This window comes from Anabas testudineus, chromosome 21 (assembly GCF_900324465.2).
Source record: "Anabas testudineus chromosome 21, fAnaTes1.2, whole genome shotgun sequence".
Taxonomy (NCBI): domain Eukaryota; kingdom Metazoa; phylum Chordata; class Actinopteri; order Anabantiformes; family Anabantidae; genus Anabas; species Anabas testudineus.
Window position 1 is genome coordinate 16,976,364 of NC_046629.1, and position 244,474 is coordinate 17,220,837.

The window sequence follows — 244,474 nt, forward strand, 5'->3', positions numbered from 1 at the left end:
CTGTATGTTAAAATGATCATAATAGATTATGATATATTTTGCTGTCTGACATGTATCGTACAACAGTGTAAAAGAAAATACACAACTGCATGTCTAAAAATATCATGAAAATTTGTAGTGTGTGATCTATAGCTTTTAGTTTTCAAGGTCTTATGTTCAAAATATTTAACATGTGCTTACGGGACAACATTTCTAAATTAATATAAGATAAAGAAAAAGTGTATGCTTGAACTATCTAAATGAACAATGAATCACACGTGAACTTCTGCTATTAACAAGTGACCACCATATGGGGCTTTTTTATAAATCCACAAGAGCACTAAAAATGACACTCTCCATGAAATTACTTTCACACCTTTGGTCAAGTGCACTGAGTGCATCCAGGTATGAAGTGACCTTTGCAGGAATGGCCACAAACAGCCAGTGATGGTGGTTTGACTACAATGGGGGTGTCATCAAAGCTTTTCTCAGGCTGTTGACCACAGGAGCTCTTGCTGCAGGAAATGGCCTTCCTGCTGCTCACTTTCCAACCAAAACAATGTAACCATTAGTGGTACGGGCCACTGCCCAAAAACAAACCTGTGTTATTTGTGTTTCTTTCATCTTCAGCATGCAAAAGAAGTTTACATAACCTCTGTACGTATTGGTGTTTATACTGTCATCATTTTCAAAAAGCTAATCAGCTAAACTTAAGTGAGATTCTGTTCAACTTGATCACTGTTTTCAAGCTGCAGAAACTACTGCCATCGAATTATCAGCAGAAACAATTTCCTGTCCATTTCAACAACTTTGGCCTTTGACCAGTAAGAAATGATTCACAACTGCAACATGTTCTTAGAAACTCATATATTATATGGAAGACATTTTGGATTGTTTCAAAGTTGCACAGGAAGGTGACTCTGGTGTTGTGAAACAGAATTTCATTAGATTATTATCATGTTACTGCTGAAAGGTTTAGTTTATCTATAGCAAACAATTCTGCAAGGCAATATCTTTACTTATTACAAAAGCTTTATTATGAAAGAGTAGTGCGTAATGCATAATTGGCAGTGGACAATTAGAGAATATTATCATCTATACAGTCTTTCTTGTTTATGATAATAACGATGGTTAGTAAGGCCTTAAGTACACATTCAGAATTTTGGACTGTTGCATTCACCTGTGTCCTTCCTGAGATCTTGACCATCTCAGAGCAGAGCTTTAAACGCAACTTCATTTAGGTCTACTGCATTCTTATTCACCAGTTTACTATGTATCCCTACACTGACCGCATCAAATAGCAGTCTTTCTATATGGTGGTTTAGTCAACTCAACAACAAGATGTCTTCATAATAAGTGAAAAACTATATGAAGAGGAATCCTCTGAGCCCAGTGGAGTGTTAATCACAGATATCTCCCTGCTCAGGCAGAAGCAGCACAGCTCATATGCTAATTATGAATCATTTGGGCCATTTCCAAATGAAAAAGCACCTCTTGTTTTATTCTGTTTCACTGTGAGAGACCAGAGCCCCCCTGAACACCCATTAACCTTGTGGCTTGATGAGGGCCCTTCACACCTTTTTTACATGTAAAGGAATGGAAATGCAACTCCATTGGAGCCTTGAATGGAAGCCAGCACTGCATTGCACAGCGGCCATTTGACAACTTCATTCTCCTCGACATCTATTGTTGTCAGCTTCTTTTCACCCCCAACTTGAACTTAAATCTCTAGTGTGTAAAGCAGATAAAGAGGTTCACGCACAAACTGATGCATGCAAGTATGCTTAAAAAAATGTATGTCTTAGCAGGTTTATTACGAATAATTTACTGCATTAATTAGAAACAAAGACTTTCTCTATTTGCATATTCATAATTTATTACCTGTGTTCTGCTTGCTATTAATTTTATTTTGTAAATCAAGGAATGGTTAAGTTGACCTACTGACCTGCTCTATGATGGGAATAAGGATCAAACTTGTTTACAAGCCAAGCATAATGGAGGCAAAACCAAAAAGAAAAGCAAAGAGGTCAGGGGAGAACTTAACATGCTATTTTCTTTGTTGAGCAGCCATATGGTCGCTAATTATAACAGAAGATTTTAGCTTTTGTGTCACGGCTGCTTAAGATGTAAAAGTGCACAGATGTTCTTGCAATTACAGGGCCTGTCTGCTCAGTCCTCCTTCTGCTTTTTAGCCAGATCAGGTGGAAACATTTGTGTTTGGAGAGCCCTCCTCCCCCCACCCCATGCCCCATCCCTTCCACACACATACACACACCTCATCCCCACCCCGAACCCCTGAGGGGAAGAAGAGCTGGCTTTAGGTGAAAATGCACACCACACAGTAATTATGAGAAGCACTCAATTTTTTATTTTTCATTACAAAAACACACAAATTAAAAGAAAAAAACAGCATGCACCTTATTTTACAAAACTTCCAGTGTGAGCGACAGCAATAAATAACAGCTTTCAGGAAATCACACAACCTAAGTGCAAACACACAAATGCTACAAACTATTTACAGATTTCTGAAAGCAGCTTACATCCATGCAAACAGAAAGGGCATCGTATGCCTCTTCTGTGATAACAGCAACATGGCTCATAAAGAGGAAACCTGGGAAACTGACCTTGATTGTAAAGCTGAATAAATGGAAATGAGGCACTGCCTGGGGATGGAATATAAAACTTTTACAAATGTGAATAAAGGCCCCGTCACAACACACAGTTGCAGTAAACAAGGCAAACAACACAAAATGTATAAAAAAAAAATTCTCCTTTTTTTTACATCTGTACAAAATGTAGTAAGTTCTTTGATATTAAAGCTTAGTTTTTCCTCTCCTGAAAGGATCAAGTCGCAGGCTCTGAGGCTGTTAACTCGACAAAACGCTTGAAGACTCAGACTCAGTTGACACAGATGAAATTTGCCCTCGCTTTCTCGTCATTAGAGTCACTTTCTGACTTGATCTGCTGTTCTGTGTCAATGCACTCTTTGCTGTTTTCTTAAACTTAACTCCCAGGAAAGCATAGAGGATGGGGTTGAGGCAGCAGTGGAAATAGGCCAGAGCCTCAGTGACAGAAATCCACTTGTCCACCACTTGTTGCAGTTCACAAGAATGGGGCAACACATTCAGCATAATGAGATTGTCCAAAAAGATGCCCACACAGTAAGGCAGCCAGCAACAGAAAAAACACAGGATGAGGATGATCGTGGTCTTCAGCGCTTTCTTCTTCAGCACTTGGCCCTTGGCGCCCTTCGACAGCTTGGCGATAATGATGCAGTAGCAGATGAGGATGACCAGGCCGGGCAATATGAAGCCCACCAGGATGTGCTGGAAGCGGAAAATGACTGTCCATATGATGCTGTATTGTTGTGGGTAGATGCGCTGGCAGATTGTCCTGGAGTCTGCAGCCTCTATGCTTTCATCTTTGAAGTAAAAATGTGAAGACCCAGTGTTTTCCACCCTGGCAAACACCATGTCAGGTACAGTCAGCACGGCCGCAGGCAGCCACACACCAACATAGATCACTCTGCTCGCAAGCAGCTTCCTCGTGGTTTGACTGTTAGTGGCACGCACAACTGCCAAGTACCTGTCCAGACTGATGAAGGCCAGAATCAACACGCTGCTGTACAGGTTGACTGTGTAGATCATGTGCACGGACACGCAGAGGAAACTTCCAAAATACCAGGTTTTGGCTGCGTCCACGGCCCAGAAGGGAAGCGTGATGACAAACAGGAGGTCTGCCACAGAGAGATGGAGCCGGTACTTGTCCGTCATGTTTTTGACCTTCTTTTGGTAGCCCATGACGACGACAACTAATCCATTGCCAATGATGCCCAGAATAAATATTATTCCATAAACTGTAGGTAAGAAGATCTTGTTGAAATCACTGCTCTGTGCACTACAAGGCTCATCATCTAAGCCGTCAAGCATATCAAACTCTCCAGAGCCATCAGAGATGTTGTCAGTACTGTTGTCCAGTAGTTCAAATGTAACAAACTGAAAGAAGGGGGAAAGACAAAGTCAGAAAACATTAGATAACATTACTTAACACAAACTTTTTTGCTCAACCTGCTAATTTTATCATTATCACTATTAGTTTTAGAGGCAGCCAAAATAAGTTGGAATACGTTGAATTAATTAAAGAACAAACAAACAACCAGAAGAGATCAACTCACCTCCATGTTTGCCTGGCGGTTGGGACCAATGTGCGTTGTTTGGTGGAGTAAAGCGATCAGTTTGGTGTCTGTCACAACCCCACAGCAATAAATATCGCCGGTGGTGCGCAGCCCTGCCCCTCGGAGGGAGGAGCCGTGATGCGTCCGGGCTTCCAAAAACGGTTTAGCTATAAAATCAACGTGTGTGCCTGTGGTGAGGGCGTCACTTTGTGAAACTTTTACCCTCTCCAAAAAAAAAAAAAAAAAAAAAAACCGTCTGATACCTGATGAACTTAAAACAAACGTGCGCCGTTGACCTTTACGCGTCTGGAGCGCATAGGTGGAGACTGTCTGTTGGTCTGAGCGCATGCGACGAGGTGTCTGCTCTGTTATTTAACGACACGAGTCTTTGATCATTCTTAAGACACTTATTTTAAGTTAACCTCAGTGTGAAATCTAACACGATTATTTTCATGCTTTACAAGCAGTAAGCAGGAATATAAGTGTCACAGAAGCCTGACACTGAGGACCACAGGACCCCCCCCCCCCCAAATTTACTTCAAACAACAAATCAAATGAAGTTCAGATATTAAAAGTGGAAGTCTGATGAAATCTAAATATAGTTAAACAATATCATTACTCAGTCATTATTACGCACACTGACCCCTCCTGACATACAAAGACGCTGTGAAGGTTTGAAATATATAAAGTAGCAGACTACACTACGCCCCACGTGTGGAAATTTAGAGCAATTGTAGGATTTATGGATCAGCTGACATATCATCAGCTCAGCAGGTTCCCTTCTTGCACTTCCCTTCTTACTTTGACACGGAGCGCAGACCAACACTTAGGTTCAAGTTTCTCTCCACGCCTCATATTCCTCTCTCCAATTCACTTTATAAATGTGTCTGATGACAGTTTTCATTAAGCGAGGTCGGAATCTGTCCTCACCTTTATACACAACTTGTCACATCTCAAGTGCTCTTAGGTCTGCACTCCCAAGTGCTAAATGACCCCCAGTGGATTTGAAAAGAACCACACGTCTTGTAATGTGGGATTTCTATCACGCGGCTCTCGAGCCTTGCCGTGTTGAACATTCATTCCCTCACGGCTTTGCAAACCCTCTCTCATTTCAGTTGAGCTAGTGATGACAGTGCCAGCCCACAAGAAACTCCCTGCCCTCCTTTCGAGACAGGTTTATGAAACCGAATATCCTCCATGTGCCATGCAAATACTACTTCATGTCTTTGATGCTTGAGAACAGTGATAGATGCAGTGAGCTGATCTGCATCATTGATTTTATTGACGTCATCTTGTCCCAAAGAGAGACACCTACAGCTCCATGACAACGTAACATCCTCCTTGTTATAGAACATTATAGAACAAAAGTTCTGTTTACATGTACCTGTTATTATAATTTGAGAACGAGCACAGTTCACTGCTCCATTTCAAAATATCAGCAGATGTTGTAAGAATATTTTGCCTTTTAAAATGAGGAAGTCTAGAAGATTACTGTAGTCATAACTGAATCATAAAAAACTCCTGTTATTATCTAAAGATGGGATGGAAACCGCTATTATTTGTACTACGGGACTTGCTGAGTACAGAAACATTTGCAAACAATATCAACTCCACTAGCGCCTGCTTCACTGGAAAAGCTCCTCGTCATCATACTGAAAAAAGTGAACCACATCATAAATATTTGTACTTTTTCCCAAACACCTGGCGTGCGGTGTGACTAAAATCCCCCGATGTGAGGGGAAACTATGCATTTTTTATTTCCCTTGTCTGCAGAATGAGAAGACTATCTGTGAGAAACAAAGCCAACAGCACTGACTAAAACAAATTAGAAGCTTGGTGATCATTGCTTTCAAACCACACACAGCATTAATGAATTAATAATTTAATAATCGACCTTCACAGACATATTAATTACATGGCACTGTATTTAAATGCATGTAAAAAAAACCCTGTGCTTGGGCTTATCAAAGTAGTTGTGGGTTAATCCTGCACTTTTGGTGTCCTCGGATCTGCCAGCATTTGGACTCCTGAGGAGAGAAACAGGGGAAATATGCAGCTCAGAGGAAGGCCACTGTATTGGTGTGATGCTCTTATCAATGCCATTCAGGCACAGACAGTTGCTCTGTAATCTGTCTGCAAGCAGAATGCCTGTATTTCATCTGCGTGCTGAATTTCTCACAATATTTCATTTCTCACATTCCCCAAATCACTTTGACTACAGAAGGGGAATTCCAGTGAGTCACTTTTTGAAGTTGCTCATTGGACATTTTCAGTTTGTTTGTTTTGTTTTTTTTTTTCCCCCAAGACATTTTTCAAGTTGTTTCTTCTCTTTTATTTGTGAAACCTTCATGTGTTGTGTAAACACTACAATGCTTGCTGTATTCTTCCCGACAAAGGTTTTTTAAAAACTCAGTTATGCCTCTATGTATCATGTAAATCCCACTTACAGCGTATTACATGGTCATTGTTTTACTGTGCTTGCAGGATAATGCATTCTCAGTTCACCACCTACTTTAATCAAATTAGTTAAAATACTGTATTTGACATCTTGATTTATGTTTTTTCATGCTTATGCTGTTTAAAATATGGTGTGTACAAAATCCAAGACTCAAGTTACACACCAGGTTAGTACAACACTAGTGACCCCTCTTGTACCACTGAGAAGTCAATTAGATATAATGAGTGCAATACAATCAAGCCACTCTTGCAATTTATCTTTCATCTTCCGCATGCGGACTCACTGTGTACAGAGACTATATCATTTTGTGCAACTTCAACAAAAGAGATTTCAATCCTCATAATAAATAAAACCTTTGTTTTTGCTGTAGCAGGATATCTGCGGTCTCCACTGTCAGCGTGAGGATTCAGATTGTTATCGGCCCGGAATACAAAAGACCTGTGAGCTGCTTAGAATACAAATCACAAGTGTGAACAACAGTGAAGGGGGGCTCTTCGGTGAAGAATGGCTATTGAAATGAGGCAGAAGAATGCTAGCGAGATAAAGGGAAGAATGAGCAGCGCTGCTCAGTCAACAGCAGCTCTCCAGTTGCAACTCATCCCAGCCCCCTTCAGCAAGTTGGCACGGGATAATTTTTCATAATGATACATCTGCTCAAATATCATCTTCACCTTTTCCTTTTCTTTTTTTTTTTAAATCATCACATGGAAAATAACATCCAGACTTTGTTGTTGAAGCTGACTTTGGGTGTCGCCCAATAGTACACAAAAGGTTTTGAGTAACTCAAATACCTTTAATCTTTTGTCTGAGCATTGAAAAGTGGTTTGCGTGAATTTCAACTCAGCGCACGCACAAAAGGACTGTGTGTGCTCGTCAATGCCTTGTAGAGCCACATATATTTGCGTGAGTTTAGCAGTGAGGTCGTGTGTTGCTATATTTGTAGTGCTCCCTTTCACTGGCGCTTTGATGTAGTGCACCGAAAGCATCCTCTGCTTTTTATAGTACTGTTTGTCCCATCATGTATTCTACTCTCACGCGATTATTCACACTCTCAGTGAGGTAATATAAAGAATCTTCAGTGATATTACTGCTTTGTGCCATACATCTTGCCCTTTAATGAAACTTACAGTATCCGACCCCTGTATACCTCCTGGTGGGTGAAGTGTGACTTCTGCTGTTTTTAAATGACTCAGGATGATCTGAATGCCCCTGCATGTCTTGTGCATAGTTATTCCTGGAATGCATAACTTCTTTATCTATCCATCTATCACTCACAGCTCTATCAGGGTGTTTTAGTTTTCCGTCACTCCACAGTGTTAAGTTCTGCTGAGAGGAGAAGGTTGTGGGGGGTGGGGTGGTCGGTGGGCCTTGTTTGGGTTTTGTTTTGTGTCAAGACAAGGCGGCTCCAGCCTCGCTGACTAAAACATGATGCTTTAAAAGTGTTACTCTAATACATAATTTGTCACGGTTTAATCGTGAACTGGGATGTTGTACAGAAACGACAACAGTAGCTCTCGGGCCTCTGTGCAATTTGAGTGACACGTACAAGCAGTCGGTACCAGTGGAATTTTTTTTTAAACAATGCTGGCACAAATAAATATTAATGATTACATTTCCACGTAAGAAATATTTGTAAATGCATCCGGTTTGCATGCTTACTTAAATGTTTGTGTTTGAAAAGAAAAGCCAGCATATGAACAATGGGCTCACTTTCAAGACAAAGGTTGCTCCATATCTTTGGACAGCACCCTCTTAAACTTCCTACTTTGCTGCAGGGCTGCATGTGTTCCTGGCCCTTATGAAAATGATTTCTTTGACCTCAGTCAAGGTCACAATAGCCCGGTGATTTCAGTATGAAATGCAACTGGTGTGCAGAAATTAGATGAGTTAATAACCCACTTTTTAGTTGCCTGAGAGTAGTCTATCTAGATTTTTAATGACTTTTTGCATGATACCTTGGTGTCTTCATTTAGAATAATGTTAGGTGGATGGATCCATTAGTTTACTCCCCTGGAGGGAATTTAGTTTTAACTTCTAGAAAGACAAAGAGTGACAACCAAACTCCAGTTTGAAACTTAACAGCCAATTATAAAGGGGTGTTAGGGGAGTATTCCCCATAGTGGATATTAGTCGAGGTATGAAAGTTTCTGAGGATCCGTGTCAGCTTGAAATATACCCATCATTCCGAGTTACTGTAGGGCTGAAGTTATTTCGGGGTAACAGCAGTTTCTTTCTGGAATACTAACAACAATCAGCCTGACAACGTTGGTGGGCAAGAACTGGAAGCAGGAGATTTTTTTTTTTTTTTTTTTGACTCAAGAACATTTTTACGCTGATTACCCTGCATCCTGCAGCTGCCTGTTCTGACAAGGAGTCCCTGCAGAATTAGACAACAGGGCATGAACCAATAAAAACTGAAACGGGTGACACTGCCCTCCAGCACTTAGGGGAGAAATATATATCTGCATGTGGCGCTGATCCAAGGCAAGTCACAAGGCTGCTTGAGAAATGGAGCTAGTTGTTGCATAGGAAGGGTGTTTTCTATGAGTCCATGATAAATGCAACCTGGTTTCCCTTTCCTTTTTCACCAACGTCTCCACTGTGGTTTTAGCCTTGCAACAATATGAAAACAGTCTCCAGTAGCTAATGAAAGTTTGTTCAGCTGAATGCATTATAAAAACAAACTCATCAGCTTGGATGACTTAAAAGTATTAATTTCCACAACAATGTGAATGTTCAGTTAACAGCCTGTCCCTTTCGGCTTTCCTCACAGAAACAAAGCAATGTAGCTGTCACTGCTTCAGCGCATCAGAGAGCTGCTATTGTAGAAATTTCAATCACGCTCTGAATGAGTTCCCCCTGATACTATTTTCCCCCAGACACCGGGAGACCCCTCTGCCGCGTTTGTATACGACAGGAGATCACAGCGAGTGTCCTTTCAGGCTCTCTGCAGGTGGAGGCCCCTCCATCTGGCCTGTGTGGATGGCGGAGGAGACTGAAATGCGAACAGAAGCCCGGCTCAGACCTGATCACCTCAGATAACGGGGACAATAGTCCAGATGACAGCAGATTAGCTTTCCAGAGTCGAGTGACCAGAGGAGGGAAAGAGGAAATAAATCAAGAGTCATGGAGGAGAATGCTATTAAGTTACATGTCAGCAGAGGTTTTTTTTTCAATCCACAATCACTACCCAGCACTAAAACTTTGCTATAGGTTGTACTATTGTTGATCGTGACTGGCTGCGTTATAATCTGCAAATGATCCATTTAGTCATGAAACTCGTTTCAGTATATTCAGAACGAATGATCATATTAGAAATCTCATAATATTCTGTTACTCAACCTAATTTTCCGAAGACCACCAGACTAAACACAGCAACTCTTTATTACCTCTCATTGTCAGAGGTTGTTGAAGTAAACCTAACATTTTGACCTTTCCAGAAAAGCTGTGCGCGTAAAACCCCATCGCCTTTGGCACTCTGCTTTTAGTGCTGATTTATAACACCACTCAGCACAAGAAGACAGGCTTCATTTATTATTTAAAAACCGTGATGGAAACCTGACGAGCTGGATTTGTGTATTTGAGCATCCATGTTGACAGGCTGGAGCTTCCTGTGATGAGTGACGTCGGGCTCCGGCCTGGACTGAAGGGGACAAGTGTCCAGCACCAGGCCAGAACAAAGCGCGGACGGAGGAACATCTATCAGCTGTGGCCAGAGGGAGACTTTACCGCCCCTGTGGTGCCTCCCTGTCTGAAAGATGACACTGTCTGCAGTGGCTGCCTGAAGCCAGGAGAAAACAAATAGTTGTTTTATTTTCTTCCTCCTACAGTCTACATGAAAGGGCAGCAGGTAGTAAAAACCATCACTGTCTTTTAACACACACACGCAATAAAAAAAAAAAAAAATGTTTTCAGCACTGACTTTCAGGTGATGAGTCACAAGTATGAATAATAGTCTACTCATCAAGCTGGAGCCTATTGTGAAGCAATAGAAATAATGTGCCAACTTGGTATTTTACCTGGAGTAAAGGCAGGTACACGCATTGTTTTTGACTTTTCTTTCTCTGGTGGTGTCAAAGCCTTTCAGGTAATGGAGAGAGTGTGAAAACAAACCAGAAAAAAAAAAAAAAAAGCTCTCAGTCTGAAATGTGTATCATTTCAAACACAAGAGCATCAATATGCCACTGAAAGGAGTCTTGCATTGTTTCTCTTCATGTTAGTATGAAGGCAGACAGGGAGCATCTCTTGTGAATAGAAAGAAAATACCGGGAATTAAAGCTAAACTCACCAACCCTCTGTGCCTCCTCAGCCCAGTGATAGCGTTTCCTCTTGGAACCAACTCTTTGGATGAATCCTGAAGGCGCTCGCTTGGGACCCGCAGCCCTTTGTACTTGGCTGCCTTTGGGTTTATTTTCTCACAACACAATTGAATTCTTTTCTTTTCTAAAGACCGCAAGGACTGTAGATCCCTCCACTGATACAGAGTGTTGCCTTTCCTACCCCCCCCCGCCGCTTCCCCAAATCTGTGAGGATTATTGTGTTTTTGTGTAAACAATGATGTGGAGTAAATAATACATCTGGATTTGCTGTGCCACGAACAGCATCCGGTCTTCTGCCTTTTTGATTATTTATCAGGCCCGAGCTGGAGAGTTGTTTATGACAGGAAATAAGAAGGGTGCTGGTCGCTCAGCTTCAGCTTCCCTCTGCCACTGTATTCCCAAAGCAATGATATTGATCAAGATGTGACAAGTGCTGTGTCGGTTTTTGTTTTTAGTCTTACTCTTTATAAATGTAGCGCGATCTCCCTTCATTTGATCACTCCGAACAACAATGCACCAGGAAATATCCATTAAAGAATTATTAGCACCACTTATCAACTCTGGGAGCTCCACAATGTGATAAAGTGTTACCGGAGTGGGAACAGACAAAAGGTTTTTCAGGCCTTAGGTGGGAACAAGCTCCTATGAACTCATAGTGTTTAGACTGATTATTATCTGTCAAGCAGCGAGACACTTGGATATTTGCTTTGATGGCCGGAGAGGACAGCCATGAGGCAGCTGGAAGAATGTGTTATTATCAGCCGTGTCAACAAAGCTTCTAGGTTATCATCAATAACATCTGTACGGCAGTGAGAGCTCTGTGTGCATTTCTCTTTCACTGTTTACTTTTGTCTTGTACATAGATAAACCTTGTGTGTAATTTGAAGTGCTTATTACACCCACTGGTAACCTCCACTCCACAGTTCCCCCCCCCCACGCTTTCCCGTGAAGCCTTTACTTCTGTTTTTTTTTTTATCATTACTAAAGGCTTATTTCCTGGGTGTTTTTTTCATCTGCTCTGGCCCCAGACGTCGCCTATCAATCAAACAGTTTGGATAGTACCTAGATGTTTCTAGTGCACCATCGAAGAAGTTTTCGTTTTTGTTTCTGTTCTTTGCTGTTTATTTCATACACATTGCAGGTGCTAAGCATCACTTCCTGTGCACAACAGTACAGGGGGGTTTCCTGAGGTATTTCAAAAATTAAATGTACGTGTTGTAGGATGAGTCACTGTTGTGGTGATGCACAACAACAACAAACAGATTAATTTATAGAAAAACGTAGTAGTAATCGTATTAATTAAGATAATTAAAAACTATCTGCAAACATCTATAAAACATCATTTAGTTGTATTATATCTACAAACTACATAAAGGCAGTGAAATGGAACAAAGTGCATTTACTGTTAATTTCTGTTAAATGAGTGATGTTTTGCTTTTTCATATGTATAGGTGTAGCATCACCGCTGTAATGGTCAGTGTCCATATTATACAACAAAATAGTTCTGAAGCGTTAACTGAACATCTGTAGACATCAAATGTTGCCAACCCAGTCTCCTAAATTACATTTCTATACAATGAAACTGCAATCACAACAATTTGTGGGGAATGTGGTTATGTTCCAATTATGTTCTCTGTGAACACAGTAATCATATGTTCACAGCTGATGTAAATAACTGGTTGCAAATACTTTGATACATACCAGTGAAATGTAGACAGGGAAGATAGTGATGTCAGCCAAAATATTTGATCTACAACATAGCCTTTCCTAAACCCAACCTCATGTGGGTCTGCAGTTTGTCAGCCCTGCACAGTGTCCACCTGCCATTTGCCTGGACCACCTCCTTACAACTCAGTTTCTATTAATATATGTGATGTTTAATTCATTCAATAAAGATGTTTCGCCACAACATGATCATTATATTTGCTACAAAAACATAATCATGATTGCAGTTTAGTTGCAAGGCAACATCATTTTCAGTGTTGCTGCCTTTCTGGGGGCTTTCCATAGACCTTCTATAGACCCTCTCTAAATGCTCCCAACAGTCCTACACATAGAAACACCATTAGTCCATAAAAATACCTCATAGTCCCGCCTACCCTACTCAGGTTAGCTGGAAAGTTTTTCCACCTCTCCACCGAGCCCACGTGAAGGTTTCCGTGAGGCTGGCCAGGTGGCCTCAAAGAGCTCAAACAAACTGTATCAAATAAAGAGTGAAAAGACCATAAAGGCCAGATATAAGAGGTTTAAGGTACTGGAGTTTGTCTATTTAACTGTATCCTTCTATTTCATGATTAAATAAAATGTAGTTCATACAATTTCTATGGCACCTTTACCCATTTAACAGCTTTAGTTAGCATTTACTTTTCAGATTAAGAGTCCTCCTTGGCTCATCCTGAGAATACACGGTCTCTTCAATATCAACAGCCATTTTTAATATAATATTGTTGCTATGTGTTTTTCTGGCGTAATTGGTGTCTTTCACTATTCTGACTTCTCCACTATGTTTACATGGACTACAGAGTTAAGTTTCACTCTTTCAATACGGTATTCACTTATCAATTTGATGTCTGATGTTCTGAAAATGATGTATTTTATTAAAAATCTCATAAATACAGTATACAAAGCCGGCTGATAAGCTGTTAAATAACTTGGGCTATTGTGCTTGTTGTTTACCTTCACACATTTGGCCATTTTCTGTTCTTGCCAGCCAATTTGTCTGTGATGCTTTTAAGTGAAAGGACAACAAAGCAGAAAGAGAGGCAACAGTTCTAACTGTGGAGGGTGTTGTGTTTTTTTTTTTTAACCTGCTCACTGCTGTTTGGGAGACAGATTTGGATTTTACTCTGAAGTTTGTGATTCATCACTTTGTGTAGGTGGAGATGATTTCTGACAAATAACCCAGGCGGCAACCGAATTTTATTATGGGTAAACAGGAGAATCGCAGGTAGGGGCACAGGCACTTTCCTCCTCATCTCTCACGTGAGTCACCTCTGAAAAGATGCTATATTTGATGACTGCCAAGGAAAACTGTTTTTTTATTGATATGTATTGCGTGTGTCTATTTGTGTGCCCAAGAAGCAGCAACTCAGAGATAGTGTGGTGAAATAGTTGGCAGCGGGGGCTCTCTTTGTGTTCCTACTCTCTGAATCAACAATTCATTTCCAGCCGATTGGTACAAAAGGTGATTGTTAGCAGCAGGTCCAGCCTGTCCACTTACAGTTTCCTGAGTGAACCCTCCAGACAGTCATTGGTCAATCATGGTTCACCTCTCTGGCAGAGGGCACGAGCGGCAGCTTTCACAGTCCCTTCAAATCAAATCAATGTCTGATCCATCATGCGCCTCTTGCCTTCGGGGCGGCTTTGAATCGGTAAGAACAACCCTCTGTGGTATCCGCTAACTGCTTATGTCTTGGAGTGATGTGTGTGTGTGTGTTTGTGTGAGAGTGTGTGTGTGCAGAGAGTAATAGAATTAAAGAGGGCCCCTGTCCCCCACGGGAGCTTTCCATCTGGTTTTATATGTTATCTGACAAAATTAGGACACTTTGATATATATATATACATATAATACCAGATGTTAGGTTTTTAAATATCCTGAGCACCTCAGGTCTACAGAGAAATAAATGCCCAGAGTTTTGTTGGCTGCGGTACTTTACAGCTGAACATTAGAAATGATGATGTAGTTTATTCAGGACGTCATGGGACTGAAGCTCTTTGCACTTCAGTCCCACATGTTAGTTCCTCTTCTATGGTCAGAAGAGAAAGTCATAAGATGACATGTGACATGAGTCACATCTTTTCTTTATTATTTCACTTTTCAATGAAATACCACTATCCAGGTTTAACAGATGATCATTAAGACACTGTCTTAATATTTCATAGCTAATTCATAATAGAACTATGATAATTCAACCATTATGAATGTAATAAACCTTGAACAGAGTTATGTCATAAGAAATATAAATAAAGTTAACTCATAAAACAACATAAAATTCCAAAGCCTAATGTGTATAAGTGAGTTGTTTTAATACATTAAGACATGCACATGCAAACTGTGGTCAAAGAACTAGAGGTGAAGGAGGCCGACTGTTGTCTGGACTAGAAAGTGGCACTTGAACAGGCAGCAATGGTCGGCTAGCACGTAGGTTCTGTGTCTGCGTGAGAGGAAATGAATCCCCATACCGGCAGGTGGTGGTTGTCTGTATTCATGATTCAGAAAGGGAAAAAGGAAGACCTTGGACTGGGGGATATACATACAGTAAACAAAGCAGCACTTGGCAGCTTTTGCTTATCATTTTTACACCACTCTCATTCGCCACGGACGGTTCGCAGCGCCCTCTGACGAAGAACATTTCTGATGAGAAGTTGCGACTGGCACCGGCGATTGGTGCGCCTCGTTGTTTCCCTGCTTTTTGTCACTTCCGTCTCTTTTCTCGTGATTCTCCAAGCTGAACAGCTCTCCCTGGTGAGTGGTTGGAGTGGTCTCTCTTACTGAGTTTAAATAAGAAAGTGCAGCTGGTCAACTGGAATATAGACATCAAACAAGCCTGATGTATGGTAATCAGCCAGCAACCTGATTCCCTGACTTCAGCAAGTGTGTCAGCTGATTAGCTTGGCTTGTCACAAAAACTGGAAACATGGAGAGATGGCTCAGCAAAAGCTCACCAAACCCACTTTTTATTCAGAACTTTAGTCGTTTTATTTGTATTTTTATTATTGGATTAATTCATGTTAACATGGAAACCTAATCGCACTCCATGTAAGCAGTTCAGCTTAAACAGGATCTTACATGCATGTAATTGCAGGCACTGATGGCATAATTGCCAAGGTAAACATGGAGCAGACTTTCTCCTGCACCTGTAACCTGATCTCACTTGCCTTGCTGTTGTTCAGACTTATTATTAGTCTTACTCACCCAACATTGTCTGGAACCTTTGAGGCTCCTGCAATAGTGACTCATGCAGTACTCACTGCGTTTTACCCTTTTGCCTTCCTGGCATCATGGACAGCACTTTTTATTTTGGTTGTTTCACTCTTGTTTTCTGACCACCCATGATGGATTGGACTCACTGTGTTTGAATACCCTCATAACAGGGTTAGAAAGATTCTTTCATCGTCAAGTTTCTAAATCATCTGCAGGGCTTTTGACATGTCTCCGACATGGATAATGATAGCACACCAGGTTTGTAGCGGGGTGTCATAAAATCTAATTTTTAAAAATAATCCATGGTGCGTTTAGTTGTGCGTATGTCAGGCGAGCGCTTCAATCCACCTCCACCTGTCTCTATTGTGTTTTTACAATAATGTGATGCGTTATTGTGTGAGCCGGTTTCACAGGGCTCAAAAACATTCTTTTTAACTAACCCAAACTTGTGCACAGCAAATAGGAGAATTACTGAGTCAATATTTTGGGAGCTATTGCTGTTTTACGATGTTAAAACGTATTCTTTTCAGATAATCTCTTTCGCTTCAGGCACTACAACGTCTGGACAAAATCTTTTACAAATATCCACATAGTGCACGCCGCCAGCGGCTGGATCACATTTTGTTGATACCAATGCGTGATTTGTGGTATGAGTAAACGATGGCGGCAGATGTACTGCTTATCTCCTTTTTCTGTCTTTATATAAACTCAGTGAATCCTGTCAACTCCTCAAATGAAAGTGAACACTTTACCTCTCTCGCACATTCAGTGTTCATCTCATAGAGGCTGGGTGGTAAAAAGAAAGGGCTGCGGGGAGAGACAACAAAAAAAAATAAAACAGAATTAGGACAGAGAGATCCAAAAACAAGTTTGCTTACGTAGGACGGGTAAAGTAACAGGGTGAACTCTTAGTGAACCTGTTTCTCTTGCTGTCGTCGTCTGCCTGCTTTATCACATGTATGCACCAAAGAAACCACTCTGCCCTCACTTCCCCTCTCTCATGATTGACAGTGCTCCTAATAGATACCACAGATGTCCACAGTGAGATCAATAACCTTCCACACCTACAGCCCCCCCTCCACTCCAACACCGACCACGAGACACTAGCGAAGCCATCGTCTAGCAAAGTCGCACTTCCCTCATCTCAGGTTGCGTGAGAGGTTTGGAAAGATGAACTATTGACTGCTGCAGAGTGGCTTGTTTGTGTCTGCTCATGCTGCCAGGCAGGCGGCAGACTGTGTCAAAACAGCCAGCGCTTTCTTGTTGACGGGGCCTGCAAAGTGTTTTGTCACAAATCCTTATGCAATAAATGGTTGCATGTCATGACAGCAGATTGTTGACCTTTGAGATATGTTGCTTAAAAAAAAAAAAAAAGAAGAAGAAGGAGAAAAAAACAAAAAAAGCAAAGCCACAGGTGATTAAGTCATCAGCTCTTAAGCATTTGAGTCGGTGGTTTGGAAACAAACAGAGCAGCATGCACAAGCTGAACCCTGGTTTGCCGTCACAGCTGTGATGTGGCTATATAGAGGCTGCACGTCGGTTCAAAACAAAAGACATGGAATGAAATCTGAACAGCAGAAGACTCCTGCTCATTAGTCGACTCCTCTGATCTGGTCATTGTGTTGCTGCTACCGAGGGCAGATGGCCGACCCTCCCTGCTAATCGGGGGAGGGGGTGTGTCAGCGGGGGAGTTAGTGGACCACACCACTATCAGTCAGCATTTATGTTTCTTTTATTTGTGGCTGTGGCTGTTTGTGTATGTCCTTGGGTGTGTCGAGTCGGGATGGATTTGTGTTCACTGTGCTCTTTGTGTATGTCTGTATGTATGTCTCAATACCTTCTCACCACGTGTGTGTGTGTGTGTGTGTGTAGGTGTGGTCTGCGCAGCTGATCGTCAAAATAAAAGTCCTCCTTAACAAGTCATTTAATCCTGAAGTCTGATTTTCGTGTTAAAACAGGTGAAAGACAAATGGTTTCATCTGTTTTCACTACAAATCAACTCAGTTGGATATGTGCCAAATCTTTCTTATTCTGTCAAGACTCAATGTAAACTTCTCAAATGAGGAAAACTGCACTAAGAAAGTGTGGAATGATGTCGCTCCACCTACAGAGTCTCTCTTGTTTTGAGAAAAATAAGTCTTAAATGCTGGATGTGAAAATAAATTACAGTTTTATGGCGCTCAGTGTAGGCGGAAGGCACAAGCAGCGGAGACATTAACAGCAGTGTTGCTCATCCTGAATGTGAATACCCTACGAGCGCCGAGCCTACTGTGCTTTGTTGCTGCTGACAATACAGTTGACAGCACATCTGGCATCATGGTGGGGCCACAGTGTTTGTCTCCCCCGCTGGGATATGCTCTCTGCACCATTAGCTGCTCACTAGGCAGGAAAACACCAGCTACAGCGCTGTCCCACTGCCAGTCATTCACGATGCATCACTTAACACACTCTGCCCACGTCCGCACCGGCGTGGATGAAAGAGCTACATTCACGTCCGCGTGTCCGCAGTTAGCATTTTGTTCTCTGAAAGTTGGCCACCATCATTAAAACCACAAAACTGCCACCTGAAGCAGCAGCCCTCTACGACACGGCGTCCCCTCCTCTCCATGTGTAATTCTTGTTCAGTTGGGTTTTATCAGAACAAACAACACAGTCAGAACAGATCGCATCAAACACACAGACACAGTAATTAACAAGATCTAGCAAACAGTCTAAACTGTTTTTTTTTTTATTTTTATTCAGCCGTAACAGAGAGATTTTCTAAAAAGAGTTGCTTTTGGATGTTGAGTCTTGCACTCTCTGTCACCCACTGTGAGAAACCTGCGACAGAAAGAAAACTAAAAAGTGCACATCACATATGGCACGTTTTCTTTGTTTTTTGTTTTTTTAAGGGAGCATTTCCACCTTGTTTAGTGTGCTCGTTTTTGTGTTGCACAAAGAACACGCAGCACACTTAGTGATGCTACTTTCAAAAAAGACATTCTCTTGAACGAAATGGCTCAGCGACCCCTTTGTGGGTCTTAAAACAAAGGTTAGGGGTCACAAACTAAGGAATTCAAGGTAAATCATCATCTGGGTAGCAGTATAGTTTATCATAATGACCAAATACACTGATATAAATCAAATAATTTGCTGCCTCCTATTCACTTTACATATAAAAATATCCTTCAGAGCCAAATACCTTTCCACATTGTGGGGCCGTTTAGGGACCTTTGAGGTGACTGAGGCCTCTAATCCAGCATTAGGCTCATTTGTTTCTTTGTCAATTTGGTAAGAACCCTCCAAACAAACAAACAAAACCAACTCCGCAGTGAAAGAGTGAAAGCAGAGCTAGGGTGACCTCTTCCTTGACACTGTGTTTGTTCAGGGGAATTTCAGGTCATTAAAGCCAAGAGCTATGTAAGTCCTGCTAGTGAGTAGCTAAAGTGGCCCGGCAAGTAGCGGCTAAAAGGAAGAGACATTTGTACAATGACTTTGTTTTTTGGTGGCTGAGTCTTTTCCACAATCAGCGGCAACAAAGAACATCCAAATCGTTATAGCTGGTTTAGAGTCTATTGGATGATTAGGATTAAGCACACAGGTCTACTGAGTGCTGTTATTTCTCTGTTTTTCTGAAGCGATGCGTCACACGTCATGGCAGTCACACTGAGCGCAAAGCAATTTGGAAAGGTGAAATGAACAACACTCAGTAGCTGCGACACTATTTAGATTTCTAAGGCGTTATCCCACGTTTTTACTCATATAGTTGGCAAAGGGCAATCGTATCAGCGTGAAACACCATGAAATATGTCTGAATGATAGCGACTGCCGGGCCTTTTTTCTGCTGTTTCACTCCCCTGGCGCACCAATGTAAGGGCATAAAACCCAACATTGTTCTGTCACTATACCCGCTAAAGCAGCTGAATTTACTGCCTAGTAAAATCTGTTATGTGCCCTCTCTCTCAGCTTCCAGGCTTCAACATGTGACATTAGCGACATGAAGAAGTGCTGCTGTGACCCCTGTCACACCATTACATCTCTTATTGGTTAACTAAGACAGATCAGGGTCAGAAATGCTTGCTTGGGTTGCTGCTGATAAAATTATAGCGCTTTAAAGATTGCTCTTTCTCTCTCTCGCTTCGCAAGATCACGGGAACATACACACACACATCAAACAAACAAATGTCTTTGCCAGCTGGAGAAAACTGTAATAGGTCAAGTGTTTTTGTTTGCTTATCCATCCATGTATTTCTCTGGTTCTATAAATAGAGCACCAACAGCCCTGAAGACGTAGCGCTGGCAGACTGCTTTGGGTGGTATTTTATTGCTAAACGCCGTGTTGTAAAAGGGAATCCTGGCTGAGCAGTTAGTGACCTCGTCACGCTGGCTTTTCACTGTTGCAGTTGCAGTGGAGCCTGATTGCAAACAGAAAAGCCCTTGGAGCTTGTATCTATTTTCCTCATCGCACATCAGTAAATATATAATAAAAAATTTGTTATGACCATAAAATCCAAATCCAGCAGATGGTGCTCATCACTTCCTGATCTCGCTCGTGCTCGATTTTCATATAATCTTTTATTAATTTCAGGGCAAACATCAATCTCACCTTGCAATTTGACTCCATGCTTCAATGTGAGCTCACACTTCGGAGCAGAGCGACCGTGATTGTCAGCATTCGCGTTTCTGGGTCTACATGTCTGCTTTAATGACTTATTGATGGACGACTGCCTTTCATCTGAGTGGGGCTTTCTTGCCCACTGGAGTGTCCAGCCGTTCCCATGTCTAAGGTTTCACTCTGGACTTTCTCCTTTTTGATCATCCCTCAGCCTTTTTCAATCTATTTCAAGTTGAGTAGGCCCACATACCACCTCCCTGCCGCAGCACCTCTTTGAATTCTCCGCCAGGATAAATGTGTTGAAAAGAAAGGGGCTAGAGGAGGGCTAGCTTGTGTTACCAGAGAGAGATTTACATGAGGCCATAAAAGCCTGAGTGAAAGGAGAGGAGGTATAGCCCATATTAAAAGGTCAGTGTGTGGGGACAGAGAGGTAAACTGACCCAGCCAGGATGAAGGCCGGACAACCACCTGCACACACTCCCATTCACACCCTGCCCTGCGGTTGAGGACTTTTTGGCTTTGGGCGAAACACCCCCACCCAACTATCTCCCTTCTCTCACTCTGAGCTGAGCACTGAGCTGTCTACTGTTTCTTTTAGGAGAATATCCGGGCCTCCATGTTATTTTATCATCCTCCCCAGCACATAAATCACTAAGAGCAATGGTACCAGCTCCACCAGTACAGCTCAGCTTGTGCCTTGAAGCCACGTCAAGGCTGAGCAGTCCACTGACACCAGTATCCCCATGTGGGGCAGTGTAGATGGATCCCAAGGTGCCATGCTGCCAGAAGAAACAAAAGAAACCTTGTAATATTGTGAGTGAGAGGCCACAGGCTGAAAAAAAAAAAGTCGTTCAACTCTGAGATGTTTATGAGCGGCCTTGGGAGGGAAATCCATCATTGCAGAGAGAGCAATTTATGTCCAACATGAGATAGTGACTGACATCTCCCATCCTACAAAGAGACTTTCTTGGCTTTACTTCACTGAATTTGTCAGCCACAGCTCAGGCGATTGTTTACGCGGGCAGAAAACTGCAGATGCTTGTTTTGGTCATGAGCGTATCATTTCAAGTTGTTCAGCGAAATGATCTAAATATCTGGCTGTTAAATAAGATGCGTGTGTGACATAGTCTGGTGAGCAAGCCACTTCCTCAAAATGGCTAGAACATACTGTACCCGACACAACACTGTTTTTGTTTTTCATTCAAGTGTACTATTTCTGTGTTGTTACATAATCTGAGATGTTTCCACGTATGAAAAATATTTAGACACATCTTTACATCCTACACTTTACACGCTATTATAGTAAAACAAAATAAATGACAACTTTTAAGGCCATTTTAAAAGTGAATAGGGAATTTTAAAGAGTGGCTCCACCACAAAAAAAAAAAAAAGAATATGAACAATTTGCAACCCATTACAGTCCCAAAGTTTAAAGAAATAACACCACAGAACAAATATCTCTGAATATTTAATTACACCAGACTGAGATCAAGTGCTAATCTAACATGACTCCTCATGAGGCAACACAGCTGGGTGCAAGGGCCATCTAGTGGAAACATTTGCGTCATTACAGATGGATTCTCACTTGCTTCCAGGCTCACAGTTACTTAGGTTCACTTTCTAAGCAGCTTCACACGCCGTATCACATTACCTTCTCTGTGAATCACTCATCACTAAAATGCAATAGAGGGAATATTCCACAGTGAGAATAAAGCCCATAGTTTATGTTGTCCACTGAGTCCAATCATTTCCACTCACAGTTAAACAGCATAGTGTTGTTTTTTTAATGTGTTTGTTGGGAATAATTTAGGGTTTAGGATGAATGCGAAGTGATTGGTTTGGATGACTGCCACTGATTGTCTAATTACCACCCTCTTCTCAGCACTAATCAAATTGAGACAACACAAAAGAAAATAAAGGTGTGTGAGTCAAGTTGCTGTCTGTCGCATATTATTCAAAGCTGTCATTGGCACAGAGGAGTAAGTAAGACAGACGAAGGACCGATAGGTTGATTGTATTTACATTTAGATTTCCATCTGTCCTTTTTTGTGTCTGACCCGGATACCTGACACGCTAACATGTCTTGAGCTAAAGAAAGAAAGCGTTAAACTCATTGGTGTACACTGTGCAGTCCACTGCGTCCAGTGCATCGGGCTAGGTGGAGGACCTGCCTCTGAATAATGCAAAGGTGTTCATTGTTTGAAATACATTGCCCGTGGATACACGAATTTTAAAATGAAATGAATTCACTATAAATGATGCAGTCAAGTGTATTTCGGGAACTATTGTAGCAGATGAGCCATTCATCACAGCACAATGATTTTGGCTGTAGCTTCCTGCCCCACCATTTTCACTTGACATGTTTTGAGAACGGGAAAATTGCTCTTCGGTAGCAGACACCACCATTTCAAGTTCAGAAAGTTTATTTATCTTTCCATTGTGATGATTTGATGATGTAGTATTTCAGTATTTCATTTTGATGATGTTCTGAACTCACTGATTTCAATTTATTTACCTCTGTAGCTTTGGGGGTTTGCTTTTACAGTCACATTTTGGACAGATTGAAATCTAGAAAAAGTTTTGTATGGCTAGATAAAGTAAAAGACAAAAATAAAGACATTTTTAACTTCATAGTAAAAACATATTGCATGCGGTGCGTGAAACATGTCATGCCCCTCTTCACTGGTGAGAGTAATTAAATTAAATAAATCTATTTGTAGCTGGAAAATAAATATAAAATGTGTAGCTGTGCATTCTCTTTGTAGCCTATCTGCAGATTTTAGATTGTTCTGCTCTCATCAACAGAATTCTTCACGTTAGTAAGTAGATTTAGGCAGTATAGTATACTAACTATAAATATATCGATAGCTGATCTAACTAAATTAAAATGACAATGAGTGGACGACTATGACCACTGATTTTGTTTTCCAGCTTATTCATGTTGTGGCAAAAGCCTAAACCCAAACTGAATCCAAAAAAGGGGTTGTCAAAAATGAATAGTGCTCACTGCTTTCTGTCATTATCTCCCCGGCGTTCTCTTCTCTCTCTCTCTGATCTTTCTGCTTGTTTGGCTCTTTGCATCAGTACATTTGGAGCTTCCCAGGCTTAGTTAACTAGGATAAACAAGGACTGAACAGTGTTTTCTTCCCAATCCCACCTACACAGCTTGAAAGCCTGTTTGAAAATGAAAATGCAAAGGAAGAATTTCATTTGTGATTGAATTCTGGCAAACACCGCTAACAGCCATGCGAAGGTAATCATGTAAATGGTGCTGAATTAAATTAGTGATGCTCATTTTTAAAAATAAAAACGTGAAAATTAGGTGTCAATTGTCTATTTGAATCCTTATTTCCTCTTCATAATGGGAGATTATAAAAATAAACATTTTGTCGAGAGGGTTGGGAAAGAAAATTAACTATGAAGCTGAAATGAAAACTATTATTCATAGAGTTTGCATTATATTATATCTTGATACATCACTTTGTTCACACAGGAGAAGAAGATACTATATAATAACAATTCAGTTTGTTATGTCATTATAATTAATTTATTTGAGGTCCATGTGAACGTCTGCTTCACTCTCCACACTCTGGAAAAAAAAAACTGGAAATACCACTTGGACAAATATTTTACAGCGCATCATGAGGAGGCACCCAGCTCCATCTGAAACACTGACAAAGCCTAAGTGGTTACTATAATGTGGGCCGCAGATACTCTGTAATTCTAACATCCTCTCATTCCTGATTCACCGAGGCATTTTTCCTTCTGTGTTTATCAGCTACAATTGAGATAAATTCCTCTCATTTAACTTTGCATCCAGGAGAACTACAGGCCGTAAGTACATAATGACACCCACATGCACGATTATTTACTTCCTTTATTCACTGAGAGGACAAGAGAACGGTTTGGATTAACTCATTAATCTCTCGGTACAGGCGCTTTGTCCATGAAAATAGGTTTACACAAATCAAGGTTAATGCAGATTGTTTTTCCTAATGTCAGCAAAGCTATTTGGAGACCAGTTGTCTTACCCAACTGTTTTGTCAAAGGTTACACAAGCCTTTAAATTACATTGTGGGCATTTATATCAGTTGCTGTTGGTGAATTGGCAGTCATTTCTCCTGCTCTAAACCCTGTCTGGGTACTGCATCCATTTGCTAAACTACCATAAAGTCTCCAAAAGGAGAGCAAAGTGACGAAGACAGGGTGTTGCAGGAACCGCAGGAACATTTATCTGAATGAAATGGCAAGGTGACAGGTATATACCAAAGGGCTTGTGTAGTAAACCACGCATTAGAGTTCCCTGCATAATAAAGTCGGCCCCTTGCATCTGATAAGTGACTCTTGCCTGACATTACTGGTACAGGATATTGGAGTTTTAATTTTTATAAGCTAATAATTAAAGCTGAACATCTTGACACGGCTTTGCTGTAATAGCTCCACTCCTTTCTGCATGGATTGAGATGCTCTTAATAGTGTGGAGGATTGAAGTGGGCAGGTCGGGGAGCACTGTGAGCCAGGATATTGGAAACAAATTGACAAGGCCGTCTATTCTGTCTCACTCTTCATTTAGGCTAGAATGATCCAGACCAGCTGGCTGGCAGCCAATTAATCTTGGAGAAGATGAGAATGTGAGGGAAGTTCCTGTTGAAACGATTCCAGAGGACATCCTGAAATGTGATAAGGCCCACTGGGAAACCTTTTTTTTTTTTAAAGCTACCTTTCAAAGTGAGCCTGTCTCTGTGTGAATAAGCAACGCTGTATCCAAAAATTACATTTTAATTCACCTAATATGCACGGGCTAAGATTTTTTGTCGTAAATGTGATGCTGGTTAGGATAAATGCTGCTGTATCTCGTTTGTTTTTAATTACAATATCTGCTTCTGGCAACTGCAGTCCTATTAAGACTTTTATGGTTTTGTGTTTAAGCAACACTAAGCACTTTGTGATGGTTAGGGAAACGCACCAGAAATCAGCCAAACAGCTTACGTAACCCACCAAACCCAAATGAACAAGCATGATGCGTCTCTGGCACTGAGCACTGTGACTGTATGTCGAGTCAATTAATGAATGACAAGCACCGAAGGGAGACGGCACAGCTTAAAAGTATGCTGCCTAATGTCGAAAAACTTTTCCACACTAACGCTATTGCTCAGATTGATTTAACTTCCAGTGAATCATTCTCGCTGTGCTTACCGTGCCATTATTGGTGGTGTGTGTTTAGGTAATTTACAGGAGCCATTTGTCTCTGCACTAAGGGTGCAAAGAGAGAGCTAAGCTTGCCTGTGTGAGTAGGAGGAAGGTAACTAGCTGGAAAGAGCTGCTGCTGGACTCGGAGTGGGAGGTTCTCATTGGAGGCAGAATGTAGCATTGCAGACTCTCTGATGAATTTTTACAATGATTCTATCGTTTGTTTGCTTTTTTTTTTTATCCAGCATCAACAGTAATCCTCATACACTAATAGCAAAAAGGCATCTGGGGACTCCGTGTGGCTGAATAGCGCCCCCTAAACAGTTGCCAGTTCATTAATGAAGCTTAATAAATTCAACAACAACAGTCTGCTACACAAATGGCACTACATGCACACCTCCTCACTAAGTGAAACAAATGCAGCATGTTTAAGTACTTCCCCAAGCAGGTCAACAAAATGCAGAGAGGCTGCTCCATCTCTCCAGCTTTCTGTTTATTTGCATACGAAATGGCTACCATATTTTAGACACAAATATCTTCTGGAGAGGTCAGCGCAACTAGGCGTCTGCTTAACTGGGACACCTAGTAACACACACTGGCAGCAAAAGTTCGGCAAATTTCATTTAATGCCCATTAGATTTGGAGACAAATGGAACGTTTAGCCTCAGGGCGGAGGTAGGAAAAAAAGGCAGTATGTCATCAGAATCATTAGAAAACCTCCCATGTGGATTGTAGAGAGAGCCCATAATACTCAAACTGGCACTTAAACCATCTTCCTCTAAAGCAGAAGGCTGCATGAACGGACAAATGGACAACGTGACAAATGGAAATGACCTGTTCCAATTGGCAACATTTTCTTCAAACACACTGGTTCGATTTTTTTGAACATTACTGTTCTGTGAAGCTCAAAAAAGTGAAGCCAACTTGCCAGACATATGTCGTTTTTTTAATTTCCAACATTTCTGTTCACTCTTCCCAATTTTCTTTGTTTACCTAACAAATGGGGGAACTGATAAATTCATTATTTTGTATTGTCTTCAACCTACTTTCACAATAAACCTCTACTTAAATCTTACATTGCATTAAACCAGGAACACACAGCCATTATATTTCTGTGATCATCTGCACTAAGTGAAATTTAATATCATCATTTTCCGTTTCTAATTACGAGCCCAAAGCATTTCCATTAAAGAAATCTTAAATCCATTGCTTAGGTACCCCTACATGGTTACATCATTGGTCCCTGGTGACTTCCAGCTCATTGTTTGTTGGCCCTGTTGAGCAGCGACGAGTTGTTTGTTTTCTGAATGTTAACAATGACCTGCCAGTCATCACTGCTGATCAGTGTATTGAATGAGCTTTTCCTTCCTGTCTGTACCCTCGAGTCTGATTTCCAGCTCCTCAGGCAATTACAGTTCATTTGGCTGCGTGCAAGGGAAACCGCACTGCCCTACTTCTCAGGCTCTTCAGCTGTGTTAAAGGTTGAAGACGGCACTTAAAAGGTCTATTCTACTTTATTCTAATTCTATTCTTCTCCCTACAGTACGCCCGCAGTCATGCCTGGCCATAGTTTTAGTGGCGTGCTGCAGTCATCCCACATTTGTCTCTATGCTTGGACATTTTTTTATTTTACTTTTATTTTTACATTTTTACAGGTGGACGGTCTCTAGAATTTCTATGCTGTGTCAATAACAAAATGTATTTCTTCAACAGTGATCTCTCTCAAGCAGAAAAAAGAGACTCCCGAATTATCAGCCTTTGTATCTTCGCAGATGGTGTTATGAGTTTGCACTTCAACACCACGCAATATTAAAATGCCACGTTCAAAGATTAAGGAGTTGATATGCAGAGAGGAGAATTCGGCAGAATGGCTCGTCATGGAGCCGCTGCTGAAACACAAAGAGTGAAGCACTTTCTGTTTAATCACACAACCTTTCTGTGTTGTCGCTGTCCCGGTGGCTGTGGTTGCTTCCAGTAGGACCACGTCTTTCTCCACACTATATTTTATTTTCAGCCTCACTCAGTCGTAAGGCTTTGTGTGTTTATCTCAACGCTGTTGGTCCTCTTGATGCAAGGGAAATCAATGATGCTGTTTAGAATCTCAGTTTATCTCCAGGCCATGATCCATATTAGCAATCCTCCTGCCCCTACACCTTTATTGTAATGATCTGTCATTTTTAGCAACCGCGGCCATTTGTAAAAGCCGCACCCGATTTATCAACGTTGTTTACAAATTCTGCAGGTAAGCTACAAAATTATTCCTGATAAATCATGCAGATGTCCTGCTCCCCCCATCCCCCACCCCCCTGCTCCAAAATCCCCAGATAATATCCACTCATGATGGCTTCCCTGTCAAAACCTGGAGGAAAGAGAAGCCGGCTGCTGGAGTCAGCTCTCTGTGTTCTCAGATGTCTTCTAATTAATCTGGACAGCTTCCAACAATGTAAGAGGCCCACTCGTGTTCATCTTTCACCTCATGAGAGGGAGAGTGCGTCCTGGCCAAACTGTCACTTTTCAAAAGACTTCTGGGTGAAGATGGTCACACTCTTTAACCTCGCCCATGTCAGCGTGGCGTACCGCCAAATTCTCTAAGCTTGTATTTAACAGCAACCCTCATGTCAAGGAAAAGTGATAGGATTTCTTTTTTTTTTGTGTCTTTCTACTGGCAGAAAGTGACGGAGACAATTTAAACATAACATCCTACTCGGGCCATTTCAACATGAATTTATTGACTCGTACTTTTATGTTGTACATGATTTTATAACCTATTTCCTTTGTCCTATACATATCCAATTATACGGCAAAAGGAAATACCTACCATATGAAAATCACAGGAAATCCTTCTCAGTCATGCACCACTGATATCAGCAGCACATCTCGTAGCAGGATTCTAATTTTGAAGATTGACTTTGTTGAGGTCAAAAGACAGGAATGTCAGTGTATATCTCAGATGTGAATTGTCAAAGCCCGAAGGGAAAAACTCTATAACTAGAATACCATAAAGTACTTCATGTTCATGTTGCTTGGCAACAAAGAGTCTCTGAGAAGATTTGAATGCAGCTCAGACATGGCTAAATGAAAAGCTGCTTGAGGTAAATATCTGCCTTAGCTGCGTCTTCTCTGTGATGTTCTCTAATTATCAGGCAGCCGTGCTGCTGAGTTTGGAATATTCATGCTGCATCAAACCAGAAAAATTGGCTAATCTTTCCAGCTCACCTCAGCCGCTCATGATTAAGCAACTTTGCTTTATCTCACAGAAGCTGGAGTTAAGGTAATTAGCCGTTTGTTTAGGAAGCTTAATTAGTATTGTTTAATTACCTTCATTAGATGTAGCAGATTTGGCACACTTACTTTGGAGTTAATCTCCATCAAATGAAACAAAAAAGTTTCTAATTTTGTAGTTAAACACAATGTACAGGGATTTCTCAGCTTGCTCGAGGTTACAGTACCAACATCTTGATCATTTACCGAACTAACGTATTTAGATCACTCACAGATTGGAGAACCGGCTAGGAGAGGTGATTCTTTTTTGTTGTGACCGAATCAATACTTAAAGGACACCTTACTCTTCTGCAAACTAACACAACAGAAATCTTCATCAACCTACAATAAAAAGGGAAATCAATTGCTCGCTTACAAGCATCAACAACAACAACAACAAAAAAGAGAGAATAAATGCAAAGGGTAATTCGAGGTGATGAAATACAGAGAAAACTATCTTCACGCACGCACACACACACACACACACACACACAGACAGACCGATCCGCCCCCACACTTACATTCTCAACCGTCCTGACAAATCACCTACGGCTGCATGCAGATTGAAACCACCTCCTACCCCTGCTCAGCCTCTCAGAGCTTTATTACACTCAGGGACTCTGTCTCAGCGATCTACTCTGCTGAGCAGGACGCCGTGTGTTTTAACTAAGTCCCGCGCTGCCGTCGCACCAGCCACTACAAGCCACTTGCAATTCACCAATCACTGATCACTGATGCAATTAGAAAGGAATTAACATAAAGAATACCTGGTGTGCCGAGACACAACGCACAAGGTAGAAAGTTTGGTTTCTAACTGAACGCCAAAGTGGTTTGAATTCAGAAACTATAATGGAAAAGAGTTGGCACTCAGAGACTGGACGATCTCTGATTGTTCCTCATTCTTTCACAAACTTAAAAAGGAGATCACGCTGAATAGATTCCCCACTGCCAGGGTTTTATTTGACTCGACCAAATTGGACGACATACAAAGAAAGTGGTGTGCTGCAATCTGCAGTTCTCTGAACCCGTGCCAGTGTAATTCATTATTACATGACATAATTATCAATCTTTCTTCTTGCTCTTTGGGGTAAGGCTGCTGTTAATGCTGGATCAGCAGAAGCAAAGCCAGGCAGAGTGTGTCAGATAGCATCTTTAAGCTCCTGGTCTCCGTCTGCCAGTCTCTTCTTGTTTCCAACCTCCAATTTGTCCATATAGAATCTTATCTACATTTCCATTAGCCCCGGCCTGAGGCTTTGCCATGATTGCTAATTGGATGCACCGACCAGGCGAGCTCTGTTGTCTATTTCTGTGGCAAACGTCTGTCTGCTGTTTCTCATTAGTGCCTCGCGGGATGAAATCAGGGAAAAGGTGTGCACTAAGTCTCTTACCAGTCTGCTGTATAGCTCCTGGTTATTTACCAGAGGGTCTCATCTTACTGCACTCCTGCAACTCAGCAAACAGTAATAATTACGTAATAGAAAATATCTACCACCATCTACCATGTCATTTTACTCTCTGAAGCTTGGTATGGAACGAAAGCGTTTGCCTCTACAACCCTTGAGTTTAGGGGTTTTGTCAGTGCCCTGCTGTACACCTCTGTGAAAAATATAACATGTTTTGTTCCATTTAAAGAAATAAGTGCGCAGTTAATGCTTTTACACAGTCCTGTAAACTCAATCAACCTGTACGAGCTCTGTGGTGAAGAAAGCAGCAAACCCGGAGGTCGGCTGCCGGTGTCAGATCAAGGTAATGCTCTGTTGGTAACCAATATGTATTTCTCTGTAATGAATGAAGCCATTCTTTGGAAGCCTATTCATCTGCTTCTCTTTTAGTCAGGTGCTAAAAAGTTCCAAAATATATTCAGACTATTTCCAATTTTCAAAATCTGATGAGTAGACGGGGGCGATAACACGCTCTGATTAAGCTCTGTGCTCCTGTCCTCTGTTCCTGCCTCATTACACCAGTCAGCTGTATCATTTAGTCTTGTTTGGAGAGACAGATTTGTTTTATAGAAGTGCTGGGTAAATAAATGTGAAGCTCGGATGCACACAGCTACTTGTTTACCCCATTATTGGAGTTTAGGTGTGATAATGGTGCTGTTACCCAGCTGACCACGAGATGGCACAGTATCTTCTCATTATGCAGCAGCAGGGGAGGAGGGGCTGCTCTCAATTCAGTGACAGGATCCTATATCCACGTGAGACACTGCAATCCAATTTTAAACCTTTTGTGTACAGCTAACTTACTTCCTCCAATCTGACTTGTGAATGAAGAATGATTCTGTCATGCCTTGTGTACTCCGTGAGATCTCACTTTTAAAAAAGACCAATCTTAGTGACCTTTCCTGCAATGGACACCTGGTGAGTTGTTATTTTCGACCCAGATGCTTTGAGATTGAGATGCTTTGGGCTTCTTTTGTTGAAGATTTAGCTGTGTGTAGCAGGGAGGGGAAGTGTCTGTCACAGCTGTTGCTTAGTGAGGCCGGAGAGCGCAGTGCAGGAATAATGCATGGTAAAGCTGGCCATTACACATAAAGCACAAAGCTCTTTCTCGCTCTCTCTCTCTCTCTCTCTGTAGGCGACTGGTTGCATTTCCACAAACAACATCTGGAACAGGCTGCCGCTGCCTTTTTTCCACACACATCCAGCTCCAACAAGAAATACAGTAATATCTTTGTCACATTGTCAGACACAAAATCTGCTGTATGATTTTACAAGAGGAAGAAGTAAAGTTACTTATGTCACCTTAGCATAACTTGCCTGAAAACAATTCCCACTTGTTAACAATGAAACACTGGAAGCCTGTGTTTAGCGCTTTCTTAAAGAACATGACCATAGAGCAGATGCTTCTCCGGTCACTGCAGTGGTAAAAATCCACTTGGTGGGCAATTAGGTTTTAACTCAGGGGAACAAAATACAAAAGAACCAGCACATGATTGTTCACTTAGTGACTCTACTGGCTGAATGCACTTCCCCAGCTCCAACTGATGTCATCCATCACCGCATTTCCATGTCTCTCCTGGTTTTAGCTTCTCCTTTGCCTGTGTCCAAAGCTGCCTGGCACTATCGTATGCTGTAATCCTTTGGTTAGTATGCAGCATTTTTACTGGCTTGCTGCTGGAATCTGGGGAGACGCACTCGAGTCTGCAGGTGTTTTCTTGCTCCAGCCCAGTAAGCCTCAGCTCTATCTTGTGTAATTAGGAGATAATGAACCCCCGCCCCCCGCCCCACTCAACTCTACCAAATAATCTGCCACTGTTGAACTGTCAAATCTGCATGGGTGGTTCCGTTAGATCTTTCACAAGGCTCCTCTCAACTTGTCAGTGTGTCCACTTCTCCACGTTTGCTTAAAGGAAAAATGTTGCATTTTATTTGCTCTAATCATGTAATACAGATATACAATGACAAAAGAAGGTAATTTCATGCTATTACTTTAAAATATGATTAGAATACATATTTGTCACTGTGAATTTTCATGATTTTAGCAAAGCTAGTGATGCTTGTGGTATGTCTTATCAGCTTGGCCTTTTTTCTAACTTCTCTTTGCTTCCAGGACATCAGAGCAGTGAAGTCAAAGCTATGGGTTTATGTCAGTGATTCAGAAAAGAGCTTGATACCTTGAGGACATACTGAGTCCTGCAACTAGCTCAACAGCTGTCACAGTATCTGCCTGGTAAAAACAACGTTGAACCAATTGGACACAGTTTGTGCTCTGGTTACCAAGTCTCAACTTCCGAAACAGCCATCAGCAAATCTTGAGTTAATGACAGGCAATATGAGGACATATGAGCAATGGGAAAATGCACAAGGCAAAACGTGGGATATGGAATTCTTTCTAACAGAGCTCCAATAAACAGAGCCTCAGCCTTCTGAAGGAAAACAAACATGCACCTGTCAGGGAAAGTAAAGGGACCATGCTTAAAGGCATTCTTTTTTGTTCTGACTCTGCTTGAAATTCCCCTGTTACATTGTTCAGCCTGGGGATGATTTAAACATACTGCAAAGATTTGATTTTTAACACAAGAATACTCTGAACTTTCTCTGTTTGTCTCTCCAGGACACTCACTCTAGAAAGGAGATGTTTTCATTGTGCTGCGGATGTGGATACAGATAGAATCCATAATACAGATTGTTTAAATTGTGCTTTTAAACAATCTCTTATGCCTGGATTTCAGATACTGTTGGGAAAATGGTGATTGTCATGTGAAAAAAGGACAGGTTTGACCCTGGTTGATGCAGTCAAGTGGCATTCACTGATCCTCAAAGACGTCTTTAAGAGGTTTATTATGTAATGCTAATGAAAAGAGACCAGCAATTCATATCCATCAGTGAATTAAAGAGCAACTCTTCTCTAATGTGGCTCAGATTCAGAATTATAATTATTAACATGTTATCAAACTTGCAGACTGTACCAGAATAGAAGCTGTTATGATTACCTAACGCATAAACGTCTGATCAGTAACTGGCAAAAATCTGCTAAAGTGGGACAGATTGGGAGCTGAGTATGTGCACAAGTGCATCTTGATGTTTGAAATACAGCTTAATAAGACACTAGCTTTTTCAGGCTCATCGAAAAGTGTAAGAGTATAGCTACCACCACAGAGACCAGAGTGCATGGTGGGCTTTTTGATAGACCTGGAGCAGACTAAGGTTTTCGTCAGTCTCTCACACAGTGACAGAAACGCTGACTTTTAAAGGGGGGCTGTGAATGTTGACCTTCCTTTCATGTAATAGTTTGCCTAACCGCTGCAGGTAAAGCTGCACATTGATTTCACTGCCCGCTAATGTCATTTACTGTATTTGCAGAGCCAAGAGATGCCACAGCTTTGCTTTGAATGCAAAGCCCTAGGAGGACCTGTCCCTGCACAGTGTAAGGTGAAATTCAGATCTCACTAGAGCTTTTTTGTATCTCTGTTCTGGCCACAGTCCAAAGTGCAGCTGAGTCTACTATTCTCCATAATATATCAAGGCTTGTCTTTACAATTATCTCTATAGTACTGTAAGATACAGAGTATAAACAGCCACAATATTCCATTGCTGCTGCTACATACAGTCTCCTAGCATAGTAGAAGTATATATAGCATGCATAATCTATGCAACAAGAAAATGAATCACAAATCATTCAACTATCATTATCTATCAATAAAATGACCAGTCTGCAGTTATAACTAGGAAGACGTATGATTGAATTTTACACAGTGGTCAGAGCTGCAGAATCTCCATCTTTTATCTCTCTTAAAATTCAAACTTTGAGTTGCCTTGACTTTGAGTCAGAGCTCAAAGTACGGTTATTACCACACACATTACAAATAATAGATTTAATTCAATGGTTTATTCTTAAAAGGAAGCGAGATACTGATTTAGAGATAATGCATGAGGCTGGCTCGGCTACTAAGTCAATCAATGAGGAATCCCAGTGATTCCTTTGTTTTAGGGCATGGCCCTGTGGCACCCTTTGACCCTCAATTCATTTTAGTGTGACTTCTCTTGACTTTCTCTTCTTTGTGTGCTTCGAATGTTCAGTGGAACTGAACTGCAAAATCATGAAGTTCTCCAATGCATACTGTGTGCCTCCTAGTGTGTGTATGGGGAGATCTTTGTGAACAATAATTTGTCTCATATCTGGTGTGGGGCTGGGAAGGTGAGTGGTTCAAGACCTTTAACATGCCCCATTATCTTCCAGGAACATCTTGGTCGTGCTCTTTTTGTACAGTTTTCCTCGTTTGTTTATATTTTAATGGGTAGAACAAATTGTCTGAAGAAACAAAAAACAGAGTGCATGCACTTCAGCATTTGCAAATGCTGCCAGTGCAGCTGCTTTATAGCTGCCTAGACCATCAGCGCTTTGAAGGAAAAAAGGAGTTATCACCTTTCCCTTTGCACTTCCCACCATTTTGCCACTGTCACCTCCCACCACGTTAGAGGTATGAACCAGAAAAGAGGATCATTCAAAATGCAATTCCTTTGACTTTATTTCTAACTAAACACACAGCACACATCTGTTTCACTTAATATTCTCCTGTGTGCAGGTGTAAAATTAATACAAAGGAATGAAGATTAGTTTGAAGTATAATAGAGCTCATTTCGATGCTTAACCTCCATCTGTCCGTTTATTTCCTATATCTGCTTGTACTTATGGTGTCCTGAGCGCCAGGGCGGATAGAGCTGATCCCAACTAACACTGACGCAAGGGTTAAGGGTTAGTAGACACGCTGAACAGGTTGTCAGAGGGCTGACTCATACAGCCCAACAACCATCATCTATAAGGAATTAAGAGTCACCAGTTAATCTTGGGCACTTGGGGGAAAACTGGAGCAAGAAATACATACAAACTACACAACGAATATTTAGTAGTCTTTAGCACTCTTTAATCTTCAACACTTGACATAAATGATGGTTTATTGCATAGAATATCAAATACTGCTTCATTCCTACATGTTATTAGCCATGGTATAAAGTGTAGGCTATATTCGACAGTTAATAGTTATAATCTAATGTCCAATTTCTATTAAGTCTAAGACGCATACTTTATTTTCTATTTAATATCTCAAGCTCTCGTAATGTGTGAAAGAGAAAATTAAGTGTTGCAATTAGATACACATTTTAGCACGCTGCTGAGAAACGGCTGCCAGAAGCAGATCAACCACATCTTCACTTGAGATATTCTTTTTTTTCCTAACAACCTGTGATAGTGTAAAGTTTAAAGGAGGTGGGGGGGGGGGGGGGGGGGGGGGGATTTACAGCAGTGAAAAGGTTTGTTCACAGCGTGGCAGTACAAATGCCATTTCATTAGGAAGAGAAGGTCAATTGTATCCATCACCCTTGTTGAGATAAATGAACGATTGTGTGGCGACTAAAAGATCATCAGTTGCTGAAAAAATAACATTGATCTAAAAGAAAAAGGTTGAATCACCTAAGTGCCTAAAAATAGCTAGGATGTTTCTTTGACAAAATCAGCCTCGGCTGCAAAGCCATAAATGCTGAGCCTTTAATTAGCATGTTAAATGAATGTGATTCTGAACAATTATACATAATTACCAGGTGTCTGAGATAAGGGCAGATTATTCATTTGTTTATCTATATTAATTAGCACAAGGGTGACCTATGAAGAGTTGTATTTATAATGGTAATACAACTGTGGACTACTGAGAGGAATCCAAAACTGTTGGTCAATACTTTATGACAGTTTACTTTAATACCAGGCTTTGTTTTTTTTTTTTGTTTTTTTTTACTGATTATACCGTTTTGTTCCCAAGACCAGAGAAAAAGCGCCTTCCTTATTCAGAATGCTAACTTCCAATAAATATGTAAAAGATAAATATAGTGTATTTTCCCTCCAGGTATGCACTTTAGCCTAAACAAAGCTGACACAGACACAAGCCGGTGTGAAATCTCTGAGGGAAGTCTAGTTGGGGAGAGTCGCCCCCCTCCCAGTCGATGCTTGAATAATGTATGAAGGATCTGGAGACATCACTTAGAGATGCTGCCAATATCAGCTGGGGCCCTGCCCAGTCCTGTGGCTGCTGCCCTTTACCACAACCTTTAAGAGGTGGATTCCCTTAATACGGATGCACTTGTTTTCTAAAATACCCAAATGAAAGCATTCAAATAAGCCATTCACTTGCAACAATAGGTAACTTTTATTGCCTGAATTGGTTCTTCAGCTGTTTCTGCCACAGCTGTGTTTCTTGTATGATATATATCTTTTATTCACTAACATGCCTGCATACCTGGATCCAGTCTTTTGTTCAGCTGGTCAACAGGGCTACTTGCTCTTCACTTCCCCTCCACTTTATTCAAGTTTTAGTGCAGTCCGATCAGAATCCACAAGGTAAAATTTACTGGGATGTGCCTGAAAGCAGGATGGGACAGGAAATAGCCTGTTGCAGCTAGCATTGTTTTCAGACTATTAAAATAATAATATAATAATAATATAAAATAATAAAAAAAAAAAAATAATAAAAAACACCATTTAATCCCATCTTGCATGGCAAGATACAGTCATGCAGGTGCTTGTACTGTATCTTGCCATGCACCTCTGAAATAGGAAGTTCAAAGACCACCATACAATCTAACAAGCGTCTGTTTAGAAGGCTGAAGGCAATGTAGGGTTTTAAACTGTAGAGGCCCATGGGCTTCATTTTCCTACAGGCGCAATGACGGTGCTAGGCCAAGCACAGTTTGCATGCAGTTTCCCTCTGGCGCAAATCAGTTCGGCAATTTTCCTGGCACCAACCATGTTTGTATCTGTTTGGGAGAAGAGGAGTGACTATGTTTATGCTGATTAGGCAGGGCAGTGCAATTTAGCTGCTCATTTTGGCATGAAATTGCGTTTGCGTTAAAAGCTACTCGAACCTCTCACATGCAGCCGCACAGCAATTTGCGTGCCTTTACTTGGCAGAGGCGTGGGCACACACAGACCTCTCCAAAATCACAACCTCTCAGTTATGTCAAGTGAAGCCTCTCTGTGTTTGCTGCGCTTTTTTAATATACTGCAGATTGCACCTTGGGATCCACAAAGATTACCAACATCACGACTCACATGACTGTAAACCTGTGATGTGGAGTACTGCACAAACATCACTGGTGTGACTAAACCAATTCTGAACCTGATTTGACCTTTTAATACAAGACCTGCAAGACAAAACCTAATTGATTGCATATTATGTGTTGCTGCTGGATAGTCAAGGCAAAAGCTTGACTTGAGGTGTGTGATACTGTCACAATGCACTATGACGCAAGGTAGTAATAGTAATGAAAAAAAATAACTGCATACATAATTTCATTTCATTTCAGCTTGTAAGTCCAGGCGTTTATGTCTGGATGTGATACACCATTTAGAAGATAGCACCTTTGCTTTTTAACCCACCCATTTTATTCTGATGCTTTTCCAGGCTTTCGCTGCAGCCTCTTTCAGTTGTTGTTTTCTTTTGGTGGTTACTCCCTTCAGTCTCCTCTTTAGAAGGTAAAATCCTGCTCTATAGGCTTTAAGTCTGGAAATTGACTTGGCCAGTCTAAAACTTTCCACCTCTTGCCCCTGATGAGCTCTTTTATTGTTTGTGCTATGTGTTTTGGGTCATTATCTTGATAAAGAATCTCCCATCATTTTGGTTGCATCTTGAATTCTCAGTCTTGAATGTTTCTGTAGACTTCTGAGTTCATTTTGCTGCTGCAATCATGCGTTAGTACATCAGTGAAGACTATTGAGCCTGTCCCAGAATAAGCTATGCAGCCCAAGCTAAGTTCTCCATCACTTTGGCAAATGTTCACCTTTGTCTTATTAGTGTATAAAAGCTGAGGGTATTTCTTTACGTTTCTGTCACCAACTGCTGTTGTTTTCCTTAGTCTACCCGTCCAATGGGATAAATGCAGTCTGAACAGGCAAAACCCAAATCTGAAACTGAGCGTGGTCAGTGGGCTTAATAGCCCTGTTCACTCTCTCTCCAGCTGGTATATGGTCTCTGGGTGTTGGAGTTGGTGTGGAAGCCTCCTGTGAATTGTAAGGAGTTTCTGGGTCTCGGCATCCTTCATGTCCTTCCGTGGCCAGCTCACTATGCTGGCAGGGTATCTGAGGAATGTGCCATAGCTGCGCTTATGTTCAGCAAAGCACAGTTTTTACAATATATAAATGAGTGTTTTCAAACACATGGAGATGAGAGGAACTGACTTCACTGATCATTAATGTCTGCGCTTCTTCAGCTGCTCATAATACATCCCTCCCACCAGCCTGGCAAAATTGCCAAAATAATGGACATAGCCACTCATGTATCTTTACCCAGAGTTTTGTTTGCTGATAGTTGGTAAGTTGGAGGTCTAACTTCAAATGAACATTGGCTATTTCAAAAAAGGTTACTTATTAACTGGAAACATTATTAGATTTTATACAGGCGTAATAACTTTTACATTTACAATTAGTTATTTGGCAGGCACTTTTATCCAAGTACCTCACTTTGTAAGGCATGCAAAATATCTACGCCAAGGAGAAGAACTTAAAAGTAAAGTGCTCTAGGAAGAGCTGTTTCTGTTTTTTTAATGGGGTGTAATTGCAAGTTTTGTTTTTTTTTAAGTGCAGAAGTGGGCAGGTCATTCCACCGTTGGCCTTTTGAGGTGAGGTGAGGGAACCATAAGACGTCAGTTGCAGTGGGCGGTAGGGATTGTAGACTTAGATGAGGGAGTTCAGCTAGGCAGGTGCAGTTTAGTTGTGAGTTGTGTTTTAGGGTCTTATGCTGAAAAGGGCAAATCTGCATGCCCTTGAGACAGAGGAGATGTGGAGGAGATCGAGAACTTCTGTCTTGGAGAGGTTAAGTTAAAGATGCTTCTCTCTCATCCACGCAGTGATGTCAGCAAGGCATGCAGAGCTGCATAGTGAGACAGTGGAGTCATCCGGTGGTAAGGATGGGAAGCGCTGTGTGTTGTTAGCATAGCAATGATAGGAAAAAACATGTGACTGCCTGACTGTACCTCAAAGGTACATCCAGACAAGTAGGACTTAAGCCAGGCAAGAGCTGTACAAGTAATGCCTAAATCAGAAGGTGTAAAAAGGAGGATCTGGTGGTTAACTGTGTCAAAGGCTGCAGATAAATTAAGTAGGATTAGGACTAATAACACTCTTATCATAAGAATCTATAGTGAGGATTGTCCAGGGTAGGATTTCTTGGTAAAGAAAGAAACTGAAGTAAATTAGACCTGATTGGTCAGTAATGATAAAATTGTAAAACTAAAATGATTGCGCTTACCTCTATGTTGACAATACCAATATAGAGGTCTGTAAAAGTTGAATTATGTTGTGAGGGTGGGAAAATATAGTTCTGATCTAAAAGAGAAAAGGAGACTTTGCTACAGCTCCAATTTTTTTTCTTGAATTGTTAGCAATTTTTTTAAGAATGAAAAATACCAATGGCATTTTCCATTGGTAAGACAAATCCAGCAGTGAGGAAAGAGGAGACAGTAAGGAATTTTTACTGAATGAACAATCAATATTGACCTACGGCTCAGATATTGATTTTTTTGTATACATTTTAAGACAGTTTGATGTTATAATTGTAGTTTTGTTGAACTGTGTCACAGAAAAGAATTTTAAATTTCCATGGTGGCAGTGGCAAGCCTGCAGCTCAGTTTCTAAGTTACAGAGCTGTTTCTTTGTACCCTGTGGTGACAAATGATAATGTTAGAGTGGTAACTTTCTCATAATGATAATACTGGCATGTTTACCAAGAATGATGTTTGGCATCTCGGAAAACATTTGTTTTCATTTTTCTTGTGGAGCCAGATATCATTGTAGTCCATCCAGCAGGAGTGTATCATGATGCCGCTCAATGAAAAGTTAGGAGACTGAAAGTCATCAGAAACAATTTGGTCCAAAGCAGTAGGCTGCCATGTCTAAGATAAGTCTTAATTTTAATAAAAGTATAAGAAGCAGCATTAATATACAAAAAGACATTAACCGGATGAAAAATATGAGTCATTTTGAAGATTGTATCTAATAATTTTTAGAAATAATGTTTTAAATGTAATAAGGGTTAATTATTGCTCTGCTTTCTTCTAGAAAAACATGGCTAGACTCCAGCTGAGTCTAGTCAGCTGTCAGGAGTACAGAGGTTCTGCCAGGCCTTAAACCAGAGGTGACCGCCTGATAAATGGGAGACGTCCTGGCTGTAAAATTTTATGTGCCATTCTAGGTAATGTGTTAATGGACTGTCTGCCACCTGTGAGGGTGGTGACATTCGTTCCTGCTCAGGCCTTAACTGGCAGAGATGGAGGGCTGACACTTCATTCAGGGAGATTTTCTACCCTTAAGAGCCCTTGCTCAAATGCCTCACCTTGTATGCTCTCATAAAGATATTATTATTCATCATGAGACCTAAAGGCTTAACGACAGACATCACGCCCAGATTATACTTGCAGCATATGTGCATGAGGATCATACCATTTAGAATGGTTTATTTGGTCATATTAAAGCTGGTGATGAGTTCTCATCACTTTTTTTCCATCGATTGTTTTATGTTTGTTTCTTTGAAGGTATGAGCTTTTCAGTGATTAAACACGTACAGCCCAACTCTTGCGTTTCAGTGGGACTTCTATTTCTGCTTGGCTGAGTGTTCAGGGTTGACATTAAACTAGTCTTTCTCTGTCCTAGGAGAATCGCTGGTGTTTCTGTACATCAGATTTTCTCTTTAATCTGTTTCATCCTTTATCTCTCTGTGGGACCTGCACTTATCTGTGCTGTTGATGGAGCTAAAGGGCCTCAGACAGAGAGAATGGAGCCCTCACTGCATTGAAGGTTGGGAACAAAAGACCTGCCAGCGTCACAGTCCCCTTGTATCTCGCCGCAACTTTTAAATAGCTCTTCTGGTGGCTATAGGCTGTAATCTCCCATTCACACATTTACCCCCTTTAGCAGCTGTACAGGCCATTATCAGATCCAGATTCAGCTGTTTTCATTCCCCTTTATTGTAAAAACACGAGCAAAGTTAGTGCTGAAATGCTTACGATGCACAAACACAAACGACTGCTAATGCTGTGAGTTGCCATAAGGCTGATGTGCATTTGAGAAAAAGGCTTATTGTTTATACAACAGTTACAAAAAAAGTTATAGTGGTTTTAAAGTTTAATTGAATGTGGGTCTCTTTCTTCAGTGAGATGCTGGTCAGCTATCAATTTAACCCACTCATTCACTCAGCAAAGAAACAACACTAAAACACATATTAGACATAACAATAGCAAAATACATAAATAAAAATAAACATATGAACAACAACATATGAAATAATTCTGTACATGATTTCTTTCTACACATTTAAACAGAAATACAACTTTAAACATCAACCCCTTTTCAATCCGCGGCTGATGCATGCAGTATCATTGAAACTGAGAGATGCTAAAAAAATATTCTGCACAAAGTTCTACATATTCCCACACTGTAATGAATTGAAGGTGAAATGCCCGGTTTCACTTATGTCACTGCATGTCGTTCAACAGGTTGCACAGTCCTGTCACCAAAACACTTAAAATCGCACTGACTTTCTCCTATTAGGGAGCAACGGTTGCAAACCTGAACGGCGCCTTCCATGATGAAATGGAGTGAAATGACAATATTTTAATGGCCTCTCTGAATCTACATTACCCGTGTGCCAGCTTGCACTTCCTTGGTTTGATGAGTCATTAATGCAGTGTCTAAAAACTCAAATTGCATCTTGCATCTTTAACATTCAGTAGGCTGTAATTTGAATTGCAAATAATGAATACGTAGACAAGTTGATAACTGCCACAGGTGGAGAATACTCATGATTGTGCAGCATGGGTAACCTATGTCAAACACCATCTGTCTCCTGTCACAGTGATACCTGGTACCTAACTCCTTTGACCAGATGCTGAGAAAAGAGATGGTTGTGTTTCACTATCTTTAGCTTAGCCTTTGCCCCGTACGGTCTTCTTACATGTCATTATTCAAGCTCCAAGACTGATGACAAAGAACTTGTGAAATTGCCAGAAGAGAAAAACATTAACTGTACCATTATGTTAAGCTCTAATCAGTAATATTTTGCCAGCCCTTAGCACAAAATAACCTCCGTAACCTCAAAAAGGATTTCTAGTTTTGCTCAACTCTACTCATTCTTCTGCTCTTTCCCTAGGCTGCTAAAATTTTTACTTTTCCAAATATGCTCTTACGTCCCAAGCCCCCAGAACTACCTAGTGTGCATAATTTTTTGGAAATTAGTTTTTCTTATTCAGGTACAATAAAAAAATCGTCTTTGCTTTAGGCAGGAGCATATGTCAGAGCAAGTGATCTGGGTGAATGGTGGCAGTGGATGGGAGGGCCAAAGATTCACTTCGGCTTTTCCCAGTTAGTATTTGTCTCCACTCCAGACACATTAACAGGATGAATCAAGCAGCGCTGGGTAGCACCATGAGACGGCTGGAAAGATTTAATCCCCAGAGTGAAACAGCTCAGAATGCTCGATTCTTCTGCTTTTTGATCACCACCATCAGCCACATAGATTAAAGCTTGTGAGTCAAGATGAGGAGGAATCCCACAGAATCAGGTCTGAGATATTGCTAGACAGAGATAGTGAAGTTCATGGCTGGGACTTTTGTCGTCCGTGCAAATGAAAGTAGACATTATTGTCTTTATTTGATAGTTTTTTTGTATGTTCTCTGCAAGGTTTGTGCCGTTTCTGTTTGCTTCATCGTATGATGTTTGGGACTATAATCCAAATAATTACAGCAGATTACCGCCATTAGTGGCAGTGCAACAAAGGCTAGTCTACAGGCTAATTCAAATCAAACTAACGGTGCTAGTGTGGTGGGAAAGGAAATTATCAGCAGTAAGTAGAAGGCAAGACAGAATTAGGACACGTTTGCAAATGAGTGCAAAGTTAAATGCTACATAAAATTAAAGAGTCAAAACGCTGAGGCACTGCGAAATGCAAGGAATAAACTGTATGTGACATTAGTTAATGAGACACAATAGACAGGACATGTTCACTCTGTTCATTTTATGAGACAGACAAAACGCTGAAGGCATAAATTTGAACTCTTAGCGGCATCATTTTGATTAGTGTGGTTGTACAGAGCTGGGCGAGCTCTCTGTTACACTTGTGTGATTCAACTTGTGCTACAAATCATAGCCGATGGGGAAAACAGGTGCATTCGTGAATCTGGTTTCTCATGCGCGCACAGCTACCACGAAGCTGTGACTGAGGCTACTTTCATTAACAAGGTCTTTGCCACAGCCGTCTCTGGTGAAATGTCTACCAGTTTCTATGGTTACATTTGTGCTACAGCATGTGAATGCCCATTGTTATTATTTCTATAATAATAATGTTGCCTAGGTCATGTAAAAACTTAAGCTATTAATGTAAAGACCTTTGTGTTGAACTAAAACCATGATTCCAGATGTCTTTGACTTCTGGGTGCAATTACTGCAGAACACGTTTTTTTTTTTTTTAAATACATATGTTGATAAAAAATTCAAACTCTATAATGACTGTTGAATGATTTATGTCTTGTATCACTGAAAATAGAGTCTCGGCCCTTTCATGATTAACAGGTGGGAATTACAATGTTTGATGATCATTGTACACTACCTCTCTTATTTAACGGCATGTTACAACTGTACTAAGCAAGATTTTGAAAAACTCTCTTAGTTTGGTTTTGCCTGACAGGCGAGCAGCTCTACATCGGCCGACAGCAGAACCTGTTTCTGATTTCTGGTTTTCACTGAGTGTCACAGACCAGCGGAGTCGGTCAGGATTGGCATGCGGTCTGGAGTGTGACTGACAGTGCACAACAGTACACAATCAGCTTAGGCTGGATCTGAAATCTAAATGTAATCAACCAATAATGGATGACGAAACAATGCTGTATAAGAATAGTTAAATTGTTAAAATGAGCATCAGATCCACTGGCTGAGCTCATTTTGTCGGTAGACAAAATGATAAATGACTCAAAAAACTCTATTGTCATGTTTTTCACCTTTGTAAGTTTGTGTGGCCTTTACAGAACAAATGTCAAATTACATTCCCCTTTTAAAATGCTGTGTTTCACAGCTGTGTAACACCAAACACCGTGAAGCAAATTAAGTTCTCAGAACTAAGGTTTTTGAACTACGTCTCGCCCTGAATCTGTTGAACATTATTTAGAGAAAGATTTTTATAGAACTATATTTAGTGTTGAAAGTCTTTACTCGACTTGCACTGTCAACGGCTTCAAGTTGAACAGTGTTGTAAAATATTAATAAAAATATATTTTATTAGTATTTAGGCATCAGTTAGATTGATGCCCAAAAAACTTCTAGTTCCTCACAGCTTTAGTGTTTGCGCGCTTTGAACTTGTCAAAAGAATATTTAATATTTTTACAGGGAGAATTGAAGCTTACGCTCATGGTGGTCCTTTTGTGCTCAATCCTACCCAAGTCTAGTTTATGGTTCGGGATTTCACATCGCAATCGTGGAAAGAATCCCTCCCATATTTCATGTTTCGTTTTTACAGCGTGTTTGTGTGACATTGCTGCCTCAGTGTATTAACTATATTTACTACCAGCCTTTTCCACAGGAAATTGCCTTGGCAGGATGAAGAAGCACTAGGAGGGCATTTCCTAAATTCCCCCCACAATTTATAAATGGGCAGTTCCAGAATTGCATGTCTCATTTGTAATTCCAACAGTGTGTCACCTTGCTTTAGCCGTAGACTGAAGCTGCGGGACTCTTTTTTTTTTTGTGATCTGTAAATGCTAATAGTGAATTATGTCAGGGGTGAAATTGGAGGTGTCACACGCAGTCTGTAATACAGCATCTGTTGAAGGTGGGGGATGGGGGGGGTGGACAGCTTACATCATAGGAAGCTGTATGGAAAGGGGTTTGCATGGGAGTGAGAATGAAGTGTACAGTACGGGTGACAGGCTGGTCGTGTGATGGACTGTGGAAATGAAGAGGCCATAGCAATATCCATATGCGGTATTTCCTACATCCTTCACAGAGTAATTGAGCAGGGAGATGTCATATCAAACTCCATCAGCTTCATTTTTATTTCTCCTTCTCCTGCTTCTGTGTGATAGGATACAGTAGTAGTAGCTATAATAGATTTGCTGTTACTCCCCACAGTGTATTTACAGACTTGCTTGGTGCACACTCCCTGTCACGTTATCTCACCTTGGGACCTCGCATTATTTCTCCTTCACCTATCTTGCTCTCTGCTCACATGCGTTCACAGCATGCTCGGTGCCGCATTCGCGACAAAGGCGACATGCACTGCGCTTGACGTAGGAGGAAGTATCGCAGATGAAATAATGGAACAAAGAATGTGGAAACAGTCTGGGGAGTGGCGGCTGGACCTGCGGATAGGACCAAAGTTTGATGCTGATTAAACCATATTCTCACAGCACACAGGACGGAGAGTCTTTGTGTGTGTGTGGAGACTTTGGAAGTGGAAAACTGATATTTTGATTTTCTCACCTCTTTTTATCCTCAAACATTCTCACAAGGGAAATCTCTAAATTAGCCTTGACTTTCAAGTAGACTGTACAGTGTGTGTTTTCTTCCCCTATTCTTTTTGTGGTTTAACCGTTGATGCGCGCTTGACATTACGCATACTGCAGGCAGCCACCCACACCGAGCGAAAATTAGACTAGCTGAATAATTTCAATCAAATTTCATCCCTCTGTGTGATGTTCTGTTCTCACTGATCATTCCAACCTCATAAGAGGAAAGAGAGCTCTGTGCTCCTGCTGTGGGAGCTATCTGATGACCCTCTTCTTCATTCTGCCGTTAGGAGTAGCACACAGGAGACATCACCTTGAATCTGCAGGCAGTTTTCACTCAAAGTACGAATGATACAGCGGTATAGAATTTTCTTGCAGGGCTGAATAATTGCAGCTATTCATCCATTGTAAGGCTTTTTTCTCTTCATTCAGTTTTTTTCTTCATTTTAAAATACACACTTTGATTGTGCTATGTAATTTCTCTCCCAGCATTAACAGAGCATTCTACTGTGTGACACCATGCGCCTCTTTGACAACTACTATGAAACCGGCTATGCTTTTAGTAGCACAAAAAACACTTTTCAGCCATACAGCACAGTCATAAAATGGATCCAGCTGCAAAATGAATGTTAGTTTTTGTTTTTACACTTTGTTTTACACTGTCGGCAGTACGTTGGGTATTTTAGTGTACAGCTGAAATTTAAAATGGGTCTATACTTTTTTTTCCCCCCAAAGCACTAATCATCCTGCTAAATACATTTGCATAAATACTAAACTGACCCACTTAAAATAAAAAAGGACCATGAATAACACACAAACATGTGTATAAAGTACTGAAATGTGTAAAATATACAAAGCTTGTAATTTCTTATTTTGTTGTAATTATTCTTTTTAATAATCTATTTATCTGTTTCCTACCCCTTCTCTACATTGTTCTATGTTACATGTTTTTTTGTACTTATATGTAAGTATAATAGATCCTAATGAAATATTCAGTGATGCTCCACAGATATTAAAACTAAGAGTCAGCATCATGTTTTTGTTTTTCAACACATGATTCCTGGAGATGGACCCCTTTAATCATCTCACTCATGCCTCTGAGGGACTCATAGCTCCTCATACTACCGTGTCGCCTATGTTTCCCTGAGGAATACCAATCCCCAACAGAACAAAAGGGATGAATTTCTGATTCGGAGGCACCCATGCAAGTAAGACAGACTAGTAATTTAATACAAGTTATTTTCTGGTACATTGGATTAATTGGAATGGCTACAGTACTTTCCCTGTAAACACATTTGTAATTGTGCTCACTCAGGAAATGGATGTCTGTGATTTACAAATTACAGCTCACTGACTCTGAGCTTGAATACAGCACCCAGCTGCTCTCCAGTGTCAACTGCGGTGGTACGGTGCCGCAAGGATGCTGTGCAGTATGATCTCATTCTAGATCTGGATCTTAAAACCAGGTGTACTGCTCAGAGGCAACATTTGCATCACCAAGAATTCCTTCAAAGGGTGCGTAAAAGTCTATACAATCTCATTTGTACAATTTTGGACGGGTGAAACTTAAAAGTATCCATTAGAGCTCCTCTCACATCTTTCTCCCACTGGACTTAAGCTTTGTGTATATAAGAGAACAGACTAATAGGTTTTTTAAAAAAATAGGTTGAAATTATAAGAGCCAGAGCCAATAATTAACTTACTTACTTTGAAATGAAAGCTGGGGAACATATGTGTGTAAATGTCACCCAAATCATTGAGAGGAATCGAATTTCCACTGCTCACTTAGAGCTGTTTTTTGTTGTTCACTGTAGTGCAGTCTGGGGATATGAATGTGAGACAGCAATTGAATTATGCTTTTAAATTTTGGATAAACATGGAAGTAGGCCAACATGGTCCTAAGTAATCAGAGCACAAAAATCATGCAATGACACAGGATTTGCATTAGTAGCTAGTTAGCGGGGTTACAAAGGACATTATGGGAGGTGATAATAAACAGATTTGGGAGATTGTCGGTGAGAGATCAGGACTGTGGAGCAGTTTTGTTCCGAGTTCTCTAAGAGATTTCTCATTGAGAAATGATGCAGAAGGTCAAGATTTCTGCTGAACATGCTTACTACAGAGCACACGGATGATTGAGGAAAAGCCCTCCACATATTTATTCAATGGGATACAGGAGACCATGGATCAAGTCAAGAGTTATAAAACATGCATACAAAGAAGGTTTTCACACCTTAGTGACAGAAAGAATCATTTGAGAGACATAAAATCCTTTTTTTAGTTTCCAAGAGATGTATTCCTTAAAGATTTATCCAGCTGGTAAAGATCTGGGAGGGTGTTAGTGAAGTGTTTTCTTGTCATCTGTTCCCCTCATCAAGACAAACCAGTGACTTGATTGTGATTTTAGTAAAAAATGCCCCCTGATTCTGTTTTTTTAAAGATTATTATTATTTAGGCGTCCCTGTTATCAGTCAGTTTAAAATAAATGTCAAGATTTGACTCTGTATATTTGAGAATATTTATAGTTCACTTAAGGTCAAGTTTAATTGCACAGCAGTAGTGGAGGCATTTTGAGATTGGTTTGTTGACTCAGCCTGCGTTTTGTGTATGCACTCGCAAAATGGCTCCAGATGGAGAATGACAGGTACTATTACCATTTACTTTGTTCTTTGTTGTAAATATGCGCTGTAAAAATACGAGCACATAACTCATTCGAACCAAATGTTCTTATTTTGGTCTAATTGTTGCTTTTCTTTGTTATGAAACAAAAACAAATAAAACTAACTGAAACTTATTATGTACCCACATTTAGTCATGCATTAAATGCTAAGGCACTGTGCAATTACCAGCCATCAATTAGCATAATTGTTTTTATTTTTGAAAACATGTCCAAAATCTGTATGAAGAGGTTTTCATCCAGCATGTTTGATTCTAGTTTTATTCCAAGGAAGGTTAATTTATCTCAAATTTACTGATACCTCAGAGATGAAACACTTGATGATAAACATCAGCTAGCAGTGAAGAGTTATAACAAAATTCAATGCACAATGGAAGAAAAGAAGATAGTGACACAATACAATGATTTAGATTGCTATCATTCCCAAACACTGATGTTTTGTCAAAGCTGCTGGTTTCACATAGATATGCAAAATGTACCCTTTGGTGTCTGCATCTAATGTGCAAGACTTCCAGTTGACTCCATTGTTAACCTGCAGCAATATTAAATGTCCAGAGCAATGGTCCTGGCCGTCTATTGACTCCACATTTACCTGCAGCAATATTGGATGCTTGGAGATTTGACATTCCCACTGCAGAGTCGAGGCATGACACAGAATTTCCTTCTCAGTGGGTGGAACCACAAACCAGATGTGCTTTTCCTCCGTAATAATTTATTTTTAAGTCTTTTTCTGTTGGGGACAATTGGTTTATATGGCGACTATCAGTTTTAATAATTTCAGTTTTCCTTCTGTGAAACGGCATCACTTTTACACACAGTGGCACATGTGTAACCATGGAAACAAATGCCTGGACTGTATTTAGATAGAGTTAAAGTTAATATCCCCCCCCCCGTGCCTATCAATATTTGATGAGCAATTAGTGCATTTATATTTAATTAACACTGACAAATCAGAAACTTGACAAAAGTGATCGCAGTTTTATGTGTGCATACTACATTTGCCATCTACATGTCTCCACCATAGATCAGATAATCCTGTGGGATTTTCAAGTAAATCAAAAGTGAATGTCTGTTTTGCTCCAGAGGCGCTGCCTCCAGTCTGCCTGGATACACTTTTTAAGTTAAAATAAATATGCTAGGTACATATGAAAGAACACTAAGTACTAAATATTAAACTAAATCTAAAATCAATTTGATCTATTAGGGTTAGGGTTAGAACAACAGTGCATGTTTAGTAGCCGGCATACGTCTTATTTCATAGGAAAATTATAAAGAAATCTCTTTAATGATGACGCTTATTATATAAATTCTTATAGTCTTATCTAAATGTTTTCCTACCATCTCTGCCCTTCTTCCTCATCTTCCATTGTTGATTATCTGTGTGTCCAACCATTCAGAAAGTGCAAGTGCGGGAATACTTGGAAAACAAGCTAAAGGGCTTTAAATGCATTTTGAGAAAATAATTTCCTAATTATTTCCTATGGACAAAATTGCTCATATGAAATCAACTCAAAAAAACAGTTTGATCAGACATCAGTAAGACACCCTTAATAACATTCAATATATGCACTAATGACTCACAAACTTACAAGGTTGCAGCTCAGACTCCATGGACTTAAAGACAACAGATTAAAAAACACCTGAATGAAATAATGTGAGCTAATTTACTGCTTTGTTTTTCATACATCGACGGCATCATGGCATCACGTTTACTCAGACATAGGGAAATATGAGAGGGCGATCGAATTGCAGCGTCAAATTAAAACCCTGAGCATCAGATGCAGATGCCAAAGGGTACCTGGTGCTTCGACAACATGTCAGTAAACCCCTATTTGTCACCTTGGGAATAAGAACGGCTTGGATGATCTGTTCATTGTCGCAGGTGGCAGAATGGATTTCATATTGATGTGACTTAAGCTGCGATGATTATGGATGACCTCATAAATCCAGCCTGGAAAAATATAATGATGGATTGCATTCATCAGCGTTACATTATACAGGTGTTATATCCTTTATTACATTCACCAATACCACTGCCACCATGTAGATTAAAATATTGTTAACCTTGTCATGAGGCAGTGGGTGTTTAGCATGACAAAGAGGCTTGTCTAAAACTATAGGAATAGCATTTCTGGTCACCCAGAAGGGTCAGAAAAATAAATTAAATTAAGTCTTGTTTGATGATGAAAGGTCAAGCTGCTTCATTCATACCTGTTGCTTCACGTTTTCCTTAAGGCAACTGCCACAATTGGAGTTATTAAAGTAATTGTTACCCCGACGTAACACCTTAAGGCAATTTTAAATTTGCATTTAAAAAAATAACACTTCCTCAGTGAAATATTATGTCAAAAAATCACATAAAACACTAGTCCAACTAGAAAGTAATTTATTGTCTTTTACGATTAAATGTTTTCAGTTGTCGTTCTTACTGGCAACCTTATTAATACTTTACTGAATGATGGCTTCATTTTATTTAGCTCCTTCAGGGTCTTTTTACAGGCACATCAGGCATTTTGACCTTTCATAATAGATGAACTGGGGGTGTAGAGTAACATTAACGTCAGCTCTGCTCTATTCAAGTGTCCCAGTTAATCAGTAAGAACAATTGGGTCCACACTTTTTTCACAACAAAAATAAAACAATTCTTTTTTGTAACAGTAGAAAAAACGAACAACAACAAAAACAATCCAAATGATTATATTAAAATAGCATTTAATTGTTGAAGTTCCAAGGTTCTTGTATAGTGTATGTGCTCCCTGGTATGGTTTACTGCAAGACTTGATGACACTGACCCATTATTTTCAGTATCATTATTAGAAATAGAATCGTCCTGTATGTGTAACTTAGCAGTGAGCTCGTCCCTATAACCTGCAGAAGCATCTTGTCTGGAAATTATTTATTTTACGAATAACTTCATACAGTATGTGCTCAAGCATTTAATTTTCACCCAATCTTCTTTTTCTACATAATTTTCCACTGTATATGTGTTTACACATTTATCATGCTCTGACAGTCTTTTGCAAGCTCACCTTCAGTAATATAGCAGGAATTATTTTCATGACAAAATGCTAAGTATTTCATAATGATTATCTAAGCTGCTCTAAGGTAAAAAAAAAAAGCTGATGATGCCATTAAAATAATAAAAACCTTGCTCAATTTGGTTTTGCTTCATTGCAAATCCCCAAAATTAAAAATTCAAGTGCAGATAGAATTCAGGTAACAAATGTAATAAGGAAACTATCCACTGTTACATTGATGACAGTTCATTAAATAATATATTTGTGTTTTTTTTTCTTTTGCTGAACCACGTTTTACCTACTCTTAATCTGACCATTGAAAACGTTCTATTTTTTACCTACTCTTAATCTGACCATTGAAAACAGAACATGAAAACATTGAATCAGTATTTGGTGATGTTGTTATTGTCTTTAACACTTCAGTTTGTGGCATCTTTTCTTCTACAATGATTCACATTTTTCTATCTATGATCATTTCTATGACTCTACAACCCATGATATTACCTGAAATCTGGCTGCCACTGCCAAGAGTTTGATAAAGTAGTTGTACACTCCAGCTTTTACTCCATTTGAAAACCTTTTGACTGACTGACACCAGCACGCTGCAATTACATGCTATGCTTTTAAGTAGACTGGATTTGTGCAAATGTTGAAATAAAAACAGCACCAAATGTTTGCTCTTATGCATTTTTTCTGTAGTACGTTCAATGCAAATATTGTTTGTTTAATGCTGTGTTGTTTAATTACCCGAGTAAATGTCAGGGGGTAGGCGTCACGTTCTATTTTAAGGAGACGATAAGCTATTGCCTTTACCATAGCTGGGATGTAATTAAGGAGATATTCCATTGCATGAAGAGGCTGATAGCACTGAGTTCCAGTAGTATCTCACAGGATAAGTGAATTTAACCATGACATTATAGAAGATGGCTCCAGGAGCTTGCATCTGGCTGACAATGACATGTGATGGTAAATGCTTCAAAGGCAAATAGACAGCCAAACTGATGGAAGGCCTGATTGGTACTCGGAAAGAGCAGCTTTAAATGAAACACATAATCAGATAGCAAACTGCAGGCAGACGGCCATACTACTCTGCGTGTTTCCATAGAGGGAACAGAGCATCCAGAGGCTAAGATACACAGAGTCAAGCTATCAGCCCCAGCAGCGGTGGGTGATTTGAATTTACTATCAGGATTAATACCATTCCCAGATTTCAATTTGGTTTGTGGCTTTTCACTTTGTGACTTGTTATAGAGTGTTTTTTTTTATACCTATAAGGACAATACTGTGGGAGTTCTCACATTCTTTTGTGAGGGGAAAACGTCAAGAAAGTGATGCTTTGCACTTATGAGGTATAGCCTTTTTTTGTGTGGATCTCAAAATGAAATTCTTTGTGATAACAAATGATAAGAAAGGACAACACTGGAAGTCAGCTCTGATTTTTTTTTTATTCACACTGTGCGGAGAAAAGCTTTGCCTGAATGTTCTTTCCACTTCATAAATTAGCAAACTTCCTCCTTCAAGAAATGATCAAATAAATCTTTTGGCTCTCTACACCTGAGGAAATGAAAGGCCCATTTACTGTCAGATTAATTAGCATTGTTCTGTTTTTAATCATTGTGATAAACCATGCAGCACACACATCACTGTGGTATTGGTGTATGGTGTTTGCTGAGGCTTTTGTTAGAGGAACTTTCTTTTTTTGAACAGTAAGTAAGTCAAATTGGTAGATGCTGAAGATAGAAAAAAGTTCCAATTATCCTACTTTATATTTCTCTTTGGATAAAAGTGTGGGCTGGTGGAGGAATGTCAGGACAGAATGACAGGAACTCAAGGGGGTTATCAGTAACACAGCCAATTACCCCACAGTGGGTCAGAAAGAAAGGTATGGGTCAAACAAAAAGAGTCCATAAAAAATGCAATTATGGCAGACATAGAACTGCCAACAGATAAGCTTGTGTCCCACCAGTGAGATATCCATACCCAGCGGTACAGTTGATACAGGAAGAAGATAGTGGTGCTGCTTCAACATATGTGGTTATAAGCTAATTTCAAAATATGTAATAGAGACAGAATGGAGAAGGAAACTGAAAAACCACGCTAACAAACAGAATAACCCTTTGCAACAAACAGAATAGGCATTGGCCAGTATGAGATTCTAACAGTATGATAACCTTAAGCAATACTATAACAGTTTTAAGGTATTACGGTATCTACAACAGTAGGTAACTATGCTGTGAAGGCTTTGATGTTATGATTATATGACTATGTTATCGGCCTCAGTAGCATAGTCTGTAGTATTTATTTCACCCGTCACGAACAACTTAACTCTTGCAGTTTGTTGCAAACCTTTATTTCAAGACAGCGTTACTTTAAATTTGCTAAATGGTGATGAGAGTAATGCTTCCGTAAATGTGAAGCAATATTTTAAGGATTGCCATGGCATGAAAGATCAACATTTTTTGTGATATTATTTAAAAGCACGTTATATTTGTTAAAACACTTGACTCATGATTGAAGATCAGATCACATTTTATGACAAATTCTTTGCAGAAAACCATGAAATTTGAAGAAGGTTCAGATACTTTTCTTGCTACTGTCGGCTGTCTTTCTCGCCATACTCACATATGTTGAACCACTCGCTGCCTTGTGTGGTGCATTTGGGTCCAGCTCTCAGAACAGTTCATAAAGGGTGTTTTAGTCAAAGAGAATTCTACTTATTTTATACATCCAGCTCAGTCTGGTCAGAACTACAAAGCTTTTGCAAAAAATTTGTGTAATGTGATAAGATAACACTTGATAATGTCACAGTAATGTCAAGTGGCTGGGTCTGGACACACATAAAAAATCGTTTGGTTTTAATATAGAGGCTGCTAGACAATTTGATGGATGACATACATAAGCCACTTTCCAGGATGTGTTCATTCTTCATTTACTTGCCATATTGGGTATCAAGAGGGGTAATATGATACAGTGCTAGAAAAGGCCACTCTAATCTCTTATTCCATTTGTATAAGAAGCAGCATGTCCTTAAGCCAATGTGTGAAGCAGGGGAGAGCGGTGGAATACTTTAAGCTATTTAGCTACCACTCTTCCTTGGTATAGATACATCTACTGGGTTCAAAAGCCTCTGCAGAGCACTCAGAGATGGCAAGGTTGTGACTGGGCTGAATGTCTGTGGAACAGGCTTTTAAAAGCTGACCAGAAATCTTAGAAAAAGAAGGCAAATCAAGTGTTTAAATGTACCTTTAGCAGAGCTACGTTTAGGACATATAGTGGTGATAATGATGGGAAAAGTGGTTAGTTAGTCTATGCAACACCTTCAACTAGATGAATCTTGCATCACAAAGATGTGGAACAACAATGAACACGAGGCATTGCCTCAACCCTGAGCTCTACTGATGCATCTACATTCACGTCAATGGCCCCAGCTTTGATTGTAGAATACTTTTATATGTGCATTAAAAACAGTACAAATACCATTACTGAGAACTACTCTGCATCAGCAGACAATTCACTAGTAGCAAATAATTCACTGTACTCATGTGTGACTCCATTCGCATTCATATGAGTGATAAGTTCCTTTACAGCTGATTTTACAAACCCTTCAGACATTCATAGTGATGTTGCTGTTGATCCCTCTATGTCGGCTCTTCCTATCATTGTGAAGCAGAATTGACCAAGCGCTGGATTGTTCACCCAGTAATAGAGAACGTGAGCTGGGCTTAGACAGGTTAGTTTTACACTACTGATGATGTGTTGTTGCAGTAGTAATCCTGCGTCGGTGCAGTGGCTAGCAATATTGCCTCACAACAAGAAGTCCGCCCTAAGAGGCAAGTGGATTTATCCCAGTGTCTGTATAAAAGACCCAAGGCGGTGGTACCTGGGTGTGAAATTTCGATGACATTACACTATGCTGACGAAAGGGGGGACTTGCACAGGACCACTACGATGAGCAATTGGTTGGAGGACACCAGTCATACTCTAACTCTAACTTGGTAACTTCTTCCTACTCCAGAGCTGCATGTTGGAGCTCTCGGAGAGTCTCTGTTTGTCCTCCAGCTTCTCACCACCCACATGTTGCTGCAGGAAATTAAATTTGTTGCCATAATACTTAATAATACTGCTGATGTTGTATTCAACACACGTTAACTGTGGTGTTTTATCATGTCTTAAATGTGCAAAACTAGCAAAAGCACCGCACAGTTCAGTAATGGTTTGTATATCCAACGTGCATTTTACTGTAAGTGTCATGTCAGATGTCACATTAATCGTCACTCTGCCAATTCTAGGATACCAGTGTACTTTACCTGTGTAAAATGGAGTAGAGAATCATTTTTTAAGGTCGGCGTTAATAAGCAAAGGTGTCTTAAAGAAGGAGCACCTTCTTATTATAATATAATGTCTCTACCGTGTGCACCCTTCCTTTCACATAGAAATTGCTTCAACCCGTCTCACAATTCTTTAGCTAATGATGTAAAATCTAAAATCATTTAAGACATATTTGTCTTAAGGTGATTTCTTATTTTGCTCTGCTTCTGCTTCACTGTTCATTTTCCAAGTCTGTTACTAATTCTACTGATCAAACAGCATTTCAGCCATTTCACTCCAACATCATCACAAAATATGTTAATACCTTGAGGGACTAGTGTTTGTGCCATATGTTAGGGTTTGTGTTGCTTAGCTGTTATAAAACAGAACAGATTAAGTAATTGCTGTGACTATGTAGTAATGACTGCCCCAACATTACAGATCCCCCACCATGTTTAACATTTGGCAAAGGACATTGTGGTTTGCAGTCATCTCTCATGTCTGCGTGCACTTTTTGCACTGTTTTGGTCTCCACCAACTCCCATTTACCTCCTCCTATTCACCAGCTTGTTGCTTTTTTCGTCCGTCTGTGGTTTGGTGCAGGGCAAGTAGTTTACAGTGCCTTCACTCAACACAGCTGCCTGTCATAGCTGATGACATTTGCTGAGAGTTAATCAAAACATTAATGTTGCAATCTGAGCGAACTCTGGCTATGCGTCAAACTCAATCAGCTGACTGAGGGCTTTCACTCTTTTTGTTAAACCAATCAAATGCCATGGTCTTTGTGAGCCAATCATCTTATAGCTGTCAAACTTTAAATCTGTTCCTCTCTCTGCTGCAGCCAGCTGTCATTTCGGTGTCAGATCGATTCAACCCTCATACGCTGTTCCTCTACTGCTTCATCCTCATCTTCAGTCAACTCCTCTTCAACACCACCACCAGTTTCTAGACTTCACTGTGGATATTCCCCTTATAAAAAAAGATGACATCACAGTAGTGTCTTATTGTCTTATATTATGTATATATATCACATACACTAATATATGTGCAAATAATTTATATGATATTTTGACATCTTCAAGAAATATTTTCCTTCAGTTTACTCAGGTAAAATCCAAAAGATCACACAGCTGAAATGTACCATATTTTTATGAAAGGATATATTTTCGCCAGATCTTCCTAGTAATTGCTTTGTGAGTAGGCGATAACACTTTCTGTATAATTACCCATTATTATAGTAAATGACACCACTCGAATACTGTAATTGATTTGTAAATTCATAGCTAGAATTTTATAAAAAAAAATATTTTTACCTCCCACACATACACACACACAAAAAACAGTGTTAAAACAGGTCTAAACATGTATGGTAAGTGCTTAGATTGATCCAATTAACCTTAGTACTTACATGGTTTGTTGACAGATTTTGAACCCGTTTTTTGTGTGTGTGAGGATGTTCAGTCTGGTCCGCATGTAACTAAAAGATCTCAATAGTGGAAACACTAACACACCCCTGCCACTTAAACATCTGGTGGAGGGATTTGAAAGCCATAAGTGCCTTCTGCACAAAACCAAGAGTGGTTCTGTTCAAAATAGCTGAAAAACGAGACACTTCATAAGATAGGCCTATACAATATGTAGAACACAAAAAGCTAACCATTGTTTTGGTTTTTGCTATTGGAAATGACTGGAAAAATCTTTTAAATGAAAAAAAAAAAAAACTAAGGCAATTTCATATTGCAAGATAAAAACGTTTCCTCCAACAATAGTGAAAAACGACAATGCACATATAGGAGAGGACCTGAGAGAATAAAGAGATGTGAAAGTGTTGGGGGAGAGAAGAGGAATAGGAAGAGGCAAGTGTAGACAAAAGAGGTGGCAAAGACAACCTCTAAAGGCTGCACAGAAAAAGAAGATCGGTGCATGTGTGTGTGAGTGTGTGTGCGTGCATGTATGGAAACGAAGGAGGGGGTGTGTTCACTTGGAGACAGCAGGGATGGCTTATTAGGGAATCATCTCTCTTAGCCAATGGTTTTTAAGAGAGAGGCAGATGTCATTTGACTGAGAAGTACCACCTCCCGGAGCCAGCACATCCCCTTCAGTGTAAGGCAGCGCTGTGTGAGAACACCACTCTCACTGCTCTCTCCTCTCTCCTGTCTGTCTGTGTTTCTCCCTCGTTGTGCACGGACACTTTCTCACCTTCTCTCTGGTTTCTCTCGCTCCCTCTCTCTTCCTCTGCGCTCGTGGTCCCTCTCTTCGCCCCTCCTCTCTCTCTTTGATTTTTTTTTTTTCCTCCTCCTCTTTCTTTTTTCTGTCTGACTGTGTCCCATGAGCAGAGATAGGATCTGTTACAATCAGCAGCAGCTTCACCAAGAGCCCAGGTAAGACCTGTTTTTGATTTATTCACTTTGTACTAAGGGGCTGTGACACTGGAAGCAGAAAATCTCTTTGCTTTCTCCAATGTGCAGTTCAATTTCTCTATATTTGTAGTTTCTCCTTGCTCTGTTTCGCCGTAATCAATTTGAAGTGGTGATCTGATTGTCTTGGGGCTAACTGGGTTCCTGCATTTGTCAGGCACTCAGAGATGGTTCTGAATGCACTTTTGTTGCTAGTATGCTGTGACAGTGACAACTTTAGAAATTTGGCTTTAATAAGAAGAGTGTACCTGAAGGGGGCATGCAAGATGGTTTATATCTCAAAGAACATCATGCAGAAGCAAAGATAGAGACAGAAAGTAGCTGAGGGAATGAGAAAGACACAGTGGCAGAACAAGACAGATAAGGAAATTGACTTTGCTTGATCAAAGCTTGTGGTAGGAAGTTTGAGGAGCATGAGCTCAGGTGTTCGTTCACAGATCAGTAGGTGATGAGTGGACTCCCTATTGATCTAGAGCTGGCGTGCTACCAGAACTAAGCTGAGGCTAAATCCAGAGAAGCCGATGTGAAAGATTGTCTCGCTGGTATATTTATGAAGCGTTCAGATGGGACTTCATACACAGTAAAGAAAACCCACAAGAATAAAGGATGCTGGAGAGTTGTTCTCATCCCCACACCATCCGTGTGTCTGAACTCACATGGTTGTATTTTTAAATAGATGTTTTTTTTTTTTTTTGCTACTGACTAATTGACACAAATTCTAAATCTGTTTGTGTGGACCATTAACTCTGGATGTTAGAAGATAATTAGATTCACTCCACTGCTGTGTGATACGGCAAAAGGTTAGGTCATTTTGAAGGTTATATAGTAATTGTTATTCATTGATATTTATAGCATTTGTTAAAATAGTTTCCTTTCAAACTCCAAGCTTTGGAATTAATGTGTTCATTTGCATAAATGACAGATGTAGCCCTTTCTACTTGGCTCACTCATTAAGTAGATGTATACATGAGTTTAAGATCGCCCATGAGCAATGTTCACCCTTTGAAGTTTAAATAAACAATAGGAGAATGCAGTGTTACATCTGAAATTCAGCAGCGAAGAACATTAGTGTCACTTGAATCATGTCTCACTGTGGGCTTGGCTGCTGTTTGCTCTTCCTTAGAATTACTTGGAGGAGCCTTGCAAGAAGGCTTTTTCTGGTAATGATTGATGTGGACATTATTGGTTAGTTGAAAGGTGGCCTTTGCTGATAAGTAATCTCTGAAGTTCATCTTCAGCTAATATTTTCTTGCGGATTGACGCCCCATCATCTGTGTCTGTGGTATAAGAATATTCATCACACTGATGAATTTCAATGTAATCTGAAAATAGCTCAGAGCAAAGTTGCGTTGGGTCTCATAAGTTATACAGCGGTGTGCTTATATTTCATTCATGACATAGTTTGCAGTGGTCTCTTGGACTGTGGAGAGAAATGAGAGAAATAGCATTGTGATGTGAAAAGACATGAGTTGTTCAGGTGAGAGAACATCCAGACTTCCTGTTGTGGAAACATTAAGCTGCTCATTTTAAGCACACTGGCTACAGTCTACAGCCCCACTGTTGCAGCTTTGCAGTGCTGATACCATTTGGTGCCACACAATATGCCACATAGTACTGAGAAAGGATCCACAGTACGGGCTTTCTCACGACTATTAATGACACATTCTTCACCTTCAGTTACTCAGCCACCAGCCTAGACATGTAATACTGGAGTGATGCGCAGTAAATATGCAGTATATTGGCCATCAGGTTTACCTTGCCTTAATATATAACAATGTGTTAATATTATCTGGGGCAAAAAGAAGCTGCCTCAGCTACTTGCCTGACACAGCGTCTGTCATTAAACCGGCACTCAGCGAGAGACCCAGAAAAATATCCATGTTTTGAGGAAATTAGAGTCAGAGAAATGGGGGAAGCTGGTGTCTTTTCAGTCCAGTGAGGGTTCTCTGCTGACAGCTACACTTCATCTTTTTTTTTTCTGCTTGGTTGTGAGCTGCCCCAGGTGTGACAGTCAGCCGGAGTAATGGGGGACGTTTGACAGATGCATATTTCCAGCCTTGAATGCTTCATATAAAGAAGATAGACGGCATGGATTCAGGCTGAGCAGGGGACAAACTGTTGGGCTGTGAATCACCCCAATGAGTGTGCCGCCTCTCTGCCCAATTGATCTGTCACGTGACTCCCACAGCCCTTCCAAGTTACTAATTGCATCCCACCCTGATTATTGATTGAAATATGAGTGTGGTATATTGGTATTCTGGAGGCAGGCAGTATGTTGTACCCACTGAGACTATTGGTCAAGTTACAGTCAGCAGGACCCTACAAATATGAGCAATAGCAGATTTCATAACAGAAACATTGTGAATGAACAGCAAGACCATGTGATTTCATTCCTATAGCATCAGGGGGAATTCATACTAATATTACAGACTTTATGTGATAATTAATCTTTTATAAGCCTATCAGGGCACATAACCAGAAGTCAAGGCCAAGAGATTACATTACAGTTTGTACAGTAGAGCACAGTGTTTCTTGGCAAACAGACTTCATCTGGCAGCCAGTCTGTTCAGAGAAGAGCCAACGTAGGGGTGAAATCTTCCAGTTACTGTCTATTTGTCACTCGTAGGCCCTGTGTGATTTGAAATCCTTGTACAATGTGTATTTTACTTTACAGATCCATCTGCTGCTAATTATGAAGCATCCACATCCACTGGCTTAGTCAATTAAATGAGCATTTCAGTGATTTAATTTTGTGATTGCTCTAAATGCACTTTTCAATGCTGATTGATAATTACATTGACACCACATAATTATATTTTTCAGCCAGATTATTGGTAATGTAAATGAATTTACCAGTCAATTAATCAATCAATATACAAATATGATGCGTAGGCTACAGCCATACAAGCAGCTCTCAGTACTTTGAGCTATTATCAGCAGGCTAATATTTTCTTCCGGTACTTGGTCCTAAGTCTATTGGACATATTGGAAAATTACAATTTTGACCTGTAGGTGATAAGGTACATAATCTGAGAAGCATGAATGAATGCCTACAAATGGATTAACACAAAACAATAGTTGAGTTATTTTACTTGCTAAATGAATAATTTGACCTGTGCTGATAGAAAGTCAGACGACCACGAAAGTTAATGGAATTCATCTTCTGGAGACCATGAATGTTTGTACAAACATTTACAGTACAACATCCTTTAACAGGCCGAAATGCTGAGTTCAGATTAAATCTTTTCATGTTGATGGCTCACATTAACATTTTAAGTGGCATTTCTCTAACTGTGTTGCATCCACATTTATCTGAAATGGGAGCTATGTGCTAACATCATTTGTGTGACAGTCAAATTGCTCAGATTCCTCAAGAACCGTTTATGTTGTGTTCATCCCAGTTTGCCTTGAACAGCAGTTTATCCATAAATGTCCAACAAATTGGAAACGTCCTCATATCCCCACTCACCCTTGTGTCTGACTTGAGAGAAACAAGTTAGAAGTCTTGTCTCATTCTGTTCAACGTACAGTATTATTACGTCAATCAAAAGCACTTTAAGTGATTTCCACTTACCTTAGTGCAATTCCTGCATTGTGTAGGTGTATCTAATCTTTGAATGCCCTAATGGTATTTAAAACAAACAGGGCTAATGAAAGTTACTTTTGTGCTGTAAATCTATAGCACATAAGAATAGTTTTTCAAACTTTCATCATCAGTGACACAGTTTCTTGCCTTAAAAGCAACAGCAATTAGAGGCCACTTCAAAAGGGGAAAAAGATTCCAGCTGCATCACGTTATGAGCAACAAGTTGTATAAGACTGTATACAGTCCAGTGAGTCATAGACCATAAGCAGGTGTTCTGTGTTGCAAATGAAATATCGCACAACTGTTTTATCATGCAGGAGCTTTGCTTATTACAAAACGATGAACAGGGGACAGATGGTTCAATGCACCAATATTTAGCAATAACTGCTCTCCGAATAAGAATCTTCTAGTCTGATATCATGCAATAAAAGGGCAGAGCTGGTATGTGGCTATTTGTCAGTGACATCCTTCACCTAACTGAATCAGGTACTCTGCGTCTGAATGCACATATGACTGCAGCGATACTGAATAAGAGGCACAGAGCTCACACGCAGTCCTTGGACAAATAATGAGTGAATAGGAAAATGCTTTATTGGTCATATTGTTTAACAGACTTAACACAGCAGCCTGGCTGCAGAGTAAAGATATTCCCTTTTAAAGTCACTGAATGAGCATCACCCTCCTAACCGATCAGAGAAGGCCAAAGTCAAGGACGGGAGATCACAGCTATCAGTCAGTAGTTTAACATGCTTCTGGTCTACTCCTCTCCCACCGAGGCTTCAAGCTGGTATCAGCTGATAGTAGATTTTGCTATGGCTGAATCATGATATCAAGATCCCGATTCCAGCATTAGCAGAGACAGAAAGCATGTAGGTGCAGAGTTGGGTGGGTAACAGAGCGGGGTCAAGAAGGAGGTGAATGGAGCAAATTGATTTGCTTTAACTCTCATTGGTTTGTGTACTGTAGCTTTAGGGAAATGAGCAGCTGTAGATCAGATGCTTAAGCAGTAAACTATAGTGGTTTGAGCCCTGATTCTTACTGTCCACACGTTACATTGGAACTTCAGTGATTTATTGTATCACCTTTCTAATAAAATACAAGATTAGTTTTCCAGTATTAGGTCGAATACCAAAAAACATACATGCAAAATCACACAAATCAGTCAAACGTATCATTAAGGCAAAGCACTGTGTCCGTGGGTTTTGGATAACACTGTTGACTGTTGTTCCAGGCAACTTGTCACACTGGCTCTCTGACCTATGAGCGACAGAGAAACAAAGGAAGACTGAAAAACAAAAAACACACCTGAGAGAACCACAATGTGAACAGTGGTGGTTTTATGGACTTTTCTTGAGGACACATCTGACAGGAGTAAAGGTTTGGGTGTGTTTTTTTTTTTCTTTAGAACCTGTGGAGATTAATCAAGCCTGTGTTTCCACAGAGGTCAGAAAATGGCAGGAGATGATAAAAAAAAAAACACACCTTTGTGTTGTAGTTATTTCTCGTCACTTTACTTATAGTAGAACAAATTTGTGCAAAGGTCAGTATGCATCATTCCCCTTTAAATTCAATATAACATTGCTCACTGTTAAATCATCTTTGGATCAGTCTAAGCTCAGTTCACTGATTCACTCTTATCTTATCTTTAATTATTAAACTAGTCATTGGAGATTGTATAGTCTATCCAAGTATAATGTGTATAGTTGCTTTCTGACAACAGAAAGGTGTCACTCATGGCTTTTGTCACACATCTATATGCAAATTCAAACCTCTAAAAAACAGACAACATGTAAACGATGTCTTTCTCTTCCCTGGATAATAAAACTGCAAAGTGATCCCAAAGTAAGTCAGCATAAGCTTCAAGGTTTTAAAAACTATTATTTGACAGATCTGTATTTAGAAAATATAACCTGCATCACAGTTTCCCTTTGAAGGCTTTCTTTAATACTTTGTGGAGAGGAGTGTCTGCGGGGATCTGCTGTGACAACCTCTTCTCATCTCCAGAAAGAACAAATTACTGAAGTTCAAATGCAGTTTCCAACCAACAGGAACACTTTAGACATGTGGAGCCGAGATGTTGTTTAGCTGTGATTTTTTTTACCTTTTAACTCAACACGGCTTTACTTGCGAGACTTATCTGGCAGCCACTTATTTATTTCGTGTCTGTTCGCTACACCTGTGGTCATCCAGAATACATTTCAGTTTTTATTCTTAAGAGTTCAGTTAACCCTTGTTTGTTTGTGGAGAACCGCGGCTGTGCCGAGCTTGAATTGTTGCTGATTCAAATGGATTGCTCGTGAATACTCCAGCAAACTGCACTGCTTTCATTTCAGCCCCTTTGAGCATGTGTTCCCGTCTCCTCTCTCACTAATACAGGTCGCTGTCATTAGCTTGTGATTTCAGTTTAAAGCTTAAAACGAAAAATTTCTAAAATGCCCGTGAAGAAGCCGACATGTATTTTGCTGGTGAGAAACGGAGAGAAAATCCTCACGCCACCTGGGAATCTGTTGTGTAAACATGTGATATGCATGGGGTATGAATAATTATCACAGATTTTAATACACATAACATTCATCCAGCATGCACTGAGTCAGCTGAAAGCTCAAAAACAGAAATGGTGAATTCAGAATGTTCTTTTATGAGTGACGGCTCCTTTATTTGTCACATCCATTTGACCTTGAGGTATTGAAATTCCAGGTAGCATGAAGTTATGCTGTTTCAGGTCACCAAAGCATCAGATTGATGTTAGATGATGATGATATAACTTAAGGTGATTGACCATTAGCAATGCTTTCTTTTTCAATTTATTCTTTGTGTCTCATTAACTCATTTGAATTCAAATTGCTTCTAAAACCTAAATGATGTGTTGATGTGTCGCCCTCATAAAAAAACCATCTAAATCCACTTAAGTAAAGAAATCCTCCTTATGGAAACCTCTTCCAACAAGTTCTACCCATGACATAGTTAGTGACGAAGATTTTATGCTCCCACAACTCTTCACATCAATCTGATAGAGGGCACAATGGGAGAATCATTATGGCCAGCTGGGCTATTCCTACTTCACATTGCTACTCAGAACACAAACACTTTATTTTTTTTTTCTCGAGTCTATTGAATTCACTGACCCCCAACACCACAACAGTTTTCAATTACATTAGCCCCCGCCTCCTCCCCACTTGAAATACTAATGCAGGAGTTTGAACAAGCCTTATGTCGAGGGCCTTTGTCAAGTAGCCGGCTTATTTATCTATAGCTCTTTCCATCTGGCCACACGGGTTATTCTCCGAGTGTTATGCAGTCATCAGGCAGCTTAGGGAAGCTGTCACAAAAACCCAGTCTGCCTCCATGAGGCCCATTGGCCTTTAGCTCGCAACTTCTGCTTCCATCACCCCTATTAAACGTGGATCACTGGCTATATTCACTAAATCCTCCTTGCACGTAATAGAATTAGTGCAGCGATATGCTTCCGTCGTAATGGTCAGATGTTTTTCTCCTGTACAGACCATCTTAATTGACATGGTGGTTTTTGTTATTCTCCAGCTGTCTTGGAGGTGTCAGCCATAATTACATCTAATGATAAGAGAAAGGGTTTGTTCACCTGAAAAGAACACTTGACCTTTGGTTGAAAAACATGCTGTTCCTGCTGTCGCGCTAATGGAAATGTGCATCTGCAGTCAGTCAGATTTGATATGATGCCATTCAGGGGTTAGAAGCGGTTTCGAATGCGCTCGCCAGTTTGCGTCTTATGAATGTTATTTTACATGAGCGGATGTCACAAGTAATGACTGTCAAGTGGAAGATACCTCGCCACTTAGCGATGCAGAATTAGATTGAAGAGGTGGCAGAGCAGGGTGATCCCATTGGGGCTGCTTAAGAGGAAAGTTTGATTCTCTGATTCTCTTTTTAATGTCACTGTCATCCTACTTATCTCCAAGCAGATATTACAGCAACACGGAACACGAATATGTACATTTTGAAGGCTCTGTCACGCCAGCCTGGTGATATCAGGGCCAAAGATGATTCCCTTTGGGAGACACTTCACTGCTTATCTCATCCAATGTCTTGACATTTACAAACATCCCTTCTAGCAGTGTTTGAAAGCAGCATATACAGTAACATGAAAAATGTGTGTATTGCACAGCCCTAGATTTGAAGTAACTGCCAATTGCAGTTGTCCCCGGCTGATATGATAATTTCACTGTGGAGCATTAACTCTTCAAGTTATCTCAGTATTTTGTTGCAACAAGGTAAAGGCGTTATTGCAGGAAATTCAATGTTAGCGACAACAAACAGCGTGTCTCACTGGGATTGGACGACAGTTGCTTCGGCTACACAAGCACTGCCTGTTGGTTTTAATCTTCTCAGTGCCGTGAAAGGTGCAAATGAAGAGTGCTTGAAAAGTTCCTTACTGCCCTGCTTTATATAATCCTAACCATGAATCAAAATTACATTGATTACATGTTACATCAATAGTGCTTCACTCAGGTCTGCTGCAGTGCATCAGTGCTACAGCATGGCTTTGGATGCAGACATTTCAATAGGCTTCATGCGTGAATGCGTGACTGACAATGTGATGTTAAGGATCCTTTTCCTTTGCTCTTCTTCAACATTGAGATCGTTTATATTTTTCCGTGGTTAATACTGTGGCTGTATGCCAATGCTTCATGCAAAACAGGAAGGAGAATGACTTTGCTTCACTTTCCTTCGTACACATTATTCTATTCATTCATTTACACTTCATTGTCATCCACATTTCTGGCACTTCGTTATCTGTAAACAGACCGCCCACACTCAGATGTACATTTAATCTCTTTTCAACAATATTCACATTTTCTGACTTAGGAAAGGATGTATGTTATATGAGGAGCGTGAGTGGAGACCATTGTAACAGTTTTAATCCTCTATCTATTAGTGCATTTAAAAGGTGCTGGTGTGTGTGTGTCTTTAGAAGCTAATATTCTACTGATGTGTAGTGTTCCCTCTTTCTTTCTCTCTCTCCATCCCTGAGGATTCTCCTGCAGTCTCTCTATCTGCAGCCTGACTTTGTCTCTCGTCCTGCATGTGATGAGCAGCAGACGAGCACTAACCTCACATTCATAACAGTACACTGCAGGAGAGAGATTTGTGGAGCACTCTCTCGCATTTTCTACCATCTATCAAATCTTGTCCCATCCTCACACTTTCTGACTTGTACACTCACAAACGTTTGCAGCTCTTTAAAGATGTAAATATAAGTTGGTTTTTCCAGACTGAAAAATGCTTTAAATAGCCATCCACAGCTACAAGTGGTCCAGAATTATAAAACAACACAGATGTGATTAAACAGTCCGTTTATTCAAGTTTTGATGTTCGAAAAAGTCTTGGCTACCTGTGTAAATGTTAAGTGGAACTGACAGACTCAACCTAGTTACAATTTCAAGCTGTGCTTCTGTTGTCTGAATGTTTTTGTATGCCATGAAACACTCTGGCACTGTTAGAAATGGATGCTATCAGTGATAATTTTGTCCACAACGATATGTATTCAGCGGGCAAGAGGCATATGACATTGAAATTATATCTCTTGTGAAGTCTTGTGAGGAATCCTGCCAGCGTCGCGTAAGCATCTTTGTTTATGTGTTTGAACAGCCCGGCGGTTTTATTCCCTGCTGGTTTCGTTTATTGTTGCGGGGGTGACGTGCGGGTGAGCTGTGAGGATCAGCTGTTATCGATCGCATTCCACCCTCACTCGCTGACACCTAGGGTGCAAAGATCAGTGCTGCTTTTTTTTTTTTTTTTTTTTTTTAATGGCCCTTTGCTCTCTACAGCAGGTGTCTGTTTCAAAAGGCCACTTGTTGATGTGCTTTGCTTTTCACAGGAGAAGATCCCTTGGTAGTTCATTATTTCATTACACTCCAACCTGCAGCAGCAAGCTCTGTGACGTGTTCCTCTATCCCCAATTGCAGTGCCACTAGATACAGTTTCTCTGCTCTTTTGCATCTAATTAGGACAAGCTGTGGGCCTCCAAACAATGGGATAATGACTGGCACTGGCTGGTGTCTTGTACTAGTGCTGAGTGCCTCCTGGCCAAGCGCCAGAGCCTTGCAATGGGAATCACTGCTTATATAAATGTGGCACAGTGATGAGTGCCAAGGCATGATGGGACTTATCGGACATGCACTGGAAAGCCAGTGGATTTATTGGTGCTTTAACTGTTTAATGTTTTACTTTTTTTCTTTCATTAAGATTTTAGAGGATACTCAGATTTGGGATGTAACAGCAGTAGAACTGGTTTTGCAGATGCTGTGTGTTGGTGTGATGCAGGCTGGATAAGGTTGTCTTGTTTTTTTTATTGTGGCCTGTTTAGTCCCTAAGCAGACATGAGACACTAGCAGCTAGACGGCATAAAATTCATAGCAATTAGATTCTCGTTGCATGTTGTTTTTGCAAAAATGATTGGCAGTTATAAATTAGTATCACACAGTGAAAATGCGTCTTCAATTGATCTCATGCCACATAATTAGCTACTGTAATTTTGGCTAATCAAAGGTAATTTTGATATTTAGGAGCTACAGTTAATCGACTTTCCGCATATGTAGGTTTGTATTATGAATGACATTGGTTTAGTGGTTTTACGGGCCGCCCTTATGAAAAGATTCACTAAATTTCCATATGAAAACAAACCATAAGTTATTGTGTCAGCACTCCACATGATGCCTTGGCCAGCCTCCTTAAATGATATGGAGATGGGAGGATTAGACCTGGTCTTTCATGGAAATTGTGGATCCCTGTGGGTTCTCTTTAAAATAGCTTTTTGCCTCCTTGAGCAAATCTTTTCCCAGGCTCATAAGTGCTTTATTTGTAATCAAATACAAAGATTACTCTGAAACTCTTGGTTTTCTTGTGAATACCGACTGCATGCCAACCATTTGTGACCAATTAAAACAAGAACACTCTGCTTTGTTGAAGGTTTGACAGTCACAGTTCTTATATTAAGCACGAAGGCGTTTTGATTCTGCAATAGCAGCTCTGTGTACAAGTTAGAGGCACCGAGTCAACACATCAGAAAACTGCTAACGCTGTTAATGCTTTGCTGTGAATACAGACCCCTGTTAGAGGCAAAAGTGCTATTTATTGGCAACTGGACTTGCTTGGGGCTTTTTGGAGATGTTTCACCTCTCATCCGAAAAGCTTCTCCAGTCAGAAGTGAAAGGCTTCTTCAGTTGTTCGGTCAGAACTGAAGAAGCCTTTCAGATGAGAGGCGAGACGTCTGCGAGAAGTCCATTTGCCATCAAATAGCACTTAATGACTGAGAATCTCCACAGACTGTAGCTGTTAGGGGACTATGTCACATGGTTTCACCTTTTGACTGTGTATTTCTATATTCATTTATGGTCATCATGAGTTATATTCCTATCATACAAGTCCTAGACACTTTTTTGAAGAGACATTTACACATTTAAAAATAGCATTGAAAATATTGGAAGTATTGTCTTTTAAAAATGAACATTGTGATGGATGGAGTCACATAAATCCACACATGAAAGCTATATGACTAGGTGTCAGATTAATCAGACCCATATTGAGTTTTCATGTTGTTTTGCTCCAATAGTTATAATGTATTACCCCAGGTTTTATCCTTTCATCAAAGGAATTTTTCCAATAAGCTGTAGGTTATTTTATTAAAATATGAATCCATCAGCTCTATTTCATTCTCTTACAGTCCCACAAGTTCAGCTGCAGTATGCAGTTACAAAATCATTTTCCATTCTATAGACCATGTATTTGAATTTATTAATCAGGCGTGCATAATCTGTAAGTGTTTCTCGTTTTTGCATTCTGCAGCAGCGCTCGGTGCCTGTGCAGCAGGTGGCCAATTCACTTGGGAAAAGCGACATATTTACCTCTCCTGACGGAAAAGTCTTTTACTTTGCCAACTACTTTTCACAAAGGCAGAGTTAAACCAAGTGGACATTTTTGAATATCTGTGGCGAAGCCTTACAAGCCTAGTTAAATAATTACCAGTTAATCTTGTTAGGCAACACTGTTGCACGGCCTATTCCTTACACTGCAAATATTTGAACATTTCACATTAATTACTTAGGTTGACTCTTTAAACAGATGGTGGTGGACCAAATTACTGACGACTGCAGGGAGTATTGTGTACCAAAACATGTGCAAACTTTACTCAATCATGAGGTTGGCACACCATATGATCCTGATATGATTTCTTTTTTTTTCAAAGTACTTTAATGATTTTAAGCCTTGGTATATTTCATATTATCACAGTTGTTATCTGAAGTAAAATGCTCACAAGTAGAGTCAGTCATTTGGACGTTAATGAGGTGTTGAGGCCTGTGCCTAAAAATGTACTGGTTAATTTCTCAAAAACGGTACACATCTTCATTTGCCTGAACAAAAAAAAAAAAATCTTTGGAATATCTTGTTCATAGGATCTAAATAGAGATCTAAACTTAGATTACACAGTTGTAACCTTGTCCTCTACATTTTTCCAGATGAGTCTGAAAGACTGGCTCTTTAAAAAAAAAGACACTGAGCTGAGTAATTCAAAGTCAGGGTGCTGTCTGTCATTTTTTGTTGTTAATGTGTAAATGCCTGGCAGTCATGAGTGAATACGTTACCTTAGAAGACTGGAAGACAGGCGGTGCTCGTGAAGGAGAAAAGAAAAGACAGAGACCAGGTGAGGAGGGCACCACGTCTATTACTGCAGCTATCTGAGCCTCCCGAGGTCTTTAAGTGTCAAGAACTCCCAGTAAATTAACACACACTTGACAAGGTGAACAGGGGGTAACACCATCTAGAACAATTCTGAGGCCATTTTCTGTGTTTCTTTAGAACATGTAAACACAAGTCTGAGACTGTTACAGCACAACTGCTATAAAAAGATCCTAGGAGAAACACTGACTGTATTTAAATGACAGATTTGGGTCCCAACATCACATTCACATTAGCAGATACAATACCATCAACTTATGGTCTATACTATTAAAGCTTGGGGACATCTTAAAAAACAAAGCCTATTTAAGAGCACAATGCAGGAATATTTATCCACCATCTAAAATGAAGGTGATATGACATCATCTTGTTGATTAGAAAATTAGCAATGCTGTCATGTCTTGCTACATGATGGCACATTGATTTGTGCATTGAGAATACAGTGCGTGAATCAGAATCTATCGCACAAGTTGACGTGGAACCAAAGCCTTGCTCAAACTTTTTCCCACCTTAGCTTGTGTCGTTGTTACTGTACAGTTTCTCATTAGAGAAAAAGAATGTAAAAACAATACACTTGTTACTTGGTGATCAAAAGGAACTGCTGAAATCTATATAACGGATATCATAGGTGATAATAAAAGCTGCCTAGACAGATGTTGTCATGTTGGGGTGTTGCTAGGTTACAAGTTCAGTTGTGGTAAAACAGCAATTTTAATGAAATGCCTTTCAGACGATTTGTTAGATGTTATTCAGTTGGACCTCATTGTCTCACAGTTTTACATTACGTGTTGTCTATTTCCTGCACATCACTAAAGTCTGGCTCGCCACTGATCAAACAAGTTACATACGGTGCCTGTTTGGAAGTCCTCACATTTTATCACACACACACACACACTGAATAATTTTGTTACAGCTCTTTCAGGCTCTTGTCTTAAAATTGCAGTCAGAGGTGGATGAGGGAGAGCAGAAAATCATTAGAGTTCTTTGTGCCACTGTCTCTGAGGATAGGCTGATTTTATCACTGTCCTAGGCGAGCTGGGGAAAATTCGGGCGGTCATGTTGAAGCCACAGATGGTATGTGAATCTAGATTAGCGTGTCCATTGATTGTAGTTCAAGTTTACTCTAAACGGCAGATGGAGCATCAGCACTTAAACTGATGAACAAACCGGGGCATCACTATTGCTTTTTATTATTTACAATAACTGATATTGTGCTTTTCTTCTGCTGTGCTTTATGCCGTGTTCATATTGCACAAACACTAGGTTTGTTATCATTGCTCACTATGAATATCAATCAGTATTAACATATTGACAGCGAACAAGCCTGGTGTGATAAAGTGATTAAAGATTGGGATTAGGTTGTTATAATTGCACATTAACTTCCATGTTAAGAAAACTATTGGTGTTACTTGTCATTAAGTGATTATCTTGATTGCACACCGATCAAAATAACTCACACAGACTGCCACTTTTTCACTTTCGCCTCCTACTGTATTAGAAAATGTGAACAGGGCTTCACACAATGTGGTGTACTGTTGGACCTTTTATTATGGTGTTTAATGGGGTGTGATCGTACCCACACAATTAAATTTTCTCCATCAAAATCATTTGTTCTAGGTTTATTTTTAGCTTGAGTAGGATGACATTGCTAAACTGTAGTCAACTTTTTGCAACAAATTCCTTTTGCAAGTAAACTATGGGACTGTAAAAGCCAAAGAACTTTTGACAAAACATTGAAAGTATTAGAACCAATGCAAGTTGGTTATCAATAAATATTAAGATGTGGCTCTAGTAGACAGTATTGTTGAACTACATTTTCCATTGCTATGACCTATATTACGCTTCTTTTGGAAAACAGAAAATATGCATATTTTGCCTTCAAAGTGCACATATTTACTGGTATTTGCAAAAGAAAGTCACCTAAAAGCTGAGGATAACTGAAAAGGAAAGGATTTTGAATTACTTGAAGCTCCTGACCTCAAATTGCAGGAATTGTAGCTTTGCTGCTGATATGTACTGATGAAATGGATTTCAAAGACACTGTACACTCTATAGATGAAATCTCATTCTTCGTCACGGGAATTGCTAGAAGGGAATATTTCACTGTATAAATCTTCAGTAAAATTCACAACATGCTAAACAATAAATAAGAAATTTGTGCTGTTAACTATTACGGTGGTTAATACTTCCTGAATACTATGTCTGGAATGATGGACCGGTGCAATTTTTACGATGGAATACAAAAGGATTCCATAACGATAGCAGGAGCGTAAGAGAAATGTTGTCTTATCAATTTCAACCTGTAATTTTTCACCAGCAATGTTTCACTTCTGCGTCTGTGAAAGTCTTAAACTTGAAGCTTACCTCCTAAACTGATTCCGAGAGGTGAGAAACAACCAGCCACTGACTGATTGGACCTGTCAGCCCTCAAAACGTTTGATTGGATTTGGCTACGTTGAAGTCTCTGCTTTCACAAAGTGAGCCAGCCCAGGGTTCTCCGCCGAGACAGAATGCTCAATAAAGTCCCACTTCCAACCTTCCTTTTCTCCTTCCCATCTTATCTGGGGAGCAAAATCAGATAAGTGCCTCACCCAGCAAAAGAGATAGAGCACTCGCACTGCGAGTCCATATGTCATGCAACATCTTCCCACCTAGGAGTTGATAGAGCAACAATTAAACCTCTAGTGTGGGAGGTTAAATATTCTTTAAATTATTATCAATGCATAATAAAGTCCTGAGGGCTTTCTATCAAAGTGCCATATTTAATTATGACGCAGTATGGAAGACCACTTGTGGCTATTTCATGCTGCTGGCTAATACTTTATTAGTGTGCATTTATTCAATGGGACTGTATCTGTATCATCAGCAGATTTCTGAATATAACCTACTTTGGGGCTGAGAGAAGTACTTAATATTTTATAAATCTTAACTAAAATATTAAAACTGCACATCACAGGTTATATTTCTTGACTGTGCGACTGGGTCCTGAGGATAGAGAGACAATATACTGCCTGATGAGATGCATAGATCATGAGGGTTGGTTAGTGGTGAGTAGGGCAGCAAACATTTATACGATTTAAGTGGTATTATCAGAGTTTTGTTGATTAAAACAAACAAAAAAAGGTAACAGGTGGTAGGCTACACAAGGCCAAACACATCCTAAGGGCTTGGATAGTCAATTCCTGTATTGCAACTGCAGAATTATTTAACATGTCACGGGGAAGAGTTCCAGCAAGAGGACAGCATAATGGCAAACACTGACAACTGTGTCAGCAAAGAGAAACAAAGGGTCACAAGCTGAGCAGCAGGGACAAATGGATACACTTGACAGGATAGTTGAGAGCGCCGGATCAATACCACACTCAAGTCACCGGTCAAGAGACTTAATGCTTACACTGTACATAAGATCCATGCTGTACGATTTTGTTTGAAATGTATGGACTTGAATTATGCTGCTTGTTCTTCAGGATCTTCATTTTCTGTTCAAAAAGCTGCTCAAGGACATCATTCATAAAAACCCAAACTGCTAATCCAGGCTTTATGAGCCATACAGCACAGAGTAATTCTCATAGAAATTCATGTTTAATGAATGTCAGTTGTTCTCGGTTTAATTGCATGTTTATACAGCACTGTCATTTCCATAACATCACACCCAGATTGTTTGCTGACTACAGCAAGTTGATCTGTGTTTATTTATTGGAGAGAGCACACTTGCTTTGCCTTTTGGTACCAGCGGGAGCTTTGTTCCTCTCAAACGCTCGTGATTCATTCCAGTGTGCTGCGGTTTACGCTAACTAATCACGTCAAATAGAATTCTCTCATTTTTCTTGTAAAAATGATTGATTGAACCAAAATGTTATATGTGGTGCCAGAATAGAGACAATGAGTTTAAACAATGAGGCTATGCATTGATTCAGGCGGGACTGAGGGAAGACAGGATTGAGTCCTTACATAGATAATTGAATTTGATGGACCAGTTGGAAAGTTGAAACATCTAAATTAACAATTTTGACAACTATGACAAATCTTTATTGTTGTCATGGAAAAAAACAAGGTGAACTGTGAGTAAAAATACGTCTTTTATACAATGTATGTTATCCTTTCAACGTATTGGAATGGTAAAGGCAATTCATTGGTTTGTGCTTTACAATGAAGGCATTTGGGGTTAGGACTAAATGATAGAAACAGTTCAGATTTTCTTTTTTTGTGTGATCCTATTTACCCCTAGATGCATTAAACAACAGAGAACATCACTCCCTTTGTATCAGATGATCCAATTGATAAGTGAGCAAAAGTACTGGAACACGTGATTGACAGAGGTTTCTTGTTACCTAGGTGTATCCTGCGAGGTTGGTTGTTCAACTTGTAAATGAGTGCCCTTGGTTTAAGCCTTGGGTTTTACCCATGAAGCAGTGTTTGTTGTTAAAAAGGATAAATCAACACAAAGACCAGAGATCTGTCTGCAGTCAGGTAAGACAAGCCATGCTGAATGTAAGGAAAGAGGGAAAACAGGGAATGTTCTGATAGAGTATTGTGAGAAGAACAAAGGGGAAAACCACTTTTGAATGTATGTGACCTTCAAGCCCTCAGCAGTCACTGAATGAGAAACCATCATGCTACCATGATGAATAAAGCCACAGGGGCTTGGAGTACTTTGAAAAGTTGGAAAGTAAAAATGAGAGTACTTGGATAGAAAAGGTTTTAAATATCAAGTAAAGTACAGATGTAAATGTACTTAGTACACTAAGAAACAGTGCATCAGAGTACACTGTGCTGTAAATATTTGGTGCTAGCGACAACATAAATGTCCAGATTTGTTTGACAAAGTCTCAAAGGTAAAAATTATGACTAAAATGGGTTGTTACCTAGAGACTGTGGAACAAATACAGCAGTGTACACAGCATGAGAAACTTCCATATGTGTGACACAGTACCATCGATCGGCATGTAGTGGGTTTTTAGAGAGACATGCTTTCATCAAGGCGTCTTTTCCAGGCAAATCAATATAATACCTGGCTTTATTTTGCAAATGCTGGAGCAGCGCAGCTACTTAACTGGCCTTTCTGCAGTCCAGATCAGTCCTCTACTCAAAATGTGTGTGAACATACCTTTTGTTTTTTTACAAACTACAATTACGTTTATCATTGACCGGCTTTAATTTGGATTTTTGTCAGATTCAAATGGTTCAAACTAATTAATAAATCGCATTTTACATAGGGGTTTATCTGGCTTTGTACAACTATGTCTTACCAATCTAAACACAAATTAATTGTCCTTGTCATTTGCACATATGGAGGGGACTGTTTGTAGTATACAACTGCCTTTTGGTCAGATTTTGAATGGCACATTTACCGTATCTGATTTTCATTTATTGGCTTTTACTTGTTCAATCAATGGGTCTGCCTGCACCTTCTCTGAATTCTGTCTGCAGCCTGAGTTCTGCTGAGCTCTTGTTGTTTGCTGCCACCAGGGCCAAGTTAAAGGCAGGGGGCATGAGGGCGTTTTGCAATCTAAGAGCTAAATGTTATTCAGTAATATTTTGTAGTAAATCAGGAGAGCAACTCTCTTAAAATATCACCAAATACTACGGTTGTGTATCTTTGTAGTTTGTTTCATCCTTCTGTTCTATGTCTTCTTTGTGGACACTTTAATCTGTTCTTCCATCTCTAAAAAAAAGGGGTGACAGTCAAAAATAAGGTATTATTAGTCACATTAAAATACATGAGACAATTCTCTGAATGCCGACATTACTTATTTTTCTATTGTCTGTTGGTAACCTACATTATCTATATTTCAGAAGAGTTTCTGGGAGAATGAAAACAGTCTTTCTTGTCAACCTTTCATTTACCATCTCTTCCACAGCAGGAGTCCACTCCCCTACTCCGTCTCACCTGTCTTTGTGGCACATTGTTATGAGGAATGCATTATTCAGTACAGTAGTTTTTGGTTAGCGAGTCTTGATACAAGACTTTATTCCCTCTTTCAGATTCGTTTATTCAAATGTGACAGTTGTGAAGGAGCTGTCTTAACGCTCTGCTACCGAAGGTCTGAGTAGATTATAAGATTCAAAGAGACAAAGACGGTCCCATCCCTGTAATGTAGACTGTTGTCAGACAGATGAATCACATGCTACTAAAGTTCCCCAGAGCACATTCACCTGTATCTGCCTAACAAGGCCTCATCCATTAATAATGACAGGATGATGTTGTTTTCCTCAAATTAATTGTTTATTTCTTCTTCTCACTCATCACAGACAGTTGATTATAGAAATAGTCACTACAGTAATGTGATTTAGTTCCTCTCACTGTCTCAACATATACTCCGAGCCATTATCTTCATACAATTATACATTTAATACCATATCTCCATAAAGAAAAATGATTTCCTTTGCCTTCGTTTTCAAAAACCTATGACTTTAATGGCATAAGGTAAGTTGCTCAGAGGTTTGCTAAATTCTCGCAAAGCAGTTTTTATTCACATGATGTAATTAAACCTCAACAATTAAACTTCAGCGAACTGCAGTCACACAGTTTATTACACAGGTTTTCATCAAACAGCAGCTCTGATGAGTCTTCGGGTGTTTGCGAGGGAGTTAACTGTTTTTGCAAACAGCACTTTTTTGTCTTATGGTAGTGCGCAATACTCAAAAATACAAAAAATGTAAATGTAGGAACAAAGAAGTGCAAAAGCAGCAACGACCAACAACAAGTACAAGGAGGTTAGTGCAGAAGAATCCACATTGTACATCTACAAAGTAATAGTCTCTCCGCTTTATCTAAATGGATGCATTCACACAATTATATTTTTTCAGGTGACCTAGCTCAGTGACAACACTGAAAGGATTAACAAAGTTTCATTCCTGCATCTGTCTGCCCTCTGAGCAAGTTCTGCTGATTCAAAAATGTTGCTCATTAAGTGCCCAGCCCTTTGTGAAGAACACTGGCTCTGTAGCACGCCGCACTACATCCTTAGCAACAGTAAAACTGCCAGCAGAAAGTGGAGAGTTATTTCCAGCTCTAATGGGATCAGGACGTTTTTATCTGGAGTTTTTATCAGATGAGTAACTAATGCATTGTACTTCATTGAGGCATAGAGAGTTGTTTCAGTCACCCCAAGTTGAAGAGGTCAAGTCAAGGTGAGATCCAATCAGGGCAACAGCACTGTCCCAGGCTGGTGGGTCCAAATGTAATCACACTCTCCAAGACTCCTGGTGAACTTACAGATAAGGTGTGAGCATTGTTAGGGGACTTGGGGAAACCTTGTCTACACAAACATATTGTTTCACATTTTTCATGTTAATTGCATTGTCAGGAATTGGTGTTGCTTTGCATCGCAAGCACAAAGTTTCAAGGTGACTTTTCACACAACAAGTTGACGGTGGAATAGTCCTCATGTGATAGATGCACGGCTTTTATTTGATTATTTACAATAAATGATTGTTTTAAAATTATGTTTCTTAGCTGTTATTTCACATGTAGCAGGGTTTTTTAGGGAGCTTAGACGTTGCTGGGCTGGGGGTGTGGGGGATGGGGAGTGACCCCAAACACAGATGACCTACACTCTGGGCTGTACTTGAGTGAGGTCCCATTTGAAAAACTCGAATGACCTAATGTGATCATTTCTATACAGCTGCCAAAAATGTGTTGAAGTGAAATTTGATGTCTTGAGATGGTTTATAAAAAAAAACAAGAAATTAAATCAGAATGCTTAGACATGTTTTCATTGCACACTCTTCTGCGCAATACCAGTCTAGTCCATTGTCTTGTCGCATCTTGTGTGAATCAGTGAAGTTATTCATTCTGTGTGTCATTCCACACAGCACATTCTTCAAAATGGAAACTTTACATCAACCTGTTTTGAATCATAATAAGTGGATGGACTTTAAGAATCATCCATTAACTGTGCGCAGACTGTACCTTAATTGCTTTTAGGTCATCTTCTGTTCATGTAAAGCCTCATTTTTTTAACAGTTAGAACATTTTTGACACAGACAAGCGTTATTAAATTATAAGGTTCAACGTAAACACTCAACAGCCTACTCCAATGATTAAAGAAGCAAAACTGAAAAGAATCTACACCATGCTTTATCATGAATTTTGAGTATCCATTAGCTGAGATCATAGCCACTAATCAGATTTTTTCGTTGCACATGAAATCAAATTACCCATATGGTGAAGCTCAGCAGTATTTCTGACAATCTCCTGCGTACTGTGAGAGCCTCATGGCATCCACGTCACAGTTCTACTGTAGCTCCACCTTCCGAGGCCCAAATACAGCAGAGTAAATTTGTATCCCCGTGTGCATAGGTGTGTCTGATTGGTGGATCAAGTTTTGTGTCCCCCTGTCTGGAAGTCTCATTGAATTACCGCCATGTGGGCCCAGCAGCTGTTCGTTCTAGTCGCAGCAGGCTGCTGTCGTTAATTGAAGCGTAATGGGCTCAACAGCAGGGAAGGTCAGACAGAGCACTCCGCTGATGCAGAGCCCTTGTCAGAATCTATACACGACACACCCTGAAACTTCTCAACTACTTTTCGGAGCGATATCAGACTGACAGAGGAAGAGATAAATAATTGTCGGCTTTGGTTGCCCTTTTTGTAAATGAGCTTAATTTAAAGGCTACTATACAGTAAATGTATTAGGTACCTATGCAAACTTGCCTGTATGTGTCAACACACTTAACTTTCAATCAGACTGTGGTTCTTCCAGCTAGTGCAGCCCAATCGCTTTCAAATTCTCTTCTCCTAATTTGCATGGTCAACATCAGCTACTTCACCGAGTAGTTGTTTTAGTCCCAGTACGTTTATCAAATTAGCATTAAATAAAGTATATTGTATATTGGATGTTCATATGACGCCGGTGTAATATGAAATTGAAAGTCATAATGAAATCGCCACGGTATGCTGGTTTTCAGTGCTAAACAACTTCCAACAGAACTAAATGAAGCAGCGTGAGAAGTATGACAAGCTACAATCTAATAGTCCAATGTAGAGCATGTGTTCTGATTCTGCCACTTCCAGTCAACCAGGTGACTGTAAATTTGCATCTGTATTCTTGGCTATCCCTAACGAGCGTTAGCACTTCCGTCTCTCACACTGGGGCCTGTGTTAATCATGAACAAAATGTTATGTGATCATTTCATGTACAGTATCTCAGGCAAACATTGTGCTGAACTGACATGGTGCAGCGTGTGCTCCATGCAACATACTCTATAAGGACGTATTTTTACACATTTCTGCAGTCAACAGATTTACACCAGCCTGTGCTTATCATCTGTGTTTGTTTGCTCTTTACGCTGGCTATTTTAGCTCTGCAGGCAGTCAGCTCAGGCACACATAGCCATTCATCTTTGTACTCACACCTCAAAGCGGCATGAATTATCCTCCGAGCTCCACTTATGTTTGAGGATTCAAAAAGATTTCATGGATCATTGGCATGAGATCAGAGAGTCATTTTTGTGAATCAGAGAATCACAATGATATTGAACATGGTGCAGATATTGCAGGCATTGTTTGGCTAGCGGTAACTGATTCTGTCTTGTCTCCCTGGTATTAGGAGTCTCTCTGCTGCCAAGAAAGAGCCTTTGAATTCGGGGTTGTACTGTAAAGCAGGGGCTGTGTAAGATTTGTCCTGTGGTCGGGTGCCCTGGTAAGAGGGAAAGTGGAGATGTAGATTTTGTGTGTGTGTATAGATTCAGTTATAGCTGTGATGCAGCTTCAGCTTGTTGTTTCAGTGTCTTACAGCACTTTAACCTAAGACCTAAGACATGCAGCATTCTTTAGGCTTTGTACTACAGGGGTTTGTCCATTTACATTTACATTTAGTCATTTGTCAGACTTAAAAGTGAAGTAGTCTCCTGCATGGAGGGCAGCGATCTTACCTCTACACTATCCAGCCACTTTTCATAAACGCTGACATTACAGGCAGATGGTTCACTGCCCCTACTTTGTTTCCTTTCTCTCATTTAAAGTAATGTTGAATCAAATATGTGGTATAGCTCTGCTGAAAGCAGTCATGTGGTAACACCCTCTATTGACCCTCCCCCCCCTATTTCTGTTCCAAACCTGGCATCAAATTACGCAGGATCACTTTGATAATTACAGACTTTACATTTCAATTTTACGTTTTGTCAAAAATGTCCATCCTTCTTATCTTTTGGTTATAATAGAAAAATATTCACAGCGGCGTCTAATGTACAGGACAAATCTGGGAGAAATGAGACACAAATCCTCTGGCTGCTTTAAAGATGTGATGTGATCACACAACGACGTGGCACGCGCTGTCCTTTGTAGAATAATATGCAGATTGTTATTCTTTGACAAGGAGTGGAGCTAATTTATACATTATTTAGCCTAATGATTAAGAATCTTTTTTTAAAATGAGCTTTTATTAATACACGACTGTTTGTAACATAGATGCTGTAGGTTTCTCACAATAAATGAATACTGACAGAGTGGCATTTAAAGTTACACTGTCAATAAAAGTCCACTTGGTGATATATAAACAGCTGTTGACATTTTTGGGGCATTCTTCCAGTATAGTTTTCAAATATGGTTGTTTTAAGTTGTTTCAAGGGCCACTTTTGTTTCCTCACTCCAAATGCTTCATTTACTGTGGTATTCTGTATTTCTGTTTTTTATGCCCTGAATTGGCAGTGTGGTGGATTAACTGGTTAACAGAGAAAACCTTTCTTTGTGCATCTTATTTGCTTCGTACAAGTCTCTACTGCGAATACCACATGTGCTATTTTTGTAACATGAAGTACAGAGTCAGGAAAAAAAAAAGGCTAGCCCCAGAATTGGCATACAGGAACCTATTCCCTAGACTCATGGCCACTAAAGACCATGAAAGAAACTACTCCAAACTCAAAATGATACAAATATGAATACATTAGGGACACTTTTGTTTTTTAAGGGACATATTGTTTTGAGTGAAAGCAGTTAATAAGCCATATTTTTCTTATACTCTGTACTCGTACCATAACAACTCTGACAGCTTCCCTATGTGGAACTACAGCAGGCAGACCACTGCAGTGGTTCTGAAAGTAAGACACACATAACCTTTTTACAGTCAAATATTGTTCATCTTCATCACATGATGTGTTTCATGTATTTCCATAAAAACATCAGGTGTGATGAGAAATGAATCAGCATCAGGCACTAATTTTGATGTTATTACAAGAAAACAAGTTTTGTTTTCTCAAGATCACCACATAATTAACTTGAGATTTCAACATAACAGAAAACACACACACACAAAAAGTCACATCCATGGCTGTGGGAGGAGATTCACATTGAAAGGAATGTTTGTCATTTCTTTTTACAAAATGAGAAGCGTATTAACAAAAAAAAAAAAAAAAAATGTAAAAGCTCCATTTGCCCATTAGCATTCATATGAGAATGTCCCTAACTTCAGCTCCTCAGTTCCCTGTCTTCTGACAGGTTGAACACAGTGTAGGCTTCAAAATCATGAGCTAGACATACCATGTGGAATATAAATCAGATTTTATATTACTCTCAACTACTAAGCCGGTAAAAAAAAGGGATGAGACGTTATTGAAAACAAGTGCCTCTGAATATTAAACGTAAGTACACCTCCATGTTTTTAGTTTATGGTAGCGTATAACAATAGTGCCCGTTTTTGCACAGCTGCATTGTGACAAATTCCTGCTGCTCTGGCTTCGCTGTTTGCAGTCCACAAACAGCACTGCTTAGATTACTCTGACACAGAAAAAAAAATCTGAAAGTGTGCCTCTATTATTACGAAAAAATGGATGAATGGCACCAAACAGCACCAAGTGTAAGACAAGTGCTCCACCAATAGCCAACAAACTCACAACTGTTTAGCTTTTTTTTTAGATCCTATAGCATATAAGACACTCTAAAGTGCAGTAAAACAAACATTTAAATAAATAGTACGGTTTGCCCTTCAACTGAATGACACCAAATTGGAAGTTATTTCATTTGTCCCTCCTGATTGCACATTGAAAAGGAATCTTAGAGACCTAAAGAACAACATTAGGCATTGAACTCGAATTGTTGGCAAATAAAAAGACAGGTCACTTCTTTTTTTTTCTTTACATCTCAGAAATATACACACAGTTAAAGCTTTCCTCACCCACTCAGACCTTGAGGAAACTATTCATGCCCTTATTTTCTCTCATTTAGACAGCCGTAATTCCATTTACTCAGGGCTTACTACAAAGTCTAATACACATCTCCAACTAGTTCAAAATGCAGCTGCAAGATTACTGATTAATTGAAATTAAAGAGACCACATAACCCTCCATTGTTGTGCGCCAAATTATAATAGAGCCTTGCTGCTGATATATGAGTCAAGCACTCGATTTGAGCTCGCTGTATTCCCAGGTCACATCGTGCCACAAAAGGAGATTGCGCGTTTTGCTGTTAGAGACGCACAGCACTGCAACATCTCAGTTAGTTACTACAGTTGAGTATAAATACATGGGTACAACTGTATATGTATTAGCATGTGTGGGCATAGACACAGTACTATGGTTGTGGAATTATAACTTTGCATGTTTCTGAACTACTTTTTAGTTGCCATTAGAGGAAATGCTGTCTAAACAACAAAAGATAGCGGAGAACAGACGGATAAGCCCACATGCAAAATCAAGCAAGCAAACTCACACACAAGGCTTTGAGATCATGAAAAAAAAAAAAAAAGCTTTTTAGGAGGCTAGTCTCAAGTCACTAAGCAACACCAGTTAAGCCATGATAACAATCACAGTTCCCTTTTGTGTTTTTTGTTAAATGACATTTAGCCTTTGTGCATGTTAAAGTGTGCACATTGGAGCCAACTGTACAGCTGAGACACACGGTTTATTTAATGTATACATTGCTATCATTAGACAGTGGCACCCTCCCCTGTCATCATTATAACGCCATCATTCACAAACTAATTTTCGCAAATTATGTGTATTTTTTTTAGAGCCTGCAAGCAGTGAAGAAAAATTCTTTCAAACGTGTGCAGCCTCAGCAAAGAGCTTAATTGCAGCTGCCAAAACATTGTCTGTGTACTCGATACCAGAGTGGGTACTTATTCCCTTTCATGCTACACCTTACATAAACACCCATGGAGTGAGTGACAAATTGCATCCTATCATCTCCATTTCCTGCTCATGAGCCTTGCATAGCGCCAACGCTTGTGAGTGACATCAGTTATCTCACTGATGAGCTAATAGCGCTGCCTTATTTGCAAAGCACACTGGTGCGTGTCAGATCTGGGTCAGACATTGTGTGTAATGTTTTTTTTTTTTTGATGAAGCATTTGACAGGTAGAGCTAACAATGCATTCATCTAGGCTAGCCCATGATTATTTTGAAACATCTGTCTATTGGAACCTGCATATAAACAAGACAAACAGACCCTTAACAGTTATTCATGCAACATTTAAAATGAAGAAACCCGCTGCGGGGATGTGTAATGGCTGTCTGGAGACCGGTGCATTTCCGCCGTATCCACACTCACAAAGAGACCTGGATCAATATAAGGTTAAGGTTTAATCCCTGGAACACCCATCAATCAATACAGAAAGTCACCCATTTCGGTGCCTTTCCTCTACATGGAACCATAATTCCCAGTAACAGACGCTGGGCCAGCCTCCCCTCCTCTCCTTTCTATCCACGGCTGCACTCTGATAATCCAGATGGCTACAGACTCAGCATCCGGTCTCTCAGGCAGCCTGTTTCTATTGTCCTGAGTCCTTATCTCGCAGCACAATACTGGTGCCTCCTTAAAGCACAAAGCTCCAACTTGTTTCCCCTCACCCCTCAATGTGAACTTTGAGCTCTGATGCAGTGGTATTAAACTTCAGAAGTCAAAGTGTGTGTGTGTGTGTGTGTGTGTGTGTGTGTGTGTGTGTGTGCTTGCTTGAGCCTGCCCGTGCCTTTTTCTTTTTCAATAAATAATTGTGTGGTTATAGTAAGCCTCTGATAAAGTATCTTTTCAATTAGGTGAAAAACCACTGTGCATTCGACCTGTGTGTGGTACCATCTCTCTCATCCCACAGCTTTGGATTGATGATGTTACTCACACGCACGTTGACTTTTAGCACGTTAATAAACACACTAGTTCATCACATAGCAGTTGGTTCATTGTTTCAAATATGTAGATAGCTCAGTGTGAGGTAGAGACATAGCTGTGCGTGTCAGGGTTATTAGTGCTACTGGCTGTGTTGATGGGTTTGGAAAGGTCAGTGAACAAAGTGAACATAGCGTTCTGACATTTAGAACAGAGAACGAGGGAAAGATGATAATGATAATGTTTTCAATGACGCAAAATAAAAAAATTACTGCCTTTAAGTATGCTCTAAAGCAAAGTAGTATTTGAGTATTAAATCTGAACTTGTTTTGACATTGTTCGACTGTCTTGGCTGGTGCCGGTTGTGGCTGTTACGGCCCTGGCGGCTCCTTTCGGTTCCACCTTGCTCTAAAAATCTGCAATTCTGCTTTAAAGACTATAAATCAAATCTTTGTTATGCAAAGGCTGCTTAAAAATTTGGATTAAGTCGCAATGTAGCTTTGCTTTACATCAGTTATTGTCAGGCTGCAGTGAATAGGTCAGTGTGTTGTAGTGTAATTCTGTAGGTAAATAAAATCATTGACACTGGTAAATTGTTAACAGGAGCTAGTATACAGCATGTCCAGCTTTGTTTATCACACATCATTCTGGAACATCCTTTACACAACTGTAGATTGCTACTTAAAAAACAACAACAACAAAAAAAATATATCACTTATCTCAAGAACCAGATTTTTAATTTCACCCATGGTTCCCCTCTCGTCCACATTTTTCCCTGTGTATAATTGACTTTTTACAGGTTACAGTCATCTCTGGTCAGCTCCTGAAAGCTATGCAGGTGTCTACCCCTCCCAACGAACACATACACACACACACACGTGTGTTCCCACACACAGATAAACACACGCAGCTCTCAGTACATTAACAGTTATTCTCCAGAGGGACACTTGTGACCACAGGGTCCAGCTGTCTCTGCAACTGCTGACCCATGTTATCAGCCTGCCTCAGCAACCAGGCCTCCTCAAAATTAATCCTGACGCTGCCAAACCGACCCCCCCCCCTCGCTCACACTGATGGCTCCCTCACTGGGCGACAATCCCCTCTGGGTCCTCAGCAGTCGGGACTCAGACACGCTCACCTGCATGCCCTGTTCCCGTGGGACATTCCTATCAATCGAAAAGGGGAGATTGTAGCCAGTGTTGTGTTAATTATAAGCTTTTTTAATGAAGGGGAGGTGAAGGCTGCAAGGCCAGGTGGAACAGCCACACAAAACAAATCCGATTATCCAGGAGCGGATTGTTCCTCTTTCAAGCTCTCCATCCCTCGCATCCCTCTGTCTTTTGTGGAATAATTTCCCCGGTTCTGTTGAGAAATCAGAGACATTTGTTTTTTGGAGTCCGTTTCTGCTCCAAATCCTCTCTTGCAGATGTTCCAGCTTCTCATGGGAGTCCACTGCCTTTAGATTGACAATGAGCCATGTATCTGAAACATAACAAGTTATTGTTCTGCAAGAAGCGGATCAGAGATGCCTTCTCACCTAAGGCAACTTTAGCCATTTCCTCTTTTTTTTTCATCACTGGGGACTTGTGTTAGTTTTATTGAACATTAACTCTAATAGATAGAAAAACGGCCCAACATTTTGCCGCTTTTGTTCTGTGCTAATTTGATATTCTGTGAGATCCTTTTCATGTCTTTGATGAAGTATTTATGTTGTGAAAAAAACTGGGTGAGAATTATGTGTCTAACAGCACAGTGCTCTGTAGCCTTTTCTAAGGTACCACATCAATTAGCACTATTGTCTCTAAAGGCTAATGAATTACTTTGAACAGGAAACGTGTGCATTAGTATGCATAGTATGCATATGTCTATAATTAAATACCTTTATATGCCTAAAGCAGCTTTGATTAATGGAGGTATTCTCAGTTAAACATTGGAGTTTGTTAACATTAAAGTACATCAATTCATCTCTTTCAAAGCGTGCCTGTCTTCTGACTGAGTCTGGATTGTTTTGATAAACATACAGTATGAGACAGAGCTGCGATCGATCACGCCGAGCTGAGATTATTATTCTGGATCAGAGCTTCGAGTCAACACAGTCAACATAGTGGGAGAGCTTGTACATTAACACAGCTGCCGGCTTCAGCTTTCCCTGGTTTGATATTTCCTTTTAGATGTTAATCACACATCAAGAAATACTACAATTTCCATTACTTGGGACTTTGCAGCTTGTGAGTTAAACTGCACTTACGGGTAACGAAGGAAAGATTCCCTTCCTGCAATAGTATTTGATGGAAGTAATTTGATTAAGACATTCTCTGCAGCTCGTCCATATTTAAACATCCTGATGCCATATTTTTTTAAATTTACCCCGTCTGATCACATTTGCCTTGTAATTAATCACAGTAATTCAGCAATTTCCTAAAGAAGCATGTGCTTCCAGGCTGGCTAATTCAATGATTCAATTTCTAATCCAACCTAAAGTTATTTTTCATAAGCATTCAGACACTAGAAAAAAAAAAAAAAAGGAAATGTCACAATGTAGAGATTAAAAAAGATTTAAAGCCAATTCCCCAATTTTGCGAGGAAAAAGATACTCGGGAGTAGATGGATGGTATCATTTAACTGATCTCTGTGCGGCGAGGCTGGGTGGGCACGGCTTACTTAAAATTCTCCCCTGCCGTTATCGCTGCTGCGACCCTGTCAGCTTGCTTAACTAGCCATACCACTGCACCTACAGCACATGGAGGACGGCAGAAAGAGCCATGGTATGTTCGGTGCCACAACGATAAACATGAAGCTGATTGAGTTCACAACCCTGGCTTCAGGAGCAGCTGCTTTGGCTGCCAGACTGTTTGAGGTGCTGGCAGAGTAGAGATACCTCTCTCTTTCAGCTACAGCCTCATAGAACATCTTAATAGTCAGGGAAAACAGATTTTTAGTTTCTGGAAGTATTTTAAAATGTATGACCTGTTTAAGCAATGGGATTATTGACAAAGCTTCATAGTTGAGTTTGACATTTGTCTTCAGAGGTACTGGGGTGCAAAGTGATTTATCATGCAGAGAGGTTTTCAGGATGCTGCCAAGCCTATTCATGAAGTTTATTTCCATTTCTTATTTAGGGTTTTATTAGTAAACAATGATTTCTGAGTGAAGGAAACAAGGAGTCATCTGACAGATGGTAATTCGGAGGAGACGGTTAAGTTCCTCATCCACCCACACAAGCAGAAGGTTACCACAATATCATGTTACAATATGACTGTCCTTCAGCGATTTCAGCAAACATTTTTAGGTCTTAATCTTGCCAGAAAGATGCAGGTGTTGCTTTCAGTTTTTTGTGGTTGTTGAATTAGCATCCAATGTATTCAACATACAAACTCATGCTGGGCAATGTTACAGTTTTGTCAGATTGAAACAAATGAACCGGTCTTGTCATTCTAATGCATTTGGAGGGGACTGTATGTTGTGAAATGTTGATACACACCTGATACACATGTTGGATATGTGTCTAAATAAATCATCTGCATGCCATGTAGGTTAAGAGTTCTAGACATGCCAGGATGGGTTCAGGCCTTCAGTTTATTAATTAGCCAATTAGTTTCTAAATTTGCCACATTGATGTCGGGCTTTTAAGATACCTTTGATGCAGAAATCCACAAGAGGTCAGAAAATAGTAAGAAGTGTCACACACGCCTTGGCTGCACCTAAAGGTCTAAACTAGAAATTGAATAAAGATTAAATTGTTTGTCCCTACCTTTAACAGCATGTTTGCAATTGATTTTGTTTCATTCAGCGAGAGCACCTTCCATTCTGTTTGTAGGCTTTTATTTAGTTAGTTGCCAGCTAGAGGTGGAGGAGAAGTGCAGTTACAGAGACAAGCTCATTTGAGCCACAATGGAACGGCAAAGCAAAGCACTTAAAGGCCTTGGGAAAAAAGGTCTGGGTCACTGGGATCAGGGTTTCTCAGGAGCGCGGTCAGGGAGGGCAAGAAGGGAGAGGAGCTTACAGCTGTGGCAATTGAGTAGGGGGAATGGGCAGGGTGTGTTAATAGAATCTGAATTTCCTCTGGATGATCTCTCAGAACAGGGTTGGATGTAGGGTTGACGGGTTTTATGTAAAATTCACACACAGCAACCAGCTCTCCTCTAATATGATACGCAAGTGACATTCCCCTTTTCTCCTATGACTGACGCAAGTCTAAACTTGAGAAACTTGCTGATCCTATTTTCTTTCTGCTAAGACAAATAGTAGAGTAAACTGAAGACAGAACAGATGAATGGATTCTAAATCACAGCAAAGTCATACCTCTGGACCACTGTGTGCAGATATGTAGAAGATAAAAGGATGCTGCCTTCAGGTCGTGCATCTTTATGAAGCCACCCCGCATCTCCTCGCTGTATTCGTTCATTTTTGCTGTCTGTAGCTTTTGCACAACTCTGTGGTGCAAAATATCTATCAACAGTGCATCATATGGAAGGAATTTAATCTTGAAGTGTCACTGTGTGAAGTGTCAGGATTTACACTGCTGCAGTATCAGATGTTTATGTCAGTGTCTCTTTTTTACCCTTCTCCTTTTTTGTCTTCTTCTACCTTAGGCGTTGTAGCTCAGGCTGACTCCTGTGCCAGCCCCAGTAGGAACATCAGTAGGTGGGTACTTGACAAAGCCAGCACCAGGGAGTTAACACCAGTCAGTGCTGCTGGAGGTGTGACACATTCCCGGCCCTCTACACATTGATTCATACGGGATTAAGTCAGTGCATGATGCTTCAGGCGGAAGGCCTGGCGCAGCTGATTTACCATCCCTGTCAGGCTTAACATCTTTGGAGGCCTCCTCTGCCCTGCTCCTGTCTTCTGTGGAAGGACTAGTAAAAAGCATCTGCCACTGCACCCACCACATCGCCCAAAGGGATGACTGCACAGGTAGAGTGTGTATTTTAATAAGATTGCAGTTGTTTATAAGGATAGCCAACCATTTCTGGGTTTTCATTCTGTGAGTTTGTTTAGCTTTATTATATCCTATCACCAGAAAAGAACATGCATAAATGTATTAAATGGAATAAGTTTTTCACATCCAGTGCCAAACTTTATGAAAATTATTGCAATTAACAGATTATTTGGTTTGGTTAAGGTTAAGATTATTATCATGACAAACATACTACAGCATAGGAAAGGTAAGGCTAAGGTTAAGGAACTAAACACTTTATTTGATTGATAATAGGCATAGTGTTTATGTATGAAAAAAAAAAGTACACTGCACAGTATAAGGTTACACTATTTTACACAGTGGAATTGCATATTGGCATTGCACATAAAAGAACTGATGCAAAATGAGCAACACATGGATCAGCCACTGTATGTTCTAGTGTTGTCACCATCTGTTTAGCTAACCAAACTCTAATCTTGCTATTGTTTGAATTAATAAATAAAGGAACGAAGCAAAAAATGCACAGTAATACTTTTAGATCTGAGTTTGTAAAGTGACAAATTTATGCAGCTGCTAGCACAAGCCTGTAATCAAAGGAATACAACCAAAGTGTTGTGTGTTGCATTTTGGATACTTTCAGTGCTGTTACACAATTGTCATTCCTGCCAATGAAAACATCTGCACAAATCAGCTTGTTTGAGCAAGAATGGGTTTCTGCATTTATTTTGCCAAACCCAATCAAAAACAATTACATGCACTGCAATATGGAGAAAATACTTGCAGCTGCGTTGACATGAATCTACTGGATGCGGTACACAAAGAAGAGCACAGGGATACGGGCAGGAATTTAAGCTGCAAATGTGAAGAGAGGGGGAGCTGGATGGCTCCGTAATTGTGTGGAAATCCGCAGAAGAGGGTTGCTTCTCTTGTAAATGGTCTGGGATCAAATGCCTTTGTTTCCACTCCAGACAGAACAGGGTGTTTGGCTTATTTAAAGAAGGGTTGGTGGATCGCGCCGTCATTGTTGTTGACTGTTGGCATACCAAATTAGCTCTTGGCTTTCATTTGGAAAGATTTCATCAAACATTAATTATTGTGACCACCTGTGAAAGGGAAGGTTGTGGAGTGTTGCTCATCTGTTCCCTGACGATAGCTGTAGGGTTCTTACTCTCTGTATCCAGTGATTGAGTCCCAAACAGGGACCACAGGAGACATAGAAGCCGATTGCATTCCATCAGATCTTGGAGTATCTAATAGGATGCACAGCAGCATCTGAGCAACGCTGCTATTTGCCAGGTTTCCTGTGGCCAGTGAGAGCCTGGCATGATTCCTGTGACCCAGATATTTAGCAGCTTAAGAGCTTTTCTTTTTTTAAGATTTTCAGGATAGCCTATATTCCTCCTCTACTGGCACATGCTGGAGGAAACCAAGCTTTAGCTGCGTTCAAAGTAAATGGCTTGAAAAAAAGCAACCAATCATATGACTTTATGAAAACGTATCTAGCACAAGGCTAATCTCATAGGTCTGGTTTTGTATACTTTGAAACAAACAGTACTGACAGGACTTAGGGCCCTGATTATTTTCGTTTCTTGTCTCTGTCCAAGACCATGTTTCCTAATCAGTTGTGACACGTTCAGGTCAGCCGATGGAGAGCACTGCTTGTCCCATGAATAGTCAAATTAGACTGGCTAGAGGGAGGATGTAATCTAGGTGCAGTCAGGTATGGCTTCCAGAGCAGAGCAGCCTGAGAGGTTGGCTGGTAATCAGCAACCAGAGGTGTCTAATTGGCACGTGGCTGTGTAAGTGCCAGACTACCCTGCTCGGTCATCCAAACAGAATTCATTTTATGTCCAACACAAAATGTGCGTGCATGCATTCTATTGCAAGCAGATGAGGCTGAAGAAGGAGTTCCTTTATTCTTTAAAACAGAGCCATTCACTCTATTGCTATTCCTTAGATAGAGAAAGATGTCAAATAATATTCAACACATGTGCTTGTAAAGTTCATCCATGTTGCAGATTGGTACCGAGGACAAACAAGTGTTGTATGTTGGAATGCCAAACCCCGCATTTCTGTTTGCACTGAGTTTAAAAGCCCATTGGATTGAAAAAAAGAACAAAACACTTTGGACTATAGAGTAACACATCAAACACACATAAAAATTGGAAAGTCCATCAAAACCTGGGCATCTGGCAGCCCACGTCTGGGCATCAAGCCATCTCCACCCTCACAATTCTTTCTCATTAAGCAAATGTTGCCCCCACCAGAACACATCTAAAGCGGCAAAGTCAAAATCCAATTTCCCCCGAATGAAATCAAGCAAAAATAATTTTGCACCCGGTGCTTTCACAGAAACATCATGTGTATATAATCTTAAATCCCAAATGCCTTCTTAGTAGTTAATCTACCATCAAATACTTTCAGTGATACTTGTCACCATAAAGCTGATTTTTAAACTGTTTTGATGGAGCTTATGATCGAGTACGATAAGTTTTAGTAAGTTTTGGGGCAAAAATTGTCAACAGGAACAGGATCACACACTTAATATAGAATAAACAGCTAGTATGTACTTGTTTTTCAATTATGTTTCTTGTATTTGTGCAAAAACTCTCTATATTGCATCCAATTGTCTAATTCAATGCCAAATTATGTGTTAAATTACAAGTTTTGCTGTGTGTCAAAAAGTCGTGTGTGTGTGTGTGTGCGCGTGTGTGTCGAGTTCCATTATTGCAGAATGACAAACTGCAGGGAGTGCTTTGTGGGTTGATAAGCCAATAATAACAAATCTCACTATACCCAAGTGCTACAGTGCTGCAAAATTTGCTTTTGGAAAATGAATCACCACAGTCATGAAGACCAGACATCAGTCTCTCAAAGCATCAGGTGTTACAGATTCAATTCCATATTCATTAATTTTGCTGTTGGTGCAACACAATTAGAGACCTAGTGAATCCAGCACTAATCCCTAACACTCCTAGGACATAAATCACAGTAGCAGGAGATAGGAATAAATGAGTTGCAATAAAAAGGTACTAATACCCTGTATTACTCCAAGCTTAAAGTCTCCCCTTTCTTTCAGAACATGTTCCCGTTTCTACCTTGGGAACTTGAGATGCTCAAGCCTATCTGACTAATTATTTTTGGACTATGTAGGAGGAAAAGTAGTCATGATATAATCTTGGTGTGCTGAATTAAAAAAAGGAAAAAAGAAAGAATGAAACTCTATTTATGTGTGAGAGAGTGTGCTGTACTTTGGAAGGTGACTCTGAATGTCATGTGTTTGTGCTGGAAGGTTTCAGTAGGGCATTTCTTTTACACAGCAGCATCAGAGAGACCTGAGGAAAGTGAGACCTTCTCCACTTTCCACATTTTTAAGAACTGCACACAATCTCTGGTTCCTCTAACCCACGTCTTATTTCTACTGAGTGAGTTACTGATGAATTTCATCTTCTTCCCACAGGAGTAAGAGGGGCAGCAATGGACTGGACTATGACTCTAAAAGATGACTTTGGGGTCATTGCCTGGACGCGGACATGGCGAGCTGGGAACTACCTCAGCTTCTTCCTCCTCGTGTTTCTCTTTTCCATTCCAGTGCAGTCAGACATTGTGTTCCCTAAGGACCATCATTTCTCATGGAAGACAGGTACAATTTTTCATTTTTGGTCTTTGTTATAAATATGTTAATCACTGTTCAAATTCTCATCACCCAAACCACAGGGTTCGAACCTGTTATGGTTTGCACAGGTGGATATTCTACATGTGTGAGCACACACATATTCACTCAGGTATACACACACACACACACAGACACACACAACCCAGAGTTTGTCATTACTTCTTCTCATTATAGCAGAAAAATGCAGTATTACTACATCCACTTTCAGGGAAGGTAATCCTCGTCTTACTGGCACACATTGTTGGAAGCATAAACCTTAGGCTGCTGTTGGACGTACACAAGCCAGCAGGACCACATGCCTGTGCAGTTAGCATAATAACACCTTCTTTCTGGTGGACAATCCATCCCCAGCCCTGTGGTGACAAGCAAGGCTAGGATGGATTTTTACTGTAATGATGTGTGTGCTGTGGGAATGTGACAGAAGTAATGATACACTGGTGCACAGTAAATAATCATGTTGCTGTATGTTCTACTGTGGATTTATGGCCCTAGTTATTGTACAACCAGTTAACGTGGTTTCACTGAACATGCTGCACACTATGCCCACATTATTCTGTGGACGCACAGTCTACATGTATTGTATAGACTATAGTGTGTTAGAACTATTTTGGATGCTCTCGTGCAGTATTTTATATACAAACATTTTATTTATGAGTGAACCACCTTTGCAAAACTGCATTGAAAGCTTATGTGCACTTATAAAGGAATTTGAGGTAATCTCGCGATTCATCCTTCAGACGCTTCACAAATTCAATTGAAAGTGCATTTCCAAAGCAGCTTGAGGAGGCAAACTTGGCCTTCCCACACAAAAGCCCCACTTGCTGTGTGATTAGCACTTTCATTTCTCACTCTGTGGTTGGGTAATGACGCTGCCCAAGTGATAAAGAGATTGATTAATTTCACTTGAAAGAGCGTATGTTCAAATAGGATGTAGCTGGGACACCAAGTGTGAGGATTTGACATCCTTGCAGCGCTAAGATGGCTTATGAGTTGTTGCTTAACTGAAAGCGAAAATCACTTTGAAAACAAGAAAGGAAATCTCAAACTTAACATGCCTCACCTCTGAATATAGCCTCCTCGTGTCAGTTTGACTCCAGAGAAAACTGAGGCACCATGGCAATCACTATTGCAATCCTCTGAAGCTAAATCTAACAACATGAACAGTCAGGTGGGCACAAACATGAGTGAGTATTACGCTTATAGTGGCAAATATTGATTTAACTTCCCTATCCCTGCCACTGACATGACATATTTGACTACTTAATTTGGCCCGACGAGCTCCTTTTTAATTTTGGACTTGTCAATGCAGAGAAAGATGTGCTCTAAATTATGCACAGCCTCCCTATTGTGTGCTCGGTGTGTCTATATAGGCCAGCAGCATTGTGGGGTAAATCTTTTGTGTGAGCCAGCTCCCAGAGCTGTAGCTAAGCTGGGAGTCTCTGGCTCAAACAGTGAGTTGGAGTCATTTAAGCTTGACCTTCATCAGTGTCTTGAAGAACAGAAAAGAGAAGTGAAATGCAGCAGCTAATGGGACCATTATTTAACTTTTTAAAATGACTGTTCAAAGACAATCCTTTTGAAACAGCCATACTTGCCCTTTATACCAGACAGTTACGCATGTACAGTACCAGTTACTCACAGCACACTGAAAAGCAGTGCATCGGAATAGATAGATGAGACGGTAATGGGATTTGTGATTGGCTATGGCTATGAGGCTTTTTGCTCAAATGCATAAGGTAGAAATCAGTCCTCTGTGAGTCCCTCTGATATCAAATTATCTACGGACAAAATTCTAAAGGAGCTATCAAATATTATAAGGCATACACGTTAGCTGTTTCCCTCTGCAAATACCTTCAAATCACATCAGTGTTTTCAACTGGAGCAGAATGATGTGCATTGTTCAGTGTGTGGTGCACTGTATTTGATTACATTAACATTGTTTTACTAGTGCCAGATTGCATGTAACTAGTTTATGTGCCGGAGAAATTGGTTTTAGACTGTAATAGCAGGCGAGTGAAAGTTTACATACTGTAGCATTTGCCTTTTAAATTTTGTTTTTGAAATTTAAGGGATCATATACAGTCCTGCTGGCTTCAGGAAGTTGATATCTTCTAGAACAGAGCGTTCAAATTGGATTTAGTTTGACTTGCAGAAGCATCTGAATTCGAACACGACAGCAAGCAGCTGAACTCATCCAGTGTCAGCTTTAGTCTCCTGAGCCAAGTAAGACATTCTCTCCCAAGTTTTTGTTTGTCATCTTTAAGGTGAGAATACTTCTTTTCAGTAGAATGAATTCAAAAAGCTCAGATTCGCCTATTAAATGTTGTTTATGTTTATTTTATTTTTATTTTCTTTACCTTTTATCAAACTAAAACTGCTTTTGTCCTATCTACTGTATAAGTTAGCACTCGTCCCAGATGGAGTTGTACTGTGCATCAAAGCTTAATTTTTCTAATATTTATTTTTCTTTTCCAACTTGGGAATTCAAATAGTTTATTTGATGAGAAAATGTATTATTCATACACACGTTTAACAATACACTGGGAGCAGAATTAAGAATGCAACAGATGTGATTTAAACAATGCATGTCTATGTGATTAGTGAACATGAATTTCCTCATTTGCTCTTCCTTTTCTTTTTTTCATGTTTTTTGTTTTCGGGCTATAAAAATATTGCAGTTCCATTGAGAATTTTATAATTAAGCTGCACATCTAAATTTTGTGGGAACTTTCAGTTGTTAAAATCAGCTGATGAGCAATCATTTGCAAAAGATGCAGAAATCAATGAAGTTTATCTTTAATGAAAGACATCTCAGCTGGTGCGGGATTATTTTAAGGGCTTATGGGTCTAAAGCCCCAGGACGCGGTTTTACCCAAGGTTTTATGACTGTAATAAAAAATGAACTTGTGTGCAGTGATACAGTGAGGCAACATTTACATTTCATTTCAGAATCTGAGTGTATTTATTTGCAATGTCACCACGCTGTTGCACCATCAAAGCTAAAATCAAACATCACTGCTGCAGTGAGCTTCTGTTGTTTCTGAAAAATAAGCTCAAAGGAGGCAGTGTGCATCATTGTGCCTGGGAAGATTTTACATTTAATCAAATGGCACTGAATAATTTACAGAGGACTTTTTTTGCTTTGTGATGACAAAGAAAAAATATAACATTAGGCAAATGAATTTTCAACCTGTTGGTATCACTGGGTATGCAGTTGCAATAGACGGTACTTATTCTCATACTGGCTGTCAGCTGTTACTTTTAACTACAATCTTGTATGTTAAGAATGATGGAATTGTTTTTTAAACAGAGCTTAGGCTGTCTGTTAGAGGAACAATAAAAGGTCTCCAAAACCTCCCAGGTACCTATCTCCTGGGAGAATGATTGTGCACTCTCATTTTTATGCACAGCACTGACCGGGAAATGTCTTCGTGCAAGACTTTGAATGAGCAAATAGAGAATTACCCAAACAATAAGTCAACCATTCAGGTCTCCAGGTCTACCAGTTGTTGTCTTTTGTAGTCTCTTCACAACAATACCCAAAGAAGCACTGACAAGGACCATTAAACTAATCCCCCTACATGCTGGGATTCACCCCAGGTTCTAGAGGTGCCTCCACTCCTGGATGCTCCCTAACATCAGATTTCTCAGCATAGCTGGACTCATCCTAGTACAAACCAAAGAGAAAAACCTTGCTGGCTAACTCCCACACTATTATGACCACAGACAAATTCTCTATGAAATCGAAAGGTGCTGGTATCTGTCTTACTAATCAGCAGATACACACATACTGCTTCCTGTGTGTAATTATTTACTATATTGTGCAGCTGTAAAACACAGGTCGTTCTACCTTTCCAGAGAATTCTCCTCAATATGATTTACATTTCACCTTTGGCTAATATATAGCAAGTGGCTGACCTGGATGACTTCTCCACGATAAACTGATCACAAAACGAAAGAACTCAGGTTTCATTACCAGAGACTGAGAACATTAGAGAAGAGCAGAATATGAGCTGAGATCTGCAATAAGAACAGCAAAATAAAATTAGAGTGCCAAATTGAAACTATTGACAACAGACTCACATGGAATCAATTTCAAATAAATTTCACTCATGACACTCCCCCCTCCTTTTTACATCGACAGTAGGTGGAAGGAGATTGTTTTGTTTTGTTTTTTTCAAAAACTAGAAGAAAGAAAAGATGCTGGCCCAGATAAGCCCAAAGGTTGTGTAAATCATCATGCTCCATTGTTCACTAAATATATCTAAGTTCACTCACGTAACCAATGCAGTATACACACAGTGTTTGGAAGATTCTGTGATTATTTCTACCAAAACCCACCATGATTTCCTGCCCGAGTGACTTCAAAGCAATTGCACTAACATCTGTGACCATAAAGTCATTTAAGTGGATCAATCTGTCATACCTGAAAGACCTTATCCCCTCATCTTATGAATACACATCAGTTTGCGTGCCCCACCAACAGTTCTGCTGAAGCTGCTGTCAGCCTTGCTTTTCATGACATACTAACTAGAGAAATCTGACACCCACTGTATATTTATATCCCAATCATCGATTTTTAGATGATTTCTTCAATAAAATATTTGGAATATTCTTCAATGTGCTGTTGGAATTAAACGTCAGCTTTTCTAAATACCATTGGATTTAGAGCTTCCTGTGGGAAAGGAGACAATGGGTTAAGATGAAAGACCTCTCTTCTTGCCCTTCAGCTGTGGTGTCCCTCAGGGATGTGCCTTATTACACTGCCCCTCCCTCTACATGATATGTTTCATACTTCAGCAAAGTTCACAATCTTTTAGAACCCGTAACAAAAGCAAAACAGGCTTTATGTCCAAAAGCAAGATGCACACTGATAGGAAGCACAACACATCCCATTGATCCCACCCAAATCTCCCATACACATAACCAACGCATGTTTCTTGGCACACATATAACCACTTATTTTTATTTGTTGTAAAAATAGCCAGTGATATGAAACACAATGCTACTGGACTCTGGAGGCTTTTAAAGCACAAATGATTTATACTCAGTACTGTCCCTGAACAGTAGTACACTCAGTGCTACTTTTTTAAGGTAACACCTGCAGACAAAGCAAATCATATGTTCTTTTACAATAAGGAATATAATATTTCCAGTTTGTTGTATTGAATTTGCAGCTGTGAGGGAGAGTTTAGACAGTCTGTCACCCCTCTGTCATCAATTGACTGACTTATATTGTAGAAATGAATCCAGATGAGTATCTCTGCCTCATCCTCTTGGTTGTCTACTGCCCTGGCGATGCTGTACTGAACTGTCATGGTGCAACCTAAGTCTTTTCCTCAACACATCTTTTTCTCTCTGTTTTGATCTTCCATCCGCAGTGAGCAGGCATTTTTCACACTTCAAAGAGATCCACTGGTTCATCCATTTGCTATACCTGCTTATCCTTGAGGGTTGCAAGGGTGCTGGAGCCATTCCCAGCTGACATTGGACAAGAGGTTGGGGTGCAATACGGGCAAGTTGCTAGTGTATTACAGGGATGACACATCTCACATTGTAATGGTGATGGGAAAATAAATTATAGAAGTTATCTCTTCCTGAGTCAAAACTATATTAATGTGAAGACACAAACCTTCGCTGTGATCATTAATCAAATAATCACTTTGCTTCCTGATGTTTGGTGTCAGATATTTTTGCAGAAATACCTGCAAACATTCAGCTGATATATTCAGTATCAACATCAACATCACCAGACATGTATGGTAATTTAACATTTTGTCATTAGTTACTATAGAATATAATACAAAATACGAAATTATCCCTTTTTAATACAAAACTTAATTAATTAATACAAAATTACAACATTTATTGTTGTAGTTTGTGTTGCACAACACATACAAAGTACTTTACAAAGTAATTGGCAGTAGATGGACACTGGAAGCCCTGTAGTTCTGAGAGAGCACATTTGTTTACATGCTCTTCTTCAAGTGGACAATTGTTTCTGATGTATCACTAACTGGCAGATGCATCTGCAATGTCTGCAATTGATTTTTAGAAGTTTCTTTTATGTCCTGGTAATTAACAGGACAAAATTCCTTCCCTCTCAGGTATTGATTCTCTGCTTTGGTTTCCACTGGAATCACGGTGCTCGTGATAGGCTCTCACTCAGCTGTAGTTGAAGAGCATCGTCATATTTGCATAAATGTCAAGTCAAGTCAGTTTTATTTATTTAGCTTTTTTTTATATACACAGTGCCAACTCAAAGTGCTTCACATCTGCATAAAAGCAATTCACTTCACAAAATGTCAAATGTGAACTTTTCCTCAATGGGCTTTAACTGCTCTGTCATTTCGACCCATGAATTGGATAAGGAAAAACTCCCAAAAAAAACCCTTATCAGGAAAAAAAAAAAAAGAAGCAGAAAACTGCAGAAAGTGTGACAGAGGAGGGATCCCTTTTTCAGGACTGACAGACTGATGCTGCACATACAGAGCAGCGAAACAAATAATTATACCTCATCAGCTGAAAACACATATACAGATATATACTTATGTAGCCCCTAGACTTATATACCTACATAACAATACTTGTTAAGTTTAGGAAAATATGCATAACTGGTTCTTTTATCTTGTAAATTTGTTACAGATGTGTTCGGTTTCTTTATTTTTTCATATGGTGTTTAGGTCAATAGAAATAATTTACATTGGGATTGATGTGTATAATGTAGTTTGGTTGCAATGTACTATTTACAACGTGTTTGTGCTTTGAACTACCAGTGATGTTTAATTCTGTTATTGTGATTGGAAAATAAAGTGTCATCACAGTGGGTTTGTAGTGTGATTGGCTAATGGGCGGGAGTTAGAGAGGTCAGGGGTCAGGGGGTCAGCTGGGCTGAGCGGCACGCTGCGCTCGAAAAGAGAAGAGTAAACGAGCGAAACAGCGACATTAAGAAGGAAAAGTACCGTTTTTACGGTGAATATCGTGCTTGTGACTCCTGTTGTTTCACCCGCTACAGCACAGCGGACTGCAGTACATTAAGTAGCCGTTTTAACGTACATGGACTGTGTTGATGATTAGCATTACGGGCTAACAACCAGCTAGCCTGAGAATACACTTTTCCAGAGTTCCCAGATATCGCTCCAGGTGACCAGGAGAGAACAAGAGAGAAGAATATAGTTCACCTCACTGATGAACTGAGTCTGTTGCTGTTAGCTGTGAGCTAAGCTAAGCTACAGACTGCTGCTAGATCATCCAGTGGAGGCGCAGCGTTTGGAAACGACCATTGACATTGATACCAGTTGTGTGCGAGTCTCCAACTTTGATTTCTTGCTGTGTGGTCGCCAGCTGGTGTGTGTGGGCCCACAAAGTTAAGTTAAAGTGAGAAGGTCATACCAATTCGTTTTTTTCTTCCTTCATAATATAAAGTTTTGTTACTGTGTTGCTTAACTGTGGGATGTATTAAGTATTGAACACAGATGATTCAAGGGTTAAACACATACAGTGTATTCAAGGGTTGAACACAGTATCTGTATCAGTGTGTTATGTGACAGCACTCTGGTGATATTTTATTTGGCTGAAGCAAAAGTATTTTTATTTATTTTCTCTTTTAATTAATCAATTTGACCATACTGTGGGGACATATTTGCTTTTGTGATTTGTTTTATAGATTGAGAAAGAACAGTAGACAACTTATAAGGAGGAGCGGGAGTATTTTAGGTTCCATTCTGTCTTTACTTTAACTTAAAGGATCGTTCATAAATCTATATATATACATTCACACTCCTTAGCCCCTCACAATGATACATGCAAACACACACATATACACATAGCTTTATGTTTTCTTTTTAACATGGACACAGTAGTGGTTGATCTCAGGTCATTTAGTTTGACCTGAGGGGTGTGATTGAACTATAGTCAGTGAACAGGGGGCAGCCATTAAGTGCTTTAAAGACCAGCAGGACATTTTTTTTTTTAGTAAATTCTCCTTTTTACTGGGAGCCAATGAAGAGACTTACCAATGAGAGTCATATTGTTGTATGCAGGTGTTTATGTAAGTACTCTGGCTGCTGTATTCTGAAGGAGCTCCATCCTTGAGATTGTCTATTTTTGTTGTCCAGAAAAAAGAGCATTATAGTAATCCAGTCTAGTGGAGATGAATGCAGGAACATGTTTTACTGGGTCTGCTAGAGACATGAAACCTCTAACTTGTGATATATTATTTAAGTGGTAGAAACCAGTCCTAGTTATGGCACTAATATGTTTTCAAAGAGATCAGCATCAAGAATAACTCAAAGATTCTTGATCCTAATTATGAGTGTATGATCTCTAGACAGTTTTGAAACACCCACCTCATAATATCATTAAAACAGTGTACCAGATTGCTTATGGGACTGAATGATAACAGTAATGACCCTACAATTGCTCCTGGTGGGACCCCTGAAAAGATATTAGTTGAAACAGATTTTAAAAAGTCTACAGAAACATAAGAACTACTATTCTTTAAGTAGGCTAATAACCATTTTACAGCAGTGTCCGATATACAATCAGAAGTGATTAACAGTGTCAAAATGCAGCAGTAAGGTCAAACAGAACCAAGACGGAGAGTCCTCTTGAATCCCTATTAATCCTAAAATCATTGATTACTCTAGTAAGTGCTGATGAATAAAAGCTGTGAGATTGGTCTTTATTCGCTAGTCATGCTTGGACCTAGACTCTCACTTTTAAGTAATGGTGCAATAACAGCACAGTTGAGGCATAAACAATATTTAGGATGTCATGTGCAAGACATAGAAAAACTAATTTAAACAGTTTGGTCAAGTCAAGGGAGCAGGTGGATGAGCTAAGCTGCTTGATTAGTTTCTCAAGGGTTTAAGCAGTTATTGTAAAGAAAATGTAGAGCAGTTGTGTTATGAAGCATCTGCCAGCATGTGTAAATGCCACATTAGTTGTATATAAACATAATTTATAGGAGACGGGGATCAGATTCAGACAACTAATTGTAAACTGCATTTTCGGGTCGATTTAGCCCTTCAATCCACCTATAATCAACCTCGGAAAACTGGCCAAGGCACCCTTTGATTGAGTCAAGTAACTTGATCACATAAGACTGTGCCATTATTTCTATTAATGGAAACATCATTTATACAATCAACTGCTGAACCAAAGTACATTACAATTATCTTGTAACATCACCCACGCCAAGGGTCCACTCTCCAGACCTGGAGTTAAAAAAAAATGAGCCCTAACTATCATTGAAACTACAAACCAAACGGCTGGTGGACGTCATATGCTGTATATTCATGCTCAAATCAAACCTAGCTGGCCAATTAAAACATGACCTTCATGTACAGTCATTAAGTCATTCAAAGAAAAGATGTGGCCGGTGAGATTTATATGCATTTAAATTCTTTCTTTCAGTTTCCCCTGCAACTAGAGGTATAGAAGAAGAACTAATGAACTCAAGACAGCACACCAAAGCGTGAATGTTGCATACATTCACTGTAATTGTGTGTATTCCCTCAAAGTAGAGGAGAGTGTGCAAACTTACAGTGTTACTCAACTTAAGGTGGTTTAGTTTAAACATGTATAATTAGTTCAATGACCTTAAGGCGTAAGGCTGAATCAGCAGTCGGTCATAACAAACATTACAGCCAGATTTGCTTACATGCTTTCCAGATCAACATTTCTTTTCTTACAGCTGTGGATACTGCTGTTGGAGACATTTTCTACCAGACACTGTACAAAAAACATGTGAAGTTGCTCCCAGTAACCTTGTTAAATTATAAATGAAGGCAGGAACTGAATTCAATAATAACCATCTTCACGACTAACATTTTTTTGGTATTATTTTCAGAGTAAATGTTGACATATTTTAATATGTATCAAAAACAATTTCACATTTTTTTTTCTTTTACTTTCCCTCCAAAATACTGAAGAGAACTCTCAAATTAACTCTCAAATCATGTTGTGCATATATTTCTTAACTAATAATTTAAATAATCATGGGGACCTCTGAGCATAATTCCATGTCAAAAGACTAGTCGGATAAATTCATTAACATAAAGTAAGTTCAGATGTCAGCTGAAAATTAAAATGGAAATATTCTGCTAGAATAACTTGATATTACTCAAATTTCAGTCTCTAAGTCAGAAATGGCCCTTGTTTGTGCTTCATTCAATATTTAACAATTTCATTAGTCATAGTAGCTTACAGTTTAGCTTACAGCTTCACATGTTTTGTTTTTCTTTAATGACTGCCACAGGTTAGCTCAATAAACACACGGGTTTTTTGAATTTGAACTAATTTTGCCCTCAGCTAAGATCTGAAATTAAACTCTTGTGATATGGAGACTAAGCACAGTAAATCAGTGCTATAAATCACCTATAGCCTGCAGTATTTTATTTTTTCAGATTTAGTGGAATAGCTATAGGCTTTTTGCTAATACTAATACTGTATAACAGTGTTTACATACAGTCATTCATCATTCCCTCACATGTGGTTTCCCCAGCAGCTGCAGACGTAATGAAAAGATACAAGATACAAAAGATACAAAAGTGCTACCATTTCGACCTTTCACAATAAATGTATTTATTTATTTCAATATGATCATAACGAGGAATTTTTCCAGGTGATTGGCCTTGTGGGCTCCTGTGTTGTCAGCAGTCTGACAGCAGCTGTGTTGTCCTTGTCACCGTGGGATGTCAACTGCTGCATATGGAGAGCTTTGAACGTAAATATGCAATGATTCATACAGGACAGAAAACTGCTGTTGTGGCATAGCCATGCATGCTCTGAAACACACCAGTCATAGCAGTGTAACAACACTTTCAGCAACTAAGCATTGGTAATTAGTTTCATTATCTGATTGCGTTGAGGAAAATGGAAACGTTATTTTTTTAAAGCAGCCAAACCAGTTCCTTTTTATTACCATAAATCTGGTTCTCTTTAACTTAACCAGTGAGAATATTATTTCTATAAAGGTGCTGACTGACATTGTGTAATATTTTATACATCAAACACTTTTAATTACAAACGGTGTGAGCAAAGGTGCGGACATGTTTAGTTTACTTTCATTTTACAGAAGAGACAACAGTTCACGTCAGTTTTTGAACACGTTGCATCTCATTAGTGAGACATCCATTCGTATGTACATCAAAACGTCACCTGGGTTTCTGCAACAAATTCAATGTGAACTCAGGACTTTCAGCTCAGGAGGTTTCTTACAGCTCTCCTACTCTCTTTCTTCTCTCAGTAACTTGTTGTGACTCAGACTTGATTTAAATGTTTCCCCTTGTCTTTTGTCAACACTGTAAAGCATTCAAGATGTTTTTTTTTTTTCTGTTCCTATAGTATCAATTATGCAGGTTGTCATTAAAATTCAGCAAATTCCTACAAATAGGCACAAATGTCTAATTAAAATTTGAAATAAAGAAATGTGGTTTGTTATCTGCTTCCATGCACGTCTCCTTTGGGCGGGAGAAATCTAGTACACCAAGTCATTCTGATTATGATCAAGGTGGAAAAAATTCAAAGTTGCCTATTGATCTGAGGCTGAAACATGTTGCTCCAATTAAATATACAATAACTTTTTTTTTTTAACAAACCCCCACATACTGTATTCACTCTGCATTTTAAAATAGTGCCTTGGGCATACTGCTGACATAAAACAGTACCAGTAAAATGAATGACAAACACTCTGCTTTGTCTCATTTAAATTTGATTTGAACACACCATATTTGTAATGGTTTACTGCAGATTTCAGCTATGAAAGCAACCTTGACAAAATTTGAAGTGTCTCTTCAAAAGCCCTTCACATTGATTATGCAATTGAGATCTCATTTTGAACTTGTGTCTCTCCTTCTGAATGGCAGCAAACTGATTTAGGTTGTCATAAAAGCTGATGGCTAGTCTCATGAGAGCCACGAGGCGGGCGATTCCGAGCACTCAGATCCTTAATCCCATGAGAATATTCTTACAGAAGAGTTAGCTTTCAGAGAGGCTCTCCTATCTGAAGCTCCTTTCAAGAAGCGTGGAGTTTTCACATCACCCTTATACAAAATGTTCCAATTTTGGACAAATCTCCCAGAGTTGAATTTTTCCATTAGAGGCTTAAAGGAGGAACAGGGAAAGACACACAGCCATGACTCTCTTGTAACTGGGGACAGAAGTAATTATGAAGAGTTCCTGTAGCTACTGGAAATATCCAGCCTGGAGTGGTATTGCACGAAATCAAAGAAAGGCTATCTCATTAGTGAATGACTCCTGCAGCTTCAATTAATACTAATATTGAAATACATAGAAAGCATCTCTTGAGCTTATGATTTTTGTCTGATTAAGTCCCACGTGTGCAGATGACATTCCTTAATAAATTCCTCTCAAATAAATAGATTGGTATGATTAAAGCTGAAAAATTGAATAGGAGGGTAACTTTGTGGGCCTTTTAAACAGCCTTTGAATTTCTCTTGCACAAAGAAGTGAATATCCAGACACGTTCAGTTGCTTCACTGTACTGTAGTGTCTACTGTAAATGAATGAATCAGCAGCTTGGCTGTGGAGTATGTGCTAAGTGCCTGCACAGATAGGTAGATAAGTGTGGCTGAAATGAAAACCTAACCAAACAAGTTATTTCACATGAATTTAGCGAATGCAGTGGTACCTCACAAGCAAAAAAAGTCACAATACTGAAATGTGATTAGTCAACAGCTTAAGCTTCTTTAATGCAAATGAAGTAAACCTGCTGACAGGAGATTCTCCCCTTCTTCTTCTGAAAACTGGCCCAAGTGCAAAGATTTCAGTAAATCAGCATGGAGGAGGAGAGCCAGGCAAACGCACAGCTCCAGTCTTTGATGCCTTACTAGAAGTTGGGTGGGTATTGAGTTTTTAAGGCTTATGGGAATGACCTTGCACTTTGTGTGTTATGCATGTCTGTGTGAAGGTCAGGCACATAAAGAGACCATAAAAGTAATTTGTCACCGCATGGTATGAACGGACAAAGCATCTGACATCCTCTGCTCCACACCACAAAATAAATTAAGCCTCGGTGTCCCATAGCATTATAACTCCTCATTCTGTTTCTCATATTTTTGTCTGGATTTTTAATAAGCTCTGTAAATGCTCTTTAGCGAGGGAGCTTCATTGTAAAACCCCTCCATTAAAAAAAAGGCGGCTATTTGTTGCTCTAACAAAACATGACACGCCTGTTGTAATTGCAATAGTTTTAATGAGACGAATTCCTCGTTGCTTTACAAAAACTGTAAGCCTGAAGGTCTCAGACGGAGTGAGTCAGTGTGAGTCCAGGGAAAAGCTGCAGAATATATAGGGCGAACTAAAATCTCAATGCTAAAAGTGAAAGGAAAAAAAAAACCCAACCTCTTTTGTGTTCATCTGCTTCATGGTGCAGTTTCTTTGACGAGCCGCTGGAGTGCTCTGTCTTTGTCAGCATAAGTGCTTATACCCCCTGCAGACGGAGCTCGAAGTAAATAGGTTACCAGCTGATAAGCTTTCCTGTTTCTTCTTGCAAGTTCCACTCTATTTCTATGACTGTATCCTTTGTTTGATAATTAATGGCATGATATTTGTTTCCTTGGGTGGATGTTTCACTTCACTTGAAGGATCTCTGCAGGTTTATGGCAGATGGGAACTCCTTACTGATGCACAACTCACAGGAAGAGACAAAGGAAAATGTTAATAATGTTCCTTGTGTTTGAACAGCAGCCTACAGAGATCTGTTAAAATAGCCCTCACTGTTTACAGTGTGTTTGACCCAGTGGGGAACACACTGGAGAGACAGTTAGGGGAAACCAAATGGATTTTATTCTTACCTGAGAAACACTCCCATATGAGTCATTTTCTGATTGCAGAGCACTGTCTATCAAGAGCGCTTGTTTTATTTTAGCCTTTGATCAACCGCTGTGCTGAAACTGACTAGTCAAAACAGGACGAGGAAGAGAGAAGCTTCAAGGAAAGAATTGCACTGGAATTATCTTGCCAGTATTAATGTGAAAGACAAAGCGAAAATATGCAAAAACAAGAAGCAGGTGCATTGAGTTACTGTACAACATTATGTTGCCCACCTTGCTTTTGTTCAGCATAAAGAACAAATGTATTTGGTGAGTTGCAAAATGTTAATATTAAATATATTCGTAATATGTTCAGACTATGTATTTATCTTAAGTGTTGTGTTGTTGCCCAAATCTGTTTAGTACCACACAGTGATAGACCCCGAATTCCCTGGTCGATTTCACATTCTCACATAACTAATGTGGGATTTGGTATCACATTGTTTAGCTATAATTAACACCTCACACTTAAAAATGTCAGATTGCGATGCTCCCATTACTCAAGGACTTTTACTTCTTGCTAACTGATTTCTTACAATTACACAGGGAGCCATAAAACTCCAGCCCTGACAGTGGCTGCTATACACTGTGTTGTGTTTTGATCAAGCAGCACATGTTTACCTGAATGCAGCTTCTTCCTGCATTCCTAATTTGATATTTGACAGTTGACATTTAGTTCCAATTAGCATGTGCATGATTATTAAAAGACAAAACAACAGTGGATTCATAAAGTTCATCAAACTTCATGGCAAAAGCGAACCATGAAATTCACTGACAATATGTATGTGTGGTGGTAATTAAGGCTTTGATATCATTAATGAGGTTAACAGGCGTGAGATATTCCAGGTATGACAACTACGTTAACTAGGGATTTGGGGTTTTTTTCATTTGCATTGAGGTTTGTTTGTGAGTTTGCCTGATCTCTGCAGCATGTTATTTGTTTGCATTCAGTCTCACCATTTGTAGATTTTCGTTTGTCCTGCTGTGGGATGAGCGGCTTAATAATTCTTTGTTGTTGAGAGTAAAAGAGCTGGATCGACCTATTGGTCTCTATGGGCACAACAAACCAATTTAATTAATTCTCCTAATGCTTGGTTTTCATCCTGATTTTTTTTTTGTTTTGTTTTGTTTAGCTGGGCTGTTGAATACAATTTTGGGAGTGACTTCTTAATCACAGTGTGGACTCCACCAGTTGCAATTTTCTGCTTTATTTATGAGGTGAAAGAGGGCAATTTCCTAAATGGGCAAAGGAAACAAATTCCAAAGAGATAAACAAAAAATCTCTGCTATTGCAGATAGAGATATCAAGATCATTTTCTGCAGGATAACTCTAGAATTTGTACTCTAATTGAAAATATTCAACCCTATCGGCACACATACTTTGCTTGTCATTTGGTTGACTTGGAGACTAAAGCCTCATATTAGCTTTGGCTGAATATTAAAGTGCATTTGATACACAAACAAGGGCTGTGCAGTTTCTAGTAATAATTATGGTGGATGAAGTCTCTTTCAATAACATGGTGGGCATATAGGTACTGCATTATGGCATACTGACTGGTGAGTACAAACCACTACTCACCAGTCAGTATGCTGCTAGTATAGATACCAACAATGTTTTAGTCAGTTTATTTAATTAACAATTTTTACCCTAACCCAGAAAGTGCAATTATGTTGAAAGTATACCTTGTTGCAGTCAGAGCTTCAAAACTCTGTTACTGTCTTCAGGGAAGTTGGTGCAAATGATTTTATAATTATTCATCTCAGCAAAGTGACTTTACCTCAGGACGATATTTCTCCAGCCTTCAAACCCCGGCTCATGTTTGAAAAGAAAGAGAAAAAAAAAAAAAAAAAAAAATTGAATTTTGTAAACCTGAAGTTGTAATGTTGAACCTGTGTGGAACTCAAGTGGGAGTGCAGTTCATAGAGATTTAAATTAGGTGCTCACAAAGTTGCATTTCAATAAGCTGTAACTAAGGGAGAGAACACTGGTGTAATGATAAACAGACAGCGGTGAGAAAAGGGTGCTGGTGGGTTTTGCTGTAGGGGTGCTTGGGGGCCTTTCCTTGATCAGGGATCATGCTCTCAGACTGGCTGATTTGGCAGTATGGGACCTGAGCCAGTAAATGGCAGAAGTAACTCGGTGACAAAGTCAAAATATCCAAAGAAGCTACTCATTGAGAACAGCCTGAAAAACTAGTTTAGGTAGAAACCCCAAAGTATCAGTCTAATGTGTCAGCTGAGCTTGTGTAACTGTAACTTCAGTGTGTTTAAAGCCACCAGCATGACATTCTGACTTTGGTGCTCTTTGAATCTGTCGGCAGCATTTTGCAGAAGCCCTGCCCTCCATATCCATATATATAAACTGATATCAAATTGTCACAGATAAGAATGAGCATGCCATGTAATGAGGTGTATAATCACGAGAACAATAAGAGATCACTGATTTTGCATGAATCATTTATTTTACAAAAATACAACATGTGGACATAGTATTTTTTTTCCAAGAGCCCCTGCTTTTTATTCACTGTAAATTCTACCTATAACACTCAATACATCAGCTGGCTTGACTAAACTCGGTAATTTTATTTTTTATCCCAGAACAACTATCAAACAGACAAGTTCTTTGAATTAATGTGAACTGGAAATAAGGAAAGCTTTGGCATCCTTTAGCTACTATAAAGCAAATACAATAGTACAACACATAATGTAATTCATATTTCTCAAAAGAGGTTTCCCTAGACTGCTATTATGTTGAAGTTATCGGAATATGTAAAACGCAGTGCAGCATCATCTTGAAACAGTCATTGTCATTATTCTGTCTAGGGTGTTCTGTGAAAGTGAGTTTAGGTTTTGCAGGGTGTCATTTTGCAAGGAACTCATAGCACGTAATTAATATAAGTGGGATAAGCCATGCATCATTTTCCTACCCCAGACGCCCAGCACTTAATCATGAGGAAAGAAGCCAGGTGAACTTTTAATTAGGATTGGTGGAATGATGTTTGATCTTCTATTACCTCCACCAAGGAGGTAATATGACGGCTGTGTTTCTGTGCATGTTAAACATTGGCTGCAAACATTCATGCTCTTGACAGTAAGACACCTTTCGACTTTAATGGTCATATGCTGTATCTTCTTCCTGTTGCCACCAAGAGGCCACACTAATAACTGTATCTGTTTAATTATTCCTCATCCAGATACAATATTTGCTCAGAGCTGCTGCTGTGAGGAATGTCAACATATATTTACCCTGAGACCTTCCTCCTTAAAATAGTAACAAAAAGTTATTTTAATTTTAATTTGGACATTTCAAATTTTGCACTGATTTCAGTGCTGTAATGTAATTACTTTTCATTTTTTATCTTTAATCTACAAATACCCTTGTGTTGCAGAAAGTGATTAATAATTAGAGCTGTGCTGTACTTCTTTTAAGGGATGAAAGAGCTCAGGGAAACTGAAAATACAATGACAAGACATATTCTTTTTAGGGTACCCCACTGGGAAATAGAAGCTTCTACCCAAGTCTTTTCATCGTCCAACTTTCTTTCAATCTGTGACTTATTACGACATCAGGGTTACAGATTTTCAACCAAAGACAAGTGGAATCAGTAAAAGGTCCCGATGGATGAGCCGTTAAAACTGTAATTGGCTGTAAAACTCTTTGACTAGCAGGGAAAATTGGTCATAGAGTTCCTCTAATCTTTTCTTTAATAACTAATATATAAATGCTCCTGATTAATGCCCAGTGGGCCCTAAAATGTCATCGGACATGTTTGACTTCCACTCTGTGTGATAATTTCTAAATGAGTGTTAACGTGGTATTGTGTACCAGGTCAAAGGCATTTGTCTTTGTCATCCAACAAGCTGGTCCAGTGCTGACTCAAACCTACTCCCAAAATGTGTTTTCAGTGTGGGATTGCTTACTGCATTGACTCCAACAACTTGTAGCTAATGGTGCCATTTTACATTCTGAGTTCTGTTACTAAGATTTTTTTCATTTTTCTTTTCATATATATATATATAGTCTTTCTAAAATGAACTGCTTTATATCTCAGTCTGACCACTTCCATTCTGCCACAACTGGCACTTGAATCTGCAACATGTATCGTTTGATTTGTTGTTTTCTTCTGTAAAACATTTTCTTTATTATTTTTTTTTCTAGCTGCATAACTTAGGCTTCAGATGGATGTTATTTAGATTGCAGTGCAATCTAAGAGAAAGTGTAGTTTTCCTTTTGTACTGTTCTTTTGCATTGTTGTTCACTTCATGCGCAGAGAACAGCATGCTTACAAAACTGTCTTGCAAAGAAATTCACAGCAAGAGCCTCACTGGCGCTGCCTTCTCCTTCCTGTTCCTTCACTGTGTGGTGTGTCAGAGGGGCAAATGATTAGTGACTGCTGCTTCAATATTGTAACTGATTCATGTTCACACAGTTTGCATTACTTGTGAATGTGAATAAATGTGCAACTTGTGACTCACTCACACCAAGATAATATAGGAAAGCATGTAATGTGCAGGATATGTGCCATACATGCCTGGTCAAATCAAAAAACACAAGCGTCTTGAGGTGACTGGTATTCATCCTGCTGTGAGAGTATGCTAGAAACATATAAGTGCAACTAACTTTCCTTCACAGGCACAGTATCAACAAAATCTACATGTATATGATGCTTCATAAAGGTCAAATTTAAGGCGAGATGGAGACTGAGTGAGATTTTATTACAGGTGTACTTATAGTCTGGGAGCGCAGTGTATAGTATTGAATATTCAATTAAACTCAGAGCTGTGAATGTCTCATCTCAATTTTCAGGATGATTTATGAAGCCACAAAATCCGAACCATATAGCTGGCGTTCAGGATGGCCTGCATCAGGTTTAATGTTGTTTAAAGCCCATGTGTCATACCTACACCTCTCCCTGATTAATGCGCACATGTATATAACAGCCTTTCTTACTTTCTGTGTATTCAAAAATGTACAGCAGATGACAATGCAGTGACTGCTCAACATATTGTTTTCACTACAACATATTCTTCAACTTCTTGCGCTCTGACAGCGGATCACTCAAGGACTCGGTAAACAAAGTTACATCACATTGTGACAGGTGAAGGGTACTGTTTGATGGCCAGGGGTACATTTACCAAGAGCTTTTTACATAACTGGCGTGTGACTACAGAGGTTGTGAATTGGCCTTTGAGTTCTGCCAAAACACAGCTAATCTAAACCCCTACTGCGCTCGAATGCATCCTGTGTAGACATTGATACTGACGGAAGATTTAACATGCTGCTGCACTGCTGACAAGCTGCTTTCACTATGCAGCCTGTGAGAAAATAATAGAAGTTGAAGATTGAAGTTAGTTTTTCCTTACCAGTCATGGTAAAGCAAATGTAAAACATGGCAGTGATTGTCATGTTAGCAGCATGATGGCTCTGCCCGAAAAGTTAGAGAATTACAAAAGAATGTGTGTACAAATGTCCAACTTGTCCAAAAATAGTTTTAATAAAAAAATCTCTGTACATGGCTCTGATGGAAATCCATCTGATTAATAAAGAGACAATAAATATGTTCACCTACAGTACTAGCAATAATATTGTCGCTCAACAAAAATATTTTATTCAGGAGAAAAACAGTCAACAGACAAGCCAAAAGAAACCACATCAGACTTTTCTCTCACCTTTGACTTAACTTTGGCTTATTTGCATCCTATAGCCGGAGTGAGGACAGTGTTATCTCAGGGAAACAAAGGAAGGCACATCCCAACTATCAGAAGTCCAAAACTACCTATTAGTTTTCTGTCCTCTTCAATAAGTCTCCCAGAGGAAGGGAATTTGAGGTGTCTGCACATCTCTAATGGACTCAGTGATAACAACTTTCTTGGCTGCACAGTGGCTGATGGCTTTGTTTGGATCCCGGATACAGACAGGCCAGACACTGTTGGGATGTGTATTTTGGCTGAGGTGACTGTGTGGGTATTAATGTACAGCAGTATACACCAGCCTTACCGAGTGTATTAAGCAATTTTTCAGTTTGACATTTGAAAGCATACTGTATTATTTATACATTGTACTTTCACTATGAGTTGCAACACAGAAACTAAAGTGGGTTTCTTGTAAGTGATCACTGAGCTTTTGTTGGTATCAGCAACACTTTTGTACCCCTCAGATGATTTCCGATTTGGATACGCAATGACAGGAATGCTGCACTGTCCAGTCATTATTTATCTGACCGCTATGACCATAAAATGAGGGAACGCCTGATTAATAACTGAGGGACAAAGGGAACACAAATGCCAGATGGAGGATAGGCGAAGTGTTTAGCCTCTGCAGGTTACGCTCTGCAGGCTTCTTGATTTGAGCAATCACTTTTTCTGTGAGAGAAACTCATTTGGCATGAAGGAATCATTTTGTGTTTGATTAAAGTGTAACCAGAATGACCAGACCGGTCCATATCGGTATGACAGTCTCGCGAGAAATCCACAGGCATATGTATTCATCAGTTGTTGGCCTTGGAAGATTGGTCCAGTGCCACTACTGACACTGATTTCTTCTTATGAGGATCTAAACGAGTCAATAATAATAATATGAATATGTTTTTCATTTACCCTGCACACACTGAAACACAATTACTTTAGTGATTTACACTTTCCATTAATTCATGTAGTAATTAATGCAGCGATAATCAATAAAGTGTATTCAGTCAAATGATTTTATTTTCTTCCAAAACATCCAGGTTGACTGACTGCAGCATTATTGTATGTTTTTTTTTTGTTTTTTTTGTTTGTTTGTTTTTTTTAATATATAACAGCACTTGGCTAAGATTAGAGAAAAGCTGTGTACCGGTTTTACAGACAGATTGAGTCAAGTGATACTTCAGACACAACCTGGTCATTAAACTAGACCAAGTAAAGTAAATTCACTGAATTGGTTTTAAACACGTTAAACGTGTTGACATTTTTTTATGGAAATAGTTGTGTATCTGTGTTTGTGTGTGTCTGTGTGTAGTCTATGTAGTCTGTAGTACTAAGCGTTTTTTTTTTTTTTTTCTGTGCTCAGGATGTTTTGGTCAGGGCAGAACGGAGGCTTGATGATGTTTTGGAGCTGCTGAACTGAACCTGCAGTTTCTATAAACATTTAAAATCCCATTGTGACTTCAGCATTGCTGATAACTAAGATTGTAGCCTTGGAAAGCATGATTTCTAACAGTAAGTTATGTAACTTTCTTGGCCTGTTGAGATAAGTACAGCAGGCTTTTGAAAAACAATATAATATCGTTGTTTATCCAATATTTTATTTTATCGCTGCCTTTAAAATACACCATTTCCCACGAGCCCTAGGCATTTGCGGGATAAATGTCACATCTCGACAGAAAAGCAAGTCCATGTGTGAGCGCTCACAGTTTTGGAATAACAGCAGGACAGAGAGGGCTGAACGTTGCAGATGTTTTTAGACAGCAGAGGTCACAGCTGTAACGTCACAAAAATGTCTTTAGAAGAGGGCGTTGGTCAGTTTTAGGAATGTGGACGAAACGATGTGACAGCGTTAGGCACCTGCTCTGCTGCTCTCAGCAGCTTCACAGGACACATACACAGCATTTCAGAGCAGAGAGTGCTGCCTATTTCTAATGCTTTTGAAACCTAATATAATACTATTGCAGATTCATTTATCATTTATAAGTGCTTTACTTAGATATAAACAATACATTTTACCATGTTTACAGCAGTGCTTTTGTTGTCTAAACCCAAACACACTCTGGTCAGCCCAGTGCATTGTATACTCTTCATTCACCCCAACTGACCCCCGGTGACTCCCCTACAAAACCTTTATCTCATTTGCAGTTTAGTTGCATTTGAACATGCTTTTTAGGAAACCACACATAATATTGCTGTCATCATGAAGACAAACTCTTTATCCATTACATCCAACTGGGTGCAGTTTTACCCAGTTGTTTGTTTATGGTTCTTCGTGTAGTTATTCTGAATTCAACCAATAAATTCTCCTACACCTTCTTACCTGATGATGACAATTTATCCCATGTTGTAAAAAAAAAAACATTAAACATGCTAACATTACATAATAGTTGGCTCAGAGTAACATCGGGTTTCGTCTCCAGTTTCCAGAGCAGCACTAAATTTAGCAATATTTTTCTTAACAGAATGAGCAGATACGGCATTCCATAAACACTGTGCTGCACTGATACAATTGTCACTTTATCTCTGTCCTGCTATGGCCCTGCTCACCTGCATTATCAAAACACCAGGGTCTTTCCTCAGGTTACTGCCTGTAGATATGGTCATTAGTTCTGCTCCTGTGCTTACGGTAGAAAAATCCCAGGTCAGCGAAGAGGCTGAGACAGAGGAGTGAATGACATCCTATCCAATTACTTGTCACCTCTACATGGGCTGGTGCGGGGACTTGAGAAGACCACATGAGACAAGCAATTACACGGAAAAAGATTCTGATCACCGTGGAGGAACAGCACACCTCTGGCTGGCCCCGGCTGTACTCTTGATGTCTTAAAAATGATTCTGACCTAAAGTACTGTGCCATTTAAAAGTGTAAAAGCATTGATCCTTAGAGAGATCCCAGGGGGAGGGGTTTCCAGCCGAAAATCAAAGTGGGATCTATGTGTATAAACAAGATTTTTTTGAAGCAATATAAGATAAAGCATGCTTTCGAGAGGCTAGTTGATTAGTTAATAGACCAGCCTAATTGATTCCATTGCCACAAACGCTACTGGGAAATAGCTAGCTATGTTATGTTGATATACTGTGCCATCAGGATTAACTGCATGTTCTTTGTCTGGCTGTAGGACATTTAACTGTACACTGTACACTAAGCCAAATATCTGCATCGAGTCCTGGAAAGACAAATTCAGTCAGTAGTTAGTTGTAATAAGTTAGTCCAGACTCCAAAGGCACGGAAACCAGGAAAATTATGTTCATGCCAGGTGTTGATTCATCCACCCACCTTTGTTTGTGATGACCTAACAGGGGCCTGTGTTTTCAACAGTACCCATTTGAAACTCTGTGACAGCCCACTGCTGCCGGCAGGTTAGATATACAGAATAGAAACTAAGGCAAATGTGACTCAAGCAATGACCCAGAAAAAAAGAGAGGAAAATAAGAAATGCAAACTTATTCTTCATCTGTACATGCAGGTGTAGTCACGGATAAGCTTTTTGAGCCGCCGGTTAGCAGAGGTTTCACTTCAGTTGAAGGAAAATATGCTGTTATATTCATTTCAAAGTTAGTATGTGTACTCATTTTACATAAAAATCTAAACAGAACCAATGCAAAAAGATGTCTTTGCATATAAGCAGATTATGTGATATCGTGTAGACTACCGCCTGCATGTTATGCATCACTTTTCTTTGGATGATATCATTCTTGCACAGATCTGTAGAGTAATTTTAGTTCCATACTTGTACACACTGTACAAAGCATTTTCTATTGGTTTGTTAGCTTGTTGAACTGTATATTGTATATATGCCTGTCTGTGTATGCGCCCCCTGCAAATCAATTTCCCTTTGGGATAATGCAATTTAGTAGAAGAGATGTTATGCTGCTGTTCACAGATGAGTCTTTTCAGCTGCTCTACCTTTTGCTTTTCCAGTCTTAAAATACTCCAGAATGGTTCAATTGGATTCAGGTCAGAGGACAAATGTGGCCACCTTTTTCTTCTTTTTTGCATTTTTGCAGTGTGTTTTGTATCATAGCCTTATTGGAAAATTCCTCTCCTGCCAAACCTCTTGAGACTTGCAGTCATCTTTTCGTCCAGTATGTGAGTTTAAAAACTTGTATTCATACAGTAATGCCACCCATAAATGTCTCAACTCCCCCATGGCCTGCATTATATAGTCACTGTCATAGTGCTGAACCCCATCTGATCCAGACTAATTTATTTTGGTGTAATCTAAACAAACAATGTGGAGCCAATATTCATTAGGCTTCTTTTTCTGTTCTTTGGCAGTTTTTAATCTCACACTTCTGTGCCATTTTCTGACACTCTGGACATTCTGTTATACTCCAGAATGACAGGCTGATTTCAGCAGTCCGTATGAAAGCATGCACAATAAAGGGAAAACCACCACTTACTGTATATATACACAGTAGTATCAATTGGTCAGTCATTTGTATAGCACCTTTCAAACAGATTAATGCTATTCAAAGTGCTTTATAGATGAATGACAACACAAATGTGAACAGACATTTTGAGACTAATGCACATGAAAAGATCTAATGTAGCTTGTAATATAAAGTTCAATAAAATGGATTGAACAAAAAAAAAAAACTTAAAACTGATTATAAATTATGGCTTCTGTTGATCTGGAATTATTTGCCAGTCTGTTTATCAATCAGTATTATTTCTTAATAAGTCTTTTTTGGAATGGTTTGAATTATTTTTTACTTTTTTTTTTTAATTATATTAAGTGATTTCTGTTGCAGTGGGAGCATGTGTTCACAGTGTAGTCCATGCAACCTTGTATAATGTATTAGAAAATGTATTAGAAATCGCTTGTGGATCCACCTTACTCTGTAGTCTCAGTGCTGTGAAATGTACATAATGTCCTGACAACCTAATAACAATAACTCTCTGAAGAAAGCATGACTGACTAAATATGATTGATTGCTCACTTTACAGTCTTCATGCTGGTATTAAAATGATCCTCTGCATGATTTACGGGAATATTGATTCAAGATCAATCACAGCGGCAGAGCTTGTGCGTCCTCCTGCATTACATTCATACGGAATCTGACACGTCTCGTTGAACCATCACACCTGTCGGAATCAGACCACACAATCTGGATCGCTCCCAGCCTGTGTATATATATTTGTTTATCACAGACGACACTAATTAAATTTTCATTAATGGAAGGAAATGAGTTTTCCTCCTGCACTTGAGCATTTTAAAATGACATCATTTGACTGAAGAGGGGTTTGCATAACAGTGTCTTTTTGGTTAGTTACTGATTACATCACTCAATAGGCACAACATGTGTTAGTCTTGTTTATACTGCTGGCCATTCACTTAGTGATTAGGCATTCAAGTAGATCTGGCACTGGTGCTGCTGAATGCTAAATTACAACAAAAGCCCATTGGGTTCCATGTGCATAGCGCTGCAGCCCCCAGAGTACGTAATTCATTAGTGTGGGATATTGAAGCTGGATTTGGTGCTTTGCCTCTGGTTTAGGCATGCTGCACTTTGTATCTCATCCAAATCAAAAATAATATAATGCATTCATTTATTGAGCCTTGAAGGGAAAAAAATGCTCTATATTCAGGCAGGAAGGTCAAACTGTTCATGGTACCTGCTCATCATTTGTGTCATCATCACCTGCAGCTATTTTTAGCCTTAGGTGATGAGGGCTTTTTTTTGTCACTTAACCTGGTTGTGAATTGTCCACTGGCAATGATTTCTAACTTATCTTGCTCACATTTCCTCTAAAGCCGCTACATGAACGCATGGCTAAAACAAGCCGATACAGGTCGCCTGGAGATGGATTGACTGCCTGATGATAATCCGATGAATTTCTGCATACATGAGTGTGGTAATTGAAGATGCACCTCGCTGCTCATAAATTACGGCTGATGGAAGTGTGGCATGGGGGACGGCTCGCTGCATAATGAAGCTCACTGGCATAGGTATCATTTAATTAAAAAGTGTTGTGACAAAGGACGCATGTATCCAAACAGTCAAACTTAACTTGGGGAATAAAGTTGAAGATGGATGGTGAGTAAACTCAGCAGATGTTTGCGAAAAAAATTCACCCAGAACCTGCAGGGTAGAGAGTAAAGCGTCATGTGATCTCAGAATGTGCAGTTATAGAAAATTAACAACCGGCTCTCATGTCGATAAACATGCAAGTTGAAGCGTGGGGCTGTTTTTCTGTTCGTGGAAAAGTAATGAATGCTGCTGAGAACCGTGCAAACTGATGCGTTCAGATATGGTTCAAGCTAAATAAAGTACCTCTGACAGCGCAGTACATAAAAAGCCAGATCAATATGATCAATAAATGTTCCAAAAAGCTGCCTGACACTGAAGCAGTATGGCAGACTAAAGAAATATCTTCCTGTCATTATGTGTTGAGAGTAATGACAGGGGGACAGTGTTTGGTCGTCTGAAATCCAGCTTTCAACTATGTTGCAAGTGTTTAATTCAGCAAACAAAATAAGTGGGTGTAAAAGTTTTTAGCTGCACTAGTAAATACAGCAGATTGACATTCCTAAAATGCTGGAATGAAGCCGGGAAATGTAACACTCAGAAACACGTGCAGCGACCCGACTCAGTGATGCTTTATACCAAATGTAATTAAAGGGACCAGAAAGGCAAAAGATTTAACAGTGGTGAATGCATTTTTCTCTTGACGGAGCGCTGCCGTTTAGGAGACAGTTTACTGCTTGGCTGTTTGCATCCTCTTTGTCTCTGTCTGTCAGGTTTCGGGCCATGGTAGAAGTTGCTTTTGTTTTTGTTGCTTGGTTTTGTTGCACAGCTTTGCTATCATTTGTCCAACTTAAGGATTCAGCAGAACAGTGCTGAAAATGAGAATACGTGTTCAGTCACGCAACACTAGCTGAGTTTAATTTCTGCCGTTTCCTGTATTGTGGTGTCGTGTGCTCAGCCTCTTGCCGTTCAGTTTTTCTTTTTTTTTTTTTTATATGAGAGTATAAATGGAATAGTAAATATAGCAGGGGCCCCATGAGTACTGGAGCCCTCCAGAGATGTAAGCAAGGTGACTAAGTGCGACAGGAATGAAGGAGCTGGGGGCGACTGGTTCCTCCTGAGGGGTTGACAGATGCTGATGCTGACAGATCGAGAGAGTGATTATTCAGAGCTTTGGAGATGAACTAGTGCTTGTGTTACCGGGCTCCCCTGGCGGCAGAATCACTCCCAATCACACTTCCATAAATCACACACACACACACACACATAAGCCTGGCAGAGTTTGAAAACAGCATGATTGAGCAAAGGTGATGAAGAGCGGTTATCATAAGAGTGCCATCAGTGACCACAAGAGCAGCACACTCCGCTGAGAGAACGGGACACATGCTGCGCTGACATTGAAGGTTTTTAAGTTTGTACTGTATCTTATTTTTGTGGAAGGCTTTCATGTTTATTTTAGGGTGTCTCTTCTGACAAACAACTTGATGTGTCTGTCAAAAACATCAAGTGTCTCTGTGGTTGGGAAAAAAACAAAAAAACTAAGAAAAGGAAGAAAAAAGTAGCCTGGCACTTAAGTGATCTTTTGAACTTTTACAAAGAAAAGTATTTCTACATTGTGATATTGCTACTGTTATTTAACTACAGGAAATTATCTGAGTACTTCTTCCACCATTGGTAGACATGGTCATGTTTTTGCATCTTTATGTCCTATTGATTTCCCACCCAACGCGCAAATCATTTCATCTTCTTTCCAGCATATAGTAAATTTCAAGCCTTTCCATTTTTATCATTTTGTCATTTACGTGACATTTTCAGTTCACTGCATTGTACCTGCTTAAAAAGCAAAGTAAATGCATAAGACAAAAGGATCACATGAATGAATGATAATGATGTTAGTTACACTGTAAGTCCCCATTAATACTGCAAAGCCAAGATGAATAAACTCAATGATGTGCTTCGATGAACTATGAAACAATTCAGTAGTTTGAAATATGCCTTCTTAAGCAGAAAGCAACAGCTTCGAGGCAACGTTGTCGTATCTGTGGCCAGTGAATAAAGTGTTAACAACATATTTCTGTGGCATGAAAAGGCATTAAACATTTTCAGCGAGTTGTCATTCGAAAGCAATTTAGGAAGCAGTAGGATCTCATTATTACATCAATTTAATTCCAATTAGAAGAAATGAATCAAATTATCCTTTTCATAGCGTGTGGCAGAGTAACTGGATGAGAAGTGAACGTGACAGACGTACAGTAGGTAACCACATCATATCAGCAAATTGATTCCAGTTTTTGCCTTATTCTGATTTATGTCTACTTCTTTTAAAAATTAGTAGGCAAAACTAAATTAACAGGGTATACTGTATATCTATTTTTGGATTGGTTTGTCTGCAGACTGCAGTCTGGTAGAGTTTTGAGAGCATATTGATATCACATCTAATATTTAGCAGAATTATCAATATCATACAAAAGGTATACGATCAATTATTTCTGTCTGCAGCTGAAATAAAAATAGTAAAGACCAAGCTGTGGCGTGTAGAGTGTCAGATCTTCACCATGAGCTTCAGTGTGGCAGTGAAAAGTTGAGGCTGTGGTTGGTTCGGATTCATGTAAGCAGCAAATTTTAAGCTACAACTTAAAGCTGATGCAAGTTTTCACTTCAGGAAAAAGGCATCAGCAATTTTGTTGGCTGACTGACCACAGAGTACTAGTTTCTACTATTTGTAAGAAGTGAAAAATACTTATAGCTGCTGTGCTTTTGACACACATACTTTAATATTACCAAGTGGTGACTGTCAAGAGCTATTCTGTTTCATGCTGCAGAAATCAGCCACAGCATTTTTAAGTTTGATGGTAAATCCCTAAAAATAAAGTTGTCAGTGCCTTTCAGAACTTAACTGTGTGTGTATTTATCTTACTTAGCATTTTCAGTCCCCGTGACATTTTCAGTGATAGGGAGTATGATAACCACCCAACAACCGAGCCTTGACTGTGAGATCCTCGGCCCATTTACAGATCAAATTATACTAACCCAAGCACAAATATTTCAGCAGTGTAGTATATTATGGCACAAGTCTGCACAGCGAGGTAGCTGGTGTGATTGAATAGCGTTGTTGACTCGTGTGATCAGTCAACAATACGCAGGACTTTTCCTCAGGCGAGGAAAAGGCAGCAATGTTAAAGATTGGATGTAATAACAATGTAGAATAGTTAGTTTAGTTTTTCTTTGAACTGTATTTGTTTTATCTTTGCACTTAACCCTGAATTGTGTCTAATTCTAATACAGGTGTGTTTTTAATGATTGCATAACTGTAAACGAGCATCTATGACTGCTATGATCAAACAGTTCTGCTCCTGCGGTGTCAAATATTGATGCCAAAGGTTACGTTTGAGGTCGGTATAAGTATCTGATGCCGTGGGATGAGAATATGTTGTGATGCTTTACATGTTGTTGGCTTGTTTTTTTTTTTTTGTTTTTTTTTTTTCATATTGTTTTATGAAAATCAATAGTCTTTGTTCAAACAATATATAAATACCTTGCATCTTTGCAGACAGGAGACTTTCACCATTTATGAGCGCTTTTACATAGATGAATAACAGTTATTGGTGGGCCCGTAAATCTGGTCTTCTGAGACCAAAAAACTAACCTTGTATTTTTTTTTATACATATATTGATGTCTGCCAGTGGTTTTGATTACTTTGTGCTCCTTTGTTCCTTTCATCCTCAGTTCATGAATAAAGCAATCATGGAGGTTAAGTGAATGGCCTTGAATTGTGCTTGATTGCAAGCTGCCAGATAGCTGCAATTTAAATCTTTTTTTTTTTCTCAAGTTCCATTTTTAATGAAAATGCCCTCTCCCTGTGTCTGTTCATGGTTGCAGGTCAGTGGGGTCAGTGTATCGGGGAGGAGTGCGGTTCTGGAGGGGTTCAGACAAGAACAGTTTGGTGTGTCCATATGGAGGGCTGGACAACCCAACATTCTCACTGCCAGCAAATGGACAAGCCAGAAAGCCGGAGGCACTGCTTTAAGGTCTGTGAATGGCATCAGGACCTCTTTGAATGGGAAGTGTCTGATTGGGGGAGCTGCGTTCTTGTCCCTTTCTTTTCCAATGAGCTCAAGCTGAGGACGGCTGTGTGTGTTACAGCGCAGCACGGCATTCAGAGGCGCAGAGTCCACTGCGTACGCACCTCAAACCGCACGACGGTCACGTTGAGGATATGTGAGTTTTTTTCCCAGAAGCCATCTGTGGAGCAGGCTTGCCTCATCCCATGTCCCCAGGACTGTGTGGTTTCAGATTTTACCTCCTGGTCAAGTTGCAGCAAAACCTGCGGTGTTGGCCTGGAGCATCGGACTCGACATGTTCTCGCCACACCGATGTATGGAGGGGCAAACTGCCCCAACCTGACTGAGACCAGGACTTGTTCTAGCCCTGTTGAGTGCCCTGCTGGGGAGGGCGAGTACCAGTACAGCCTTAAAGTAGGGTCCTGGAGCGAGTGCCGACTACCCCATCACAAGGACGCATTGTTGAGTGGACGGACCACGGTGGACTTCAGCAGCAGCTCCACTGAAAACAACACAGTCACACTGCACACACTGGCTACTCACCACCACTCTCATCGCCATCACCACCACCATGCACACAACAAGCACCCCATGTCATGGGAACTGGAGGTGGGATACCAGACGCGACAGGTCCGGTGCACACGGAGTGATGGCAAAAATGTTATGCTGAGGTAAGCCATTCACAAATGGCGTAATGTACGCTAGTGAGCGCGCAGTGGAAAAGACAGCACTTTAAGGTCTAAGGTCCAAGGCAAAGTCCAAGATAAGATTATAATGGAAGTAAGGTGGCTGTGTGAACAGAGCTGGATTACAGCTGGCCTGGGGAACAGAACTCTACTGATAACTGAATTTCTCTTACAATAATCTATTTTCTCACTGATGTAGCATGGAGCTGTAAAATGCTCTGCAGCTGAACGTGGGTGTCAAATACTCATAATGGAGTATTGTTTTGCAACATGAGAGGGACATGATCAATTGTTTCTAGTCGATGGTGGTTATTTATTCAATTATAACTAGATTATGTGCACACTGTGGTAAGGCACTATTGTGTTAAATGTCAAGAGCTGCTCCCCTTCTGTCCCCACTGTTTGAGCTAATGCTGGTATTTGGATTTGATAGGAATCAATTCTTTTCTGCACCCGCTCACACACAAAGTAAGCACATACAGTCACTGGGCACTTTCGAATCTAATGCAAGCCAATATGGCACCTCTGCCATGAATTCTCCTTTTACAAGGATATCATTTCTCAGTTTTTGTTGAAACTGTCAGTAAGGTGATAACACTTCTATATGTTTATTACTGAGGTCACAGTGGGTGGTGGAGTCATAGCTTGGAGCTTTATATAAAGACATGCTTGTGATTTTTTTGCTCACCCTATTTACATAAATGAGGAAAACTGAGAAATTATAACCTTGTAAAAATACAATTCATTGCAGAGCTGCTGTATTTGATTGTCAGTGGCTAGTGAGTGTACGCACGTCATAAAAAACATTTCATCTCATGCTTTTGATTCAAAGCGCGAATAAGTAATTACATATATATAATAAATCGACTGAATGCCACTATCCAATGTTGGCGTAAAGTGGCACTCATAATCGACTGGTAAAATCAGTCAGTAACTGCCATTCATGTAATGACACATTTCTATCATTTGACATTGCTTTTAGATTTGCTAAGCACGAGCCTTGCATTGAAACTGTGTTCAGATGGATGGAAGCTAAGCTCTGGCAGCTTTTGGGATTATAACTCATGTACAATATTGAATTAAGTATCATTGCCAGTTTTTATGTGATGAGTTTTGTTTGTCCCATGCTGTTTGAGCTGTAGGAGCTTAGAATTTGGTATAGCATTATGTGCTTGATATCCGCATGTTATTGTCCTCAGCGAGGCAGGTTCACTGGATTTATGGCTTAATGTGCAGTGCCTGATTAGCATGGTTTTCACTAAAAAGTGGGACTGGAGCTTTTGAATATGTATTTCCCACCTGAGTTCTGCCTCATTTTGTTTTCTAATTACAGCCTAATTATAAAGTAAAATTCTAAAATGAGCATTGTACTCACATCTTAATAATCTAACTAATTACATTTTCCAAATGAAACAATGGAAGCTTTAATCACATGACAAATGCACTTGTGTCATATTTATCATGGCTCTTTGTACCATTGTGTAGAAGGTTGACCCAGAGACCTGCGCTATTAGGATGTAATAGCTTTGGATATTGCTGTGCAGGAGTGGCTACAAAGGTCATTTTTTCATCACAAAATTAAGATATCTGTCAGAAGATTCTCCAAGCAGATGGTATTTTTTTATGACTCACGTCATTTTGACTCAAAAAAATCTGTCCAACAATGTAAAACTCAACCACGCCTAACATCTGTTAATACCGCTGCTTCAGTCTTACCCACTGTGTACATGATGTGAAGTAAACTTTCATTGATTTGTCACTGTCATTGATTGTTGTGTTTTCTTCTAAAAAATTTTTCGTCCCACTCAATTTGCAGTCTCTGTACAAAGGACATCTCCCCCCTGACCTTCCAGGCATGTGTAATGCCCAAAGATTGTCAGACATCTCATTGGTCGTCGTGGAGCTCCTGCTCTAAGACCTGCCGCTCCACCGACCTGTCTCCTGGTTACCGCCTCCGGACACGGACCATGACACAGATTCCAGTCGGCGGGGGGAAACGCTGTCCTGCCCTTGAGGAAAAGGAAGCTTGCAACATCATAGGGGATTTACTTCCAAACTGCCCCAGGTAGTTCATTTTTGACCTCACATCCACAGAAACTAAAGTTCATGTTTAGTCTCCTGATGTTTATTCTGAAAGTGTCAAAGTCTAAAACCAAATAATGATTTTTAATTTGGCTTCTCTGAGCTTTTTCACTTGAATAATTACGAACAAACAAAAAGCCTAAAGGCTGCAAATATTCATGATTTTGATTTTGAATGCTTGCATAATTTTTGGTGATACCTCATTTATCTCATGACACTCAACTTTATGCACTGTTGTTTCTGACCCAGTGGTCAGTGATAACAAGTGTTTGACAGAATTATTTTGTTTTTGGAGCGATCATGCTAACATGGGCTTTAGCTTGTATTATATGTAATAAACAAAGTGGTCAATAGAGAATTGCTTTCCCTGCTGCCCTGCTTTGTTTTATTTGCTAAATCTACATTGAGTGCCTGAGAACAGAGGATTTACATGATTAGGGAAAACTCATTACGGAAATTAAGCATTTGATAGATTACTATAGGCTGTTGTTCTGGTAAACTTCAATATCTTTTCTTTCTGCACCACTGCATTTTTCACAGTTGAAACACTTGTTTTTCTTCAGGTTTTAAAATTAAAATAATTATTCTGATATGCTATGACAGTAACTCTCACTAATTTGTCTTTTGCTTTGTACGTTTTTCTGATGCAATTGCCACTAGTGTGTGTACACTATGCTATCTTTTTGTTGCCTTTTTAAATACACTCGCTTAAAAAAATATAAAAGGAACACATAATCATTCCAAAGTAAATCCAAGTCCACCGCACTTCTGGGATATTAACCTTTCCAGTTATGAAGCCATGCTGATTGTGAATCAATTTCACCTGCTGTTGTGCAAATGGAACAAACAACAGGTGGAAATTTGAGGCAATTAGAAAGACAACCCCTTCCTTGTCCTCATCCTTTCTGGCTGATATTTGGTCACTTATGCACTTTGCCAGAGGACAACAACCCAGCAGCAGGACCGCTATCTGCTCCTTTGTGAAAGGAGGAACAGGAGGAGCACTGCCAGAGTGCTACAAACTGACCTCCAGCAGGCCTCTAATGTGGGTGTTTCTGCTATAACTGTTAGAAACTCCATGAGAATGGTATGAGGGCCCGATATCCACAAGCTGGGCCTGTGCTCACAGGCCGATTGGCATTTGCCAGAGAACACCAGGTTTGGCAGATTCGCCTGTGCTCACTGAGCACATGCGACAGACATGACAGAGTCTGGAGACATGGAAAATGTTCTGCTTCCTGCAACATCCTCCAGCATGACTGGTTTGGCGGTGGGTCGGTGATGGTCTGGGAAGGCATTTCCTTGGAGGGCAGCACAGACCTCTATGTGCTATCCAGAGGTGCCCTCACTGCCATCAGGTATCAGGATGAGATTCCCAGACACGTTTGTAAGACCATATGCTGGCTCTTGCAAGATGAAGGCACTGATGCTATGGACTGGCCTTTCCTGTTCGTCAGACCTAAATCCAATGGAGCACCCAACGCGACATCACACCACAGGACTGTCCAGGAGTTGATTGATGCCTTGATCCAGGTCTGGGAGTAGATCCCTCAGGAGATCTGTCGTCTCATCAGGATTGTGCCCAGATGTTGTAGGGAGTGCATACTAGCCTATGGGGGCCACACACTCACACTACCGAGCCTCATTTTGAATTGTCTTGAGGAATTTCCACAGAAGTTAAATTAGCCTGTGATCTGACTTTTTATTTTTGGAATGATTCTAAAGCCAGATCTTCATGGGATTATGATTTTTATTTCCATTGATCATTCTCATGTTATTTTGTTAATTTTTGTTCACATTCTACTATGTTATGAACGGTGTTTATTTGTGAAGAATTATAAATATGTTTGCATGTCTTTGTGCTTTGAAAGTTATGTGTGGAGGACCACCGACTGGGGCGAGTGTCGCATCCTCCCTTTACTGAGCCATCAGGACCAGCGGCAGGCTAACATCAGTATTCTGTGTGGAGGGGGGATCCAGACCAGGAAGACCTACTGTGTTCAAGTTCCTGATGACTCAACAACCCATCACAGGAAAGAGGGTGAGAAAAAAACACCTTGATCATAGTTGACCCGGAGCTTGCTGTAAGCACATAGTGTCTCAAGAGATAACACCATAAATAAATTCTAAGTAAACTCTGTGGGTTTTTTTGAAGAAGTTATGAGCATAAGGTGAGAGTTAGCAGCAGATCATGTGTTGCTGTGGCTAAGGTATGTTTACTGTTCAGGACAATAGGGACTGTTGTCTTTTTATTTAGTTTATTTTCTTGAATAAGAATATAGAATATACTGCAGCTGAGGCTTTGAACAACAGGGACCCACTGCTCTGTTTGTGAGGTATTTCTGTTTGTGAAGTAGTCATTTGACCTACAAAGTTTTAGGTGCTGCAGTAGCAGTATTTTATACCCCAGATTTATATAAAAGGGGATATTTATTCCATGTTAAAAGCAAACAAACCACAGAGCACTTTTCTCTCCTAATGTTGGGATTAAACGGTAACCGATTTCAGGGTAAAATTTTAATATCACCTTTACAATTATTAACTATCCCTAAACCATGGCCAATTTCTTTAAATTATAACTTTGAAAAACTTCCTTGCTAAAGGTTCAAATACTGTCCAGCATCAACTAAAGTTAGTAACAGTCTCCTGATCTGTATATGATGGCTGCAGACTTTGTTCAGCAAATTACATCGCCATAAGCTTTGGTAGCACCTCTCGTACGGACTCGCTCTCCCCTGATACTTTTGTACAAAGTGCTTCCCAGGGACATTGGAGAGACTTGTTGCTACTGCTGTTGCACTTCATCTAAGGTAGTTACACATCATTTAGTGCCCGTAAGTGTTAACATTTGTTTCACATTTTCAGTTAAATACAAGTACAACATACACACAAGTATGATGAATGATTTCATAAATTATTAGCTAGCTGACAGCTTTAAAGGAGGATACAGGCATACACTTGATACAGGCATATCCTATTAGTGTGTCCTCCACTCTTGTTGCTTGAAAGTATAAAAAAAAAAAAAGTAGTGCATTTTTGAGGTCAGCACCAGTACAGATGAAAACAGGACCAACCTCTGTGGTACTATTTCTCTGTATTTACTTCATGTCAGTTGTCAGACTCATTCCAGTCACTGTCCATGTCTTCATTAAATCAAATTTAATACTGGAGTCTTTCTTTCTCTCTTTCTCTCTGATTGATTTTACATGTTCATACTGTTTCATCTGCTTCTCTTGGGGACCAGATGTTGGACCCCTCTACAAAATGGATTTTACGGTGAAAACTTGGTTTTAGTCTATGGTGAGATTAGGTTTTGGTTGTGATTGGGGTTACTCATGTAGTGGTTAGGCTTAAGGTTAGGGTCTCCAGGACATTAATGTGAGTCAATGAGTAAACAAATGTGTGTGTGCGTGAATGAGAGGCAGTTCTTAAAGTTTACTGATAGACCATTGCTACTGCCCAAAATTGACAGGCATCAGAAAACACAACGATGTTGTCTGTTCACCACAAAATGAATAACACCAGGTAGATGTGTCTCCTTTCAGTAGTCTACGTACTCCAGAGGCTCTTTCACTGTTGGGATGATGTTTTCATTTTGGTTTTCTTTTAATGCTCTCCCTCTGGACATACACTGCTTGCCATTGTGGAGGGAAAATGAATTTAAGTTCAGGTTTATCAAGGTATCCAACAAGATAATGTCAGGGTGATTGTGTTCAAGCTGAAGTTCAGAAAAAAATGAATGGTGCAGCAGGACAATCACTGAAGTACATCTACTGCAGTCAGTTCTGATTGCAGTAGATTAGTTATATTTATGTTTTATCAGCTTAAAGATCAGATCACATTTTGTGACCAATATAGGCAGAACATCAGGAAATTGCAAACAGTGTCATTACTTAATTATCATTACTATACATACATACATACATACATACATACATACATAGTCATCAGTGACCAGGCTAACACACATTACACAAGTTTCCAAGTTTAGATGGCCCAAGAATTGGTTGCAAAAGTATGTATATTTATATCCATAAAGTAACAATCACACATGGATGATCTAAAAATACACACAGAAGCTTTATTAAAGCAAAACGTAAAAAAAGAAAACTTTGTTAAGTGTTTCCACTTGTTTCCCTCCTGCCACTGTTAGTGTGGGAAATCTAGCCAATCACTTTAATGTGTGGGTGGAAACAGTATCACCTAGGATTACATTATCATGTACAAGCATCTGTGTAATTGTGTCTGACCTAAATTGTAAGAGAACATTGGTATTTAAAAAAAACAAGAAAAAATATTCTATGATGTAGACTTGTGGTGCAGTGTGTTTTTACAATGAATCAAATATACTGTATCTGCTATAGTATTAAAGGGGACAAATTAGGTTACTTTGAACACTGAGTGGAACCGGATCTCCCGTCTCTCATCAGTTATTGTTATGCTATTATGCATTATGTGAGTATTAAGGAGATTTAACAAGCTGTAATAAAATTAAGACAGGGTGAACATTAACATGCACCTTAGTTAATGTAGAGAATTAAAGTTAGAAAAGAAGAAAGTTAGTGTAGTTAGTCAACAGGAGAGAGAACCCCATGTTGTGGTATTCGTCGTAAAAGCTGACAGTCAGTACAAGCTTGGCTTGGACATGGTAATTATGCTGCCAGACTGCTGCTATTTCTTGTGTTTCATTGAATCCCTGCAGTGGCAGCAGTGACAGCTGGGTGACACGGGAGGCAAACAGAAGCAAACTTTGACCTGAGACTTGTGGATAGCAAAGGAACTGACAATCGCCTTTGTTCTTTGAAGTGACAAAAGCTGATGTACCAAAAGAAATTATGTTTTGGTCAGATGTATGACAGACAAATGTCTGGTCTTATTTGCTTATTTGTTTGTTGTTAGTTAATAAATGTAATATTTAGTCTTTTATGGACACATTTTGGCAGTAGTTTAGAAAATGTGGTCATTTGCAGGAAAAACATGAATAATTATCAGTACCAAACTTATTATACTGTAATTGGTCTGCAAATATTTCAAATGATATTCAGCCCTATTGTGAATATACATGCAGTAAATAGAAGCCTGTCATATTTCTGTTTAAATAAAAAGCCTTTGACAGTTTACTTCAGACTATTATGTACTTATTTAATGTTTAATGGAAATCTGTCACTAAGTTGTTCCCATAATAACACATGATTACTATGTCAGTTGTGATGGTAAAGTAAAAATTGTACTGAAATTCAACTGTATTAATCTTCATGTTGAAAAACATAGGAAATAACATAGGATTCATACATATGTTGTACTGTATATATAATATACAAAATAAATTACTAGTTTTTTGGTTGAATTTAATTGATTTCACATGTACTACTGTTTATCTAACTAATCTAATTGTAGAAAAAAATTGGAGAGTGGTTTGTTTCTAGCTTTAAAGTATATTTATCTGCACAATGTCAACAAAGGAAATAAACTGTGTCCTGACCAACATTTATATTAGTTCATGAAGTTTAACCAAACATTTTTCACATTTCGAATTCTTGTGAAGTTTGACATCAAGTTCCTCAAGTTTGAGAAAAGTTTTTCTTTCTTTTTCTTTTTCTCTTAGTGTGTAAATAATAAAACTAATCTTTTTTGGAAAGAACAAATGTCAAACATATAGCATACTTTACCAGTTTGCTCTCTGTGAAATCACAAATTCAAATATCATGCAGTGTGGTGGACTACAACCACTGATACATTATGTACTCAGAACTTTTGAACGTTTCTTTTATTAGCTGTGTTGACGACCTAGGATCACATTGAGTTATCCAGGTTTTATCTGTAGCCAGTTAATTACTTTTGATCAATATATTAATATAAATAGAGTGGAGAAAGAATACATCATTTGGTTAATTGTGAGAATCCCCAAGACAACTGGCATTATTAATGCTTATAAAATACAATGATTGTACTAAATACAAATCATACTCACAAAATTTAAATTAAACAAAATAGAGGTTTTGGGCAATAATAAAATGTGAATACCAAGTATTTCATTTTTCTTATTAATTAGGCACAATGGGTAGTGTTTAATGGCTTCACGTATAAAATCATCTTTAGCAAATCACAGCGCCTTTCCTGGCCAATAAATATTACTGCTAGTTTATTAATAGCATCTTGATTTTTCCTCCATCCATATATTTTGTTACAATACATGTGGGGTCCTGACCTTTATTTCATACCTGAGTAGTGTTGGCTGTTGCAGTGGGATGTTCACTTAACTCACCTGATTTGTTTAGAGAAATGAAAGAAGACCAGAGGTGTATTTAGACAGTGAATATCTTATCTAAGCCTAAAATATCAGTGGAGGCAGTTCTTCAAACCAATGGATGTGAGGTACAAAGATCAATACATCAGCTGTAATGTTTACCCTAGTGTGACCCACACAGCTTCAGCCATTGTACACTGACGTGTACGAAGGGCTACTTGTTCTGGTAACACATAAAACAATTTGCTCATGTTTGATGTCTGCTGCAGTAATGCAATTGATAAACACAAGAAGTTGCAATTTAAGGAACAAAACAGAAAGATCTGTATCACGCACTTTATCAGTGTGCTTAAGTAAGCATGTCATTTTTTACAAAGGAAATCAAACCCTGTGTAAATTACTTTTGGTAAGAAGACAAAATGCACAATGGACATTTAGTGAATTTCTCTTTGGGCTCTCATTTAAATGGAAATTTGCCTCTCAATGATGTGCGGAGGTGCAGCAAAACGGAATATTAGATTGAATAAATCCCTGTGTTGCGGACAGGCAAAAATACCCTGTTATTCTGTGTGAGAGACTTATGTCAGAGCCCATTACAGGTGACAGAGCTGTAATCTGTTCTGTGATCTACAAATGGTGCTAGCCATGTTTAGCAGTGAATTGGCTATACCGTGTCTTGCCTTAAAATCTCCCTGTTTACTCCCTAAGCTGGTCACTGCCCTCCATTTAATATTCTCCTGAGCCAGACATGAGGCGAGAAGAGCAATTCTCCTTCTGTTCTTTCGCTTTCCTCCTTTATTTTTAACTCCACTAAAGCTTTGCTAAATTTATCCTGACTCTCACCACAGTACACATAATTTGAAGCAGTAGCCTTTACCACTATACAGTGTACAGTGCACTAATACACATACATTACATCCATATTGTTCTGTTCAGTGACAGTGACTTTTCATCTTCTTTATTCTCCTCACATCCAGCATACAGCTCTTTAGAATTCAATTTCCAAACATATTACGAGAGGGCACACACACACAAACACTAGACTCTCATGCACACAGACACTCCACAGGAGCCTACGTCTGAGTTTGACTTAAGCCTGATTTGTCCATACCTCCTGTTCCTCCTGTTTGTTCAGTGTCCAGGCCTGTGAATGCCAGGCTGTGTGCTGGTGAAGAGCCCCCCTCGGCCGTCCAGCACTGCTCCATCCCCTGCCAGCAACATTGCCTGCTCTCCGAGTGGTCAGCTTGGGGTCCCTGCCTACATGACAACTGCAAAGAACCACAGGGGAAGAAAGGTATGATGGAGTATCAGACCACACGTGGTTTGGTTTGCAGTGCTTTGAAAACAAAGAATAAAATGCTACTCTAAATTCTACTGTAGATATGAACCAATCTGTAAATGTTCCATGTGTCATCCTCCCACAATGTCTGGTGCTACTACAATATTAATGTTAAGAAAAAACATACAATAAATTATGACAAAATAATACTCTATAGTACTCTATTCTATGTAGATTGGTGATTGCTGTCATCAACTCATGCAAAACTAAACTGCAACGGCAAAAATGTTGCAACTGGATTAAAATTTCTGTTAACATGATAAAGATATGTTGATAATTCTTGTAAATGGCAAGTCACAAATATATTGATGCTGAATGTATTAAAAAATATTAAACATATTTATTTTCCTACAAAATGTCGAATCTTGTAATACAAGATCCAAAACCATAATCTTTCCCCAGCCTAAGTGCTTTTCTTGCATCAGATGGAATTAATGTTGTAGTTATAAACCTATTTCAGTGCTTGAAATACATCTTGGTTATGGTGTGTGGTTATTGCGCGACAAACTGTGCAATTTTCTATTGTTTAACAAAGAATATTCCTTGAACAAAGGCACTGCACAGTAGGTTAAAAATAACAAAGTGGGTCAAAAATAACAAAGGGTCTACCTGGAGATGTTCTATAGTTTTGCTATTGTTAATAAATCCCTGGCCTTATGCTTTGATGTAAAGATGCAACTAGAACCACAGTTATTTCCTGCTAACTAGTGTACACATGAGATGATATGAACCCTGTAAAAAGTGGTGTAAAATATTCATGTAAACAGCCATCAGCACCATTTTCAAAAGTAAAGTACTGTTCTGTCTGAGTCATGTTTGACAGATGGATAGACAGACGGATGGACACAGACCATCCAAAAATATAGTGCACATGCCTAGCTAACAAGCTGATATGATTTAAAACTGATAATTGCACAGATGGGCCAGTGGTGAAAGCATAAGCAGTCATTCAAAAACCAATTAACTGCAGAGTTCTATTGCAGATAGTTATTCACAATCAGCTGTTCACAGCAATTGTAGCCTAAACACTGGACACCTTCAAAACAGTCAGCAAGAGGCTTTACACAACCTTAAAGCTGTTACACGTGTAATGTACATGTTTTCAATTTAGCATTTTGAATTTCTAAGCAATAAATCGTGCTTTCGGAGACAATAGAATTGAAAAGGGACAGGTGGACAGTATTGTCACTGACAGACTGTAAGAGGGAGAATGACAGTGCAAGAGGGCACTGTTGTGAAAGCAGGCGAGACAGGCTGCATAATACGTTTGAATCCTAAACTGTTTGTTTGATAAGTGACTGGCTGAGAGGAAACATGCTCTGGAAGAGAGTAGTACACATTTAAACCACAGCAGTTGAAAGACGGAAAGAGAGCACACCTGTAGTTCAGCTCTCAGCCCCTGAGAGGATGATGGGAGAGTCAGTAGATAAGATGCTTCCTCTGTGTGTGCGTGCGTGCGTGTGTGTGTGTGTGTGTGTGTGTAAAATTGTGCTCAAGTATTCAGGACGCTGGTGCTGTCTGAATGTTCTTGTGTTTTTGCACAGGTGAACGCATGCCATATTCGACTGCCGACAGTCTACACATTGTGTGTGTAGTGTCGTGTGTGTGTGTGTGTGCGTGTGTGTGTTTCAGTCAGTGTGCTGGCAGTGGTCGGAGCTGTTAGTGGGTTGGTGCTAAAAGAGCAGCACGACCTCGTCCCAGACGCGAGTAAATGTGCATGAAAGCACCCTGGGGAGCAACTGAAGGGTGGATTGTTCAGGTCAGTGCCTATACTCTCCAAGACTGGATCTCTATGGGATGAGCTAGCTCCTCTCTCAGACAGTGTCATTAATATATTTCAAGGAGTGGAAAACACAGCATCTGCTGTTTTGCACAGGGGTCTCTTGTGGCATTCTGTCTTTTGATGGCATTCATAAAATCTCACTGCCTGCAGCAGATAGAGTATGAAACCACTGGAAAATCACTTGCAGTGAGCTCTGTTGACTGCAAAGCAATGAGCAGTTGTAGAGTAGTTTGGGATTATTATGGTCCGAGTCAGACTCCGGTGGTCCTTGAGGTACAGAGAATTTCTTGCTCCTATTGAATGTGCACTCAGTCTCTGTGTTTCACAACATCTGAATAAACTGTGATCCGTCTCTAACTGAAAGGCCTGCAGGATCCCGGTTTTCAGGTAGAGGAGCCAAACTGCCAAGATGCTTATGCCGCCCCAGCTATGCTCTGTGGAAAATTACAAATTTAAATTGCCTTGCGGTAGATTTATGTGCTTTTTATATTTTTCTATGTTATCTTGGCCTATCGCACTTTGCAGCTATGTGGGGGAAAATGAATTGAACGCAGGAGGTTACTGGATAGAATTTTTGTAATGCCTATACTAGATGTCACTTAGCTGGAGGGAGGAGTATTGCTGAACAACAGTGTGCTGAAATTCACTGGATAGGCCTTGTTTCCCTGAAATAAACCTGGTATGACCAAGAAACCTTTCAATTATTAATATCCAAGGGGGCATGCCCACGCCAAATAGTTTTTTTTTTTCTTTGTGGTTTGGATGTGAGTAGCAGTAAGAGCTCTGGGCAATCCAGCAATCGATCCACAGTCTCTTTGCACTTCGAGGGCACACTCGTCAGGGCCGCTCGGATCAGGCTCCTGAACTGGTGCCTCACACCAGTAGATGGTTGGGGGATGTAATTTGTAGAGTGGGCATCCTGGGGTTAGGCAGTTGCACCTGTGGAGGAAAAGAATGTGAGACCATTCTGCCAAGTGTCAGAGCCGTGTTAAAATGAGTATGGCTCAAGACGAAAAGCTGCTGCAGCTCAAGTGCGGTGGAAATATGTCGGGGGGAAGTGCTGGTACCTAGAAATAGCATTTCTATTCCACCAGTTTTTATCTACCAGAACAATTTTCTGCGAATCTTTTCATGAACAAATAAATATTTAATGAGACAATTGATGTTTTGGAGTGGGGAATATGAATCAAAACATGAACTAAATATGTAATCAATTAGGTAATTGGCTTAATGATAATGATTGTGTCAAAGTGTTGATCGTGTTATAGGGTGAAGTGCTAATCCTATTCATCTCACTGCCGCTGTCATTTTTGTCTATTAAAAATACAACATGCCTTCCTGCTGGGTGTCTATGGACGCAGATGATCACGTGTATAAGCTGTAAAAAAAAAAAAAATGTAGTAAGAGTGACCGACTAGCACTGTGTTTTTAAAAGCTGGTATGTACTGTAGGTTGATGTGGTGATATTGTGGGTTAACGTAACATTCGATTCGTTATTCAATTTGTGTTCAAATTTGCTCACGTTTAAGGTTCTGCGTTGGTGAAGTGGAAAAGCTCCACCTGTAAGCCTCCAGTAACTGGATACTGTAAAGCTGAAATATGGGAGGTGGAAGAGGAATTTATACATACTGTAGCTGCAGATTTCTCATTACATACTCAATTATACGCAGTGTTAATTTAATGATTTACATTTACAGAGTGAATGCAAATAGATCCAATCAGGTCAATGTTTGCTCTTCTTAGTGAAAAGACATTAAAAGCAACAACTATTACTTTGTAACTATAAAGACCATTGTACATGAGCTCCACTCTGAACATCAGCACAAGAAATTAAATTTTTCATGCATTTTCGGGCACCTGCCTCTCTTTGTTCATGCTTGACTGTGCATTTCCCCCGACTGATATTTCACAGCAGGCCCACTGATATGACTGAATCAGCCAATTAAATACATAGTAAGGAGTCCTGCTAGGGTTTTTTGTATCTGTTTGCAACAAAACTCTAGTCAAAGGACTTTAAAAGTTTTAACAGCTACCAAAAGTCTACATTGATTTTTCATACCTCCAGGAGGCCTTTTTATTTCACTGATGTTTTGTTGAGCTGTGGAGTTTTCAACTAATATTTCCTCACACAGAGCAAGGAAGCTGCAAAGATACACTCAGCTGACACACGGGAAAGCAGGTTTTACTTATTTTTATTACTACTTCAAACTGCAGATCTTGACAGATTTTTCCTCAGGCTTCAATCATTTCAATCACTGCTTTTCCTCAAAACAAAACCAACAAGCTGCTATTCAGTCATTTGTTTTACTGCTTACCATCTGATTGGTACTTCACCAATTAACTCCTCGACCTTCTATAAGCTGTCATTTATGTATTTTAAATTCATGAAAGCAAGTGTTAAGTACATTTCTCTTTTTTTTTTTCTGTAAATCATGTATCGAAATAGTAGAATAGATTTAACAACTTAAAACAACACAGAGTTGATCTTAATATTACTATACATTGATTATGCAGCTTGCAGCACGGCTAAATAAAACAGCTCAATATTGAATCTGAGCTGAAATGAGTTGTTATAACATCTTATTTCCATCACTACAGAGATACTGAGGTGGTGACAGTGCGGAGCCAGTACAGCTCAGCTCAACGGGTAGACCCCAATTTAGTAACAGAAACAGCAGTCGCAGTGAAAAGACAGGGAGACTCGGTAATTGTGGAGACAGGCGTCATTGTGAGAGTCTCGCCAAACTACTTTAACTTGACCCCAATCACTCACGCTTTTCCACTTTTTTTTAGGCAACCTCAACAGTGATGTTTCATGTTATGGATTACGCCTAAATATCCTTTTGCCTCTCCTTGTTTATTTTTTGCTTATATTTATCTTATATCTTATCCTATATCTTTTCTTTATAACAAAAGAAAGGGAAACATTTTACGCCATTTACGGTGTCATCTTTTTAAATGTTATTATTGCATGGCAAACCACTATAATAAACAGTTGATTCAACAATACACAGCAAAGTATAAGTTATGAAAATTACAATAAACTTCACTACTTGATACTTTTGATGTGGAGAGGGTTTTGAAAGTTCATTGTGGGTCTCTCTCAGCACAAATCTAATGCACCACACATGGATACTGGGAACAGGTCTTGGTGCTGAAATTGAGGCTGATAAATAGAAGACGAGCTTCCCTCTCCTTTACAAGATAGCTCATTAACTGCTAACTGTTTTGTTGTTTTTTTTTTACACAGGGCAAGTAAGTTGAGGGATGAATAACAAAGCCACTTAAATTTAGACCATACCTATAACAGATATAAATTTATTTCCAAACCATTATTTTTCCAAGAATTGCAACAAAGCTAAATTTGTTTCTAACAAGCACAGTTTTGTTTTAAAGAAACCGTAATGACCTGGCACTGGCAAACAAGGGTTAAACAATGAATTTCTTTGCATTGAAAGTTGTTTATTTCGTTATTCGTCCTTCATTTTATTTCAGTGAGACGTTGAGTGGGAGTGGGAGGAGTATCAGTAGTTTATCTGAAAACGTTTTTTCCCCCTTGGATTTCATCAGGTTTCAGACAGAGGAGGAGAGAGGTGTTATGGGAATCCAGCGGTTCTGTGGAGACCTGTCCTCATCTGGTTGAGTCCATCCCCTGTGAGGATCCTGCCTGCTACGTGTGGCAGGTCCAACATGAAGGAACATGCATTCCCACTAAAAGCTCCTGCGGTCCTGGAACTGCAATCCAGAATGTGACCTGTGTCAGCATTGAAGGTACTGTCCCGGACTGGCATAAAGGCACAGTTCACATTAAAATTAAAAATGTGTCTGAGTTTTGTCAAATCATACAACACAGTGAATTTTTCTTAGTGATTCACTTTGGCCTTCTTTCAGCTAAAGCATACTCAAAGGAATATTTTTGACATTTTGTGGAATATGCTTCCCCTTGAAATGTGTTGTTATACTTGAATTTTATATTGCTTTAGAGATACTGGTAGCCAGATTTTGTTGACTTTGAAACTAGCCCACCAAGCTCTTTTGTCATAGCCCATATACATCCAGTTGTCTATTATGGTATGACCAAAGAGAAAGGAATAAAAGCAAATTCTCTCAGATCACATTTAAAAGATAGCTACATTTATTTATTATTGCTCAGTGTTAGGCTTCCTGTATTTTTAATAGCTTTAAATAATGCTAACTATAGTGTGCTATGGTGCTATAAATAAAATGTACAATATTATATTATTAGACTAGAGCCACGTGTAGCTGTAAAATACATCAAGGCTATAGTAGAGCCATCAATGTTGCGGTCCAGACATGTAATGTTATCTGTAGCATTGTGATGCATGAATTATCAGCTATAATGTGATCCACTGAGCTCAGCTATATCATCACACTGGGTAACAGGAATGTCAGCATTAACGGAGCATGTATTATTCATGAGGGGCCATCACTGAGTTTATGGGCACAGAAAACATTGGCCTGATTAAAAATCACATCTTCCTACCAGGCATTAATTGTTCATCTCCATAGATTATAAACCTAATTGCACTCTTTTTTCCTCTGTTTTATTATTCTGTCACAATGGATCATGCATATGTTTATCAGGAAGGCAGAGGAGGGTCTAAATATATTAGCCAATGGGAGAGTTTAATGAGTTTTGACAGGACAACTGAGAATGGCTTTGGTCGGTTTTAGTTTAAAAAAGACTTTTTAAATTATGTGTGGCATATTTATTGTTAGTGAATGTTGACAACTTATTCAGTGTTGCTCCCTTAATTGGCTTACCATCCAAGAATGTTGTGTTATTTTCACACATAGTCACCACAGTGTCATGGCCATTGCTAGGTGATGCACACAATTTCACAGTTAAAACTGTTAATTTCAAAAAGTTAAATGCATCACAGAAAAAATATTTCCATTTACAGTGCTGACTGAAAGTTTGTGAACCCTTTAAAATCTGCTGTAATTGTGCAAAAATATTAAATAAATGTGATCTGATTTTCGTTCAGGTCCTAAAACTAGTTAAAGAACCACTACTTAAGGAAACACAATAAGAAAAAGAAGAAAAATCTATATCTTAATCTATACCTTATCTCTCACATGCTATGACAAATTAATGCAGAAACCATAAAATTCAGGTTCACACTTTATCTGGCCACTGTATAAGCCAGCAGCACTTGGAATATTGATCTGAGATTAGCTTTGATTGGCAATGACCAATCAAAGCTTTGATTAGCTTTGATTGGCAATGACCAAACGCAGTATAGCAACTTATTCCATATGTGAAGCATGGCGGTGGCAGCACCATGATTTGGGCCTGCTTTGATGCCTTGTGACCCAGATGACTAGTCATCATTGATGTGTGAGTTCTACAGGAAAAGCAACTTCTACAATAAAATCTGTGAACTGAAGCACAGCAGAGTGGATTACTCTGAACACACTACCAAAAATGGTTAAAGGATAAGAAATGAAATATTTTGAATGAGCAAGACAAAGGCCTGAAATGCTGTGGAAGGATTTGAAGAAGGCTGTAATAAGGAACGGGCTACATCTGATCATGTTTTAGCTTAAAAGGGTTCACAAACCAGTGCCACTGTATGGCTAAAGTTATTTATTGCTAAAATTAGAAGTATTATAAAGGTTTTTCTATCCGATTTGTTTATGAATAGTTCTGATAAGATATGACTAATGATCCTTCTGCTATGGATCTGATTGTTGGAATAAAGTTCACTTTATTCACATAAGAAGCAGCATCTACATGCTCATTACACCTAATTAAACCCACACACAGTAATGTACCAAAACCTAGAAGTGCTATGTTTTTCTTTAATGGCTTGAACGGTGGACAGATGGGGGAAAAAAAAAAAAAAAGATAATTAGATAGAATAAATCTGTTGCTATGTTATATTTTCTGAAAACAACTCACTGACCCCTTTTGATCATGGTCAAGTTTTTCTCCAGACAGAATATGCTTTTAGTTATTTTTTCTTCTGTGGTTGACAGACATAAATGACATAAATTTAGTAGACCTTGGAGAAAGCTGCTGCTAATTGCCAGTCTGTCTGCACATTTTGACTCAGCACATTCAGGCTCTCCTTTTCAGCTGTTACACAAGTGAAGATGATAGACACTTTGTGCGATACTGAAATGTTGAAAGAAAAGAATGAAGACATGCTTCTCTCCTGGGAAAAGTTCAAGCTTTTGCCAGTCACAAAAAATTGTGGACTAATTGTGTTTCAAGGCTTTGAAGATCAGGGTTTACTCAAGGCCTGCATGGGTCTACCTGCAGAGATTCTCAATGCAAAGCCTAAAAACAACATTTATGAAGATACATAAAGAGCTAATCTCTCCACACTTAACAAATGTGATACCACAGTGAATTATCTGCATGTTGACCCGACCTCCTACTCTTTTATTTGATGTTCCTGTGAAAAAGATTTAAATAGTTAAAGACTTACTTAATGAATCTTACTCACTACAAATGCCACTACACAGATGCAATTCATCCCATCTACACTCAATCAAATAAGCTCTTTTGCAATGTGTAAAGCATTGAAGGTACAGTAACAAAAAAAAAAAAAAAAACAGCCTATTGTATATTAACATTTGGGCATATGATCCTGTTGCTATTTAGATTTCTACACCGTAGCACCAACACTGAGGCGATTGTTTCTCAAAAACAACATTTAATTGGGGCAAAGTGTGGGGAATAATTTGCATCTTATCAACTAGGGGGTTTGTTTTGTCACACAAATTACAGTAGAAGAATACTACACAAGCTTTTATCAAAATGTTAAAGGATGCTTTAAGACATTGATAAACAGTCAGAGGGAAAATAATTTATCACCTGCATCAGAACTTGCTGTAGGTAAGTTAAAGGCTTGACTCAATACATTTAACAACAGGTAAAGTATAGTATATTTAAACAAGCAAAGTGACTGTTCCAAGCCACCCCTCATTCCACTCATTTTTTAATATGGCTTCAATCAAAGCAGTCTACAGTACGTATTGCCCTGGAGGTGGTTTGCTAATGCCGTTATGAGTTTCATATATTTTACAGTATGAAACAGTATTGTTCTGTCGAAAATGGAACAAATGAGAGTCTGGAGTTGTTGTGGTAGGAATGTTTGGACTGAATAGACTATAGTACCTGCATACAATAGACAGTGTGCGACAGACAGAAAGGAATGAGAACTATGATTGACATATCTGCAGAGATGAAAGGTTTGTTTACAATGATTTGATGTGTTAAATGCAAGCATACAGTATGTATAATTTATGGTTGCCAGTTAAAAAACTAAGAATGGCAACTTGTAATCATACAAGTATATGTTGACATACTGTAGCTCTCTTTTTCAATTAAGCCACTGTGTTTGGGTTCATTGGCGATGTTGAGGCTGCTGTTCAAAGCCTGTTATGGACAAGAAACATTTTGGCAGGAACTGGGGGCAGTGTGCACTCCAGCTCATCCTGGCATTGTTTGTGTCATTGTTCAAGAAAAAAGTCATTTTTAATTGGGATGGGATCAGGAAATCAGCCAACCAGCAGGTGCCCTATTCTAGTTTCACCGTTTCACCGATTTTAAGCAGATTTGTCCGTGGTTCACTTCAAAGCTTCTTTAACCTCCAGCACAATTATAGTAAGTGTATTCATACAGCATTGCAGCTTTGGATCTTAACCACTAGAATAATTTTACTTAATGTGTAAAAGTGGCTGAACCTTGATTTCAAATAGCAGGCAAAAACTCCCTTTTTGTGTTGATTGTATTGTTTGTTTGTGCTTAAACATTTTGTCAAACATAGATAATTGTTGATCACTTTCAGTACACACATGTATTTACACGACCCTGGTCTTCCCTAACTGATGTGCTCATGGTCTGAGACATTTCTCAGCTGACAGACATGTTCACCACTCATTAGTAGCACTTTTATTCTGAATACAAGGAGTCCTAACATATGTGAATGGTTGACTTTATTGTTATTGTAGAGTCAGAGCACAGATCTACAAAATGTTCTTTGTGCATAGCTGCTTCGAGCCAAGATGTTCCAATTCATGTAAAAAAAAAACTTACGGCATGAAGCTAATTGTTGTTGATGGTTACTACTATTCGGCACTCACCTGGAATAAGGAAAGTAGGTGTGTGAACTAGCAGGTACCATTTAAGACTGTGAACTCTCATGAAGTGACAGGTGCTGGAGATATGCAATGTTTTCTCCACTTTACTCCCTGATTGAGTAAGCTTTTGGTTTCCAATTTCTCAGCATAAAACTACTCTGCGTTTTAAACCTGAAAACTCATGAAGTTGTCTGAAGAAAGTCTATGTCTGCAAAGAGTAAGAGGCAGCACTTTCCTGGCAAAGCATATCTGATGGGGTTTTAAATTATTATCTATGGTTACTCAAGCAATCAGGAAACATCCTCTATCGCCTAAATGCCATCTTTTATTGCTTTGCAAATACACAAGGCAATTCCTTAAACCAGTCAGGTATGGAAGAAATGGAATAGCACGGTACAGAGTTCCTTAAGGACATACTGGGGCTCAGCCATGAGAATGTGCCACAAAGATCTATATGTTTAGGGGGTAAAAAATGCATGTATCTGCTGAACCACACAGCACAAACACACTTTTGGTAGAACTTGAAAGTGATTTATTCTTTTAAGCGTTCAACTAAGTGCTGGTTATTGTTATATTATTTGGTATGTATTATACTGCATGAAGTATTAGTTTGTGAGCAACCTAGAGAGATTGATATTTCTAATACAGTCTGTACATATAGTATCTCTCCTTTATTTAAAGGGCACAATGGTGGAAACACTCCTTAACACCCTGTAAACTGTGGGCCGTAACTGAAATTCCTTTTTTTTCTTCTTCTAACAAACATCCACATCTTTTAATGGTTTAGTAAAGGAGTAACTGCAAAGTCTGATCTACACATGCTTTTACTTGCTATTTGCTATTTTTAGTTATTGTCTTTAGGAGCTTTTAACTGGCATAAGGCAGATCTTGTGGACAGAGTTAAGTTGATGTATCTAGTCATGTGCCATCCATTCAGAAGTTTGATTATCACACTAACCCATCTTAGGTACGAAAGATAAGCAATTGCAATTGAGGTATTTCAATTAGTGCAATTGTCACTAATAATGAGACCTACATGACGGACAGAAGAAAAAGGCACAGCATCTATTAGGCTAGTTTGTCAGAGCCCACTTTGATATTAACCTGTCCCGTTTGCTCTGTTGCATTTGCCTCGAACCTTTGTCTTAAAAGCAGTCTCGGTACTTCATTATTAACCTTTCAGCAAATTGTTAATTGGCAGGTGGAAGAGTCGAATAGAAATCATGTTGAAATCACATGCAGGAGGCAGTGACATCATATCTGAGTAGCAGTTGCCATCCACCCCCCACACACATAGTGTCACACATACATTCGTACAGTACTCTCTTATACATGCATGTACTGTTCACACATTCAAAGGTGTGGCTTCGCCTTCAGCTTATATCATTTCTCTTTAGGCGTTGTTTTAAGATATTATATCTGTGTAATTTTTAAACAGAATCCATGTTGTTGAGTTTTGCACTTTGGGGGAACCATACCGTATTTTAAATGACTCTCGTGTCTAAAACTTGGATCTATTTTTATTCTCCACACAATTTGCACAAAAACTGTAAAGATGGTAAAGATACTGTTGGTCCCTGTGAATGTGGGTGAGAGAGGATGGTTCACAGCATTTATGGTGCATGCCCTCTTTCATTTTATGCTCACTTTGTATGGCCAACTGAAGTAATTACCTGGGTGGGAGCCACGCTGAACCAAGAGAATGATTTCACAGACAGCTTAAAATCTTACTGTCAGTTCAGAACAATTATGCAAAGTACCAGTACAATTCCTATTCAAGTGCTGCAGCCTCCAGATCTCTGCTTAGTTAGGCGCATTTAGAGATACAGAATTATAAAAAATTATTCATGGTCCCCACAGCTATTGTCTTGTTCTAAATGTCATATTTCACATTATATTGCTAACTCCATCCAATCTCTTCACTTTTCCATACCGCACAGATCCTGTCGTTACTGAAAATGAAAAAAGTATCACACGTAATGCAAAAAAGTGTTTTTTTATGTTAACTTCATCACGAGAACGCTTCATTTTAGTCCACTTGCATCCCCCTGTAATGACAGTAATAATGCATTCCATATAGTAGCCTGTGGGACTTCACCATTACTTCAAGCAGACAAGCATCTCCTGCTGTATACACACCAGTTACTTTGATGGCTGGAGATCACTGATGCTTTAACTTTATGGACGAAAGGTTTGCAGACTCCCCACGGGAGTTTTTTAAAACGCTTTGATGAGGCGATACCTACGTTTGCTCTCTCCACTGCCCTTTTTCTGCATCAAGGGTATTCGCTCGGAGAAGACAAAAAAAGACAAATTGATGACAAATCTGCCCTGGGGTTGTTATTGTTAAACCATATTCTATGATGTAGTGGCGGAGTTCAACCAAGTTAATGATACTGCTGTGTGCGAGCATATATCCAAAAACAGTTCTTTGGCTGCTGCTGGCATTGTTTTGACATCAGGATGGCATCCCGGTTTCTGAAATTGATCTGTCTCTCTCTCTCGGACGGAGAGACGCTAGAGAAATCTGTGTCACTCAACTGACTCTGGGCAATATCCAGCAAAAAATACAAGAAATGTTTTTTAACCAAGGGTGTAATTCAGTCATTAACATTCATGTGAGACTATTTTTTTGTTTAATCACACAATAAAAGAGTCATTATCATGTACAGTTAAGGGAAAAGGCTCCATCTTTCCTTTAGCTGTTTCACTCCTAAAAGACGAGTTAACTGGGCGCTGTGATAAATATTTCATAACATGACTGCAAGATGAAGGCTGAAGGATAGCTTTTAAAACTAGCTCAGAATACCAATGGGATAGTTTAATAATTTTTCCTCAAAAAAATAAGAATTACAATTATGTTTTTTTTTTTCTAACACCATAGATGTTTACTGATGTTTGATGTGAATCTTTTGTTGAGGAGAAAATGCATTTTCCCGCATTTGTCTAATATCTGGACTGCATTTATATTTTCTTATGGTGTGATCAAATTAAAATCAGTGCTTAGGATCACAATTAGTGTGTCCTCTTGGGTACATTCGCTATCTGTTGCTGCTATCATTTTAATATGGATAAAAAACTGTTGTGTAAACCTGGTATCTGATCAGCCCAAATGTATAGCAGTGCATGTTACAAACAAGGTCATTCTTCCTTTGTGCTTCTCATTTGCACTTGGTATTTCATGCGTGTCCCTTATCTGGTTTCGGATTTTAATCCACTCAAAACGTGCAATAGTTCCAAGATGATCTTGATTGTAGAGATAGCTTTGAATCCTTAAGGCTGATGGCTCCATTCCTTGTCTTTCTCAGGGGCATTTGTGCCCATTACCCACTGCGTAGATGACCCTCCCCCGACAGAAGTGTCCTGCGAGGTGGCCTGCCCTGCAGACTGTGTGGTTGGCCCGTGGTCCTCCTGGTCACCCTGCTCCCACAGCTGTGCCACTAAGACCGCAGAAGGCCGACAGAGCCGCACTCGCATTGTGTTGGCGATCCCAGGGAAAGGTAATGCATTCATTGATCCTCTCTGGCTTTTGGCTTGGCTTTTTACTACATGTTAACACATCTTTCGCATTGCTGGGTTTATTGCTTTGGTGCTTCTGTCACACCTGATGTTTCCTTTCACTTACTTTCCTTCTGTGTTGATGAAGCACAGCATTTTGTAGACAGCAGTACACAAAACATGTGTTTATATTTTGTTGCTTTCAGTACTGATACAATAATAGGCACATAAAGCACAAAGGTTTAGATGCGTGGCAGGACACGATGGCAGGAAGACAGAAAGCGTGTGTTAGGTCAGAGTTCACTGATTCTGTGATACCAATTTTGATACTTTTTTAGGTTTAGTATATTTGCAAGGCCGTATTATATTTATATTTTCAATGGGACTCAAAACTAAGAAAGAAATAGATTAACTCAAAGCTGAAAGTCAGCCAAAAGGCTTTATCAGAGTGCTTTTACGGGCACTATGTCTTCACCTTGGCAGTTACTTCTGTACATTTTAGCGGCTTATTTAGACATTTTTCATCTCAAAAACATTTGTGGTTTGAGTTGACCATCCATTATCTAGGGCTCTTTCTCTGGCCAGTATTTTTTTGCGTGCTCTGACTGTTGTGTTTTCAAGACAGCAGAGCCTTGGCAGCCAGTTACTACCCATTAATCCCTGTAACCAACCACATATCTGCAATAACAGCTGATGAAAGAATCTCACTGCTTAAGCCAAGTTCCACACGGTGCTGTTTGTTACTATGTTTGCTGGCTATCTGCTTGCCAGCAGACATGCTGCAAGTGTGTGAAAAGTTGAACGGTGTCATTATGCTCATATGCCTTTTTGTGTGACAGTATAGAAAAGGCTTGTGAATGAATAAGACATTGGAAGGTGCATGGAAGTAGTTTTGGTTCAGTGAGCAACTTCTTGGTGCTCTACTGGGAGTCACAATACACTTTAGGACACATCCTGCTTCAGTAGAACTGTCCCTTGTTTTACCCTTATCCTGACATGACCATTGTCCCTAATCGACCACAACATTAAATGTTTGTGCTAGTGTTTTTAATAGCCACATAAAATCCTTGCAAAAACACGTAGAATACACAAAGACACTGATGTAGGATGACACAGTAAAGAGAACTGCCCAGTGTGTGACCAAATAATGACTAAATATGACAACCAGGGCTGAGGCTCTAGGAATGATGGAGCTCGGTGGCTGTGGGCTGTGTTTGAATTGGCCCATGAATTCTGACCTTACTGTGACTTTTCATTTGTAATTCAAACTTCGACAAGCTGTAACTTGCAAAGTGTCTGCTCAGCTAAAGCGAACAAATATTTTGTCACTGGGCAGCAGTCATTAGCGCTTGACTTCAAGTTAGCAAGTATCACTTGAGTGTTAGGTGAAACTTATTTTAGTTTTAGTGCACATCACATATATGCGGCATAATAATGTTGCTTTGTTGGACTAACACTATTCGGAGCATTTTTCCAGGTCGTGTACTGGTAATGCCTTTGACACCTTTGACACGTTTGCTGTGTGCTGGTGACTAGATGGGAAGGAGTGTCCAGCACCTCCAGCCCTGGAGGAGTGGAGAGTCTGCAATGACCATCCTTGCACAGTGTTCTACTGGGAGGTCTTACCCTGGGGTCCCTGCATTGAGGACACGTCCATGGATCTCAATGGAACCAGCTTCTCGAATGGGACCCCCAACTGCGCTGTGGGTGTCCAGATCCGCAAAGTGAACTGTATCAAGACGAATGCTGGACCTGTTATAAGTAAAAGGTACGTTCTCTGACCAGCAATTTGTGATGTCGTGCTCTGCTTTGTCTTTTAACTCTTGAAACACAAATCTAGTATTCACTGGACATATGGAAAAAATGTACACTACTTGTAGATATCTAGTGTATGCTCTTACTTACTGATGGCCCTGAGGACTTGATGCGCTGTGAAATTATATCCGCTGAGTTTTGTACTTCTTTGAGCTCTTCTTTTGTGCTTTCTGCCTGTGTTTTGGGTTTTTTGAGTAACCCTGAGATTTAGTTTGCTTACGCTCCATCATTATCTACTCCTCTTTCAAGCGATATAGTATCAAATACTGCTAAGGGCTTTTGTGCTGTCACTTTACTGATGTTATAGACCACACCAGGAAGGTTTATAAATTATTCACAAAGTTTGCCCTTTTTTGACTTAATATATTATTGAGAGGACTATAAAGTGTATTATGTACAGGCTTTTTTTTTCCTGTGCCCATCCCGTTTCTCACCACAGAGGCTTTAATGAAAGCTGTCATTTCTGCTCCACCAACAGATCCTGCGTGTACAGTGTGCCGTGAATTCAATCATCTCTTCACTATTCACATGGCTGTAGAGTGTTCATTTAATAGAACAGCACAATACGAAACCTTGCATTTTGCTGTTCATTGATGTGTGCATTGTGTGTGGTATGATAAATACACATATGACACATGTAATGTAGTCAATGTGTCCAAGATGGAAAATGGCCTAAATCTGTCTAAGTAGTTCAGATTTTGCTATATCTACATATTGCTTTCACCTGTATATCTCATATTGAAATGCAGGAATGGGCTTTGTCTTTCCAAATCATTCTGAGGAGTTTAGGTGCCCGTGTTCCTGAATATGGCAGATATGCAGCTTGTGAAAGCTCACTCCAGTCAGCAAATATCTAAGTAGAAAAAGTAAATGCAATATTTAACATCAACAGTTACAGTTAATCTTTACAAAAACTGAGACAAAAACAAGAAATGACATGATGAGTCACATCCTAGCTATCATTATAAAATAGATCTTATTATTACCCTTAAGACTAATGAGAATAAAATAATGAAACAAATCAATGAATAACTCAGTCCACTGGTGAAGGTGAGCTCTGTGCAACCTTAATAAACAGACAATTGCTTTCTGTTGTAATGAACCAAATTCCCGAACAACAATCTAACTCTTTAATACTAATAATTCTACTAATTGTTTGGTCAAACAGCTAGAGTTGTCCACAGCATTTTATGGCTCCTATGCATCTGCCTATTTTTGCAACCATCTCATGTGTTTTGCTGTCAACTGTGACCTCTAATCGCTTTGTTTATGTTATTTGTTCAGTAACTACGTCTCCTATAGCCTAGTCTTTTCCACTTTTTGTAGCTAAAACATTTGAAAACAATCTTTTCTTTTTAAGAGATATTGTGATGTTACCAACCGTGCCACAGTTGACTGTAAGTGTTATTCCCTCAATCTGGGCATACCATTCCCCAAGCTGCTCAGCTGCATAGCCATGCCCTCTGGCAGACACCACTGCATAGAGCAAGAGAGGAGAGGAGGGATAAAGCTGAGGAAGGATGGATTTTATGTATCTTGCCTCCTTATGCTTTGGCATACTTTGATCTTAGTCCTGTGCATGCTGGCTTTCTGCAGTCGGTAGGATGTGGCACCATGCTGGGTCTCTTGTGAGACCTGGATTTGGTTTTCGGAAAAAAGGAAGTCACACTCTCTGAAACAAAATTCTAATGTTTATGTGCATGTGTGTGTGTTTGTGTGGGGGGGTGGGAGGGTTGGCAGAGTGGAGGCTTGGCTGCTGGTTCCTGAAGACATCAAAGCCTATAACTTATTTGATTTTACATAGACGCTTTAATCATACCACTTCAGGCTTGCATGACACACAAAACACAACGCAGCCAAACGGCCCATTACACATATGTAACGTGTTATGCAAGGTATCTATTGTAGCAACCTAAATAAAGAAGAAAAGCATGGTTATTTTCAAACGCAACAAGGAAATTGGTAACATCAGTGAACTGCTTCTTAGAAGCCAGTAACAGTGTCCTTGGCATGCCAGGAATGATTCATTGGTAAACAGTTTGAATATGTTCACTTTTCTCAGGTTTAATTAGCAGCCATGCTGTGGACTTTGATTGATTTTTCTCCCAGAACACTCATCCCCCTTGGTTGCAACAAAAGAGTGCTGTGGCTGCTGCGTGCATGTGCTCTGTATAGGGAGATAAATGAACTCACCTGGCTGTGATCCTAAATTTGTTTCTCTTCTTATAACTTACACAGCACTGGTATCAATTCAGTGGTTGACATTTCCTTTGTTTTTGTCTATCCCACAAACACGTACTATAAGAATTTATATGGAATTACTTTAATAAATATTCTTCACTACCTTGTTCCTGCTGCTGTCTGGTGCTTGTCTGTTAGCCTAAAGTGGGTTTTCAGCATTTTTGCTGAGAACAGGTGATCATTTTTGTGGTTTTGTCACTTTGAAAAACTCCTCACATCAGTCATTTGATTTATTGTCATAATAAAATAGAATATAATAAACATTGATCAGTACAGCTTAGAGACATGGGTTTTAAAATGTAAAAATAAAACGCACACACTTTGAAGAGTTGGATGATTTTCTTTCCTTAGAGCAGTAGCTTTACCCTGGGAGCCCACTGAAAATGTGAGGAAACTGTAAGAGTGTGTGTTTGTCCATCTTTTGTCTCGGTGTGCAGGCAGAGAGACATGTAATCAGTCATGTTTTCTGTGGGGAGATGTGTGATGTCAAGGACAGAACAGTTGTTTTGCTGCATTGTCCTGTTACCAGTGAGACTTGAGACGTTTATCATTCATCGCCTGAGGGATGAGGAAAATTTAAGACCAGTGTTTCTCTGTATGCTTAGGTGTTCCGATTCCTCGCGTCCAGAAAGTGTTCGACCCTGTTTCCTTCCCTGCAAGAAGGACTGCATTGTGACACCCTTCAGTGAATGGACAGCCTGCCCCTCTACCTGTATGCCAGGTAGCTCTTCACATGAATTTCAATGAACACATTTTTATCTATCTAAGGGCTTCATAGCCTCCAGTAACCACTAACCATGGGTGGCAGGAGGACGTTGTAAATGTTTTGTAAAGAACCTAACTATAATGGCACATGTGACATTTTTTGAAAAGAAAATGTTTTGGTCATAAAAATGCATACAACCTTACATTTACAATTTATACTGAACTTATTTCAGGCAATTTTTATTTTAAATGGGGTTTGTCCTTTAACATATCTGTATAGTACACTTCAGGCAATGCAATTTGGGCAAGTCACTATTTTTTTATGTTTCAAAAGTGAAATAATTGAGAAATAATTGAGAAAATAATTATTATAACTATATTACAAAATCTAAAAAAATGTTCACTAGTTACAGTGTAAAATAAATTTAGGCTTAAAGCACTTAATATATGACAATTTATTAATGATTAAGTTTAAGTGTAAATGACAGTGTGTCCATTACATTAAGCTGACACGAGTGTGTAAATCAGCTGGTTCTCAGTCTGTTTACTACAAGTATCTTTAAACTCAGATGTGTGATTGTTTTTTAAAAGAATTGGGGAAGCATCTCGTCTCTGTAAATATGCTGCAGTCCCCTGATGATGATGTAATCACTTGCTTAATTGCACCATTTTCAATGTTTAGTAATTAGTGTTGTGTAATGAGGCTTGGAGCATGAACCAAATGAAGTCATTACAGTGTGGTGTGTCCGAAAACAGACTGCAGCGGTGGAGGACATCACAGCCACAAGGGCACGCTAATCAGGATCAGATCTTTAACCATCTCTTCTAGATATTAGGTTCCATTACAGTGATATCATGTTTATTTGGTGTTCCATAAATAATACAGACTTTTCTGTGTGTATCATTTTACTTTCTCCCCCTTCTGGAAAACGTTCACTTAAATGTTCAGTTTGGTGAAGGTTGTGTTTCATTTTCAACAGAAAATGCTACTGCCGCCACACAGTCTCGGTACAGGACCATCATTCAGAGGTCTGCTAATGGAGGTCAAGAGTGTCCTGACACACTGTTTGAGGAGAGAGAGTGCGAATCACTTCCAGTTTGTCCAGTCTATAGGTAAAAACACCATTTACAACCAATTCCCTTTTTATTTAAAGACAAGTTCTCTTCTTTTATCTGATTATCTTGGTGAGGACACATGGAATGATCCTATATTATGTTGAGATATACAGCATGACTGCTGTGAAAGTATGGCTTTCTTGCATACCCCACCTGTCATACGTAGAACATGTAGTGCTGGGGGCTTCAAGTCTGGTGGGGCCTCTTGTGTATTTGCTTTGTCCTTTATTGATTGTTGACATTGATCATTAAATGGTTATACAATTAAAAAGAGTTTCCTGTGGTAGCATGTACTGTGGGTTTGGTGTTAAATGCTTATAATCTAAAACGCCTTAAGAAATTATGTTAAAATGAGATTATGCAAATACGCAAACACAATGTTGTGTTGGTACAGTGAGCGAATCAAATGATTATGTAAATGTTGCATAAATCAAATAGCGGGGTAGGAGTTACACTGGTTTAAAGCTTTAGACATAATGCAGTTATATGGTTCCTAATTTGTAATGTTCCTAATTTGCTACTTGTTTTGATGAGACTAACAACCTTGAAAATAAACAGAAAACAGTAGTGCCTCCCTCTCTGGCTACTTTTCAAAGACAGGACAACCACTTGGCACCAGTCCACAATTAAAACTGTATATAACAAGGATTCTTATTAATGTAAATGTTCAACAGGCACTTGTTTAAGAGAGCACTAAGATGGGCTTTTTTGGCAGTTTGTGCCAGTGCTTCAACTCACTTGTGACACTTAAAAGAAATTCAGGCTAATTAACAGATCTCTTTGTGTTTCCAGCAGTGTTCTCAGCAAATATCAACTTAGCTGGCTAAGGGACATACATGTAAACAATGTGGGGAGACTTTTCCCGCAACATAGATGAAACTGTAATGAAATGCTGGAATCCTAAGTTCTTTCTGTCTTTGTGCTTCCATTAAGGTGGAGAACACACAAGTGGCACGCGTGTACTGTGGTTCCTGATTCTGTTCGACGTGGATTAAGTGGACCTGGGGAAGCCTGTGGAAATGGTCTAGAAACAAGAGGTAAGTGTTATCCCCCGATCCGTTCCATTCTCTACACACGTCAGCTCACAGTGTTTAGAATTTGCTTTTCCATCTGTCTGCTCTGTTCATTTAACAATCCAAACAGTCTTTCCCGAGTTGCTCCTTTAACAAGCACGTGACAGAAACATAAGAGAAGGAGGTGATGGGCTTTCTTATGTCATAAAGTCTGCCATAGAGGGACTGCTGCAACTTGTAGCCCACGAATTGAGAATGGAAACAAGCAGAAAAACAGAACATCCATTAATAATGTAAAAATAATAAGAGCAAAGCAGGAAGCAGGAATAAACAGAAACAAACTGCTTTTTCATGATTGGTAAACAGGGTTTTAGAGGATGCTACAGGAACCTGGTGCTGTGTAATTTTGTATTCCGATCACATTTTCTTATTTCTTTTTTTAACTTTGTGTAGGTTTGCCTCTTGTTTCTAAACAAATGCTTCCATGTATACAAATGAATCCACACACTGTTAAGTCTTTTGGCTCCATGTGTTTCGCTAGTAGAAAAGGTGGTGCGTGAGGTGCATTACATTATTGTTCCTCGTTTATTTATTTATTTATCTTTTTTTTCTTTTTTTTCTTTTTTGCAATCACTTGGGCAGCATTTTATGTGGATTGTATGGTTATTTGGATTGGGCACATACAGTGGCACTACTGCTCATACTGTATATCAGCACCTTTAAATGTAATGATGATATACTAGTTGGTATTGCTGTGTAATACGCTGTTGTTGAGGTGATCTGCTATTTTAAGTTTAAGGGGTTATTTTTCCTTTACTGCTGATATTGTATCTGCGGAGCTACACCACTTTCTCGCAGTCCCTTGCCAAGTTTCTATATGTTTTATCTCAGGTGTCTGTAACAAAGTATGCGAATCTTGTGCCACTGCACTCTGCTGCAAAGTATACTGTATCTCCTATTGCAGAGTCATGATACCATCATTACTGTTGGCAGCATAAAAGTATTTCATGGTGCTTATCAACCCTAAATGATTGTGGTTAGCAGAAGTTCACTACTCAAGCACTCAAGTCAAAGTGCACATACTCACCTAAAAACTACTACATTACGAGTAGAAGTACCACATGAAATACATGCTCCAAACATCACTTATCGAAGTCTTGTTACTCCACTAATATGTGATGATATTGAAAACATTAATGTATTACGTTTAGTAAGAATTTTGGTGTAATGACCTTTGCTACTATAGAGCATGACAGCATGACTGGAAAAGATTTAGCTGATTTCCTGCTTTACTGACAGTTATCTAATACATAATAACTATTAATCATAATTTATTAGTTAATTTTATTTTGTATTAAGATCCTAAGAAAGTACTAGTTTCTTTTCTGATTGGAGATGTGAAAGTAACTGCTACTAATTGAATAATTTCAGACTTGTTTAGACGAGACGAAACTGGCTGTACCTTATTAGCTTTTTTGAATTCAAGTGACGTTTCCGTGGCTTTCTGCGCCGCCTTGAGAACTTTCTAGCATTTCTGTGCTCACTGTTGCTCACTTCTACTTTGCAGTGTAATTATGACTGACATTTCTCAAGTGAGTTTCTATGACTTTTGGGTGAGGATAGGAAAAGTGTCTGTAGTGTTCCCAGGTTAAGAGCAAGCCTCATTGACCTTTAGAGCTTCCAATTTGAATATGATTAGAAAATGGCTAAGTTAAATACCTGTGACATTTCAAAACCTGAAGTATGAGCTCGGAATTTGCAATTGGTAGAAAACATAGAATTTAAATATAGTTTTTAAACAACAAAGGATTTATCGAAAGTTTACTTTCTCTCCATGGGTGGTTAAACCAGCCCAATGAAAAGGACACAAAAATGTCAAACTGGGGCGCAATTAGGACTGAATAATTGGGAATAGGGCCGTATTAGTGGCTTAGAATCTTTGAATAAGGTCACATCAAGGATTTAATGGCAGCTAGTTATAGCATTGTTCTTCAGTCATTGTATTTAAAGACCTTTTAACATGCCGCGCTGCCCTCCCAAACTCCACCATATGCTATCATCCAGCCAGCAATGACTATACTATGATCTGATTTACATAATATTGCTGCTGCTGATAGTTTATATGATGTGGTGTAACTTTACTTAAAAACAATACCACATTCTTAGTTTTCTGTTCAAACTTTTCACTTAGTTCATCTTAGTTATGCTTGCAATATTCAACAGTGTGATATTTTTCCATCTATCAGTATTCACTGTAGTGACTGTATTCACATCCTGAGGGGAAGGTGTCTACACACAGTGTCTACTTCAGATATTGTTATTCACTGAGAAACTGAATATAACCAAGCAAGTTGAGCAGCATTATCATGTCAGACATTCAACCAGGCTGTTGCCTGCTTCTCTGCATTTCTCCTCAGTAGTAGTATGACATGTTAAAAGTTTCTGAACTTAAACCTGTTATCCTTAATAGTTTTTAACGGCTCGTATGACTGAATAGAATTAATTGTACTTCTTTCCATTCTTCTAAATACTTTCAGGAGTCAGCGAGAGTGTGTGAGTCGGCGAGTATGTCATTAAAGGCGTTGACAATTGAAATGTCCATTTAGGCACGTTTTACTCTTAAAAAGCTAAATTGTTATTTTAAGCTGTGCTGTGCAGTTCCCTTCAGGTCACAATCAAATCATCTTGCAAACTTTGTTTAGCAAGATGATGTCCCACAGAAGCATTTAATGCAACTACAGCTCTAATATGACCCTATTTGCAGCAGTACACGCTCTACAGTTAAGACTAGTGTGAAACAAACCATTTAACTAATAGATGTAATCACTTAGTAAGCCCCCAGAGTCTTGCTGTGTAACACTTGCATCACCAACGTATATGTTTGCTGAATAATTCATGTATAAATAAATATTAAAGAACATAATGTGTTATTTACAAGTTGTAATTTGCATATTTCTTACATATAATGAGAAACATATTCAATGTATATTATTTACAAATAATACAAATTGAACTAATTGCATTACATTAACATTTAATCAATTGACAATATAGTCATTTTTAAAAAAAGCTGCATATTAAATTTTATGCTTCGTTGGAAGACTTTCTTTTCTCTCAGGTCTGACATTTTCTGTGGGGATGAGTTTGGGTAAACCTGCTCAGGCAGGCTGGTTTCAGAAGTTACCAGAATCTTTCTTCTATTTGTGTGCATCGTTTAGTGTGCTTCTGCATCTGTTCAGCATTTGACTGTTTTCACTGACTTTGTTTATATTCATGCTGGGTTTAGATGTTTCTGAATGACACCATGTACCACATTTGCTTTGGTAATGGAAATCGCAGTGTGCATCTACATGAGGTGTTGGATGTTAATGCATCAAACCAGAAACTTTGTTTCATGTGAATTTAACTGAACTTGTTGCTGACTGCATTGTTTAACCCATAATTCCTTTTTTTGGTGCAACTTTAGTTTCATCACTGACATTTTGGCTGAGCAAACACTATCTGAGAGGCAAAATAGGTTGCCAGGTTGCCTCTCTTGGGAAAAATGCAGTAGTTTTGGTGGAAATGCTGTTTTAGTAGAACCACCATGTCGCCCCGGGAAACAGGCGGATGGCTATTGATGACGAAACATTCAAATAGCAGTTACAGAATAGTTCAGCCCAGTTAAAACAGTCAGATTGTTGGATTCATTGAAACCCTTGGACTTGAGCCTGTACTGTATTAGATTCATGGCCAAGGTTTAGAAACCAGCATGTGACTGGGTTTTGTGGTTTGCAAAGCCAAAATGCTCTTGGCTTGAATAAACATTTCTTCCTCAATTTCAGTGTGTCTGGCCCCATGTTGCATGTAAGGCCACACGCTGAATGAATGATGTTGTCTGACCAAGTGTAAAATGGAGTGAGGATTGTGGTTCATACACTGACCTGATACTATATGCTGATGTCACAGTTAAGCAGCATTAAATGAGAGAAGATTTGAGAGAGAAGATGAAATCTAACCTTCCCAAAAAGGAAATCTTTCATTAAATTGTGTGTGCAAGTCTGGAAAACATGTGTGAAGTTGTTGATAGCTTGGTGCAAGCAATGAGCTAATGGATTTCACACTAACTACAATACACTGTGTCTAAAGTCTGCCAACTTGTGGCTTGTACCCAGCTGAAAGTGTCACATCCCCGCCTAAGCAGAACCGGGGCTGTTTTGAGAAATTATAATAATCAGCAAAGTCATGCTGGTTATCTATTGCTGCGGGAAAAATGTGATTTAATGGCCATGATGAATCCAATTCACATTAGTCTTAAAGAGGCATCACACAGAACAACATCATACAAGCAGTATAATGGAATTAACATAAGAGGAAGGTTTGCGTGGAGAGAAAAGTATTAAAAGTAATGACAAAAAAAGATGAATGTGTTCTGGCCTGGACTGATTAAAGCTACCGTGTCAATAGAAATGAAATGTGGCTGTGATTTTATTAAAGAATGTCCTTATATCTCAAAGTCTACAACATTACCTCAGAGAAGACTTTAAAAACCTGCAGCGTGACAAACCTTTTCAAAGCTTGTCCTTTCAACCGGCCCTCAAAGATGTTCACCTTTCTGACTAACTGTATAATTAAAGATGATCCCTGTCATGGGCAGAGATACTCTGACAAAAATTGTTACGATTTGTGAGAAGTCATGATGTGAAAGTCCACACAAATGGGTAGAGGCAACCAGAGGCTGGAATAATTATGTTAAAAATGGATGGCTTCCAGTTCAAAATCAGGATGTCAGTGCTTGCTGTGCTGGGTTCAGTTAATAAAAGACACTGGCTATGACAGAATGGGGTTGTCACTGGTGGAGTATGTTGGTAAGAGAAAAGGCCATTCAAGGTAAATGGACAGAAATAAATGCCAATGGGGACATATAATTATTCCCACAGTGGCAATAATCACTGTAGCAGCTGTTGGTAATTGGTTGTTGTTAAAAACGGTTTGTTAACAGGAAAATAAGATTCACATTTAAATGTTCCTCGTAATATCATCACAGTTTAACTTAAACGTACATTGCAAAACAAAAAAAAAATGTTTTAACCTCTAGTTGCGAATGTTACATAAAGGCGCATCAATAATAGCGATCCCCTCCCTTGCAATGCCTTTGTAGAAGCCGCGTATGTAAATGACCATCCCACACATTCTCAGCAGACATGTACAAACCCAGCAGTTTCTGTCAGAGGGCAAAATTTAAAAGTCAAACAGAAATCAATAAAATGGATTAAAGCCATGTTTGTAGATCAGTGAATCCTCAAAGACGTCGAGGCTTTAGGGGGAGAAGTTTCCCTCACTTTACTTAAATCCCACAGTGTGTATGCATGAGAGAACAGTGTGTTTTAACATTGTCATGCCCTTTGTAGTGTATGTGTGTCAGTCTGTTCTGTCTGTCACTTGTTTGAGGAGGCTACAGTCTATTGAACTGATCATGTCTAATCATCAGTACCTGACAAAGCTACCAAAGTCCCTTCCTCCGCCTCCTCCTGTGTGCTCAGCGAGCAGACTCTGCGGGGACGCTGTCCTCACACCTAATTGTCTTAGTTTTTTCTTTCTTCATTAATTTCTTTCCTTCACATGGCAGATTTCTAACTCTTTCTGCTCCTTGATGTTACCTCCCTGCCCCCAATTACCAGTGTTCAGCAGAAATGATCCATCCCTTTGTATTCATGTGGGTTTGCCAAACGTTAATTTCAATTCACTTCATTTGTCTTCATAAAGGAACTGCTGATTTTTTAGTTTAATGTATGAAATGTGAAAAATTAAGTTGTGTGTTCTTCTGCACATGCTGTCTCAAGTGCGCTAACAATGGAAATTTTCCTTCTTCCACCACAAGGGAATAATTAGATTTTGGTGTACTTTGCTGCATATATTAGCATACTAATGAGTTTTCCTGTGGCGAAACGTGCAGTAACATATAAAGTAACATTGGTAAGACATTTTATGTAGACATGTAAATATTAGCTTATTCTATTTAGATTTTCTCGCCTGCATAGCTGGTTGTCTGCCAGCATATGGAAGTATACATACATTTTCTGTTTTGTAAAAGTCAATTCAGCTGTCTATAACTATATATATATATATATATATATATATATATATATATATATATATATATATATATATATATATAAACACACATATACACACACACAAGAACAACTTGTATTAGTATGTATGTAAGCATATTGTAGCTAGAGTACTGAGTTATGATGTCTCTATTCATCTTTAATCAGATACCCATTCTTGCATTAGATACTGTATACATAATTCTGTCAAAGGTATTTAGCTTTATGTTTATCTGCCACTTTGAATGTTTTGTTTTATTCATAGTTAGTAGTTATCAAAGTACTTTTTTAATTAGCATTTCAACAAATCATGAAAGCTGCACAGGGATGTTTTTCATGGCTTGTTCTATTACTGAGGTCTTCTATTCTTGACTTTCAGAGTTTATTCATTATTATAACATAATGATTTAAAATTTATCTAAAAGGAGTTTCAAAAGAATAACAATGTCAACGTCCTTAGGAGAGTATATGTATTGGGTGGATTAATGGAATCACATCCTTGCCTCTCATGTTTACAGGTGTCAGTTGTGTTGGAGAGAGCAGTGAGTCGGCCAATATGACAGCGTGCCTGCGGTGGGCTGGCTCCTTGCCTTCTCAGATCAGAGAATGCCGGCTGCCTTGCAAGGATGACTGCACTCTAACTGCCTGGTCCAAGTTTTCTGAATGCACTGGATGTGGCAGCTCCCGAAGTCGCAAACGCTCACTCACAGGTAAAGATGCTATTTTCACTCACAGATAGTGAAACACAGCCATAGCTAAAGGCAGCGGTTTCATCTTTCTTAAAACCATGTTATGGGACAAATCAACCATTGTAGGTAAAAATGTACCGCTTACTCCCTGTCTGTTCTTACATCTCCAAAGCGGACAAGGAAAAAATCCATTAAAAAAAAAAAAAAAAAAAGGTGAAGCATCTTTCCTCCAGGACTGATATCCGAAAAAGATGTTGTGTACACAGAGCAGAACACTTGAAGATTTAAATTACGGGCAATTGGGATGACAAATTTGGAGATTGTAAGCACATATGAAGAAGGACAACGTCAAGCAACTTCCAGGTGTTGCCAGCATACCTGAGTCACATGTCATCATGCCAAACTTGTAGGGAAATGCAGTGATCTCTGGTGTTAAAAGGCTCACTGGCATCAAGTAAGAGCACAAATGGAATCTGAGTCTGTGTTAAGCAGATCATTTACCTCGATGTATATTCAGCATTGCAGGTCCCAAGACTGGCCAGAGATATTTGCTGGTACTTCAGAGGGTCAAGGAGGCACCAACTAGGTTTATTATTTTCATTCACCCACTTGCCTTGTTGGCATACACTGATAGAAAGCTGATAGATACATTTGACCTTCCTCTCCACCCTGTGCAATATAGGCAGTTTAGAGAATGGATTGGTATTAGCCCTGTAATAGAGTGGTCAGAGGTGCATGCTGGGATGGAATAAGTGAAGTGCTTGCTCACTGCTTTTATAAGCTAATATGATCGTTGGCAGATGATTTGCATTTTTCAAGGTGCTTAAACTGATTCATCTGTTGATATATTTATGATAAATAAATAGTATGGTGTAGACCTGATTAAACACTAATTAGGATTTCATTTATAGTAAACACTGTCACCCTGCGTTAAGAAGTATTCGCTCAAAAACAGCATAGATGATGCCAGTTTGTTAATTAAATGTAAGTCATAACTTTAATAAGGTAACGCTTTATTGATGTTTATATGATACAGAATAATGCAGAGGCAGCTGTAGCCTGAATCTGTTTCCTGTCAGAAAGATGGAAACAATCTTCAGAAAATTATAGGATAATGGTGCTCCTATTGTTTTCTTGCAAAGTAGCATGAGTTGAAGCTAATTTCTTTCCTAAACATTAAGTTCTGTACATAATTTCTATCACAGATCCAAGAACAGTGTGTGTGTGTGTGTGTATGTGTGTGTGTCTATCTGTAAAAGCATAACTGCACATAAATGGTTTACTGTAGCTACACTATGCTGCTTGTCCTGAGTCATTCAAAATGTCTCTATCTTGACAGTAAGCTCTTAAGTAATTCTTGTGTCATTTTTAGACTGGCCTATCGTAAGGAATTCAGTAGTTCTAATGGTTCATCTATTTATCCTGAGTTTTTTTAGATGTTTAACTTATGTTACTCTGATGTTTTCACAGATATCTCTTTAAATATCACTCACGGAAACCTTTTCATCTGTCTTTAGTTGCTCCATCATCCACCGTAAAAGCAATACTAGGATTGTTTACTACAAACCACAATTGAAAATGCTGGACATCTTTCAGCAATATTATCATAATTACTTTTCTTACATTTTTTCTTTAGAAAAGTCTTAAAAAACATCTATGTTTGATTCATGACTTCATGAATATAGACTTGCCAGTGTTGGAGGAGAATGCACATCCTCTCATGGTGGTGGTGTCTGGTGTGGAGGTAGTACATCAGGGTTTGTGGTGATGTGAACTAAAGTGAACGTAGTGTAGTATTTTTTAATTAAGATAATAATCTTTCTTTCGGCTTATCCCGTGTTTGGGGTTACCAGAGAGAAGCATGGTCTGCACATAGTTTTGGCACAGGGTACTCTGGATGATACCAATTTTTAAAGAACAAAAATATTGGGACAGGTGGCAAGTGTGTTAAAAAAGGATAAATCAACAAAAGCTAGAGAGCTTTCTATGGGAGAAAAGCAAGACATTTTGAATTTAAGAAAAGAGGAAAAAATATTTGAAGGCATAGGATAAACATTGGGCATAGCCAATACAATTTGAAAAATCCTAAAAAAGAAACCACTGGTCTAGTGAGCAGAACAGGTAAGCCAGGGAAAACAACAACAGCTGATAACACGTTGGAAGGGCTGCAAAGAAAAATCCCCAACAACCCTCCTTCATCAGCACAAAGAATCAGAAACCCAGGCTGGAATTTGCAAAAAAAAAAAAAAAAAAAAATACAGAGATGAGCCACAAAAGTTCTGGAACAAAGTTTTATGGGCTGATGAGACCAAGTGTGTGGGAGAAGAAAGCATCTGCTCATGATCCAAACCACACAATCTCATTTGTGAGACACGAACGATTGAAGCACCACCAATTCAACAAAGGACTTCATCAGATGGAAAATGTGGAACGTCAGTCACCAGACCTCAACCCAACTAAAAAGGAGCTTCACCTGCTTCAGAGGAGTTGAAAAAGAAAAACTCCCAAACAAGGCTGCAGTAAAAGCCTGGAAAGACTGGATGTTGCTGGTCATTGGTTGTTGGTTGGTTTAACGAATCTAGGTGTAAATCATGTAAATAATGTAAATCATCATGTAAAGCTGGAATTCCTAACATTTATTGTTCTTCATCATCTGATGTTATACTCAAATATCTTCAGTGTACAGCAAATATATATTAATGGGCCTAGCTATTTCAATTCTTTTGGAGGTACTTACTGTATAGCACACTCTAACCTAAACGATTTCCTTTCTCCTACTGTAACTTTCTACTGTCTCTGTAGCCTAATGTCAGGTCTAAATTACATCTCTCACTCCTTGTAATCCCTTATTTCAGTGCAGATGGCAAAATCTGAATTACATGCTGTGGTTGCACACCAGGCTGGATACTATTTGTCTTCATGAATATTTGATCCAATGCCAGAGGGGTTGTAGTAAACATACCCTGTCTCCCTCTATAATGTTCTTAGAACTCAACACGTGAAAATACCGTAGGCCTTAGCTTCGTGCAGCTTTTTTGGGAAGAGTGTGCGCTCAAGCTTATTGGGCAGTACTGCTGATAATAGGTCGGTATCTCAACCCTTTTATTCCAACTTTTAAAAGTTTCTTAAATTTCTCTGTCAGGTCAAATTTAGGGAGCTAAACCACTGTGGATTTTCCATGTGGAAGAGATGATAGACAGATAATAAAGCTTAAAACCCTCCTTGTGCCTTATTGCATTATTATTGTATCATATAATTATATAATATATAAGGTGTTTAAACACAGTCATTTTGAAGGTCCAAAGGCTGTTTAACAAAATGCTGTTCAGTTGAAGCATGTCTCTGGAATTTTGAAGAAGCAGAGGGAAGATAAATCAATCGATGTCAGTGGATTGGCAGAAGTAAAAGCTGCTACAGTTACATTCATACAGAGAACACTGGCCAGCATTGTGAATGCTATGAACACAGCAGTCGAGTTACTAATAGATGGAAATGAAGTTGAAATTTGGCAGATGTTGTAGTACACAACACAAGGAAATGTAATTGTATGCTGCATACAGTTTCGTTTGCACAGTTGTTCTGCAGCATTTTTGACTATTTAGGGTGAAGAGAAGCGTTCCACCAGCTGCAGTTTTGGCGCCACTGTATGAGACAGCAACAGCTATTTTGGCGAATTAAGGCTGTTTAGATAGACACCAACCAATGAGGAAACAATGAGCTTTACTTCTTCAGTACAAACCTAATTATCAACAATCAAAGCTAAGCATTACTCGAGGAAAGAAAATTACTGTGGCATCAACAGTGTTTCCAAAACAGTCATCTTGCGTTATCAGTTGGAAAATTAAAGTCAAACTAGTGACAGTTCGAGGTGAGGTGCACTCATCAAGTGGAGGAAAGATTCATATTTTATGTAAGTGGAGATCGTGTCCACTACACAAAGTTTGTTCGCTCTCGTTTGCACATTTGCTTTTCAGCCTTTTTGGTAGCTGCACTGTGTTAGGGCTCCTGGTGCAGCGTCAAATTCAGAAAACATTAGATAGAGGTCATTTTCATAATTGTTTTGTTTGAATGCACAAAGTTCAAACAAGTTGGATAGTGGAGAGTTAAATGCAGACTGTGCATAGGCATGGGCCTACGTGTATTCTAGTTGTCAAAGTGAAGTAATGCCGCAGCGGCGCTTTTCAATCAACCACCAGCGGTGCCGTAGATTGAGCAGATTGTTGGTGAATTGTAGTGCGGCACCAGTGAGTCCACACTCTGTGAGGAATGTTTGCAATCAGATCCACTTTAGAAACAGATGGCCCGTTCACTGGACACACACGATGCTGAGGACACTCAGGATCCATGAAACAAATTGGGGTGCATAGTTTAGCAGGGTTATCAAAACTGCCATGCAGCTGTATCACCTGGCTGTGACTGTGCGTTTATATATCAGTTTGAGTAGCTCACTTTATCATGGTTTGTTTCTTTATTTAAGCACCTTCTAAAGTAATGGCACTGAAAAGTCTGATATTTTATGTCTTTACTGAAAACAACAAATAAAATATATATTTTTTGTGTTATTACTTTAGGCACATTATATTTGTTGGTACTCTTAGATGAAGATCAGATAACATTTTATGACAAATTAATGCAGAAAACCATGAAATTATAACACATACTATGTTCACATACTTATCTTGCAATTGTATCTTAAATGTAAAAGAGTTGCAGCCAATGGAGAGTGCTTTGTAACAATGTACTGCAACAACTGAGAGTATTTATAGCATAGAAGAATAGACAGCATAACTCGTATAATTCTACTCAGTGATGCAAAGACAATCAATCATGAGGAAGACTGTTGAGAAGTCAGACAGCTTGACAGTCTGTATCTGCTACTTGTCCAGATATTGAAGATGACAGTGTCTGAGAGCAGCATGCGCACATTACAGCTGCTGTTTTACTTCTCTGCCCATGCTCATCTGTTAACGCACATCAAATATAATGAAAAGGAGGAATTCAAAAATCACTGCTGATCATATGTATATTCTCTGTATCTAGTTTCCGCTGTTCTTTGACATTGTCAAAGTCTCTAATGTCTCATTGTGTATTTAGAGCATAAATTTATTACTTAATTACAAAAGAACGCCTAAGCTAAACATCATTACTTTATGAAATACTTTAACAGTAAGTGTCTGTGCACCTTAGTATTGTCTGGCCATTTCGCAGCTGTTTTAAACCTCTTGAGTCAAAGGTTATCTGCACTATGTTTATCATTAAGAATGAACATTAACCACTGTGTATAGGTAAAAAATGAAGCATGGAAGAGTGGGAATGTGCATCAGCACAATTTTTTAGGGGAAAAAAAAAAGTGTCTTTCTGTGATTCCTCCACAGTGAGACATCACTCTGCTGCAGCTATTTCACTATTATAATTGCTTTTCTTAATATAGACAAAGCACTCACACAGAATGAATTGTTTCTATCTTATGTAGAAAAAAAATGACATGGGTCGAACCTTCCTGAGCTTAGTTGTAGTGATAAACCAGACATTAATTGTGCACCACCCCCTAAAGGGGAGTCCAAAATAAATAGAAAAATTAAAGTTTAATATGCTTTCAAATAGCACTAATCATTGCCTGAGGTTATTTTGTGTGTTTTCTGAAAATGCATCACACAAGGAAAAGTGCTTCCTTGCCACTGGTCATGGAGCAGTTTTGAGTGACTTTTAATGTGTTACATTTATTTCATTTATAAAAGAAAAATACTTAAAATAATCACAAATTAGTATAATTTAGTCAAAAAAACATAGCGCTTTTTTGTGTACTTTCTGTATACTGTGTGGGATTTATTTGTTTAAATGACATGCCAACTCATGATGTTCAAATCAAACAATAAATCTATTTGAACTGTACATCTGGCAGCACAGGCTCTATCCCAATGGGATAATGTTTGCTTCAAGCCCATATCTAGTCAGTTACTGTATAAATAACTGTACTCATGTCTGTGTTATGCTCAGGTCGCAGCAAAAAGAAGGAGCATTGCCTAAATGTGGAGTTGTACCCACTGGAGGAGACAGAAGCATGTCCCTGTGATGAGTTCTTGTCCCAACCATACGGGAACTGGTCAGCTTGCATCCTCCCCGATCGTTCTGTCCCAGGGTCGATGCAGGGTTGGACGAGCCACCGAGAGGTTAAGGAGTGTGGCCAAGGTCTGCGATACAGAGCTGTGGCCTGCGTTAATCGGCAGGCGCGTCTGGTCGACTCTATGCTCTGTACAGAGTCAGGTAAGACAGAAATAGAGCATAACTGATTTTTTAGCCAGCATACAATACTAAGCATATAATATACAGCCAGTATAGCCGGCATATAACAGTTTCACTGAATTTGATTTGAATTTTGAATTTAACTTCACTTCAGTCATTGAGCCTGACACTGTGTTCATCTTAGTCAATTTCTTGTTGTATAAGCTATGTTGACTTAATGCACACTTGTCTATTTTTCATAGATGTAGGTGTTGAACTACAAGGAAAGTTGATATGATTGCAGATATGATTTTTCAGTATTTATTGTGAGACACTTTCTTACTTGGGACCAATTATGCTGCTAAGTGGGGTAAAATGAATGAAGCATTTGCAATCCTCCCCACTTTTTGTAAAATCAGATATAAAATTAAAAAATTATCATTCCAAGACTATATATAGTAGGTGGTGAAATGTTCTTTATATATCATTGTCACATTTATCCACACATGTGATGTAACTGTGAAAGAAAGGCATGTGAATAATTATTCACAGAAACAACAACAACAACACAAGTAGAAAACAAAAAGTGTTATATAGTGTGAACCCCCCTGAGCAGTTTTACTTTTCCATGTTGGCACAGTGTAGAAATGAGAAACTCATTAGGCACATAATTAGTCCATGGTGTCACGGTGAGCAAGTCCAAGGTCTGGCAGAGGGCAGGCCAGTGGCATGGTTGTCTGACATTATTAATGTGATCCTCACTGTAGCCACTGACCGAGTCTAAATCAGGCGCCCCCCCACATTTGTCTGCCAATGTTCAATTTCAGGATACATGGTGGAGATCTGCCACATCCCTTGCCCCCTAGACTGTAAGCTCAGTGAATGGTCAGCATGGTCAGCCTGCAGTGCATCCTGTGGCAGTGGGTTGAAGATAAGATCCAAGTGGCTCAGGGAGAAAGCTTTCAATGGGGGACGCCCATGCCCTAAGCTGGATTTGAAGAACCAGGTAAGGTTTGCACCATGTATTTTATACAAGTATACACAACATTCTGAGCTGTGCAAAAGGGAAACTAATTGAAGAAGGTAGATGTTATTGTGAATGCACACTGATGCTATCAGTCTGTGGAAATTAACTCATTTTGAACACTTACTCATCTATTGTTGGTGCACATTAGAATAATGCATTTCATTTTCATATCGAAACAGAGTCAAAACAAGCAAACAGGGTTAACCTCATCATCCATCTACATTATTCTCAAGACACTTCTTCCCTAGAATAGTTGTTTCCAAGGACACATAGAATGTAGATGAGGGCAACCTGTCGAGTGCAATCAATTGAGCCCACCACTGTACATAATAGGTAAATGTAGAAAAAATAGTTTTCACCCTGACACAGTGTTCATTAACTGGAAACATTAGTATGGTGCATGCAGTAGTTTGCATCTTAATTTTTTCCACATCTCCACTATGCCTTTGAAATATGGTTTCCTCTTGTCTTGATTGTGTTGCAACCCAGTGCTGTCACATAAATGCAAAGTGCAGTTGATGTATTCTGCTCACATTTCAATGACAGGGTTTATTACCCATCCACCAGTGGGACTCGGTGACCTGTACCTATTCTTGTGTCTTCAGTTGGACCAAATCATTTGCCTTGCAAGACATGCCCTTTCCTTGATATAAAAACAGGGAGTTGTAAAGTAACAAAGAGAAGGGTGGAGAGGGAGAAGAGGGCATATGGGAGATGTTGATAATCCATAGTCAGGCTTTTTTCATAGCTGTGAATATTTTGTGACTGCATATTTCTCATGGGGTCATGGTTTAAAGAGGGGAAGTGTTTTATGAATGCTGCCTGTACGCTTGAATGGACTTTAAAGGACACTTTAGTTTTTGGAGGTCAGTATGGAGATGGGGTTGGCTGTGTGAAAAATATGATAGTGTGCTCTAGTGGAGATTTGTGTACAGATGGTTAAGTGCCCACTAATAAGGTCTATATGGCCCCTGTTGTAATGCCCTGTAATAACCCTCGCCACTGAAATTGGTGCTTGCTGTTGCCAGTGTCCTCGTGGATTTATCCTGAGGGTGGACAAGGGCTCATTGTTAACATTATCAAATTGGCCATTTAAAGTGAAGTACATCTGGTGTGGGTGGAAAGACACTATAACCTCCACTCTAGTTCAATAGGTGTTGAGATATGAAGTTACTTCTCCCTGCTGTTATGTATAAGTAAACTCGCAGATGGTCACAATGAATTTCTCCACTTTGTCTCAGAAATTGAGTTTTTGTTCTCTCTCTTTTCTTTGAAGAAGTGTACTTCAGCTTTCATACATGTTATGTCCATAGAACAGTAGCCTACTTCATTAACTCTCTATTAGGAAGCAACATGATAAATGTACTGTACAGCAACGTTTTCATTCCAAATGGCTGGCCCTCCCCTCTCACAAGCTCTCACTCTGTTATTGCCCACTGTGAACTACTCTTTAGCCAAAGTATGGCCTTGCTACCACCAGCAGATGTTTCCCCTCGAGCCACCGTGAGAAGTGACTGGCTTGACAGAGATGAAATTTACAGCGCTCCACAACTCATCCTCTCGTCACATGGCTGAGTGAGCAAGGAAAATTGGGAGAGATATAGAGGGAGATTGAGATAGAGAGAGAGAGTGAGAGAGACACCATAAAAATAATGAGCAAAAATGCTCACAATGTCAAACCGTCTGTGCAGGAGTTCGGCTGTAGAGTTAACCGTAAGTTAGCTGTTAATGAGGTAGTCTGTACGAGCTTCTCTATTTGTAAAATGTGATCTAAGAACTAGTTGATTGAGATGAAAAACAGCAGAAACGTCTCATTGACACCTGGAAAAAGATCAGTACTCTATATAGAAAGAGTATCGTTTTTGTTGTCTATTATTATTATTATTTTTTTTTTTGGTCTTTCCAACACTGAAAATGAAAAAGTACAGATTATGGATCCTGTTTGACTGTATTGGTGTCCCTCCAATGTAAGCTACAAGTGCTAGCAGGTCCTTACTAACAATAGTAATGTAACCAATCTAAGGAACATGATTTCATTTACTGGGTACATAAAAAAAAAGATCTGTTCATGACTGACACATTTATTGTTTTCTATTTACTCATTGCTTGTTGAGCCCTAGTTGTGGTTAGCATTTCAGCTTGCAGAAATCAGCTTAGAAATAATAACTGGTTAGCCTTTAACAAAAGGTTGCTCAGTTTTTCATTATACATGTCTGTTACACCTAGTGTGGGCTATCAAATGTGCTTCATCTGCATGGCCAGAATAAACTACCCTTCTCAGATTTATTTTTGAAGAGACATATAATATTTTAAATATATCACACTATAGAACACTTTTTGCTTCAAATTGTGTATTTCTAAAATTCAAATTAATCAATGCCTATCAATATCTACATGTTAATAAACTGGTGGATCTTACAGTGCCCTTGTCTGAATACAAGATTTCTCAAGAGACTTGTACAGAGAGCTCACAGATGTCAAAGCAGAGCTCCCAGAGACACACACAAATTGTATCCATAATTACAGGAGACATTTGAATTTCATCATAACTCCCACAAGTGTTTACCGCCGAATGTTGAGATAATAAGTGGTACTGTATATGCACTATTAACGTAAAATACAAAAGAATTGTCTTGACTGTCTGCCCGCTACCGTGCCACTCAGATAGCTATTTTTTATTCTATTAATTCTTGAGGCCTCGGCTCCACTCTTGACCCAGTCGTATGGAAAAACATGTCGACCTCCAATCTTTACTGCTATGTGTGTATAGTAGGAGGTTTGTGCGTGTGGGCAAAGGTGCACAGATATAACACTTCTCATCATTCTCTTTTCTTTTTACTCTTTTTGGTTTTGCAGTTAATGCTAAGGTTTATGCAACATATGTTCCTGTTGCATATTAATTTTGTTCTTTTGTATGTTTTATGTGCACCACCCTTAAATCCCCTTGTATAAACTCTATGACAATTAAAAGCATGCTAATCACCACTTACCAGCAGCAAAGTATTATCTTTTAAGACTGTATTGTGTTGGCAGATTAGTGATTATCACATTCCACCCAGTTTTTTTTTATATTTTTTATTTCTAACTAGGTGTGGAGATATTTGCCAAATTGCCATATATTTCTGTTTACAGAATAGCACCTCCTAATTTGTGTAAAATGGTATCATCTTAATAAATAAAACAAAATCAATCATGTTTCCTTTTGTGCTTTTGATGTGCTAATCTGCTTGTTGCAAATTCAGGCCAGAGTGGAAATGAAACACGGTTTCCTGAATTAACTGTCCAGTGGCTTTTGTGTTATAAATGCCATAAAGCCATTTTTGCCATCTGATGTCATTGCTTAGTCGTAAATGTTTGGGTAATGTTCTTTTTTTAAATGGTTATAGAGAAATATGCACTTACCAGATAATTAACAGTTTTTATATGTTACCTATAATGCAGACAGTTTGCAACACACTTTTTAATCTAGTGAAATAGTATAGCTGCTCTCACTCTTTTACTCTAGCTGCTGATTCTCTTACAAAGTCCTCAATTAGCAAGCTGGCGTGCCGACAGTCTGATCATGCCACATAAGATGAGATTTATGGAGAAAATAATCATGTGTGAGCGCTTCAGCCCACTGGTGCTGACAGTATTCTTCAAGCAAGGACTGATCTAATATTAGTGGTTGCCCACAAACACATGCTTGAAGATGAATGTCATTGTCTTCCTGCTCATGTTGGTAGTTATGAATATTTGAAAGTGGCATATTCACCTTATGTACCATCTATGTCAATCCTGAGTTTCAAAGCTCTCTCTTTTTACTTCATCCAGTCAAGCGTTTGATGCTTTCATAGTGACTGCATGATTGGATATCTTGGCTCAGCCTCAGCTGGGTGTTTGTGTACTTGGCAACTGTCAGTAAGTTATGAGGCTGCTGATGCTGCTGGCTGTTTTTCTCAGAAAACTTTGCAGTGGTTCCTGTTTAGAAGAACAGGCTAGAAAACAGTCAGACGCAGTTCATTATAGGTATTAATTTGTCGAGGGGTTTTTATTGCTTCCCCGCAGATCTGCTTGTGGGCGATATCATGGTGCCTGCTGGTGTGGCTGCCAAGCTTAGCTCTTATGGTGCTGCTATCTACTCATGCTCAGTCTTTGGGTTGTTTTTTCATTGGCAGTATATTGAAATGCTTCATGCTTTCGGTTACAACAGCAGAAAATTTTGACTTTCCCATGTCAGCACTTGGTAACTTTTGAGGTACTGGGGATTTCCCATTGTTGTTGTGAGTTTTCACTTGGCTTAGCTTGGACTGGGATAAATAAAAGGGTATATACCTGCTTTAAGTGAAACACAACATGACTTTTAACACTTACACCTTTTTTTTTCCTACAGATTTCAAAATCAGTATCAGAGAAACCTAATTAACTCATAAGCACTGTGTTATGTGACAGCTTGCTCTTGTTCATATATTCATAAATTAGGTCTAAACAGCTGAGCTCTTGTTAATATTCTCAAGATTAGCTGCTGGATTATGATCACACTCTGTGAACCCATGACCATCTGCTCTTTATCAGTTCTGCTTTTCAAAGGAAAGATTTTGTCTGCTTCAAGCCAAGACTCTTGATCTCAGCCGTGTATCTAGAGCTCTTTGCCTACCAGCCATTCATCAGGGTGAATAATCTGGTCATTATCCTGCCTCCTTTTCCTTACACTTTTATCATCTTTCTTACCTAGAAAGTTACACCTGCAAAGGCTTTTAAACAGGTGGCCACAGTGTCACTGATCCACATGAATGCAGGAGACTAATGTAGGATTTTGTGTTGTGGACCAGATTCCAGGTCAGTGTTAAATATAAGGAGCTGCTAGTCTTTGACAGAGCTGAGGAAGAATATAAGCAACAGCCAAAATACACTGCATTATGTATCTTCTGTGTCTGCTGGGACTGTGGTATTTGGGCAAAAAGAGACCAGACAAACTAATGAGGGACGTTGCTCGTTTCCTAAGGTGTTCTTTGATTTCCCTGAAGTACATGGGGTTGAAGGAGTAATAACCAAAGTATCGGCCATTATGTGCAACACCCTCCACCCACTGTGCAGAACCATAAGTGCTTTTGACAGCCCCTTCGATGCCACGATGCTCCACCTAAAATTTATAATAGAGACACCTCCTTCCTGCTGTTTGAGACACTACACTTGCCACTATCTCAGTGGACCACAATAACACCTGAACCAAAAGACATAAATAGAAATAAAATCTATACCTCAGTAGGCATTATCGATATACTCTGCTAACCTTACACAGCATATAGATGAAGATTACTCAGAACAAGTGCGATGTCATTGAATCACAGTTCATTGCTTTTAAGTTTTACTACAGTTGCTGGTTTTTCTTTTATGTTAACTTGACGTGGTGGGTATGGTGTGAGTTTGTTAACCTGGGGCTGGGTTTTCTTCAATACTGTGGACTAATGGAATTGATTCAAAGTAATTCAAGTTCAAGGAAATTTCTAATGACTATATTCCTGATGTCAACTAGTTTGATGTTAGAGGAAGAAAATCAGTTGAGGTAAGGTGTTCAAGAGACAGGCATGGATTGGAAAAACTGGTATTTAGAATATTTTACAAAATGTAATTAATTTTAAATGTATTATGAGAAATGAGTTGGGTGTTGTCTCTCTGAAGGTAAGCTCACTAAGAGACTTTGGGATTGTCCCTCTGGGAACCATTAATATCTACAGCAAATTTAATCAGTCAAATCCTCTATGTCGGTTCCATCTGCAAGCTCTCCATCAGTAGCAAACAACAGCCCAAAGCAAGACTACAGAATGGCTAAATTCCAAATACCAGGAAAAGATAAAAGGAAACAAATGTTAGATTTCTTTACCTTTTTTTTCTGACTGCACCCAGGTGGGAAACAAAAGTCTATTGGAGCCAACTGCTGGTGGAGCTACCTAGGGCCAGTGAGTTGTAATTAACATAGAGCTTGGACATGTGTTATTCTCCCCCTGTAGACCCAGACCAAAAAAGTGAGTTGTCTCCCTGCATTACCGACCCTGCATATTGTTAAGGCAGTCTGAAGTACTGCCACCCAGAAAGCCTACATTTGGAGCCTCTCTAAAGCCTAGCCCTCCAGATGGTCCACCCATTTACTTCAGATACAAAGGTTAATCATACCTTCTATCTGCTAAATAGGAAAAACAAATTAGATTGAGTGGCTGGCTGAATATTAAATACGCACTTATCATTTCATATCAGCTTTTTTAAAGACAAGATTGTTGCACAAATAAACAAGCTTTAGTTTTTCAACATTAATGAAATTAAAGGCTTTTTGTTTTTATTAAAGATATTAACACTGGCAATTCATCTTCCAGATATGGAATTATACTGTAATTCCCAGCTCTGTGCTTAAAAAACAATTTCTTTTTGTGCCAGCAGTTATTAAATAAGCAATCTAAATAACATCACAACACTAGACAGACAGCTAAATTTGCAGTTAACAGCAATAAATGTAAGACAATACAGAGCCGACTGAGTCTGACTTTACCAATCTCTTCAGTGTTGATTGGATTTTAGCTTGAAGTAAACATTGCTCATATACAGCAAATATTTGAACTATGGCATATAGAGTATTAGATGTGTTCGTATTGATGTCATAAGTGAGCTAATTCCACATATTGTGTGATGTGAAAAAAAGACCTCTGAATATAGCTGTTAGTTATTAAAAGCTGGTGCAGGGTTAAGTGCTTATGAAATGTCTCTGCTAATGTTTTTCCATCTTGGTGAGCTGTGCCCTGTTAATAGATTACAAAGTAAATGAGAAAAGGTTAGGATTATTTTGTAGCTAGAAATAGGACTTGATTGCTGAATAATTTGTGTAATCACGCCATTGCCCTGCGGTATAGCCAGAACAACAGGGGGACAATCTTAGACATAAATGACTGTGGCTGGATAGTGTAGTGGTAAGATCGTAAGACCGAGGGTTGGATCCCTGCTGTTGCCCACCTTCACTAGGGGTCCCAAGGCAAGACCCCCTTACGCTTACGCTGCCTTTGCCTTGTAGGTTGCTTTGGATAAAAGCGTCTGCGAAATGTTAAAAATCTTTAAAGGCATTCTGTTCATTGACACTCTTGGCAGTAAGAGACCTTTTTATAGTATATATGAGATAGTGTGGGCGAGAGTGAGTCTGATATGTAAACCAGCCCAGTGGGCAATGATATTTCAGTACAAACATTGGAAGTGCAGTTATGGTTGGGTCTGTATGTATTGGTGTTGTGTGTATGTGATACTGATTAAGTGTACAATGGAAAATGTACAGCTGTGTGACCATGTGTCTAATACAGATTGACATACAGTTCATTCAATCTTTCAATCTAGTATCTATCTAAGATACTAAACATAGCTGTGTTATTAATAAATGTGTGTGAGGAACGCGTTCTCTCTGTGCTGGTGTTTTGTTCGATAAGAGTAGGGAGTAGATCCACTTCAACAGAAAAACATGTTAAGGTACAAACAGAACACCCCGGGCGCTTTGATCACATTCGTTTCTCATCTCGGAGTCTTGCTCTCCTCAGGAGATCATCTATGTTATCCCCTAGTCTTAAATCGTCAGGAAGTGTGAAGGGATCAGTGTGTCAGTAGGACTTAGGAGCAGATGACATACTCAGGCTTTCTGTGGCTTTTATGTGGAGTCTCTTTCTTTGTCATGATTTAAATTAAAAGGTGGTTTGGTGTAGCTGGCCATTTGGACAGTTTTTGTTCTTGGTTTTCACGCTGATTAATTTAATCTTATATCTTATATTCTAGTTATCTAAACCTCTCAAATGTTTCGGGTTTCAGCAGGAACACAGGATTTTCCCCACTGTTCTTCCTGAAAAACACAAATAGTTACTGTACCATATCTTACTCAGACAGTCACTCTCATGGCTTTATTACATTTTGGCACATTTTAACTTCTAATCCTCTCATGAGAATATTTTTCAAGACCATCCTCACGTGGGAATAGGTTTCAGTGTGTTTCTCGGAGAAGCCAGCGTTATCTAACTCATCCACAGGCCTGCTGACAGTACAGCACAGTCTGTTTGATGTTGTAGTCACACATTGACAGTTAGAGAGATTTATAGAAGTAAGTGCTCGTCCTTAAGGCTTTATGTCCCATTTTCTCTCTGAATCAATAAAAAGCCTTCACTGCACGAGGGCCTGCCGGCATGGCACGTGTCCTTTTGAGTGTGTCTTTTTATGTGTTTTTATGTGTATGGGACCATCCTTGCAGGTGTGTATGTTTTTTGGATGGAAGCCACAATTATTATCTTGCAAAACAGTTGAGAGAGTTGGACAATAATGCAATTTAGTTTCAGTGCCACATAGAAGGGAAAGCTTTTTTTTTTCCTCTGGGACTTGAAATGAAATTCCATTCAGATGTGCATAGTCATGAATCAATGAATGAAAATGGCATGATGATGACTTGGCATCCAGGGGGATTTGCAGCACATGCGCTCATGCTCCTATTATAACCATTTATCACTGCCAGGGTTCATTCAAAGGTATGTACAATATTTTTACAGCTAAAAGTGGTACTCTGTTAGGTCAAGGTATTTTATTTCAGTGTCCCTTTACTGTGAAAAATGAACCAGAATACCCCGAAGAATTATTGTCAGACACATAACACTTAGTTTTAGTAACTTTGGTAACTTTGTTTAGATTCAGACACACAGCCTCTATGAGCATATGCTCATTTACGGTGACTTCCCACTCACCATCTCCAGACAAATTAATTTCTCAGAGTTGCCTTCAGCTGCAGGTCTGGCCATTACACAGCTGTTGCCACCAACTGCAACACAGAACTCTCTCAACACTATGAATCATTCGGTTTGGCAAAATATCCAGGACCACTAGATTCACTGTAAATGATGAAGTATTTAATCATCCTTTACCCTTATTAATGAAACTGCAGAGGAGAATGCAGTAATTTTTTTTTTCATCAAATTTAAGCAGAAGTATATACATTTCTGTCACTGCAGGCAAAATCTAAACTAATGATCATATTGTTCTTCTCTCCCCTGCCCAACTTCTGGCTTGTCTTGCACTGCTAATATGGACATCTACGCAGGCTCAGGTCAGTGCTGTTCATTCTGTACATACACTCTGCTTTAGCTAATGAAGACAAAATGCATGTCAGATCTGTCCAACTTACATATACTCCTGTGACCCTTTTGGTCTTTTATTCGAGAGAAGGAACAATAGTTTGATTGGAGAGAGAGAGAGAGCTACATGGATGGACGATATTCCATCTGCTTTTAAGCTGGAGGGGCTCAGATTGACATTTTCTAAAGAACATTAGCACTTCATTATATTGTGAATAGACGGCAAAGCTTATTGAAGCTTATGTTCCACGAAACTGAGCCACATAATGCCATTTTCGTATTGCTTATCTAATGTATATATATATATTTTCTTAAAGTATCAAAGAGAAAACTAAATAGCAGAATGTAGAGGCTGTCCACTTAGCATTTAACCAATGAGAGGATCTGGTCTGTTGCAGCTGATTCTAAATGATAGCCTATTAAACTTTCCTCCTCCTCAATAAGCTCCTTGTAAATGTTTGTGTCCTAAAAATGTACCAGTGAGCAAATGCTGCATTTCCCTGCTCTGTCTGTGCGTTGTACTAAACAAGCTTCAGCAAAGCATTATTTAATATGAGTCGGACACATTTTGTGTTGTGGCGCCGTGGCCTATTTGTTAAGAGCCACGGTTGCATGATTGAAAAATCGTGTTACGGCTCGATAAACGGTGTATGTTTTGCGAAAAGTGGCTTGAAAGTTGCCTATTTCTGTTGACGAAAATTAGCTGTTAAGCTCGAACTGTGCACTTCAGCACTGGTGGCGAAAGTGAGAGCAGAGCAGTTGCCAGTTTACCCAGCAGGGGCATCTGTGGGGACAGATGTGAGATGATGAGGGTGTGTAATAGGCATCTGTGTGGCCCGGAGGGGAGGGAATACTCAACACTCATTCCCTCTCTCTAGTCTGCACACATGCTCACACTCACACACACACACTTACAGACACCCATTACAGCTTGTCATAGCTTTTTCCGCAAATTGTCCTCTAGAGTATACCTTTTACTGTGGCAGACTGTTACATAGATTGAAAGTAAACATGTGTTTACAGGAGCATTGGGCTAGCTGCTCCCTTGGTTATACAGACATGCCAGAGTCACTAGTTAAGTGGGGAGAAGTGAATAGGCTCAACATTCAGCCAACAGCATCCTCAGCTGAAGGGCCTATTGCCATGGTCATTGTTGTTTTGCACACCTCATGCTGTTCTTTCCATATCATGCACAGGTTTTATTTCACCTGAATAATAAATATAACCTTTTTAACTTTTTCTGCAGCAGTATGCTTCCTATGCTTCCTGTTATATTTGTCACACCCTTAACGTAGAAAATGTAATCAATGATTTTTCCTTCAACTGTGAATAGTATTGATTTCAAAACACCCCTGGGAACAGTATGCTCCTTCATAACCCGACTGCTTAGTATTACAATAAATACATCAGCAAAAGAATTGAAGCACATGTTGTGTTCGTAGGCATGAATCTCATTACATAGAACATTACAGAGACATGTTCACCTCCTAGATTAAGAAAGCTAGTTAAAACTGAAAGCATAATAAAGTATATTTAGCTTTGTCAAAGATAAACCTATGAGACATGCTGTTTTTAGAGACATCTTTTTAATGTACACTAGGCTACTATCGTCTACATTTACTAAAAGTATATGCATCTATTCTTTTTCCTACAGTACACGTAGCTTGGCTGTGTGTGCGTGTGTGAGCCGATTTGTATGCATGTCCAATTTCTAAGGTTGCATACTCTGTTGCTTTCTCACTGTAATCTGTCATGTGTCTCTATTTCCTTGTATGTATGTATGTATGTGTGTGTGTGTGTGTGTGTGTGTGTGTCTGTGTGTCTGTGTGTGTGTGTGTGTGTGTGTGTTTGTGTGTGTTTGCACATGCACGTGTCCAGGTGTACGAGGCAGTGCCGTGCCACAGTGAATGCAGCCAATATGAGTGGAGGACGGAGCCCTGGTCCATTTGTACCATCAACACTGTGGACGACCTGCCAGCCTGCGGGGAGGGAGTCCAAAGCCGAAAGATCAGGTTAGTGAACGGGTCACGCTTGGTGACTGCTACCCTGGCACTGCAGCACACACTGAGAGAGGTAAACTGGCAATGGCCCTGTAGCTGGCATCAGTTCTAACACTTGCGGTGCCAGAGAAAAATGAACAGTCAACACAAACTACAGCCTCCTAATTTTTCTTTTTCTTTTTTTGTATATATACACATACATTAACATCTTTAGTATACAGTATGTCTACTTATGTGAGTCACACATATAAATGTTTAGATGACCCAAACACAAACAGGACAAAAGGTGGAGTCCCTTTAATATGCTGCAAAGCCATGCCTAGTATGTACAAGTAAAAGTAAAAATCTATTTTTAGTTGGAAACTTAGAAATTGGTTTTAAAACTCAAAAAAGAGTCAGTTAGCAAAGCCCCAGAGACTAGTTATCCAGCTGCATCTCCTGCTCCACTAGGTGTGTGAAGAAGGGAACAACAAGTGGGGATGCCAGCAGTGTGGAGGACAGTTTGTGTGATCAGGAAGAAATGCCATCTAGAGCCCAGGTCTGCTTTCTGGCCTGCCCCAGTGACTGTGTCGTGGCACCCTGGGGAGCATGGAGCGTCTGCCCTCTGGTAAGAAATAATAACTGAGTGATCATGTCCATCTACCTCTACCTTTTGAACCCTAATAGATGAAGGATTCTTTTTTTTTTTTTAATGTTTGTAGGAGAAGGGAAAATAAAACAAACAAACAAAAATTTGCACATCTGTCTCACCACTTTTTGGGCCACAGATTGCGCAACAAACCACAAAACAAAGTTTTATTTGGATGATCCTTTGAAAAACGAATTCATATATAGAATTCACTCAATGCATGAGAGGATGTGTGCATGTGTGCATGTGTGTGTGTATGTGTGTGTGTGTGTGTGTGTGTGTGTGTGTGTGTGTGTGTGTGTGTGTGTGTGCATGTGCGTTATGCCCCCTAATGTGACCTGGCTGCTACCCAGGATGCACTGAATGAAGCCAAACTTGATGGTTTCTTAAGAGTTATAGGAGTGATCATTCCGTATGGGGCTAGAGCACTGACTTTATTTTGTTGTAGATTATCAGTCTCTTCCATTTCCACTTTGAATTCCTCTGGATCAGATTTCCTCCTGCTTTTACACGGGTCATAAACTCTCCATGACAGACACCAGTAAAACACACAAAAGTCTCATTTAACGACCACCTCCACCATGTTTGCACCTCTTATCAACCGTGCAATTTGTCTTAGTAGATCACCCACAAATCAGGTCCCATGTGTGTATTGTAGTCACTATTTTACTTTAATACTATTCCTAATTCACTCTATAACATATATAAGGATACTTTTCCTCTTTTATTTAATACATAAAGCTTACAATTGTAAAACAAATATTGTGTGTTAAACGTCTGACAACAAATCATCATGAAAAATGATTTCTATATATTTTATTAATTATGTGTTAATTTAGAAAAGGGTAATGCAATTTTAAATAGCTTTTCCTAATTTATTAGTAATAAGATATGAATTACTGCTTGAAGCCTTCCATTTTCAAACAATGTAAGATTAATATGTTTTGACTTCTGGTTCAGTTAACTCATTTCAAATGTGATTTCAAAATTGAGCTTTCTTTATTTGTTATTTACAGGTGTAATGATTTTTTTCTTCTTCTTAGACTTAGGCCTCACTGCCTATAGTCCATGATTTTAAAATGAAATGATAAATTAGTTTATTAAAAGAAGCTGCATACTGTTAGGATTTCCAAGAATAGCTCCTAGTATAATGATATTTGTTGCATTGAGTCAAAAGTTTTACGTTTTGCACTGAGATATAAAGCTTAAAAAAACAAAACATATTGACATTGTAATTACACATTGAGGAGGTGTTGGGTGTTGAGCTCATGGGTGCATTTACCCAGCTGTTCTGTAACTTTGTGTAGTTGGAAAACACATTTTGCATTACAATGTAGAGTAAATTGGGTTTACTAATTTACCTTATTTCTCTAGTGAAGGTTAGCCTTTAGGCTAGAATGATGTAGCACATGTTCCCCACTGATTCTAGCCAAAAGCTACCGGTCACTCGGCCATGTAGCCCTGTCACAGGTTTCCTGTCAAACACAACAGCTCACTGGAGTGGAACACCGGATTCTGGGGAAAGAGCTTATTTCAGATACTGTAGAGACATTGCTTAATTAGTCTGAGTGTTCTCCACAGATATTTAGTTTCATTCAGCCTTCCAATCTGCAAGCTTTGGCAGCACTCTTTTCATCAGACAAACGCTACATTATCTCATGCATTTCGTGATAGAACGGTGATAAAACCGTTCATTTGAAAGCCAGTAAAAGTGTAACAGTCTTATAAAACTGTTGTAGATGATTTCTTTCTACAGTTAAATCTACCCGGAACCACAGTGGAAATGTTGGCATTTGTATTTGTCAAAAAATGCAAAACTCTGAAATAGGCAGAACTTAATCAATAGGTCTGTGTGGTTCAGACTTGAATGTTACAGCAGAATCAATTGAATTTTGGATACTGGAAAGCAGAGAAAGCATAAGTTGTGAGTTTGTACCCATTCCAGTTAAGAATAATAATAAAATAAAAGTAGAAAATGTACACCTAGATTTTATTTAATACCTATCTGTCTATACCTATAGATACATACAGTATACCGATTCTGTAAGCTCAGACAATGTTTCTGTGGTCTTCAATCTCACATGAGTTTAGTCTATGCAGAAGAGGTGTCCTGTAGTATTTCAGGTTCTGTTTCTAGATGCAGCAGTCGACTGTGTCGACAGTTTTCCAAAGTACTTCTATGCCTGCATATCTATACTATGGTAGCATGATGTAGACACTATACATACTGTATATACTAATGACTGATTGACAGTTCTTTCACACAGTTTGACATATGCACAACAAATCTTTGGTACATCTTAAACTTGACACTCCAGCTGCATTCTAACATTAGCTCAGCTGTACTCACTAGCTAGACAGCTCACCAGCAACTTCTTTGAAGAGTTGGGTCTCCGTGATTTACAATAGTTATTTACAGAATGATCCAATGACGAGATATCGCAGCGTTGCTCAACTGTCGTCAGTGTAGTTACCTGTTCCCTCTGATGCAGGCTGGTGGTTACAGTACGTGTGTGTATCTGAATATGTGCATGTATGGGGAAGGGAGCAGGAGGAGCTGACTGACTATATGGGATGCTTTACTGAAGCAAAGGCGTGGAAATGTTTGATTTTTTATGTTATTATGAGTGTAAATACATTATTTGTTCATTATGAAACTATAACAGGACAAATTAAGTGACGGCATTGCCATCTTCTAGGTTATTGATGGAAAACACTTTGCAGAAGTGGTTGTCCTCTAGTTAATCAATTGCAGTTGTTCTCTTAGGCAGATAAAAAAATAATGGCTGGTCAAATATATTTGGGCAGCCATTAATATACCTGGGCAGTAACGCCTGTGTGTTCCCTGCACATTGACTTTACTTGGGTGGGTCCAGTCACTGATCATCCTTGATGCTGCACTCTCTTCCATCTTCCACCCAGACAAGCACGTCTCATCTGTCTTGGCTGCTGACTGAGACATTATTTTTCAGAGGCACTGATGAGAGATTGAGATCTTCAGAACATGCAAGTTCCTAGACAGAGAAATTTCCCCTGCAAATGGATAGTATTAGAAGAAAACAGGATCTTTAATGTAAATTATGCTCCTCCACTGTAATTGGAGATAGTTGTATAGCCCCAGGCCCCAACTGCACTGATCAGGAATGAAAGGTGGCCTAGTGTAGAAGGACAATATTCTGGATAATAATAGTGTGATGCTTCCCTACACTGTCCACATACAATGCATCCATAATGTTGTGATGGGTAATGATTTTCTTTCTTTGGTCCTATTTTCATTAGGTTAAAGTCAACTTTGTCAATAAAAAGCAATTATGGGGCACTGTATTTAGTTCTTCCACTTTGTGAGACACACATAAATCAAACTGTATCAAAGGTTCATTATACTGAAGGACATTAATCAAGTGCACTAAAATGATGCTTTTGAAAGTGAACTGGGAACTAATGGCTGTATCAAACTGCAAAGCAGGAAACCACATCTGCACTTTATTTATTTTTTTTATAAATATAACACTTAACCTGTTGTGAAGACTTGTACTTGTTGAGGCCTCATGTGTCCAGACCCAGTGACCAGCCTGACAGCTGTGCAGAGATGCTCTTTCGATTGAAGCTTGCCCTTCTAACCAGTCAGAGAATTAGAGTGTAGCAGCTGTGGAGCAGATTTTTGAAATGGTTAAGACAAGAATCAACAGTTACAGTTAAGTCAGAGGTTATATGTCCCTGTTGGAAAAAAAAGTAGTTGTCCCCTGTCCCCACTGGATTGCTGTATCAAGTGTAGTGGATTTTTTAAAATGTTTTTTGATGTCATTATAAAAGAGGGATGGCACGCCAAGACAAACAAGAAGGCACCAGCCTCCTTTTTGTCTTCCACTGATCTTCCCTCCACTGATCTATCCAGTGTGTATGAAGTGCTAATAAGTGGCACTTGTTTTTAGTATTGCTAATTTCCCAATTTGTTCATGTAGGCATTGTGTTAAAACTTGCTTTAATGGGTTAGTATTGTTCAGTCTGCATACACACAAAAAAATTAGTTTAATTCAAGTCAGTATTACTTCCAGTTATAGATAATGAACAACACTACAATCTACAATCTATGTGGGTGCTGTTGTGTATGACAAGGAGAACCTGTGAATATGTATGCATAAACTGTAACTGTGCTTTGATGTATGCAGATTGCTGGCACCTATAGGAACTTATAGTAACTCAGGTTGCAAAACACCACAGATTCTTGGCTTTGTGAATCTATTGTGTTCTGCTTATTTTACAGCTGCATGAACTGAAGCTGGTCTTAATCTGACAATAATTGAGCCTGCGGATCGCAGGACCTTATATATCTAGCATACAAATGCATGCATCTGGTTGTCTGAGAGTTGGTGTGAAAACATTAAGAGTGCAATAAATCACGAGCCTGACACAGAGGCCTCTCATTAGGAGGTGACAGTGACTGAGGTGCACGTCCTGATGCATCAGGAGCAGAGGGACAAATGCAGTTCAATGCGAAGGCCTTTATCAGTTATATCTTTCCTCCTCCCTTAGAGACTGAGCTGACACTTCCTCCATATTCACACATCCTTTTCTTCTCTATTCACACATTTCCATTTCCATGTATTGAGTGATGTGCTGATTCTAATCATGCTTCCACTGTCCCTCAGTATATATACAGTAAATTATGTACTCTTACAGTTGCTCTTCTAATTACTGTCACACTCAACTTTAACTGCATTCAACTGCACCATGTAAAATCCATCCTATTTTACATACAGTACTATGCAGGAGAATACAGTATTTATAGTACACTGTCAGCAACTGTTATTGTATCACATAATGTGGAATTTCATTTTTAACATGTCTCGGTTCTTTCCGAGGGCTCAGGTTTTGCAGCTCAACCCACTAACACACAATGAGTAAACACACAGAATCACACTGAAACTAGTGTTTAAGATAAAAAGGGTTTTGAGGTGTTAGACATGATTATTATTTATTCTATCACAGCATTGTATGAGTAAATATCACAGTTATGACAAAAAATGTAATTAAGATGTATTGTGTGAACCTGTACATGTACTATTTTTAAAGACTTTCACATTTACTTCACTCCATTCATTTTAACATCTTTAGTTAATAGTTTCTTTTTGCAGCATTAGATTATTATACAAATCATTATATATTAACAAAATGCTGATTTATCAATTATGGATTAACCTCCTGTCACTATATAAGGCGGTTAAAATCAGCCGCACCTTTAATGACGGCTGTTTTTGTTCCACAAGTTAATTTTCACTTTGCATTGTTTAAAATGCATTGTTTTCTTAGTGGAGTACTTTAGTACATGAACAAAACATGTCAGAGTTAAACAGTACTTTTCCTTGTAGTGGAGTATTTTTCTGCGCAAATACCTGCACTTTTACTTGAGTATTGAGTTTGTGTATATCTCTCTTAATGAGCACTGAATTATTTAAAAACTAAAGCTAATTATGGACTGCTAGTCTATCATTTCAGGCTCACCATGGCAAAGAGACAAAATGTCACTTTAGCTTAGGCTGGAGTGAAAACAGCATCTGCCAATTACCTATAGGTTTGAAACTAGAGGCCAGAGAGTAATTTTCAACAATGTTGTAAAACGTGCAGGGTTGGGGTGATGAGGCGCAGTTGGGGAAAGAACCATAATGAGGTTCTGGAAGGGTTTCTGTACATTTAGTATTCAAATTGCATTTAGCATACAGTACATACTGTTCTATGTCAATATTGGGTGGCATGTAGCTGTCAGTAGGCTTAAATAATGAGTAGACAGGGTGATAAAGTTCCTTCCCAGTGCAGTCTGATTAGCTTTGTTCTTTGTGATACTTGTTCACACTCAGCTGCAACTGTGGCTTTACTGTGACCTCATCAGCTGGATTAACGAATTTCTTCCCTTTTCCTTTATTTTCACAATTCAAGTTTAATGTTACTCAAAAACAGCATCTTCCAATAAGATATAATTTCATGGCTTTACAAATATGATGTTTATTATCTGATCTGTTTAGCAACTACTTCTGTAAGATAGTTTTAGCATACCCCTAGATGTTACTTACAGCGTACTCATACCTTGATAATCATGTTTTCTTTTAAGTAAGTGAACTGCTCACTCCTTTAATTTTTAAGTGATTACATGCATTATAGTTTCATTATAGCATTACATTTTCATAAATTAAAAAAATCTACTTTCTGGAAATTTTACAAGTACACATTGTAATTTAAAAAGTGTTCAAAGGTGCCATGGCAGTCATACTTGTGACACTTGTGACAGTCATTGAAATGTATTTTTATTAAACAATGAAAGGATTGTAGCAAAGCAGCAATTACTATTCATAGTTTTAATTACATTTGAACTAATTAGGTCATATTCAGTGTAAACACAATGAGCTGTAAATGGATTTACTAAGCACTTTGCAGCATGTGGAAGACAAGAGGAAGAGGAAAGTATTACATTTGCCATTACATTTGCTTGTATTTATTGTTTTTCATAATATTGATGATGATGATCAATAGTGAAATACATAGATCCATCCCTTTCAAATATCTGCCACAACTGAAATGTTTTTAAACCCAAACCACAGATATAAAAGTGTTTGATATTTGCCTGAACAGATTCTTAAGGAAATGTTGTTCAGGCAATAAATGAATCTAATTTAAAGTGGGGGCAGTGGTGACATAAATTAAAGTTCACACATTTGTCTTAATTATTTTGTGGTACTAGGGCATATTCAGAAATAAGTGCAGGATTTCATCACTCTTACTTTAGCCTGCCACCACTATTGCACAAAGCAAAGTCATCTTAATCATAATATGTTAGTTGATAGGTTATAAATGCAAATGCAGGAAACAACTTTTTGTTTGTTTTGCCTACTAAAGGTCCCCTTGACTCAACCAGGCTTCATCCCATCTTCCTAATTTCTGACAACAAACTTGTGCCCTTGATGATGACATGTTTGTTTTTGGTGCTGTCATTGTTGTGCAACAGTGTGACCAGGGGACTGCAAGGAACAGGAGCAGACATGTCCTCCGCCTTCCAGCCTCAGAAAACTCAGCCTGTCCAGATCTGGTCCAATCAGAGCCTTGCGTACTCAACAGTACCTGCTTCACCTACATGTACAGAGTCTCAGGTAGTACAATCTACACAGCCACATAGATGACACACTGTAGTTTACTCCCACAGGGAATACTTATGTTGGAAGGCACTAGTGCTTGACCAGTTTTGCCTGCATTAAGTATGGTCAGCAGACGTAGAGATAAGAATTTAGAGCCTAGTTTGACCTTGAAACATACAGTATGTTAATATGTTAATGTGTGTGTCTCTGTGTTTGTTTTTGTGTGCGTGTGTGCTCGTGCATACGCATTGCAGATTGGAGCACGTGTCAGCTCAGTGAAAATGCCATCTGTGGACAGGGTTCACGGTTGCGTCTCCTGGACTGTGTTCGCAGTGATGGCAAGATTGTGGCGTTACAGAAGTGTGAGCAGGTAATCACTGTGTAGTAGGACCTATAGTTCATATCTGTCATACACATACTGTGTGTAAAAATCAAATGTTTGCTTTGACAGTGCATGTTGTTCAACCACAACACAAAAGTTCCTCTTCGAAATAATAACTATACTTCCTAGTGTCTATTATCAGAACTTATAAACTTTAGTTGTTCTTACTTGAAGTCTTTCATCTTAAAATAATGAGTTGAATGAATGAACTTCTGAAAGTTCACTGAACACATTAGATTTAGTTGATGCAGAACTAATAACTAGTTAAAATAGGAGTAAGTATTCAAGAAGTTATGCACACCTCAACAGAAATATTTTAATCCTGTACCTTTTCTATATTGTTGAAGAATAATCTTCCATTGGCTTATACATTATTAAACGTCTGTTGTCTAATTTATTTAAATAAATTCTCCTAACACCTTCCCTTTTACTAACTTATTAAATTAAGATAAATGATTATTAAAATGCTGCAGTATAGCAGTATTGCTTCAACATTTCTCACAGGTTTGTTATAAGCAATTAAACCTATTCACACCCTGCATCTCTTATATCCAAAATCATATTACAGCTGAAGTAAAGGAGTTTCACTGTACATTAATGTGTAAAAAACTGGTGTAATTGTTTCTTGCAGCCCCACTGTCCTTAAATGAACTACTGCCTATTTAAAATATGAAAATGTGGTCGCTCCCTCTTTCTTGTTAGTGGAAATAATTAGCTAGCCCTCCTCACAGCTCTGCTCTTGTTTTCTACAGTTTGGTCAGATCAGCAACTGGAGGCTGTCAGAGCGCTGCGTGGTTGACTGTCCTGTCAGCTGTATACTCTCTGATTGGTCGCCGTGGGCGGAATGCTCACACACCTGTGGTAGCCAAGGTAAACATTATGTGAGAATAAACTTAACCTAAACCAAAAGGGAACACCAACCTGATGAATAGACACAGTCGACCACATGCGTGGCACCTCATTATTCCGTCTGCTCAGGCTTTCTCCAAGATGTTGAATTGAGCATGAATACATTTAAATCCATTGAAATATTTATAAGTATGTATAATCCAAAGCCTTATTATACAGGGAAACACTGTGCTGTGTTTTTTTTAGTAATATTCTTGCTTCATTATCATTCAGTATGCAGCCCATTTTTTAATTAACACAAGCAACTATTCTTTATAAGGTTCTACTTTAAGAATAGCATATTTATGTAAACAAAATTTCCTACCACTCATCTTTATAGATGTCTTAAATAATTCAGTGTTGCTAAATAATATATATACCCTATTTGTGTGATTTTAAATTTCAATTAGTAACCCCCAATGTGTGGCGTGCTCATCATCCCTTTGAGAAAGTCAGGTTATATCTAAAAGTTAATGGAACTATTTAACCTGGATGCATACATTGTTTCTTCAGCCACTCAAAGCCAAACTCCCAGAGAGGAAGCTTGTTATTCTGATAATTAGAGAGACTTAACAGTATGCTCTAAAGTTCATTAATTTTAATTTGTCGTTGGCTGTCTGTCTCTTGTTAACCACTCATTTTAGTAAGCTCACACTTACACAGGCTTTGAGCTGGGGATTTAAACTCGAGATTCTCTCTCAGTGTCTCTCACAGCTCTGTCACTGTTGTTGTGACTCTGTTTCTGCCACTCACTCAGTTCATTCTCACACTTAGTGAAACACATCTGCCAGCCTTGCTGAGGGATTCGTATCTGTGTCAGATGACACAGGAATCTTGTTTTGTCACGATGCCACGGGAGTGCTAATGTTTTGAGTTTGATTTTTGAGACGGCAGAGCTGCACGTCCTTTAGCTACGTCTGCCTGGGGGCCCATAGAGCTCAGCATGTCCCCTGGCATGAAACAGATGCGCAAAACTTCTGTCTTGATTTGATGGTTGATGGAGACCTTGCCTTCGCTGAGCCTGAACCAGACACTAAGCTTCTCTAATGCCAAAGTTGCTTAGTGACCCCTTCTTTTTACTGGTGCAATTTATGAAATACTTCCTGTCACACATTATTAATGGCTCACTTGAACAAAGCACTTGTGAAGGAAACTGTTAGATCCAAGTGGCATGGTGACACAGATGTATTGTGCTGTTCCACTAATTCCTCTTTGTCAAGGGGAAAATATTTCACAGGCTAAAGAGAAGGCGCAGCCTCTTCACTTCTAAATAAATGATGATCATTTATTTCAGCCACCTGTTTTGTTAAATGTTATTTTATGGCACCATGCATTTGTGCAGTGATGTGCTTAGCCTTGCATTTAGTCATGACTTTCATGTAGTGTATGAATCCCAGAGTTGTAGTCCTGTATGTCACTGTTTCTATTATTTAGCACATGTTAGCTCTGCAAAATGTGAGTTTATCACACATGCAACTAAAAGGAATATTCAGCTCCAACATTTAGCTGGCACTCTTCAAATGGTTTCAAGTCCCCTCTGGTCTATTGTTCTTTATGTATGCCTTTCTCTATGTTCTGCAGATGCACAGGTGCGCACTCGAAGAATCCTACAAGAGGCTCATGAGGAGGGTCGTCCCTGTCCCAGTCAGCTCACCCAGACCAAACCATGTCCCATAAAGCCTTGCTATACATGGCTACTGAGTGACTGGTCCTCATGCACTGTAGAGGTATGAGCATTTGTTTCTTGCATGTGATGTCATCATCATTAACTAAGGGTGGTGATTTTCATCATAGCTAAAAAGCGTTTGATGTCTGGTTCTGGTTCACACACATGTACACTGCCCATCCAAAAAAATAGTCACCACCTTGATTTACCAATAATAGGTAAGAGCCTCCCATTGAATAAATACTGATTATTTTCAGCTGGTAACAAGTACTTTAACTCTAACTGATGCAGTGCGCATCAGTTAGGATCAGCATCAGACCACATCCTGTGGTTATGGAAAAGATGTTGATCTGTTTCAGGGGCTCAAATTATTGACATGAGTCAAGCAAAGAAAACATCTAAGAAGATTGATGAAACTACTAAAACTGATGAGTCCAGATTTACCCTGTGTGATGAGCGCATCATGATAAGAAGAGAGGCATGTGAAGTGATGCACCCATCATGCCTAGTGTCTACAAGCCTGTGGGGGCAGTGCTATGATCTGGGGTTGCTGCAGTTGGTCGGGTCTAGGTTCAGCAATGTTATGAGGTCAGCTGACTACCTGAACATACTGAATGACCAGGTTATCTCATCAATGGCTTTTTTTTTCCTGACGGGCCGGACATATTCCAAGATGACAATGCCAGTATTCATCTAGCCATCTTTTTTCTTAACCACTTGTCCACTCAAGGGTCACGGGAGTGCTGCAGCCTATGCCAGCTGTCATCGGGCTAGAGGCTGGGTACACCCTGGACATGTCGCCAGTCCACTGCAGGGCAGACATACAGAGAAAGACAACCTTTAATGCCAGGATTCATCTGGCTCAAATTGTGTTGAGTGGTTGAGGGAGCATGACACATAATTTTCATACATGGATTGGCCACCAAAGAGTCCAGACCTTAAGCCCCTTGACAATCTTTACATTTTTCTTTACTTTTATCAATACAAGATCTTGGCAAAAAATGAATGCAGCTCTGGATAGAATTAAATGAAGCCACTGTGAATGTGTGCCGTAATCAAAGCTAAAGGCTGTCCAACGAAATATTAGTGTCCTTTTTTGGGAGACAGGCAGTGTATATGCATGAGCAGATTGTCCTGCCACTTTTTCACACTTTTTCACTGAAACTCTAGCAAAATGCAAAGAAGAAGAACAGTGACAAAAAAAAAAAGTTATTTAAAATTTAAAATGATTAAATCCATTCTTTTTGTCTTCCTTTGCTGATTGAAGGCAGACTCTTGCATTACTGCCACCTGCTGATCCACAGAATGGTTAGGACTGTGCACCATTGGTGGAACACATAATCTGTGTGCATGAGATAAATAAAATGGGGACCCACTCGTAGGAAAACAGGGGAACATCACACAACTCTAATGTAATGTAGTGTAATTCATTTCATCTCATTGTTTTGAGTCAGGAGTCTGTGTGGTCTGCATTCTTACAATGTTTCTAATAAAAACAGTTTGAATACGTGCTTCTATAAGGATTTTCTTTTTTCTGTGCCACACTGAGGTAAATCTAAACAAGCTTGTGTTTGTGTGGCTCTGTGCAGGGTGCAGAGTGTGGCGAAGGGTTTCGTAGAAGGAACTTGTCATGTGTCGTCCACTGGGGAGACTGGCCCGAATCTCCTCCTCAGCCAGTAGCAGAGGAGTTTTGCGGAGACAAGCTGAAGCAGCAGATCCAGCAGGAAATGGAGCAGCCGTGCTTCGTCCCATGCCCAGGTAAACCTGCACACAAATATACAGATGTAGTGATTAAAAACTGCAGTCTCTGACTTGTGGATGATCCACCTACACCGCGGCTGCTTGTCATCTATGCTGCAGCATGGCCTCTTTTATATGTAATGTTAGTAGGTGGCTCTCAGCTTCCACTCACAACACCTTGTGCTTACACAAGTTGCATCCCATGTCTCAACACATTGAAACCGTTGAAACAAAACAAAGATTTAAGCTCCTGTAAAGTGTGATTATTACTCTGATTGGTTATAGTGTTTTTTTTGTACATTATTTTCATACCAGAGGCTATACAGTAGTACTAATTAAAAAACAAGAGCCGTGACATTTGAACATTTAGTGGATTTTTATTTCAGTTCAAAATATCCAACACTGTCTCACCCACACATACATATTTTATCACACAGCTGTTGTATTTACATTAACTTTACCACAGGATATGGTGGATGCATCTTTGAGTTGTGAATAAATTCATATTCATATATATATATATATATATATATATATATGGTGAGTCCAGGTTCTGCCTAAAGTTCTTTGAAGTCATAATAAACAAAATAATAGACACTGCTGTTTTAGTACAGTATCTGTAACTACAGTGAGACAGGATCAGTAAATATATTTCATCTTGAACTATGTTAAGGTCAGACTCACATAGACAGAGAGCATCGTGTATGTGAACATTCAGGATATTCCACCTCTACCTCGGCCTGGCTTCCCAACTAAGGGAGAAACAGCAACAGAATATCTTTCACCACTTCATATTCTAATTGTCCGCCAAGCTTATTGTTGTTCTAGGTGGGACATGTGATATATACTGGTGCTTATTCTGCTTGTGTATTTGCGGACAGGTGCACAAAATAACACACACAATAAAATGAAAAATCGCTTACGGCACCACTCCTAGTGGCAGCTACGTCAGACCCAGCAGGGATCCTGCTGGTCCACCACAGCTGAGGCCATCTCCGGCAGCTTCAACCGCAGCTGCAATAAATACAATTTCAGTTGTTATATGTTATACGTTATATAAACCAGCGATTAAACTCAGGGTGCTGATGTCAAAGTCCTGTAAGCTGCTCCTTCACTAGTGTCTATGACATGTTTTAACCCAATATCAATTTTTAGAGTAACTTTAGCTGTATTCATTCACGAAATATGTTAGATATTAATAAAATCAGATTAGTCACAGTAAATGAACAAGTATAAATTACAAATACACAGAACATAAAACACACAGACACGTCAACCACCTAGTATGATTAAGTCAATACAGCAGCTGTGTAATAGAATATATCGGTATATGTGTGTGTGTATTTTGTAGGAGACAGTTTAGCTGTGAACATGTGAACTGTTTAGAAGAGTGAACAAGTAGTATTTCAAATAATAGTATTAGTAGTATGTGACAATATGTGTATAAATATATGTGACATATGTGAAAATATGGTGACAATCACAAGCAGACTACACTGATACTGTACGTACATACACATTGTGGAGTGATGACAGAATTGCATGACTGATACAGCATATTACAATTTTGTAACTGATTGCAGTGGAGCAACATTTGGAGGAATTACCTATTACTGTAGTCCTCATGGATTTGTAATACCAATAATTATTTAGACTAATGACTTGATTTGCTGGACTCTGCCAATACACTGTTCCCTCTTCCAATAGGTTGACATTTTAAGCTGATAAATAATTATTACAAAATCAATAAAAGTCATAGACTAACTAATGGCTTTACATTATCTAGTTGGACACAATAGGTAACAAACAGAAAAAAGACAGACATCTTGTCCACTTGCATAAAAGGACATTTATGTTTTCGTTGTCGATGCAGTAGCTGCATCAATCCAGCAAAGGTCAGCACTGAGTAACTAGAGAGAAACAGATTTTACGATCAATTACTTGATTACACCATTGATTTTTTTTCTACACTACAATGTGTAACAACGCAGAAATAAATGAAGCGTGAAAAATCATCCTAACTGAAACAATTAGGTGATCACACTGCTGAGAGCCTTCACTCTATCTATCTCAGAGGCGCAATTAGCTACACCATGGAAATTCTGCATGGGGGAAGGATCCATGCCAGTGCAAACGCAATGTAATCTTCCAGTGGCAAGAATGCAAATTCACATTGTGACTAGTTATAGGTGGAAATGGCTTTAATTATATGTGGCAATGGATAGCCATTGCAAAAGCAGTGAATGCTCAAAACATGTTGTAAAATAAAAATATGTTAGCACTGAACTGCATCATTTAAGATCACATGCCCTAGTCAATAATGACTCAGTCATTCAGATGCTTATTACACATAAAAATGGAGGCGATGCAGGTTCATTTGCTTCAATCTATCAAGCATCATACGCTGATATACTGGAGAGCTGGAGTCACTGCTGGCGATATGCCAGTATGCAGTACATCAACCACTTGAATGCTGTTTTCTGTGATGGTTAATGATAAAAGATAAAGCTCTGCCTATGGCACTGTACTCTATCTCAACACTAGCTGGATGAAAGCAACAACATTTTACGCATTTTGACATTTAGTGAAATAGTGAAATCCAACTGTCACGCATGCTTTTAACTGATCATGTTGGCAAGAAAATTAGGAAGCTATAACATGAAGCATTTTCGTCCGCGCACATTGAAATGGTCATCATTATTAAAATAAAGAAATCCCCATGGCAACGAGAAGCTAGAAGATCACAGTTGAGTGACATCCCATGATGCCAATTGACTTTACTTAAAATCTTTTTTTAGGCCACACTGTGAATGTAGAGTTTGCTGTAGGCTGCTGGCCAGCTGACAGCTATGACCCGCTTCACATGTCACTGTCAGGTTTTCTATAGCTGAAAATCTAGAATGAAGCTCTATTGTCCTTAGACACAAGCCAGAAACACAACTATCACACTGTGGAATATGTCTAAAGTTTTGTCATTTTAAATAGAAATTATCATCTGAATTAAAACAAAAAAAAAAAGACTGCTTGCATTTCCTTTGGCTCTTTGCTACCTAAGGTTCTTGTTAGCTCAGAGACACCATCTTGCAGTGCTTGCGTTTGCTCATCTGTCTCTCGCTCCCCTCTGATCCTTGCCCTGATTCATCACTCAAACTGCCTTTGCTGTGAGCTTGGCTCAGGTTCAGGGCTGTTTGATGGCCAGAGTCGATGTGTGCGCGTGTGTGTCTGTGTTTTGTGTCCACGTGTCAGCTGGTGCGAAGACGGCTGGCACAGCGTATGGGGTTGTCGACATGTGGGGGACGGACACTATGTGTGTATGCGTGTCGCTGTTTGTTGCACACTGCAGATCCTGCCACAGCATGTTTCCACAGACAAAGCAGCGTGAAGAAAGAGGTGATAGAGTGGATACGTATAAAGATGAAAAATGAGATCCACTAATGTCATAAATGAAAACAATAGAATATAAATGTTTGACCAAGTGTTGATTGTTATTTGTAGAGTCACAGATTACATCAACACCAACTTTTAACCAGTAAAAATAAAATAAAACAAAAGAATGACATTTCTTCAGAGTCATGTTTCAATATTGAGTGTTGTCTTTACAGTTAGGCTCGGAGTTATAGCTTGTATTGTATAATTTATAACTCTATTGGTCTGTTATTTCTGAATGCCCACTGGGCTGTCTGAGTAATTTGTTTTTGCATTTGGTACATTATTAGCCTCAGATGTGTGCTGAAGTTGTTTTCGATCTGTTTTAAATGTTCCAGGAGCTAGCAGGGGAGCCAATAAAGTGATCCCTGAAATAGTGTTGGCAAGCTGAATATAAAACACACTAAAAGGAAAGTCTGACATTGTTATTGATCAGTGATGGGGTTTTTTTCTTCTTCTATCCTCTTTTGCCCTCAGGAGACTGCCATTTGACTGAGTGGTCATCTTGGAGCTCTTGTCAGCTGACCTGCCTGGAGGGTCGTAGCTTTGAGACCACCGGTCGCCAAGCCCGTTCCAGAGCTGTGATCATTCAGGTCATGGAGAACCAGAGCACGTGTCCACGCCAAGTCTTTGAGACCCAGCCCTGTAAAGGTGAGAAACCACTTATTCACTGGGCTTTATTCTCACTTAACGTGGCTACAGTGCCTATAAAAGTATTCAAGGCCCCTTTCACCTTTGTCAAATCATGTTTAATTTAATTTGGCTTTTTTTTTTTTTTTTTTTTTTTTTTTTTTCTCTTTTTGGCTGATCAACGGAAAAAAAACGTTGATGTTGAAGTGAAAGGAGATCTCTGCAAAGTAATCAGAATAAATCTAAAAAAAATAGTTTGTTTTTCTTTTAATTCACTGAACATAAACCTGTTCGAAAGATCAAAAAGGTTAAGTCAAAAGATTAAAAGGTGATATTACAAATGCACTCGTAATGGCCAACTCTAAAATGAATGAAAGCTATCATTGAGGCTGTGTCACAGCAGGGTTAGCTTTAAAAAATTACCAATACAATGAAAAGGCTATCCTTAAGGAGTATCTTAACTATAGAAAGGTCATAACTGCTACATCACTTATCCAATTTTGATGAAAGATGGTGGTTGATGGACCAGGTTGCTGACTTTCCCACAGAAATATACAGTGTACGTACAGTATCTGTTGTTTCTGAATCTATACTGTTTTAGTTGAGTATCACAATTTTCTTCTTTCTGTGTCTATACAATATAGAGAGCTGAGTATACAAGTTCACACACAGTTCACACAGCATGCATGGATGAAAACCAAGCTATGAAGTCAAAGGAACTCTTTGTAGACCTCTGCAATAAAACTGTGGAACCCAGCAGTAACCAAACAGGGTTGTATAGATTGATGAGAATAAACTGAACTAATTTGGCAGAACACTAAACACCGTCTGATGAATATAAGGCACTGCCATTAACCTTGACGATACCATCCTTACGTTAAAGCAACAGCAGCATCATGCTATGGGATTAAATCTCAGTGGATTTCAAAAAGAGGACTGGTTAAAATTCAGGGAAGGATGGCTGCAGCTAAAAACAGAGCTATCTGCTCCAGAGTGCACATGAATGGACACTTGCAGAGCAAGAATTACATGAAGCCTACGGACAGTGTTGGGCTGTCTTCAAGTCTTGTCTTCTGTCCTTGAGTGGCGCATACATAAACGTAATAGAACATCTGTGGAAAGACGCGAAGATGGCAATAGACACATGCCTCCTATCCACCCTGTTAGAGCTTGCAAAGGAAGAATGGGATAACACAATGAAATGTGCAAAAAGTGAATACTTTGAAGAGCTCCTGTGTAGCACTAGTTGTCAGGTGGTAATTGTCAGACTTTATTTTTAGTCCTGCACAACTGTGCAGCTTTTAAATGTAGTTTTTAACAATATTCTGTCTAAGGCTTTTTAATCTCCTGGGGTTTTTCTTCTATGTGTGATCTTCCCATAAAGGTTAGCACTAAGAAAAGCAAGTGTGACTAGATTTTATTTGAAGCATGAAATTTGGCTGAGGTGTCTGTCACTGTTCCTCTCTTCCCCTGTAGCACCCCCAGGAAAAACAGCCCTTATTTATATTTTTAAGTGCTTTTCATAAATTACTAACCAATTTTATTTTCGCCAAAGATGTCTTTGTTTCATAGTGCGCTGCTCTAGTGGGAAAGGTTCATTTTACTGCAACAATAATATGACTTACCTTGTAATAAAATGTAGAAGGACAGCAGAAGTGGTGTCCAATGCGCTACGATGACAGGAATGGATGTCCAACACAAACTGCTAATGAGCATCATCTCTGCCTCTCTGCCAATTCTACAGAAGGAAAATGCCACAGTTACCAGTGGAGGACAGGGGGATGGAGCAACAACGAGAGAGCTGTGTGGTGTCAGCGCTCAGACGGCGTCAATGTCACAGGTGAGTTGTTACTGTGTCTTCTGGCCACCGTAGACGGCCACCTAGCAGAGGTGCATATTGAAACACATGAGCCTGTGTCTATCTGGTTTAAAGCAGACTGCAGCTGAAAGCAGTCCTGCTTTTGTTTGATTGCTCAAAAAGGCATAAAGTAAGTAAATGAATCCTTGTTCATTCATCTGTGAAGGATGTCACACCAGTTATTTTGGCTGTGGTGGTTGTAGCAAGTGGTTTAGAAATACATTTTAAATAGATTTCCTTTTCGATTTAGAAGGCGATTGAAACTTGGGAGGTTGGATACAAAAACAGATTTGACATCTTCTGCCTTTGGTTATCTCAGTTTACAATCGTATTATACTTTATATGGGTTAATTCCTACAGCAGAATGATCAGTTACTGTACCCCCCTAAATAAATCTGATGGCAAAATTGCATGAGGGCCTGCAGTGTGAACGTACTTAATGTACTTCTCTCTTAGATTTACACTCACGCATAAACAGTATATGCACAGGCACTCATACACAGAATAATTTTAGTATAGTGTTCTAGTTGAATTTAACACCTTATTTGATCTGCCTGTTCTCAGTGCAGTCTCCATTGATTTCTCCTTTCCCCCTTAACATAAGTAATCGATAAGAAGGACTCTGAGCTGGGAGGCTTTCAATCCATATAAATATAATCATGCATTTGTATTTGTGAGAAGTAAACCAGGCAAAGAGAAACAGAACAAAGGTAATAGTGCTGTGGGAACACAAGCTTTAGGCGAGCCTGATGTGCTGTAAATAGTGGGTGAATGTGATCTTATCGCTGTAAGGAAGTGTTTCTGGCAATATGAGCCCAGAAGGAATAACCTCCCTCTGCAGAGGAGGCAAGAACCCAAAGCATTACTCTTTGATATTTTGACATGCAATTTTCCATGTTGGGATTAAAATGTTCGCAGATTGATCAGGGACTCTGATAGGCAACTGAAGCCATTAATCAGGTGTGACAGTACATTAATTTAGCGATCAGTGGGTAAGGGGACAGAAATAAGAGCCTGTTGTCTTTCTCCAGGGGGGTGTTTCCCACAGAAAAGGCCGACCACGGTCAGACACTGCCATCCTCCGTGCTCAAAACCCTTCTCCCATTGCACGCCGGTAAGATTGTAGTGCGCTGATCAAGCAGGTGTGATCCCTGTAACTCTCACTATGTCTCCAGCTGCTCCCACTTTCTAGGTGGGTAGCCGTATGAATTTTGACTGATGACATTTTTAATTGCCAAGAGCAGGCCATTAAAGGATAATCAGATTAATACAGATGGATGTGGGCTCAGTGTCAGTTAGGGACTACACCTTTGGATGGGTGGGGGGGTCATGAAGATAACAAATTGCCTAAGCTTGAAGTTTTACTGCCCCTTAGAGTACTTTCAATGTAATTGCACTTAATGAAAGAAATTTGAAGCTCTGCTATGTTAAGGTAGCATTATTTCTTCTTTTATTAAAAAAACATTTTCTATATTGAATGTATTAAAAATCTCTTTAAACATATTCCCACAATACTGAAAAAAGCTGCATATTTGTTCTTGTGTGGCTGCGGAACATTTTCTCTGTATCTAGATTTGTGAAATGGCATATATCCCCTTAGGAATATAATATAATATCATAATAATATCAGGGTTGGGAAAAATCAACCTGTGTTAATAGCAGGAAGTCTTTTGAAAGAGTAGAGTACAGCAGTGTACGCCCAGTACACGGCAAACTGTTTTGTCAGCAGTGTTTTGTGGCAATGAAAAAGCACTGTAACAATCGCACTTGTCTGGTGCTGGCTGTAAATTATGTTCTTCTTGGCCTTGCCATCCACCCCACCCCCCACCCCCAAACCCCTGCAGAGCGGCGTGTGTGGGTGTGAGAAGGGTTACACTGAAGTGATGACCACGCACGGCTTCTTGGACTACTGCACCAGAACCCCAGGGGTGGACAACAACAAGAAGGCGGATGTGAAAACCAATTCTGGGAGATTAAAACCCGGACCATCTCAGGCCCAGGACCTCTTCAGCGAGTGGCCCCTACGACCTGTTGGCCCAGGTACTGAAATGGAAATCATCTTTACAGCGTGCCACAGATCATTCCCCCTTTGAACCTGCCTTTGTAGCTCTAGGATGACTGTGCCGCGGGTGGAATTCATTTTGGGTCAATGTTTTTTTGTGGAATATGATTATATAAAAAAAAAGAAACTCTGCGGATGATAACACTGTTGAGAAATTCTAGTCACTTCTGAGCAGCATGTTTGAAAAGAGAGCAAATCTACTTTATTCAGAAAAGTGAGGGGGGGGGGGGGGGGGGGAGATGTGAAGACAAATGATGTCGACATACATATTTAAAACTTTGTATTAAATCTGCTTTTTGATTGCACAGATGGAAGAGTAAAGCTGTGGGTTTACGCCGTGACTGCCGTCGGATTCATCTTAATACTCTTCATTATTGCTTTATCATTCCTGGTGTGGTATGTGCTATATTACTCTCTTAAGAGATTATTCACTATGCACAATTTCAAAAACAAAAGCTGCTTTGTCAGTCACACTGTAGATGAGAACAGACTGAGCGATGAGCACAAAGCAAATTCCTAACCATCAGCTTTCCTTGAACAGAGCCCTGTCTGGTATGACTTATATTCCTCACAATATTTTTGTCTGCCGTGTGCTGCTGCTATCAGATAATGGAATTCTTTGTAAAGACTGAAATCAAGTTGGGCTGCCCTGTGCTACTAAGTCAGATACACTGTCAGCATTTCTTTCATGTCTATGTCTTCTCTCTCTCTCTCTCTCTCTCTCTCTTTCAGTAAGCCATACAAAACCAGTAAGGCGTCTCCTCCACCACAAAAACCCTTGACCTTGGCCTACGATGGCGACATTGATATGTAAGCAGGCTGTTATACCTCACAAGGACGCACTCAGCCTCGGAAAGACTACATTCAGATTGTTAGCGAACACGCCCGTCACATACGACTGATTATTGAGCTGCTGGAGCTGGGTGACTTTTTGCTATAGCATCAGCTATGTTGCAAAAAAAATAAAAAATAAAATAAAAAGAAGAAATGAAAAAAGAAATTGGAGCAAAAAGTGACGCTCGCGTGATTTGCTCCTGAGAGATGATGTAGCCCAGAATTTTGGCTGCAGCCGTGAAGAAGAGGAACCAAAGCCCTGGAAATGAGACGGAAAGGTTTCTGGAGAGATATACATATGAATGGACCTCTAGTTTTTAACTGCTTGCAACGTGAACACACAGTTAACAGTAACATTGTTTGCAACCCGCAAATCACGAAGACAAAGTGGGGGGTTGACTTTGGCGATTTGTATGTATATGTGCGTGCGTGTGCGTATGCGTGTGTGTGTGTGTGTGTGCGCGCGTGCCTGTAAGGAATCAGAAGGTCACCCTGTTATTCGTCTCGTGTTGGTGTCATGAGGGAGATGAAACATCTTGAGTCAGCAGTCAACTCATGATATTCAAAGGACAAAGGATCATTGACATTTGACTTTGTCTCATCAGTGCTGGATCTTTGTAAAAGGAAATATCACGAGCCTTTTGGGTAAACAAACAGCCTTTTTTTTTTTTTTTTTTGCGTTTGTTTTCGAATTTCTGACAATAAAATGCTCTATGCACTATGTTAGTGCTGATTCACGTTGGGTTTTCCTTTCAAATAACTTTTCTAGTGTTTTAATTGTAATGCAAGTTGTTGCTGTCGGATTGTGTTTTGTTGACGATGCCATATGTTGTGTATATATGGAAACCAAAAGCAGGCTTGCCTTGAGTTTAACAATTCAACAATGCAGTAATTACTCCTCCCTGATGCTCACAGGACACTCAGCCACTAAGGACTAAATTAAGGAACAATGGCAGAATAGTGCAACTTGTATCGATAAAAAACTGCTTGGGTGACAAGTGCAGTCCAGAAAAACACAGAACATAGTTAGTAGTAATACAAATTGCCGGATACCAGCATAATAAAAAAAAAAAAAAAGATCATACCTCATGCACACTTTTTCGTTTCACAAGGATGTCATACTTTTCTACACCATTTACTACACATGCAAATACAAGGTCGGCCGGCACAGAGCAGAGCAACAAGCTAGTATTTGATTGTTTTGAGTTATTTCCTTCATTTTTCTTTCTTTCTTTCTTTCTTTTATTTATTTCTATATTTTTTGCACATGAATACAGGGCTTAAAACATGGCTGTGCCTTTTTTTTCTTGTTTTTCTGCCTCACGCTACAAAAGAAAACACTTTCATATTTATTTCACATTCATATTTACATTACAAGGCATTCATGAGCCTGAGCATCATCCCAAAGCATCTTAGTGGATCATAAATTCTCTCGCCCTCAGTATAATTTAGATATGGGGTTCTCCAGTGCAATACTCATAATGCTCAGTGTGAAATGAAGTTTCTAGTAGTTGGGGGTTTTGGCATCAACTGGAGTTCGCTCTGTTCCTCTTTCTGCCTCCACGACCTGAGGATGTGGTCTTGTGTTATCTGACCTCCTTCTGAATGTATTTTACCAGTAACTCTATTATCTTAACGGTTGTGCAAATATGGCTGTTACGTGCTGTAACAACTGTATTTCAACAGCTGATTGTATGTAGGCATGCTTGATCCATTTTGGCAGAAAGTGCTCCAAGTGGCCTTGCAGAAATCTTTTTAACAAGTTGCCAAACATTTCTTTAGAGTTGTTTCTTTCAGGCAGTGTTTTTCTTTCTTTTTGGCCAATAATGGGACATATGCTTAATGTGAAACCAAGTTATTTGGACGTATTTCCATGATAAAACAAAGAATAGCCAACCTTTGACCTGATTCTGAAGAGAACTCTGTCGGATTAGGTCCCAGAAGATCTAAAAAGTATGTTCATTCATTGTTTGCAGTACCATGCTATTTGTGTTACTATTGTGTGTACATGGAGAGCTGGACAAAGATGCAAATAAATTGTGAAACAGTGAAAATAAAACCACGGCATACGTTCGTCTCTTATTCCAAGTGAGTGGAATGTTTTTTTTCAGGAGAGCTGCTCTAGTCGTGTTGTGATCTTCATCGCCTCCTTGACTCCCAAGTCCTGATAAATTGTAATTACTGATACAGGCTCTGAGGCAGAGCCCAGAATAGATCAGCAGTTGATAAGAGTCATCTTGCCCTCCAGTCAGATTCCCAGGCTGATAGTCCCAGGATACTTGCAGGTTGCGAGGGAAACGGTGTTTAAATCTTTTGTCTCATCTAATTCATTTATTCAAAACTGTCACTTTTGTTTAAGAGAAGGTTGAACTCAAACGCTTGTGTCACGGCCATCTGATGTGTGGCAAAGACGTGGGCTGATCTTGTCATGTCCAATTCATCTCATCCGAGTAGCTCTCGAGACATATTTGCAGGTTTCGCTGAAGATATGTGAACAGCTTGACAATGGCAGTTTTAATCAGGATTCATCTATTACAAGCAAGCTGGATCGTTCTAATAAAGTGCAGCGCGCTGTAGATGGCAGAGCCGAGTGATAGCCTGATGAATATTTAGCAGGAACAATGCATAACAGTTTAAAGTAATGAATGTTTATTGTCATTTACTGACTCATCATGCGCTTGTTTACCCCCCAGCACAGCGATGAAATCTGTCACTCTGCTGGGGTTGTAGAGGGGCGTCGTGCTTTGTCTCCTCAAAATGAATCTGTCGCTGTATTGTAAACAAATCTCATCTAATTTTTAAGATTGCATTTTAAACAGTTTAGGCCCTATTGGACAGCGCTTTGTGAGAGAGGAGCCATGTAGACCAGGCTGCTCAACGGACGTCACCAGCTGGAATCACGGCTGCATGGACCAGCGGGGTGCTCCGTACTTTTATGATCACGTCATTTAGGCACATCTAGGTCATATGCGTGGGATTCCCCTGGAGTCTGTATTAATCAATAGAGCTAATAAAGAATGGGGTTGAGTGACGAAATGGCTCCAAACAGCAGGTGGAGGAAGGATATTCTTGGGGTTGTCTTTAAAATGTATGTCCACAGCTACCTAATTGAGTTTTTGTCCCTCCATTCATATATAGGTACCTCTTTGCATATATATTCACAGTTTCCTGAAGACTGCTACAGGAGTTTGGGTGCATTCTCAGCAGTGAATGGATCACCAATTTAATAACACAGGTGAACCATTAACTTTTCACGTAGTGCACCACCATGACTGAAAACGGGCAAAGTCAAGTTTAGTGCTGATAAAAACTACCGCGTTAAGCCGAGATGGTGAACAACACCATCGGCATTGTAAGTGTGAGCATGTTAGCACGCTGACACTCATTTAGCTCAAACTGTCACTGCGCCTACAGGCTTACAGAGCTGTGAGCGAGAGTAGGGCCCCTAAGTGCACAGCAGCCTGTGTGTGTGTGTGTGTCAACAGAGAGATGGATAAACAGGCTGTTTCCAACACCACAGAGATGGAAAGCTTGGTTAAGAACTCTTCACCCACTGGCTTCATCCATTTACTTTTAGACACTGTTTTCCTGATTATACGAAAGCGAGCGCCCAGAGATCTGAGAGGACGGAGGTGGCCCACAGAGAGCGACGAGGTCAGATAGATAAGATGGTGCAAACTCATTTACTTAATAAAAACACTTTGAAGTTCATTCCGGCCTGAGCTCTGAGCCTGACGCAGCAAGGTCAAATGGCCGTGATAACATCAGGTTGTCTAGTTAGACGGTAATTTGTGTTCTGGCAACAGGTTTTTGTTTTTTTTTTTACTTGAGCTGAAGTCAGATAACAGGATGCTACCATAAAAGCCACAAAAAAGTTTTGTTTGTGTGCACAAACCATGGTGTTGGTTCCTGTTTTTATCTGTGAGACAATACAATATCCAAGTAAAGGCCGTCTTTGATATTCTAGACTATGAATCACTGACATCAACAATGAGGAGTCACTGAAATGTCTCCAAGTGGAGTCATTTTGTTCATCACAGTTTCACCAAACATTTAAACACACTTCCGGAAGCTGCTGCTCCATTTCTCAAAAGCCCTGAGCACAAAGTGAAAGGAGTGAACCACAGTCTCTCCATGAATCTCTTGCGAAATCACAACCACGTAATGAGAATCAGAGAGAGAGAGAGAGAACTGTTTCACTGCAAGTGTTTCTTCATTATAGCAACACAAACTTGTTCAGCTGGACTGACAAATGAAACTATAGTGTGAAAAAGCAGTGAAGCAGATCAGCAGATCACTCTGGATCCCGCCCCTGATCCCAGTCTGGCCAGAAGTGCGTACAACCTGAGTGAGAGTGTGAATGGCAGCGTGGGTGTTTCCAGGTGAACAAGGTGTGTTAAGTGAAAGCACGTGTCAGAGAGACCAGCGGGACAGTGCTCAGAGTTTAGTCGAGCTGCTGGGAAGAGCTCCATTTGTGTGTGTGTGTGTGTGTGTGGGGGGGGGGGAAATGAGGAAACACAGTCATGTCTCATCAGATGGGGGTCTGTGGCCTAATTGCAACCTAATCATAATTCCTGTCTCTCACAATACAACAAGTGGGGAATCTGTGAGCTGTGGCATTTTCATTCATCCTCATTCATGCTGGTCAACACACAAGTATTTGAGAAATAGATCAAAATAAATACTCAAATGGCACAGATACTGAAAGTGTAAATCATAAACCTGCCCTGCGCGTTTGGTTTGATCACAGCCACCTTTGACCCTCCTTAAAGGGAAGTAGTGACAGCAGTGGGAGGGTTTTATTCCAGGCTGCTGAGCTCTCCGGACGGATCCACTTCTGCTGCGCATGTAAGTGAAAAGTGTCGCGTTTTTTTATTAGGGGGGGGGGGAGGTCGATGTGGCTGAAGATGGAGACGCCACAACGCGCGGTGAACACGCGAAACCACCTGTGTGCGTGCGTGCGTGTGTGTGTTGCGCTTGTTCCGGTGCGTGAGCCTCTTTCTGTTTCTGTTTCTGTTTCCGCTGCAGCTGGAAGCGTTTCCTTTAGCTTCCCCTCGCAACCTGCAGCTCTTACACGATCTCAATGAGGCTGTACGGCCGAGCAGAGATGCGCACAGCTTCAGCAGAGACTAGAAAAAACGAGCGGACGGTGCGCGCAGGGCTTTGGTGTGGTTTCCTTTAAGATAAATAAAACATGCAACACGCTGCGCACACGACATCAGGCGAAGCGTGGAGGCTGGGAAATGACCAACAGCAGTCAAATGCAGACGGTTTTTAGCAATTACTCAGCAAAATAGTAGTAAATAGTAATAAATAGTAAAAGGATGTTTGTCAATTGTGTGTGTATGTGTCATCCAGCCTCCATGTTCCAGATGTCAAAGTGCCAGTGCTGTTGGACTGATGGTCCACTGGCAGCAGCCTGTGCTCACACTGAAATAATAATAATAATAATAATAATAATAATAATAATAATAATAATAATAATAATAATAATAATGGCCATAAACAAAATGCACACACACACATTTTTCATTTTCAGTTCCCATTCTTGGCTGCTGATGGAAATATTTGCTATTATCTCGCCAGAGTGTGTGCCATGGCACGTCCGCTGACCAGTCTGGTTTATGATGATAGCCGCTACCAGAAATCCTTCCAGCTTTTTCTGGAGCGCTCCTCTGAGCATCAGTGTATGCGGGACTTCATCCACCATGTGCTGCCAGACATACTGTCCAGGTGACGCAACACACCAACACACACACACCAACACACACATCTGATATTAGCAAAGCCTCGAGGATACATAAGCACAGGATCAGAGGGCAGATGGGGTCAGAGTTCTTCAACCAGCTACTGGGAGATGATTAAAGAAAGAAATGTGCAGCGTCAGCATGCTGCCATAGTCTTCACCTTTTGTGTGAATAAAAGCGTACAGTCCTACTTATCTGGAGAACAGGCCGTCATAGACTACAGTCCTCAACCACGGTATGTTTGACAGAGCTGCAGAAATGAAATGACGAGGCAAGCACCATGATATGAAAAGACTCAAACTCCATATTGCAAAGAGGATATTAGAGCTAGACAGATAACAGCTGATAAATTGGTGTCAGTTGTCTAACACATGTTTATTATCACCCTTCTCCTCTAGAGGATACATTTCTACCTTTGAAATATCCAGCTCAGTGGCTTTTAAAAGGAATTAAACGACCCTCTTTAAAAAAAAATAAAGTATTTATTGATTATTTCTGCTTCTCTAAGAAGTGATGAAGATGAGGTGAAGAGGTGAACGAGATGCACTGATCATCCCCTCACTCGCTTCAAAGCAGAACTTTGTGGAGCGTGCATTGTTACTTCTAACAAATCTACCCATGGTTTGCAAGTTGGCTTCAGCCTCATTATCCACTAACTGGCAACTGTTTATCAAAAGCTTCAAAGAGGAAGGCCCGTGACCTACATTCAAAAGAGGGACACACTTGTAGTACAAGTATCACGTAGCTTTTGTTTTGTCGGCGTCTGTGTTTCGTTACACGGTTCATTATTGTGACAGTTTAGGCACTCTGAACAGCGTTCGATGCTCAAGACAAAACTCAGAGCCCAGAACAGAATGGAACTAATGTTATTTCACCTAGAAAATCTAATAAACAATGTGTGCATGATTGCGAATGACCATGAGTGAGCGTTTGTCTCTTCTGTGTTGATATGAAGCTGCAGGAGTTCGATGCAGTGCTGCGGAGAGCCAAGCCAGACTCTCCGCTCTGTGAATACTGTCTACGGAGCAGATCAGAGAGAGAGAGAAAACTCTGGAGAGATATGATTCGCAAGTGAATTAAAAAAGTGTCCCATTGTTATTAAAAACCCGAGCGCGAGTGACATAACATGGCACACCGGCGATCAAAGCGGCTGTATTTGGAGATGCTTTAGACGCCAGATGAGAACATCTCACATACGCGAGTGTCAGGCAGAATTGACAGTTACAAGCCCAAAAATGTGACCCACATTTGGCAGGTTGGAGGATGTGAAATTCAAGGCTGTTCTGAAGACTCAAAGTGCTTTTTTTTTTTTTCTGCTCTCCCTCAGTGTCGGAAATGGAAAATCCCATCTAAATGTCATTGGAGTTGGAAGTGGATCTGGTAAGAACACACACACACACACTATAGGACACTTTCAGTGCCGAACTTATGTTCTGTGCGACATGTCAATATGGGAGCATCCTCTCTAGCGGCCTCATTACCGCTGCCTTGGGATTGTACGCGTCTGCCTGGTTTTCAGGTTAGTCTTTAACTTCAGTGACCTTGCTGATCTTTAGTTTTACCGCATGTTGTTTCTAGCATAAATGGTAAAGCAAGGTTAATTTGTTTCTGAGCAAAGCCGCCGTTTGCCCTTGAGTGCTATTATCCTTCCCCTATGCCGACCCATTCTTTTAATTTACCTGAGCTGTCATGTCATGACAGCTCCGCATAATGGAGCAATGTTACAGATTCTCAAATGGACTGGAAAATCCATTGGAATGACTACAGACTCCCCTGCGGAGTCTACATGACTCGTCCTCAGTAAGACGTGTGGCTAAAGAAAATCATACAGATCATCACTGGAAAAATGTCTCATTTGTAAAGCCGTTTAGCTTTTTCCTCCTTAAATCTGCAGCACCATTTTCAGCATGGCAGCATTATGCTGGTTGGCCTTTCGCTGTGGGAAAGTAGGGCAATATTTTATTTGTAACAAATACAGTAAGTGGTTTTCAAAATAAGAACTGTCTTGGTGCCTGTAGGGGAGATTGACCTAGAGATGCTTTCCATACTCCGCATGAAGCACCCCGGGGTGACAGTGGATAATGAGGTGGTGGAGCCCAGCAGCCAGCAGCTTCTTAACTACAGAGGTACAGAATCTCACATATTCTGCATCTGAATATTCACACACAAACACTGTGTTTTGATATGTACCTTAACTGCAGTAGGTGTGTATTTCTACTTGCATTTTTTTTTATGTCAAAGAGCCGTTGGCTTTTACACTAATGCATTAATAATGCAGTTATTACTAGAGGGAATCCGACTGTATAACCCTCGCCCTGATGTCACTTTCTGAAGTGCTACCACCAATTATTCACTCAGAACCATGTTATATTTAAAAACCCTCCTATAGAAGTTGGTAGTTAAAGAGGTGATCTTGAACGCTCCTTGTTTTTATCTTTTGCTTTGTTCAATATGTCCACAACAAAGGTTTGAAGCCTAATTCTAAGTAAATGGAACATGTTTCAGTTCCTCGGTTTATTTGTCCTCATCAGACACTTAATAGAGAGAAAAAATACTGCCTGTTCAAGTGGCATCCGCTGGTTTTAATGAGGTGTCGTACAACACACACAAGTTGTTTGTTTTCATAGCTGAGGTGTAAATTACCCAGACTCTGAACAACAATGTGACAAGTGTCTATTGCCGAAATGTCCTAAAATAAAAAAACTCTATATTTCAGTATTAATTTTACTGTATAATAGCCATTTTTAATAATGTTGCTACATTATTTATATTACATTTCATAAAACGTGCGTTGTGGTGACATGTCGTTTACACAGAGCAACATTCAGAAAACAATACAAATATCACATTTTGTTCCTTTTTGTGGAAATACAGTGATGATTCGTTTCCTGTCTGTAGTTTTGGTATCACAGAAACCAGATTTGAATTACATCCAATTTACCTGGAACAAGATGACTGCCTCCGACTTTGAGGAGCACTGGAAAGTGAAAAAGATGACGAAGAAAGCTGACTTCATTCACATGATACAGGTTGGTGTTGCCGGCACAGTGCTCGTGGCCCCTAGACTGTGTTTTTGACACAACTAGGTCATTTTCATTTGGTGGCGCTGTGCAGCAATTAATCCCATTAGTACATCTGTCTAGCATAGCATTATAATTAGGCGCTCTATGAATCCAGTTACCAGCTCATTATCTGTGGTGAAATCGACAGATGCTGTACTATGTGAAGGATCCTGAAGCTACCATCAACTTCTTTCAGAGTCTTCTCGACAAGGACGGGAAGCTTCTTATCATCCTGGTGTCTGGTAAGTGGCTGGAACTAATCTTAAACCTTGTTATCGCTCTGATGTGGTGTGTGTACACCATGCTGTGCAAAAGTTTGGGGTCACTAAGAAATGTCCTTGTTTTCCATGAGAACGCATGTTTTCAGCTGAATTACAACAGGTTTTAATGATGAATGAAAATGATGAACATTAGCAAACACAACACTCCATGAAATCACAGGTCTAATGTTTGCTGATAATGGGCCTCTGTACGTCTATATAGATATCGTATTTTTTCTTTGAAAAAAAAGGTTGTTTCCAGCTGCAGTAGTCATTTGCTGAATTACCAGTGTGTGTGCACTGTTTTTCTGATCATTTTGATGTTATAAAATGTGGTTTATTTTTAAAACCGAATTGGAACCCAGCAGTTCGCCTTCGTAGTGACACAAACAGTAGTGCACATTATATATGCATTTAGTCAAGGTACAGTTTATATAGGAAATAATTTAACAATTTATCACAGTAAAACAAAACAAACTTGACTCCTACAACATTCACTATAGTTGTTGAAACAACTTGCACATGGCTCAGTTGATTTAACACATTAAAATACACTGCCCGTCCAAAGGAAAAGTCACCACATGGATTTAATTAATAGGTTAGAGCCTCCAATTGGATAATTACCGCATGCATGATTATGTTGCAGCTGGCAAAAAGTTATTTAACCCTAACTGGTGCGGTGAGTAGCTTCTCGTTTCTTAAACAACCATGTCAGAAGACACATCCTCAAGAAAAGAAAACATCTAAGGAGATTGTTGAAACTACTAAAACTGGGTTAAGAACTGTCCAGTGGAGGAAGGTCATGTGGTCTGATGAGTCCAGATTTACCCTGTTCCAGAGTGATGGGAGCATCAGGGTAAGAAGAGAGGTGGTTGAAGTGATACACCCATTATGCCTAGTGCCTACTGTACAAGCCTGTGGGGGCAGTGCTATGATCTGGGGTTGCTGCAGTTGGTCAGGTCTAGGTTCAGCTATGTTATGAGGTCAGCTGACTACCTGAATATACTGAATGACCAGGTTATTCCATCAATGGATTTTTTCTTCCCTAATGGTTCAGAGAGCATGACTCATCATTTTCACAAATGGATTGGCCACCACAGAGTTCAGACCTTTACCCCTCAAAGAGAATCTTTGGTATGTGCTGGAGAAGACTTTGAGAAACTCTCCCATCATCAAAACAACACCTTGGCTAAAAATGAATGAAACTCTGAACGGGAATAAATGTTGTGACATTGCAGAAGAATCAAAATAATGCCACGTTAAATGTGTGCAGTAATCAAAGCGTGTGACTTTTTTTGGCCGGTTAGTGTATATCAACAATGTTTGAGTGGTTTTTCTTGACATTTCACTCAAACATTCATGAGCCACAGAGGATGGATCCCATAAATTTGACCTTTTCTCTAGTGCCCCCAACTGGTCAAATATTAAATTAAAGTAAAATACCTTAACATTCTCAAACGTCCTATTAACAAATGATACAACTTGATGGTGGCATTTGTCTACATAATAATCACCTGGAGGAATAAATCTCACAGAGCGTTTAGCTTGGCTGTAGACTCTTGTTTTCATGTTGTCTCTTCCAGGGGAGAGTGGTTGGGGGAAGCTGTGGCGCACCTACAGGCACACGCTCTGCAACACTGAAATAAGTCAGTGTATAACCACTGGAGACATCAAAAGCTTCCTGGACTCCAAGGGAGTGAGGTACCAGAGCTACGAGCTGCCATCTCAAATGGACATCACCGAGTGTTTCACAGAAGGAGATGAGAAGGGAGAGCTGCTGCTTGATTTTCTCACTGAAGTGCTGAACTTCAGTGAGACAGCCTCACCTGAGCTGAAAGATGGTGTCTTAAATTTACTTCGGCACCCGGACTGTAGCGTAGAGTCTGACGGTAAAGTTATTTTCAACAACAACCTTGGAGTGATAGTCATTGATCCGCTCCCTTAAAACCAGTGTTAGTATGACTAATGGGAAATTTCCTGTAGGTTAATTACATAGTTGTTTAATTAGAACCATCTCCAGGAGATTATTTTGATTTTCTACATTTTCTAAGAACAGTTATTTTGCATTGATACAGTATTATTTCCGATTTCTACACGCAATAATTATCTGTGCACGTGCAAAATGAAAATGGCTTGATTGTATTTTTTTTTATTTCTAACTACATTTTGTTCGATCATCTAGTAGTAGGAGTAGGTCATCATCTACTCAAATGTTCCAGCAAATGCAGAGATCAGAGTTTTAATCAGCTTCATATTCTAACATCGTAGAATTTTTAATGAGCTACAGTTTGCCGGTTTCTTTGCCAACCCATCGCACTGCTGCTCTCATTGGATCATATTACTTAAAAATGATTTGAAAATTAAACATTTAATTTTGCACGGAGATTGCAGTGTTATTTTTAGATGAGCTTCACACTCCAGTGAAAGTTTATATCTCTTCATTGTAATATAGTGAAATGTTTGCACATTTACTCTTTATCAGTTAGAAAAGCTGTTTCCTGTTTTCTCTACACCACTGTGCCAATTTTGCCAAATAAATGTAAAATTTGCTTGACTGCAAGCAAACATAAATCGCAGGTGAGTTCATTTTCTTGATGTGTATAGTGTGAGAAATACAGGCACTCTCACAGTGCTGTCATATATAGCTGAAGTGTTGGTACCATCTTGAGGACAATAGTGGTAACTGTAGAGCTGGCTGTATCAGTACAGAGGCAGGATAAATAATATTACTCAGTATAGTAGATCACTGACCGCCTCCATTATCAAAACTGCTAAAAATAACTTAATGCTAAAAATAACTGGTTTTATTAAGTGTTGCAGTTAAATTTGAACTGAAAAAATAAAATAAGGAAAAACATATTTGAAAGCTACAGCATGAACTGGAATGTCTAGACACACACATGCAATACAAATCCACACACACAGAGATATATCCATAATAAAATGGGATTATCTATGGCTGCAGATAATCCTGTGTTTTTCTTTTTATAAGGTTGGCACTGACTGCACCGCATTGACAACAGACATTGGAGCTAAAACCCAAATCTGTCAATGTCCTTCCAAAGAGGGGTGACCACAGTACATCACGCACGAGCAAGTTAAGATTGAATTGTTGTAATGCTTCCATCCTTTTTGTAATTCTGATGTGAATTGAAGTTCAAGTGTTTGCGCCGCTCTTTTAATTTAAAAGTAAAAGCTTAGCACAGGGAATACTGGATCGGTCGCTCAGTCCGGCTCATGATGGAAAAATGAATGAGCAAGGCAGTTAATGACATACTTCATTGATCCCCTTGGGGAAATAGTTGTTTGGACAGCTGCGGTAGATGATGGCGCTACTGTGGGGTTTTGGTGTCTTGTCCAAGGACACATCTTTCCAGGAGTAACCGCAGTCAAACCAGTGACCCTGGGGTTTATAGACAAATGCTCTACCAAGTGAGCTACATGGCCTCATTTAGGAGTCACATGCACCAGTGAAGCCTCTCAGCAGCCAACAAGCCTCAACAAACAACACAAAAACATTAATATACTAGAAACTAAATGAACTTTCACTGACAGTTCACCCCTTGGCACTGGTTTCAGTTCATTTGGGTTAAACATATAAACACAGTTATTAACTAAACCAAAATAGGATTTGATAAGATTCCACTTGGTCTTTTTGTAGTGTTGGGTTTTAAGTTTATCACATGTTGTGCGATCTATTTAACCAGTGCTCCCAAATTGTTTTACTGACAATGGCATTTGGATAGTTTCATTCAGGAGCTGTTTGTTTACCTTTGAGTTCTGATTCAAAATGTTGATTCATTGTGAGGCATTGACTTGTTTTGTGCTAACCATAAGCTGCAAATTACCACAGAGTTCAATTAAGACCTCTCTGAACATTTGTAGATTCATACAAATGATATTGATTGCAGTGCTGTTGAATTGCTGTAAAATGGGCGAAGTGACACAACAACACGTTTTTACCGTTGAGTGTGTCACTGAACAGTAGCACTGTGGACATTTTGGATCATATAGTTTCTGATCTGTTTGTTGCAGAGGTAATAAAAAATAAACCTTTTGTGGACCATACTTGTTTTTGCCTAAACATTGACTAATTAGCTTTTTGTTTTCAAACTTCAGTTTTCCCCACATATGAAATTAGATGGGTTCACATGTTTATAGGCCACATGGCTTTCTTTAGAATTAGCTGCCAAATGGATGTAGAGAGGCTTTATATTTGATGTTACTTTAAAATTATAATTAGATTTAATTGGCTGAGACGTCCTGCTACAGGTTCTACTGTAAATAACAGTTAAATAACAGTTAGTAAAACTGGCATAAGTCGTCCTCTGACAAAAGTCTCATACGTTCGGATTTGAGTTTGTAATTCTCCAATACTATTGCCTTCACGCAATCCACATGATTGTTCATGTGTCATGTGATTTTTGGGTGAATATGTCAACTGAGATCCAGAACAGTCCACTCTACTTGACCTGGGATCCCGAATAGGCCTGCAGGGCATCATGGGACTGACACATAACGCACAAAGACAAACACATTCATGTTGACACCGAGCCGTAAATTAGACTCAGACCATTTCAACAGACCCACATCTATTTGCACTGTGGGGGGGAAAAAAAACAGAGCGGCTACATGTAGAGAAAAGGCTCCAGCTGCTAGTGAATTGGAACCCAGCAGCTCATTGTTTCTCAGCAGTGCAGTGTGTGTGGCCTTTTGGAGCCTTTACACTTTGCAGGAGCAAATTGTGTTTTTACTCGTAGTTTGACAAGGCTGTGATGTGAATGTGCTTAAACAGGCTTTTATACATTGTATTGACATTTTTTCACTTATCAGAACAGCTCACTTACCTTTTATTTTTCACATATTGTAGGTCTTACATAAGAAGCGACTTGTGCAATACACTCATCCTGCAGTGCAGAAGCTGATTTGACATTTCTAAGAACCAAATGTTTACTCTGTTATCTGAGGGGAGTTCGTTTCAAAATGAAGGAAAGGCTGACCTGTTGCTAGTTAACCGTTAATTATGTTCAACATATTTGTGTTGAAATTTTCTCATGAGAATACTTCCACAAATAGGAATCAGACAAGAGAAATGAGAGCCAATCACAGGTGTACTCAGCTGTGATTGGCTCTAATGTCAAGGCGAAGTTCATCTCACACGAGTTGCATAAGACTATTAAAAAGGAAGGGGCTGTGGGGGTGAAAGTAACTCTGCAGCTTGAAAAGTCTGTGTCCTGCTCTCCACATACTCACGGTAATTCTTTCATTCTTCCAATGGAGCACTTATGCTTGGATACTTCAAAACCTCATGGTGCAATACACTTCAGAATGGTTAAATCCATGCTGTTCGTTCACATTTAATGCATTGCAGGGATCAGTCATGGCTGCAGAAGCGAGGCAGACTTGTTATGAGGGCAGTGCTGTCCAAAGCTTTCATTTCTTCCTGGAGCATTCAGGAGAGCACAAGGCCATTCTCCAGTGTGTTCACAAGGTCCTGCCCGGAGAATTCAAAAGGTAAAACAAGAAAGGTTGAAGTTTTATGCTTTCATCGTCTTTTTGATTTTTTTTGACAACTTCGACTGGGTACATGTAGGTGTGTTGTTTGTGCCTTTCTGTGTACTTCGAAGGAATTGGATAATTAGTAATGACGTCTCTCAAGAGATCAAATGGAATTGTCCAGGCACAAAGCAGTGTTGCTGTCACAATTGTAACTTAATTTTTTGTGTGTTTCTGCCCATTTCATGTCCATTTCTGATAAATGGCATCAGTATATATACTTGTACTGTCAAGTCTCAAACTAAACTAAATGTGCTCTCTAGAATGCACACACACACACACGCACACATACACACACACACACACACACACACACACACACACACACACATATATATATATATATATATATATATATATATATATATATATATATATATATAAGAAGAAGAATCACAACAAAGGAGGCTGAATAGTAATTAAAACTCATAGAAAAGAACTTTTTTCTGTCCTTCGTGTGTTGTGATGCAGAATTGGAGAAGGTAAAAGCAGCCTGGATGTCCTCGGCATTGGGAGTGGTGGAGGTACGTGATGAGATCTGCATGCATGATGATATGGAGTGCTGTTGTAGTGGTTAGTTGTGGTAGTTTTCACTTAGTTATGAATTAGAGCGCCCTTTAAAGTGATCATTATTTAATGCAATCAACAGAATTCTTATTGATAGAGAATATCTGTGTGGTTGTAGAGGTTAAAGGAGGACACGTCTGTCAAAGCTGCTGCAGTTTGTATCGGGCTGCACTAGAAATTAGAACGATTATTGCAGAGCAACAACATCAGAGTATTTATGACTGAAATGATAAAACTGTGGAACAAACACACTCTACCCCCCCCCCCCCCCATCCCCCCTCTCTCAGACACAATGTTGATTCATTGACCTTTGATTTGTTATGATTGTTTCCGAGATGTTTGCACTGTTACATTCAGAAGTAAAGGAGTGTGAGGCGTCCAAACAGTTCAACAGAGCTACTCTCAGACAGTTGGATATTCAAGTCCAAACACAGGTTTATTTGGTTTGTTCCAGGAGAGCTGGATGTCCAGATGCTCTCTCTGCTACAGTCTTCATTCCCCTCTGTTCCTCTCACTGCTGACGTTGTGGACGGCAGCTCAGAGCTCACAGACAACTTCAAAGGTACTAACATTGCAAAACACGTTGACGCTTTAGCTGCCAGTTAGATTTTTTTTTATTCTCATGAAACACAGAAGATGATTACATATAGTTGAATTGGTCCATTGCATGTATGTACAACAAATATAATTATAAATACATCATGAACTTTTGTATCTACAGTACAGTTTTATTGGTAATTGCATCAGGGACTTTTCAGGGTCCCTCTGACCCAACTCTGATAAATCACTGCTGCTCATTCTATAATCTCTCCTGTATTTATATTCTCCTTTTTTACGCAACTTTGCATTGATTTTGTATCTGAACATACATGAACATCTATGCAGAGGCCATCAGCTTGTTACATTAATATTCCAGTATACTTTATATGTAAATATATATATACCATTTTTTTTCTGTTTACTCTTCATATCCAACTTATAGCTTTGGTAGCAAAGACCACCAACCTACAGAAGGTCCCGTTTGCTTGGCATATCATGTCCAGCGAGGACTATCAGAAGCAAGTGAAAGCAACAGGAGCCATGAAGAAGTTCGACTTCATACACATGATTCAGGTTTTAAGACTAATCAGCACTGATCTTTAAATATGTAGTGCTTCAAAAAAGGCATAGATCTTTTGACAGAAGTGTCAATAACAGACTCATTTATTCAAATTTCAGTCAGAAATGTTAAATCAACGGTTCCCCACATCTCTCTTCTCTACAGATGCTCTATTTTGTGGATGACCCCCCTGAAACTATTAGGTTTTACCACAGTCTTCTGAAAAACAACGGCAGGCTTATGATCATAATTGAAAAAAGTAAGTTGATTTTAATTTACTTTATTCATTTTGTCTGCCACATTCAGATGTCTAATTATATGGTATTGCAGAATAGAATTAAGCTGCTTGACTTTTATTAGCTTAACTGTTTTCTACAACTCTCCTGTGAATCTTTGCTGCACTTTGTTCTTTAAGCACAAACAGAATAGTGGGTCCACGGGTGAACCGAGTAGAGTCCAGCTTGGTTTTTGTGTTGCAATCAATTTCAGCAGATGTCCAAGTTGTTGGTCTATGAGATGATTATGGTTCACATCAGTGACATGTTAGAGTCAATATATTTCTTCTGGAATTAATGTAGTGTATTTCATATCTCCTATGTAGGCAAGGGTGGGTGGGACACCTTGTGGAAGACTTACAAGAAGGAGCTCTGGGGTGATGCCATCCTCGAGTACCGCTCATCAGCAGAGATTATAAGCTACCTGCAGAGCCAGGGTCGGAAATATGAGGAGCACGTTATTCCCAACACCTTCGACATCACTGAGTGTTTCAATCCCGGCAGCGAGATTGGACATCGTCTGCTGAATTTCATGACGGCAAAAGATGACTTCTACCAGGCGTTCGCCCCAGAGATCAGAGCAGGCATGTTAGACCTTCTGAGAAACAAGTGCAGTACTGAAAAAGATGGCAGGATGTTGTTTGACAGCAGTCTGAGCTGTTTACTTGTTTATGCTTGAGTGTGAGACATGTTCATTCATTCTGATTGAATCTGCCATTTAATCAAACATAGTTCATTTAGCTGTTGTGATGATTAGATATTCACTAAACTGATTAATGCCTTATGTGCACCAAAATAATAAAAATGAAAATAAAAACACTCCGTCTTAATTGGTGATTAAAACCACAGATTTTTCTTATAATATATCTGTATATTTTCAGTGAGACAACAATATCTAAAGCCTTTAGAGAGAGACACACGCTTTCAGCTATGTGGTGAGTCATCACAGATTGAACCTCCTTCTAAAAAGCATAGTTGTTTATTATTAAGTTATATGAAATACGTCGATTGCAGTTCCCTTAACTCTACAGAGTTTATAACAGATTTATATGATAGTTGTTATAGCTAAAATTTAAATATCTTTAATCTTGTTGTTTTGGTTTTACTGGTTTACAACTCTTACTGTTCCCATAGAATTTTTAACACCCTAATATAATATTTGTAAATCACTTTAAAAAGTATGGTTAGACTTCCCTTAAATATTTTTGTATACTTCAATCTTACTGAATAGCATACAGACATAGACATTGCAAGCATATAATTAGGCAACCATTTGTTAGTGAGTCATAGTGTGGCTTCTGGTGAAGCTAAAAATCTGTATGAGTCATTTTTCTCAATTTAACATAGTGATGCAACAAATATAAAAATGATCGAATCTTTTTTTTTTTTTCATTCATCCTGATAGACACTGACAGTTTTCTCAGAAATTGGCTGTACCTAGTTGTTCTTGCACATTATGGGTAATTCGTTTCAAAGTAATACTAAAGAGCTGTTGTGCTTTTTAGTGATGCAGTTCACCACAGAGCCAGCAGATGATACTGCATGTTTGAGAATACAGGTGAACCTAGCACTGTGCTATAATGTGATAGCTCCAGTAGATGGCATACTGACCTCACATTCAGAAATAACATGACAAGCCAGAGTGAGAACACCAACTTTAGTGTAGCAATAACCAACCCCAGCATGCTTAACGTGTGGTTAATAATTCTTTTACAGCTATTTGTTATTTGGCATGCGTTATTTTTAGCTGTCACTCAACAGGCGGAGGCAGTTGCACAAACACCCTGTGCTGTGTGCTGCGGCTCCGCACTCACAAAATCACGTCAAACCGCAGGGGTCTTGTCTCAAGCTATCTAGCAAATGTATTCTGGCTGCTCATTTACCTCATTAGCTTTAATAGATCAGTAATTGAAATTCATCAGAAATTCTTGTCAGTGCACTCCCCCCTGATGTCAGAGGGCTTTCAGCACCTGCTCAAGCTCCATTACCGGGGGTCCTCGCTGGACCCTCTCCTACCACAGAGTGACAGAGCATTAGTCACTGAGATAATCAACCTCAAGACACTGTTTGCCGCTAATGCTCTTCAAGAACTATTTACTTCACATGCCAGTTGGTGTCTTATCGTAGGAGTTCTCCTCCAAATGATGAAATGTTCGCAGATCACCTTGTTTGTCAGGTGATTGATTACACTGAAAAGTGCTGAACAGCTGGATATTGTTACATTGTTAGTTGGATATTGATTTTATTTACTGTCCACCACCTGCTTATTATCTTTGAGCAGAATGTCTCTGCAGAGTGTCTGATAAAGTGCAGTGGCCTACATCTACATTTACTCCCCATAAACCTCGTCACTGTTGTATGGCGCAGGTGATGCAGGGAAAAAACAGTGGTCTGAGCTTGAAATACTGTATCCATAAATACTTCCTTGCCATTGTGTACCGTTCAGAAATTGCAGCTGCGGCAAAATGTTGACTTGGTTGTGAGAAGCACCCAGGTGAAAGCCTTGTGGAGACACTACGGCTTTATTCAGTCCATCTGGCCAGCTATTAGAGCTGAACCTCCAGCCTCCAACGGGTTCATCAGTGCACCATCACTCATATCCAGCAGTGTGGAAAAGCCGTTCGTTCCCTGTGTCTAAATGATAAGCTCGGGTTTAAGAGAGAAGCAGACATTAAATGTCTTCTTGTTTTCTTTCAGGGCAGAGATGATACTTCAGGTTTTACATATTCTATTCTCTGATACTGTGCAGTGTACCCGGTGCAGGGATGCAGACATTTTTGCCTTTTATTTTCCAAACGTGGACCTGCTAGAGTGTTGTCAGCCTTCTGTAAAATCATTTACTCATAGTCTTAGTGATAATACATTTAAAAGCTTGTTAAACCTGCCAGAAAAAAAAAAAAAAATTGGGAGCACCTACAGGGATCAGATCTAATCCTGGCTATCATCTGTGCATTTATAATACCACAGCCTACTCCCTCCTTATTTCTAAAGGGGAAAACAATGATGGCATTTTGGCTTTTATAGCTGGATATACACCGCTTGGCCAAATTGACACTACAGATGTCTATCTACTTTAATGTGGGTCTTCTTCTCTGTTCCCTGGTGTATGAGCCAGTACCAGGCCAGAGGCATCTTCTATCAGCCTCCGTGTGTGTATGTAGACCTCTCTGAGACCAGAGCAGGACATAAACTGGCCTTAAAATACATCACACACAATTTAATGGGTGGAGGCTGCAGCCAGGCCTTGAAATATAACCCTGATACTGGTCCTGTAAATGGCTGGCCTCTGTGGCATATTTCATTCTGGAGAATTAGTCCTGTTTAGCAGCGGCTGTTATATAGCAGCTGTCCTCCCCAGGTCTGACTGTGGCAGAATATGGCTACTTGATTGAGGAGTCCCATGATTTCTCTTCTTTTTTTTTTTTTTTTTTGTTCTTTTCTTAAAATTCTGTCTAACATCAATGAAATTACCACAAAACAAGGTGGAGGATGGAGAATTCAGTCTTTTTCCTTCACTGATGTCGAACTGTTCTTAAGAGAAGTGTTGCTGAAGACTTTCAGGTTTAAATCAAACCAAGGCGATTAAGCACAAATCAGAAAGGGCGGATTGGGGTGACTCATCAAGTTTACCTTTTGTCTGTCTCATTAATCTAGTAATTCGTGGCCTTACAGTCCAATCTTCACGACTGCTCCTCTGGGTGGGAATATGGAAAATTGCCAGAGATAAGTAACGGGAACATATTTATACTGCACGCCACAGTAGTGTGAGAGATTAAAAAAAAAAAAAAATGTCACTAATTGACTCCTTGTGTTGATATCTTGATCAATTACAGATAACACAACACATTTGTTGAATTTATAAATTAGGAATTCTAGTTTAGTTTTCCTTTTGTTTTCCGGGTTCCAACTGTAAAACTTCTCGTGTTTAGAGGAAAAGTTCGAGTGAAAAATAGACTTCTTCAGAATAATTTTATATGTGCCTGACAAACAGTGATAACAATTTTAAGAAAAAAATAAAACTTGATATTGACTCTAAGCCATGCTCTTTCAAGTCCATATTTGCTCATTTGATAAAAAGAGTGACTGTCATTTGTTCACTTTGTCAACCGGGAGAGCTCCCGGGGGCGAGAGCCTCCTTAATTATACTCAGTGACGTTTACCCTCACTGAACGCCCCGGTTCCCTTCACATTGTGTGGTGTTTGAGGCTGTGCTTGTCATTTACTGCTCTGGGATGTGGAAGAAAAAAAAAAACAAGCTTGAAGCAGTGTCATTTTTTTTTCTACCCATGAACGTTTAGCTCAGGTGACTAAGTTTAGATCAATATACTGGTTATGAGCAATGAAACTTAATTAACTGGCAGATGTCTCCAATAGGACATGACTTCCTCCATGGCCGCTGATGTGCAGTGCTTTTTCTCTCTCCCTCTCTCTCTTTATTGAGATGGGATATCTTATATGTGTTTTATGTGTCAAGTTGAAATTTTTCCATTTAACTTTAATGTTTTCTGGGAGTTTATCACTGCATTGGTGATGTGGGTCAATCTGCCTTAAAGAGCTGTTCACCCTACACGGATTTAATTAGTCTGGAAGTCAATGGAACATAAATAAGTAATGTTTAGAGGTATAGCCATGCTATTAAAGAGGATAAGAAAAGAAATCTGTAGTAAACACTAAGAAATCATTGTATCCTGGTTTGAAAATGGCCAAATTAAAGATACAGATTATTGCCATACTTAATATCAGTGCCTTCAGTGTATCAGGAGAAGTGTTTAAAAACCGTTATCAGTTGAACCTTTCAGATAATGTCAGCTGTGTTTTATTACTGTTAATACTGAGGGTGTCTCACCAGCTATGTTAGTCAGCAGATACAGGACTTCCACTAAAAACTGATCGTGACACAGAGGAATGCTGCCAGGAGTTAATACCCGTAGCAGGGATATTTGTACTAAATCCTTGTCACGAGAAAAAAAGAAAATAAGACCTCACATTTCCCTGCAGACCTGCGATGGCATTATTATTCCTCAATGCATTAATCAACTTGTATCTCGTCTTTTGCTTTTATTAAACGACTTTTCTGGCTCAGATCCATTCATTGGATCTTAAATATCCTGCCTCTCTTGGGTTTGAGCTTGATTGTGCATAGGAAATGAAGTTAGAAACTTTAGAGCTCTATTTAAAGTGCTGGTCCCTGAAGCGACCCCTCTGCCTTAATAACTTACAATGAGGTTCCCCGAGTCCTTACGTTTTATTTCACCTCGCCGGTGTTCCCGGCTAAACCCATTCTAATGAAATGTTCTGCTAAATTGTCAAACGGTTCTGTTTTCTAATCATAGAAAAAGGTGTTCGCCGGCCTGCTGAGAACCCAAACACAATAAAGGGGGTTGTTTAACTTGATAAATCACAGTGCTGTTGAATGGGGATATTTGCTATCTCGTTTAGGAGCCATGAGTCACTCTGAAGCTACCTCACCTCTAATAGAGATGGAGGCAGTTTGAGGAGCTACACTGCAACACCGTGTAGTGTTTCTAATGAAACCCAGAACCATTTTTTTTTTTACTTTGCAAGCTTTTTTCTATTTATCTATTTTCTGAACTGTGAATTACATTACTGACTGTGGAAAACAGGAGCATGATTAGCAGCACATAAAAGCAGGAAAACAACCAAGAACATGTGCATATATCTATGTATGTATGTCTAAAACCATGATTCAAGTTCGATTTTAGTGTTCTGGGGCTTTGGTTTTATACATTTAAACAGTGAAGCCTCTCCACACCTGGAAATGTGCAACAGTAAGACGAACATTGCGATGGATTAACAGATGTCACTGTGCACTGTACTAATTTGTTGCAGCTGAGCTCAGATATTTGTGTGAAGCATTTTTTTTCCCCCCCTTCTCAGTTCTTACAAGGTTCGATTCTACTAGCAAATCTATACAGGTATTGATGGGTGTCAGATTAAAAGCATTATGGCTACCAGCTCTAACTCTTCAGTTGAATTGATTTCATTTTAAATGATCCATGTGCATCCTGTGGAGCACACCAGCGCTGCGAGTGTGTTTTACCTTGACTTCAAGCGAGAGAGACGTTATTCATCGCCAGGAGAATGTCCCTTCTTCACACCCCAATAAAAAGCAGAGTAATGAAGCTTCAGTGGGTGCTGTCATCCCAACACTTCCTCAGAAAGGATGACACAATTATATTTTACCAGCTCACCAAAAATGCTGACAAGCCCCGGTTCAATAAAATGCAATCTGTACTGAGAGAATCATGCTGGTTTCTTTGCTCTAGAGTCATAGCTCATGAACTACAGGGTGTTGTTGCCTTGGGATCCTCCTCAAAGAACAATTTCTCCTGACAATTAAGCCAAAAAATAGTGGGTGTGTTGCTATTAGAAATAAAGAGTCGTCTGTCATTTTTGTTTTAGAGGGACCTGCTCTTGCCGTGCTCTCTCCTATTCCCCCGAGCTGGGAAACAGCTTCACATGTCTACTCACAAGCACATTTGAACTCCTCTCCTTTCCCCTCTCGGAAATGTATAAACAGACATGACATTTGCCTCTCAGCAAACAGAGGCTAATGCTGCATTACTATCAGTCAGTCAACTTGGTAAATGTTTGTCTAAAGTATGATGGATGATGCGTCGACCACATTAAAAGGCGACCGCTTCCTAAACCTGAAATCTTGCATATTCAGAGACAGCCGGCGTGATGCTCGAGACAGCCGACGTCCTGCTGCTTGATGCTTACCAGCAGCAGGATATGGCTGCTTCTTAGCGGACGGGATGTGTTTTTTTTTTCTTTTTCCTTGGAGAGAGACACATCTGGCCTTGGATAATCTCTCCTTAGTCTTTTGCTGTGTAATACATGCAAAGCTCTGCTCCATGTAATTCCCCAACTGCTCTTTTTTATTTCTTCCCATGACAAGGGGGAAAAGGCCAGTGGTATGAAGTGCATCGCGTGTTTTTAACCTACTCTCACCACAATGAAAACATGTAATGGTTTTTCATTAGATATTACACAATTAACAAGTAAAATTGGTTTTAAGAAGAGCTTAAAGAAATGTTTAATGGGCCAGTACACAATCCCCAACTGATTTCTATGCTTCTAATGAATTCTGGGTACAGAGTAATCTGTAGTAGAACTTGTTCCCTTTACTGATGCAGCTGTTGTGTCACCATTATTTTTATTGATTGTTGATTAGTTGCTATCAAGGTAGTGGCTAATAGAGATCCAAATAAATAAATAGATGTTTATAGTCTGTGCACATGACTGTTGCATATACAGAAACGTGAGACAGAATCAAAATTACAAAAGAAGCATGGCTTGAAAACAGCTGTTTGTTTTTGCACATTATTTTGTTCCATTTTTTTTTTTACACTTAAAAAGCAAAGCCAAAACAAATATGCGCCCCGGTGAGCAAAATACAATGGTGACTGGGAAAGTAATGGCATCTCGAAATGTATTCATTAGCATTCTTGATGGCATCTGAGTAATACATAAAAATGTCATAATTATGCTTTGTGAAAGGAAATAAGGACAAAATTGAGATTGAACATCATGCAATGTTAATGTTAATGAAATGTGCAGTGCGTAGTCGGATGCCTCGAGCTTCAGGAATATAATATGTACTAGCAGTGTCTCACTTGTTTATTTATTAACAGAGGAATTGTCTGCTTCGCTTGCTATCACTGAGGCTTGACAGCTGCAGAGTCCAGGTGATGCATGAGCCAATATGTGGACTGGAGTGGGCTCAACGTCGCACATCAATATGAAAATCAGTTTCTGGTAGAAATAGCCCAGGGCAGTACATCCAGCTCCAAAAAGTGACTAATCTTAGGGTCATAAACCCTGCACAAGACGCCCTGGGTCTTTTTAGAGAGACAGACTTCAGAAATGCCATCATTTTCCATTCCATAAGCCAAGGACCTCGCTCCTTGCATTAGCAGATTTCTTTTAATAGTGTGTGAAATAGCAGGGTAACCAGAACTAAGCAAGAGCAAATAAAAAAGAGAGTGAGGGGGATGGTGAAAGGTGACCTTAGTCTCTGGAGCGCCAGATTAAAAACTTCAAATGCTCAGCCAGAGGCTCTCCTAAAGAAACAAAAAGACCACAGGCACAATGTTACAGTAGATGGAGATGGCTGCCAAATATCATCTTCTTACAGAGAGGGATTATGAATTTCACAAGGCAATGGTGGTCCCATTGGTGAGAATATTAGTTCACATATTGTTCTCCAGATCTGCATATATTTCTATTTATATTTTTCCTCCTTTTCTTTTTCTGACTTTCAAAACTTCGGGTCAGGTCCCAAAACAGACCACACTTTGCCGGCTGTTTTGCTAAATTTCGATTTTGGAATTAGATATTTTTTAAAATACACTTAATGTGCCTGACAGTACATGAGAAACAAAATAAATGAGGAGATTCACTTTATCCAAAACGATTATGTTACTCAACAAATAACAAAATGCTTATTACAGATAAATTGAAATATCTTCAGAGAAATATACTGTAACACAAAATATTGTAACATAAAACATCGTTGTCTCATATTCGGACATTTATTAGGATAAAATGCCAACATTTGAAATGTGTTTAGATTGCACCTCCAGCCTTACACCACTCATCTAAATGAGTGGACATTGCAGATTACAGTTAATTACAGACTTGACTTTCCAGAAAAAAAAAAATGCAAGAAAATGATTTTACTCATGAGTAAAGTGAAACAATGGCTCTCCAAATCCTTCAATGGATTCCTATCTCAAAGCTCATGGTGGAGAGGGTTTGAACTGTAGCATCGCCGAGTGCTTTAATTACTGCTCAGTGACTTTTCTCGGAGTCCTTGACCTAGTTTAGATTCCTTATCAAAAAAACAGCCATGCTCTGAGAAAAGATTACTTTTTAAACTTCAGGAAGAAGGGAGGGCAGACAGAAAACAAGCTAATGCTATTGCACAATTACATAGATGGGACACAGCCCAGAGCCATTTGGAAAGCAATAGCCCATTCCAAGATGTGGCATTGGGCAGGCATCCACACAGCTCTTAAATTCCTTTTCTCAAGCCAGATGGCTATGGAATTACACATTTTTTAATCTAAAGCATGAACCTCTCTAGGCTTGGGGAAATCTTCTCAGGATAGCCTTTTTGGATTTATTTGCAGAGGAGACAGTCTCCTGCCCTGGGGCCGCATTTGATGGTAAACATGAAGTTTGACATCGAATGTCCTGAGTCCACTCGATTATTCTCTGAGATCCACACACTTTAACCGCATGCTGTAAATGCCTCTTTGTTTAGTTTGAAACTCACTTAATAGCCTATGTACTGTATGTATAAATGTGAAAAAGAATTTTATTTCTTTTTCAGAAAATACAAAATACAAATAGAAAGACTGGACAAAGAGGTAAAGACCTTCACTCTGTCCAAAGAACAATATCTGCTGACAAAATCCAAGCTCTAGGTAGTTAACATATCTTATTTGCATGAATAATTAGTGTAAAAAGTGTGAAAAATGACATAAGAATTTCAAAAAAGGATCTATACCATGTTAATCAGTGAGACAGATTTTGTAACTGCTGATAGAGCCCGGCTAGGTTTTTCTTCCTGTCTCTGTGCTAAGCTAAACTAATCGGTGGTTGGCTGCAGCCTGACTGTGCATGGACTGACAAATATGAGATTGGTATTGGTTAGACTTCTTATCTAACTCTCTGCCAGAAAGCAACTGTGTGTGTGTGTGTATTTCCAAAAAAAAGTCGAGCTGTTTACCAAAGCTTTGTTACATGCACACACTTAATTCTAGTAAATGTCGTCACCACGCCGCACTGATTACACTTTGCAGTGGACACGTGCAGTGTCTCATAGTGTCTGACCTGCACAGTTGAAGGTCTGGCCTTACATGAGAATACATTTCTTATTTCGCAAACGCAAAGGGATAAAAGAGGACTCAGGCTCTTGGCCGTCTTCCTGCACTGTGCATGCAACATAAAGAAATGCACTTAAAGGTTAATTAGAAAAATTATCTGTGGAGCTGAAAACAAATGGTACCATGGAGTCCCCCTGCTGGCAGACGAGTTAATCTATGGTAGGTCTCCTCGCTGGTCCACCTGCGATCTGTCTCCGTCACTCTGCTGACAGTCCCTGCGGGCTGCTCAGAGGATATGCTCCATTGCATCACTGTGACTAGCCTACTAATGAATACAGAGGAGCCCTGGACGTCCAGACGCCCACAAAATGGCTGGGAAGACTCCTCTGGCTGCTCAGATCATTCTCTGGCTGGATGTCGGCTCAAATGAAGCGGAACATGGCTACTAGACGGAGAGTGCAGAGAGGAATGCCACTCAGCATGTGCAGTGATTGCTCTGATGTTTGAGATTCATCCAGTGAAACCCAATAGATCCCTAAGGGGGCAGGAATAGGTTGCAGTTTATAGGAGACAGGCAAGGTTTAATCTGTATGAAGATGATGTTGTTGAAAAGGTAATATAGAGAAACAACTTTCAGGGGATGGTACCATGCTCATGGCTGACTTTATTGTCAATACAAATGAACACATTTTTATGATACACTAAAAGTTATTATGAGAGTTTAGAAACTAGAGAGGATATTGTGATGGAACGACATTGACAGTAGTGGCAGATTTTACAGAGCAGGTAGCATTTTAATATTCTCACAAGCACCCGAATCAACTTTGCCGGCTCTTGCATTCAGAAACACAAGCTTATGATGATGCTAATGGACTGTCTTGTCAAACAGCTCCACGGCAGACATGAATTTCTCAGGAGCATCGGGCCAAAAGTTTTGCCAAGACACAGCTCTAATTTTGAGAGCTCATTATATCAAATATCAGTGACTCAGTGTGGACATATTGCAGTGATCCTGTTTGATGACTTCCACTTCATTGGAGAGCATGTCTGTCTGTGTCAGGGTCCCTGTCACAGCTTAATTAATTGTCCCTTCTGACATTCACAACAAGCTATTAGAGGAGCTGCTGGGTTCATCCTGTCATTAGCGAACTAAGTAACACGAGCATTCAAATATTGCTTGATCTACTACAGCACAGTGAACACAGGAAGATGACGGAAGGTGAAATATGCAGGAAGCTTGTAAATCAAAACAATATTACATTTTCTAGTTCGTTGTCCTAGTAAAATGATTTTCCCTCTTGTCAACTTCCCCCATTTTATAGTAATTTTATAACAGTGATGTAAGTGTTACCCAAAAAGAAACTGTACATCTTACAATGTTATTTCACCATAATTCTAATATTCTTCTCTAATATTTCTTAATTATTTCTCTGTGAGACACATTCACTCGTATTGCACGTTCACCAAACTCTCTTAACAGCACAAATTTGTCAGAGATTGCTTGATATCACTTGTTCATGAGAATGTGCATGGTGCTGAGATCAACATAAAATTGCCATTTAAAGCTTCTTCTTCTTCTTCAGCTTCATCTGGAGTGTGTGTGCTAATCAAATACAATGAGCAGATTAAGACGTATGTGAGAAAAAAGACTGAAGTACCCGAATCACATTTACAATGGCTCATACTAAAGTGGGTCGGATTCGATTGTATGTCAGTAAGCAGCATTTGTCGCTTGTCAGCGAAAGTTACTTTAATATGTTTTTTTTTAAGCAATGTGAGACATCTGAAAGACCTCCAAAGGGGCAAAATCATCCCCGAAGACCTATAACTGCTACAACATCAGGTAAAAACTCTCTGCCTCAATTTAACCTGCAAAGGAAGTAGTCTTTGGATTTGCCAAAGACAGACACTGGGAAACATCATGAACACTCAGAGATGATATGAATGACTACAACAGTGATATTAACTTGTTGTAGGGCAGGGTTCTATGCCAAAGATAAAATTACCTCTTTTTTAGTTTCATTATTGATCAATTTTACACTATGTAATCTATATCTCAAAATACAGTATATACAGTATGCCTTATAAAGAACATACTGTATATCTGGTCTGACATCACACAAGTATCAAATTACTGTCACATACAGTAAAGTCATACACTGTAGTTTCAGAGAGATTATGTCTGTTTACGAATGTTAATTTATCAACTATTTGTGATAGTTCATCCTATGTGTATCTTATATATATGTGTATACTAAATACTATATTTGTGCTTTTGGGTGCTTTCGCTCTTTCTACCTCAAACATGACAAATATACAAACTAAATTGTAAATTTCAAATTTGAAAATAATCACTGTAACTCCCACTACTTTCTGCTGGTACCACCTTGTGGGATGATGCGCCACTTCATTTTAATTCCACTCACTCTGGAGATGAAACTATGAAAGAGGAAACAAATGAGGCAGAACCAGTCCCCAGGATTTTCAGAGTTTTACAGAGCGGCACACGGTCACGGCTTCACAAAGAGTCATTTAAGTGAGTTTTTAGCTATGTGAGTCTTAATGGTCGTGCTGTGTACACGACATCATATTGTTTCCCTGCCCAAGCAGCTACTCTTCCTGTGTCTAACAGCGGATCGAACTGTTGTTTCTAGCAACAACAGGTATCATACACAGGTATCCTCATAATGTTCACAGAAAGGTAATCTGGTTCCAACCACAGACTACCTTTATTTAGGTTTACAGTCTTAAAATGTATTTAGTTTGTTTCTATGTCCACTTCCTCATTTAAATGAAAGTATGTTATGTTGTGTTATTATATATAAAGAATTCATGTCTGTTGAACATTTCTTTCACATTTTCTTTCACATTTCTTCCTGCAGTGTTGCTGAATTCTTTCCTACATGGATGAGTATGTCAACAGTGATTTATGTAAATTCTACAATGATTTATCAATCTCACAGACACAACTGGGAATGTAAACTTTAATTTTATGTAAAATGCCAATTTAGTCCTAAACACTCATAACAAACTATGTTTTCTCTGTGAAAGCCAGAGTCATGGGTCAGCTATCTCTGGGAAGGAGCAGTAACCTGGCAGTCATGTGTCGAAACCCCAACACAGGCATCTGAGGTGACTCCCACTTTCACAGCAGTGAATACAGTAAAGAACACTGTATTCTGTTAAATACAATAAAGTTTATACGTTAAAATATGTTTGGATGACCCAAACCTATTAAATAAGAGTTTGGGCTATTCATTACATTAATTAAAACAACTCTTTTCTTTGTATATTCTGCAACCATCAACACAATAGTGGTAACACATTTGTGAACACAAGGACCCCAGTACAATACACTTTCTTTATGTTTAATTTAATTGTCAGAACATAACTATTTCTCTCATTTTACTTTTCTGTGAATGAATATGTCAAGGACCATAAATAGATTTATTGTATTTTCACTGTTACACGTAGTTACACTGTAAATTTTTACTTGTTTCAACTTAACAATACAAGTCAAATGACTGCTTTAAAATAGTTCCATAAAGTCATGTCAACAAATAATATATAACAAATAAATACAAATATTGTATGCTGTGTAAACGTATGTCTTAGTTTGATTGATTTAGATTTATTAGTTTATTGTACAAGTTAGAAATTTAAAATCTAGCTTTATTTGAACAATTTCTTATGCAAATGTCAAAGTTTTTAGATCTGATATTTATAATAATCATGGTTTAATTAACTTACACCCTCTTAAAGTTCCTCAGTTAATTTGAAGTATAACTGTTCAAACTGAATAAAACAACCATGTTACTGCATCTAACATATAGAACTGTCTTCTCTTTTAGCCTTCAGGTGGAGCTGCGCCCAGTGGCTGCAATAAGCTAAAAGTGTACTAAAAATCTTTATTATTGTTTTCTGTAATGAATTTTAAAAATTCTGACAGGTCTACTAATATGCTCATTTGTTTTGTATTTTATCAACCTAATTTATTATTTATTTAACTCATAATTTTAAGTTAAAAGACTTCAAGTCAGAACAACTGTTTAAAGGTTCTGTCAATAAAAAGTAATAATTTTAAGTTGAATTAGCTTGATAATATAAAATGGAGATATTTAGGTTAACTAAATTTAAAAAATACTTGCTGATTCCACAAAGATCCTGAATGAGAATTTTGAATTTTTTTCTTGCCTGTTTCTATTTTAATTTTGGAGCAAATCTCATTGGGCAATAAAGTTTTATTTGAGTAATGCTGCGTCACCTAGAACATAAAACCAAGCCAAGGTGCACCACCTGCAATGTATATAGTATTAAGACATACTTAAACCACAATTTGGATTTAAAAAATAAAAAATCTGAACATTTACACGGAGGAAGAGGAGACCAGATGTCAGAGTGAGCTAAAAAAACGTGCTTTTTTCATAGTTTTGGTGAGCAAAGTGGACACATAATGCAAAAAAATGCTTCTTATGAGTGTAATATTTACAAGTGTCTTGTAAGCAAGCAGTTTGTCCTGAAAAAAGTGTAGCTTATATGCCATACTTGATTTGTCTTTTTACACAATGTGTAAGTGAACCTGAACATTCATCCGTTTTTTGAATCACAAAAAATGTTGCGACTGCCTCTGCTTTGATCTTGGAGACAGATTCCAAAGCATTTTTTTTTTTTATATCTCCTCCATGAGATGCGTGCTAGGATCTGAGCTACAGTAGAAATCCTAGCACAAATGTGTTACTGTAAGTACATGTGTCATATCAGCAGGGTAAGAGTCCTAAACTGTTCCCCTGAAGACCATAATCGTTGTCCTATAAGCGATAACAACCACTTCATTTAGCTGTGCATTGACTATTATAAGGCTCATTCACTGTGAGATTCAAACGACATTATGGTGAGCACAGGCATGTCTTCAACGTGACAGCACGAGGGTGTGAAATCATGTCCCCTTTCATCAAAAGAGTTATGATCAGTCAAGTTGGGCTCATGACAAATAGCAGGCTTTGCGCTTTTATCAGCAATGCCGTGACCCTCAACGCTATGACCTCATCATTAATATGGGAAGGCTGGATGATAGATCAAAGCATGGTTCAGTGGAGCATCCCTGGGCCAGAGCTGGCCTTGAATCGTTCATCACATCATCCCTGTGGGGACTTTATGAGGGTCCAGGGAGAAAGGACGCTCTTGAGGCTGTCACATTTGTTTTACCGCTTTTGATAATGGCTCCCTTTTAAAAAGATGATACACACAGGACTATCTCATTACCACATGGTTGTGATTTTAGCTGTGATGACATCCTCTAATGTTAATAAGACTTGACGGCCGATGTTTAAAGCTTTTGTTGCTTCAGTTTGGTTCAAGCTTCAACTTCACTGGTCTGTTACACTACATAAAATCATAGAGTCACACATACTGAAAAAGCCAATATTTAGTTGTTGTTGTTCCTTTATTTCCGTAAAACATACCAAAACAAACTCAGCAGTAACATTCTTCCTTAGCATAGCTGGTCTTTTGACATTTTTTTAAATTAGTTGTTAGGGGTGCATCAAAGAAATTACAGACAAATCTAAAGTAATCAAGGGGGGTGTCAACAATCATAACACAGATAGTGCAACTCAGTGGTCTATGATAACTGGACAAAGGCTGTGGAAAATAATGTTTGTTTTAGAAGTGGGAAATCAGCAAATAGGAAACAGTTGTGCAGGCAGGTGTCAGGTCACAAGGGCGGTTAAGTCACACGCTGAAGCCGGAAAATCGCCAAGTCAATCTGACTTCTCTCTCGGTCTGCATGTTTGTGTGGGGCCACACCAAATCCCATCCCAACCAGTTAGGGATTGGGAGTAGACTATCAAACTTTTCAATAAAATAACTCCATAATAAATCCTGACTGCAGAGTGAGCACACATTTCTGACAGATGTTTCCTGCTAATGAGCAAAAGAGCGAGTGTTGGGTGGTTTTGGAAACAAATTGAGTTTCAGTTGCAGCTGTACGACTGACCTGATTTCAATTTCGGATTAGATTTGGTCTTTCACAGAGGTTGCAGTTTTGTCTTAATTCTGAGCTGTGATATTATGAATTATTATTATTTCATTTCAAGTGAAATAGCTAAAACTGATGAATGACCCATTCTACTTACACTTTAATGTGGGGCTCGGGCTAGTATTAAAAATAGTTGGATCAACTTTTTCACTTTCATTGATATTGCAAAGTTTATATTTAACCCACAGGATAACTAGTTATTGAAGAGATTTAGTGTGTCTCTGTAAGATTAGAGAGATTGGATACACTTTCCTCTGTCTTGATTAATTGTTGTAATGTGATACAATATCTGATTGTATCCAACTTTTATATCCAGGTGAAAATGAACTGTGAATACGTACAATTTTTTTAACCTCAGCGATTTCTCCATCATCACTCACACTTAGACTGTCACTGTTTAAGAGCAGCAATAATCATCCCCCAGATCTCGTGACATTATTGCTATTGAGGTTAACTATTGAATTCCTCCCTTCCACTCCATCAATCTACTGGTAATTTACTGCAGTGTTAGCTACAGCAACAATAGCTTCTCTTACAGCACTTACTGTTGTATCACTGTTTATTACAACCCTGGCAGGTGAAGACCACATCTAACCTTTGCAACTGCATCTTTTTGAATGCAATATTGCTATGTTGTTTAGTTTAAATTACACAGATCAAGATAACCGGTATTTATACAGAATATACATGTGTGTCTTGGTGCCTTTTAGTACAAAAAAATTAATATATGTTTATGCTCCTTTGTTTTTTAAATCTATCATCATGAGCAAAGGCTTCATCAATCATTATCCGTCTTTGGACTGCAAAGAGCATAAAAACACAAATTTTACTTTTGTAGTTAGTCGTCACATTTTACAATCAGGCCCAATTTAACAGCAACTTCCATTGTGAGACTGTATCACATTATCAACAACACACAATCAAGTAACTTTAATAGCTAATTTAGTAGATATTGTGTTATTTTCCAACTGCAACTTTTAATAAAACAACTTTTGGAAATTATTCTAAATTACTTTAAACTAAGCTTTGTACATATGAAACAGAAAGATTATATTCTATAGGAATAGGGTTCCCTGATTAGTGGGACTTAAAAAGATGAACTCCATATCTTTACCAATCTGTCAGATATACTACGTACATAAAATACAGTGACTTTTTTGTTTACTAATCTTTGTTGTTGCCAAATGAATGTATCTCAGTGAAATTACACAGAATAAACACTTTACCTTAAACAACTTCAGAAATCTATTATGTCCTCCAACATTTCTTCTCATTGCCCTACGTGACTTTATGTTTTGTTAAAGTCCAGTCAGCCATATCCCCCAGTCTGCTTTTCACCTCCCATCAGAGGGACAGTTTCTTTCAGCACAGACAGACATAGCTCAGCTCCTACAGGTAGCAGCTGACATGACTATTTGTCTTTCTTCTGGTACTTGCAGGTGTCAGACTCGCCGGTGCTCACTTGTCAGAGCTGCTCTGTGTGCTGTCTGAGGTGATTCATCTTCTTGCCAGCATCATTAACTTCCTTGTGAAAGGACTGGCAGAAGGAGACTCAAAGCAGTGCTCCAAAGAGTTTATGTGCCTTGTCAGGTGCTACTTTCCCTCCTCTGTAATCAGATCGAAACTCCTCTTTCTTCTATATACTTTTTTTTAATCAGTGCAGTGTTCTCAGACTTCACTATCTTGGGAAGACAGTGTCGTGAGTTAATAGTTTAAAATATGTAAAATCCAGTAACCGTTTAATAGAGGAATCCTCTAAATCCTTCAATTATGATTAGAGTTAATAAACCTAGCACCTAGTACAAATACAAAGAAGAAATGTGGCCATATTATTAATACAGACACATTTATCATCAGCAAAAGCAAACAGACAAACACTGAATGGCATAAAACAACACCCTAGGCACTGTTCTGTTCTGTAATTTCTCCATTAATCTAATGAGTTCTTGTCTTTTACCATTAATTGCTTCATTTCGTTTCTGCTGCAGATGTTTATTTCTGGAATGGCACATATTTGCTGATTGTTTGCTTTATTTAGGCTCCTAAATGAAACCACTTAATTAGTGATTGAAATGTAAAGACCTGTCAAATTAACCTTGTTTCCAGTACATTACATTTCTGCATTATACCAAAATGAATTCTTACAGTGGCACAAGATAGCAGCGTATAGGTCACACTTGAAACAAACGATAATTCTGGGTTGATGAGGCTCTCAGAAAGAGTGCAATACGTGCAATTCTCATACCCACACAATGGCGTGTAGCAGCATCTACATATATAGTACATACTGCATTTAAAGCTTATCTGCTGCTTTATTAAATGTAGCATTAAACAGAACAACTGAACCTGAATCTGTTCTATTGTGCTTGCATTAAAGTTGCAAATGACCACATTTAGTTGTTTTGACAGATGCTGCGTCTATTAAAACCTGTACTTTTTTTTTTTTTTTTTTGCATTAAGACCAAATGAGATGTGTTAGATCTCCGAGATTGTTTTTGTCTGGGAGAAAATCAAAGGAAGCTCACCCCCTGACCTTTTTCTCCAAAAGGTACCTCTTTTTCAGCTGCTTGATAACAAGTTATTATCCAATATGGCAGCCTTTTGAGAGCTAGTGAAAAGTGGCAGAGGGTCTGTACACCTTTGGTGTTATTAAGCTGGAGTATGGGCTCTTAAGGACTCATATAGACTGTCCTTCAACCTCAAAGTGTTTTATTATGAAACCGTACGGCTTCAAATTCAGTTTGGGCTTTGTCCTCTTAGGTTATTCTACAGAAGATACCTCTTACTTGTTTAACTTGCTGTCCGAGGGATGATATAGATCAGGATTCAATAAATGCATTAAAGTCTGATATGTTAATAAGTCCCTATTACAACCTATGGCTTTATCTGTATCATTTGAATATAATAAATGTAACACCAGAACGTCATTGCATTCATTTAGTCTGTATTTGCAGACTAAACTGAGACTTGTTGGAAAGCTAAGTGTATTTAGTTTCAAAGGAGCTGACACAGATAATAGCTGTAAATTTGTACTTGTACATATATAGTAATACTTTACTGGTACTACATGGTACTAACTGTTTAGTGCAGTGGATGATAGTGAAATTGTTGTTCTCAAAGCACTACAGAGGTTGAACATTACAGAGATGATTCTCACTCCTTGTTCAATAGTGCAGCTCATAGAGAATACACGCCCATTTGTTTAGGTTCATTGTTTGCTCTATACATGTTGCAGACAATTGAGCCCACAAACCTCCTCCTTGAATTTACAGTGTTCGTTAATAGAGTTATAAGATGGGAGCAGGGGAGGGAGAGTGCTAATAGGAAAAACACTGAATACAGGGGGAGTTTCATCTCTTGTGTCTCCACTTGATTAGTTTAACAGCTCCTTTGATCTTTTGCTGTGATTGAAGTGTTTAAGTGGAACATGGGGGGCAATGGCATAGCCAGAGAGCAGGCGCCGAGTAATGTGCCACCAAATGCCTATGAGGCACAACATCTTAATGTCAGGGGGAAATTAAAACACCTTTCCATTACCGGGGCCCTTGAATCTTAATTCCTTTGTCCACACACAATACAAAGTAGGTGACAAGGTCAGTAAATACTCATTGACTAAGACGGGAATGTTGACCTTTGAGAGCAGGCAGAAATGAGAATAATTTCAAAATATATATATGAAAGGGAGAGTTCACACATTTTGGTTTTGGAAATGAACAGAGCCTTTGTACAGAGAGGCAGCTTCCATTGATTAAAGCCACATTTAACAACTGCACATTCACAGCTACAAATGGCAGTGAGGACTAATTTTTAGATTCCAATGAACTCGATGACATCCACAAACAGCACTCTCGTGTTTACCCTAGCTGAGCTCTCTGCAAAAGAGAGAGGGAGTGTCAGTCATGTTTAGAGGGATGCTCACTGTTGATCAGAACAGTGTTTCCTGACTTTCTGGCTTGAGATCCAGATTCAGACTAAGCAATGTCTACTTGTGATCCATGCCAGTTGTCCCAGTTGCATATGTTAGTTGTTAAAACAATGCATCATCGCTTTCAGACAGCGATAAGAAGAAGCCCATACTGCATACTGTATACATTAGTAAAGAATCTGGTGATGAATATAGGATGACTCATCTGACCAAATCACTTTTTTCCACATCTCTGTAAAACACTAAACTCATTCTCAATCACCTGAGGAAGAGTTCCTCCTCTGTTTTTCATCATAGATTTGTGAATATTTATGAAAACACAAGCACCGCAGTGATAAAAAATGATAATGAATGTCGATGTCACTTTAGTCACTGTGACTGTTAAAATGTTAACCAGTTGAGTCCAATCATCCGTGCCAGACGATGAAGCTTCTTTGAAAGTCACTTAGATCTTTTTCATATTGATTCAAAGTCAAAGTAAACTCAAGCTGCTCAGCATTGTGTAAATGCCCCAGATGATGATTGGATGTTAGTTACTTACATTAGTGTGTTTGACTATTGTAATTCAGACCATGGGTATGGCTGGAGTTAAGTTTAATCTTCCCCAGTCCCAAAAAGAGCAGGACAGATGCTAAACATTCACATTACTAACGTTTACTGCTTACGTTAGTTCAGATAAACACACCATTTACATGTTAGATTTTGCCTTTTTTTGGCTTTGGAAATCCAAAACGAAAAGGCATCACATTCAAACCTTTGCCAATGCCACATTTACTACAGACCCTCTGCATTTAGAGAAATTTCAGACTTGGCTTGCTATTATGGTTGCTACGCCAGCGAACTGTTCATTGTCTCATCAGTTCCTTATGTGACCCTTTGAAGATGTCCAACCATCTAAACTGCTGGGTAAGGTTATTAATGCATAGTTTGAGACCTGAATTCAATCTGTACGAGCAGGTTTACGGGGTTTATTAACAAGGGAATCTCTTCTCTTTTAAGGTATTATCACATAAAATCTTGCCAATGTTACATTTAAGCAAATCAAATATCAGAGGAAATATTTTCAAAGGCACCTTGTAAAATTAGCCCTGTTCACCAGTTACGCCGCTACATCTTTGCCTGTTGGCCAACCATCAGCCTTCAAGTCTTGAAAATCCTGACACAGGCCGGAGCCTCAAAAGTCATAAGCTTGAGGTGTCTTCGAGACACACTTCACAACACAAACAATTTGGTACCTGTAATGTTATGTCAATACCGCTGGACACAAGACAGATGTTGTTATTACTTTGTCATTTCAACATTTCGCACCAGTTGAAGAACCTCAGAGATCCCGTTGCCCTGCACCAGAATGTCAACTAATGATCGGACAGTTGGAAAAGAGCAGCAAATTTGTTACCACTGACAGAAAGCAGTGATGGATTCAAGAGCTGGTGAACATCCACAAAACAACAGGCTGCAGACAGCCTTAAAGGTCCAGTGACACAGTAGCTGCACGAGGTTTTACTGCAGATATAAATGCACGCACAATACAAGAAAATAATAATAGCATTTACTTTGAATTGGTTAATGAGTTAAACGGTGTCAACAGTGAATTCTTTTACTATATACAAACTCTATTGTACTGCAATACTTCTATTTGTACAATTTGTATCATTGCCGATGTTTGGGTGATTGTCCAGTTCAACAGAAAAGCTGGATGTTGAGATGTAATTATCCCAAAATGATACAGTACGAGAAGATTGTGAAGTCATGTCCATTAATAGCTTCAGATGTTGAAGATTGTAATGTTAAACTGGTTCAATTTAGAAACTATATTGGAGAATGAATGAATGTTAATAATAAATATATAGAGTAATATGGTGGTATAATCACTCTTTCTGACGTTGTCTTGTCTATTCAGTTCATTGTTAACATGCTATTGTTAAAGTAATTGAAATAAAGGAACTCTGTGGTTTGTATTTTTTTGCTCCTGCAAAGATTTTACACCATGAGGTTTTTTTGAAGCCCTTAAAAAATTACCTATTAGCTGAATCTCATCAGAGCTATTGTGTATTGTGTTTAACTTAGGTACCGCAAAAGGGATTGAATGAAATTAATCTATATCAGAGTACTGATAACTGATTTCATGTTTGTGTTGAGTTTGTTGGATGAAAATTGTCTTATTACATTTTAATATGTTTCTGGGGGAGGGACTGTCATGCTTTTTTAAAAATCTAAAATCTTTATTAAGGTTAGTGCTACAACAGGAGCTGCAGATAAAGCTCCAGACTCTCAGAATAAGCAGCAGGTGATAGACACAAACTCTGATTTTCTTGAAAACAAACAGTCATAGTCATAACTCTGAGTGTCACAATGTCCTTGTTCATGTTAGACAAACAATATGAATGACACCAAAATCTCCAACCATCTAAATGGCTGCAGGTTCATAATATGTCTCAACTAACTTTTATCAAAAACGTCTAATACAGTATTACGTTTGAAGGACAATAAACTTTGGTTTAACTTCCACTGTGACCCCAATCAGAGCCAATACAAAAAATACTGCATATACAGTATAGAGCACAAAAGACATTCAAACTCTGACTCTTTCTACAATAGTCTGTGCCGTGCTGCATCTTGTTGTCTGCATCAGGAGAGATTATCCACCGATTCTTGTTAGAACTCCAATCACTCCAATTACATTTGCTCCAAAGTGACTTTTCCCAGTCATCCAGCCAGGGATTTCTTTAGCCATCAATTAGAAATGTCGCTTCTAATCTGAGCCGGCTTCCCAGACACTGGTCATTTCCCATTAGAGTCATTTTCCCCAGGATCCTGTGGAGCGATAGACATCTCCGCGGCTCAATAGAGGAGATGTGGAGGAGACCATAATTAAAGAGGTGGCATTTACTCTCAGTCAGGCCCTCTCAGAGATCTGAATCTGCAATTACCTTCCAGAAAATAGCATTGTCAGGACAGGACCCACGTTAATAATGGCCCCCATCTCTGGGGCAAGGTACAGAATGCAATCATTTCCACTGAAGCCGCACTTTGATTGTTTATCGCTTTACTCAGGGTTATCAGCCACTCTACTGTAGCAAATGTACACAGAAGGAAATAATCCTGTGGGCCACTGGCTGGGCTAAACAAGTATTTTGCTGAGTGGTGATTGTGCTCATAAAGGGTAACTTTAACACCACACTCATAAAGGTTGTAATATCATGGATAGGATTCACCAGCCAGCCATCAGTAAGTCTCACTATCTATATACTCATATCGCTCGGTCTTCCTCTCTCTCCCCCTATATCTCGCACACACTTTCTATCTCATTCACACATACTGCAAATGCACAGACTCCCCTAAGCCTCTACCAGCCCGTGCCTGACTTTCCAGATACTTTATCAAGTGCATAAGGACCATTTGCACAGAAGGCAATTAAAAGCTTTAGTGGTTCCTGCAGGCAGAGGGATAGTTTGGGGGCCCCAGTCGACACATGAGCCAGCACCTTATTGGAGAGGGCTGGCTTTGTGCAGCAAAATGGCTCCAGTAATTTATACCAAATAGACTGCAAGTAGGGTATGAGAGCCAAGAGGAACGCATCTGCATTAATCAATATGAAATTATCCTGGACGTAATTTGTGGAGGGCAGCCATGCACCTGCCTAGAAATGTGATTGGGGGAAGCCTGCACATAAACAAGTGAGTGAATACTGCTCAAAATCTGGATAGCTAGAAAAAGAGAAGAGATCCGAAATCCGATCCAACTGTCTGTAAAATCCCAGAAAAGAAGAGGACTAAAAGAAGCCATGTTCAAAATAACAATTTATGAAACATGCTGATTCCATTAAGTCACTTTTTATGATTTTAAAAACCACACACTCTATCCGTGCTGCGTGTTCATGTAAAATGGATGTATTTTTAGACGTGCATCCCTAAACAAATGCAAATGTATCAGGGCCTGATTGTCATTGATTGTTATAAGGAAATAAATCTATTAGCAAGATAAATTCTGGTTCCAAAGATAAGCATGTCCTTAAAACGACCATATGCAAAAGGAGCGATAGTGGGGATGTCGAGCAGATTATCGCGTTTGCATATCTCCTAATCAATCCACTTCAAGTGTTCATGTGTAAAGGCCACGATCATTGTGTCATGATTTTGAATCAGTCAGGTGTTTATTTGCCTATTAAATGCACCCCTTGTTTCCACTGATACACTCTTCCTCTGCAGGTTCTTGATGTCATTAGTGTCAGTGAACAGAGGAGAAACTGAGGACATTCTAGAGATGGTCTGGCCCTTCTTTGGCAGCTGGTGACCTTCCTGGTCCGAATGCTCCATGACTCTCTCCAGCCGCTTTTTTCAGCTTTCAGACAGCCCGGCTCTCTTTATCACTCCCCAGGATCAGCAATTGCTCAACGACAGCCGCTCAGTAATGCATCCACGCTGGATATCTCTTCAGAGCACGACTATGTGCTTTGCAAATGCAATATACAAGGAGTGAATACAAGAGAGGGAAAGAGTGCAGTGGAGGGAGTTCAGAGCATTTCAAGTCCCATCCCACACAGGAATATTTAAAGCTTTAAGATGTTACTTAAGGCGAGATTGCAGAAGTCATTTCACGTTCAATGGAAAGTTATTAGTAGTGAATAACAGGGAAAATACAAAGAGAGAGAGAGACAACTCAAATCGAGCATGTGGGGCTACATACCTGCCGCACCACAGGACCGCCAAAATGTCAGTGTTAGTAAGATTTTCATGTAAGGATTATGTAATGATTCAAGTTCATGCACTAAACAGAGAAAGATGGTGCTACTGCGTCTATTGGGATTCCTTAAAATGCATCCCATTCGGGTGTGAGAATTTAATTCTAACAGAAGGAAGCTGTACTGCATTATACGGAGAGGTGTTTTTATTATCTAGCCTCACTTTAGGCTCACTGCTTTGAATGGTGTGCACAGAACAATGGACACACTTCACACATAATATAATTTGTGTTCAAAAAGCATTATGACCATTCAAACTACATTTTTTATTATTATTTCTTAATTCTTAATGATTAAATCAGTTTTCCAACTGAGTGTATATCTCAAGTAGTGTATGAGCTCGTACAGATGTAATGATCACAGTATAACCCTGAGACTATAAAACAAACATTTCAACATTTGCATACAATAAAACAACAGGTTTAACACTCTAAGTGTTCAGTGACAGCGAGGTTGCCAATTATATAGGCTGAAATACTAAGACAAAAAAAACGTTTAGAGCCCTTCCTTTCACTGATACATGGTTCATAAGCATTGTACCATAGGCTTAATTGGTTGAATTCCTCTCTTGGCAGACAAGGAACTGTACCCCCAGGCATAGATAAAAGACGTCTAAACTCTCTTTTGTGGAACAAGAAGATGAAAGGGCACAGAAGACATGAGCTTGTCAAGAAGAAGCCAGTCCCAGCAGCCAGTTATGTGCAGGTGTAGCAGACCAGAAGAACGACAGGTTATCATCAGCTCCCTGCTTGAGAAATGAGACGCCTCCTCATCAAGCCATGATATCTTATTCCTTTCTCAACTCTCACACCCAATCATGCTCACTCACTGGCATGTTGTTTACAAATATTAAACGCTGACTGCACACAGATGCCTATTCAAATTGCCTACTCACATTTTGCCACGGTTACCATAGCTACAAATGCTAAGTAGCATTGTTTTTTTTGTTTTTTAAAGCCACACCTTCACATGATGAGACATTAAGAAATGTGTGAACTTTGGCACAGATAATTTGTAATGTAAATAATAAAGGTAATTGCTACATCTAAATAATTGAGCTAGGCACGTACCCAGTGAATGCAGCAGCTCAGACATGCGCATAATAATAATAAAAATAATAATAATTGTTTCATAAGAGTGTTTAGTAATATTAAAATACAGTACTGGGTTTTTTTAAGCCTCTGGATGTCTGTGCTTAAATGAAATGCTCAACCTAATAAATCAAGGATAATTTTACAGTACATATCAAACAGACAATCACACATGTGGTGCGCAACAGGAGATTGTCCATGTAGGACGTATTCTAATTAGGGTGTCACCTGCAAAGAGAATTACAGGCACACCGCGACACAAAACGTACGCTGCAGAAATAGTAATGTTTTGTTTATGGTGCAGCAAAAGTCGTGTGATAGAAATATTGTCAAGGAGCTGAATTCTCCAGACAGTTACCTGCTGAATTCACCTACAGGCTCTATGGAACACAGACTTTGTATTAGGGAGGCGGCTGGGTGAAGTTTCTTAATGACCAAAGGCCAACGACTTCAGATGTTTGTGATCTTACATACAGCACCTCCCTGGCTCCAGTGCATGTCTGAAAGTAAATCAAATTTAGCTTGCTAAGGATTTTTGTGACAAGTTTATTTAATGTAAATGCAGTAGACTATTTGTTTGTGTTTCTTCTATTATTTTACAGTTTACCCATCCACAATCCAAACCCACAAACCCTCCCTGATCCCTGAGCACAGAGCAGGATTAGTAGTTCTATTCCTCAAAGGAGAGCTGATAGCAGCCTCTTCTCAGGCTGACTAGAGATCAGCTGCTTCGAGTAGGGGCCCCCTGAACAGACAGCTGAAAGTTGGCAAGAAAAAAAAAAACACACAACAAAAAAACAAAAGTCACTAAGGGGATGCAGCTGCCATCCATTGAGTCCTCAGCAGCTGCTTTGGTCACCGTGGAGAGTGAGAGAGATTTGAATCTGAAGGGATACTGATGCTATTTATACTTGGTCCTGATGTTACTGTGATGTCACCTGAAGTCAAGTGATGGCATCATTGTTAACAGTTGTGATGTCACTTCAGTGTATAAGCATTTCTACAACTAAAAAAAAAGAAACTATAAGGTTGGGCTGGAGAAACTGAATATTCTAAATTATGATGCGATAGCTTAAAGTAAAATTGTGAGTAAGCAGCTTACTACTTAATTGACCCTTTTTCCAGCATGCTTCCACAATGTGATGTATTCATAGCAGCTCATTATGGACAGAGCACAGACTATCAGTAACTGGCCAACTTTAACCTCATGAACATGATGGCAATTTAATAAAACATATTTTGTACCATCAGTTCTGTTACATGTTGAGTCAGAAACTTCAGACCACCCACCCACACAGCTGTTGCTGAAAAAAAATTACTATCTAACTAATTGTCTATCTAACTATTTTTTCTTTGTTTCAGCAGGTGCAAAACAAAATTTAGTTGAAAAGCCCCATGTGACATCAAAACTGATGGGAATGTTGCACATGAATAACTAAGTGAACTATAACTAAATTCTCACATGTTTAATTTAGATGGGTTTCTGCCAATAACAATAATAACAATTTAACTATCCAGAATACAGCTTTGAATAGCGTTAATCCACCACAGAAATTACTTTAAAATAGTGGTATCAGCTGGACAAAATATCATGACTAAACTGTCGCGTTGCATTGGTTCTCTGTAATGAAGAGAAAAATGAAAGAATGTGGGTGGAATGTGTTAATCTGAAAACTAATAACTGTAATACAAATTTTCAAGACTGTCATAGTTCATTTGATAATCAAACCAGAATAAAAATTGTGCATTTTGGTTATATTAGTATTTCATTTCCATACCAAGTAGTACTATTAATAACATAGAGACAGTGTGCAATTTCTCTCACTGTTCCATGGGAAATGAGCTATGAACAATAGCAATAATTGTAAATGGACATCTTGGCAATAGAGCATCTGCTTCATGCTACATAATCATCCCTGTCAGAAACCTGAAAAGGCTCAAAGATTGTTGGGAAGGAAAACATGGGAAGCACTTAATTAAGAAAAACGAAAATGGAAACATGTGTAATTTAATCTTGTTTGAAGTTTTATTACACTCGCCCCGATACCGTCTCCTCGCAGTTAATTTTCTGCCAACTCGGGTGTTAAACTCTGGCATCACAAGTTTTGCAAATGTAGTTTTAAATTGTGAAATGTTTTAAATAGGTCTAGCTCATGTTGCGTCACTTTGGGCAGAGAGTAACACAATGCTATTAAAGTTATTCTACTCCTCAGTTATTCTGGACTATCTGTCCACAATAGTGCAAGACAGATATGCAGCTGGAGTTCAATGGCCACCGCTGCTGTACTTGCTGTTGTGCATAACTCCAGTTTGAAGATCCCAGCAGAGAATGGGCTTCCGTGAGGCAGCAACATCTGTTTTCGTGTCATGCTAAACCTTGAAGCACCTTCTAACTACCTGTGTTTTAAACAAACTGACATTAATACAGCCGTGAGATGAGAGGT

General features: G+C 39.3%; 4 protein-coding genes across 4 annotated transcripts; 3 read left to right on the forward strand and 1 right to left on the reverse strand.

Annotated features, from left to right (window-relative positions):
* Nucleotides 1–2,324: 2,324 nt before the first annotated feature.
* On the reverse strand, nt 2,325–4,256 carry cxcr4b (chemokine (C-X-C motif), receptor 4b). The gene is made up of 2 exons (XM_026377311.1): nt 4,154–4,256; nt 2,325–3,974 (listed from the first exon to the last, which is right to left on the reverse strand). The coding sequence occupies exons 1-2, from the start codon at nt 4,157–4,159 to the stop codon at nt 2,847–2,849; spliced, it is 1,134 nt and encodes a 377-aa protein (XP_026233096.1). The 5' UTR covers nt 4,160–4,256; the 3' UTR covers nt 2,325–2,846.
* Nucleotides 4,257–89,452: 85,196 nt separating this feature from the next.
* thsd7ba (thrombospondin, type I, domain containing 7Ba) lies at nt 89,453–199,889 on the forward strand. Its single transcript, XM_026375818.1, has 29 exons — nt 89,453–89,548; nt 93,013–93,195; nt 122,605–123,457; nt 125,289–125,537; nt 127,426–127,595; nt 132,937–133,095; nt 138,494–138,694; nt 146,347–146,538; nt 148,073–148,304; nt 151,198–151,313; nt 152,278–152,410; nt 153,347–153,450; nt 160,037–160,228; nt 166,205–166,471; nt 167,257–167,435; nt 176,542–176,547; nt 178,454–178,587; nt 179,026–179,182; nt 186,201–186,342; nt 186,582–186,697; nt 187,462–187,579; nt 189,179–189,324; nt 190,853–191,021; nt 194,907–195,080; nt 196,804–196,899; nt 197,949–198,031; nt 198,762–198,957; nt 199,288–199,375; nt 199,712–199,889. The coding sequence occupies exons 2-29, from the start codon at nt 93,030–93,032 to the stop codon at nt 199,791–199,793; spliced, it is 4,920 nt and encodes a 1,639-aa protein (XP_026231603.1). The 5' UTR covers nt 89,453–89,548; nt 93,013–93,029; the 3' UTR covers nt 199,794–199,889.
* A 4,710-nt stretch (nt 199,890–204,599) lies between these two features.
* Nucleotides 204,600–213,878, forward strand: hnmt (histamine N-methyltransferase). Its single transcript, XM_026377223.1, has 7 exons — nt 204,600–204,661; nt 205,400–205,546; nt 206,888–206,940; nt 207,579–207,686; nt 208,459–208,589; nt 208,771–208,864; nt 210,466–213,878. Exons 2-7 carry the CDS (start codon nt 205,410–205,412, stop codon nt 210,825–210,827), a joined length of 885 nt encoding a protein of 294 aa, XP_026233008.1. The 5' UTR covers nt 204,600–204,661; nt 205,400–205,409; the 3' UTR covers nt 210,828–213,878.
* A 175-nt stretch (nt 213,879–214,053) lies between these two features.
* Nucleotides 214,054–217,202, forward strand: LOC113173706 (histamine N-methyltransferase-like). Its single transcript, XM_026377225.1, has 7 exons — nt 214,054–214,136; nt 214,254–214,396; nt 214,910–214,962; nt 215,460–215,567; nt 215,988–216,118; nt 216,270–216,363; nt 216,706–217,202. The coding sequence occupies exons 2-7, from the start codon at nt 214,263–214,265 to the stop codon at nt 217,056–217,058; spliced, it is 873 nt and encodes a 290-aa protein (XP_026233010.1). The 5' UTR covers nt 214,054–214,136; nt 214,254–214,262; the 3' UTR covers nt 217,059–217,202.
* The last annotated feature ends 27,272 nt before the right edge of the window (nt 217,203–244,474 follow it).

What these genes read in the sequence shown, in the direction of transcription:
- LOC113173706 (XM_026377225.1), top strand. Translation starts at nt 214,263, where the DNA reads ATGGCTGCAGAAGCGAGGCAGACTTGTTATGAGGGCAGTGCTGTCCAA. An exon ending in CTGCCCGGAGAATTCAAAAG is followed by an intron (nt 214,397 to 214,909) that starts GTAAAACAAGAA and finishes GTTGTGATGCAG; the next exon opens with AATTGGAGAAGGTAAAAGCA. An exon ending in ACTTCATACACATGATTCAG is followed by an intron (nt 216,119 to 216,269) that starts GTTTTAAGACTA and finishes TCTTCTCTACAG; the next exon opens with ATGCTCTATTTTGTGGATGA.
- hnmt (XM_026377223.1), top strand. Translation starts at nt 205,410, where the DNA reads ATGGCACGTCCGCTGACCAGTCTGGTTTATGATGATAGCCGCTACCAG. An exon ending in TGGAGTTGGAAGTGGATCTG is followed by an intron (nt 206,941 to 207,578) that starts GTAAGAACACAC and finishes TGGTGCCTGTAG; the next exon opens with GGGAGATTGACCTAGAGATG. An exon ending in ACTTCATTCACATGATACAG is followed by an intron (nt 208,590 to 208,770) that starts GTTGGTGTTGCC and finishes TGAAATCGACAG; the next exon opens with ATGCTGTACTATGTGAAGGA.
- thsd7ba (XM_026375818.1), top strand. Translation starts at nt 93,030, where the DNA reads ATGGACTGGACTATGACTCTAAAAGATGACTTTGGGGTCATTGCCTGG. An exon ending in AAATGGTCTAGAAACAAGAG is followed by an intron (nt 153,451 to 160,036) that starts GTAAGTGTTATC and finishes TCATGTTTACAG; the next exon opens with GTGTCAGTTGTGTTGGAGAG. An exon ending in GGTCCTCATGCACTGTAGAG is followed by an intron (nt 189,325 to 190,852) that starts GTATGAGCATTT and finishes GGCTCTGTGCAG; the next exon opens with GGTGCAGAGTGTGGCGAAGG.